Source organism: Oreochromis aureus, linkage group 12 (assembly GCF_013358895.1).
Source record: "Oreochromis aureus strain Israel breed Guangdong linkage group 12, ZZ_aureus, whole genome shotgun sequence".
NCBI classification, from domain to species: Eukaryota; Metazoa; Chordata; class Actinopteri; order Cichliformes; family Cichlidae; genus Oreochromis; species Oreochromis aureus.
In genome coordinates, this window is record NC_052953.1 from 34,417,273 (window position 1) to 34,705,630 (window position 288,358).

Below are 288,358 nucleotides of genomic sequence, written 5' to 3' on the forward strand. Positions count from 1 at the left end.
CTAATCAGGGTGTTTTTAATTTTGGCAAAGCAGGCAGGAGTTTTAAAGCGTGGGAGATGGGGTTGGTGTGGGTGACAGGAAAGCCTCCTGAGGCCTAGCAGGTTTGAGCGAACTACTGACAGATAAGGGAGAATGGTTTTTCCACACCCAAAGTACTGATAGTGCTGGCAGAGAAGAACGAAAGATTCCCGTGCCCTTGGAGGCAAATAAACTAGATCTGAGACGCAGCATCACACTAACAATGACAGAGCGCACCTTTTTTTAAACTCCAGCACAGCAATGCTTCCTGTTAACGATATGTGGAAATGGGTAAAATAATAAAGGTTTAATGGCTCTGTACTTTGATTGATAAATACAGAATATCTATTTTAATGAGGGCAAATATATACTCCACTGACTTCCTTTCACCATGGTAACAGCTTGTCAGCAACACTTTAAAGCATATCCTGCTTTATCCGCCCCATTGCCTGTAGAGAGGACCATCATTTTCTTCTATAAAGACAGACTTGGAACCACATGAATTGACCCGTCCTGACCTTTAAAGTCTTTTTAAGGTACCCCAGCATTTGCTTCACTTATCAGAACCTGAGTTTTTAAAGTTGGTTTTTGAAGAGACAACAGGCACTCATAAGAAGCACCTGTCAGCATGGACCCTGCTCCAGCAGTCAGTTGTTGTTTTCTCCAAGTGTTCCACATTTGGATCTAGGTAGGATCCATGCCATAGGGCAACTTCATCTGCAAAACCAGGCTGCAGCATTTGTTAGAGTGAGGCCTAGAACCATCTCCAAATTGAAGGCCAAGTTCCAAATGGGGGACGTAAGAGACAGGCAGCAAAGTGGGCATCCCAAGAAGACGACACCACAGGAAGACCATTTCCTCAACATGTTAGCACTTAGGAACTGTAGGCAGTCTTCTATACATGTGCAGTCAATTTTTGGAGGACAATATTGATGATTGATGACGTTTTCAGTGGGAGAAAACGTTACGTCTAGATGAACAGAAACTTTTTGGGATTTCCTTATCTAGATGATTGAGCATGCCTTAAGACTCTCTACCTACACAATCTGGAGCAGACTGCATACTGGTGTAATGGAACCTGAACATGTGGAGAAATGTTATGTTTAACAATGAGCCAGATTCAGTTGGATCATTGGGTAAAAGTGTGTAGAAGACGCAGAAAACACTATGTTAATTGCTGATTGCATTTTATGTTGTAGCGTGGCATCTCCCCGTGGCATCACTGAAAAAATAAGACGTGTGCTAATTGGAGGCAATCTCAATGTAAAGGGATACTGAGATCACATCCTGCAACATGGCAATCCTACATCTCCACAGTCTGGGACCAAACTCTATTCTCAAAGATGACAATCCTTGTCCCACCCAGGGCGGGGTTTATCAAAGACTACCTCCAAATTGGAGATGATGGATTGGCCTGCTTGCGGTCCTGACCGCAACCCCATTGAAAACTTGTGCAATCGGTTTGGTGACCGACACAACCCTACTGGCTGACTTGTGACAAATGCTGATTGCAGAATTGGATGCCAACTGTCAACAGTGTGTGACTAAGCTGGTGACATGGACGAGGCGGAGGTGCCAGGCTGTTGCGGCTGTACATTGTTCTTTCACATGCTAATGAGGCCCCTGTTTGTTAAATGAATAAATTGTTAAATTGCCAGTATGTCTTCTTTCTTGAGATTTCGATCATCCAATCCAATAAACAGCACCAAACAAGAGCCAATAGCATAATAAGCTGTTTGGAATTGGCAGAGAACATTTGGCAAGTTTTTCATGGCACAACCCACATACTCTGCTCTGCTGCTCAACCCACAAATATATTTTCTGGGAAATAAGCAGGCTTTCCAAAGGTATACAATTTATTGCCCCAAAGCCGTTAAAGTAGCTGACCGCATCAGTGACATTAGAAAACATCTGTATTGTCTTGGACAGATTAGAGAAGGCAGCTAATACCCTAATACTTTTTGTCTGAGGGTAGTCAAAAACTTTTAACTGACACTGATCATTAGATATTCGAGATTACAAGCTTAATCAATCAGGCAAATGGAAAAAAGCAAAGGTTACATACTTTGTGTGTTCAGCGCTTTGACCGGTACAATAATCTGTATAGAATTTTGAAACGGATTAAATTGTGACAGCAGTGGATCATTTTAATAGATGGTTTCAAGATCTTATTTTCTGAGATTTAACAAAGTTCGTCATATTGATTAAAAAAAATGATCATCTGTAAAATGTTATAAACCTGATACACTATGTTGTGCTCAGTGGCGTAATTTTAACTATGTTATTTATAGTAAAATATCGATTGCCAAGCAGCAGTCACAGCTGGTCAGCTTTTTATTTACCCGTACTGCATTATAATTATCGTTATCACAGTATGACCTGCCCTGATCCTGACCTCTCCCAGAACTGCTATGTGCATAAGTGCATTTGTCACAGAAATTACTTGTATCCGAGTCTGGTGAGGGGGGAAAGAAAGAAAACTGACAGCAGGATGAGGGGTTTCCTTGCTGTGAACTGAACCGGAAGACCTCACATGCTGCTATAGGTGGTTGGTGAAGCTACAGAGCCTTTGTTTTATTTATTTTTTTTATTTTTTATTTTTTTTACAGCTTTAAAGTTACGGCACTTCAGTTCATAGCTAGGCTTTATTAAATGAGGACATTTAGAAATCGTGCATTTAAGGTGTACTTTATGCCAATAACTTAACCTAGGTCGTACATCATTGTAGACTTTTACTGTGCTCCTGTTTTTAGGAGAGCGCCTCACCATGAACGCTCAATGAATTGGCAGGTTCAGCATCATTTGGGGTGAGGACCAAAAATGGGCATTATTTCCAGTGGTTATTGTATAAGATAATGAAGCACACTGGCATTGATGAAGTGTAGCGCCTCACCAAATTCTGGCAGAAAAACAGGCTTGGGGGATTTTTTTAGTTCTTTCACTGCTGTTCTGTCACTTCTGTAAGGCTGATCAACAGGAACACCAGGAAAATGGCAATAATGGTGCCAGTGTAACAGTAAATCTGTGAAAAGAAGTAAGACAAGACAGCCAGTATCACACAAACCACTTGGATTGCCGACAACGTTTTACTTTCTTTTCCCAGAAATTGAGTGCCGTCACCTCCTTTCTTCATTATTGAAAGAAGGCGACTGCAATTGATTGGTGTACGACATGTAGTCCATCATATCTCTCAGTCATGAAAAGGCGCGATCGACAATCTGACACAGTGACCGTTGTAACAGACTAAAATATTGTGTTGTCTGACCCGGCATGGGAGTGAATTTTACCGCCTAAACCAGCTCCACTTTTTGCAGCAAATTACATCAATCAGTTGGCACTAAAGGTTCATTTATCTTTGCAATTTGTGCTTTTTTTTGTACTCCACACATTATGTCCTGCTGTTTCTCTGCTTCCCATCTCTTTTTCCCCTTCTTTCTCCCACTCAGGCTGACAAACAGAATGACCTTTAACTGAGGTGGCTTGGACTATGAGATAGTCGTGACTGTTGAGAAAGAAGCAGTGGGAGGGTGCAGACTCTTCACAGCACACGGTGCTCAGCTGCCTTTCTGGGATTTTTCTTCTTCTTCTTCCCTTTTTTTTTTCTTTTTACTATTATTACTGTCTGAATTCACTGTTTGCTTTGGAGTTTCTAAACAGAAATGCTGTTCTTGTATACTCAGCTGAGGAATGTATCAATGAAACGGCTCCTTTCTGATAGCAATTGAAGCCAGAAAATGACTTTGTAACAGCTTCTCATTTCTAACTGTGAACCATTAGGGATCTGTGTATGTAAATGAAAAGCAGGCCAAGTAATCCAGTTTATTTCCATACATTTATCCATATAAATCAATGTTATGGGTTCATCTGTTGTGTCTGGAGATTACAGTGAAACTGAGGGACAGAATGAAAAGTCAGACCTTGTTCTTTGTTGTTGGGGCGTTGCAGCCGATGTGTTGTTTGTCAGTGTGACAAAAATTGAGCACTATCTTCAGGACAATTAAAGCTCCCCCCAAAATTAGTGAACTGTTGTTACAGTTAAATTTGCAGCTTTATATATAAAGCACATTTTGTAGAGCATCAATATCAATATTTGCAACATAACGTATTGCAGGACCTTTATTTTTTGCTTCTGTGGTATCTGTTTTGGGACCTGAAAGACAAAACTTTTATACGAATGACGGAAATTTGTATGTGAAAGGTTGTCCCTGAGTCTTTCATGTGAGTGTGTGCATGATAGAAAGCACATACAGGCGGAGAATGAAGAGCTGTGTGAATGCCTGAATGTGTCTTACATACTTTGTGGGACTAGAGATGAAGTAATGACAATGTATGGCAATGTATCAAGGTCATATGGTTTAGTTAGAAGTGTCCTTAATGTCATGTAATCAGTTTGTATTTGATTCAATGAAAGCTATAAAAAATATACAATGAGTGTTAAAGGTTGAGAATAGTGTTAAGTTAACTTACCAACGATAAACTGGATATAAAAAACTTAATTTAGCCATGAAGTCTTCCATTATTTTTAAAGCCTCAAAGTTAGCATTTAATTAACTGGGCCCATGTCCTCATTTCAGGTTAGACATGGCTTAAACGTGAATTGAGCTGTGGTTTGGGGAAGGCCTCGGAGGGGACTGGCAGCAGCTCCTGGGCCTGGCAGATCCCCATGTACTAATGAGAAGTAAAGAAGTGAAAGAATTGAAAAAGACGAGGGTGGGTGGGGCACCAACCAACAGCTTGTAGAACTGGGGAATCATATATAGATAAGAATCGGAAGGGTCGTGTTTGGAGGCATGGATACCCTCCTGAAATTCAGATACTTTATCTCCAATTGGCCACCAACATGTTGGTTAGAAATTAACATATTTAGAACAGAAGGTAGGTCATACATAACCAGGTGGCACTAGATTGATTAACAAACTGGATCTATAAACTGTATAGATGCAAGGCACAGACAATATCTGTTAATTACTGCTAAGTAAGAGTAATAGGAAACATCTGATACTTCCATTAAAAATATTCCAAAAGACATCCGCTTCGGTAATTTCAATTACAAGAGACAGCCAAAAAAATTGGCTAAACCTGTCTGTGTCAGCAAACCTGCAAATCAGAGCAGCTTCACCCCCTAACTTCATTGTTATAAAAGGCTAAAATAGTATTTCTATCGATTCTGTTAACAAGGCAGTTTACTGTGTCTGGAGTGATTCCCTCCAGGAGCCGGCATGGGATCTGCAACAACTTTAAGTTGATGTGAATGAGTAACAAAGGGATATCATGAAAGTGGAACAGGGCTTATAATTCTGAAAACAATTTTTCACAAAACAATTATCTTGTTAAGTTTGACATTCACACTTTAATAAATTGGTGAATTATACACTTTATTAGCTTTCATCATCATCATGGTAACTCCACAGAGTTGATACCTGTCGATACCTACCTAAAACATATATGCTTCCCTTCAGTTCTCTGATGAGTTTCTTCATTTCACAATAGGTAAAATTGCACCTGATTTCTATGTGGAATAACTTGCAAATAGTGCAAATAATAAAGATGTGAAACCCAGTCTTGTGTATGCGCACACACATTGACATATATCAGCGAGGACCACAACTGCTTACTGAACTTCACCTCCCTTTAAGCTCGACTCACATCTTTCTGCATCCTTCTGACTCTCCTTGAACAAAGTTTTTAGTTTTCAAAACATTTAATTCTTCCAAAGTCCATGCTCCCTAATGGTGTAGTTCAGGAAAGGATGTAAAACACATAAAATACTTGCCCAAATAAATTCAAATCCACTTAGAAGAGAGAACACTTTTAAGGACACTTGCTTATTTATCTTCGTGTTGGCGATCAGCATCATATTCATCAGCACCAGAAGAGGTGGCCTTTTGCTTGGTCAAGTACCTAATTAATAGTTCAGACACACATTTTATAATTTTACGTAAAGAGCATTTGACCTTTCAGCCACACAACTACAGGGTGGGCCATTTATATGGATACACCGTAATAAAATGGGAATGGTTGGTGATATTAAAGTCCTGTTTGTGGCGCATTAGTATATGTGAGGGGGCAAACTCCTCAAGATGGGTGGTGACCATGGTGGCCATTTAGAAGTCGGCCATCTTGGATACAACTTTTGTTTTTTCAATAGGAAGAGGGCCATGTGACACATCAAACTTATTGGCAATGTCACAAGAAAAACAATGGTGTGCTTGGTTTCATCGCAACTTTATTCTTTCATGAGTTATTTACAAGTTTCTGACCACTTATAAAATGTGTTCATTGTGTTGGATTGTCAATGAAACCCTCTTCTCCCACTCTTCACACACTGATAGCAACACCCCAGGAGACATGCCAGCACAGGCATCCAGTATCTGTAGTTTCAGGTGCTGCACATCTCGCATCTTCACACCATAGACAATTGCCTTCAGATGACCCCAAAGATAAAAGTCTAAGGGGGTCAGATCGGGAGACCTTGGGGGCCATTCAACTGGCCCACGACGACCAATCCACTTTCCAGGAAACTGTTCATCTAGGAATGCTTGGACCTGGCACCCATAACGTGGTGGTGCACCATCTTGCTGGAAAAACTCAGGGAACGTGCCAGCTTCAGTGCATAAAGAGGGAAACACATCATTATGTAGCAATTTCAAATATCCAGTGGCCTTGAGGTTTCCATTGATGAAGAATGGACCCACTATCGTTGTACCCCATATACCACACCAACTTCACCATTCACATAAAAGTTTGCCTCATCACTGAACAAAATCTTCTGTGTGAACTGAGGGACCTGTTCCAATTTTTGTTTTGCCCATTCTGCAAATTCTGGGTCATCCTCGTTGAGATGCTGCAGTAGCTGGAGTTTGTAAGGGTGCCATTTGTGAGTAGCTAATATCCGCTGAAGGGATGTTCGACTAATGCCACTCTCCAGTGACATGCGGCAAGTGCTACGCTGTGGGCTCTTGCTGAATGAAGCTAGGACAGCCACTGATGTTTCTTCATTAGTAACAGTTTTCTTGCATCCACATTTTGGCAAATCCAACACTGAACCAGTTTCACGAAACTTAGCAAGCAGTTTGCTAACTGTAGCATGGGAGATGGGTGGGTAGGGTGTCTTGCATTGAAATCTGCTGCAATGACCCGGTTACTGCGTTCACCAGATATCAACACAATTTCGATCCGCTCCTCACATGTTAACCTCTTCGACATGTCAATGGCTGTGAACAAGGAGAAACTTGTAAATAACTCATGAAAGAATAAAGTTACATTGAAACCAAGCACACCATTGTTTTTCTTGTGACATTACCAATAAGTTTGATGTGTCACATGGCCCTCTTCCTATTGAAAAAACAAAAGTTGTATCTAAGATGGCCGACTTCTAAATGGCCACCATGGTCACCACCCATCTTGAGGAGTTTGCCCCCTCACATATACTAATGTGCCACAAACAGGACTTTAATATCGCCAACCATTCCCATTTTATTACGGTGTATCCATATAGATGGCCCACCCTGTATAAATCTACTGCACAGTGTGAAGTGCAGTGTAATTCTAGAGACTGAACTAAAGGACTGACCTGCTATAAGTTATGCTGTATACTGGGTTTCACTCATTTACTCTTCAAGGATCACCTGTCTACTCTGTCGTAGTTACATTTTACCAGTAAGTTTTCCAGGGCATGTGTATATGTGATAATCTGGTTTCCCATGTAGAAGTTACCCAGAAAATTTTTTTTTTAAATGTATTCATTTTTATCTTTTTGTTCACCACACTCAAAATAAAGTTTAAAAAGACAATGATTACTACAAAGTAACAATAAGCCTACTACATGAGAATCAAATGGAACTTTCATATACCTGGCTTATCTTGATTCTCAGGTCTGTGTGAAGTCAGTTCAAATAAATTATTTATTCAGAAAGAACTTCCTTTTCTCTTTTAACTAGTAACTTTAACAGAAAACAGCAGTTATCAGCAGCCAGCATAAGCCTGACTCTTTATGATGAGCTATATCAGAGTAAACGGATGGAAACCTCCTTGTGAGTAGAGTAGGAAAAATCGGTGGTTGCACAGTGATCACAGGTTGGATGTCAGCAGAGAAAGCAGAATTCTGGGGTAAGTTGAATGAAGTGGGAGAAATTGTAAAACAAAAGAAAAACAAAAGAAAACATGTTTTTTAAATGACTCTTCTGCCAAAACCAAACAATCTGCTAAAAAAAAAACACCTTAATATGTGTTTTTAAAAATTCAGTATTTTAGGATAATTCATACAAGTAAAAAAAAAAAACACTAGAGATCATTCATAACACTACTATATCAAAAAAAATGTAAAATCTTTTTGATGACGTGTAGCAGCAGGAAAAAATGTCTGTTTATAATACAGTGAATGCATTTTCTGTTTGATCACTGATCTTGCTTTGATCCTGCCTCAAAGGGTATTCTGATTCAATGTCAGCCTGTTGCACTGGGTTAATGTGATATCCACCTCATTTTATATTAGTCTTTGGTCTGTTTGAAATATCTTAATGGAAAAGCTTTTAATAGAAAACCTCAAATGTCAAAATGAATGTATGAGATTTAATTTAAAAGATATCAGTTCAATTCATTTTAATTTATTTTAATTTAATGTTATTATATATAGCGCCAAATCACAACAACAGTTGTCTTAAGGCACTTTGCATTGCAATTTAAAGACCCTGTGATAATACAACCTCAACAGTTCCTCCCCATTGCTTCCAAGATCTTTGGCAACATTGGGAAGAAAAAAAAAACTTTTAACAGGAAGAAACCTCCAGTAGAGCTGGGCTCAGGGTGGGTGGGGCCATCTGCCATCTGGCCAGTTGGGACGAGATATCATGTTCTATTTTCTGAATATTTGCCTATTTCTTAGTGTAGCTGAAAGAAAACTTTATCAAACTGTGGTCTGTTTTATTTCCCCCTGTGTCATTCTGTCTATTAGTCCCAGCTGTGTTTCCTGCCTGTGTCTACTTCCCTTGTTATGCCTCGTGTATTTAAGCCCTGTGTTTTCCTCTTCCTGTTGTTGCGTCGTCCCATGTTGCTGCATGTGTGTGTTCTCTGTGTTGTGGGTTTTCCTTGCTCCTGGTTTCCCAGTTTTCTAGTTTAGGTTTGTTTTTCGTGAGTTTATTTTTTTAGTGTTTTTTTGCACAGCACCTCTTTATGTTCAACCATCTGTGTCTGTGAGTCCTGCATTTTGGGTCCAATCCTGCCTGCCACAGCATCCTACATGACACTTGCGATCAATTGGAGAATATGTATTTTTCCTTAGCAACTCTAGACCCGTGACTGAGGTTTAACAGCCACCAGAACAGGTTGCATTTTCTCCACATACTACAGTAGCATAGTCTACGAGCCTAGAAAATCTTTCAGATCAAGTCTCATGCGTGTGTTTCAGAGTCACAGTTCCTCAGTTTTAGACACCACATTGGTGACGTCTCACGTAGAGGCGGATGTGAACCTAACCCTCACACTCAGAAGTCACTAATGACCGTTTTGAAGGTAAGACATTAATGTGCAGCTGAGTTTATTAAGGGAAAAGTTAATTCCTCAACTAAGGTGGATGCTTTGCTAAGGCTTTTTTACAGTACTGTTTAGTCAGTTTTTGTCAGTTTGTCAAGATTATACAAAAACTACCAGGATGAATTTAATGAAATGTAGAGATTAAGCATAAGCAAAGCAATTTTTGTGTAGATGGGGTTGTGTTTCTGTAAAACCGTAAGCCAGATATTGGCCTTGGGGGTGGGCTGTAAATAAATAATAAAAGCTAGGCATGTTGACTATTCTCATTGATGCGTGTTAGTTTTCTCTACATGACTAATGGATCAAATAACTTTCCCTGGTATTCAGCTGAAGCATGTCCTTATATTTATTCATGCGAATGAGCAGCATTTAAAAATAGCTTTTAGGAAACAGAGTTAACCTTTTCAGCCTTCTGCCTTTGCATAGATATGTGCATTGTGAATGCGCGTAGATGTGCTGCCAAGAGACTGAGCTACTTCTGCGTCCTCTTCCTGACATTCCTTTGGGCTGACCTGACACATTTTCTCACAGCTGTAGCAGTAATTAATCCAGTTTTCTTTTGTCCACATATTTTCTGTTAATTACAGTTAGACTGTATATATTTACTAAACGTTTATAAAGCTTATATTTGAAGTTTCATGAAAGATTTTCAATTTAAAGTTAAAGTGAGATGTATAACCGCATCTCTGTTGTCCTTGTTTCCACATTAGAGCATTAAACGTGTTGTTACATGCCAGCATCACAACTACACAACACAGAAGTGCCCTCTGAACTGAATATGTGTAGGGAACATTGCACTGATCATCATTATCTCACAACAACTAAAAACGGGAGGGTTGTTTTGCCTATTGGTTTGGTTTTAAATTAAAAAGACACTAGTTTATCTCCTCTTCCCCTGCTTAGCTTTTTAGCTGACATCTGCTGATATCTGAGATCTGTTACACTAGGTTAAATTGTTCATTCTTGTATGTGAACGAGGTTCTCCAGATGGTCTAGCATACAGTCTTTCTCTTCATGCTGAAAGTGACAAATGAACTCCCAGCTCGAGTGTCTCTGTGCCTCTCACCACCAGTGTGAAACACTGTTGCATGTTTTTGTCATTGGGTCTCACATCATTATGAAGGATGGATACTACTACCTTAATGAATGCATATTCACCTTACACGTGTGGTGATCTGTCAGTCAAAATGGACATGTTGAGTTTACTCTCCTTTACTAGGAGAAACACAGTGTTCACATTTAAGAAACTGGTAACAGCTGGTTTCTTTTCCTACTTTGCATGCCACATTACCTTTCCCTAATCCAAAACACTCTATCTGGGAATGTTTCTGTACCTCACTGCTTTACAGACACAACCATTAATGCAAATGTCTAGTCACAGTAAAAATGATAGCATGACTGTGCGACTTCTAAAAAACAGTATCTTCCTTAGCAGGAAATCAGAGCATTAACTTCTGAAATTACTATAATACTATATCCTAAGAAGGCACCTCTGGAACGTTCTCCATTATCCTAAATTAACGAGTAAAAATAAGATCACTTTTCCCACAACCAGTGTTGGGTGTGTTACTGTAATCACATTACATTTTTCAGTAACGCTGTAATGTAACATGTTGCTGCACTAGGTTCAGTAATTACATTACACTTACAATTATGCTGGTATTGAATTGTAAGTTACTTGCTTACAAAGGTTCTTCAGGCGCACAGGGCAGAAAGGAAGACAAAAACTTTTTTTTTCTTCCTGCACACTTGTGTTACAATCAGCTGATTTCAGTTTTTGTGTGGGAGGAGGACAACAGTGGAGTGGTACAGTGATACAGCTTTTCAGGAGTTGACATATGGACATTACTTTTATTTTTTGCATAAAAGGATAAGAGCGCAATGGAAAAGTGCAAACTGCATCCAGGACAGAAATGACTGCATTATACTGTTAACAGAACTTCAGCTGTGCACAGACAGCACGCTAACACAAAGCTAGCCAAGAACCCAAAATGATATTGAAACTGAGTGCATGCTGTTTCTAACTGTTCATGTTTCTAAAGGAAAATCACTGTGACGATCGCTCTGAAGTCTCTTGAGAAAGATGGTATGTGTATCCTCAACAGGTTATGATTTTTCTTGTGTGAAACTGTATGCTAAGGTTTATATTGTTGTAATGTGTAATACATTACTTTTTCTAAGTAGCAACCCCAACACTGCCCACAACTCATCCTGTTATTCACTGGACCAGATACAGAGTTGTGTTTGGCTGACATATGACATATAAAAGCATTGGGTTAGGTTCAGCCAGACCTCACATCAAGGGTTAGAGTTACTTGTCCACGTCATGCGATTTTTGCAATTTGTAACTGCCAAATATATATAAAGTATTATGTCTCATAGCCCTACATTTAGATGAAATGTAAAATCCTCTAGTTTCTGAAACTTTGTATATTTGGAATTAGCCGAAGCTTTGATTTGACACTGTTGCTGACACAAATACAGGCAGCTGGAGACACCATAGCTGATGGCAAAAGACTCACGGGCACAGTAAGCATAGTCAAGGCTTCAAACAAAACCCAGTATTAACCCTAGACATGTTGCTCTGACCGGGCAGATGTAAAGAGGTTAGGCCTCAGTCTTCTTTTTATTAACACCTTGAGAAATTCAATCCTATTGTGTCTCAGAGCCCCTTCTCCTACTGCAGTCACTTTAAATCCCTTCCTGCTTGCACTTCATCACCGTTTGCAGAGCTCAGAGTGGCGGTCAGCAAATAACAAACTGCTCCGCTGCAGTTCCGCCAACCCTGATCTACCTTCCATCCTCTGCTGTGGCATGCCACTAAATCCTCTAAGAGCAGCTACACTCCACTCACAGAAAACAACAGTAATGTACAGTTTCTTCTGTATGCACTGGATGCTGATGGAAAGCTTTACCAGAATACTAATGGCGTTTCTTTGGTGGGGGGAGGTGTTGGAGGTGGGGATTAGGGGGGGCATAGGTGTCATCTGTACTGTACAACATCTGGGATTGGCCATATTTCCTCTGTCCCCTCCTTCATGTTACCATGCCCTTTATAGATCTCTCCTTCCAACTATTCATTAACGGCACGCATTCGCGGCCAGGCACGTTTGCTCTTCCTTCCAGCTCTCTCAGCACTTTAAGGGTCAGTGAACTGCAGGAAGACAAATGAATAACACAGCCCCAAACTGAGGCCCCTGAGCCATTAATTGAATGGGTGATGTGCTGAGGAGCTCCACATCAATGACTCTGCCTGTGTATGCTGGTCAGATCATTGAAAAGTCTTACTTTTTGGAGACCATGGATGAGAAATGCTGAAATGCTTTTTTCCCCAAACAGGAATGTGCAAGCTATTCGGAGGTGTTAGAGGAGGCACAGTGGTGCAGTGTCTAGTAGTGATACTTTGCAAAAAGGTTTAGACCCTGGCTGGAGTGGAGTTTGCATGTTCTCTCTGTACCTGCCCAGGATTAAACCAGCTTCCTCCAGCAGTCCAGACAATAGGTACATTTGGCTAATTGATGATAATAAATTGACAGTGAGTGTGAACTTTTTCTCTGATTTTCTCTGATGCAGCATTACAGTTCATTCCTACTGCAAACCCTCTGTCTCCTTTTTTAGGACCTCAGAGTATGTACCAGCATGTACTCCATTACAAGATTAGAGATGTAGCTAGAAGCAAGATCGCTGAAGGTAATCAATAAAATCTTACAATGCATTCTAACACACAGGGTGCACTTGTCAATTCTATTTCTAGCAGTTTTACTTAAAAGCCTGGCAGCTGAGTTATGTACAGTTTGGAGTCAATGAATAGATTTTTTATTTTTTTGTCAAGGCAAACACAGTATCACTGTGTAGAACATGCAAACTTTACACAGAAAAGCCTCAATCCTCAGCCTGCAAGCATGGTCAAACTCAGAGTGGTGCTGACAACTACACCAAACTGCTGCCCCAGTTACTTGGGCTTTTGTTTTTATTTTATTTTTTTCAATCCCCTAAAGGGTTTAGAAAGGACATATTTTTACATTTGAGAAAATTTCCAGCCAGGTTTAAAAAGCCTGGTTTGCATTTTCACTTGGCACCTGCTGTTTTAGGCGACTGGTTTCGCATCCATCTGCCTCAGTCTGACACAAATGTCCTTCCAGAAATCCATTCTCTAAAATCAATTTGTGCTTCATTCTTTGATATTAGGTCACCTTCACTGGCCTCCTCTCTGTGGACCAGGGAGTCCTCTCCTGGCCTATTTAAACATAAGCACACATGCACACAAACACACTTACACAACCAATCCACGATTCTCGACTTTGACCTTAAAACGAACCACTTCACCGCATAAAAACATGAGACATCCATACTGACTTATGTCACCAGATGTTCTATTTTAATACACACGTCACCAGTCCTTTTTTTTTTTTTTACCTCCAGTCATTGATCAAAAAAGCTGCCCCACATCACAACACACCTTCACGCAACTGTTTCACCAATGGCCCATCTTACTGACTCATTCAGGCCATTCATTGTGAATCTACAGGGGATGGACCTGATGCCATGCAGAATCGTGCTGTATCCCTGTGGCCTGTTTTTTCCATGCCTGTGGCGTGACATTTCTAATCTATTCATCAATCAAAGGCTGTGTGTGTTCCATAGCATGTTGAAAGAGCCAGACACATGCAGAGGTAAAAAGACTAATCAAATACGCGAGTTAAGGAATGTTATTTTTCCAATGTGCTACTTTGTTTTGGAGCTTATACTAAAAGATTTGTGAATAGTGCAGTAAAGCAGCTGTTTTACTTGTGCTAAAGATAGCTAGTAGGTTAAATGAGCCTAAGCCCACCTTTTGTCCAGAGGGCTGGTCAAACTTAGAGTTTCATATAAAGATCAGGTAAATCACTGTGAAAGTCCTCATATTTATGTGATTAATAGCACTGACCAACTATTTTTATATTTATATATCAAGCGGCCTTGCTAACATGAATGCTTCCTGGCTTTTGTCCAATGGATAAACATCTGGATTGTGTTTTAGGGTTTTTTGTTTTTTGTTTTTTTAACTTTTAATCATCTTAAAGAGAAACTTCAGCAGAGCAAACACAGTATTGACATTATATGCTAATGATTAGCAAGTATGTAACATAACATTTATTTTTTAAGTGATATTGCTGGCCTTTTCTGGTTTCCAGTAATGCGTGATATCTGCGTGTTAGGTGCTAACTGCCTTTTAATGTTGTACTCTGTTTAATGTACTCTGACAGATAAGGGCTTTCTTGACTTTTTTATAAAAAATAATACAGAATTGCTTTATCAATTATCAGGTCAATTACTATAATTTGCAAGATAAAATTGCTTCCACGGGTTTTGTACACACAACCTCTCATGGCCTTAGCACTTAGGTTAATGTATAAAAGTTATTATATCTTGTACTAGACAGTAGTCTATTTTTTAACGGCCATGCTCTTTAAATTCTTTTTTCAGTAGAGTGTAGAGTACAGTAAAGTCATTGCCATGTTCAAGAAACCAGTCTGAGATGATTTGAGTATTGTACCAGCTGAGCATTGTTTAAACACTGCAGAAATTTTGAGTATTGCTGCTAATCACGTCCATCCACAGTGTACCCGTCATGTGACTGCTGCTTCCACAAACACACCAGCCCGCCCGGCCCTGACAATGGATCCATGCTTTCATGTTGTTTACAGCAAATTCTGACCTTTGAATGTTGCAGCAGAAATAGAGACTCAACAGACCAGGCAACATTTTTACTGTCTTTATTGTCTAATTTTGATGAGTTTGTGCAAATTGTAGTTTCAGTTTCCTGTTTGTAGCTGACAGGAGTGGTACCCAGTGTGGTCTTCTGCTGTTAAAGCCCATCTTAAAGGTTAGACATTTTCGATTTTCACCCAGAAAATTGCCATTCACTAGTTGATTTCTTGTCAGATCCTAGAGATGGTTGTTTGGGGAAAAATCCCAGCAGATCACCAGTTTCTGAAATTCTTAGAATAGCCTATCTGACACCAACAACCATCATGCCATGTTCAAAATCAATTAACTCACCTTTCTTCCCCATTCTGATAAACCCACACCCCAAGACTGCAAATATGCCAGTCATGGTTATATGAAACATGGTACAGTAAATGGTACTATGGGGGAAATCTGATTACTGACCAGCAGAGTGTAAACCAGAATATTTCCCACATCCTTGCATTATATGTTATCTCATTCTATGATTTCCTGTCTTAACCTAATTTCTTACAGTAACTCAGTTTCTCGTGCATCATTCACCTTTCACAGATCCTCCCCAGAAGCTCATCAACAGAAAGATGTTTCTCAGAGGTCATCAGTGCATCAAGAGCTTGTAGAATTCAGCCTTATCTGTTATTCAGGCTGCATGCAAACCTTCTGCAAAGCAAGAGATGTAGTGTGGGTTGTCAAGCTGTAAGCTGAAGGTCAGAAGTACCTCACTCCTCCTCATCATCACCTCCTCCCCTTCCAGACTCCCGTTATCACCTCCATTCTACACACAACATTAAACTGGAAGTCATTCTGTCTGGGCTGCAATGATTACTGAACTGATAATGTCCCAGAGCCAGAAGGCTCATAAAAAAACTTAAGAGTGTCTTTACATGGCAATCAGACTCTTATGAACTGTAACACACACACACACAGATATAGAATATGTATATAAAAGCATGCGCTGAGGTATTCAAAAGCACACATTCAGGCATTAGTGCACTAACCTCACAGACAGGCTCATACACTGCGTATGCACACTAATGAAACATTAAGGGTCTTTATAGTGTTTTGCATATGAGACAGAAGGGAGATTAATCTTTATAGTCTCGCCCACGAGTCCAAAAGCTCATTATGTCACCAGGTGTGGGCTCATCACAGAGAAAAGGCATGAACCAGGAGGCATGTTCAAAGGTTTCCGTTCATCAAAAGTCTTATGCAGTATTCGCACTTACCGGCAGGTAAAGATCTAAAAGATAACAGCACCGTGGAAATTTCACCAAGAGAATAATTAAAGCTACTTTCAGCTGTTCTCTTATCACAGGAGGTTGATTTTGTGGAGTTTTATCTCAGATGTCCTTCCTGACACCACCTCAAAGGGGATACCCAGAGAATAATTCCCAGTTCTGTTACACTTCAACAGACACAAACATTAATCAATTCATAGATACAGGTAAAAAATAATAATATTTCAGTCCTTATCAGTGGCCAGATGTGTGATGAGTGAAGTCCAGGAGAATTACCTCAACTCATGAATGACACTGAACAACACTGAAGAGATCTCAACCACTTTACCTTCTGAATAAAACCAATAATGAATGAATTTTTAAAAATCATTACCACAGTTTATAGGAAAGGGGGAAATGGCTTTAGAGACCAAACTGGTTTTTGCAGCAGCCAATAAGCATGGTAATGTCATTGCTTTTTTTAACGTGGGAGTCTGTGGAGATTGATTTGCTTTTGCCGTTAGAGGAAATGCAGTTTTTGGCACTTGCACATTGACTCGATTTTTCATCCCTTGCCCATATTTCCTTGCCCATCTTCAAACCATATTTCATCTCCAGAGAATTCTGAGAAACTGGCACAACATATCTTCGTAAGGTGTTGAGCTGCTTCAGTGTTTTAGCACAATTCAATGCTGTTAGAGGAGAGAATTGTCTAGCACGTCGGCCCTGAGACATATTCTTAACTTAAAGATAGAAAATTGGCTCATTTTAAAATTTTGTTTCATACTAGAGGGCAATTTAATCCTCATGGAAAAACAGTGCAGCCACATGTTCCTCTTCAGGGCAAAGTCAACTTTATTTTGAAGTATACTGCTTTAGACAAAAGAGACCTGCCGTGTTAAAAGGTAAGGTTTCATCATAAAATGTCTTCATCCTAATTAAAGCCAGAGTCAAAGGCTTGCTGGCTATATAAATATACCTTGCGAAGAGTGATAATTAATCTGGATGTAATAAGGAATGATGGAGAAAAAACTGAGAGGCACTGCTGTGCGTTCCAATCGGTGTGCAAGTGACAAACTTGAAACTCTTGACCCCTGAGCCGTTATTATGAACCTAGTGGAGCAAATGACACTGAAGTAATCTTAACAAACCCACTGCTGTACACTACATATGTCTTTGTTTGTTAGTTTCCTTAAAACAATACTGTTTCCACTCAACAAATGTCAGTATTTGTTGCTTTAGCAAACACTTCCACCCTGTGGACAGCCTGGGTAGTTCACACCAACAGCGCACCAGCGTCTGTGTACTGTATATGGCTTTTGGCAGCAGACATTAAACAGAAGTTTCATGTTTTCTCATCAGGTCATTACAAACTAATTAACCACATTTACATTATACATGCAACCTTATCCCAAATAAAAGGGAAGGTAAAAGGTAAACCATAGACTGTATGTAAAAGATGGACACTGCCAACATGGCATTACACTTTAATTTGCAGAAAATATTTGGTGTTCATACACTATTCATACATATATGAATAGTGCTGATATAAAGCTGTAGAGGCCTAAAATAACAACTGATTCTGGGGCTCGTGTCCCTGAGAGACCAACGAGTGCATTAAGAAGGCGAGAGCTTCATCCAACATAACAGATGTTTGGTTCCAGAAACGGGATTGTTACATCATCACTTAACAAGCAGATGGGGATTGAAGACAGCCTCATGTGACTGTTAAAGCGTTGTTACATGTTAACTTCATTTTTTGGCCACAGAGGTTCCCACTTAAACCTAACAGACAGCATTTTTAACCACTATAAGCTCTTAAAATGCTTGCTCCTTTTTATTTTCTGTGGCACTCAGTGAAGGGTGTTTTCCATTGACCTTCCACTGTCTGAAGCTAGTAACCAGAATGGAAAGTTAGAATCCACACCCTTCACCATCTCTTCACAGGTCACAGATTGAGCCTCATGGGCTTTATTTCCAAATTAAAGGCTCAGCTTTCTCTTCTAGGACTGCTTTAACGTCTGTGGACACTGGCACTGGCACTTTATTAGTTGTATGAGGTCAACTATGTTACTATATATTTATTTCTTTTTTCCCCCCTCTTTATTTATAGAGTTTTGCACATGTAATTTGACATATCAGGCCCAATACAGCAAGTACCAACCGATACAAAGACATATGTCAAGACAGATTAGGCCATTAAAATTCTGGTGATGACAATAAAACAGATAAAATAAAAATTAAAAAAAAGGGGGGGGGGGAGAAAAACAAAAAACAACAACCCACACACAGAAAACAACAGCAAAAAAACAATACAAAAAAACCAACTATATATTTATTTCTAAGCAAGTGTGCAATCAAGTATAAGCCATGAAAAAGTAGTTAGATTACATTACAAAACCCACCGTCTAGCACGCTTCTTCTGTCTGACCTTACACAGCCAATCATTCTCCTCAAATTAAACACACCCACACAAACAAAACAGATCAGTGATACATAATTCATTCTCATCAAGCCTTTTGTTTATATTCTGATGTTGGGGAGGGATGGGGAAGGCAGACGGAGCATGTTTTTAAAACCCTGAAAGGAGCCACTCAATCTTTCATGATCTTTTGATGTGTTTGCACGGTGTGTTCATATCAGCTTAGCACTAAAAATAAAGCCAATGAATGACTATGCAGTCCTGAGAGGCAGGAGAAAACCCTGAACAAGCGTGTCTTTCACAACACCTCAAAGGGAAGCTTTGCTTTGGTCCATTAATTGGAATTATTTGTATTATGTTTCAACACTGATTATGCTGGAAAGCCTCGCTTCAAACACTCACAATTAACATGGTCAAGAGCTCACGCGATAGTGGAAAGTGCTCGAGCAATCAACATAAAAGCAGCATGTTTGTTAGATCTTCACTTGGAAAGAATTAAAGAGGAGTATGAGTTAAGATGCTGGTTTATGTAATCGAGAGCTTCAAAGCTCTATTCAGAAATAAAATGACCCATACTGTATGTCTTTGTATGTCAGTCATAGACAGCAGAAATGAATAGTGAGGAAAAGACTAAAGTGTTGGGTGCTTTTTAATAACTACCTGGGAACCATACTTGTGGTTGCTATTGAAATTTAGTAAATTTTGGTCATTTCAAGTTTCAGAAAGAAGAACTGTCAAGTGTGTGCTGGATGTGGACGTGAATTCCCTATCTGATCTGCTCCTTGTTCATCACATCTAGTTTCAAAACACCAAGATGGCAAGAGTTCAAATGCACCATGCTTTACAATGAGACCAGTTGGAGCCTTACAGTATCTACATCCAACTTTTATCCATTTTCTGTACTGTTAATTATCACAATCACTAGATTATCAACATGAACAAATCATGTTTTTAAGGACGTTATGACTAGAACTTAACCTTTATTGTAACACCTAAGGTACAAAGTAGGATTTGAGCTTATCCAGGTAACTTCAGGGTTCACTCTGTGGGGGGTTTTCTGTATTACGAAGTCTGGAAGATAACTTCCTCCAGAGTAGGTTATGTTCCAAAACAAACATGTATTATTTGTAGAGGATACATTTTCCCTGCTGTTTTGTGAATGCTTTTTCAGGTTCAGGTAAGGTCTGTGCGACAATCATTTATATTCTGCTAATAAGTAATTCATAAAGTTTTATAGCTTATGTCTGGTTTGTCTACAAGGCCTTCAAACTTAGAACCCTTTTACCTCGACTTCACTGCTCCTGTACTTGCTGCACTCTGACAGTGTAATCTGCAAAGGAACATTAATGGGGGAAAACCATTCAGGCTTTGCAACAGCAAGGGGAAACTTGGACAGTGACTTCATTCCACTTTTCAAGGCCAGACAGACACTGTTTTACATCATATTCCCATTAAAGGCTCCTCTGGTTCTTATTCCAGCTGACTCGTCAGTGTTGCATTTATCAGTCCTTCCTCATACCAGGCTCCTCTGTTCAACAAATAAACTACAGGCTGTTCTCAGCATGTGACAGTGGCTATCAGAGGACATTTATCAGAAAGTCAGTCCAAAAATACTGTACATCACAGATGCATAGCAACACAGGGGCATAGAGAAAGAGTTTGTTTCTTTTTTCCTATTGTTTTCTTTGCCTACAAACTATTAAAAAGTCTATTGTCAAAAACAGGGAAAACAAAGATGTACAAGGATACATACAAAACACACAGTCACACAGAATTGATTATATATCTCTATGTGAAACTAAGTGCAGCTTGGTTTGGACTATTCAGCTGTGTGTTGACACACATTCATCCCAGGAGTGGATGTCCCAGCAAACTGACCTCAGAACAGCTTCTAGAGCAATGTTTTGTAGGTTATAGGACTGTTGTTGGCAGTAGTGTCAGATTATGGTGACTTCCAACTCTAGAGGGTGGGAACTCTTGTGAATTTTGTTATTGTACAGTCTATCAATACAGGGTGTGTGTTTAGCTTTTCACAGGACTAAACAACTACAAATACAAATCCAGGATTGAATCAGTCAATATTTGGGATGTCACAGCACGTTGACCTTTATTAGAAACCACCACTTTGATTTCAGGCATGAAACACACACCAGCTTCCTGATAGCAGTCACTTTCAACCACCACAACCAACTAGTTCTTATAGTTCATGGATGTTTCTGTGGTGGTTTAACTGCACTTTGTAAGGTCTAGTTTCTGTTTGGAAAAGGGAGCCATTAAGTACTCTTTCCCAAAGTGTTTCCTGGCATAAACGTTGCCATGGGAAGTATAAAGGTAACCCCCGTAAACTGCTTTTAAATTTTTGTGTCCATGGATGTTTCTGTGTTTCTCCACCGAATCATGTTTTGTCAAAAATTAAGCAACATAAGCTAAAAATTAAGCAACATAAGCTAATGTAAGTCTATTAGCAGCAACCAACCAACCAATCCAGTGTCATGTTCTGTGCTGGCACAACATGTCCCCAAAATTTGAAACACTTATTTCTTAAATCCAGCTTCACAGACAGAGTTAAACCTATGACAGTTTTTAGAGTAGTATGGTATAAATTAGCCTTTATACATGTAGTGTTTCATGTCTACTTTAACTGATCAATTAGAATGCATTAGCAGCTTCATTGCGAGATAAACTAGAGGACATAAGTGTGACTTCATTTCAGTTTGGATAGATTATAAATTCTGTACTTAAGACAACTAAAATCATTTTTTTTTTCTTCTAAACTGAGCTGATTTAGGTCCATTCATTGAGTTCTAGCTCATGTGCACCCTCTGCTGCATCCCCATCAGAACTGCAGCCAACCTCTGTACACTTCTCATTAAAGGAAAGTGAAAAAGCTCTGCTAGATCAGCCTCAATATCATTATTATATCATTATAGATTATGACAGAATCTCCCTTTAATAAAGGCATTGCTCTGCGTGTTCATGTAGATACACAGAGAGGCACAGTGAATGAGAGGGAACACAAGACACAAGTAAAGTTTACTTTCCATGTTTATTTAAGTAGTTCAAATGAAAATGGTTCCATTTGTTTCCCATACTGGAAGGATGAATCAGAAACTTCTGAAAGCAGATGAATATTTATACTTTCAAATCTAGAAAGCTAAACTGCTAAACAAGAAATAAAAGTTTTGTTTTATTTTTCATCAAAAAAGGCAGAAAATATTTTTTTTAAAAAGGATAAGAAACCAAAGGAGTTGGTAATGTAGCTGCCTAAAAGTTTTTGAGACCACACACAAAACCAGAACAGATTAAACAGAAAAGATTATGGACCCTGTCAAACCCCATAAAAGGTGCCAGATTTAAAAATAAAATGAGCAAAGCTTGACTATTTACATACACACATTCAGCTCAGAGTAACTGCACAAAATAACAACAAAATCTGAAGTTTGTTTTTTTTTGTAAAATCACCTGACAATCCACAAGCTTAAAAAACAGTCTTGTTGCTAGAAAAAAGGGGATATGTTTGAAGTTTTCGGTATACGATAAAAAGAATTATTTCGTGAAAATAAATATCTTAGACTCATACTGACTCGTAACCGTGCCTATAAATTGTTAACATGAAACCAACTCTCAAAATCAAACTTAAAATCAATGTTTCCACGGCTATTTTTGTTCCCCGTTGTGTATGAAGTTGTCACTATTGAAAGCCTAATAGAGAGCAGAGCTTTCTCATTTCCTGCTTGGAATGACACAGGCAGAGCGGACAGAAGAGGAAAATATATCAACAGACCTGATTTGGTCTGCGCCGTCGGTTACAAACAAATCACAAACACCAGAAGGAGTCGAGTGAGAGGAGAGGGCCCTTTTAGTCAAGAAAAAAACACAGTACAAGTTGAACTAATAATCATGTGAACACTGCTGGGTCAAATCAAAGTGTCCATGGCAAGTCGGGAGCATCCACCACTCCTGAAAAAACATCTAGATCTGAATATCTGCAGCACCTCAGAGGAGAAGAGTTGATGCCACAGAAACTTCCATTTTTTTAATTTTTAAAAAAAAAAAATTCACATCTGTCCTGCTTCCTGTCCAGACAGTGAGCAATAGTAACCCCACAGTCTGCGGTCCTAATGCTGGGTAGGCGGGCTTCCCTGATCCGCTGCTCAGCTCGTATCCACGTCAGATTTGGGAGGAAGTTCCAGGGTCTCAGCAACCTCTCCTAAATCATCCAACAGCTCTGTGAATGCTGGCCGTCGGAAGGACTCCACCTTAGATTGGGAGAGAGGAAATTAAGAAAAAGAGGTGAGTTTCAATACTTATAAGAAAACCTTGGTGGAAAGTACAGAGGACCTACTAATCACAGCTTACTATTAAGTATTGTCATGTCTGAAGCTTTTTGCTGATGTGATTGTTATAGCGATCACAAGGTTTCCTACAAGAAGAGACTGGAGGGCAAACTCGAGCAGAGCAAAATAAGTGGACTGAAGAAATCACTGGTGACAGACAGCCAGGGTACAGCCTGGAGAGAGCAAATGAGCTGAACAGTTTCTTCGGCATGTCGAGTTACAGCCCTCTGCTGCCCCCAGCACCACACACCACAGCCTCCACGCGTCCTCACTACCTTCAATGATTTTGTCTTCCCACCCGGTTAGGAGACAGCTGGAGAGTTTGACCAGCCCTGCTGCCTTGTCCTGGTACTGCCTGCTGCTACTCTGTGACCCACAGGGCACCTCTCTGTACTCTCTGTGATTTACAGGAGCTCCAGAAGACTGTGCTGTCTCCATAACTGCAGATCATGTGACCAACTAAAATAATGTAAAGAGTCTGCAGTGGGTGAATGTATACGTGATGGGAAGGAGGAGTACAAAAAGGATGACTTTTTGAAGTGGTCAGGGAGGAATCGCCTGTTTCAAAATGAAGAGGATGGCTGAATGAGTGGTGTCTGTGCTGGGACAGGAAGTGGATGAGGTGGAGGAGTACAAGCACCTGGCTGTCCACACTGACAACAAATTGATCAACAGGAAGAGTCTCATTCCCAAGCCAGTGAGAGTTGTTGAAGCCTGCTAACAAAATCAAGCTTGCCACCGAAGTGATAGAGAGCACGGCAACCTGGCTCCTGAGACAAAAGCATGAGACAGAATAGCTGGGACTAGCTTGCGGGCAGCAGCTGAACTTCCAAAGTGTGGAGGATCACGCAGCCTGCCAAAGTACATTCTACCTGCTGGAAACACTGCTTTCATAAGCTCAGTCCTGACAAGAAACGGCAGAAAACTGAATTGCCACAAAATGTTTCAAACTTGTGGAATAAATGGAAATATAGCACAGGGGGAAAAAACAGGAAGAGAAAATCCACAATTTATCATCAACTCCTCAATCTGAATTTATTTTGAGTCAAAATAAAGCAAAGTCTCCCTAAGCCAGATGTCCTTTTTTGACTTGAAAAACATACTAAATATCTCAAAGTATAAATGTATATCATCACTTTTATTTCAAGCATTTTCAGGTTTTTCATCTCCTCTGATCCACATACCATACAACAGCTGGCTGCCAACTCCAGGAGGCGCTGTGGGCAGTCTGTCACCAGTTCCCTGAAAGCTTTCACATCCAGCCCATAGTCCTGAAACACATCAACAGTCCATGTGTCATAACAAGAAATATTTCACTGTGTATACAAAAATGTTCTGTCACCTAAGTTCTGCTAAAATTGCATCAGTTTGTATCTTTCACAGCTCGGCTTGAGTTAATCACAAACCCCAAGCACTACACTACTCAGCCAATCATCAGCTTTAAAAGACATCACTGTCACAGCCACACTTCCAGTTACATATCTATAAAGTCGGTAAGCCCACGAGTCAACACATCATGGACCATGTTTGAGCTAACTTAAACGCATCGACTCAAACTTGGATATGATGACACAATCACTGGTTTAATTTAACGCACTCTTTTTAAATACATTAGCTCCATGGGTAGCAGTGAGGAGATAGCCACACATCCACTCCATTAACATTTTAAATTGGAGACATTCCATTCTCAGGGTTGTTTAGACATCTTTTTAACTAGTTTAACTAGTAAAAGTGGGCAATAACTAACTCCCACTTTTGAATATTCACGTTACACTTCAGCAGCACATGGTCTCTGCTGTGGTACAGTGAGCTCTACCTGTGTCCTCGGGAGTATTTCAGGGTCAGCAGGGATCCTGGCCAGGATTTCACAGAGCACAATGCCAAAGGAGAAAACATCCACCTGGAATAAGTCAGACATCAAACATATTGGGGTTTTTTGTCTTCCTCTTAGAACATGAAAAACATATCAGAGAATACTTCAAAGAATAAACTAAATAAATCTGACTTTTGCCATTTTACATTAAAGACGCAGCTTCCCACAATGTGCTGCTTTACTTTATTGTATCTTGTTAATAAATACACTGTCTGACATATAAGAAAAAAATGTAAATGCTAAAAAATAGCAAAAATACTTCTTGTGTGTAACACATACTAATACGAGAAACAGGACTATTACCTTGCGGTCATATAGCTCTCCTCTGAGCATTTCGGGGGCCATCCAGAAAGCCGAGCCCACCAGAGAGAGCTTCCTGCCAGTGTCTTTCACTGGCAGCTCCACCACCTCCCTGGCCAGGCCGAAGTCTGTCACCAGAGCCTCTCGTCCCCGAGACGTCACCCGGATCAGGCAGTTCTACAGAGACACGAGGAGGACACTGAGGAGCAGGACTGCAATGGGATGTTTGTCCCAGCAGAGGGCAGTGTAAGGCTTAACAACCAGGACCATCAACCGCTTGTTTTTTCCACCGTCTTTAGTCTTTGTATGGGCTTCTATTGTGTGTAGTGCATGTGTTTCCTGGAATCATTGCCACACAGTCACAAACAGTCTCTTCACTTGTCAATAGATTCAATAGGATCTGCTGGCAGCACCTTTTCAGCCGACTAAATAACTGACCGACCAGAGATTCAGTGTGCCAAAGGTCAGCCTCCATCACACTGACTGGTTCCTTCATATTTAGATGTTAATAAGACCAGCAAACTGTGGAAAAAGACAAACCCTGGTAGACTTGAGTTTAGAGGCCGAGAGCAGAAAGTGTGATCAGAGGCAGGAAGTGGGAGAGCAGCTCAGAGCTGTTGTTGCATAATAACATCAGGTCTGCAATGTAAAGGTATAACGTTGATGCATGGCTCTGCATGTATGTAAACCCATTTTCTTCTGTTTTTAAGCTTCGCTGGGCGTGTGTGGAAGTGAAATAGTTGCCATTTGGCTTCCACTGCACATGAAGCCTTTTCCATCCAGCAGCCTGTTATTACGTGACATTACGTGGAGGAAAACTACTTCAGTCCCAGAATCCAGCTCTAAATTTAGCCACAACCCCTTACCTCTCTGCCAAGCAAGGCAACAGTTTGGGGAACTAAAGTGGAAAATCCCCAGTAATGCAAGAACCTGACCAACTGCTCAAAGAGCTCAAACTTTCATTCAAGTTTAACTTTCACAGACACTTTAACAAAGACTGCATTAATTCAGGGGATCTGGGAGGCAACTGGCCTTTTGGACATCCTGAAGCACTGACATCACAAACTGCACACGTCTACCAACCTAATTGGATTTGTCAAGTTGGCAACTTAATTTCATGTAATCCTTCTTTCACCACAAAACAGGCGTCCTAAGTCGAGACCAAGCTGAACGAGATATGTTTTATATCATAAATATTTGTGGATTTTTTTTTAATTTAGAAGTTGTCAACAAATCAAAAGAAAAAAACGAGTCTAGGAGACAGAGATAAACTGAACTTCCTGGTCTGTAAAGTGTACACAAAACTGCCATGAACCTGCAGTCTTTCTAGTGGCCAGCACGGAGTTCTCATGTGAAGTATAACCTTACTTAACACTTTGATACTTCTTATTTTAATGCTGGCAGCTCAGAGCTCACACATACAGTTCTCTAATTAATCTCTGATTTAAATAATTAGATGTATTTATTAATATGTTAGTAATGAAATTACTTGTTAATTATAAGTAATTATTAGCTATTGGATAGTTTAACAGTGGTTACGTTTATAAAGATGATGCTCTGCAGTAATCAGATCATCATCTGACGTGGCCAGGGGGGGCTTTCTTACTTTAAATTCACACTTGAACTAAATGTTGGTATTGGCACCCAACAATTGTATCACCACTAGCCTGAAACAGAACAAAATGACTGTCAATCCTATCTGTTCATTTCATTAATGGGGCAAAAAGCAGAAAGCCTACAAAATACAAAACCAATTCTGAAAATGTCTGGACGCTGCATAAAATGTAAAAAGAGAATGCAATGATTTGGAAATCTCATAAACCCATATTTTACTCATAACTGAAGATGAAAAACAAAAAATATTTAACATTTTAGGAAAAATATCTGCTTATTTTCAATTTCAAATGGCCTGTATTTATATAGCGCTTTTACTAGTCCCTAAGGACCCCAAAGCGCTTAGACAGACAGAAACACATCTAAAAAGAAGTTGGCACATGGCTGTGTTTACCTCTGTGTAACAGTTTTTCTTTTAACACCAGTCTGTAAATGTCTTGAATTTGTAAAGACCAGCTGATGGACTCATGGGAAAGGAATGATGTCCCATTCTTGTCTGATAGAGGATGCTCAACAGTCCTGCATTTTCTTTGCAATATTTTTTGTTTCATGATGTTTTGTGATGGTGAAAGGTTTGGACTGCAGTCGGGTCAGCTCAGCACCCAGACTCTTCTACTGTGAATCCATGTAAACTGCAGTATGTGGTTTAGCATTGTCTTGCTGAAATATGCAGGCCTTATCTGAAAATACACTGTCTGGATGGCAGCATATATGTTGTTGTACATCTTATCTTTTCCTGATATGCAGTGTTAATGCAACCCCATAACATTAGAGATTCAAACTGGGAATTGAGCACTGGTAACGGATAAGTCAGATGGACCCTCTCCTTTTTAGTCCAGTGGACGCAGCATCCATGTTTTCCAAAAAGAATTTTAAATTTCACTTTGTTCTGTTGCAGTTTTTTCACTCAATTTTAAAAAGGCCTTGGCCCAGAGAAGACAGCAACCTTCCTGAATCATATTCACATACAGTATAGCTTCTTCTTTGCATGACCATGTTTGTGGAAGGCACGTTGAACTGTGATCACTGACGACGACTTCTAGAAGTCTTCCTAAGCCCATGCAGTGATCACAGGCTTTCACTATTGACTTTTGGCTTTGTCCACACTCATAGAGATTTCTCCAGATCTTTTGGTGATATTCTAGACTGTACATGACAAAATATTCAGAGTCTTTGCAATTTTACAATGAGGAACATTTTCAAATTGTTCCACAATTTGTAGACAGTTTTTTTTGATGGGTCAACTTGTGCCCGTCTTTGCTCATGCTCTTTTTTTTTATCCAGTCGTGTTACTGTCCTGTTGCCAGTTGAGTTTCAAAATCTTCTTGGAGCTTTTATTCTTTTTTTTTTAGCATCACTTACTTTTCCAGCCTGTAGCTGAACCTGCTCCAACTTTTTTGAGATGTCCTGCTGCCAGTGAATTCAAAATGAATTTTTTTTTTTTTTTTTTAAATGGTACGTTTTCTCATTGCATCCTGTGTTTATTTACATTCAACACAGGTTCTAAATATCTCAGATCATTTCAAGACTAAGGATTCACTTAAGGGTAACTGCTTAAGTCCTCTTAATGTCTTCTAACTTAAATCTTCAAGCCATTACAAACTAAATGCGACATAAAACTCATCCCACTCAGTATAAAATACATAAAAGCAGACTCACAAACATCACATTAGACACTGCACAGAAATCCTCGAGTGACCCTAAGCTTGACCCTAAGTGGACTCATTTATGACCCTGTGATATTTTATACAGCAATACTTTTTAAATGACTTATTTGAGTATAATATGTTGTTTATACTGTTTAATCATCTATGACAGATAATCTGCTCTGATATCGTTCATCTGAAATTCTTATTAAAAAAAACAGGCTAGCCATTTTCATCATCACTTTTGACATTGAAAATCTGGTTCAAGATTTCTGCTATTCTATTGGTCTGTTAGCAGTGGTTGCCTAGCCTGTAATTCTCCCACGTTGATCCAACATTATGGATGCATCCATCAGGTTTCTGTGACGTAAATCCAACAAACCCTGAAAAAAAAAAAAACTGCACGAGGACAGAGCCAAAAGAGTAGCCTCAGGGTAACATGCGTAGGGTAAGGGTGGGGGAGTCCCAGCAGCAGTTATATGTGCAGCAACAGCACTTACATAGCAACAACCTCTTTACATGATAATAGCGACTGTCATCACGTTGTGACTCTGCATTACTGACTGCTTCTTCAGGGAAGCCTGGCAACTGAAGGAGGGACAGCACTTACGCACACAAGCATACCTACACACCGGCTCCTCTGCAAGGCCTCGTGATTGTTACAAGAGCGGCCTAGAAAGGATGATGTCAGGGTCTGCTCATTTAACTGAAACTAGGAGATCACAGGTTTCTATTTCGGGCTGAAAATAATTTAATCTGAGCAGTTTATTAATAACAAAAAGAGTGCAGTTAAAATATGAACAACTACACAAAGAAGCAAATCAATGCAAATCAATTTAAATGTGTGTCTCACCTTAGAATTGAGGTCTCTGTGATAAATGTTTTTGTAATGCAGGTAGATCATTCCTCTGCTTATATCACAGGCCAAGTCCACCTTCTCTCTCCAGCACAAGGGAACGTCTTTCCTGGCCAGAAGCTCTTCCAGACAGCCACCGTTTACATACTGAAACATCCAGGAAATACATGAAGACTTATTTTTTTACAAACTTTTCTATTAAAAGGTTTTTCTTGTAACAAGAAACTGTCTTCAAATAATAAAATCATTTTCACATTACTGTAAAATAAATTAGACAAATTAGTTTATTCCAATCTAAAAGGAAACTTTTCTTGTTATAAGAAAACACCTTTTTAATTGACTTTTTTCAATTTGATCTTTTTTATTTTAATAAAAATTAAAATAATAATTTTAAGTTTGTTTTAGGGAGTTATTAAGTTGTAAAAAAAAATGTGGACATGCTAAAAACTTGTTAAAATGTTTAGATTGATGGCAGAAATAAAGTTTGGTACAAAAATTAGCTGGTCCTTATAAATTTATATGAATGTAATTAAATATAAAATTAAATGAGTATAACATTATTAACTATATTAAGAGCTAAAATTATATTTATTTACGGCATGGCCGCTTCAAGGTGTTGTTGTTGTTGTTCAGTTATCCTCAAAGACGCGAACACTTAAGCCACTACTTTTATTTTGTAAGCTAAATTAGTTTTAAGCCTATTTTTGTTGTTTGCTAGTCAAAATTTACATCACCTTTAATATCACAGGGAACTGAAGATGAATTTGCTAACTAAGCTAGCTAGCAAGTGATAGTTTTACAGCCCTTACCAAATACCAAAAAATCCAATTATTTAAATATTATATATATTATATATTATTTAAAAAATAAAAAAGATGGAAAAGGTCCAAACTCTGTGGCTACAGGGGCTAGGTCCAACTTTTCTAAACAGTCAAGACTTAAAAACATGCTATCATACATTGTTGCCCACATAGATACTGGGCAACAATGTATCTATCTTCAAGCATTTTAAATAACTGTTAGTATACTGTGGCAGTACATTTATGGCTTTTGTTGCTTTTCACCACCCTGTTATCTGTGTAGAACAATAAAATGTAGTAAAAAAAAATCCCCTAAAAATAAATGGGTATTCATTATAAAATGAAAAGATTTTTTTAATCAATAAAATGTTCTTGTTGAAACAAGAAACTAAGGAGATGTAACATGTTAGAGTGATAGCAGCAAACCCAGTTTGGTTACCCGGTGCCTGAATAAACTCAACATTTCATTATCACTCTCAGTTCATATCAGTGTTATTTGTTGTGTTAACAGAGCCAGCCTGCAGGTATACACCTTAACAATGACTCACAATAGGTGAAAAAAAGAGTGGAACTCACCTCTAAGATTGGATAGAGTTTGTCTTCTTTCACACAGATTCCCAAATACCTGGAATAAGCAGAGCTGTGTTAATCAATTGTTTGTCTTGTTATTGAAATAAAGTGTAAAATTAAGTCATTTATGGAAATGCCACTCAAACCAGAGGGAACAATGTCTACATTACAAGAAGATTTTTGGTGGTAAATTGTTGCAATCTTGTCTGTAGCCAATACTGTTAACAAATTCGATGAAAACACAAAAAAACATGGTATCAATAGGAAAATAAAGAATGCCATATTCTTTCCTTTATGGATTTGATAGTGTATATAGTAAAGTAGAGTAGATAATCTCATTTGCAACAATGCTGAAACCAACAGTGCCATGTTCACACAACTTCAAACAGCAGAGCTACAGACAGACAGGCATACAGCCTCTCCCCTTGTCAGTAGCAAGCACATGTTGTTTACAACAGTGTACACTTTAATTAATTTCACAAGGTCAGTAAAGCTCCTGTATCAACAACATTGTATTAAATAGTATTAAATAGTCATAAATGTTAATCTGAAGGCACAAATGTTAACTGTTTAACTATGAGCCATTACACCATGTAAGGAGTCTATTAACGTACCAGCTATGGCTAATAATAAAATTATAACATTAGGAAGAACTAGGCAGCTTGTACATGATCAGTCCTGCCCATCTGTAAAGTGACCTTAAATGAACTTAACTGAACTTACATAATAAATTCAGGAACAATTAAAATAAAGCCCTGTTTATTAATTGATTCACACAAACAGCCGACGTCTTTGACAACTCCAAGAAATATCACTCGTATATCTTTTTGACTTTAGCTTACGCAGATCGGTGCGTGCCAGGTACTGCTTTCATCACAGCTGGCTGTACGATAATGAGCTACTCTTTGATAACCTTACCACTTTGACCTTGCTAAATGGCTAAAGTGCGATTGCTTAGGTAAACATTACGTCTGCCTGGCTTTGCACCTTATGTCACTGCTCCAGATAAAAGCACCAGGATCTCATTTACATACATAAGGCTACACGCCATGCTACCAAACTACCAACTTCCAAGTGAAGTAGTTTATATTCAGAAACAAAGCTAGTTAAATGACTGCAAGTGATTTTTCTCTCTTCCTCTTGTTAGTTCAGATCACATATACCAATTATATTTAGTTCTGCTACTATGCTCACAGTGCCTGCTCTGTGTATCTTAAGCAGAAAAACATTCAACTGCCATGCACCCACAAGCAGACTTCTTCTCAAACTTTGCCAGCTAGAATTGCCTGGTTGTTTTTGGCCACTCAGAAATAAAATCACTGTTAAAGCTGTGAACACATCCAGGACATCTTTCAGCTCATCTGATGTACAACTGCTAACTTGGCAATCTGCAGCCAAAGAGAGCCCATCAAACCTACCTCACTTTTGCAAAATGGATACTCGTGTTTGTTTGTTTTGAAATCCCAAGGGGGTTTCCACAAAAAAGCATTACATTAATACTGAACTGGTACCATATGAAGGTTATTATATAACAGTGATGAGTGGGTGGGCATTTTGACAAATGTTCCTGATGAGAAAACAGATATTTGGATGTTGTGCATATATGGATGCCTTTGTTTATTGTACACGATGCCCTGGAGTCCATTTTTTCAGTAATTGTCAACAAAATTACCATAACACTGTGAACCCTTTAAAAACTGTTTAGTACTACTAAATATAATATGTGTTAAGGTATTGCCATTACACTGTTTAATAAGTACAACTGCCAACAATCCTGCTACCCAATTTACAGACTGTGAAGCTGTGATGGAGAAAAGAGTGATGAGTGGGAGGGTGTAGAGCCTGGTGAGACAGAGAGGAGAGATTGCATGTGTTGGGAGGGAAATCCTCAAGCGTTTTCTTTGCTTTTAGCAGAGCAGAGCCTACTAGATAAACCACAACAGGAGTACAGCATGCAGGTGATACGGGGGGGCTGTTACCTGACAATGTTGGGGTGGGAGAGCTTCTGCAGCAGGCTGATCTCTCGTACAATGCTGTCTTGGTCCACATCGTTTTTGTAGATCTTCACTACCATCACTTTTCGATTGGTCCTGTGCATCACCTAAAGGATAGTGTTGGTGGCCGTTAGCAGGAGTGGAAGAAGTGGTGGTTATAGATGCTGAGGCCAGAAGTGATACAGTGGGGATAGTGTGACAGCCGCTGTCCCTGCATAACTTATCCACAGCTGCCAACATGTCCACATCAGCACAAAGGATAATACATAAAACCAAACACATCAGTAGATAATGACAGTAGCACAACTAAATCAAAGTGAGTAAACTAAGTACTCCCAGCAGCTGAAAAGAATCAAGCAAATATGGCAGTGCAAAAACTGCAGTTCCTCTAACGGCCACTTGAGGGTGGCTCCAAAAGAGAGTTAATCCCCATAGACTCTCATGTTAAAATACCCAGTTTTCTAATATTAAAACACTTGCTCACTGTTTGGTACAAAAAAAGGCATCTATGGATAGTTTACCACTTTATAACTACTGTACTGTGACAGTACTTATTGTTATTTATTTATTTATTTATTATTTTTTATATTAGCAAAGCTTACGCATGTTTTATACTTTCCCTTTTTTTCTAAGAGGTAATAGTCTTATTCCATCATTGGCAACTGGAACAAAAGTCCAAAATCAGAGAGCACTCTTTCTGGGCAAAGTGCTGACTTTGACTCACTCACCCATCCCATGGCCTCTTTCTAACTCATTTCATCAGGGACAAAGTCTAAATGGTTTTTTTTTTTAAATTGCTCTTCCAATAGCTCTGTTCCAGCAGAAGAATTATGTAAGGTGTCAGCTGGGGTTGAGTACTGAAAACCGAAGGTCCCCAAAGCTGGTGGGCCAATTACAGAATGGCAAGAATGTCCCAATTAGTGGCTTGGACAAAGCAGGCTCTGATGGCATTCGCAAGCTGACAAGGCAAAACAGAAAGGGTGGAGGGGGCAGAACAAATACCTTATAGACTTTGGAGAAGAAGCCACTCCCGATGAGCTCAGCGCTGAAATTTTCCCAGAATTCCAGTTTACGGACAGCCGTGCGAAGCTTCTGCCATCGCTCCACATGGTAGTATTTGTCTGAAGACTCACCGTAAAGGGTGGGACTGGTGGGCTCTGATGACACGTCCACATCACACATCGTGGAGATGTCCGCTGGGAAAACAGAGACTGAAAGGTTAGGGTCAGCCCTCTACAAGATAATGTTTTTTGTCCTAGGATTAGTTATTATAGTTATTAGTTCATTTTCACAACAAACAGGTAGAGAAAAGAATCACTTTGTGCCTCTGCAATGTTAAATAAAAAACTCTGGGAATGTAGACAGTTTTGCTAAATGTATTTTTGGAATTAAGCTCATCACCAATGAGACTTAGACTTGAAAGGATCAACCAGCTAACACTGCTTCTTTCCATCTAGTGTCTTTCTAGGTGACGTTAGGGCAAGTCAAGGCAGGCTTGTACAAAACCTCCACCATCTTCGACTGCATGTTGAAATTACCTTTAGGGCACAAAATCTTAGAAAGCCGCTCCACTGAGTTGGTGGAGGGCTGATGTTGCTATGTTGCTCTCCAAAGCTGCAGAGCAGGGACTAAACCTCCCAGCTGTAGACCATGAAGGCGGAGCTGGAGTTCATCCTCAGGATGACAAACTCACTAAAGAGGCAGCTGATTATGGCACCGTTATTCACTTGTTGCAAAGCACATATAAATGCCATTCACATGCTCACAACATGCACTTAAACCATCTGTGATAATTATGTTTACACTGGGATAAACATATTCCAACTCTGTTTCAGTTTAAGCGTTATTTTCAATAAACAACATGCTCATAAAATGTTTTGTCTCACTCCCATTTCTTCTTCTTGCATGTTGAAGCTCTACTTGGAACCTTGTTAAGATCCAACCATGCAAAATATGATTTTTTTTTACCATTTTTCAAGTGCTCTTAAACTTTTGATCAGGACTGTATATTAGAGTGCATATGTATTGCTCACTGCTGCTGAACTGAACACACCAACCAAAAGGGCAATTTATGCATTTAACAGCATGAAAGCAACTACAGATCAAAGAGACGCTCACAAAAGGTCTAATTTCACACTTACACTAGGCTGCACAGATGAGGGAAAACGCTTCCACTTAACAGGCTGCAGCAAAGGTGATAAAAAAAAGAGTTTTAAAATGCTTAAAATGAGTGCAGGGCTGCTTGCTGAACATAGAATCTTTCCAAAAATTGTTTAGTAACAATTTCTATCTACAACACAACACAGTCAAGAGTCAATCTGGACTGTCAATGAATTACCAATAAATAAGACTGTTATATATGTCCTGCATCTTGAGCTAAGACAGTAACGAGAACTTCAAGTCCGGTTTTCAGACGTGGACACAGACAAGGAGATTTCTGTTCAACCGTCTTGAAAGTCTGTTTTAAGTGAGTTGGAAGAGCGTGTTTATCGTTGGTGCATTGTAGTATAGTGTTGCCGTGACCAAGTCCACAAACAGGCTGGCAGGCAGCAGACGTCCACACAGGCCCTTACACCATATGATGATGAAGTGATCAGTGTCTTAGAGTTTGCATTCGTGTTCAACTGTGAACTCAGGGCAAGTCAACAAAAAAGCCACACACGTACACATACACACATACACACACACACACAGCATACTACTAACTGTATACTGTGCAAAGTTTCATCATCTATTATTTCTAGCTATCCACCCCAACATAGCGGGGGCTATGAATCAGCCCTGAGGTTGTTTACTAGAAACTCCCCATTTACTGTCTAAGGCTCCAGAGAAGTTATTAAGACGCAAACTATGCATTGTGTGTTTTGTTGTTTTGTGGGATTTCTGAGTCGACCCACACCCTTTGACCTCCATTCCCCAACCCCCAGCCCAAGTTTCATATTGAAAATCAGCACATGGGACTATTGAAAGTTTGTCCTGTGCTCTATCCCTGACTATCTTCCCGGTCATTAACTTGAAGACCTTTTTGTTTAGACGCGCGCATCACTGTTTTTTACTGTTTTACCTTTCTGTTCACTTACTGAAAGGTGTGCCCCAGGGCAGCTGTGGCAACAATGTAGCTTGCCATCACCAGTGTGTGAATGTGTGTGTGAATGGGTGAATGACTGAATGTAGTGTAAAGCGCTTTGGGGTCCTTAGGGACTAAGTAAAGCGCTATACAAATGCAGGCCATTTACCATTTACTGTGGGCTAACTAAACCACCATCAACATCATTCTCATAAAACTGTAGTTAACGTAATGATTGTAGACCTATGTAAAAAGATATCCAGTCATGTCAACTTTCTGACTTTACAGTTCTTTCTTTGCGACCCTATGAGGTCTAATTCATCATAGGTGCTAACCCTGACCCTACACTAGGCTTACCATGGCATAAACTTAGGCCTGGTGAGCCACCAGCCATAGTGCCAAAACTATTAAGCATGGTTTCCTTATTCTCTTCATTCTGTTCTTGAAAATATTGGTTGTAACTCTGTGAAGGAACAGAGAGCAATCTTCACAGTGGGAACGTTATCCTACCCATCTGCACTCCAAAGTGGGTAGTCCTGACCCAATTCCAGGCACACAGGGCTGGCGTGACAGCAGTGAAGGTCAGTTTGTTTTTCCCCCAACAACAATCTCAGTTGCCTTTACAATGACGCTGGTGGAAAGCGCACGCTGACACGCTAAAACAATTGGCAGGGTTTTGTAAATAAAGTCGGGGAATCAACCCCAGCTATTCACGCTGCTTTTGTTCATTCAGCTTCAGACTAAACAATCACTGCACTTTCAGCTCTGGCACTGTCAGAGAGAAATGCTTACAGTGCAGCCCCATCATCTAACTGTCAATCTCTCCGCATCTCTTTTCTCCCGCCTCCATCCATCATCTCTCTTCCTTATTCATCTTGACTGGTCGGTTCCCAAATTTGTCAGATGAAGGACGTCGTGCTCTCGAACCTGTCAGCAAGCTTTTAGACTCCATTGTTATCACATTATGATGAAGTGTAACTAAATAAGATGAAATTATTTCTGGCACTGTTGGGGGAAACTGACAAATTTTACTGAATAACATTAGCGAGAACTTCATGTTTCTTTGATCCACTGTCTGTCTCCATCTATCTGAGCCTAAACTTTTAACTGGTCTTTTAACAGATTCATCAAAATGAATCTGATAAGAAAATATAACTATAAAAGCTGCTGGAGTAATTCCCTGAATAAAAGGGACTGTGTGAAAAATTTAAAAAATTGAACAGAAGACCACTTTTGCGCTGTTCCACATTCAGTGGGAGCCACTTTCATTAATTTAGTGGAAGTGTTGTCATGTGCGCTCTGGTAACAGCACACTCAGTGAAGCAACATGGCTACTTTTACAACTGAAGGTAAACACATTGCATGATTTATGTATCAGTTTCAGATTCTTGTGCGTTTCCACATTCTGTTTCTGTCTGCTTTTCTCTCCCTCCCTTTCATTTTCCTCTCCACTGTCTCCAAAGTCATCGCATTTCAGGAAAAGGTGGACATTCCAAGTGTTGCATCATAAGCTGGTTCTGAACATTTTTAAGCCTTCACTTTAGGTTTACCACTTGTCATGATCTTCTACCAGCCACAACATCCACAGTTAGATGGCAGAATAAGAATGTGCTTCCATACTGCATATTAACTCTTCAACACTACTATAAAGATTGAAACAGTCTTTCATCAAGCAAAGAATAATTTGGCTGCTCTGGTTACTCCAAATGATCCATGACAGGTTTAAGAGCGCAAGCTATGTGTTTTTCTGTTTTTCCCCACACATGAGACAAGAAGGTTAGGCAAACAAAATGCCGGAATATGTTGTTATCACAACCCGCTGTGAGTTAGACCTGTCTTACCATACACCCCCTCAACAGGAATAGTCATGCTGGCCATGACCACAATGACGTCCTTCCAGCTGATAAGGAATGCCGTTCAAGAAAGTTGCACAATAAATACCACTTCGCACCAGGGCAACATTTTTCTCCAGTGCTCTGCCTCTCAACATGAGGATTCTCACAGAAGAATGTCAAAAGCTTCACACTAGGAAAAGTGCGAATGCAGGAATTTCACGTCATTAGGTGACATCAGTGCAGTGTCTCCCTAGATTACCACTTGAAGCCAATTTAATAAGAATCACACAAGGGTCTTGGCTGCTTTCTGCTCTTCATTAAACCAAACACCCGGTAATGAGCTTGATGACACATTAACTTCCCAAAAGACAAGACTGACATGTGTAGTCAGAAGCACAACACAACGATGTGAGCATGTATCCCTACAGTTATTTACGCACTTTCAAATCGAAGAAATTGAATCTGATAGCAGATGAGGTTCCACTGACCCTCTTTAGAAGGGTTATTTCAACCTCTGATCTCAGGTCTGGTGATCTCCTTTCAATTGAAGTGTATCCTGTGATGAAAATATATAAAAAGCTTTATGTGACCTTCAGATAAAAGCTTGTGGATATCTGATTCTAGCAAGGGATGTAACCCTTTGAGAACCAATTCATCATCAGAGAATCATCAGCTTTGAAGAAAAGCAGAACTTTTTCTGGAAAGAATGTAAATAGTTTTTATTGTGTGTCAATTAGAACGATTATTTCTTTGTCCAATGATTTTTGAAATCATACAAAAATATACAAAAATAAAAGTTCCTAACCCTATGCTACAAGACTGCAATTGATTTTTCAAAATTTACAAATCGTTACAGTCACCACTGAGGTTGATTAAAAAGATCTCCCTAAAATCTGAAATGAATAATTCTGCTCTAGCCACCATCATTTGCTGAAGATTTCCAAAGACTGCCAATTTGTCCATGACTGGATACCACATCAGCCTCATGGACTTGGGAGATTATAATCGAAGACCCTGCTATAAATGCTATATGATGTTGATGATGACGATGCGAGGAAATGAGCTGAGGATGTTTCAATAATTCCTTATTAATTTCCTTATTAATTTGCTAACATACTTAGGTATGTTAGCAAATTAATAAGGAAGAGCCCAACCAGACAAAATGATGGGTTATGGAACAACCTAGCAAAAATCCCACATGTGAATCACTCTGAAATGCTACATGAGCAATACATACAAGAAACTCAGAAACATTGTGGAACTGAAGAAATTATGCATGGAGGAGCTGTCAACAATGTAAGCAAGCTGACAGTTATGCAAAGTGCAATATAAGAGGTCATTTCTGCAGAAAGAGACTAGGTTAGCTTTATTTTGCCACAGGCAAATGTACATCTGGTTATATATTTCTGTTCATTTACAAATTCAAAATTTTTCTAAATACCTCCACAATTCCATCCATGGGAGTTATTTTCACGACTGTACTGTTCTGCTACATTAGACTACGTAACAGATAGTGAAAAAGTACAAACTGACAGAATCACTAGAAATATAAGTAACATTTGATCTTTTAAAGTATTAGCCAATTATCCTCTAATGCATATCTGTTATGTAATAGAAAACCTACAGCTGGGAAAATCAATTGAACATTCAGTGAGTGGTGAGTATTTTAATTAGGATAGACCTGCTCTGACAGACACACACGGTGCAGAAGGCTTTGCTACACGAATGACCTTATTGGTTTTCTCCGTTTTCACACAAAAGCTGAATCTAATGCTAAGCTGGCAAAATCCTGTAGAAAAAAAAGATCTTTCAAATACAAAGATTCAGCTTTGGACTGCACTAAAATCACAGAAAGAGGAGTGAGTTCACTGAAGAAATTTCAACTCTGTTTATTACTGAGAAAAGGGTGAAAATCTCTGTGGTTTTATCAAAAATCATCACACTTCCCTAGGAAAAAAAAACCCCCAGTCTGCCAGTTCTGTGAAGAATTGATATTGTAGCCAGGATATGAGTGGATAACATGATCCTCAGAGCCACACTGACTTCAGGCATAAAGCATGGAGATGATGTGGGTAACTGCACCGCAGCAGAGTGTTAATCTGCACGTAACAGCCCTCTAGTCATGACATTTTTGGCGGCAGCCTGGTGCATTAAAGCTGAGCACTTCAACTAGCCCGAGCCAAGCCACAGTAGCTGTTAATTGCTTCATGGATTTTCCAAAGCGAGGTGACGTTTGTCTTGGAGCCACAGGAGCCTCAGAGCTCTGCCTTCATCTGCAAGTTTGCAAAACCAGAGATGGCAGGTCAGAGGATCACTGATGCATCAGACGTGCTGATATCAGATCAATAAGGGAGGCCCAGAGCAAGACTATGCATAGCTGTGGCACCCCATTGTCGTCAACCACACTTGGTGGTTGACAAACAGATCTACATTATTAACAAACAAGATGTGTATAGTTCCAGTCATGGACAAATTGGCAGTCTTTGGAAATCACAAAGTAGTGACGCAGCATTACCATTAATACTGCAAGACAGAAAGCCCACCATAGAACCAAGTCCACCAGAGCTTATCTTTATATTTTTACATGCTGCACTGCCATTTTTTGGAGCATTTCAAGTTGCTATACATCAATACAACCGTTACATCCCAAATTTCAATAATATGTATGCATATTACATATTATTGAAATATGTAAATATGTACCCTCACCTATGGCCACGAGCTGTGGGTAGTGACCGAAAGAACAAGATCGCGGATACAAGCGGCAGAAATGAGCTTCCTCCGAAGGGTGGCTGGCCTCTCCCTTAGAGATAGGGTGAGAAGTTCGGCCATCCGGGAGGGGCTCAGAGTAGAGCCGCTGCTCCTCCACATCGAAAGGAGCCAGTTGAGGTGGTTCGGGCATCTGACAAGGATGCCTCCTGGGTGAGGTGTTCCGGGCATGTCCCACCGGGAGGAGGCCCCGGGGCTGACCCAGGACACGCTGGAGAGATTATATCGCTCGGCTGGCCTGGGAACGCCTTGGTGTTCCCCCGGATAAGCTGGAGGAGGTGGCTGGGGAGAGGGAGGTCTGGGCTTCTCTGCTTAGGCTGCTGCCCCCGCGACCCGGCCTTGGATAAAGCGGATGAAGATGGATGGATGGATGGATGTATGCATTAAGTCCATACTAACTACATAAATTGTAAAAATGTGCAATAAACTACAAAAAAATTGAAAATTGTTTGTGTTTTACACATTTTTTTAGTTACAGAAACTTCAGAGGTCTATCCCTCAAAACTGTAAATGCAAAAAAGTTGCACAAATGTTTCCCACAAAAAATGACATCACTTTCGTTTTTTGCAAGTCATGTGATACACATGTGATAGTTCGCGCTGATGTTTATTCCAACGTAGAAAGTGGTATGAACAGCTGATCAGATTGGCAAAGCGCGTTTCTGGAAACAATGTTTTTGCTGTTGCCAACTACAAAAATGCTTTCTTTTTTTTTTGCAAAGCCATTAGTTGAAGGAAACTGTGACCTGGGACAAGTTGAATGTGTTCGCCGTCCATGGATGGAGGCCGGGAGGAGGAGCTGGCTGTCAGGTCGGGCTGGTGGGCTGCTCTTCCTGCCAGGGGGATCAGGGCGGTCTGCTTGTCTCCACCTTAAAGTGAAGGGGACTATCTCCTGGGTTCTGGGGGCTGATTGCCCCTCTGGGGGTGTTGGTGCCTGGACCTGGGAGTACACAGTGTGTATAGGGGAATGTAAATGTGTGTACGCCTTCCAATTCTGCACTGTCGCTGCTGCTGCTGCTGCTGCTGCATAACCCCTCCCCCAAAGCTCTCCTCTGCTCTTCTCTGAGTGGGTGCCGTGACTGTCCCTGCAGTGGTCATCATGCTCTGGGGGGGCCTCTGGATGTCTGGGGCCCAGGTCTCATCCATGCCGGCTTTAGGTGCTGACTGGAGAGGCTATGGCTCCTCACACCCACTATTAGCACTCAAACACACAGGTGTACAAACAGGTATGCACAGACACACAGTATCTTGGGCTGCTACTGCCTCTAAAAATATCACGTATTATTAATACTGTGTGCTGTTCACTAACATTGTCACTGTTATTTTTGCATATGTTGGTTGTTGCTGTGGTTTCTCTGCCGTTTTCTTTTTTTTTCTCTAACCAGGTGTTGAAGCAGTTTCCCTGTGTCTTTTTCTCTCTCTCTTTTGTTTTCTCTCTCCATCTCTTTTCTCCTTTATTGTTCTTTCCTTCTGTTAACTTTCTCCCAAACTTCACTTCCTTTGGGGGGGTTTTTCTCTTTTCTGTCCCCCACTCTTGTCCATTGTGGTTCTAATAACCCAACATAAAAAAATCCTAATAAAATTCTAATAGAATATGACTATCAAGTAGACAGCTATAGCGAATGCCATAATGCTCCACTCGTGAAAGCAAATCTGTTGGCCTTTTTTCGCTTTCAGACAACAATTCTGATTGCTACACTACTGGACAGGACAGGGAAAAAAAAAAACAACTCAATGGCAACGTATGCATAAATATATGAATGATTTTTTTTTTTGTAATGAGAAAATGAACTGGATATTCACTTCCAGAACTGCAGCACTTAACAAAAGTGGGCAACTTTGATACTTGTAGTCACATGTGAACAATTTCTCTATGCATACAATAGTGCAACATGTGCAGGACGTGAGCAACACTGTTGTTCACTCAGCAGCTCTGGGTGTCATTAGCAACAACAATTTGTTTTGTTTTGGGGGGTTTTGTGCAAAGAACGCCCTGCAGTCCAAACTCTACATTATTAACACACAAGATGTGTATAGTTCAGCATCAAGCTCTCATATTTACACGTTTACAGAAAATATCTACACAAAACTCAACACTGTGAAACCTTTTTAACCAAGATGTACTAACAACTCATTCCTATCACTGAGTAAAAAAGTAGGCAACTGAACTTCCTCAGGGTTTTTCAAGACATTTTGCTTCACATCCAAGACGCTTCATTAGTTCTAGAACAACTGTTGGAGAGTCAAAGGTAATAAATCCCTAGTGAGGCTGTCCTAGGTGGTAGCCCTGAGGGTCACTAACCCACTAACGATCATGTGAATCATCACATGAGTCAACTTGTGAAAAAACATGTGGGTCATTCCTGTCACCGGGGCCGACAGGTGAAACCGCTGTGACACATTGCCCCAGCCCACCATCATGTGAGCTATTGAGAGCACCTTAGGCAAGGTGCGAGTGGGGGTTAAAGCACCTGGACTCCTGGGCTCCACTTTAAGTGGTGATTCACAGTGTATGCAGTTGACCTCCTTTACTCTTCCCTCAAAGAAGAGCATCCTTGAATGTGTGCACTTTCTCCTTTGAGTGCAGAGGTCCAAGTATTCCTCACTACACAACACTGCATAAACTTTTTAAGCTTGCATTGGGTGTTTTGTCTTTCATGTCTGATATTCTTTGCTGTGCATTAAGGTTTGGATAATTGCCTGTTTTATATGTGTGTAATCCTTTTCTTTCTTTCTTTAGAGGAAAAACGGGGTGATTAGGACCCTACACCCAAAGTTCTAGTGGGCAGTGGGAGTCAAACAGTAGATAATGATCTGTGTGTGTGAGTTTCTGATAAAATTCAGCATTGAGGTTTCCATCCTCCTCAATGTTTTATTAACAGCACAGGAATCGTAAACTATCTTCATTGGTATGTTCCCTGGTGAACTTGATGTTTCTATCCACTACGTTGATGTTTTCAATGGAGGCGTCATTTTCTTGGGTTTTGCTTTTGACCCAGGTGTTTCAAAAAAACAAACCTAAAGAAGCACAGTCACCTTCTTTTCAAGCTCTCAACACAGCAAGATTAAAGGAGGTTTTTCCTTTCCAATTCTTTTCCAGATCTTTCTTCACTGACCTCTCTGTCTGTGTTTACTGTGCTAAAGATCAAGTTACAGGCTTTTGTTTCTTCTTTACCTTGAATCTATTTCTGCTACACCACCCCACACTTTCGCAGCGTCTGGTTTTCTTTCTACTGGAACATCTGGAACATTAAGTGTCAAGTGTCAACAAAAAGAACAATCTCAAGTTTGTACTGTTTCAGTTTCCCAATGCTTCCGTTACAATATAATTAGGAGGATGGAAAGATTCTCAGATACAACAGAAAGTTGTAATGGTGGTAATTCTGTAATGTGCTCTGCCCTGCGGTATAGTTCTTAATACCATGGTGAAGTGGTAATGTGGTTGTGGCTGCAACCACATCCCCATGGAAGAAAATTCCATAGTTGCGCACATTTAAGAGTAATCTCTTGGTAATGACTACACAAAAATGATGAGATGGTAGAGGGGGAGGGGTCAGAAACAGACAAACAGTTATGTAGACAATTTGGTCTAGCCAGGCTAAAACATCGCTGGAGAACAAGATTCATTTTGTTGTGAGATTACAGAGTAAAACACTAAAGAGTATATATAAATGTTTAATTTAGTTCATTTGGCATGTCCGGTAGTATCTGTTGTTTTAGTAGCTGCATCAAAGACGAGCTAGCATACTCGGGTTTTGCCAACGAACACTGGCGATTGATTGCCAGTGGCAACAGCTGGCCAGCCAAGGCAATGTTTTGAAAATTTCATTTCCCCGTTGATGCATGAAATTATTATTACAAGATTCAAAATAAACTGAATCTGCCTTGCTGCGGTTTCATGTCACGCCTTGCAACACAGTTGTGCATAAGTGAAAGTACACAGGTTCATACTGAGAATTCTGTGCTACTTTGAAATTAATGTGTGTAGAACAGCGACACTGATCAGCACTGATCTCTGATTGCCTGACTGATTCTTTTCTTTTGTTTCTTTCCCTAAATCGAAGCATAATGTGATGGTGCATTTGCAGAGACACGCATTTACATCGTCTCCTAAACTTTTCTCCCCTCTTGGTATTTGCGTGTGTGAAAAGCTCTGCTGTGTACAGGAATGGCAGGTGAAGCTCACAGTGGAGACAAGAGAGATATTTCACACAGTGCTTAGACACAGCATGGATTTTGATTTATTGAGCTAAAAGAGAAGGATATATTTTATATTAATATAACATTTAATTTAAGACATGGTAACATGTAGCAACCAAACTCCCAATTAAGCAATGGTAAACTAATTAACTGAAAAGCAAATAAAATAAACACTTAAAATGGCATTTGTTTAAAACCACCTCAAGCTGTTGCACTGTCATAGCGCAACAGCTGTGATCTATGGTTACAATCACAGTTGATTGTAACCATAGATGCACTGAGCCCTTTCACTAGTACATGTGACCCAAACACCTTATGGTCGCCATGCAGACAGTGGTGTAAAAGGATTGCATGTGTCTATGCACATGGTCTATAAAACGTCAATTAATGTTCATTGATCAACCAAAATTCTTGGGTTTTTCCAAATGCAATCAGGCCATCTGGGAGTCTTACCATATTAGCGAGTGTCTCTCTTTCTCTCTGTGGTTATGCATGGCATGCAAACAAACAGTGAAGATTCTATTCCACAACCAAGTGACACTCAACCGCTTATGGAAACACTGGGCAGAGAGATGCCTCACTCTATATTTTCTTCTGAAAAAGAAAAATGCCATTTGAGAACAAGAAACCACTTGTACAAGATGGCTGAGTGGGCTGAAAACAGCGCTGGAGGTCATACAAAATGTGGAAACAGCACAATGTATCTCTGTCCCTTCTACTGCCTCCCACCATCGCTGCAGCAACACTGAACTCATCCAGTGTTTGAGCCAAACATCAATGTCTGTCAAGTTCAGGCTATATAGGAAAAAAGTGCATGTCCAACCCAAGCAACCAAAGAAGACGAGTTGTCTGACTGGATAAAGTGTGGCAATCACTTTGTAAATTATGGTGCATCAGTGTCCAGAAAAAAGAAGATACAGAAGAATGTTTTAATCCAAAGGATTATTAGGTCGCTGGCCGATGAGCCAGGTCTCCTATCCATCAGATCTGCTCTTTGCCCATGATGTTTCAAAATGCAAAGATGGCTACAGTAAAAATGCTCACCTTCAAGCTTCACAACGTGACTTTGCATTAAACGTTATACAAGAGAGACAAGGGGATAAACAAACTTGCTGCCTAACTCCATACTCAGTAAGCAGCTTTTTGGCTAAGGCATAAAAACTACTTGATATTGTCTGATGCATCAAAACTAGTTAGTTGGTATAAGTAAAAAATGATGGTTTGGGTTTAAAAAGACCCTTTTGCAATGTTAGCACATTACAAAACTGCTGATGTTACTTTTTGTGATATTTTACACCACAGAGAGGAGATACAAGGAAAACAACATGAGATTTTAGAGATGACATTCTCAGCATTTACCACCTGCAAGGTGAGCACTTAGGCTACGTCCACACTAGCCCGGATAGATTTGAAAACGGCGTTTTCATCTGAAAACGCTCCGCGTCCACACTAGCGTTTTCACAGAGGTGTGCGTCCACATTGAAACAACCAAAAACGCTTACGTTCCAGTCCTGCGCATGCGCAAAAGCGAGTGAGAATTAAAGAATTTGAAGAAAAGCTATCTGGAGGATGTACAAACTGATATTAATCTTTTTTAGGGCTATCAAAATTGAGAGCAATCAAAACAACTGCTGTATAATGCACTCCACTATCTTTGTTTAATTGGTCACATGACTGCATCACATGACTAAAATGCGTCATTGTTTTAGAAAGTCTGCGTTTTTGAGTGTCCACACTGCTACAGGGCAGCTCCGTTTTGAAATGTATGCATTGTCGAGAGCGTTTTCAAAACGCTGCGTTTTTCCTTGAGGAAAACGCCATCTCAGTGTGGACGGAAGGCCGAAACGGAGAGAAAACGATGCATTTTCAAACGAAAACGCATTAGTGTGGACGTAGCCTTAGTTTAGTCGAGATGCACTCATTACTGTTGGTGATCAGTATGATTTTATAAAAAAATAAAACAAAACACATGTGGATATCATAGAATTCTCTCCACCACAGCAAGTCTGCTTATAAAGAAATCCTTGCCTCAGTGATAGATTGAGGCAAACACCACTGATTACTTAAGAACTGCTTTTTAAATGGATGCTCCATCCTACACAATCAGTGCAAACATTAGCCTTGCAGCTAAGCAGCCAAGATTCCCAGCCATGTAGCAGAAGTGTGAAGGTAAACAAAAAGGCGGTAAAATTCTGACCTTGAAACAGCATGCCGATTACAACGCCAGTGGCTAACAGAGATAATCATCTAAATACAAATTTATTTAACTCACTGCCCCTACAGACCATTGAAAAGAAGATAAGCCTGACGTCATCAGAAAAACTCTAGATATAAATTCTGTGTGAGCAAGCAGTAAAATATTTTTATTATATTTACATATGGTTCTTTGTCTAAAATGTCACATGGTAACTCTCAGATGTAGGTGTTTGTTTTGCCAGGGAACAGCACAATCTCATATCTTTTGTAATACGTAATAGAGACAAACCCAGCAGTTCAGGGACAACAATGTAAGGGGAAAAATAACTCAGTGCATTTATCTATGTGACCCAAAGAGTTCAAAGCTAAATAAATAAATGAAGAAACAGAAACAATCTATAAATAAAACTGTATTTTACTGCTTTCATCTTATAATAGCAATATTATTGGAAAGTTATTTTTATATTTCACACCACTGATTTTGTTTCTGCTGCCACACCTTTCAAGAAATAATGTTAAAGCTCTAAAAGTTTGCTCGCCAATTAGCACCTGTAAGCTAGAGCAACATCAAAGCCAAACCTATTCCAAATCAATTTATTTACGCTAATAGATTAAAAAAAAAATTACCTATCTCGCAAGCCAACTAACTAGGCCTACTTATGAGCTTAAGTACCAAAGAGAATACAGAACAGGGAACAGAGATGGGCAGTAACGCATTAAAAGTAATGTGTTACTGTAATCTGATTAGGTTTTTTTTCAAGTAACGAGTAAAGTAAGGGATTACTATTCAGAAAAAAGTAATTAGATTCCTGTTACTTTCTCGTAAGCGCACTGCATTACTGCGTTACTAAACTGTGATTTTGTTTGTGAGACTGTCTCATGACAATGACATTAGCGCGTGCAAGATCCGTGGCAGCAACAGACATGTGCAGATCAACAATATGGAGTGCAGGAGAGAGTACGACCATGCAGCGTTTAAAGCTAGGAAGTACTGACATTACTTCAAATTCAAATTTCAAATTCAAATTTTATTTGTCACATACACAGTCATACACAGTACGATATGCAGTGAAATGTTTAGACAACTGCTCGTGACCCAAAATGAGCCAGAGCTTCAATCAAGCCTGAGCTTGATTCCGTAAAAAGTGTACACCGCTGTACACTTTGCGTAGGAAGAAACATTTCTACAGCGAAAAATGAAACTTCAAATCTGAGCAAGCACCGAGCACATTGCCATGGGAATGTGACATTCACAGAGAAACACTCGGATCCCCCCCCCCCGACATGACTGCGACACCGGGCAAACCACCACCGGCCCCACTCCTGCTAAACAGGGGACAACAGAATTAAGAGCGACAGGACTTAGTGCCGTGAAGTCTTCGATTTTATTTATTTTTTGCTCTATATGACTTGCATCTATTTAAAAGACTGAGTATAAACACAAAAAGAATATTTTATTTTATATGCTGGAAAATGCAGAAAATAGGTTTAAATGTTAAACCTATTTTCTGCATATAATTTCTTTTTTGTTTGATGCAATGTGCATAAAATTAAAAGATTAAATCTAATAAAACACATTTGAAAAAGAGACTTTTTCATTTGATTAAATTTTCTATGATGGATTACTCAGAAGAAAATAGAATTGGGCTGAAAGGTCTATTGTTTTATTACATATTCAGGCTGGGTATCGTGTTTTAAAAAAGTAACTAAGTAATAAGTAACTAATTACTTTTGAAACTTAGCAATTATTATTACTATTTTCAAGTGACTTGACCAACACTGACAGGGATTACAGTGTTGATGTAGCTGGTTAATTCAGACTCACCTCTACTACATTAAAATACGATTAAAGAGCAAAAAGAAACTAGCCAACAGAAGCTAGTTATCACAACTTTGTGATGTTGTCGCTTTGATGTTGTCACTCAAGCTACTCGAGCTAGGTGTCTCAAGCCTTACTGATAGGAATTCCAAGTTTGTTCGTCTAATGTATGTAACACCCGCTAATGTGGGAAAGCAGTATATTTGCTCCAGTTGGTAGTGAGTTCAGTCACTCGCCTCAAAGCCTATATAACTTCAAAGATGTCAAGTGGGTAGGTCCTTAAATAAAAGTTAGTTCACCTGCCAAATTGTACCCATGTCATTTCGCAGCAACTAAATTACAATTTGTGGAGGAAAGTAAGGAGTAATTAGTTAAGTATTCATTTCTGTACAAGCGATTCATAATTTTCATGTCGATGTTAATCGCCATATTACTGAAAACAGTTTGCAGTTAATTGACAGCTTGACCCAAGTCAATCGCAAATTGACTGCACATTGACAGCAGCCTGATAGCAGACTGACACAGCCGTCTTAATGAATGCAATGCAAGTCGCTTTGAAGCCTGCAACCGACTGCGATTGTTCACAAACCTGGTTCCTGTTTTCAAAGCAGCCATTTCAAAAGGTAAGAAGAAACTGCAAGTTCATCTCATCATGGGTTAGCAATTCATTAACAGGTTTTCAGTGTCACAAAGTTGGCTCTCTCTTTAATGCACATGGATCATCACTGTAACTTCTAACCTGCTCCAGTGCAGATTATTATTATTGTGATCATTTTATAAAAAATGCCATGTTATTTTAGCAAGTCACCAGTCATTACTCTCCATTATCTCTTTAAATGCAGACATTTGCAACTGGTAACTTCAAGCCTACACAGGATGTGTTGAACATGGAGGCCAGGTAACGGGACACCTCTGTAACGCACCATCTCTGGACACATTTAGACAGGCTGCTGCTGAGCAAAGTCTTTCTATTTCAGAACATTGCAGAGCTAGACACAAATACCCTACAGCAGATTCACCTGCTTAAAGCAAGAGTCCATCAAATACACAATGATTTAAGACATACAGCCGCTGCTGTGGAGGTGACACACTGACATTAAGCAGTACAGCGCTGAAACGCATCACAGCTCGAGACAAGCAATAAAATTGTGATTTCTCAGTTCACTGTCAGATCGCCTTGGAGTCGTTGCAATTAGAATCCAATGGTGTGCATCAAGACTTTTTTTTTGCAAACAACATGAAAATGGGATGAAAATTCATTAAAAATCTTAATACTTACTCCACTGATTTAATAAGCTATTCATGTGCATCTTGTAGTGGAACAAATCCAGAAGCCTCTGCAGAAACTGAGGAAGAACCACAGACAAAAAGCGCGCGCACACACACACACACAGCTTTTTACAAAGACAAGACAAAAACAAGCAAGCAAGCAACACTGAACAATAACACAAACACTGATTGACAGACAGGACACTGAACTACGAGACAGCTGTTACTTCATACATTATGGTTAAAAACTGCTAAAGAAACAAAATCAGTGCCTTTGCACAAAACGACATACAAACCTTCCTGTTCATTATTATCATTATTATTATTATTATTATTATTCATGATGCTGAATTAACACCACTGTCACAGTGGTTCACAACCCATGTGACCTGTGATCCTTCCTTATCAAGAGAGTGACCTTTTTTTTCTTTCCAGGAGAGTTAAAAGCCTTAAAAAGCAAAAACATCAACCTTGATTTTGAATTCTGAACTTTCATTGGAATATCAATATTTTGACCAGTGTAAAAATTTGCAGCTAACACTAGCAAGCTCGAGTAAAAGGCAGCATCCATAAATTGTACAGGTGCAGTTGAATGGTCAGTACCTCACACTAGGCCGTATCATTTGTCCAAAATGCTCCAAAAGACACCAACAGCTCAAACACAGCAGAGACATCCACTTTAGCCACTCCACTTAGCAGAATTCACTTCTTAATGAGTTGCCATAAAAATGAACATTTTTTGTACCATGTTACATATGTTTGAATCCTGTTTAAAGTGGCCACTTTGAAATAGGAGTCTATGGGGATTGACTCATTTTTAGAGTTAAAGTCAAGTTTACATTAGAGGGACTGCAGTTTTTGGAACTTTGTCACTGGTTTCATTTCTCAGATCAGAAAGCTGAGGTGACACTTAAATGGATCTGTCACCATGCTAAATAAGTTTGATATCACACATTATAATTAGTCCTGTTGCTAAACTGTAAATATCTGTTAAGACAGCTTTAAGGATGTGCACACCTAACCACAAAGCACGTTTCCTTTTTCTCTCTTTCTATCTGACTTTAAGTAAAAAATGGCCCCTCTTCAGAGTTTCTGGGGACCGCACTGTCACAGTTTTGTGTTTTCCATTGTAGTCAATATCAAGTTCGGACTATGCTGAGCATTTCGCGCCTAGTGGCAGACAAACTTTAGTTTTAACCGTTTAACATAATCCACTTTCTGTTAAATCGTCCAGCACTTACATAGACTGAGTCCCAGCGTCGATGTGCAGATCTGCTTTAAAGTGTCGCTGAAATACTTGGCATCATATATCCGCTCTACTTCGCTGTGTGTGCAGGAAGTCGCGGTTGTTTTGGTAGCTTTCTTCACAGAGAGCGGGTGGTACAGTCAGCTCGCGGCGTCGGTGTTGAAACGAGCCTCGCTAATGCAAATACATGTTTCATGTGTTGTCTTAGGAACCAGCTTCACCAGCACGTCGGTGGATGAAACTCCACCCACGAGGAGAGGAGGCCGGCCAGCGCGGGCAGGCAGGGAGACAGCCTCAAAGGGTCTGTGCTGATGTCGGGAGGATACTGAGGAAATGATGAACATTTTCACATACAGTGGCGATTTTTGTTTTTTACAGGCTTTATGACACACTGGATTTAAATGTATTGTTAGAGGGCAACTATTCTGTTTCAAGGGCCCTGCAAGCCTGTGCTGAGTCTTCAGAACAATCAGATTCTAAGGCTTTATACTGACTATAAAGGATACAGTGCTGTCACTGCTGTTCGTACTGATGAGAAGTATCTAGATACAGCACAGAGGTGGGAGTGTTTTGAACAATGCTGAGTACTGGCTCAGAGCATAAACTCCCACTCAGTCAGTGTGGGAAATGAATAGATTGGAGCAGACTGCGCACAAATAAACGAAAAGTGGACGGGGGGGTCTGTATATGACAAGGGTAACACAACAATACAGGATCATTTAGGTTAACTCTTTGTTGTCACTAGTAATCAAGGTAATTAGCAACAGAATTTGTGCATTAACATACTTGATAACACCAGAAAATTATTTATTGACATATTATCTCAAAATGGAATCCCTACAGGGTAGTTCTGTTAGTCCCTTTAGTCTGATTTACATTTCAAATTACATAATGCCAGCTTCAAAACGCAAGACCAGGTCCCCACCACAGTAAAGCAACACACTAAATATGTTATATTTACACCATAAAAAGTTCAATTTATAACAGCATGTACATTTAGATAGATTATATCATGACATTGCCACAGCTTTGACATACTGTGATATTTATCTTAATATTTAAGGCAATGTTGTCACAACATCACCAGACAGTAATCTCGCAACTTATGGTAAAGACGATCTTGAGCTTGTGGGTGAACTAAGAATATCTTTAAAAAGGGTAAGCATACTTCCAAATGAGCACATTTTAAACTTAAATTCACTAAGTGGACAGATACTTGTCTTCATATGAACATTGCCCTATGCCTTTAATAGTTGAATAAACAGGCATTTATTGGCTAATACATTGCTAAAGCCTACTCTATGTTTCATAGCAGAAAACACCTCAAAAGTCAAACACACTTACAAACATTAGTACCTAAGAAATTGCAGAGGAGTTTCATTTTCTTTTTTCTTTTTTTTAAGCTGATTAACGCTGACCTGTGAGTCACTCAAGCAAAAGAAACTCACCATACTTAACAGATCAACTAGTGTTGTGTCAAAACTTAACAGGAAACTTTGCAACATAAAACATGTTTTTTTCCAATTTCTTTATTTAAAATAAATGCCACGCAGTCTGACAGACATAAAATAGTATATCTCAAAAAAAGGGTCATTCCAAAAGAGCTATTAACTGAAAGCCTGGTCACTAACGGTGTCAGTGGAGGGTGACTGTCAGTGACTGTCAAGAGACCGATTTTTTTATGGAGTGATGATTCCAAATGTGATTTTTTTTTTCAAACTGTTATGGATATGTAAGGACAAGGTCAGGATAAAGTGTTTACAGCCATCTGTACAACACAGTGGCTGCTCTGTCATGGTTTGGGGCTGCATTTCACCCTGTGGTGTTGGAGATCTTGTCAAATTTGATTGAATTAGGGACGAAGAAAAAAAATCTTATGATCTACTATGTGATATCATATGGAAAACATCTGATTGCCAATAACTAGATAGGAAAATACATAGTGGAACACTATCAGTCATGCGTTGGCCTCCCCGGAGCTCAGACATTACTGAAGCAGTGTGAACGCAACAAAAAGCAGAAACATCCAAAGATTCTTGATTGTCCTTCAAGAATCCTGGAGAACTATTCCTGAAGACTTCTTAAAGACATTACAAGATAGCTTGCCTAAGAGAGTTTAGACTGTGATGAAGAATAAAGGTGATCGTACCAAATAGTGACTTTCAAGCTTGTTGGAAACTATCTGATGTAGTCTTTATGAAAAACTGTGTCTACGTTAAAGTTTAAAGGTCAGCTTGCTCACAGGCGTGTTGCCCAGAAGCTGACGAATATCTGTGCATTCACAAGAGGTGTGTCAAGCTTCTTGAAAGAAACACTGGCACCGTCTTCTCCCTGTGAACGATGCATTTGGTTTACTGCCAGTTAAGAAGGAAAGAAAATGCATGTCAGCTGCGAGGCTGCTGTGGGTGTTGCAGGTTTGCTGTGAGGCTGCCATCTGCTGACAATCAGCCATGCTGGTGAATCATGGAGACTCAGCTGTCCATTTCTGAGCCCACTCACTGGTGCTGTTGCAATCATCAGTCAGCACTCCAATCATTACACAGCATCAAATGCTATTTGCATTTTTTTCTCTTGTTTACTTATCTAACATGAGCTTTTTTTCCTTTACTTCAACCAAGGGTGTTGCTGTATTTGCCATTTGTTTGTCCATCTGTAAAGCATTCCACAACAATGACCTTTCTGATTTAAATAAAAATTGGTAGAGTTGTTGAGAACCTGTTAAATGTTGTTGTCTGCACCTTAAGCAGCGTACAGAGCCTTCAGTGGGTCTAAAGTGCAGCTGTGTTTATGCCCAAATTTTAATTTGTGGAAATCTAAAACATTTCACAGGCCACACCTTGAATCACAGCCAATCAAAACCTGCATAAAATATACATCAAAGAGTCTAATCTAATCTAATCAGACAGGACAGGATGCCCTGTTCTGACGTGTTAAAGTGTTGCTAGAAATATTACAGTTACAGACATCTCTAGAATTATCTCTAAAATCATTACAATACATAACGTTGCAGTTTTTCCACATCCTCACACTGGTTGTTTTCACAGCGGCTCACCAGCAGCAGTACATTCCAGCTAAAATGAAGCGATCAAACATCCTGCTATAAATCTGCTTCTGTGCTTCTATTTTTACCACCAGCAAGTTCCTCATTCTCACTCTCAGCTTCTTCCTGCTTTCTTACTGTTGGGTACTTCCATCTTCATCTGTGCTCTCACTCTCTCCAGGCTGGATTTTCAGTGCCACCCGTGCTTTATCCCCCATTGAAGCACCATAGAAAATACCCCGATGTGTTTTTTCTATTGAGAGGAATTGCAGTGAGGTGCATTGGTAAGGAAGGAGATGCTGTGGGTATGTGCTTCTGTCCACACTGGTGCTTGTGTGTGTGTCTGTGCATGCTTGTAAGAATAAGATGCATTTTAGGATAAGGTTATGGTGATTTGTAATGTGTTACTTGACTCCTCTGAAGATGAAACATGCTGTTGTCTATATGACACTTTCCTCAAACTTTCTGACAAATATTCATCTGAATCTTATATAATAGACTCAGAAGTCACTGAATGTTCTTTTTATTTACATTTTACCCATTGTGCCAATAATGTGCCAAAGAACTTCAGACTTACTTGTAGCGACTTTTTAAACTTGTTCAAAATGCCATAAATATAAAGATCGCATTTAATTACTGGGTAACACAGATTCAGAAATTCTTTTGTTACAGCAAAAAGAGGAAAAAAAACTAAATTGAATACAACAGACGTATAACAAATGAAGCTGCCGCACAGGTTCAACAAGGAGCAACTGTAATCACACATCTCATGTGGCTGTAGTGCAGGCACTAAAGTGGTTCATGTAGCAGTCCAAAGGTCAGGCAATTAATCCCTGGTGCTTCCTGTCCATGTGAACCCCGAGTTGCCCCTAATGCATCCACCAGGACATGTTTAAATGTTAGATAAATTTTGTATGTGTGTGTGTGTGACGTGGAAGTACTTTGAGTGCTGAAATTAAATAGAAAGGTGCTATATAAGAACCAGCAAATCAGTCTAGCTGTGTCTGTTCTTTGGATCACTTCCCCATGCTGTCAGACTCAATGCTGATATCTCTGCTCTTGCCCAATCAACTTCTTTCCCCTCTTCTCTGAGCCAATAAGCCTCCATTCTCTGTGCTCTTCTGTCTTTCACATTCTCATTTGATCGGCCCTCCTCAGCCCCATCTCCACCGCACCCCATAGTCACCGGAGCCACCATCTTCATCTTCATCACCACCAGCGTCTAGCCTCCAGAGGGTCCTATTCTAATTGCTATCACTACCAGGATACTGTTATGGTGTGATGGCCCATGTAATCTATTCACCAAATGGCTTGTTATAATTCTGAATTGCAATAAATCACATTCAATTCATATTTTGTCATAATAAATTATGGCCAATACAAATCCAATAGAATTAAACAAGGATACATCTAAAAATATTGTTATATGTTATAGTATTGGACAATGTTAATTGCACTAAAGCAAAAATAGAAAAATTCCTCCACTATTTAACACACATAACATGTCAAACATCCCACTCCACATTTTCCAAAACTTTTATTTATATAAAAATTATACACACTAAATAGAAACAGCATTTGTCAAGGTTGGCAAACTCTCCAAAGGAGCAGCAGTAGTAATAGTAAACAGGGATGATCAGGCTTCCTGTTTGACAGGGAAAAATTATATTGAACAGACTCACAGGTAACATTTTGTCCCTGCAACATCCTACAGTTATCACAATAAATCACCAGCAGTAAACCTGATTTCTCATCTTCAAGTCACTACTGCCACCTGTTGGTTTGTAGTCTATGACTACAACGCATGAGTAAACAGGACCCTGACAAAAAAAACCTGCAGGATACACATAGCTTGATTTCAGTGTAAAATAATCAGTGCAATTTAGAAATTTTTGTTTAACACATCGAGACTCATGCAAAAACTGTTCATTCCAACAAACCCATATTAAAGTGTAGTGCACGAGCAACTGGTGGAGCATCTTTGGTATTTTTCTCTGCAGTACAAACAAACGTCACGGTGCAGGTCTGAGGACCGTGATTTGATCTTAATCTAAATCTGACAAACACACAAAAACAAAATGTGAATTCAGACAACATATGACTAATAACCGAACACTTTGCTTTAGAAATATGTGTGTCAGTATAGCTTTGCTCTCTTGACATGCTGTGTTTTGTTTTGGGTTTTTTCCTTCTGAACTCTATAAAGGGCAAACTCCTTCAGAGGAGGGGGCATCCATGAGTCTTAACTGAACGACTTACCATAACTTCCTGTCGCCAATTCAAACAGGAAGCAAAAACTAAGCATAAAAGTACTGTGTTGTGCTGGGTTTTGTGACTCCACATGCACATAGACCCTAAACCCATCAGGCACTAATTGGAGAATCCTTTCAAAGAACCTTTGGTATAAAAGCACTTCTTTGGCGTAGGCTAGGAGCAGTAAAAGAAGCTGAAGCACCGCAGTGAATACACATTTTCTTTCAAGGATCATAGAACTGCTGATTGCTCAAGGAAGGGTCTGTAACATACATGTTGAGCCCACTGATAAGTCAAACAACAGAAAATTCTGTCACATTTTCAATTCTTTCATTATTTTTTGGGTGAAAAAATAATGTCACAAATCAAAAAAGGTAGCAAGTCATTTTTAAATGACTTGGGTGACTCACTAACTGAAGCTAAGGTTTAAAGCTGCGTCTCAACGTGGCTTTCCTCAGCCCAAGGAGGTAGATCGGTACCCACTGGCAGGGTTTTATTCTGATCAGTGTTCAGTCGCATCTGCTCTTTGATGTTACTGACATGATTGGAACCTGAACATGTCTGAGTTGAGCAACTTGTCAACATACTTTCTTACCTCATCGGTTTTAAAATTTAAGGCAACAAGTACGTAAACCATTTTCATTCTCACTTTCCCTACAGCAATCACATTCTTGAGCAACTCATCTGAGTTTAGTGTAATTTATGACAAAAAGAAATATCAAAGTTTCACATTCGACAAGGTGGAACCGCCAAACTTTTGGCACAGAAATGAATTAAATGATTAACTGATTGTCACAAAAGGGGTTTTTTTTTTAGCCTGAATGAGTACTTGATCAACTTTTGAGTTCAATGTTAATACAAAAATGTTCCCATTTTTCTTTTTATTAGTAGATTTGAAAACATATCTGCTATAATTCTGTTTATGAAAATAGTGGCTAGCTGCAACCCAAATATTCACTATTGAGTAAGGAGACTGATGAGGATGAGTCTAAACTGGATAGAGGTTTTCAAGAAGACATTTTTCTGTTGATCGACTGATCAGCTGACTAACTGATGCCGTTTGCCACCCTAACCACCCAGCCGGCCGCCTTTCCTTTGCAGCAGGCTTACTCCCTTAGAATTGCCTGCGAGGCATCAGGTAAGTATGATCAGCATCTTTCGTGGCCTTTGGCAAAGTCCTGCCAAACCCTCAACAGCTTTGGTGCCTTAAAGCCGTTAACAATGATCAGTTTGGCGAAGGTGCACCTGTCGTACTCCAGGTTTTTGATTTCGAACAGGCTCCTGAAGAACGGCAGGCTATAGGCGTACACAGGCCGGACACCCAGCATCCGCAAGCACAAGCCCACATAGACATCCTCTAGAGGGATGACCCGCACAAACCTGGAGGCCCAGGAGATCCTGGCTGCCAGGTCAGCGGAGAACACGTAGCCGGCTCCAGACACGTAGGAGGGGAAGCTCTCCTCGGGATATAGCTCCTCTGACACGTACCACTTGCTGCTGGGCTCCCGCCGCGGCCTGCCATCCTGGATCACTGACCCTGTGATGAAGTTCTCCCTGGGGGAGTTCCTCAGCCACTGGATCAGGTAAAAGACATTAACGAAGATGTCTGCATCCACCTTCATGGCGTAGGACGCACCGGGGCAGTAACTTGCCAGCCACCTCATCATCATCATGGTTTTGATTGTTAGATTGTGGTAATTATCCACAAAGTTCATCTGGATGATGTCTGCATGCTGCCTGCTCTCCTCCTCCAGTTTCTGCTGGAGGGCTGACACCTGTGGCCTCTCTGGGATCCCCACATAGAAAAGAGTGAGGGTGTCCCAGCCAGAGGCGCTCCACGTTTTCCTGATGGCCTCCCGTGCCGCAGAGTCCTCAGCCCCCACCGGCACCATGAACAGCAGAAAGGGGCTCCTGTGCCTGCACACACCGGGCTGGTTGAGGAGGTAGCGGTATGTCTGAGGGTCTACGAGACGGTACTGCTCCGGGGGAAGCGGGCTGGGCTCTGGCGTCTGTTTACTAAGTGAACTCACTAGGATATGCGCAGTCAGGGCCAGCACAGCGGCAGTGCAGAGTAACTTCACCAGCCTCCGAATGAAAGTTGCCCGCATGGTCTAAACCGACGAGCCTCTCTTTATTTCCCCAAAGCGTCCGATAGCAGTCCCCTCATCCCGAGTCCCCGTGGTCCCACACGGAACAAGTTTCCCAGCTGGGAGGACCGGGAAGTAGAAAGTTGTCATACCAGCTGCCACTTCTTCTTCGTCTCTTCTTCCGCGGTTGACGGTCAACGGCCAAGGCGTATTAGGCTGGCCGTTTATCAATGCCCAAGTACGCGAGTACGTACCCGCCGAGAACGCGAGCACGGACTCGTGGGCCGTTTCTCAATTCTCAAGTACGCGAGCACGGACTCCTGATTTGTACAGTCGGAACACCAGCGTACGTGATGATGTCACAGGTCCGGAGTTTTTACTGCCGTCCCCCCTTTTTTTTTTTTTTTTTTTTTTTTTTTAACCTGTCCCGTTTGGTTCTTTTGCCATCAGAATTATTGTCTAAAGGCGAAGAAAGATGCCCAACGGATTTACTTTACCAAATGGACCATCCCAGCCTTGCCGTATTGGTCCATTTGATTCACCTTTTATTGTTTATTTTATTTTCACTTGCTGAATACGGGACAGACTTGACTGGTGGAAAGAAAGGGGAGAAAGAAAGAGGAAAGAAAAACAGCTGAGAAGAGGGACGGGGAAAAGGGCAAAACCAAAAACCAACAGAATAAGCAGACAAAAATACATATATCGATCACCTGGATCACCTGTTGAGAAAGAAAAAAGAAAGCAAGCAGAAGAAAACGAGAGTAATAAACAACATCACAATGATATATGGGAATATGACAGTAAATACTAAATATTAAAACTGCCGTCCCCTCCTAATTTAACTGTGAGTAACATGTTATGAAGCTTAACTTTAATAACAGCCAAACCGGTTTACTCAGGAACAAATAAAACACTGAAATAAACCAAACATTAACATTTAGAAGTGATCTAAGTGACTTATATATCATTTTTAACCTCAGTAGTGAAACCTCTATTAATAAAAATAGTGTACATGTACATACGTGTACATACCTTAATAAAAACAAGCAGGTGAGATGTTAGAACGCTTTTATTTCTATTCTAGTGGACACTCAATACTATACACAGCTGCTGGAGTTTCTTTAACCTGAGTAGTGAGAGGACCGCGAGCGGGGGGGGGACGATGTGCCGGGAGTCCGCTGTTGAGTTTTGGACGAAATGCATTCTGGGATATATAGCTGTCCCAAGTCTACACCGATGCATGCTCGATAAAATGGGCGGATCGAGAACACATCCGGGACTTTTTCGCGTTCTCGGCGTGATGCGTACTTCGAATTGGAACAGTACTTGGTCTCCGACTGATGACGTATCACGAGTACACGAGAACGCAAGTACGCACAAGTACGCATATTGATAAACGCCCGCTGTGTCCCAATTCAGGGACTGCACGCTTGAAGTACGAGAAGTGCGGAAGTGAGAGGCTCGTGAAATGGGACGGTCTAGCCTTCGTCGTGCTGCTTAGGTTGCCTATGATACTAACCGCGAGACACGTTACATACAGCATTGTGTGACAGAAATGAAGGAGAAAAAATGTTTTGTTGGTCATTCATTTTTGTCATGACATCACTTTGATCAGTTGAGTATCTGAGGCTGAGACCACAGGACTGTAAAACATGATAGTTGGGCTTCATTTCTGTACTGAACAGTCATTTAAGATTAGTTAGTAAATAACAATTAGCTAATGTTGTTCATGAGACTAAAATCATCTCACTGTGGTAATGTAAATATAATATGGCCAATATTACAGCAGTGAGCTTGACTTCTGGGTCAAAGATTCAAGTTGCAGTTATTTATATTTCCTATCACCTTAAATCTTCACTCAAAGACGAGTATCTTTGACAGTGTATATATAGATGTATTATACATAAGAGACAAATATTGTTCGTTTAATATGTTGGCATTATTACATTTGGCTCAGTGCTTACATACATGTGTAAAAAGGAAAATGTACGAGCTGTGAAAACGGTTTCTGATAGAATGAAGAAGACTGATATATTAAATATTCCTTTATTGGGTGAGAAAATCAGACCATGTCATAACTGCTTTAAGTCTTACAGAATAGATATCAGAGCCTTAAACAGGCTGACTTCTGCTAAATGGGTCAAACTGAGCAGAAAGTATACAAACACATAACATCCTTATAGAATATGATGTAACACTATAGATCAACTTACCTCAGAATATATAAAGCATATAAACAATTACAGCAATATGATGCAACAAACACAGCAGTACTACTAATCCAAAATACTCAAAGCCATTTCCCCAGCTTTGGAAAACACACGCTCACAGGGCACAGATGAAGCTGGGGTACACAAAAACTGTAAAGCCAGGTGGAAAAGGTTCAGATAAGATGTCTTCCTATTCCCCCAGTACGTTAAAGGATCCTCTGATCTTGGAATGTTTCTCTCCAACACTCTCCACAATACTAAGGGGATGGCAGTCCTTTATAATAAAATTCAGGACTGCCTGGTCCAGAACAGTCTTCCTAGATGCTTGATTTCAAAATAATAAAACACATATTAATAAAAAAAAAATGATGATAAAGCTGTTCAGTGTCAATATGGGCCAACCTGTGTTCATTCTCGGTGTGTTTGTCTCCTCATTTTCATGTTTGGCTCTGTAATGCCTGAACACTGAGGAGGTGCTTTTGTTTGTGTAAGAAAGCTCAGCAGAACAGATGCGACATTTAACCTGCATAAAATGAAATAAATAATTTACACTGCAAGTCACATTGCTGTTTTTCCTATTCTGATAGATTACACGGTAACAAAGACAGGCAAACTATTATGTGCAGTTAAAAGATCAAAATGATCCCACACAGCAGAAACATTTCTTTTTCTTTCGGGCTCCATTTCGTTATGGAGAGTGTAGAATTACAGGGATTATTTTACATAACCATCATCTTTATCATTGCATTAATTATCATTTCATCAAAGCATTTATTGAAGTTGTTGGCATTATGTTATAATTTGTATTACAGGTGTTATCATAATCACATATTAACATGTTTATTACAGGTGCAGTTATAACCACTTTAAATCATTGAGTTAAATCTATAATCTTAAAAGCTTATATGCTGAGTATATTGTTACAGTAAAATAGTAGCTGAGCAAAGGCCTCAGTGTATTCAGCAACATATTGCACTAGAGTTTACTTGACAACAGGTGACGGAAGGAGGACAAGTCCATGGGGACCTCATCACCATATTTGGAAAAGGATGCCAGAAAGGGGAACTTCTGTGTCTGCATTTATCTCTTCAAAATGATCATCGTCTGTAGAAGAGGCAAATAATGTTCTTAAGATGCAAATTATGTGCTTGTAAACAAGAGGGGGCGTTATAATACCCTGATGTTATAAAAGCAATCTGAAGTGTATTTTTGGGCGGGGATTTACAACTGATGTTTTCCAGTGTACATCTCCCCACGCTGCATGTATTCATTAAAATCAATTGTTTGACCAAGCTCTTCTGGACCATCATTGTTTTACTCTCGTCCTCAATTTCGGACCCTTAACAAGAGATATGTATTATTATTTTTTTTTTTATCTTTGCGAGAGTAACTTTGTGTTTTTTTGGTGGCGACTCATTCCGTTGGCAGATGCGGATGCGGTACCTTTTAAACACAGTTTGGCGCGTTGGCAATGAGCGATACAGCAGCTGTATCGATCACGTGACTTTTTCTTAAAGCGACGCACGCACCGATACAGGTTTCGCTCTGTGAGCTTGATACATGCGTCGGTACATCAGTGTTGCTGGACCCATCACTAGTCACAGATGACACATTTGGCGTTTTTTTGCTGGTTTGTCTGTAGCAGCTCCTGAAACGCAAGACTACCACACATCTGTTCGACCAAATCCAGTTAATCTAAGCGCCAGTTAATCTGGAACAAATGGACCTAGGAAAAAAACTTTATCGGCTTCAAGGAAAATTTATGTTAGTCGTCTCCTCAGGATTGAGCCTCTAACTCGCCCTGCTGTCAGCAGATTGATGCTTTTTTATTGAACTGGCTGCATCTTAGTATATAAATGACAGCAAGGAGCAAGCTCTGTTTGCAACATATCTTGAGCTAGTTTTCCTTTCTTTCTAAAGTCTAGTATGGAGTTGTTTATCTCTGTAAGTTTTTCATACTTAATTTTCTTTAGGTTACTAAAGATAATCTAGTAGTTAAATATAACAACCTTGGAACATTCACAGATATTTCTTAATTTCCTAGTGAGACAAGAATCACATTAGATGTTTCAAGTTAGTGCTCTGTCACATTTAGAGTAAAATGTGTTCAGGTGTCGACATATGTCTGGATATGGGAAGGCTCTCATTCTGCTTCTCTAGTACAGTTAATGTAGGTGGTCAGATGTTCATGACTCTGCTGCTGGTAGAAAAAAAACAACAACTGATGTCAGGAAGTTTTTCTTCTCCTCTGCTTTATTAACAAACAATAAATGCAGTAAATGGCATCACAGCGTACACCAAAAACTTTCAGTCAGCTGCTGCTATGCTGGCTTCTGTATCAGTTTCAGAGAGTGTATCTGTTGTCTCCAGTGTGTGTTCCAGCTCTGCTGTTCGCTCAGCTGTCTTCGTTTTATGTCGTCTGAGAACGACAGTTCCAACTTGACCGCTTGCTCGAACCGCTGACACACACACACACACACACACACACACACACACATACATTAATTACATGTGTGGTTTGTGTGTGTGTGTGTGTGTGTGTGTGTGTGTGTGTGTGTGTGTGTGTGTGTGTGTGTGTGTGTGTGTGTGTGTGTGTGTGTGTGTGTGTGTGTGTGTGTACACACCTTCATAGCAGTGTTTCTTTGCTCCATAACAGTCACATGTCCTGGGGTCCACTTGGATGTAGCGATAGAAACTGTTGTTACCATATTAAGAGGAGATGGCAGGTCCCCTGTGCTGTTGGTTGCCATGTCCATACACACACACACACACACACACACACATATACACACACACTTGAAATTGACTATAGTCAAACATCTGTACTGTCAGGGGTACCATGCAGGTCAGAGGTCAAGGATTACCCATTTTCTCCGCTTGGTCTGCTTCCTGTTTCAGATCCTGCTTCTACAGTAACAGCCCCACCTTCTGTCTGCTGTTGTGCTGTTGCTGTACCAGTTTCTATGGAAACAGGTTAAACATAAAAATTATTCAACGTTATTTTGGATGCACTCATCTTGAAATGAATCTGGGAACTTATCTGGGCAGAGATTTTTAAGCACTATATAAATAAACTTTAATTTAATTGGTTAACCAGACATAAACTGCACGTGGGAAATCACCATTCAGATGCTTTCAAATTTTAGTGAGTTTATCCAGAAATTTTTCACTTCACTTGTTTCACATTTTGGAATGTTACAGCCTTTTCACCTCAAAATTCTACACACAATACCCCACAACCTTTGCTCTATACTTTGTTGAAGCAGCTTTGGCAGCAATTACAGCTTCAAGTCTTTTTGAGTATGATGCTACAAGCTTGGTACACATATTTTGGGGTAGCTTCTCCAAATTTTCTTTGCAGAACTTCTCATGTTCCATCAGGTTGTATGGGAAGGATTGGTGCACATTTTTAGATCTCTCCAGAGATGTTCAACTGGGTTCTAGTCTGGTCTGTGGCTGAACGACTCAAGGACATTGACAGAGTGGTCCCAAAGCCAGAGAACTTTGTTTCTCGTGGGCTGAGCATCCTTCATATGGTTTTTCAGCAAACTCCAGGCAGGCTGCAATGTGCATTTGACTGCTGAGTCACTTCTGTCAGCCCAGGGCTGATTGGTGGAGTGCTGCAGAAATGGTTGTACTCCTGGAAGGTTCTTCTCTCTCTCTACAGAGCAATGCTGGAGCTCTGGCAGAGTGATCATTGGGTTCTTGGGCACCTCCCTGACAGAAGCCCTTTTTAATCCGATCACTCAGACAAACTTAAATTTCCAAGGTCATTTTATTGGAATCATCAATAAACCGGGAGAGTGGCACGGCTGCCCCTCCGTTGGTCTTCCTTGGTCTCTTGTACTCTGGGGGCCTCTGGATGTCTGGAGCCTGGATCTCCTCCATACCTGCTTCATGCCCTGGAGGATGGGGCTATGGCTCCCCACACCCTCTAGCAGATCATTACATGAAGGAACCTTTTAAATACAAGCGCATTCATGCTCACAGGTGTACACACGGGTGCTCACAGACACAAACTACACCCTTTTTGGCTCCTACCTCAAAGCACACTGTGCGCTGTCGATCCTACGTGCTGCACAATAATATTCAATATTTAGTATTTACTGTTATATTCTCATAGATTATCGCAATGATATTGTTTATTATATTGCTCTCTTTTTTTGCTTGTTTTCTCTTTTTCCTTTCTCAACAGGTGATCCAGGTGATTGATATATGTATTTTTTGTCTGTTTGTTTTGTTGGTTTTTGTTTCTTGCCCTTTATCACCATTCCTTTTTTCCGCTGTTTTTCTCTCCCTACCTCTCTTTCTTTCTCCCTTTTCTTTCCCCCAGTCATGTCTGTCCCGTGTGTAGCAAGTGAAAATAAAATAAAATAAACAATAAAAGCAAAGGTGAATCAAATAGACCAATACGGCAAGGCCGGGATGGTCTGTTTGGCAAAGTAAATCCGATGGGCATGTTTCTTTGCCTTTAGACAATAATTCTGATGGCAAAAGAACCAAACGGGACAGGCAGGGGGGGAAAAAAAACAAAAAAAAACAAAAAAAAACAAAGGATATCATCAATAAACTCCAATAAAAACAATTCAAAAACTTGACAACACTGCCACCTTTTAGACCTATGAGCCTAAGAGACTATTCCTAGGTCCATGATAAACTAAACTGGGATTATTTTGAACTGTGACTCAAGCAAAGCTACTCTAGCAAGTCCAAGAATAGAAATCCAAACAGCAAATGGTCCTTGATCCAGTGTCTGATGTCTTGGTGCTAATTACCACAGGGGAATATAGGCTCCACGACTTGCATTGCGTCAGGCAGGTGGTGGGGTGATCATCTATGATTTATAGCCCAACTGAACAGATGTTTACAATATGTCCAATTGCAATCAGAGGTAAAAAACAGAATTTACAGCTTAAGGAAAGCATCTCTGCACACACACGCACACACACACAGCCATTGTGATGGTACAAATGAGTAAAGGTTACCTGCAGGTCTAAAGAGGTCATTCATCTGATGGAGCAGCTTCTCTGTCAGAGAAGCCAGTGATGTAACAAACTCCTCCCCTCTGCCTCTCACACAGTCCTGCATACAATCATATAATGCACACTCAAAGTGAGACTGCAGATTAGAAAGGTGTCATCTGGTGCCACTGTCACATACCTGCAGCTCAAGGTGTACACTGGAGATAGTGCTGTGTAGCTGCTGCTGCCTCAGCTCTTCTCTGCTGTTCAGCATCTCCAGCTCATCCTCCCTGAGAGACGTTCGCAGCTGACATATGTTCACACTCTGACAACCAGACACATAGAAACCAGTCAGCTTGCAGATCTTTACTGTCTGTATCAGAGCCTTCTGCATCTCAGCTTCATACCCTTTCCTTCTCACTGGCTGCCAGAGTCTCCTCCAGCTTCTGTGTGAATCTCGCCACTTCCTCTCTGAGCCCCGCCCCATGCTGTCGCTCATGGTCACTTATCAAAACTGCAGGTGATGAAAGTAGCATCTCCTCGAACACAGACAGCTGCTTCACCACATCTGACCCATAGACAGGAAGAGACAGACAGTGTGTATAGATTTTTTTTTAAGTGCTTATTCTGTGTGACTGCTTTGAGATATTTGTATCTTTCTAAGATATATAAGTTCAGCCTGAGGTTCCTGTTTGTATCTCTCATGTGTCTGTTCTAATTCTGTAGTTTTTATTTTGGGACATGGGAAAAGGATAGCTTTTAGAGATGGTGACATAGAACAGCTCAAACATGTGCAACATGAGCTGAAGAAGAGACAAGGCGAGAGAGAGAGAAAATGGCAAAAGTGAAATACAAAAAGAAGACAAAAAGGAATCTACAGCACAACAACATCTGTGAGGTGTGGAGAGCAATCAACACCATCTCTGGCTACACCAAAAAGAAAAGACAGCCACTCCTGGGTGATGTGGATAGAGCTAATGAACTCAACTAGTTCTTCAATAGATTTGACTCTGTGGTCACACCTACATCCCCTGCTGCCCCTCCATCATTTTCTCCTAATTCTCCTCAACATGTGGGCATCTTCAGTGCAACTCCTCCAATAGTGTGCTTCTCAACCACAGCTCTCACTTCTCCCTGCATCTCTAATATGGCACCTATTTTCTATCCCACACCTGTTCTTCCACCATTGTCTGTCACAGAGACAAAGGTGAGATTGGAGCTTGGAAGACTATGCTCTGGGAAGGTTGCTAGTCCAGATATTGTTACCAAAACCTGCTTATTCACTCCCCTCCACAGTTGCTTTCTCTGTATCAGGCAAGGATGCAATAAATCATTAAAACCTGGCAACTGTCATTTTAATCGACTCTATGGGACTGGTTTAAGTAACAGTCTAACCTGTTAAACTTTATCAGTTGTTATTTTACTGAGCATGTGAAAAAGGGTGTAACTATTGCACTGGAGTTCAGGGCAAATCTCATCCACTCCAGTGGTCCTGCCACTAAGGAGTTTTTAATTTACCTCATCCCAAGGTTGCTGAGTTCAGAATGGAGAAAATTCAACTATGTATATGAAGGAAGGCTGGATATTTTCATCTAGCATCTCTTTGGACCAGATCTTCAAAGGACTGTTAGAGTTCGGATTAGGACAAGGTTGAGGCCTCAGCCAGATTATAGTGCAAAATTATAGAAATGTTAGTCATCAAAAAGATGGAAAGAAAATTTGTGCATTTCTGAACGGGTACCATCTCTGCTGGTGTCCAGAAACCTCCTTGCCTGCTCGTGGTATCCCACCAGCTTCTGCTGCATGTTCTCAATCCATTGGTCCAAGGAGTCAGGAAGAAGCTGGAAACAGCTTAGACGCTCACTGCGATAAAAGTCCTGATAGATGGACAAGGGAAAGGTTCTTGTTAGTTTGTGCAGATCGAGGTCGATTTGACTTCAGTTTGGAGCAATGATAACATCAAGTGAGAACATGATTTGGATCAGTGTGAAGTTAAAGTGGAATCTTAGCATCAGATAATTACTTAAATATCGAGTGCTCCGTGGTTTTCAGAAAACTGTTAGGGATAGGATTTCCCCTCAGTCATGTTTATGTTACCTCAGCAAGCTGCAGGAGAATGTCATTGGCTTTCCACAGCGCCAAATTAACTTTGGAGCTAAAAGATCTGAAATGCAAAAATATCATAACGCAACTAGAACATTCCATAAGCTGCACATCAGATCTGAATCAGATGGGACTCACTGTGCACTCAGATCTGGTTTGGGTCCAAAAATCTGGAACCTTCTCTCATGCCTGATATCAGTCCTGATAAACCTGGCGCCCCTCTTTACACTGAAATACAAACACGGGTTAAAAATAAAATAGAACAAACCATTCATAGATTATCTATAACATATATCTCTTAGTGGTTATTGTACTAAAAATGACTTTAATATGAATCCTCAAATTTGCCATTTTGTCTAACACCATTTGGTTTGGGTAACCCTAACCCTACAATTCTTTTTCCTAGTCTTGGCAAACCATTTTTTTTACCTCTAAAAATAGGATATGTGTTAGGGTAAGTCAACTATGGAATTCTATTAGGGTTAATATCCCTTACTCCAGAACCAAAAATAATTGTATTCGACACACTTCTAAAATATTTATATTATTCCAAAAAAGTTAAACTTTATTTTTCTCCAAAACATAAGCTTAGGTTTAGGGGTAATATATAGTGTATGACATTACAGTATGACAGTTCATCAGTGATGATTACATAGCAAGAAAGTAAACTGGTTGTCAGTGTTGTTATGTTTGCAGCCACAAAAAAAATTGACATTGATGTTCAGATGAGTTACAATGCATCATATTTCTACATGTGTTTACCTCGGTGCATTGACAGAATCTTGTCTCTGCTGAAGCTGGATAGGATTCAGACCTGCAGAAACACAACATGCTGTCAGTCTGAACTCACAGACTAAAAGGGTTGGCTGCTGAACACCAAACGCGTTGCAAAAAAAACAACACGAAATTGAGAATTTTCGAGATCCAAGTCATGAGGAGCTGGGTCTGATGTTTCCAAACAAGAAAAGTAAGAAACTGAGCTTCTGGAGCAGCGTCTAGCTGTATGTCTGAGGTCAAACATAATTATTTTACCATTTCCATCTCATTGAGTATTCAGTACTGGTGTGCGTTTGAGCTATGAGAGCATTCGTTTCCAAATGCAGTAGTCTGATTGGTCAGATCTGTTTATTCGGATCCAAAAAAATCAAGGTTAGTTTGAAAAAAATAAATGCCAAAAATGTATCCCAGTGAAATAATGCGGTCAGTGTGAACAGGTGCACAAAGAATAGGTTTGTCCAAAAAATATTTAGAATGCACAAAATATTCATATGGATTTTATGCATTCAATGTGTGAAGGCCTTCGGTCACCAGATAAACATCCAAGCTGATACACACACCTCTTTTATATAATCTTCGCTTACTCTGAACACACAAATGAAAAACTGTAATGCCAAAATACTTCATTTCAAAGTTTTCAGTTAGTGAAAGTTTGTTTATTAAGGATATAGCTGAAAGAAATCATGATCCTCACCGTAAACCTACTCAGCTCAGGGAGGTCTGAGATAACCTGGTGAAAGCTAAAACCACTGTAAAAGTGCTCTACACAACAGAGGTTATGGCACGTTATATTGTAATGCTAGAATAAGTTAGCAATACAAGTTCAATGCTGTAACCAGTTTAAAAAAAAAAAAAAAAAAACGGTGAACAGGTTGTATGAGTGGTGAAGTAGTTTATGTGCAACTCTCTGCAACACTACTGAGAAAAAAAAAGACATATCAGAATGAAAAAAGAAACAGATGTTTGTTCTTTACCAGAAGATGTCCTTTGTCTCAGTTCTCTTTCCGTTGCTGGATCTTGGCAACTAATCCTGTATGTTTGGGTTTTGGACAGAAATAAGGGATTGAAACATTTTTTGTCTGCATAATCAAAAAGTATCACACAACAAGCAGTAATCTCATTCCTGCAGCAGCTGCATTATTAGTGGCTTCTATTAAAGTTGGAAGTTGTAATGTCTGAGTTCCCAGTTAGAATTTTCAACTGGAAGTCGGATTTCCAACTCTGACAGTCAGAGCACCCCCACCAACCCAAAGTTACATTAAATGGACCTCCGCATATATACCTGTTAAAGGACCTGATAACCCCCACAACAGGATCATCAAGGGGGTCCATATTTGTTTTGTTTGGCTGCAGTAAACCAGGAGATGGGGCTGGCAGGACCTGCTTCCTGGATTTATGGTGACCTGACAAAGCAAGGCCTTCCTGCAGTGCAGAGTCCTGAACACAAAAATGAAAAACTTAAACCCACGTGGAAAGAAAATAGACTGGGTCAAGGCTGTCGGCAAAAGGCAGAATAAAAATAGAAGAGGAGGGCATAGACCCTATGCAGCCTAGAAAGAAGAGAAGCAGTGCAGAAAAACAAGGCAACAGGTGGTAGATAAGAAGTGACATACCAAACTCAGGTCCAGGTACTGACAGCGCTCCCTGAGTTCTTTATTGATTGATGACAGGAGGGAACAAACCTGATCTGAAGACAGCTGCATGTAGAGAAAACATTCATGTTGGAGCTCTTGTTCTTTGGTATAAGTACTACAGTCCTCTGTACAATAACTGTATAGGAGTAATAGCATTAGTCATTTGACCAGGGGTGAAAAAATAATGTTATGTTACTACTATAAGTATGGACACAGATTTTTCTTTCTGTGACTTTCGTTTAATTATGTGCTATTTGTAGGAGTTTGCACTGTTCATTCTTGTCACCTTTAATTCTACCAGTTTTCCCATTTTCCTGCTTTTTTTTTTTTCCTACCAGCTCTGTTCAATTAGCCGATGTTCATATTATAGCTGGATTAGACCATATCCTAATCGTCATCTTCTCAGACATGTCCTGACAGCATCCAGCAAACCTGCTGTTTCAGGATCGTTTCCTGGAAGCTCTGACCACGTACACTGTGATCTTTGCAGTTTCACCACAGACCTCAAACTTGTGGAAATAAAAAAAAAATATAAACTTCTGTGTCAGAGGTGCACAAAAAGATGACCACAAGTCTGAGATCACTCAAATTTATATCAGATAAGCCTTTTGGTTTTAATTGGTCCTGTTCTTGGAAATGTTTGATTACGTCTTGTATTTATGAGCCACTGTTCATTTTCCAGTTGCAATATAACTTTGTCACTGCACAGTCAAACCTCCCAGCTATCTTATTACCTGTGTGTCATCCAACATCTTCCTCAGGTCCTCCAGTCTTTTGCTGATAACAGTCTGCTGGTGGTTACTTCTGGCAGCCTGGAGGGGCCCAACAGTATTAATAAACAACCAGCAAAGACAGAGAGAGACAGACAGAGAGAGAGAGATGGGCACCTCAGATTTGATGTGAACTTGTGTGCTGGTGATCATTTTCTGGGCATCCTCGATAAATTTCACCTCAGACTTCAGAAAAGACAGTTTCTCCTCCAAGGGAGCCAACACTTCTTTCACCTGCAAAATATCATTAGACTGGTTAATGTTGAACAACAGAACTGCCTCTGGAGTCTCCAGTAGTGTGCATAGAGTATTGCTACCATTGATATTTCCACCTACCAGACATTTAGTGGTCTCACATATCATGCCACTTTATAACCTATTACTATTACAACTTATTTCTCTAGTTGCTTGGATTTAAAAACAACTTTTTTCTATATTGTTCTATTAATTTATTATTGTTAAGTACTGTCTATAAAATTGAGTTCAAATGTGTTTATATAGCACCAAATGTAAGGTAAAGACCCAAGAATCTGCTTTGCTAATGACCAGAAATAAACACATTATATTCACGATCTATACTGTATATAAAAGATGTACACAGCGACCTGGACATTGACATTAGTGTAAGAAAGCAATATTGTTTTTCAGATTATTCCAAAAAACACCAATAAGAGCCAGATTATTGGGCCTACAGTAGCATGTTCCTGGCTATCAAAGAGACTGGGTCCTTTCGATGTAGAGGAGTAGCAGCTCTACTCAGAGCCCCTCCCCGATGGCCCAACTCATCACCCCATCTCTAAGAGAGAGGCCAGCCACCCTTAGACAAAGCTCATTTCCCCCGCTTGTATCTATGATGTTGTTCTTTCTGCCACTATCCAAAGCTGGTGACCATGGGTGAGGGTAGGGACGTAGATCAACCAGTAAATTGACAGCTACGTTTTTTGGAGGCCACCTCCCGATGAAGCCAACAGAACTGCATCATCTGCGAAAAGCAGAGATGAGATTCTGAGACCACTCCAGTCAAAGCCTTCCGCCACTTGGCTATGCCTAGAAATTCTGCCCATAAAAATTATGAACAGAATTGGTGACAAAGGACATCCCTGGTAGAGTCCAACATGAGTTCGACTTATTGACGGCTATGCGGACCAAGCTCTTGCAATGGATCGAATGGCTCGTAGCAACACCCCATACTCCTGAAGCACTTCCCACAGGACACCCCAAGGGACACGGTCAAATGCCTTCTCCAAGTCCACAAAACAACCTTAGACTGGTTGGGCAAACACCAAAGCAATCTCAAGTATCCTCAAGAGGGTAAAGAGCTGGTCCAGTGTTCTGCCCAGTCACGCCCTTCCAGGTCTCATTGTCATTGCCCACTAGTTTTGAAGTCTCCCAGTAAGACAACAGAGTCCCCAGGTAGAGCATCCTCAAGCACCTTGCCCAGGTACTCCAAAAACTGCCATTCGGCGCATGAGCGCAGATGACAGTCATGACCTATTCCCCGACCCAAAGACACAGGGAACACACTCTGTCACCAACCAGGAAAAACTTGGATTGCTTTGGCTGTATGTTCTGGGTAATTTCTGGTTTTTGAATAGCTCTGTCTGTTCCCTCACCCAGGACCAATTTGTCATGGGGACATAAAGTCCACCAACAACATAGCCCCTGGAATCCCTGGGACACTGAGGGGCAAAAGCTGTTATAAAGGGGAAACTATACACATAAAAAAAAAAAAAAATGTGATTGTTGATGCATTTTGGAGGATTTAAAAAATTGTCTACATAAATATTATCTAATATGTTTCTAATATGTTTCAGTAAATTATGGTGAATGATATTCTAGTATTGTCCCAGTATGACGACATACTTATTAATCTCTGGCTCTCTTCCACATCATGTCTTCTATCCTGTCTTCCTTCTCTCACCCCAACCAGTTGCAGCAGATGGCCCCGCCCCTCCCTGAGCCTGGTTCTACTGGAGGTTTCTTCCTGTTAAAAGGGAGTTTTTCCTTCCCGCTGTCGCCAAAGTGCTTGCTCATAGGGGGTCATTTGATTGTTGGGTTTTTCTCTGTATGTATTATTGTAGGGTCTACCTTACAATATAAAGCGCCTTGAGGCGACTGTTGTTGTGATTTGGCGCTATATAAATACATTGAATTAATTGCATGTTACTTACCACTGTTTAGCTAATATGCTAATATGTGTATCTGAGCATTGCCCCAGTACGGTTCATGTATGCAGTTTGCTTGCTAATCTTGCTGGTGTTATCTACCTATTGAACATTCCACTTACTTGTCCAAATATGATAACTTTTGACCCCAACTGTTGCCAGTGCAAATACTAAGATTAAGGTTTCAAAATCCTGAGTCCAGAATTAAATGGTGGCCAGATCCATCTTTTATATATAGTCCAGGTTTGATGTCATCATGGGGCCATCAGGTTAGACAATTGGGATGGAAATAGGAATTTTGTCCAAAGAGCGACCAAGTTGTAGAAACTGCAAACATGCTAGTACATATGGAAACAGACTCTACTCAACCTTTTTTATACAAACTATGCTTTACAGAAGTAACAATTAACAGAGGACAAAACATTGTACCTGCTGTAAGCTCGTGGATTCAAAAGCTTCGAGAGCAGAGTAGATGGACTCCTCAGTCGTGCTGATACGCTTGGTTTCTTCCCTCATCCTTCTCTGAAACATCTTTAGCTCCTGAGGTGCAAAATCTCCTCCTTCACTGAACAGCCTGCAGGAGGAAAACACACTCATCTGGTGATGATCACTTTATTTTGCTGAAGAGTCTGCTGCAGCTGCTGTTACCTGAAGGAGCTGAGGAGTTGTGCTGTTTTACTTCTGGCCTCCTCCATTCTTATCCTGACTGTCTGTCTGAAGTTGGTCAGCCAGTCCTGCGTTTCTTTGATGTGTCCATGCAGACAGTCCTGCAGGGTGGTGCTAGCAGTCTCCAAACTGCAGAGAAACACACCTGTAGTCAGTGTCTCAGCCTCACTAAGCTGACAGTCACATAAAGGTGCAGATAGAAAGTTTTTACTGTTGACTGCTGCTGGCTGTTTGGATGTTAGCCTCAATGTTGGGAAAAGTGACCATAAGCTCCATGTTCTTTTTCTTCATGGAGGCCTGCAGGTCTTGCAATTCCATCCCGCAGGAGGTCAACAGGTCCAACACACCCTCAAAGTGGGTGTCCACACGCTGTCTGTGGAGCTGTAGCTCAGCTACACACAAAGACACAGTTTGGTTAAGAGGTGTTTTCATTATTAACCTGCCACTATATGCTTCTAGCTGCTTGTGTAAAAATAATATGGGAAGGACCACAGCCTATCAATATAGATGGACATTGGTAGTGGTATCAGTAGTGATGTGCCAAACCAATACTACAAAAAGTGAATGACATTTTGTGACTTCAAACATCTAACTTAATTGCTGGCAACGAGACGTATCCAGACAACAGGTAATGTTTTCCCAGAAAGCTGATTCTGAGTGCAATCTGGATGTTGCATTTTCAGTGGAAGAAACAGATTCAACTTTTTTTCCTGGATTATTGAGCATGCATCAAGACAAGATAATCTTTTCTCAACTTCCACGCGAGCTACTAATGAGAGTAAAGAATATAATTGATTGACATATGATCTGGTATTAAATATGCTACAGGGTCACTTCGGCAACCGGAGCATTGAAGGACCACTAGCTATTAGCTTCAAACAACTAGACTGCTTCCAGGGTGGATGCAGTTTTAAACCTGTATTCTTTTCAGTGACCAGCATCAGTAAGTCATTTAGTTGAAAAACAAAATCTTATATGAGGAAAATAATAATAATTAATTGGCAAAGTTGGAAAACCTTTTATGAGTTGCTTTAAAAAAAAAAAAATTTTTCTATAACTGCAGTTTTATTGTTGATTTATGTCAGTGGCTGTTAAAGTTAGACATTAGAGACATTTTAAAATGATTTCTGAGTGGCGGCACTTGCTTGTAAAAGGTTTTGGTGTTTTTTAGCCTCATGCATTCAAGTCTGATTTCAAAACTTAAGATGTCAGCAGGAAAAAACGTGAAGTCACTGTTTAAACCCATCTTTTATATCCATTCTGTGAATCATGATTACTACCATGTGTTACAGCATATTCTGTAACCTTCAACTAACTTTCACCAACATTTGTGCATTGTTTGTGTGTGTCTGTTACCCATGCGGGGCTCATATATATGGGTCTTGATATGTCGGGGGTTCAGCTGCTGGAGTTGGAGCTCCTGCTCTGAGCGCACCGCTTCCTTCCTGTCTCTCAACCTTGAAACCGCTAAACTGAGCAGATCGTGGAAATGCTGCTCCAGGTGGTCCAAGAACAGAGTCCGGGACCTTGACACACAGACAGTCAGCCTGAGGTGGTGATCTTTGAACTGAGAGTCCTTACAAAAGTGGAAATACAAGCGCGTGTATGTGAGTACCTGCTCAGAGAGTCTGTGAGGAGGTCCACAGGAAATAAGCTCAGGTGTGTCTCCCACTCCAGGTTGACTGGCAGGCTGGGAGTGGAACATCTGAAAACAGGAGCTGAGTGCACCACATCTTTTGATGAGGTAAAGGTGACAAATCTGCTGAAATCACAGATCTCCTCCAGGATGGACCCTGCCTGAAACGCACATACACACACACACACAGAAACACACACACACACACACATAACCAGTGATGTTTTCTGAATCAATCAGAAATTGATCATTGTTTGTTTATCACTAATTCACGCCACCTCAATTAGCCAATTTTGAGAGCTGTGTGTAGTTTCGGGACTTTCAATCTGCCAGCTGGTTTCTACACAAAAACAAATAAACATGTCAATACTAAATAAAATCAGTTTAAGTATCTGAGCATGAGTGTGAAAGAACAGACCCATGTATGGGCTGGATTGGCCACTAGATGGTTGGAGGAGCTTTTCCAAATCCCCTGGACTCTGAGAAAAAAGAGACAATGACTTAAATTGATGATATCTTTTTTAGATGACAATGAGATGAAAAAAGTCAGATGTGTTCAGATCGATGCAAACTATTTCAGGCTACACTGTAACTGTGTTTCTGTGGTTACCGGCTACATGTAGTGAGTGAGGTCTGTCTGCTGTGGTTACCGGTTGGTAGGTATGACTCAGGTGGTAGAAGGAGCTGAGGTTCCTGCTGTAGGAGACAAGCTCCTCCAAACAGCACGACGGGTGAATATTCAACAGGGTCCATTGATCAGTGACAAACTGATTGCAACTGCACACACACACACACACACACACACACACACACACACACACACACACACACACAGAAAATTAGGACTTTTTGTTTAAATTACCTTTCTTCCTGCCCACACAGCCTCTGTCCCTTTTACAGTTAAAGTTGTGGCTGTGTTCGCCTCAAGCCAATCAGACGAATGATCATGTTAAACAATCGGAGTTGGTCAGCCAAGTTTGGAGTCTTTATGATGTGATTGCTTCCCTACTATAGCGCGAGCCAAAATGTTAACACACTGCGTGGGGATGTTGTGAATTTCAATATTTGTAATAAATTGGAGAGAAAATGAACTTTTATTTGGATTTTGCATTGGAATTAGCCTTAGCTGGCGTCCTGTAGTACCTGTGTTTAATCTCCTGCAAATAACCGATAGTTTTGTCCAGAGACGTCTTCAGAGCATCCTCACTGCTCGCTTGACGGAGTCCTCCTAACAGGTCATCCATTTGTATCTTCTGTTTCTGATCAAATAAGAGCAAGCATGTTGGAAAAGGGAACCTGTCGTGCTCTCTCTCAGGCAAAAGTGTGAAGACCACATGGACCTGTGACTTATCTGTATGTACTGTTTTAACATGAGTCCTTGTACGGTGCTATTAAAAACTTTGCCCTCTGATTTTTTAGGGTTTTTTTTTTTTTTCATATTTGTCACAATTACACATTACAGATCATCAAAGAAATTGTATATTAGACAATATTATATTAGACAAAGAGTGCAGTGAAATGCAGTTTTTAAACGATTATTTGATTTAATGAATGTTATCCAAACCTGCCTGGCCTCTGTGAAAAAGTAGTTATTGTCCAAAACCAAAAACTGGTTGTGCCACCCTTACCTGCAAGAACTGTAATCAAGCATTTGCAATAACGAGTCTTTCATATCATTGTGGAGGAATTTTGGCCTACTCTTCCTGCAGAATCGTTTTAATTCAGCCAGATGGGAGGGTTTTCAAGCATGAAGGCCAAAGAATCTCAATTAGTGTGGACTTTGACTGGACAACTACAAAACCTCCATTTGTTTGTTTGTTTGGTTTTTGTTGAGTTTTTCATAAGATATAATAGAACGCAAATCTTCCATAAAGTTCAACTTTTGTATCGTCAGTCTGCAGTATTTTACAGTGACTGTATGTGAGCTACTTGCCTGTGTTTGTTGTTTTTACTTGACCTACCTGCTTGTGTTTTACTGCAACTCACTTGTAAGTGCTGCTGCTGTGAGCATCTGAGATCATCCAGGTCTTGTTGTAGTTTTTCATCTCTCCTCTCTAACTTTTGACAATGTGTCTCCCACAGCAATGCTGCTGCTCGCATGACAACAAATACACTCCTACTTAGACTGAAAGCATGATGGGCCACAGAGTCACTGCACACCTGCAGACAGACAAGCAGAAAGCATGAACGCGTGGCTGCTCTGATACAGTGCAGAAACAGTCTGAGGCAGATTTATGTGACTGACATCTAAAGCGGCCAGCTGCTCTTCATCCTGACTCTGCTGTGCTCCAATCACTGTGAGAAGCTGTGAGTTGATGATGTCATTCACCTCCTCTTCTGACAACTCCAAAGCCAAGAGCACTTCCTGTAGGATGACAGGTTAAAAATACAGGCCTGTATGCTGGAATGTAATCATGCTATTGTGATGCAGCTGCAGATAGCAGGCATTAACTAAAGGTATTTGAAAGCTGCTACATCAGAGCCAACCAAACGCGTTTACCTTACAGCGCTCCACCTCCGCCAGCCGATTCTGCCATGTCTGTTCAAAGCAGCAACGCAGCTGATGGAGAAGTTCAGCGTGGAAATGTTCTGAACACACACATACAAACCTACATTTATCGCACCATAGTACAACTCAGACTTGTTCTTCTGCCAATTTGCCACGAGCAGGATAACAGATCTATAGGTCACACTCACAAATGCTCATCAGATCAAAATAAACTTTTTAAAAGATGATTTGGATGATGTAACTGGACAGTGTTCAGATCATAGAATGCATGACTTGGTAACATAGCTGCCTCATGAAGGTCATACAGTGATGTTTTCTGCTGTTCAAATAGTGATTTAATTTTGTAAAGTGAAACTCATACTGTATTAGTTCATGAGAAAATTAACAACAACATGAAGTCCTGATGACTCCAGAGGACAGTTACCAATTTGCTGATTGACATCTGTTAGTTGGTCAAACCAATCAGACACCAAAACTTTGGAGCAGGTGGGTGGGACCAGAGAGCTGAAACACAGAGAGAATGTGTGACTTGACAAGCACAACAAGGGGTGAAAACAAAAGAAAAAAGATCCAGTCAGTCCAGAAAAACTGGACTGACTGGATCCCCAGGCAATGAAAAGATGATGTTTTTTGTTTTTTTTTACCTGATCTTGTTAATGATGTCACAGCGCCGTTCAGTCAGATCTTGCTGGGTTTGTTTTATCTGCTGAACTGAGGCCAGCTGCTGATCCTCATTCCTGCTGCAGAGACCTCTACAACACAAATACTACTGATTATCAGCCAGTTCAAAAACTTACCATAGTACACAATTTGGAGTGATGAGTGATCTTTCAGTTGTAGGACTGATTGTCACAGGTGTTCTGAAACTGACCACAAATATAGAAAAATATTAGGAAATAAAAGCTCTCCAATAGATTGGCAACATGTCCAGGGTCCGAGAGTTAAAAAATGAAAGCTGCAGACATTACCTCAATGTCAGTTTGAGATAGTGTCCTTGTTAGACAAATGTTAGGCAAATTGGTCCTTGGTGAATGGCCAAATGAAGAGTGATTCAGTCAACACCTATGGACAGAAAATCAAGGTACCATTGTACCCTATAGGGTTGCCGGGCCCAATCCTATAGCCAGGCCTCCAGACGGAGCTGTAGGAAGAATGTCCGGTGGTCAGGCCTTAGCCCATGGTGGATGAGGTTCACCTTTAGTTCTTAAAGGCTTTGGATGCTGTAGGGCTGTCTTGGTTGACATGCATCTGCAGCATTGCGTGGAGATCTGGGGCCATGCCTATGGACCGGCAGACTGTGGTCGTGGTTCCCATCTTTGAGAAGGGGGACTGGAGGGTGTCCTCTAACTACAGGGGGATAACACTCATCAGCTTCTCTGGAAAGGTCTATGCCAGAGTGCTGGAAAGGAAAGTTCATTCATTCGTCAATTCACTGATACAGGAGGAACAATGCGGTTTTCATCCCAGACCCAGAACATATAACCAACTCTTTATCATCGTAAGGAGCTACGTGGGAGTTTGCACAACGAATCTACACGTGTTTTCTGGAAAAGGCATTTGACTACGTTCCTCGGAGTGCCCTGTGGGAGGTGCTTTGGGAGTATGGGGTCTCTAGCTGTTGCTACGAGACAATACTGTCAGTAATTTGGACTCGTTCCCGGTGGGTGACCCCCTGCACCGAGGCTGCCCTTTGTCACAATTTTTAGATGTAGTTAGGCGGCAGAAATCTTCCACTTTGATGGCCTCAGAATCTCACCTCTGCTTTTTGCAGATGATGTGGTTGTGGTCCGGCTGAGGACCATGGCCTCAGACATGGTTTGACCTGGAGAGCTCACACCACTGACTGAGTGCTCGCTCCCGAAGTGGAAGAATTCAAGTGTCTCATGGTCTCGTTCATGAGTGATGGGAGAGGGTAGCATGAGATTGACTAACCAATTTAATCTTAAATGGGCCGGACTAGTGAAGATATTTATTTAAACATTTAACCCTGAAATGTCTCATAGTTTCTCGGTTTTCTTCATGATGAAATTATGGAAACGGTTCTGGTATCTGATTACCCAGAGTGCCCTGTATTTATAATAAGTTTCATTTAATTTGTCAACCACTTTTTGCCACCCCTTCTTTTTTGTTTTTGTTGCTTTGGTGACAATGCCTGTAGTCTAAATCCCAATCTACCCCTAACAGACACTCTTGCTTTGCTAAGGAAAAACTTTGTGCCCTGCCATTATTGATATATTCTGTAGTTAACGACCTGTAGAGTCATTAGAGGAGTTATTCTGGATTACCGAATTCAGCAATTCCAATCTAATTCTCTTCTGACTTTGGGAAATGAACAAAGTGGATTAGAGTGTTGGAAAAGCTAACCCTGAATCTTTTAAGCTTCTGGCTTCTTTAACTGTTTCCATCAGTTTATTACTGGGTTTTCCAACAGTCTGAACTGTTATATAACATCACTCACCTGAACTGATCTACAATTCTGTGGACTCTTTTCCTCCTCCAGTGACTCAGACAGTCGTCCCAGTGCTGACGAAGGATTGACTCCTTATTTAGACTTTCCTCCTGGAGGAGCAGCAGCAGTCGGGCAATGCTGCGACGGTTTGCTAGCAGAGACTGATTCACCATCTGAGACAAACAGAGATACAGAAGTGCAGTTTATATTTTAGGTAGGAGGTCTGATGAGAGGTCACAGTGACTTACTGTAGCTTCAGTGTGGATCAGCCTGTGGATGTCAGATGGATGCAGGAAACTGATCCGCTCCAACACACGGTAGTACTTCCTGATAATAGCTCTCATCTATGAGAAAAAGAAAAATACATTAACTGATCTTACAGAGGATCCCTTATCATATTATTAGCCTTTCTAAGGCAGTGGAAACTACGCAGGCCCTCCAGAGTTGGAAGGGGGCATCAAATAATTTTCTGGGCAGTGATAACACTCTCAGCTCCTGTTTTGTTGCCACTCTGCAACAGGTAGGTGGACTCATCCCCCCAAGAAATGAGCCCACCTACCTGTGGCTGAAAGACCCACAGTTGTGGTCCGACGTTTACATACACGCATGATGGGCACAAATGTTTTAGGGTTATAATGATTTCTTTGAACTGCTCTTTTTCCAGAATGATTATATGGCATACATCTTTAATGTCTTAAACAAACAGGAAGTGGTGCACAAGATTGAATTTTAGTTTGGTTTTTCTCCACAACCGCTCAGCAGTATACACACAGGCTGTTCTATTATTCTATCCACTTTGTGTACCAGTACCACTGAGGGCAAACCAGCCCCAGAGCATGAAACTACCACCACCATCCATGACAGCTGGTAAAGAGTTCTTAGGTTTGAAAGCCTCACTTTTACTACTCATCCTGCCATCATGGCCAAATAGTTCAATCTTTGTCTCATCTGACCATAAAACCTTTCTCCTGGGGACATCTGGCTCCTCCACGTGAGCAGCTGCACGTGGTGACACAATGTGGTGACAATTGTTTGAACTGATCATCTTAATATGATATCTCAAATGACTCCAAGAGACCTTCCCAACTTGTGTAAATGTACAATTCTTCTTCCTAGATCAAACAACTTCATTTACAAGGCCGTAAATGTAGAACCTTCAGCAGCACTTATTAAAAGACTTAAGTGAGTGTATATATTTAAGCTTGTATCCGTACTTGTCTATGTTTGGATTAGTTAAAATCCTAAACAAATTCAAACTTGTGCACCCAATTCCGGTTTTTAAGACATCAAAGCTGTATGTTCCACCATAGGAAAAAAATAGTTTAAAGAAATTTATTATGAAGATTTTACATATACTGCTGACCACAACTGTACAGTACTGCCCTCTATTGTTCAACCACAGACTGTGGGTGTCAGATGGTTTCTTTGGGTAACATTTTAAAAGCGTCTTGGCATCAGTGACGCTCAGTCTGACCTGGTCGGTACGTTGTTTTTCAGTTTCAGTCAGTTTGAGGTTAAGTTCTGTGATAGTAGACTTCTTCAGCTTCACGTCTGCCTCCACCTCCTTCCAAAGACCCTGGATCTCCTGCACACAAATGAAATTAACACTCTCAAAGCCAATCACATTTCTCCAGCCCATGAGATATTATTTTCACACTCCACCAACCACACCAAGTCTAATTATTCTGAAGGTTTGGAGATTTAAAAAAAAAAATCACAAGCTTTCTCAGCAGGCTGCAGGTTTAAAACTGTATTTGATTTTCTAAACTTTATGTCATGTGTACCTGCATACTGACATCTTCCTGATCTTCCAGCGGATTCATTCTGACTTTCAGGGTGTCCAATCTGAGATCCACCTCCTGCAGACTGGACAATAGCTCCTGACTGATGGCCATCACCTGAGTCTCACACACCTGACACAATGACAGACAGTGGCCAATAATTTCACATAGAGTATGTATTGTGACACCACAGCATGTATTTCCCTCAGGTGCAGTGTAACTGTGATGCGTTGTACCTGAGACAGCTGACTCAGCTCTGAATCCAGCTGTTTCAGAGCCTCTTGATGTTTTTGACTTTTTTTCTCTGTCAGATGTTCAATGATGTCAGAGTTGGGATGATCAACAACTAAAAGAAAGAGAGAAGCTTCTGACTGTGATGTGAACAATGACATTTTAACTAATTTTCTTAACTTAATGCTTCTGTTAGATTAGCTGATCTAGCTGCAAACATCCAGGGCTGAAAAATGAAACAAGTGCCAAAAACCCTACTCTGCAGTCTCTCTTCCTGTCCACAAACAAGTAAATCTCAGCTTTATAGCAGTAAAAAGCATCTTCATATATTATAAAAAACTGTTTTGCCCTCTGTGAATAGTAACCAGGGCCTGCTGGGGGCTCACCCTTGCCTGGACCAGACCAAATTCATCTCATAGACCCCAGTGCACAGCACTTCTATGTGGTCAGCCCTGGAAACCCTAAGTAGGTGTTAATTAGTATGCAACAAAATGGATGAGTCCAGAAAAGACAGTTTGGGGACTCCTCTTGAACCACAGTTTACACTCCTACAGTAGACATCTAATAATTTTAAATGATTATATTTGACAGATATTATTATTCATATCTCCTTTGTCTTGATGCATTCTCAATCATCCAGGAAAGTAAATCTCCAAAAGTTGAATCTGTTCATCTGGACGTAGCGTTTTGTGGGAGAAACGTTTCGTCACTCATCCAAGTGACTTCTTCAGTCTCAGCTGACTGCAGGTTTCCCCAAACCTTATAAACAGTACATTTGCATAATGACTGAAACCAGCCCACTGAAGGAACAATGGGCTGTGAGGTCAGTTCCTTAATCATAATTATGCAAATTCCCAGACTGTCTGAAGCAGTTGGAACAAGACAAGGCTTTTGACCGGACCTCATACCACAGGCTGTACCCAGGGGAGTCTACACCAAGTCTGTATGGTTTACCGAAAATACATAAGCAGGGTGCACCTTTAAGACCTATTGTCTGCATGATCAACTCGGTCACCTATAACATCTCCAAGTTTCTGGCTTCGATCCTCAACCCGCTGGTGGGCAGCTCTGAACACCACATCCAGAACACCCTGGATTTTGTTGAGAAGGTGAGAGATGTCATTATGGAGGCAGATGAAACCATGGTCGACGTTACATCTCTCTTCACTTGCATCCCAGTCACGGAAGCGTTGGAGGTAGTCCGTAAGAGATTACAGGATGACACCAACCTCAGCAACAGGACCACTCTCAGCATCGACCAAGTGTGTTTGCTTTTGGAACTGTGTCTTCATTCCACCTACTTCACATACAAGGGTCAGTTCTACAGGCAGAAACATGGGTGTGCCATGGGCTCCCAGTTTCACCCATCGTGGCCAATTTGTACATGGAAGAAGTGGAAAGAGGGCTTTGCTATCCTACCCTGGAACACCACCAAGCCATTGGTTCAGATATGTGGATGACACCTGGGTGAAAATCAAATCTCAGGACGTACTACATTTCACGGATCACATTAACTCGGTGGACCGACACATCAAATTCACCAGGAGGATATGAAAAGCGGCAGGTTAGCCTTCTTAGACTGTGAGATTTCCATCAGTAATGGGGACATCTAAAAGCTGGCGTGTACCGTAAACCTACACATACGGATCAGTATCTAAGGTTTGACTCTCATCATCCACTGGAGCACAAACTGGGTGTCATCAGGACGCTACAACACAGAACGAACACCATCCCCACTGACACAGCGGCCAGGGAGGCAGAAGGACAGCACATCAAGAAGGCCCTGAGTAAATGTGGTTATCCCAGCTGGACTTTTGTCAAAGCGGGAAAGGCACCTAAAGAAAGCTCCAGCCGATCCAGGAGAGAAGGACAACCGCTACCCAAGCGAAAACCTGTAGTGATCCCATATGTGTCAGGAGTATCGGAACAGTTGAGACGCATTTTTTCTAAACACCGTGTCTCTGTGGCTTTTAAACCCCAAAACACGCGCCAAAAACTGGTCCACCCAAGGATCGGGTCCCCAACACAAACAGAGTAACATAGTGTGCGCTGTTAAGTGCCAGGAGGATTGCCAGGATTTATACATCGGGGAAACCAAACAACCTCTAGCAAAGCGGATGGCACAACACAGAAGAGCTACCTCATCAGGCCAGGACTCTGCAGTCTATTTACACCTACAGGCCAGTGGACACTCTTTCAACGATGAGGATGTTCACATCCTGGACAGGGAAGAACGCTGGTTTGAGCGCGGAGTCAAGGAGGCCATTTACGTGAAGAGGGAAAGACCATCTCTGAATCGAGGAGGGGGCCTAAGGGTACATCTTTCGCCATCTTACAACGCTGTGATTGCAGCCATTCCCCAACTCTCTGTGAATGGTACTCATGGCCATTGATCAGTGTTCTTTGATCAGTGGGCTTTGGTCAGTGATTGTTGATCAATGGTCATGGGAATTTGCATAATTATGATTAAGGAACTGACCTCACAGCCCATTGTTCCTTCAGTGGGCTGGTTTCAGTCATTATGCAAATGTACTGTTCATAAGGTTTGGGGAAACCTGCAGTCAGCTGAGACTGAAGAAGTCACTTGGATGAGTGACGAAACGTTTCTCCCACAAAACGCTACGTCCAGATGAACAGATTCAACTTTTGGAGACATATCTCCTTTGCTGTTGTCAGTCTTGTATATTATGTGTATCCCTGATTGAAGCAGTGTATTTAAAAAAAGAAACACTTCTGAGATTATACAGAAAGTTTTGCCAAAAGATTTGTATTTCTGATTTTAATTTGTGGTGTAGTTTTTTTGTGTGTGCACAGGCTAGAATCCATTATTACATTTAAAAAGTGGCATCTTCATATTAAATTGAGAGCTTGCAGCATATCTTTGCTGTACATAGAAAATGTTTGGCGTCACTGTGGCGTCAGTTTCTGGAAAATGATTTGAAAGCTAAAAGGTCAGTGTCCTTAAATAAGCTGGTGGTTGCGTAGCCAGGGCCTGCTGGGGGCTCAGCTTTGGTTGTGTTAAGGAATGGTAGGCAGTGATCCATTTTTAAAAAAGGTAAAAACAACAAGTGAACACAAGTAAACTAAGACCCGTTGTCCATCCTGTATGTCAGCCATGAGTGCACATGACTTGACAGCACAGCTCTGGGCAAGTGCCACCCCAGACCCACTTTAGTTACGACCCTGTTGTACTGCATGTCTGTTGTAGAAGAAAAAGCACCACTGACCCACGGCATCTGGAAGTGTGCTGACATCATCTATGACATCATCATCATTATCACTGTGGTCCGCCTGCTGCCTCCTACTAAATGAAAAAACACAACATGTTTTGAGAGAGTGGACGCAGTACAGATATGTAACAGTGGCGTGTGTCTCTGTCCACCTGCTGGCTGTGCTGCAGTGTGTGTTGCTGTCCACAGCAGACAGACAATTTGTCCCGGTGTCTCTACGTCCGGCTAGAAGAGATCTGGACAGCTGAGCCTGAAACACATGAGAACAACAAACAGCTCAGTCACTGCTGCAACAGAACATGTCAGCCCTCGTCAGTCACCTTGAGTTCTGCTGATCAGTGAGCCCACGTTGTCAGTTTTACTCTGTAAGGAAGAAGGGAGGAAACATTGAAGTGGTTCTGTATGAACACTGGACTGTACACACCTCCTGCTCCTCCTGCGCTCGCAGTGATTTCTTACTGGGAAGGAGTCGGTGAGGTTTGGTAACCTCTGCTTCGTGATTCAAAGTATGAAACTGTCAGTTTTTCTAAAACGTGTAACCCTCATCAAATCAATGCGTGCATGCAAAATCAGTTATTCAGTGTACTCCACTGACTCACAAATGCTTCGTACTAATCAGAATTTCTTTTTCAAGTTTATGTATAATATTTAAAATGTAAAACTTTGCCAGATATGGAGGGAAGACTGAGCTAGTTCAGGCAGGCAGCTGGAGCTCTGCTGCATCATTCACACGGTTATACTTTTACTATTTAAACTGCAGGATTTCCCATCTATCTGACATGTCAGTGATGCTTCCTCTATCACCACCTGCCTCAATTTGTAATTTGCCTGCAGTGACAAGCTTGGAGCCAAGACGCCTTGATATGACAAAGGATTTGTCTGCGGACAACAGCTGGTAGGAGTACTAAATGTTTTTAGGAGGAATCAAGAAACTTAAACACGACCTCTGCTGCACACATCAAAGACTTTTGATCGGTTTCCTGACCCCTTAGTTTTGACCCGGCGTTTTCTAACAGCTGATCTCTTTATTGCGGTGTTCACGTAAAGTGTGACCTCAGACCCACCTGAGCGTCGAACAGCTGCCGATAAACCTCCCCGCTCGGAACCGTGGTGCTCTCACACATGACGATGCAGCTCGCTGCACTCTTCAGTCCAGGCTGACAGAAACACTGTTTAATAACCTTCCTTTCTGTTGTCACTCACACTAAACCATGTACCTGCTCGGGCTGAGCGTTTTTCCCGTCACTATGACAATCTCACTTGGACGAAAGCTGCGTGGCGTTCAGGGTCAACGGGAAAAATGTCCATTCTGTTTGCAGTTCCACCTTATTTGAAGAAATCAAACTTTTCTTACATTTTTACCACTTTCCTGGTGTGAAGGAGTAAAAAGAAGGTAAAACACAAGCAGCACCGAAGCCTAAAACCAGTATGGACAGACATCTACAACCAGAGCGATAGACCGAGAAAAACACAGCTTTAGTTATTTGGGCCAACTGTCCCTTTAAATAAACATTGTCATAAGCGGAAGCATCCGGACCTCGTCCATGTGTCAGGATGGTTCCTCAAACTGCAGTAAAACAATAAAGTCCTGACATCCAGTCTGAGGTTCCTCAAAGAGCAAAATGTTAGCTCCCGTTGACCTTTTCTTCAGACTGTGCTACTCATCAGCAGTGTTGGTCAAGTTACTTGAAAAAAGTAATCAGTAACTAATTGCTGATTACTTCCCCCAAAAAGTAATCCCGTTACTTTACTAATTACTTATTTTCAAAAGTAATTAATTACCTAGTTACTTAGTTACTTTTTAAAAACACGATTTACAACCTGAATAGGTAATAAAGCGATAGATCTTTCAGCCCAATTCTACTTTTTCTGCATAATCCATCATACAAAATGTAATCAAATGGAAAAGTCTCTTTTTAAAACTTGGTTTTATTAGTTTTAATCTTTTAACTTTATGCATCAAGCAAAAATTAAATTATATGCAACATTCTCTGACTGGAAGAAATTTTTTTTAACATTTAAACCTATTGTCTGCACATTCCAACACATAAAATAAAATATTTTTTTTGTGTTTGCACTCAGTCTTTCAAATAAATGCAAGTGAAACACAGCAGAAAATAAATAAAATCAAAGACTCAGCAGTCCTGTTGCTCTATTTTCACCTGTATAGCAGGCGGATGTTTGCCCTGGTGCAGGTGTGCCGCAGCGGTCAGTGGAAGAATCCGCGGGTTTCTCTGTGAATTTCTCATTCCGTGGTAGCGTACTTGGCGCTTGCTCGGAAGTTAAGGGTTTTTTTCGCTGTAAAAAGAAGTTTTCTTCCCACGCAGTGAACAGCGGACACTAATGTTTTTGTCACTTTTTACGCAACCAAACTCAAAGTAAGGTCAGTACTTCCACGCTTTAAACGCTGCACGCTCATACTCTCTCCGCACTCAATATATTATCCATTGTTGATCTGCACACAGCTGTTGCCATGAACGTCGCACTCGCTTACGTCATTGTCATGAGACACTCTCGCAAAAAAATCACGGTTTTAGTAACGCAGCATGCTTACGGGAAAGTGACAGTAATCTAATTACTGTTTTTACAATAGTAATCCCTTACTTTACTCGTTACTTGAAAAAAGTAATCGGATTACAGTAACGCGTTACTGCCCATCTCTGCTCATCAGTTCTGTATTTCAGTTTTTTTGTTTGTTTTTTTTTTGCATTTATATAAATTATTTGAAAATTGCTAGAAAGCAAACCTACTGTATCTGAAATACTACATGTTGTGGTTTGTACTGTTCCAAAATGTAGCTGAAGGTGAACATAAAATAAGCTGAAGAGTAAACTTTGCTGGTCTCCAGAACCAGAGAGTGAAAAAGAAAAGATCCTCTGGCCCTCCATGACCACCTCTCCATGGAATTGTGAAGAAAGCGCCTCTGATGACCACTTGAGGCTGGCTCCAGAAGCGAGTCACACAGACTCATGTTAAAATGAGGAGCTTTAAAGCGGAGCGGGAGCCTTACTGTCTGATCTCCTGAGGTGGAGGAGATTCGCTCTATCAGGAAAGATCAGGAGCTCTGAAGAAAATATTGGATCACCTGTCAAAATCTGAAAATTCATCAGCGACGGAAGAAAACTGAAAAATCAGTGCAAGAGCTGATCATATTCTCTCCCTCAGTGATTAACTGTGCTTTACTGAACCTTTGCTGCTAATTAAATAGAAAAAAAAATCTTCTTGATTGATTAAATACTGAAAGAAGACAAAAGTCCAATATGTTCTTCTGGGCAACACAAAACAAAGTTATATCCGGATTCTAATAATTTACATTTGTAACACTTCATACAAAAATCAAACTTTTAAGAAATTAAATAGGAATAACAAGAAACTGAGAGTTTTGAAAAATGTTTTATGGCATCAAGCTGAATTTATAAATTCTTTAAATCCCACAGTAAAATGAATTTTAACAAAGTTCTTAAATCAAACTTGAATCAAAAAGTTTGATTCAAAAATGAAATCAGATTGTTTTGGTTGCCTGTTCTGCTCATGGTTGGCTCTGTTTTTATTCTGGGTTTCCACTACAAGATCATCTTTTTTTGTTTCATCTTATTTAAGTTCTTCCTTCTCAAAAATACTGAGCCTCCCTGTTTGACCAGTTTCTGGAGGCCTCCTGAAGAGCAGCGCCTGTGCTGGTGATGTGTACTGTCTGTAGTTTGTAGGTATTCTGTACCTGTAGCAGATGACTATATAAATAAATCTGTGACAAGCTGACAAGTTTGTGATGGAAGCCCCAAAAAAAGAAAAAAGGAAGCTGAAAACAGAATCCAGAACTTTGGCTCGCAGGCATTACTTCTACACATCACTGTCATTATTTGAAACTTTTAGCACGTTCATAATAAAGACAAGCCACACTCTAAATTACATGTAGACAAAAGTAAAGAAGAAAAATCAGATTATGTACACTGCAACAAAAGTCATCAGTAAAAATATGGGTTAGGGTGTTTGAATGCCGTGGAAAGTGAAATTCAGACAAGAAAACAGAAAAATAAACATTGTTAATAAATAATAACTATCTATTTAATTTACCTTGAGTACCTAATTATTCAAAGTTAATTGTAATTTTTAATTAAGAATTTTTAAAAGTCATTAGTAAAGTTTTAATTGGTTTTATTATGTCAATAAATTGTGTTTAAAATAATGGTAATGATATCAATGATAATTTTCTAGCATTTATGTTGCATTATGTTCAATCATAGCAGATAAGACTCGCTAACTGCATTCTGCAGACATAATGATTTTGGTGTCCAACAACATTCATCACAATAGTAAAGTGAGACCAGTTTCAATTTGAAATAATTATATTTTAAACCTGGATCTCTAGTGAAAGAAACAAGAACAAAAACAGCAGCCTCCAGGTTCACAGCCGCTGATGTCAACCCCGCCTACTTATACGAAAAGTAAATACTGTATACTAAACATCGCTTCATTATTTATAATAACAATCTAATTAATACCTAGCAAAGTCTAAATGAAGTCTAAAATCAGAGATTTTCTCCAGCTTCCAGGTAACACTTTTTGTAGTGAACAAAACAAATCATTTCGACAAACACTGCAAGTTTCCTGATTTCAGAGCATGAAATGTTAAAGTGAAAAAATGAACTTCTAGGTAAAAATAAAAAAAGCCAACTTCAGATTCAACTGGAAACTGAAAGCTCTGTCAATTTTTAGAAATCTGAGCAGATTTGGATCCACTGTTTGGTCATGGTCTGGTCTTTCATTGCTTTTCCTGAGCTGAAATCTTATTTAACAGACAGAGAGTTCTTTTTGTCTTTGGGATCGTATCTCACAGAGTAATGGCATGTAAACATGAATATTTAGCTTTCGTGCTCTAACTTGGAAAGATTATTTAAAAAAGCTAAAAACCATATGATGTACAACTGTACATCTCTGCATCACCCCAACATACCGCATCTTCTCATTGCTCTCCTCACTGATCACATCACTACATACATCATAGACACTAGTTTAACTAGTGTGCTACCAGAAACAGTGCCAGTGCAGAGCCAATTCTGACTTGGTGAAAATCATGGCAGACAGAATCTGTAAGCTGCATTTGCCCTTCCCATAGTCACCTGCAGCAGTGGTTCCAACTTTGGACACAACAATTTTCTGTTAAGAACAAAGTTTTTAGCATCAGCAAGAGTCATTTCTAGTGGAAATTTCTGGACCTGGGTCTAGATTGCCAACTATAACCACATCAGTCAAAAAAGCAATAAATGTGTCCATTCCGTAGACTGTATGTTAAAGTTGGACAAATCTTCATGGAAGTGGCTGAATTATTTCTAATGACCAGGAGGGGGCGACTTCTCTGTTTGCAAAAAGACTTCCAGTTGTGTAAAAATCAATAAGGAAATCACAAGTTGTCAGCCAATGAGCATGTGGCATTTGTTTGTTGTTTTTTTTCATCAAAATGCTCAGTTGAAGGCTTCACCAACCTAGAAGTGATGTCTTGTTGGCTGCATCTATCTTCTACGTCAGGTAAAAGCACCTTCTGTTTTGATGCGCCTTAACTGTGGAATATCCCACCTCATTATATCAGAATTATGAGCTCTGCCAGTGATTTTAAAGGAAAATTTCCCATGTTTAATGTGAAAATTTATGTGAAATATTAATATATACATGTGTGTATATATATATATATATATATATATATATATATATATATATATATATATATATATATATATATATATATATATATATATATATATATATTATAAGGGGAATCCAGAAAAATGTCTAGAATGAACACCCGGGATAATAGAAAGTCAATGACATTCAGTTACATCAAGATGAAATAACCTTTGGTGATGCGCAGTAGGGCTGCCACAAACGATTATTTTGATAGTCGACTAGTCACTGATTATTTTTGCGATTAGTCGACTAATCAGATCATGCATCCGTTGGACGAAAAACGTACAGCTTATTGCACCAGCATGCATCTGCTCTTATATAACTATCATTAGCTTACAGCTTTAAGTGTTTAAGATATGTGCTAACTAAAAATAAAGACAAGATGATAGTTCATTAAATTTTAATGAAATTTGCAGATTGTTTCGGTGAACTTTAATAAACTCCTTGCTATCTAAAATATAACAGGACACGGAGTATATTCTGGAGCATCTCACACTTCTGATAATCAGTTGTCTGCTTGAGGTTTATTCAGCTGAGTAAAAACTTTAATCTCAGCCAAACCGATTTACTCAGGAACAAATAAAATACTAAAAAAGCCAAACAATAACATTTTTAAGTTATCTAAGTGACTTACGTATGTTTAACCTGAGTAGCGAAAGATGGCGGTGGGTTTGAAAACAATTTGCCCGGAGTCAGGTGTTCTCACGGGCTCTAGTGAGCCCTGCCCCTGGCTAGCTATCGAGCTGGTGGGTAACAGGCGTCTCCGAAAAACGTCGGAGCGCTTTTCAAAATATGCGGTGTCTTGATAAACTGAGCAGATATTTGAGGTTTACACAGTTACATTCTCGCCTGAAAATATGTTAAACGTTTATTTTGTGACCCAGAAAGAATAATAACAGTAATATTAAAACTAACTAGCTGCCGCCATTGTTGGAAACTGAGCTGGGCTACGCTATGAATTCTGGGACAGAGCTACTTCTTCTTCTTCTTCGGGGTTTAATGGCAGCTGGCATCCTTGTACATGCAGTGCTGCCATCTTCTGTTTCAGTCCGTTATTACACTCTTAAATCCTACTACTTATTCCTGCGTCTTTTGTGATCTTACAAAGCTTCAAACGACGCATCGACTATTAAATCAGTCGTCGACGATTTTGATAGTCGACGTAATCGTGACTAGTCGACTAATCGTGGCAGCCCTAATGCGCAGTGGGCAGGTCTGAGTTAAACTTTTCTCAACTTCAAGGTGAGCGATTTAAGTGACTACCGGTGAATCCAACCAAAGATGCTGCTAATTCACAAAAGAAAGGGTGGTAAACACCTCAGCGATGTACCTAAGCAGCCACAAGCTGGAATGTCTACTCGTGACCAACCGTCTGCTACAAAATTGCTACAAACTGCTTCCTCTGTAAACTCCCCTTTGGGCCAGATTTTCTAACGGTCTGCACCAGCGAAAAAAGCCTCATCAGTTAGATCAGTTCGGCTCTTTTTGACTCACCAGGTTGTGCTGCTCTTGGTTCATTTCTCATTACTGAAATAAACTAGCTGGATCTTATTTTTAAATGAGCAATTTTAACAAGTGAGCTGCAGAATTTCCTCTCCCATCTGTGCATTTTTGCAACAGCAGCATCACACAAACTTGCACCCTTCAGTAAATCTGGCCCTCAGTTTTTAGGCTGACAGTTGTGATGTATTGTTGCTATTAAGTTTACATTTTTTTTCTTTAAGTCCTATTAGAAATTCTTGTATTAAACATAAATAGCTATATGTTGTCTTCATTTGTCTGAAGTAAAACTTTATTGCTGCTTCTTAGAGTTGTTTTGGTGTTGCCATGTGGAGCACTTTGAGCTCCAGGTTGGTAAAAATATGCCATGCATTTAACATTAAATACATTCATGAAGTCACATCAGTCAGAGTCGGTGATGTCGCTGCTGTCGTCGAGGTTACAGGCTACGTAGTCTGTACTGTTGAACTTTGACCTGAGGGCTCGCTTCCTGTTGGAAATAAGAAAAAAGTCATACTCACACTGTATGCATGTACAGATGTAGAGAAATAAAGTTTTAAAAAGCCAATACTAACCTGCGGTAAACAAAGTTTGAACGACCTCTAAAACAGACTTCTGCTTGCTCCTCCTGTAGACGAACAGACAGGCTTTGACGTCTCTTTCAAACACCATGAGTTAAATTAGCAGTGTGAATAAGGCACGTAGAAATTACCCATGATACAGTATTACTGGATTTGAAGCCAGTCTCAACAATTTCTCCTGAAGAGTCATTCTGCTGCCGCTGAGTCTCGTCGTTCTCCCCCGATGTCCCGCTGCGAACCTCCTCACTGCTGCCTGTTCACACAAAACCACTGTACGTGACATCAACTCACATTACCCCATGTCATCTCATCACATGACACGACTCTGACCTTTAGCAGTGCTCTTTGCAGGCTCCTCCTCTTCCTCGCTGCTCACACTCCTCTCACACTGAGAACAATAGCCGTTGTTATTACCTCATCAATACTTCACCTTCATAAAATCCCTCCTCCTGCAGCTCCTCACCTGATGAGAGTTGGAAGTGATTCTGCGGAGGCGTGTCCTCAGCTGTAGCTCCTCCCCCTGTGACCTCAGCAGCAGAAGCTCCAGCCTGTCCATTTGCTCAGTCAGCTTTCTGACCTGCTCCCTGTACTGGTCCTTCTCCTGCAGGAGTACACGTGCCTCCTCATGCTTCTCTGACTGGGATGACAGTGCCTGAAGAACAGACCAGAGAGTTAACACCCACCGACATTCTGCCCCACCTCCCATTCTTACCCCTTCTCCTTCTCAGCCTCCTCACCTTGTCTCTCTCCCTGATCACCTCTTCCAGCTGTCTCAGGGTTTGTTTGTTTTGTTGACGGTAGATCTTAGCATCTCCTTTCAGCTGAGCACAGCGCAGTTCCAGTTCCTCTTTCTCCTCCAAACTCTGAAAACAAACACATTCAGGCTTGCAAAACCAAGAATGAGACTTATACACACACATACAGCCTCCAACAGTTACACTTGATGGCTGACACATGACACACTCGACGGATTCACATCAAATAGAAGTGTGCATGTGGATTTCCTGCTACTCTTTGCTCCAATAAAACATTCTTTTACTGTTGCATGAGCAATGCTGCTTCTCAGAAACACCATGGTGCACATTGACTACTAACCAAACTCAACCTAAAACCACATATCGCTGAAAGTATGACAAAAGTAATGATCCATCACAAGGAACATCTCAGAGATTACACTTATCATGAAATGTTTAAAAGCCACTGAAGTTGTTAAAATATCAGGACCATTTGAAGACCATAAATGTCCCTGAAAGCATTAAATATGAAAGTACGCAAAATAGCATGTGCCCCTGAATATGTCACATATCAAACAAACATGCAGAATTGCCAAAAACTGCAGATCCTCTAGTGACCATTTGAAGCTGGCAGTATAAATGAGTCCATCCCTACAGACTTTTACTGTAATGTGTCCAGCTTTAGAGCAACAATGAACACATGTGGATCCTCTATGAAGAGGTTCCACAAATTTCATAACTTAAATCTTTGGACTTCACACTACAGCCTCTAATCCAAATATGGCCACTTAAGGGTCCCAAAAAACTAATTAGCAGCAGCCAAAATGCTAATATTACATGTGATGCATTCTACAATTTAAATTCTCCTGAATGCATCATATTTATTTGCTTAATGGCAGCTGCTTTGCATTCTGTTAGCCATGTGCTATAGTCTTGTTTGAAACTCCCGGTGCTCCTCACCCTGGCTCTCTGCTCCTCTGTTTTGTGGAGTTCTCTCCTCAGTCTGAACACCGTGGAGAGGAGGTTCATCATAGGAGCTTTACTCTCCTGCTGCTGCTGCTGCTTTGGTGCCTCCTCTTTCTTCTCCTGCTTTTTCTCCTCCTTTTTCTCCTCTTTCAGCTCCTCCAGTTTATCCGGGTGGAAAAAGGTCTCAGTGGGCAAAGCCAGACTCTTGCTCTGAAATACACAAGTTAACATGTTAATCCATGTGGTGTTCTATAACCTTTAAGCAGCTTTAAAGCTCTGCAAAGAGAACTGAAATGTAGTCTGGGATAAGACGTGTGTGAAATACTTTTCACTACTAATCAGTTCACATGGGATAACAAATGAAAGGTGTTTGAATTGTTTGTTAAAGTGTAGCTGTGAAAATTGCCTTTAAAACCAAGTCCAGTCCAACAAAAGTGTAGTGTGAAAAGCAAATTCTAGGCAAAGCAGCAGAAATAGTCATGTGAAAGTTTTGGTCTTCACCAAACATTGCCCAGTGTGCTACAGCTGAACATCTCCACTTTGGTCAGTTCTATCCACAGGATGTGGTTGTGGTTTCTTCACGTGCAACCTTGAAAACCTAAGCTGTGCTGCCATGCTTTCTCCTGGCAACCCTTCCAAACAAGCATTCATATTCAGTCTTTTTTTCTCATTGTATGTTCATGAATTTTAATATTTTCTTAGCTTTTCACAGGAATGCAAAGCCATGTGAAACCTTCCTCTTTCATGTGGGTGTAGTTATGTGATGTAACCTGCAGGCATGAGCTCAAACTAAAAGCACTCAACAGTCGAAGCTGAATAATTCATACATAGCTGTAGTGAGGGTCAGATAAAAGGTAAAAGGGTGCTGGTGTGTGTTAAATGTCCAGTACCTCCTGGAGTGGTCTCAGTGTTCGTCGCCTCAGCAGTCGAGTCTGGTTTTCTGCTCGCATCACTGTGTGTTTCAGGCGCTCTACCTACACACACAGAGGTCAGAGGTTAGGCTCTATCTCTGTACAGGTCAGCAGCATGTCAGATGGACACAGGTTAGCTGACCTCTATCTGCAGGTCTCTGTTGGCCAACAGGGCGTTGCTCTTCTCCTGGTTCAGACTGTTGATGTCAGCCATCAGACTGTAGTTGTGATCTCTGAGCTGCTTGACCTCCTCACTCAGCCGCTCCCGCTCATCTCGTATCTTCTGCACGCGCTCAGTCAGCTTCTTCAGCTCACGGTCCTTCAGCTGCTGCTGGCGAGACCACACCTCCTGAAGACAAGTGCAAAGAGAGAGCACAAGAGCGACTGAACATTTAGTTTTTTGTGTCATTTCCATCTCGCTTTGTTCTTCAGTAACCGTATGGCCAGACCAACCTGATCCTTGGCAGCAGAGCAGGCCTGCTGGCGGCGCCTCCGCTCATCCTGCAGTGCCCTCTGCAGGCGGCTGAGCTCCGACATCAAGAACTGAGTGAGACCTGATTCTCCTGCTGTGTCTGAACACGCAACACAAAGCTGTTCAGAATCCATTTATAATCAGTACATGAAAATATCCGAACAGGCAAACATTCAGGAAGACAGACCAATCAGGATGCTGAAGGTCTTGTTGGGTTCCTTCCCAGTGATCCGGCTGTACAGTTGAGGATAATCCAGTTCCAGACTCTCGAGGAAAGCTGTGTAACCTTTGACTCCCGTTCGCTGCAAAATGTCCAGTAGGGCTCCTACAGATTAAAGGTTACAACAAAGGTCAGCGGATGCAAGACTCATTACGCTGATAAAGGCGCTATTTATATAAGCACACCAAGGGTCAGCGAGTCACGGCAACAGTTTTGGCCACGTTGCCATGTATAAGAACAACAATGGCAACTAGACACTTCTTTAAACATGAACGGGACATAATCTAAGTGAGTATGGTCTGAACTCTGTGACTCAGATGTTACCATGGATATCTATATCTATATTTGGTGAGGTTATGCTCACTCTATTTTCTTTTTGGTTATTTTTTTATTTCTTATTGTTCATGATGACCTAACCGATTAAGTAAATGCTTAAAGTTTCTTTCAACAGAAAAACTCTGGAAGTGGTTTTGCCGACTAACGTCAACAACACCCTGCCAAGGTGTAGAGGAACCACACTGTTACAACTTCCTAGTATTTTTAGACCATTCTGACCACACGCAGCAGGCTCTGAGTGAACTCTTTTTGTCGTGTTTCTAAGACATTTCTGATCATTTCTGTCTCATACAGTCAAATCTAATCCCAGCAGCCATCATCGAGATCTGGTGGAGTTTTGCTTCTGGCCATGGAGAGAGCTTAAGCATTATCGAGGAAGAGCTTTGACTACTACAGTAGTAAGCTAGGCTCCCATCAGCCTAGCTTACTACTGATAGAAGTAAGCTAGGCTGATGGGAAGTCACTGAATTAGACCTCTCCGCCAGGAGACTTTGTAATTTATGAATGCGTTTTGCTGACTCATCTTACTCATAGACACTATAAAGGATGGACAGTGAAGATGTGTGCTTTCAGCTACATTTTTCAAGTATTTACTTCAGCCAATGGTTACATGAACCCACATTTCAGGTGAATTAATTAAACATTGCTGTGGTTTTTTTTTTCTTCCTTGTGGATAAGGTTTACGTGGAGGCCTTTCTAGACTAACTGAATAGTTTGTATTGGCCTCAATCTGGTATGAATTTTAAAAAAAACGTACCAACTTTACGCCTCCTGATGACGAGGGCCGGGTCATTGAAAAGCTGCTCTTCATCCTCAGCACTGATCACCTGACAAGGTAGACCACACATAAACCAATCACCACCTGAGAGGAAGGAAGAGGAGGAGGAGCAACAACCACAGGAGCAGAGAGGAGAGTAGCAAAGGAGCAGGAAGAAGAGGCAGGAGCAAGAGCATACCTGACACTGGCGGAGGTAGGGGGTGATTCTTGAAGGATCAATAGTTTTGATAAGCAGCATCCTGAAGTCATCCAACTGGAGCCAACAGAGGTCATCCTCACTCACTCCATCCATCATGCCGTTACACACTGCACAACACAACACTGTGCACACTGAGGACTACACTGAGTACGCTGGTTACACTGGTCCCACACACCCGCCTCTCTCTATCTGCTTCTGATTTTCTGAACACGTCGTTGAGGTCACTTCTTGTTTTATTGTCAGTCTCCGCCTCATATAACTGACTCTGAGCTAACTGATTCCAGCTCATCTGTAACCACCAATCAGGTCACAGCTGTTTAATTACTCAGCACTTTACCACTGTTTGACTAAATGGATCCAAATTCTTATAATGTGGGAGGAAGCTGAGAGAGGAAGCTCTGTGCACGCAGGTACACAGAGGGAGGGCCAAGATCTTCAGAGCTTTTTGCTGTGAAGTGACAGTGCACACCATCTAAGCACCATGCAGGATAGTGAACACTGATCTTTTTGAATTAATCCATAATTTCCCAACTTTTGGGATACAGTAATGTATCTTATCAAAATATCTTAATTGCTATTTGTTTAAAAAATAAAATAAAAAAAATACTGTCTAAAATCATTAGTGGTGATATATACAGACTACTGGTCACAAGTTTCAGAAAACCCCAATTTTTCATTGAAAACTATGCTGTTTAATGTCTCATTGCACTCTGAAATGAAAGCATAATACTAATAAGCAATTTGAGTGAAAAAAACTTATAGACCAAAATGGATTGTAAACTTTTGACTCAAATTAGCCACCTGTGGCACACACTTTCTTTGCAAGTTCTCTGTAGGACAGACCTACATTTTTAAACGTGTTATGATGGTCTGTCTCTCTTCCATTGTTAATCCTGAAATTTAGATTATTTTTCAGTTTTGGATAACCTTACTTTTTTTAACCTCTGGCAGTTCACCTCTTACCTTTGTACAATTTCAAGGGATTCATTGGACTTGAACAACTTTAGCAGACTTGTTTCTGCACTCTTTTAAACAAGTAGTCTATAAACAGGTTAGTGGTTCATTTGCTGGCAGCTCCAATCTGTATGCCAAAGTATCTTTGGGCTGAACGCAGAGTTACCCCTGATGTGTTGATCAGAGTGTGAATGTTAGATAGCAACAAGTGCTTTTTTCAATAAACAGTCAGTGAACAATAATAATCATTTTTTAATTTGCCTTTTTTTTCCCCCTCTAATAATTCAGTTTTCTGTTGTGAAAACCTGAGTCTTGACATCTATCACCCACCCAAACACTGCTGCAGACCAATCACCATTCTCTATGATAATGTGGCTTCCCAACAGCTGTGGTCTCCCAAAGCAGTATGCAGCGTGCACCCCCACCCCCCACCAAGCAGAGGCTGGAGGAACACACCATCGAGGCCTTCTCTGGGCATGGGTCAAAGCTCTTTTGGAGACATGGGTGGTTTTAATGTTAGCTTACGAGTGTGCATATAAAATCCTGAACCACATAACAAACAAGATTACAGATGGACAGAAGCTTGAGTTTTCTATAGTACCGTCTAGTCATCCGTGTTAAATACGCAAAAGAGGAAGAAGTGAAGGATTAGAGAAGTCTGAAGGGGAATCACTCCCAGCCAACAGGAAGCATCATCTGACTGAAACAGGAAGTTGTGCCACAGCAGAATTCTCAAAGTCTTGAAATTTTACCAACACAAGGACACGTAAAAGAAGTAATGAAAGTCTAAGAGTCACAGCAGATTTCACAAACAGGAGGCAAAAAGACATGTCCTCGTGGTCTCCAATAACAGGCACGCACACACAGCTTTTTCATTCCAAACAAACCTTTTTATTCGAAAATAAAACAACATTTGTGTACAGAAACTGAAAACTTTCAACAGCAGCAAAAAAACAAAACCAAAACAAACATTTTTTTAGTGCAATTTAGTCAGTTTTGAACTCATTTTTAAGTTGCTACACATATTCAACACTAACACTCAGTTCCTTTTACTTCCCTGCCGATCACAGTCATCCTTATAAAGACATCAGTCTCACTTCAGTCTGTAAGAACTAAGCTTCATATTCTTAGAAAACCAACATCATCACTGCACTCAAAAGTTGCATTTTTGAGGGTCCCTGAATTCACCTAATAAAACAGAACATTGTACCTGTTTGTGAAGTCGCCCAGGAAAGTGTTTTCACTGATATAAAAACAGATGTATAAACGATTACATACTAAAGTCATTTTCACCTGAGGAACTGAACATGTGACCTGAATGTATAGATGAACACATTTTCCCCAGAAAGTGCCTTTTCTGTTTTCTTTAGTCTCTGCTCGTCTGGTCAGGTCTGGTCCGACGTGGGTCTGATGACATCTGTGATCCCTGAAAAATGACTGGCTGAAGCTCCAGAGCTGTCACACAGCAACTGCAGTGATTTCTGTGAACAAAAACAAAAACTTCTTAGTGTTTTTGTGTCTCTCTTCTGATTACTGAACCACAGGATTTTGATGTGATCAGACTTCACGACTGCGTGAGTCACTGCAGGTTTACCCACACTGAATTATTTTTGCTCAGCTGTTGTATTTTCAATGTTTTCTACAGAGAGCCAGAGTTAACGAACAGCACAATTACAACTATCTGTATCCTAAAATAACCGTTAGTGCTATTAATTACATTCTTTGGTTCATTTTGTTAGTATTATATAGTCACAATTTTTTTTTATCACGGTCTTATTTTAAATACACTTGAGCTATCACAGCTTGAATTACGTGGCCAGCATGACATTCACTTTCTTATTTCACCTCTCTGTCTCAGACACGCAAGGAAAAATATACTCGAATGTGAGTCACTCTAACTTCCCTCTGTTCTGTGAGGCACAGAGGGCACTTTCTCACTCAGTGATCATTTTACATGCAAATACAGCCAAAATGACAGCATCACTGCTGCTTTAGGTTGTGTCCTTTCATCCACTTACATCAATTTAAGATTTTTAGAGAACAGCAGGTTGGAAATGGCAGGCTGATTTAGATTAGTTTTGATGGCACTTGGTATTATTATTGACACTGAAATCAAACAGTGCAAACCACACTGAAACTAATGAGGTTCTTTTTTTTCTTCTTTTCTTTGTTTTTCCCTTTAGATCTGGGATGTTGGGAGAAGTTTTACAGCTTTTCCTATTGATAAAGACCACCAATTACCATCCACACAACACCAAATTAGTTTCACTGCTCCGGCCCACTTAAAAGCAAAGTGGGCTATATACAGGGAGTGCAGAATTATTAGGCAAGTTGTATTTTTGAGGAATAATTTTATTATTGAACAACAACAATGTTCTCAATGAACCCAAAAAAACTCATTAATATCAAAGCTGAATGTTTTTGGAAGTAGTTTTTAGTTTTAGCTATTTTAGGGGGATATCTGTGTGTGCAGGTGACTATTACTGTGCATAATTATTAGGCAACTTAACAAAAAACAAATATATACCCATTTCAATTATTTATTTTTACCAGTGAAACCAATATAACATCTCCACATTCACAAATATACATTTCTGACATTCAAAAACAAAACAAAAACAAATCAGCGACCAATATAGCCACCTTTCTTTGCAAGGACACTCAAAAGCCTGCCATCCATGGATTCTGTCAGTGTTTTGATCTGTTCACCATCAACATTGCGTGCAGCAGCAACCACAGCCTCCCAGACACTGTTCAGAGAGGTGTACTGTTTTCCCTCCTTGTAAATCTCACATTTGATGATGGACCACAGGTTCTCAATGGGGTTCAGATCAGGTGAACAAGGAGGCCATGTCATTAGTTTTTCTTCTTTTATACCCTTTCTTGCCAGCCACGCTGTGGAGTACTTGGACGCGTGTGATGGAGCATTGTCCTGCATGAAAATCATGTTTTTCTTGAAGGATGCAGACTTCTTCCTGTACCACTGCTTGAAGAAGGTGTCTTCCAGAAACTGGCAGTAGGACTGGGAGTTGAGCTTGACTCCATCCTCAACCCGAAAAGGCCCCACAAGCTCATCTTTGATGATACCAGCCCAAACCAGTACTCCACCTCCACCTTGCTGGCGTCTGAGTCGGACTGGAGCTCTCTGCCCTTTACCAATCCAGCCACGGGCCCATCCATCTGGCCCATCAAGACTCACTCTCATTTCATCAGTCCATAAAACCTTAGAAAAATCAGTCTTGAGATATTTCTTGGCCCAGTCTTGACGTTTCAGCTTGTGTGTCTTGTTCAGTGGTGGTCGTCTTTCAGCCTTTCTTACCTTGGCCATGTCTCTGAGTATTGCACACCTTGTGCTTTTGGGCACTCCAGTGATGTTGCAGCTCTGAAATATGGCCAAACTGGTGGCAAGTGGCATCTTGGCAGCTGCACGCTTGACTTTTCTCAGTTCATGGGCAGTTATTTTGCGCCTTGGTTTTCCACACGCTTCTTGCGACCCTGTTGACCATTTTGAATGAAACGCTTGATTGTTCGATGATCACGCTTCAGAAGCTTTGCAATTTTAAGACTGCTGCATCCCTCTGCAAGATATCTCACTATTTTTGACTTTTCTGAGCCTGTCAAGTCCTTTTGACCCATTTTGCCAAAGGAAAGGAAGTTGCCTAATAATTATGCACACCTGATATAGGGTGTTGATGTCATTAGACCACACCCCTTCTCATTACAGAGATGCACATCACCTAATATGCTTAATTGGTAGTAGGCTTTCGAGCCTATACAGCTTGGAGTAAGACAACATGCATGAAGAGGATGATGTGGACAAAATACTCATTTGCCTAATAATTCTGCACTCCCTGTATAGCCCACTATGTAAAATTAGTTTGAAATCCCTGCTTTAGATTTAGACAGATTTCTACATAAAGAAAGTGGTTATTGCTGCTATCATGTGATAAAAGTATAGAAACCTTACGGAGAAGAACTTGAATTTGTGGCATTTGGGGCTAATAATTTGTTTCCCAAATGACAGTATATGTGCCCACAGTAAGTACGAGTGCTGCCAGAGTCAGCGTTACTGTGATATAACCAGAAGCTGAAACTACCTGAAAAACCTACGCAACCCACCTCAGCTCTCCTCAGTTTCGCCATTTCTTTGATTTTCCTTAGCTCCACTTCTTCTTCTCCTTCCTCCTCCACCTCCTCTTCCCGCTCCTCTTCCTGATTGGTCTGGTAGGTTTCAGCCTTTGGGACTGGTGGCATGGTAGCCAGGAGTGCGGGTAGAGTGAAACAAGACAGAAAACGTGCCTTCAGCAACTGGTAGGCAGGATTATTTGAGAAACGCTCAGCTACCAGCTGACGCACTGCTGCCACCAGCTCCTCCTCCTCTTCCTCCTCATTCTTCTCCTGCTGCTGCAGGTGGTCAGAGCTGACAGGGGCGGCTGCAGAGGACGCTGCAGGGAGACACAAACAAACAGAACAATCTGAGCAGTCCCTGGAGGAAACTGTCAATTATTAAACATTCAGCACTTAATATTTTATCAACAGAATTTAGAGAGCAGGAGACACCACCTGCTGTCGGGTCATATTGGTGTGTTACCTGGTTGTTTCTCAGCGGGTGTGATGTCTGAGGTGGAGTCCGGCAGGTCTGGTGGAGGTTGAGGTGGAGGCTCATTGTAGCCGGTCTTTGTGCTGCTGTCAGGCTTGGAATTGGTCTGGGGCCATCTGGATTTGTTGCCCTCACGCACCAGCTGCAGGGACGACCTGGTTAGGGACTTCTTGGCACAAAGCAGTCCACTGAGCGTGCTCAGATTGCTGACAAAGGGCGGAAGGTAGGGCAGGGACAAGCTCATTCCTGGTATTACCACCCCTCCTGACCCACTTAGCCAGTCATTTATGGCTGCTGGGGGTTCCAAGAACATAAGAGAGGGGTCGATCTCCAGCACCTCCTTCCTCAGTGGCCTGGACTGTGGGGCATCCACTCTGACTGTGCCCCGCGGTGAGAAGTTAGTGGAAGACAGTGGGGGACAGAAAGGGAGGGAGTAGTGACCATGGTCTAGGTCAGATGGCTGCACTGAGGGTAGGGCGAGAGGCTTTGGGTTACAAATGGGTGGCTCAGGAAGTGGGTGAGGCTGATTTGGAAGGGTTATCGGTACAGGCACAGAGGACAGTTTAGGTGCAATTGGCCGCAGGCCTCTGGTGGCAAGCTGGACAGGTGATGGGGCTGTGTATTGGTTTAAACTACTCCCTGGGGAAGGAGGGACAGTGTTTATTACCGCCATCTCCAGGCCTTGGGGCGGGGCTTGTGCAAGCTGGACCAGGCCTGTAGGAGTCATGACCCACATTGACTGACCCGGACATAAATGCAATCTGGGCACCGGAGCAGCGACTGGAGTCTGTGTGCTCGTCTTCTCTTTAGATTCTGCACGGTGAGCATCGCCAGCACTGCGAGAGCGCTTCTGCCGAGGAGACGAGGTAGAAGATTTTTTCTTCTTGGCTTCAGCCTGCAAACACAGACCACAGAGGAGACAGTCTGAAGAGGTGACAGATACCAGCTAATAAAAACTATCAGCTAATGATCTGCGGCATCGGTCTCCTGCTTTCCTCAACTTCAAATCTTTTGCAGCTGTTTGGTATTTTGATTTTTAAAGAGACCTTAGAAGCTGCCGTTTAAAAGCAACTAGGTGATTACACTACCTGTACATGCTTTGCTGTTGTTGTTGTTGTAATTATGTGACTAAATGAGGAATGAAGAACAGAATCTAGTAATCTTACCTTGGCCTGAGCATCTTCCTGCAGAGCTTTGGCTTTATGAGTCAGCTTTCGAATTCGCTTTCCGTCCACACCTGTACTTGTCCTGCCCACACACTGGTCGTCCTTGTTTCTCATTACTTCCTGCTTTTCTGCTGCTTGCCTTGGTCTTTTCTTTCCTCTGGCCTGGCCATTGGGAACATTGCTGTCTGGCTGCTTTGGGACAGGACAAGGCTGACTCAAGTCAGACCCATGCTCAGTGGGGCTAGGTGTTAAAAATGTGTAGTCGTGGTCGTTCGAGTTTGGGCACGAAGTGGAGGAAACAGCATGCTGGCTGGTCACACTGGAGGGGAGTGGGACTAAACTAAAGTTTGGAGTTGAAGACATGGCTCCGTCTGAGTGGGAAGGCGTGGCAGACTGGCATGACAGGAAGGACAGGTTACCAGAAGTCGAAGAGTCATTCGGTGTGAGATGAAGAGATGCGACTAATGAAGAAGGGATAACATCAACTGGATGAGCTGTAGGAGGTGTGGTTTGGGAGGAGTGAACATTCTGAGGTAGCAGCTGAATGGGAGCACTGGCCATCTTTAATGGAGCCGTCTTTGCTGTCTTTTTTACTTTAGCCTAAACAAAACAAAAACAAAAACAGAGATGAGCTAGCAAGACCTATATGGCATTCCGAAGAGAATGGAAATCGTGAGACCATGACGTGTCCAGAGTCGGTGTGCTTGTGACAACAAAGAAGAAAATGGTGAAGAATTTCAGCATAAACTCAAAAATGATACCAGGGGAAAATAAGCTATATGCAGAAGTTGCTGAAGAGCTGACTTGAATTGAGGTTTGCTACAATGTCCTTCACTACAGTACTCTGCTAAACTGATATAGGGCTGGATTAGGTGACCCTGAACACTCTTAGTTATGCTGCAATAGGTTTGGTCTGCTGGGGTGCTGCCCTTCTCCGAGCCTGCTTCTGCTGGAGGTTTCTTCCCACTGTTCCACATTTCTTTCTAACACTGTAGAATCTTTACCTTAAAGGCAATGCTATACAAATAACATTGAACTGAACTGAATGAGTCGCTTCATATTTTGAAAATGTATGGATGACAATGTCTGAAATTATATTAAACTATGATTTCTGGGTAAATCTGGAATTTTTTCAGAATACTGGAGAGTTAAAACAATAGCAGACAGTGCAATGGTATATACTTAATAGTGTGGGAAAGTTTGCATGGTTATAGTGGACTCGTAAAGGCTAGCTGATTAGATTACATAAGTCAAAAAAAAAAAAAAATCCACTGAGCTCAATAAAGGCAAGTACCTTTTTCCTCCCCATGCAGCGCTCCCACACTTTTCCCACTTTCTTTGCAAGTAGAACAAATCGAGTATGAGTGAAAGCAGTATTGTAATTGTTATACTCCCAGTCTAAAAGATAAATAATACATTTTTTTTTGTAATAAAAGCAACTAGAAAAGAAGCAAAAATAATAACTTCTGTATAATCATTGATTGCGAGAAATCTGAAAATGTTACCTGTGCTTTGGTGACTTGGCGTGGAGCTCTGGCCTTCTGACTGAGATTCGAAGTCTTCTTTCTGTCCTCACTCATACTAACTTCTCCCTTCACACTTGCATGTACAACCCCATTCTGACTCTCGTGATTCTCTGTTTGCTTTTTTCCTCTGGGTAGATTTAGGGTGGAGGGGGAAAGGCAAAGTTGGCGGGAACAGGCAGGAGGGGAGAGGACAGCAGTTTGTGAGGGGCTAATAGATACAGGCTGATTAAGGAATGGGGGCAATGAGGTCAAAGGTACAGCCTGTTGGTTACAGGTAGAGGAGACATTCTGGAGCGTTGAGACCACAAAAACTGGAGTGGTAGTCTGCCTCTGACAAGCAGCAGGAAGAGCAAATGGAGAAATGGTGACCCCTGCATGCCGAGATGTGTGTTGAGCTGGAGAGAAAGCAGCATTCAGCTGTGAGTCAGAATGAGGAATTGAGACAGGCTGATGACATGACAAAGGAGCAACTTGAGGCCGCATGTTAGGAGGCACCTGAGTAACAATTGATGGGTGGAGCTGAGAAGGAGGAGTTTGTCTGCACCACCTGTCTGCCTCAGATCGCTCCTGCATGCCCAAATGCATCCGCTGAAGTATTCCTGCCACAGTATTTGGATTCTTAAATTTGCCAGGAGGAGGATTGGAAGGTGGAGTCATTAACGTCACCCCGCTCTGCCTCCGCTCTATCATCTCCTTGCACCCCATGACATCCACATTCATGACTCTGAGGAACAGCGTGAAGACAGATGTTGAAGAAAGCTCTTTCTTCTCTACTCGCTCCCTCAGGACATCTGCTGCTGTTCTTTTGGTGCTGGCTGGGATCAGCAGGTTGCCGATCCATGGTGTCACTGCAGCCTGAAGCATGAGATCTACCCCCTGGCCAGTCATTCCTTTCATAAAGAGTGGCCTGCTGGTTTGGGAAGTCTTTGTCTTACATTTAGACCTACTGTAAAACCTCCGCGCTTGATTGTGCAAGTGGGCTCGGAGCTGGTCAGGTGACACCATCATCATGGCGCCGCTGTCGTGGCGTTCTTCCCATCGCACCTCCCTGGGATGTGGTCCGATGATTACAGAGCGTCCAGACTTCCCCAAAATGGTCGACCGCATTAAATTGTCATTGTGAGACTCATTGGAGGAAGCCAACACCACAGGACGAAAGTTCAAGAAAGTAAATGGTTGGGCTCTTTCAACTGGAATCCATTCCTGCATGGGTGGGAAAGTGTATTCTTCCTCCAACTCCTCCTCCTTCTGCTCCTCTTGCACTTCCACTAGTTTCTCCACTTCTGGTACCTCTGTCTTTTTCATCTTCTTTTTCTTCTCATCATCACTGTCCATGTATTCTATCGCCATCTCTTCCTCCTCCTCCTCCTCACTGATCACTTCTTCTTTTATTGCCTTGAGGCGTCTCCTGATGTTGTTGTTGGTTTTAGCAGCCTTCTTCTTCTTCTCCTCATCTCCCCCACGTTTCCTTTGTGGTTTTCTAGCACACCCTAATTTCTGTTTTCAGAGAGTCAAAAAAAGTCATTTGTTTCAATTTCCATGGTTCCTAAGTAGTTAAGCAGTTGTCACATTTTTTGTGAATATTGCTCATATATGTAGCTGATATTCTAATTCTATCTCCTGCCAGTGGTTAAGCTGGCATTAAATAAAGTAAATGAATAAATGCACATTAGGAGTGCAATGAAAGTACCATTTGGTACGTTTCCTAACATAACTATTCTTTGATTATTTTGGTTTTGGTTTCATCTCGTTTACAGACCAGATCCCAGAAGCCCGAATTTTTCCGAACCACCAGCTGAATTACAGACACAGGTAATCCTGTAATGTTATGTTAATCCTCTCACAACACCAACATTTCCCTCCCTCCAAGACAGGTCACGTACCTCATCTGCAGCTTTGCTCATTTGCCTCCATGTCCTCATACACTGAGCATCAATACGGTTGGGAATCTCAGATGCGATCTTTGCCCAGTGACCTGAAAGAAACAAACATGTGCGCGCATACACACACACACACACACACACACACACACACACACACACACACACACACACACACACACACACACACACACACACACACACACACACACACACACACACACACACACACACACACACACACACACACACACACACACACACACACACACACTCAAATTAGTTCAAACACACACGCTTGAAAGCAGAGTGTGTCACTGCAGCTGCTTACATGTTTAGTGCAGAGTTTTGTTTATCATTGGATATTAATCAAAAAATGGCTTTGCAGATGAAGATTTAGCTAAAGATTCATGTTATCAGATCACACAAAAGTATGTTAAATGTGGAGCTGCCAGACAGGAGGAAAAGAGAAAGACCACAAAACATCCATGGATGTAGTGAAGAAGCATATGGAGTGGGGTTGTTGTGACGGAAGAGGCTGCTGTATGTTGCAGCTAAAGAAAGAAGAACGCTGCTATGAAAGGGTCGTTCTTAAATAAGGGAAATGGGGAGAGAAAAGGCTGAGGTATGCCAAATTACACAAGAAGGGGACTGAAGAAAAAAAACAAAACAGTGGAAACATGTTGATTTATCACTGTGGGGAAGGTCAAGTGAGAGGTACAACAGTGAGTGTTTACAGTCATCTATAAAGCACACTGGAGACTCCACCATGGTATTTCAGAATTGCCCTGGCATGTCCCAGGGCAGAACCAGGGCACGCTGGAAAGATTATATCTCTTGGCTGGCCTTGGAATGCCATAAAGTTCCCCCAGACAAGCTGGAGGAGGTGGCCAGGGAAAGGGAGGTCTGGGCTTCTCTGCTTAGGCTGCTGCCCTCGTGACCCGGCCCCGGATAAGCGGAAGAAGACGGATGGATGGATGGATATGTTTATAAATCTACTGTCAGTAATGTTTATGAATGTTTATATTCTGATGAAAATGATTTATGTTCTCATTCTGTTGTCAAAACTGTTCCTGGGTTAATGTTACGTTCCCCCCGAAGGGGTCTAGGCGTGCGAGCCTCAGAGGTGATTGCTGACTGGATTCAGGTGGCAAACGAGGCTAACCAAGAGCAGCTGTGTCCTGGGGAGAGAGGAGAGTGAGAGAGACAGAGGGGGTAGGAGTGGCAAGAGAGGAGGAAGCGGAGAAAAACACCACGCCCACACAAGGGCAGTTTCAGGAGGCCCAGCTAGGGCCGTAACAGTTAATAAGTCAGAACAGAAGTGATGCTGCAGTAAAGATTTTGGGCTTGTGATTTATGATTTTGTGTGATTGTAAAAGCTGCTGCAGCAACATGCTTTTAATATCCTGCTCTGTTGCATGTTTGTGACCCACCGACTCCATGTTTCTCCACCAGCTCCAGTAGCAGCTCCCTCTCCTTCCTGTCGAATGGGCCTCTTTTTGTCCCTGCCTTCAGACAGTCATAATACCTGCAAGCAACCCCACACACATCTTAACTAGGACCCAGATTATCACACAGACTCTGTTCTGTTCTCCCAGTCAGGTATTACCTGTCTCTGCAGCCTCCATCAGTGCGTCCGGGAACTTCCAACCTGATCTTCCACCAGTTCTTCTCTCCGTGACGAGCCACAGCTTGTAGCAGAAGCTGACAGACAAAGAATGGTCAGTAACTAGATGTTATCATATGTATCAGTACAAATATAACAAATACTCCTAGTAGGTTCCAAACTGGGACCTTATGCAGCAGAATCTCATCACAGGAAGACAAACAAGTACTTCCTCTCTGAACCATTTACACTACTGATTGTACACTGATGTGGGTCTGCTATGGTGTATCCGCTTAGTCCTCTGTGTACCTTATCCTCCTGCTTGGTCCATGGCCCTCTCTTCAGGCTCGGATCTAAAACTTGGTTCCACCTGTAGATCAACTGTGCAGGGTCACGACCTTCCATGAAGTAACTCACTGGGAACAGAAGAGGTTTCAGAGTGTTGGCATGTAAAACAAGAACATGCAACTCATTAATGACAGGGAGACAGGCAGACTGATGTAACAGTGTGATGTGATTACTCTGTGTGTATGGGATGAAGTTCCCGATCCTCATCTTGTCCACCAGCTCTCTCAGCAGATCATCTTCAGCCGGAGTCCAGCTGCCACGTTTTAGTGAGCCCGAGACAAAACGCTGGAACATCTGAAGACACATGAAAGCTGTTCTTCCAGTCTGAGAGGAGGAGAGAAAGAGAGGTCAAAAATAGCCACACATTTCAGACAGATAGACGGCGTTCCCTCCTGCTCACCCCCAGCTCTTGTGCGATGATCTCCCAGTGTCTCTCTTTGTGTTTCCTACTGATCTCCTTCAGCTGCTGCACCTCCTCCTGGCTCCACCGAGTCTTATTAATGGATGGGTGGAGGAAGTTCTGCCAGAAACAGCGGATGTCCCCTGCATCCCTCGTCTCTTCAAACTGGGGATTATGGTAAAAGAAGTGATCACCTCAACACTCTCCGTCACTTCTGCATTTGTCATCAGATTCCCAAATTACTTTTCAAAACTTACATCAATGTTGGATATTTTCTGCCAGTCATATTCTTCAAATCGATCACCAATCAGCTCCTCTTCCTTCTTCTGTCTGACCATTCAGAACAGTGAATGAGATACACGTTACATTTTAAACTGCTGAACATACTAGACTGTTACAATAAAAAGCTATTGATGGCAATATTTGTAGCAGTGGCTAATAGAAAAGCTAACTGCCTAGCATTATTACAAATACTTGTTTCTTACTAGACTAAACTAAACCTGAACCAAGCTAAAACATTCTGGTGAATCACTGGCTTCAGCTCAGAACTGAAGAAGCTTCTCGGATGAGAGGCGAAACGTCTTCGAGAAACTTAAAGAAGTCCAGATGCTTTCTTTACAAGCTCCTTAGACTACGATGACCTGGATGACCGAGAACCTTCACACACATAAAAAGTGGATGGTTACACTGCAGGTTCTGCAGATACAGCTCAGAAAAATGATCTCCTGACAAAACAAATTTCCCACGTGTGGGACTAATAAAGGTTATCTTATCTTATCTTATCTTATCTTAATGAATATCATTCCGATCGTACTAAACTATGGGAATTTAGTTAAAGAATGATGGAAATTTTTGACTCTTTAAGTTAAGGGTATTTGTCAGCTGTGCCAACATAAACCCTTAAACTGTTTGTTGGACTTCTACAGCTCTCTGATGTTACCTGATAATGTGACAATTCCCATCTCTTGTATAAATATGGAAACATCTGGCTCTGCAAAAACACTGAAGTCCAAAATTTGATATCCAGCTAACCTGAGCAAGTTGATTTCTCTCTCCAAAGTGTCTATCTGCTCTCTGATTAGCTGCCTGTCTGCCTCCTCTACAGAGAGCAACTTCTGACTCAGGTAGTCTACCCTGAAAAAGAAACACACAAACACAGACTCAAAAAAGGCAGACAAAATGTAATGATAATAAAAAAAAAAAAATCATATCAATAATAATTAAAAACAAAGATGAGAGCATGTGATGTTACTTGGAGAGTTTGGGCTGGATGAGTCTTCTCAGACTCTCTCTAGACACTGCATGGATCAAGAGAGTCTTCTGCCAGCTCTCCCCTAAGACACACAGATATAGGAAATGGGACAAACACCACTTGGTGATAAAATGGTAAATGGTCTGCACTTATGCAGGACCTATATTGCTCATTTCCCCTCAATGTTATTTTTGGGCTCTAATTTGCTTGACTGACAGTTGAAAATAATCCTTTTTTATTTATTTATTTATCAGTGCAGCAACTTCAGTGGGACTTCAGTTCATCAGAATAAAACAAGCAGTTTAACTCCAGTCCCTTTAAGATGCCTTTCTTTTGAAACTTTCGCCATGTTTAATATGAGTATCCACTACAGTAACCACCAATTTTAACAAAGCAAATAGTCCAAAAACCTGCATATTAACAAAGCATATTACATTTGCATGCCCATGTCCCAACTTTTAATAATTTGTTTACATTTTTTTTTGTGTATTTGAGCACTTGAGATACTCTTTCTATTCTTTTCAAATTTAATGTATGGTTTAAATTACTTGCAAATCTTTATGGATTCTGTTTAATTTATATTTGTGCTGCAAAAACATCACTGGAATCAGGTTGATTAGATAAATTATGCACCTGCTAAACATCAGCATGTTAGTCTTACTTTCATGAGCATGAGTGGATGCTAATGCTAGTATTTAGGCCTAAACACCACTGTAGTTAAAAACAGCCTCACAATGCACCTAACATGTTCATTTATTTATATACATTTATTTGGTTTGTTTCACTTTGGGTAAAAAAAAAAGGGGGGGGGGTGTTTGTACAGTCTTACATCGTTTTATTTTCAGCTTCTTGTCGTCGAGATACCCTGCAATCCTGCTCGTCTTTTCCTTCGCCTCCTGATTGGCTGGAGGACCCTGGAGACATACAGACAAACACAGCCCCTTATTGGTCAGCTGCAGTAACAGTAACCCTGTGTCTGTTGTTGGGTATGTTTGTCTTACCAGTCCCGTCAGTTTGTCCTTGAAGTATGGTTTTAGGAAGCGACCTAGATACATCTTCATTGGCTGCTGGTAGGAGGAGTTGGTGGGCTGCTGTTTGGAAGGCTCTTTAATTCGTCCAGACAGCTGAGTTTCCAGCTCCTTCTGCATTAGCAAAACAACAAGCAAACAAACAAAAACATTTAATATGAGCACTGACCTACTGTCTGTAGTCATGTGTTAGTACTGACGTGCTGTCTGAGATTGTCTGTTAACACTCCTAATTATCTGGTTGCGTGTTAACACTATTCTAATGTCTGTGTTTTTATATCTGTACTGACCCACGGTCTCTGGCTGTGTGTTTTTACTGACTTGCAGTTGTCGTGCACGAATACTGGCCTGCTGACTGGATGTTCATGCATCGGTACTCTACTGGATGTCAGCTCGATGTGGCTTAGTACTGACCTGCATTCTGCAGTTGTGTGTCAATGACCTGTTGTATGCATTAGTCCTGACTGAGTATTTGTGTGTGTGTTAGTACCGACCTGCTCCTTCTGGTTTTGTGTTAGTAGTTTCTCCAGCTGGTCCAGAGTCTCTTGGACCACCTGCTGGTACACAAGGTTCATCTGAAGACATGAGTCCACTGACGGTGACAGGCCAAGGTCACTCTGCAATCAGTGTAATTATACAAAGTTATTTCACAGTTACTGACAGAGGTACTGACAAAGGTACTGACAGCGTAAGGACATGGACGCTTACCTCCTCACTGCTGCTGCAATCATCATCTGCCAGACAGAAAGCAGGAGACATTTATTTGCCTTTTTAAATTCTCTAAAAAGTACCAGAGTTCCCAGTGTGGTTCCTTTAAGGTTCCTACCTCAATTTTGATATAAATTATATTTTAGCAGATAAAATACACAGTGACTTTTTCATTAGTTTCTGATTATGTGGTGAAAAGAAAAAAAAAAAAACATTGCCAGGCTCCACGGACACACTGCAGAACAGCCAGAGAGAGGTACCTGAAACAATGATGGGACTGTGTGGTCCCAGCACTTCCTCCAGGTTCTGGATCTCTTTCTGGATTTTCTCTCTCTCAGCCAACAGACCTGCTGCAGACTGAATGCAAGCAAACACACACGCACTCACACACGGTTTGTCTTTGTTGGAACTCTTATTCAATTCATGCATCAAGTTGTACTGTGAGATCTACCTGTCCAGCTGGGTTATCCACATTCTCACGATCAGAATCATCATCTAGTCAGAGATATAGCAGGTCATTTAGAGACAAGCAAACTGATAGAGCGCGATAAAGAGAGACAGAGAGAGAAGATGGGTACCTGTCCCGCTGCTTAGGAGCTCCAGTTCAGCATTGGTTACAGACAAACTCCGTTCCAGTTCCTCTACCTCTCTCTGGATCTTGTCCCTCTTTGCTGACAGAGAGGCGGACATGTCTGCGGACAGACACAGAGAACGCTGCATTATTCTGTCACGACAAACATCACGATGAGCATTTAACCTGGTGATTTGGTTCAAACCGAAATATTTATGAATAAGAGTCTTTCTTTTGACTGACTTGTGGTCAGGGCTATCACTTCGATAGAAAACAACACGCACACACACAAATATTTTAATGAACTTCCTGGTTTGGGAACATTCATAAATTATATGTATTAAAGACAAAACAATGTAAACGAGAGTCTTGTTAATTTTCCTTGTATAAAGCTTAAACTGAGTTTAACCTGAAGCAAACAGCTTCAGATTCAGCAGTAGTAGCACTACTTGCAACAGCACTACTCCACACACGGAGTAGTACTAACACACTGCACGAGCGTTTTAGACCACAGCAGCTCGTGCAACATAGTTTACCCATGTGTCTTTATCGAGTCTTATTACGTTTCTACTTTTTACCTCCACACGCGGGGACCTCCAATCAACGCGTTTCCGACGTTAACATATTACCCAGCAGGCTGTGCGGCGGGGAAAATTGTGTTTAGACGTTCCGTTGTTCACACTTAAGTTCCGGTTCAGAAAGTCCACAAAAAAACAAGCATGGCGATTTATTCTTCCGTTTGTCACTGCGATGCTTCAAGCTATACGTAAGAAACGACAAAAAACAAAAACAAAATACCCGCTGCCCAAAACCAACAACGTCGCCGATCCGTTGTTTGGGTCCTTCTCCCGATGTCACTTCCGGTTGTTGCGTAGTTTCCATTCAGCATAGAAGTCTGTTTTATCAGATATTTTTGTTTTTAGACCCACAGCCCCATGATAATCCCTAAAAAATTATTTACATAACATTTTTACTATTTTATCATTAAAAAAAAAAGAAAAACCCTAGTTCATAAACCCACAACTTGACTTCATATTTTACCACATTTTCTTTATTTTTTTCTTTACTCTGATGTAAACTAATCGTCAACTCGTTTACATGAAAAATCCTATTGTGCAACACTTTTAGTCTCACTGCTAATCTACTTTTTTTCTAAATTATTTTTAAAGTCCTAAAAAATATAGTTTATTTGAAGAAAAAATAAAATCCAGTCCATAGCCAACGATTCCACTTTTCCAGTGTAAACACAAAAATGAATGAGGGCACATTATTGTATTGTTCAGCTTTCATTTTGTGTTCAGCCTTTGGTCAACGATAGTCATCACTGTTTTATCATCAGGGGTTGGTGCTTCAGAGGTCTGAGAACTGAAGCTCCTCTGACGACCTCAAGGCGAAAATATGTTCATCTTCTGTTCAACTCATAAACTCCTCTCCTTGTGGGTCATTATCCCTCTACCGACGTCGGTACAGGATGTCCCAGGTGTCCCTCCATTTCAGTCCTTGCAGCTGATGGGCTGACAGTTCAGGGCTTCCATAGGTTAGGGGACAGAAGGTACGGTAGGTCAGGAAGATGGACAGCAACACAGCCAATGCACCCACACACAACGCACGCTGGTGTGTCAAACTGCTGCAGATGCAAACAGAAACCAATATGAACAAAACTTTTTAGGTAAAAACAGAAAACATGTCACATTTTCATGAAAATTCAACAGTGAGATCTAAAGCCTGACAAAGTGAGCTTCTATGTCTAACAGGCCCTTTCACACCAACATAAAGCAGGTACAAGTTCCATCCGTATCTTTCTGAACACACCTCTGATGAGGTGTAAGGAAAATAGTGCAAAGTGTGTGTTCAATGCCCTAGTGCTGTGCTAGCCCAAAATCAAATCCAGTTTGGGATGTTGTATAAATGATGGTCCTTGGATGTGCACATTTTAGCTGTTGCTTGTTTCACAGTGCAAAGTAACTATTCAACTACACTGCTTAAAAATAAATAAATAAATAAAACGAATCAGCTCTCGAAAAAAAAAAAAAAAAAAAAAAAAAAAAAAATATATCACACTGGATAATTACAGCGGTCCCTCGTTTATCGCGGGATTTACGTTCCAAAAATAACCTGCGGTGAAATCCGCGAAGTAGCCAACTTTATTTTTTACAGTTATTATAGATGTTTTAAGGCTGTAAAACCCCTCACTACACACTTTTCTCAGACAGGCATGAACATTTTCACACTTTTATGTCTTGTTTAAACACCCTCAAAGTTCAAACCTTCATAGAAAAATAAGTCCAGTATTATAGAATGAAACCAAAGGCATCCGCAGGTGGCTTTGATGGTACAAAACGTTTCATCGACATTGTTGTGTTTGATTGACTGTAGACCATTGTCAATCAGGACCCAGAAGACAATGCGCTGTTCAAAAAAAAAAAAAAAAAAAAAAAAAAAAAAAAAAAAAAAACCCAAACAAACAAAAAAAACCATGGAAAATTGCACCCAAAAAAATCCGCGAAACAGCGAGGCTGCAAAAGGTGAACCGCGTTATGGCGAGGGACCACTGTATACTGATACTAGACCAGGTTTGTGTTGAATGCCACATCAATTGATGGAAATGAAAATTATCAATCTACAAAGGACTAAATTCAAAGACATCTTGAGAATCAAAGTGAAAAAAAAAAACTGATGATGTTGGATAAGCCATTTTGCTGAAATTTAACTGCAGTAACATAAAATGGTACTAAGTAGTTTGCATGGCTCCACATGCTTGAATGCAGGTATGACGATGGATGGTGTTCTGTCCTCCTCCCAGATCTTGATTGAGCTCCTGAACCTGGCAGCATTGGATGGACTGAAACATAATGTCCCTGAGGTGTTCTGTTGGACTTAGGTAAAGCTAAATCTAATTGTGGGAACTAGTCAATGGTATCAATTCCTTCATCTTTCAGGAACTGGCTGCATACTCTTGCTATGTGAGACCAGGGATTGTCGTGTACAAAACCCTGAGGTGACCCACTGCAATTGGTCCAAGGATTTCATCCTGATATGGCAGTCTGGGTGCTGTTGCCTAGCCTGTAGAGGTTTGTGCGTCTCTCCATGAATATGCCACCCAGACCATCACTGATCCAAACCAATCACCAAACCGGTCATGCTTAACAATGTTACAGGCAGCATAACATTCTCCATGGCGTTGTCACACTCTTTCTTGCCTGTGACATGTGCTCAAGGTGAACCTCTTCTCATCTATGAAAAGCACAGGGTGCCAGTGGTAGACTTGACAATTCTGGTATTCTATGGCAACTGCCAATCAGGCTCTACAGTCCCAGGCAGTGAGCACAGGACCCACTGGAGCACATGGGTGGTCTTAAAGGCCTGTTTCTGTTTTTGTCTAGTCAGAGACATTCACACCAGTGGCATGCTGGAAGTCATTTTGTAGCTCTACCACTACTCATCCTATTTCTTCCTGCACAAAGGAGCAGATACCGCTGCCACGGATGGCTGTCCTGCTCTTATTAGCCTCTATTCCACTAGTACTTACTCGGATCTGCTTGGCTCGATTTGGTTTTTAGAGTTTTTAGGGTTTTCCATTACCAGGTACATTTATAGTAACTAATTAGCCAGGGTTCCAAGCAATTTGAGTCAAGATGAAAATGTGATGTCAGCAAGCTTCAGGCCACTGATTGGCCAGGGAGTGATGCCATTGGATGAGTCATGATAGCGACTTCTTCACAAGAATCGAAACCACCTTTTTTGAAAGCTGGCAAAAAGGGATATGGTTGCACATAAAATTTTGAGGTTTTCACAAGAATCTCATACAAATATTTCACACTAGAGCCTTGTTAGGAAATTTAACACAGTGGAAGTGGATCATCCTACTAAAATACAACCAACTTCTACTTAAGACAAAGCCAGTAACTTTCAGCAGCTGTGGTAGAAAATGTCAATCATCATAAGACAAAACAGGCAGTGGTTCTGTAGGTGAATGAGAAAATGGCAATATTAATCCTAGCTTAGTGAAAGCCCCATTTACAAAGTCCTAAAAACCACTCGCTGATTCCCCTGGCAACTTCTAAGCAACCACTAAATAACAAAAAATTTAATTTCCTTATGCTGGGTTGCATTAGGTCATCTTACCCAATGACTGGTAGTTACCAGTGACTACCACACTAACACGATTAAGGTGAAAATTTAAATTTAAATCAGGAAAAAGAAGGGTAGCTCACAAGGGGAGATGCTGCTGAAGCTGATGAGCGTACCTGAGCAGGTGAGTGTGTGCGTGCTCCAACAGAGCTGGACTTAGTAGGTACAAGTAGCAGAGTGCAGGCAGGTAGTGATACAGGAAAAGAGTTTTGTCCATAAGCAGGAAGGGAACAAAGTTCACCAACCAGCCGCCAACGCACACACATCCCAGACACACAAACTGGTCCCACACACCTGAAAAAACACACACATTTAGTAAGAAATGGTACCATAACCCAAACAGACAGCTGAGGTTGGACTCAGTTTCTGATGCAAATATGTCAGGGCGGACCATCTTTCTGTAACTGTATTTGTGCTCTGACTCTTCCTGTTTTACTGTCAGAACTCAGTGTGTCTCTACATACCATCAGGTACATCTTTCAAGCCCCGCCTCCTCCTCAACAAGTAGACAACTGCCAGCAGCTGATAGGCCAGCAGGCTGAGATTGGCCACGCCCCATGACACCGGGTTACCAATCAGATGGATCTGAGCCTGAAACAGAAAAAGTGGATTACAGGGCTAAACAGGACAAAGCGTGTGTGTTACTCTGCATGTGTGTGTGTGTGTCATGTTTTTACATTGGTGGAGGAGTGCAGCCAGTATGCAATGTTGGTCTCCATGGTGATCCACTCTAATGGGGAGGAACTGTATTTGTGCTCTGACTCTTCCTGTTTTACTGTCAGCATCTTCCACTGCCAAGATATCAGATTTGGGTTTTTTTCTTAATTTTACTCCTTCCTGTTTCTTTACTAGTGTCACAGGAATAAATCTGATTGGACAGTGAGTGTTGAATTAATGTTCATACCTGCAGTTCAACAAATTTTGCCCAGAAAGAAATTTTTCTATCAACGTCGATATGAGTTGGAGAGTGAAGCTCTGCCTCCCGTTCCTTCTGCTCCTGACCTGGACAAGATTGACAGTGTGCGTTGTGACCTCACTAAAGTAACATTGCAAAGCTACTGAGTGATAATAGTGAAGGAAGGAGGAGGTCAAGAGGAGGAGGAGGTGGTTAGGGGCCATACTGGTTCCATAGCGGTGCTCCTCCACTGTCCATTCCAAACTGCTACTGTGAGCTTTGAACAGTTTGTCTGCTACAACCTCCAACTGACGGAAACCCCAGTCTGGAAGGGGCACACCACTAAGCTGCATACGCAAACACACAGACACACACAAACAGGCTGTAATAACTTCATATTATCTGGACATTCAGCTGAGACATATTCTGTCTGCACCTTGAGGACAGCTGAAGTGTTGACATGAACGAGTCGGACTTCAGATAGGATGGTCTTCCACACCTCTGACTCTGCCTCCCTGTTTGAAATGTCCTGATCACACAAACACACCAACAAACAGCAGGCTCAGTAAAAAGCATTCCAGCCACTGATTAGTGTAAAAGTAAGAGGGGTTTCCATGTTTGAGTGGCTCCTGTAGGTGTAACATGGCCCCGTACTCTTGTGCATATCCTATGTACAAAATATTCTCATGAGTAGATAATTTCGGCTAATTCATCCATCCTTTAGTTGACAATCTTCCAACTTATCTCACGATTTTGAAATTGTTTTACCAGCTAAAGTTACTAATTAACCATTAATGTAGCATAACTAAGTTACAGCAAGCTAGCTAATCTAAACTGTAATCTGTAATATTTCACTAACTTATAGTAATGTTTTGGCTTATGCTAGCTGGCTCACAGAGTCTGAGCCTGTCCATGTACTGCATACAAATGCGAGCAAAAGAATGCTAACTGCAGTTCAATTAATGGCCATAGGAGTCATTGACAACAATCTTTTTCTGGAAGTTATCCCATACTCATTTAATTAAATATGTGGGTGCACTCCTGTTAATTTAGACAGAGATCAGAGATCATATGCAGCACAAACTGTACTCACCACCCTCCACAGGTTCTGTGCCGGCATAGACACATTGAAGTCTATGTATCCAGAGACTTCCTGAGTGTGAGGGCTCATGGGAGCTGCTACGTCATGACTGAAACACATCCATTGTAACACTGAAATAAACCAGCTGATGGTAAACAGGCAGGGACACACAGAGCTGATGGAGAGGGGTTGACTACAACCCACAGAGGGCTATTTATTCAGTACAGAACTTCAAAGTACTTTCCTGACCTAACCATTTATTTCCAAAGTAAAACTTGAGTTTAGTAACTTTTCCATTTACCCATTGCCTCTAAACATTTCAAGTTATGAGCTCCAGAGTTACTGAGACAACAGAGCCCTCAAAAATCAGGACATATCCTGAGTTGTTTACCTGTTAAGAAAACGTGACGTCATCCCATGAACCAGCTGGATGACATCACCGTGACGGACAGGTCGAGGAGGAGTGTCGACCACCAGCTGCTGCCTGATAGAGATACAGACAGTAGTTACACATGGGCCACGTCTCCATGTATAGCACTTGAAGAGAAATGTGATCTACCTGCCCGGATCTTTGATGATCCACCAGTTGTTGACATCTTTGAAGGGATAACAGGTGACCTGCTGCTGGTGAGAGCTGCCCCGCCCATTGTCATACCTGAACAAAAACAGGAAACATCATTAAATAAATCATGAAGTTGAACTGTAACTGGGATGCTTTTTTAAGCAGGTGTTTAGCTGCTGTGTTGGAAGCACCTGATTGGATAGTTGACTTTGTGAGAATGGAGCCAGCAGGGGATTGGCTGGGAGACAGAGCTTCTCAAAGTCACCTGACTCCCATAAGCAACTTCTAGAGGCTGACCCCGAGTGATCCTGGAGAGACCGCCCTACAACACAAAAATCAATCAACCACAGCTCCAGAATGTGATATTCCACTCTTTATACACCCCTTTGCATTTAATCATTAGTTATTATTAATGTCTGGCTCTCTTCTACAGTGTTCCTTCTATTTTGTTTACCTTTCCTCACCCCCAACCCGTCACAGGAGATATGAGCCTCTCCCGCAGCTTAGTTCTGCTGGAGATTTCTTCCTGTTAAAAGGAAGTTTTTCCTTCCCTCTGTTGCCAAGTGCTTGCTCATAGGAGGTCATATGATTCTTGTGGTTGATCTAAAATACCAAATCCAATTTTGTAATATGATTATGAATGATATGATTCTTTATGATAGTACCAAGTGGAAGCACGTAGAGGTTACAGAGTAATCAAGATCAAGGACAGACACTTGTGGAAGCCCTGAGTGAATTTTTACAGATCTAAAGCTACCAACTGAAATATTAAAAACTTCCAGTTTTTATAAACTTGAGCCAATCAAGATCCGGAGCGGACTGAATCACAAATCCTTTGAATTAAAATGTCAGCGTCAAAGGCAACAGTGAGATCGGGAAGGACAAAGACTGAAACTTTCTGTTAATTAATGCGGATCTTCAGGTCACTGATAACCTTAGTAAGACCTGCTTCTGTGCTGTGATTGGTTCTGAAAACTGCTGGGTATTTATCGTAAATACAGTGAGATCAAAGATTTTGCTTCACTTGTTGGTAAAGAAATATTTCAAAACTTTCAGGTCTATAATTACTAAGTGTAGCTGACAGTATTTACCTGCAGGCTGGCCTGGAAGGCAGAACTCATCAGCTGATCATGTGGTCCGCTGCGGTTCAGGAAACTCAGGTGAACGTAGAACCAGAACACATAGAGCAAGACTGGAACCACCACCAGACACAGAACTCTATGTACACATTGGACACACACATTCCTCTGCACAAAGACATGCATGCAGAATCATTACGTTCTTAGAATCACATTTTTTCATATCATAAACAAATTGTATATAAAAGATGGAAATACTATAACACCAAAGAAAATACATAAATAAATGAAACACTCAGGCAATGCTGTTATTTTTACATAGTGCTAAACTCATATTATTAAAACATTGCAGACAAATACTTTTACCCACGTAATGTACTTACACCCTGCCTCACTATCCCATAAATACAGTCTAATTCCTAAGGAAAACACTGCACCGGGTTGGAAAGTGCCCTTTTTGAAGCCTTTACATTTACAGAGAAGACCCTGCTTTATCTTAACTGTATTGGAAACACTGCAGTTTCACAAAACCATGACCTTGTGGTACTCAAGATGACATGAAACTAGCAAATTAGTCCATAAAACACAACAAAAACAGTTACTGAGAAAGGATTCTGTAGACCTGGGAACCATTTTCCGAAAGACACATGACATGGAGTATTCTTGAAAGTACCAGCAGTCATAGCTGCAAAAGTAGGGTTTGCCAGCTAAATGCTGGATATGATACAATCAGGAAGTCTAGACTCACATGACTGATAGTTTTGTCTCCAATAAGCTTCCAGGTGTGCAGAGAGGCCACGACCAGCAGCAGCAGATACGAGAACAGACCCATGTACTTCACCCTGACACCAATCACAATTTCACATTAACATCTGCATTTTAGACAACAACACAGGCTAGAGAGTAGGGCTGCCACAAACGATTATTTTGATAGTCGACTAGTCACCGATTATTTTTGCGATTAGTCGACTAATCAGATCATGCATCCATTGGATGTAAAACGTACAGCTTATTTCACCAGCATGCATCTGCTCTTAAATAACTATCATTAGCTTACAGCTTTAAGTGTTTAAGGTATGTGCTAACTAAAATTAAAGACAAGATGATACGTTTATTAAATTTTAATGACATTTGTAGTTTGTTTGGTGGAGTTTAAAAAACTCAGCCGTCTGCTCCTTGCTATCTAAAATATAACAGGGCACCGGAGTACTTTCTCGAGCATCTCACACTTCTGATAATCAGTTGTCTGCTTGATGTTTATTCAGCTGTGTAAAAACTATAACTTTAATCTCAGCCAACCCGATTTACTCAGGAACAAATAAAATACTAAAAAAAGCCAAACAATATCATTTTTAAGTTATCTAAATGACTTATATATCGTGTTTAACCTGAGTAGCGAAAGACGGCGGTGGGTTTGAAAACGATTTGCCGGGAGTCCGGTGTTCTCACCGGCTCTAGTGAGCCGTCAACCCCGGCTAGCTATCGAGCTATGTCAGACGTCTCAGAAAACGTCGGAGCGCTTTTGAAAATATGTGGTGTCTTGATAAACTGAGCAGATATTTGAGGTTTACACAGCTACATTCTCGCCTGAAAATATGTTAAACGTTTATCTTGTAACCCAGAAAGAATAATAAGAGCGATATTAAAACTAACTAGCTGCCGCCATTGTTGAAAACTGAGCAGGGCCGCGCTATGAATTCTGGGACACAGCTTCTTCTTCTTCGGGGTTTAACGGCAGCTGGCATCCTTGTACATGCAGTGCTGCCATCTTCTGTTTCAGTCCGTCATTACACCCTTAAATCCTACTTACTCCTGCGTCTTTTGGGATCTTGAAAAGCTTCAAACGACGCGTCGACTATTAAATTAGTCGTCGACGATTTTAATAGTCGACGTAATCGTGACTAGTCGACTAATCGTGGCAGCCCTACTAGAGAGCAACAGGCCTTAAATCAGTTTCTCACCCTACAACTGCACCGCAGGAGACACCAGAGAGAATCAGCCAAATGTATCTGGACCACGAGCTGAGGAGAGAGTAACTATATAACGTCAGAGCAGAGACAGGGTCAGTTGTATTAACATTGGACTAATTTAAAATAACAGTTGCTTCAAGTTGCTTTACACTGTAAGGTAGCACTTGGCGAGAGTAGGGATTAAGAACTTCCTTTTAACAGGAAGAAACCTCCAGCAGCTACTTGCCTATGTTTGACAGTAGAGGGGGTGGGGGGGTGAAGAAAAGAGGGGCATAGAGTGAACACTTTATACTGCACAAAAGCAGCTCTCCATATTAACAGCAACAGCTGAACATGTGAAAATACAAGTTTCAAAAAGATACTTAAAGAATGGAAAATTTAAGCACCAATTGCTAGTCTTGGTAGCCAGGGATCAGTCCGCCAGGGCCTGCGCACCTGGCTGCAGCCCGACAACATTGCACCTGACCCCTACAGCACTTCCTGTGGGTGGTAGGCCTACAGGAGGATGGGCCCATGTCCTTTTTTCGGGCTATGCCCAGCCAGGTCCCATGAACTAAAGCCTTGCCACCAGACGTTTGCCCTCAGGCACCCTCCCCGGGCCTGGCTCCAGGGTGGGGCCCCGGTAACCCTATCCCAGGCAGGGATAGTGAGAACTGTTCTCTTGATTGTATACTTATAGGGTTCTTTTGAGTCGCTCTTTGTCTGGTGGAAAAAGCCCCCTGATAATATAGCCCCTAGGATCCCTATGACACACAAACCCATCCACCACAATAAGGTAGCGATTCATGGAGGGTTAACTCGCTAAAAAGCGGTGCTTTACCTGCACTGTGTATAGTGCGGGTGGAGCGCTGCTGACTTCGACTGAGAACATTGTTGGGCAGTGAAAATAATACTTCGAGGACCTCCTTAATCCCACTGGTACGTCTTCCGTGGAGGAAGCAGAGTCTGGGGACAAGAGGGACGACTTGTCCATGTCTGGGGGTGAGGTCATTGAAGCAGTTAAACAACTCCTTGGTGGCAGGGCCCCTTGGGTGGATGACTATTGCCCTGATTTTGGGAAGGCTCTGGATGTTGTAGGGCTGTCTTGGTTGAAATGCCTCTACAATGTTGCGTGGAGATGAGGGGCAGTACCTCCGGATTGGCAGACCAGGGTGGTGGTTTCCATTTTTAAGAAAGAGGACCAGAGGGTGTGTTCCAACTCTAGGGGAATCTCACTCCTCAGCCTCCCTGGGAAAGTCTACGCCAGGGTGTTGGAAAGGAGAGTCCATCCGTTCGTTAAACCTCGGATACAGGAGAAACAATGCGGTTTTCTTCCTGGTCGTGGAACACTGGACCAGTTCTTTACCCTCTCAAAGATACTTGAGGGTGCTTGGGAGTCTACAATGTCCAGTCTACATGTGTTTTGTGCACTTGGAGAAGGCATTCGACCATGTCCCTTGGAGTGTTCTGTGGGGGGTACTCCGGGAGTATGGGGTGTCTGGCCCATTGCTATGAGCATTTGATCCTTTGCAAGAAGCTTGGTCCGCATAGCCGCCAATAAGTCGGATTTCTGGTGGGTGATGGACTCTGCCTGGGCGTCCCTTTGTCAACGATTCTTTTCGTTAATTTCATTAACAGAACTGTCTCACTGGGAGGAGGCCCCGGGGCAGACCCAGGGCACCATGGACAGATTATATCTCTCGGCTGGCCTGGGAACGCCTTGGTGTTCCCCCAGACAAGCTGGAAGAGGTGGCCAGGGATAGGGAGGTCTGGGGTTCTCTGATTAGGCTGCTGCCCCAGCATCCAAGCCGCGGATATGTGGAAGAAGAAGGATGGATGCAAATTTTAAGTAGGATTAGTCCAGACTAAAGAGGCTGGTTTATGTGTATGTCCTACAGAAATGTCGGAGTAATTTAATATAACATGGCTAACTGTTGGATTTATTCTGCTAACAGCTTATCTGTGAAGTTTGTGTTCCAGTTTTGGTGAGTGAAATTGTAGTATTTTATTTGCACTAAATAGCAGACATGTGTATATGTGTGATACATTTATTTCTACTGTATCTAAAACTACACAAAGTATAATTAATCCTTTGGTTTGAGAAAATCTGTTTTTAAGTTTCATTTTGGCTTTTGTGCTGTTTTTGGAAGCCAGAAATGACAACTAGACAGGAGAGTTATCACCTAGAAATGTTTTTTCTACAAGGCTGTTGATGTGGTTTTTTAATGCTGTGAAGTCAAACACTACAAAAATGAAGTCTGATTCTCCTTTAGAACATACATGAGGAACTGCAGCTTTTGGCGCCGAGTTAACCAAACTTGCTAGCATTAGCTGACAATTTAGCGCTCCACTTACTAGTAAAAATAAGAAGGTGGCCACCATAACACTATAACTGAGGGCTTCAAAACAAACCAGTGGGCAATATCACAGTGGCTACAGCCATCTTTCATTTACAGTCTACACTTTCTACACATGAGAAGAGAAATCTGAGACTAACCTGCTGGGCGCATTGTGGAAGCGCAGGTATGAGAAGAAAGCCAGGAGCACGAAGAAGATGAGGACAGACTCAAGTAACATGAAACGTGATTGGACAATCAGAGAGTTCTCTGGAACAGCAAAGATTCAAAGTCAGACTTGACTGAAAAGAGCAACCCAGCTGCATATTCGGAAAGCATCACTTCACTGATTTAAAAGCAGCAGCTAAAAGTCTTTTCAGCAGGAAGCCGTTAACTCTTACTCAGCATGGACGCACTCACCCAGCAGCAACAGCACTGCAGCTCCCAGAGCAGACAGGTGGGAGAACTTCAACTCTAGAGTCAACAAGTAGACCAGAGGAACACAGAGAGCTCCACAAAGGGCTGGCAGAAGCCTCAGACTCCACACATTCACGGTGGTAGGATACTCTGCAAAAAAAACCAAACACACACTACTTTTAAACAGACCAAAACCAAGTTAGACAGGAGAAAATATAGAAACTGGTTTAAAAAACAAAAAAAACAAAAAAACAAAGGTACACGCTGGTTTATACAGATTAACAAATTTTCCAGTTTAACCTCTAACTGGATGAAACCATTTTTGGGGATTTGTACCTGCTCCAATTCTGTTCCACACAAAGTTCCCATCAAAACCTCCCAGGTACGCTGAAACAGCAAAAGAAGAAGCACATGTTGGAGCAAAGTATAAATATAGCTGTACACTCACATAGGGCTATGTTGGTATTTTAATAACCCACCTCCAAAGGCCAGGATCATGTGACCGAGAGGTGGTCCGCTGTCATCAATGAAGAAAACCCTCTTCATGTAGAGAGACACGAACTGTCCATAATACACCTCATCAAACCTGCACAACAGTAAAGATGTAAAAATCAGTTAATAACAGAATGAAGCTTGGTGCGCAAGTTTGTATGTGGGTGTACAGGATGTTCAAGTGTTTGAAACAGACGCACTCACACCACAGCATTGGGATAACTGAGATGGCTCAGCCTGGTCCAGAAGGCCAGCAAGGAGACCAGCACCAGGAGCAGGTCTACCTGGGCTGTCACCACCAGGGGGAGCTGTAGCATCTCTGACACCCAGCTGTGACTGTAAAATAGGGACATAACCTCTAATTAATAGTAATTAATTAAAAAAACAAAACAAAAACAAAACCTCTTCTTCACATCATTGAAATTGACTTCTGTATTGTTCTTGTGCTATCTGCTCTTTCTGGAGGAAGGTACAACACCCTGTCTGAGGTAAGAACAGGAAGTTTCAGTCAGTTTTGGTGAGTGACATTAGAGGACTATTAGTCAGTTACTTAAAACAGATGCGTCTGCTGTATCCGTACAGTTTATGGAGGAAGCCCTTGCTATCTAGAGCTACTACAGAGAGACAGACAACCAGTTTCACTCACACTTACGGCCAACTGCCAACACAGCAAACTCCACAACCTACTAGTGGAGCAGCAGGTCTGAGGCAATAGTACTACCCACCACACCACCAAGCTGTGCTCGTACTGCACAGCTAGAAAGTATTCACAGGGCTTCACTTGTTCCAGATTTTGCCATGTTACAGCCTTACTCCAAAATGGATTAAATTGATTTCTCACTTCAAAACTATTCAGACAATAACTGATAATGTAAACGTGAAAAAAGCTTGCTTGAAATTACAGCAAATTCCTTTGAAAACATTAAAAACCAAAATATAACATGTACATAAGTATTCACAGCTTTTGCCATGACTCTCAAAACTGAGCTCAGGTGCATCCTGCTTTCACGGATCATCTGTCAGTTACTAAAACTTGATTGGGGTCCACCTGTGGTAAATTCAGTTGATTGGACATGATTTGGAAAGGCACACATGTCAGAGCACAATCTAAGCCGGGGGTGTCGAACTCCAGGCCTCGAGGGCCGGTGTCCTGCAGGTTTTAGATCTCACCCTGTTTCAACACACCTGAATCAAATGATTAGTTCATTACCAGGCCTCTGGAGAACTTTAAGACATGTTGAGGAGGTAATTTAGCCATTTAAATCAGCTGCGTTGGACCAGGGACACATCTAAAACCTGCAGGAGACCGGCCCCCGAGGCCTGGAGTTCGACACCTGTGATCTAAGCCATGAAGTCCAAGGTGCATCGTGGTACAGATCTGGAAAGGATACTGAAAGAAAAAAAAAAAATAAATAAATAAATTCTGCAGCATTGAAGATCCCAATGAGCACAGTGACCTCCATCAACCTTGAAAGGAAGAACTTTGGAACCACCAGGACTCTTTCTACAGCTTGCTGCCCAGTCATTCTGAACATTTAGAGTAGAAGGGCCTTAGTCAAGGAAGTGACCAAGACTGTGATAGTCACTCTCATAGAGCTCCAACATTGCCCTGTGGAGAGAGGAACCTTCTAAAAGATAAATCATTTCATTTCAAACAAAGTTCTCTGATCTGATGAAGCAAAGATTGAACTCTTTGGCCTAAATGCCAAGCATCACCTGGACAATACCATCTTACAGTGAAGCATAGTGGTGGCAGAATCATGCTGTGGGGATGTTTGTCAACAGTAGGAACTGGGAGATGAGTCAGGGTTGGGGGAATGCAGCGATATGCAGAGACATCCTTGATGATGACCTGCTCCAGAGCGCTCTGGACCTCTGACTGGGGTGAAGGTTTATCTTCTAACAGGATGACGTTTCTAAGCACAGCCAAGATAACAAAGGAGTGGCTTTGGGACCACTCTTTCTTTGAGTGGCCCAGCCAGAGCCCAGACTTGATCCCGACTGAACATTTCTGGAGAGATCTGAAAATGGATGTGCACCGACATTCCCCATCTAACCCGATGGAGCTTGAGAGGTTCTGCATAGAAAAGAGTTTCTATTATGGAGTATTGTGTGTATAATTTTGAGGGGGAAAATGAATTTACCCCATTTTGGAATAAGACTAACTTAAAAAAAAATGTGGAACAGGTGGAACCTTTCTGGATGCATTGTAGCCTTGTGATTGACAGGTGACATGTTCAGGGTGTATGCTCCCTCTTTCCCTATGACACATGGGACAGGCTTCCATTCCTGGTCGCAGGTCCAACTACTAGACTACCTAGTGTCAGTGGATAACTTAACACTCCACCTTCTTGTCCTAATTATGGGATATTTTGTGAGACTGGCTACAAAAAACCAAACATGGCAGCAAGCAAATCACAATTGTAGATTTTTTTAAAATGGCAAGTGAACAACAAATGGGTGACACCACAGTGGCTAAATCCATCTTTTATATCAAGTTTATAGCTTTAACACACAGATTAGTGTGTGGACAGTGTGGCAGTGTTCTAGTTTTTGCCTCTGTACACCCCAGCACGAAGGTCTTTCAAGGAGTACAGCAATTGCAATTTTGTTAAAAATAATTAAAGCTTATATAGAATCTGCACTTTAATCACAGCTTCGTTGCTTCACTCGTTCAGAAGAATCAGTTCATAACACATTTCCTGGATGTCCCCTTCTAAAAAAAAAAAAAAAAAAAAAAAAAAAAAAAATCACACACAGTATCCTTCAGCGTCCTGCCCCTGCTGCTGTTGCTCTGATCCAAAACAGCCTGACCTCACAGTGATGTGTTCACGTGTCTCTGAGTACGGGTAGTAAGAGACACGTAGTACAGCAGTAAACCCCCCGTTTTTCGCCCTCAGCTGCCTCTTTGTCACATTCTTTAATAAATACGTGCAGCTTCGCTTTAACTCCACGTTAGACGTTCTTCTACACATAAGAGCAGTTAGCATTAGCATATTAGTCTCTAGCTAAGAGACGCTGAAGCAGCACCTGCCTTCCTCACCCCTCGTTTTCCTCCACACCGTGTATGCTACCTGTGGCCCAACAGGTTAAGCTCATCTGTTGCCGTCCGCTTCTTGCCGCTTCTCCCGGTGTATGCTTTGAACTCAAGAGGCGTATAAACGAAGTTTTATAGCAGCGGCCGTTCGAAGCTTCCGGTGATTGATTATACTGCACTACGATCGGTCCGCTCGGAGCTCCGCTACATGGCCTGTGGTTCGCCGCTAAAGGAGCGTTAGAACGGCGTGTTTAGAAAACTAAAAGTTTTAAGAATGGGCCTTACATTTGATACTACTTTTAATACTAATAATTTCATCTGATATTCAGCCCAGTCGCAAAATTTATAAACCACACGAAAGGGAGCAGTTTCAAATGTTCATCGCAGTCAACCTTGGACTAAGTCACTCTCAGGGTGAAGGTTTACATAATTGCTATCTAATTTATAGACAGACAGATTGCCAACCAATCTGAGTATTTGTTAATTTCTCAATCTGAGTTTCTGCTTCAAATCTGTTAGGTTCTGACTCTGACAGTAAGTAGTTCAAGTGAATTTTGAATTAGAATGTTTTTATTGAAGCAGAGCTTACATTGAAATGAGGAATTTCATTGTGAGCTCTTTTTCTGTTTAATTTTCACTTTGAAGACACGAACTGACCGTGAGCGGCTGCAGACCCAGTCCTGTCTTTCAAAGGCAATGAGATTTCAAGTTCATTGCAAATAATTGAAATTATTTTGGTCATGCTCTGGTCACCAGCTACTGTTTTCCCCCGTGTGATTGTAGCTAATCTTAATTACCTCGATTTGCGCAGCATTGTAAATCACCAAAGATCCATTTTGACAAAGAGCTAGTAGACCTCAGGATAATCAAAATAAAATTTGTGAAACTTGTCGTTTTAAACAAAATGTTTTATTGTAATACAGTTTACAGAGAAACACCTGCTGTTCACCCAGTTTAAAACAAACAAAACAATCAAAACAACCTTAATTTACACAGGCATTCTTTAGAAGGTCAGTGGTTTAGTATCCTGCTGTAGCAGGAAAGGGTAGGGGGCGGGGTTTGGGGGAGGTGAAAGGGGTAAAAACAGTAACTAGTTCTCTAGTTTTGGCCTGTCCAAACACTATTTTCATTAACACAAGCATAGAGACCTTACTATGACAACTGGAATTCAATTGAAAATTGGCCTTTTTTTAAGTTTCGAGCATCACATAACATTCTCATGTTCCACATATATGTACCGTATTCACATTTTTCAAAAACAAAGAACAAACAAAATGTTATCACCGAAAGTCATTTTATACTGAATAACAGGTCCCGCCTCAGTTTCATCAGAGAAACAAGACACGTTTTCTTTTCTTCTCTGTTCTTTTTTTCCTAACACAATACTGTGGCCACAGCATGATGCCTTCAAGGACTCAACGGAAACACCGCCGTCCACAACGACATGGGATGTAGAGAGTAAAATATGTTTCCGTAGGCTTTTATTGGGGGGGAGGCTGGAGATTATAAAGTGACACTGAGATGTGTTTAGTTGCACATGGACAAACAAATGGCAAGTTAGATGGAGATATGTGACATCTGAAGAATCTGTTTTTAGACGTTCATATCAGGTGGAGACATGTACAGAGCTGTACAAGGAGTAGACTTTCTCTGATAATCCTGCTGCATTAACACTTTTCGCAAAGAGGCCCTGATCCTAAACAAGACTGCATCGTACTAAACAGTCAGAATTTTTTGTCAAATGCCAGACATGGCATGGATATGAAATAGGAAACTGTATTAATGACTATTCACAACATAATGTCCAAGCTGCGCTCACGCTTTCCCACAAATGCTGCAACACAAGAGATCGGGGTCAGAATTGAGTGAGAGGGAGAGACTCTCTTTGGTGAACCTCGTGGGGTTTGATGCAAGTCCAGTTTGTAATGTCAGTTTCTGCAGTGGCAGCATTTTTGCGCAGCCGTATCAGTGGGGGAAAGGCTGGGATGGGTCATATGGCAGATTTAGGCAGATTTGTGAGGGAACAGAAAACATCAAGGAGCATTTGTTTCATGTGAGAACAGCAGGGCTCTTGGCAGTGGCTTTGGTTGCTGCAGGGTGGGAAGGTTTGGGAGTCCAGGTGGGTCATGGGGAGTCCAGAGTAGTAGTTGTTGTTTTTGTTGGTGGTGGTGGTGAAGGTGGTATTGGTGGCGGCGGAGCTTTTCATATCGTTTATGATCGTTTCCTCCTTCCCTCCAAGTTTCTGAAGTTGGATGGCCGGATCTTCATCTCGGCGAACTCAATCGAGTGCTCATGGCCTTTCCAGTGGAACCAATTCACGCCCTGGAGAGGCAGCAGGCAAGATGTGCAAGTCAAAAACAGAGTGAAGCAGAAGGGCAGTTTCTACCAGACTCATATTATACACACTACCACTGAAAAGTTAGTCATTTACAACTGTCCCTTCTAAATGTAGATTTAGAAGTACATTTATTTTTATTAAAATAACATGAAAATGATCAAGATAATGAAAAATGATTAGTGGAATCATTATTCATAAATCATATGTATGATTTCTAATGTAAATCTACCGTAAAATGCCTGTGAGCACATATTCAGGCACTTATTTTTGACCCATTCAGGACCAGTTATAGTCCTGAATGGGTCTGGTAGGTTGCACTGATCTATTCATTACCTTGCTGTGACTGTTGTCTCCATATCGTCCCATCAGATTAACCCGATGGCAGTTTTTATACCAGAAGGCTCCCTTATAGGACAGAGCGCAGTTGGTGACGGCAATGTCGTTGTCATGGTCGTAGGTGGAGAACGGACGGCCGTGGTGGTAGGTCATGGAGTCGCCTACACAGGCCAAACAAGAGAGTCATTACATTTTTGCTGTGATTAAGTTTCCTGGTGTTTTTCATTTTGTTCTGATTCAGCCTGTGCTCTAATGTCCTAATACTAACCGAGTCTTCTCTCCCTTGTGTCTCTCTGTGGCGTTCCCATAGAGAGAGACAGCATTTTCTACACTCACTACAGATGAACACAGCCAGAATTCTTTCCCCTACAGCGGCCACCATAACTAGGATTATGCATTTGAATTAAGAGAGGTAAGAAAACTACAATCTGCAATCTACTGACATCTAGTTGTGAGATTTCACACATTGTGTAAACCTGGCTCATGCATTGCAAAACAGAGTGACACAAAAGCACCATCTACCACACACAGGCTCCTGCATCACCACTGCAAGGCCAGTACTGGTGCCAAAAAGAAAGTATCGAGACATTTAAATCACTGTGCACAAACTATAGAACACAGATACTAGCTTTACCTGCTGTACCGCTGTATCCTCCTACGTGGACTTTGTAGCGGGTCCGGGGTTCACCGACTGAGAACTTGTCATACTGAGCATAAGCTGTATCTCCCTTATCTCTCAGGTCTACACGCAGTTCGTACTGACCGCTGGCTGTGATCTTATGCAGGTTGGACAGACCTGAGTGAAAAAAGAGACATCCTAGCTGAACAATGGCTTACAAAAGATCCTATTATCAAACTAAAAGTATCATTCTACACTTGCACATTACAAATGTTTAGCATTTAAATGACTACTATCTATGGAGCTCTTAGATGAGATTCATGCCTATTTCCATCCCTTATGCAGTAACCTGCTCTGTAATCCAAGCTCATTTTACGTTATGGGCTGGACAAGTCAAACTCCCCTTTCCTTCACTGTAAAGATGTTTAACTACACATAAATGTTTATTATAAAGTAAAAAAAACAGCAACTTTTCTGTCATGTAACTTGTTCATTTATTACTGAATTAGTTTGGTTTAGTATGAATGATGTGGCAGAGATCTTTACCAGAAGAAAAAAGCTGTAAAACCTATGAACGTACAATCAAAAATTACATAATTTCTGCCAGAGTGGGCCAGATTAGAGTCTTTGACAGGCTAGTTCTGACCATTGGGCCTTATGTTTGACAACTAGTGTTTTGGCCTACCACATACAAGTATGTCGACAACAAGGTTGGCCACATGCAGAAATTACATTGTACATTGTACATAGTTTTAACGAAAAATTTGTTTTAAAACTACGTAGTTAAAACTATAACTTGTTAATTAACATTTGCTCATTTCCTGTTTTACTTTGAATGCTAGTTTTCTGTGGTGTTTCATTCCCTTTTTTACTTTCTGCCCTTTCTAGCCTTTGTGAATGCCTTCTCCTCCCTGATTATTTTTACTTTCCTTTAATTGCTTCCTCATGTGTTCCATCCTCACCTGTATCCTGTTTGCCAGTTTTCCTTCTGTGTATTTAGAACCGTTTCTCTGCCTTTGTCAGATCTTGCTGTAATGGGACCTGAGTTACTTTCTTAGTGTGGTCCCATTACTCTGTGCTGTGGAAATTTCTGGAAATGGAAGACTTTCTGGAAGTTTAACTTTTTGGATTTTTGTATGTTTGAACCGCCTTTTTGTAAATTATGTTTAACTTATGTGTGTAGCTATTTTGGACCCTGATATATGACCACGTCCTGTGTATTGTGGAAAACTCTGTGGTTCTTTGTTAAAGAATTACCCAGCCAGAATTCATCATTCATGTCTCCAAAGCCGCCTGTGTAATTCTTCCAGTTGCGGAAGAACTCTAGTTTGCCACTTTGACGTCGGAGGAAAACCTGCAAAGAGAGAGAAAAACAAAGAACAGATTAATAATTTTATATCCTTTAACTTTAATATTGACATTCAAAAAAAATCTTGTTAAGAAAAGCAATGGACAGTATAAAACTTGAAAGCAGTTCCTGAGCTGGATAAAGAGAGTGCATGTTGAACCTGTTTTCTATTTGAAGGCAACCAGATAACCATAGCTGTAGTTGCAAAAAGGCGTCTTAATCTATGCAAGTCTAGAGGTAAACGGTTTTCTCTCATAACCACTATAACACGTCACATTGAACTAACAAATGTCTGTTTTGTAAGGTGAGCTACCATTTGTTTTTATACCCATTTTCTCCTGGTTTTATTAGTTCATCGAGGTAAGCACTTGTATTTTGGTGTGCTTCTCTTGGGCAGGTCATCTGAGCTTGTTTTGATGGATAGTTCTGTTTGTTTATGTGCTTGGTCTTAGCTCACCTTCATGATATTTTTATACTCAGACATAACAGTTTTTTATCAGCCAAAGAAAGAGGTCTGCACTTAGTTGTTTTCTGTGGTCTTTTGGGTCTTTTAGTGCTGCTGAGCTGGCCAGTGCAGTACTTCTTGTCAAAATGTAACACATTTTTGATTTGGTCACTCCTACATATTTCTGCTGTCTCTCAGATAGATTTATTTTGTTTTTTCAGCACAGCGTTGGCCTCCTTCACTTGCACTGACACATGTCGGTCCTTGAGCGCTCCAGTGAACAGTTACCAAACACAAGTTAAGCACTTGGAATCAACTCCAGGTCTATTATCTGCTTAATCTGTCATGGAATATTTCCAGCCATTTTCAAAGTACAATTACTTTGAAAATGGTTCTGTGCGAGGTTTCTTCCTGTTAAAACCAAGTTTTTCCTTCCCACTTTCGCCAAATGCTTGCTCATAGAGAGAGATCTGTCTGTTGGGATTTTCTCTGTAACATTGTAGGGACTTTATCTTATAATATAAAGCACATCACTGTTGTTGTGATTTGGCACAATATCAATAAAATGGAATTGATTTGAACTGAAAATGTCTGTAACTTTTGAATACAACACATGGAATGATGATTAATGATGATCAAATATGTGACAGATCTTGAAAACCAAAGAGTGGTTTCTAAGATTTTCTCTTTTACTAGGTTGCACATTATCAACAAGTATGTCAGCCAGTGACTTACGATCCATCCGCCTCCATCAGTGCTCATGTCACAGTAGACTTGCAGGGGCTGGTTCTCATCTCCACCCAGGTAGATGGTGTGCACGCCTGATGAGGTGTCTCCATTCAGAAGGGCCTGGGAGCAATCCCTGGGGTGTCGGTACAACACACCAGCTACACAGACACACACACAAAATAATGATTAAGGGGGAAAGATGCTATATAAATAAATAGGATTTTTTTCATTCCAGAATTTCCTGTTTGCAAAGCCAATATGCTGCAAAGAGGTTCTTTATACTCTTGTTTTGCTTGAATTTCACGTTTCAGCCAGCAGCCTCAGTTTAAAGTAGTCTTGCTTCACAGTTCATCTAGTGCAGGGGTTTGTTGGGAATAAATAATTTTTTAGTGCCTCAATAATGCTATGCTTTTTATTAATAAGTGTTATAAAGTTATGTAGTGTAGTATTAAGCTGACACAGCCGTGAAAAATAAAGGCATGAGACCATGTGTCCTTGGGGTGTAGAAAGCTGCAGACTCTCGCTCACACATGCCTGGGAAAAATGTAGATAAGAGGGGACCATCTCTAGTGGAAGGTTACTGAGACCTTGTTGTTTAGACTAGAATGAGAGAGCTTCTGTAATAAAACTGTTAGGGGCACACCACCATTTTGAGATCCGCGGCAGCGTGTCGTGCAGGACGCATCTCCCTTCTAGAAGTAATAAAGTGTTAAACGGTCTACTGAGCAGTGTTTTGTCTTCCATCGGATGCCTCTGAGGAATCAAAAGAACTCGGTAAAGTGTTGATATTAACAGGTTTCAACCTCATTTAAAAACCTTAAATACAAGCCAATTTCATCTGAGATGAGTTGGACTGTAAAAATGCATTATTAGCATCCTAAAAAATGCTTTTCCAATTCTTCCCCTTCTTTTAAAGAAGAATACATTTTGTCAAGCAGAACAATCCCACTATAAACCAGTTTCAGTGGTGCCAAGCTTGTTAAATATGACACTAACCATTTTATTTTTTACTGTTTGCTGAATAATGCATGGAAATCATACAAACTGTGAAAACATTCACATTTAATCAACCATCAGATTACAGAACAGAAAAATTGTGTCTGGGTTTTCACACTGAGCCAGTCGATGTCATTACAAACACTGCTGCTGTAACTTCAGACGGGTTAGCATGGACAAGTGGCTTGTCTTACTCCAGTGTGACCACGTGGTTTAAACAGTCTGTCAGTAGGAAATCCTTAAAATTGATGAAGATGCTGACCTCTAGCTGTGAGTTCAGAAACACTTTGGAATTCCTTAAAGTCACCCTTTGGACCACGTTTGAACCTTTGCTGGGAAGATTTTTTTTTTTTTAAAGACCATATAATTGACAGCCCTGATTTAGCAGCTTAATTCAGTATCTCTAAACCTGAATGTAAAAAGGCTATAAATTCTATTTGTCCTTGCATTACTATTAACACTATAAATAGGCATCACAGTGAGGCAAAATCTGTCTACTCACTGGTGGTGAAGACAGTAGTGATCACTCTGCTTCTCTTTGGTCCAGCGAGGGCCTGCAGGCTGACAGTATATTCGGTGGATGCTTTGAGCTGAGCCATGTTGTATGACACCGCAGTCGGACTCAGCACCACCTCCTGAAGTATGAAACAAACATTCCTGAACAAGTTCCACTTACTCAACATACAGTTGGATCGGCATTGGCCTTCCGAGAGCAGTATAAGTTGTGTACTGACCCGGATGGTTCGGTCTGCAGATTCGAAGCTGAGCATGTAGCCGGTGATGTCAGCACGAGGAGGCTTCCACGTCAGCATGGCGTTCTCTGTCTGGATGTTACTGGCTGTCAAGTCCTGGGGGGCGTCCACATCTGAAGGAATCCAAACTTTGATTACATTTGTTTACAAATTTCTACATAACTTCACAACAGTCCTGAAGCCTTCTCTGTAGTGCCTGCTGGTTTGAGAACACTGGCGTTATCTATAGTTTGTTCACCTGTCACATAAACTAAAAACCTTCGCCTCATTTCAGAGTTTTATAAGCTACACAAAATGCAATTGGATCTTTAGGGAAGCTGCTGTTTGTTATGAATAAAAGCATCTTGTAACCCACACATTATTCAGTAAAAATCAATGTCAACAATGGGAGTAGGAAACACAAAATGCAAAGGCGAATGATTTAAATTTGATTGTCTTCTGCAACGGATTAGAATGTTAAATGAGAATTTACTGAGGATTTAACAAAAGTTGCTGTATTTGAAAGAAATGTGGTCAACACAACAAACAGCACTGATGGGTTCTTAAGACGTTGTTCTCTCAGATTTTGACATACATACAGTTTCAGTTATAATGAAGAAATCTCACTGACTGCTTGATTTCTACTAGCTTTTCCCATTTGTACTAGCTTAACTAATCATTTAAAACACCAGGGAAACAACACCTGTGGTAAACTCTGTTGTAGTGGCTGCACTCTTGGCCAAGTCCCGCACAGCATAGACCTTAACAGTGTAGTGTGTGGCTGGCGCCAGAGAGCTCATCTCAAACTCCACCACGTTTCCTGACACACGTTCCATGACTGGAGCCACTGAGAAACACAAAGAACAGAAACCAAATCAAAGCTGAAGGACAAACACCAGCAGAGGAAGTATTCAGCCCTTATCAGTCAACTTGGACATTAACATCAATATGAATAAATACTCCATTGAATGCACTTTAGTTCACTTAAAGGTGTTTCGTATACTCTTTAAATGTATTTTAATGATATCTGTCTGAACCAAGACACAAGTAGCTGTAGCTCAGGAGGTAGAGCAGGTCACCTACTGATCGGAAGGTTGGTGGTTTGATCCTTGGCTCCTCCAGTCTGCATGTCAAGTATCCTTGGGCAAGATACTAACCCCAAGTTGCTCTCCGATGCGTCCATCGGAGTATGAATGTGTGTGAATGTACTTAGAAAGCACTATGTACAGATAAAGTGCTTGTGAGAATGGGTGTGATTGGGTGAATGAGGCATGTTGTATAGAGCGCTTTGAGTACTCCGGGAGAGTAGAAAAGCGCTATATAAGAATCAGTCCATTTACCATTACAAGAACCAAACCTTCACAGTAAATCTCAAAATATTCATGCTTATAATTATGAGAGTTACAGAAGTAGAATACTTGCATACAACATCTTTAAACTGGTTTCTTTTTATAAACTCATCACTAGAAATAATAATAAACTTAAACATTTTAAATTTAAAAGCAGCTAAACCTGCTGGGAAAATATAACAGAGGAAAAATACTTCCCCGTGAAAGATAATCGACTGGAAGTGCGGTAAACAGAAAGTAGAAATACTCTAGTAAAGTACCTCAGAATCATAAGCTTGCTACTTGAGAAAGTATACTCAGTTAAATTACACCTCTGAAGATAAAAGAGCGCTTAAATAAAAGGCAGCAAACTTGCTTATGACTTACGTGTCACATGTTACTTTTTTAATATACCAACTCAATATTGGTATATTGGTCATGTTGCTTTAGTAAGAAAATTTGAACTGTCTTTTGTTTTAACATTTCTTTTGTTGTTGTCTGTGCTAAGTTGTGCACACATACATAAGTACTTACCTAAATCTGCACTATAGGTGATGACATAGCCGTCCACTGTAGCGATGGCGGGCTGCCAGAGCAGCAGAGCCTCACTGTCCGTGATGTTGACTGCGTTCAGACCACGTGGTTTATCCAGAGCTGTAACACACAGGCGCACACATACCGTCTAAATTAAGAGTGTGAGCTGACCAAATTGGCAAACAAAACCGGATAGAGAAAACTACACTAAAATACATATCTACATATAGACAGGGGTGCACATAAGTGGTCCGCAGGTGCGCATTCGCTGTCAAAATAAAAGACACGCACCAGATAAGAAGTTGCAACGCGCATTTGCGTACATATAAAAGGCACTGTTTTTGTCCGTTAGAGTGGGATTTTCACGGCATATTCTGCACCACATCTCTGTGCGTTCATCATTTGTTTGAAGCCAGCTCACCTCCTGCAACCACTTTTCCGAGAGTACGCGCTTCTTTTGCGTATTTTTCTTAAAGGAGCTTGCTTCTTCGACATCTTTAAGAGTTCTAAACAAATGTCTGTCCTCCTCCAGAAAATCTTATATACGCTAACGCGCGTTGCAACAACTTCTTATTATCTGGTGCGCCTCTTTTATTTAGACAGCGAATGGGCACCTGCGAACCACTTATGTGCAATACAGGGTATATAGATATATGTTAGATATATACGTTAGTGTAATAGTTGCCAGAAGCTACTAATTTGTTAGCTAAGCTTGTTAGTATTCTAGTTCACTCTAATTAGGACTTTGTATCCTGTTAATTACATTCTCTCTACATTATATTTCAAGTGTTTTGTGAAATATAAAATATATATATATTTTGGATGAGTCTGACCAACTGAACAGATTAATTATAGGAAACTTTTGTACTCGCTCTTAGCAAAATGAGAGTAAAACTCCAGGAGACAGCTTTTGTCACTGCGTGTGTTGAGATGTTTCTGGATGTGTGCTCCTATTTAATAGCTTTTAATAGCACTATAGGTAGTGACAGACATGTATCTGTTCACATAATGTGCTCTTAATAACTTGCCCAATTAAATGAAGATCACATAGATTCATTCCACCATGTTGCGGTACTACACTGGTATTAGTGGTATTACACAAAAGTACAGTTGCACCTAAGTTCTTTTTTACTTGCTATCGCTTCAGAACAATACATGGTTTAGACATAGGATCATCACAATTGTTTCTTCACATTCCATTTAAAGCTTTGGATAATTTCAGAAGGCTTGAACCTTTTATACACAAGAATCTACATCAAGTTCATTTAAAGCAAACAGTGTCTTAATTAGGCTAAAATTAACCTTAACTAGCCAGAGTTTTTAACTGTCTCTCTTTGTCTTAACACTGCACATTTGTAAGGTACAAAACCACACTACTACATCATATCATAGTATAGTCTAATACTCTTGTGGCCAGCAAATCTGTTCTTCGCATTATGAATGTGTGTATTATAGCATATTTTACCTGTGGTGACGCTGTCAGATCCAGGTTCACTCTCCCTCTGACCCTTGATAGCAATCACGGTGACCTTGTAAGTGACTCCGGGTGTCAGGTTAGGCAGCACAATCTGAGATGCAGAACCATCCACTGATAGTGTCTTAGCGTTACCTGGGAATTTTGATAACTTACATCATTTCAATGAATGAACAAACACTTAGCTGAAGTAGTGAAGTACTTGTTTTTCCTCAGAGAAGAATCTTCATTCATCCCTTCTTGTTCTTAGTCATGCAGATTTCCCCACTGATGAATGATTTAACAACTTCTGTCATACCCATAAACAATATACATGCAGTGTGCCATCAGTTAACATGTTACTTTTCCAAGTCATTTTGCAGCTCTGTCTCTGTATTCCATTTCACCATCACTTCAAGTCTAACAAGGAAACATTTGCCAGATAACACTCTTATTAGTTTATAGATAATTTTCGTTCTTTTCATTGCTGGACTTGCCACCTGTCTGGGCTGTACACTTCCTCTTCCACAGCATGTCTTTTATCCTGTCTTCCTTCTCTCTCCCCTGGCCAGTCTCAGCAGATGGCCGCCCCTCCCTGAGTCTGGTTCTGCCAGATTAAAAGGGAGTTTTTCCTTTCCACTGTCGCCAAAGTGCTTGCTCATGGGGGGTCATATGATTGTTGGGGTTTTCTCTGTATATATTATTGTAGGGTCTACCTTAGCTGAATATAAAGTGCCTTGAGGAGACTGTCGTGATTTGGTCCTGTATAAATAAAACTGAACTGAATTGAAGTTATTGACACTAACTTAAGCAGATAAAGTAGTGGATGGATTCTATATTTGATTATATTTTTATTAAATATTGCCTGTATGTCTATATGTCTTTGTGTTTTCCTACTATTTATTCTACCTAAAGTTAGTGAAGAACAAAAACCCTTTTTTACACATACAGTATTTTGGTGGGAATTTTTTTAGGTGCTAACAATATTTGAGTCTGGGTCACTTATTGAGTTTTGAATTGTAAATGCATGGTGATGTAACTAATTTGTAAATAATTTACTCTTTGCCACAAAATATACAGGACTCTATTGTGAGAGGATGGTCAATTTTCTTGATTTTCAGTAGACATACTTATCAGTAGCCAACAGAGGGCAGCATCTGTCTATGTCTGGACAAAAGAGTTACAACAAAAACTGATGAATGGACGAGAAATTTAAAAGCAGTGAGATTGTCCATGCTGGTTATAGTCAGGCTTGTTTCATACTGCTGTGCCAGATATTAAAATCTGTTTTTCCTAATGCAGTCATGGATGCAGTTGATGGTTAGAGATCTCCTGTGTGCGACTTTTGGAGGATCTTAAGAACAGCATGTCTAAATGTTCCCTGTCTCACCGCACTCATAAAAATACTGACCTCCATAGACAGGTACGTAAGTGACCCGGTAGCTGTCCACTCGAGCTCTTGGGGTCACCCAGTGAACAGTTGCAGACGTGTCAGTGACATCGGAGAAGCGAATGCCCTTGGGTGAACCCAGGTCTGGCACAGGCAAGACAGAAACAGCAGATGGGGACAAAGACAAAAACAGAAGTATCAGTCAGTATGTGTACTGCCTTTTTTAGAATTCCAAGAAAGCACTGTATAGAAGCAAACATCAATCAGTGAACAGTATTGACATGTTCTAGTGAGAATTTCCTCCAACAGAGTGAAGAAACAGACATGAAAAACACGCAGACACTGTAGCAGGGCATATCCACCACTGAAAGGCACTCATTTTAGAGCAGAGCGAAAGCAGGAGAGCGTAAAAGAAAGTGAAGTCCAGAGACAAAGGGGGCCTGCGGAGGCCCAGGCTCACACAGACAGAACTGTTCCCAGTTAAGAGTGAGCTGGGGTATCTTGCGTGACAGACCTGAAGAGATTAACTTGCTCCCATTTCATGGCAACACAAAAGTGAAGCATGTGCCACGCAACCCAAGACTAAATCCTTTACCTCAGGGGGGATGATGGAGGACACAGGCAGAGACAGCAGTTTTATATGACATGGACAACCACCACCTTCTTTACATAGAGACACTGACACATGAAGTCAAGCTATCAAAGACAACCTTTGGCAGGGGCATTTAGACAAGAATGAGTAAAAGACCACAGCAACACAACGAAAAAGGAGTAAAGAGCATAAGTACGTGTCCTGAGCAGTGTTGGTCAAGTTACTTGAAAAAAGTAATCAGTTACTAATTACTGATTACTTCCCCCCAAAAGTAATCCCGTTGCTTTACTAATTACTTATTTTCAAAAGTAATTAATTACTTAGTTACTTAGTTACTTTTTAAAAACATGATTTACAACCTGAATAGGTGATAAAGCGATAGATCTTTCAACCCAATTCTACTTTTTCTGCATAATCCATCATACAAAATGTAATCAAATGGAAAAGTCTCTTTTTAAAACTTGTTTTATTAGTTTTAATCTTTTAACTTTATGCATCAAGCAAAAATTCAATTATATGCAACATTCTCTGACTGGAAGAAATTTGTTTAACATTTAAACCTATTTTCTGCACATTCCAGCACATAAAATAAAATATTTTTTTGTGTTTACACTCAGTCTTTCAAATAGATGAAAGTAAAACACAGCAGAAAATAAATAAAATCAAAGACTAGCGGTCCTGTTGCTCTATTTTCACCTGTAAAGCAGGACTGGGGTAGGCGGAGGTTTACCCTGGTGCAGGTGTGCCGCAGCGGTCAGTTGAAGAATCCGCGAGTTTCTCGTAGCGCACTTGGTGCTTGCTTGGAAGGTTAGGGGTTTTTTTCGCTGTAAAAAGAAGTTTTCTTCCCACGCACAATGGACACTAATGTTTTTGTCACTTTTTATGGAATCAAACTCAAAATAAGGTCAGTACTTCCACGCTTTAAACGCTGCACGCTCATACTCTCTCCGCACTCGATATATTATCCATTGTTGATCTGCAGACAGCTGTTGTCACAAACGTCGCACTCGCTTACGTCACTGTCATGAGACACTCGCAAAAAATCACGGTTTTAGTAACGCAGTAACGCAGCGTTCCTACGAAAGTAAGGGTAATCTAATTACCGTTTTTGCAATAGTAATCCCTTACATTACTTGTTACTTGAAAAAGTAATCAGATTACAGTAACCAGTTACAAGTAACGCGTTACTGCCCATCTCTGGTCCTGAGTGGGGCTCGACTGAAAATATGCAGTTTTAATGGCCTTTTCTGATACCTCAGATTGATGTATTTATGTGCACACATGCACACTTCTTTATACCAGATCATTTACTAACAGGTCTTAATACCACTTTGGGAATAGTGAAATCTCCGTTACCCTCTTAACATTCAGAGTAGGGTTAGGATTAGGTTCAAATCTACACCTCTACATGGATTTCATCTATATGGCATATACAAATGATTTTGGATTTTCGACTTGCTTTTTAAGCTTGTGACTCAAACGTGAAGCAAATCTAACCCTATCCTTAGTGGTTCACTGGTGTCCTGGTGGATGCCATGAGGTTAAAAATACAATAATACTGTATTTTAATGCATCCTAAGTGTTACTGCTTCATCTCAACCATACCAGGTCATTTTAATATTGGGCTGATCTCAGTAAAACCCACGTGAAAGTTAGAGTCTTATCCAGCATCAGCCTTGAAAACAGCACTGCGTAATCTACCTGGTTGTTCATCTGCATCTCAGGAGTACTGTCAGACATAAAACAACCCAAATATCCGTTGGACAAATACTGTAATGCTTTGGTACCAGGTTAGTAGACAAAAAGATGTACTTTATAAAGGACGAAAGTTAGAGCACAGCTACTACTCATGCTGTTACCACCAAAGACAGGATATGACACCATTCCACATTGACTACGCGGACAAGACGTATCCAGAGTTCCAGTTCAAATCTTGGGCCTCTCGTTTCCATCTTTTCACTGTGTACCTGTTTTTAACACCTCCAAGAGAGACTTGGAACGTCTTCCCAAAATGAGGCCAAAGATTTCAACTTTGTACTCAGTATCCTCATTGAGATCTGTCACCACTGCAGTTCTCTCCTCACCACCCAGCACCAGCTCTCTTGGTTGGTCTAAGCCTTCAGCCTGGCTGACCATTATGACAAAGGTGTCAAAGGAGTCCTCTTCGGCCATCCAGGACAGCTGAAAGCTGTCTGTGGTGATGTCGGAGACCAGGAGAGACTGCACCTCCGGTTCGTACTCTGAGTGACAGGGGTGATAGTCAGTTTGGCTTCTCTGTGGAGCATTTTAAGATTTGATGAACATGGCAAACAAAAAAGGTGTATAACATTTTTACTTTGCAGAGTGGAAAGAGAAGAGTTTTAGTAGAACAACATGAAAGAAACAAAATTCAAAGTGGAGTCTTTAGGGCTTGTGTGACTGATCTGTTACATTTAATGGAAGTATTAATAAAATGAAGAAAAAACTGAGTCAAAACTGTGATCAGGATTTATTTATCAAGTTTGAGACAAGTATAGATTACATATAGCTTTTCTGGCCTTTAAAATACTGCATTCCCTTAGATGGGGAATTGAGGCTAACTCTTAAACAGTCTAATTTTCATCGTAGTTTTCGTCAACAACCTTTTCTTTCGGTCAAAAACACAACGATAACTAAATAAAAGCTAATGCACAAGGAAACTTTCATGAACAAATAAAAACAAGATTAAAATATTTTGGAGAGATGAGATCCAATCAGAACTAAATAAATTGTGTAGAAAGCCACGAATGATATAATCTGAAGTAATCTCCTTGTGCCTCTATAATCCTTCTCTGCACACCGGTATAACTTTTCAGTTTTTTGGAAGCAGTACGAGTTCCTGTTCCTCATGGAAATGTGACAAAATATCAACACTTGGGAGGAACAGAAGATTAAACATATGGGCACATTTTACATTTAATGTAAGGAAATCCTATGATATTTAGTTGACAAAACTAAAATAATTTAGATGAAGAAAACTAAATCAAAATTTGCTGTCAAAATTAAAAATGATCTCAATAAATGTTGAAAAGTCCAATTTACGGCAAAAAAAAAAAAAAAAGCAACGATTTTGGTCCCATTTCAAATTCATGTTTCCAATGCTATGAATTTCGAAGCAAAGGAAAGAACTCAAAATAGCAGTGAAATCCTGAAAGTAGACTGAGTTGCAGATGTGCATACAGATGGGGTTGTGTGAATGTGAACTTGTAAAAGCCGGTAGTCAAGCAGTCATTAGCAGCTTCTAATAATGACAGTGATAGGAAGAAAGGCTGAGACACAGCAGGAGTCTAACAGCTGTGGGAGAAAAAGCTCTGTTTCTCCTGAGGATGTGTTCGCTGCTGCTAATTAGTCAGAGAAACTTCTGGTAGCCATGCAGATGGGTACACGGACTGTCCAGAGCTTTTAAAGCAGCCTGGATAGAAGTAGATATAAGTGGGCTCAAGAAAGGCTCAGTGAAGCCCAGCGCCACTGCTCATTAAAACACAACACCAAATGTGAGGGTCTCAGGGGTCCTTGAACTAGCCTGAAACCCCCTTTTTTTAATGTGAGGGAAAAACCATGAGGCATTTGTTGTGAGAAGAAGCGGTGGAAATGAGAAGCAGAGCACACAAATCCCAGGGAGCTGTCACTCTTCATTAGCCGCCAGCCGGCTTCAGCTGGTCAGCGGAAGAGAGAAGAGAGCTACATCCATCAGCTAACATGTGCTAGCTTGCTACTGATTTCACCCTCTCACAACTGCCTCCACCTTCTCTACACTTCCACCCCCCTCTCAAGACCTGAGGGAACAAAAAGGGGCCTGTTAGTGGATGAGGTACACACCGGCGCCAGCTAACCTGCTAAGGGGGTCTGCAAGCTGAACCCCAGGGCTGGTTCCAGTCTCGCCTGATAATAGCTTGTACGGATACGATTCTGAACTGAGCTTTCTCTGAGTGCTCTCAGTGGTTCCAGTCATTCATTGTATAAAACACCCTCTCTGTTAATCAAAGTTTCCTCACTCCATCCTCAGCGACAACTCTATTTTCCCTGCAGTGTCCTTCTTCAGCAGACCGACGACGGCCACCGTGCATAACATAATTAGTCAGCGTTTGTATTCACAAGTCGGAATGTTTTATGGATTAAGTGATGCTAATGAAAAATGTTAAGATGGTTTCGCCACACCATTAGCATGCAGACAATGGGCCGTGTTGAGCGCATGCCATATTCTGCGTGGCCCCAGAAGCCCCTGGCACCCTAGCACCAGAGCCCAGGGGCAACGGCAGCATGAGAATGAAGTGCAGTCCAGGCTTGAGGGAACTGGGGATGCATACAGAAGAGAGGCCTCACACAAAGTGACAAAAGAGCCTCGGGGTTTTTTTCCTCTCTCCATCAGTCCTACCATCTTTCTTCCACATGACTGATCTTCATCAGTCAAATGCTGAATGATACTGTTGGATACTCAGCTACTTATTTTTTGACTTCTAAGCCTGCACATTATTTCATGTGTTTCACAAAATCTTCATAATGATCTGTTTCTGTTACCTGTTTACCTCAGTGTTTTTGAATGTTGACAGTGCTGTCATTGTGCACTTACACTTGATCTTTCTTTCATTCCATCCTGTTTTATATTAGAGCACATGTATTTTACGGTTTTTACTTCCAGAATTTGTTCTTGGCCCCACCGTCATTAGTGTGTGAGTTCACCTGCTTGTTATTACTGCTCTCTCCCTCTCTCTCTCTCTCTGTAGCCTTTTTCCACAAATTTTCTTTATGACTGGACTGGTCTTAATTTTTTTAATCTGATGAAATTTAGACCATTTCACAAACTTTTCACAACAAGTATATATGAACAAAACCTGTAATGGTAATGCCTCATAGTTGCTGTGGCTAAGAAAAATGAATACCAAAAGTACTGCTTTTTATGATCGTGTTTGTCCAAACATAAGTTGGCCGTCGCAAAACTGAAGCTCCATCATTAAATAATTAGCCATTAGCCATCATTAACATCCAAACCCAGCCTTAGTATATTCTCAGAAAGCAAAACATTTTTTTGACTGACTCGAGCTATTGTTTAGGCCCCAGACAAGAAGTGACTCCCCACCATATCTCATTAGTACCACTGTTTTTAGTATCCTAGTCCTAATTCTACCATAGACCTGCTTAAGATAGTCAAAGTCTAAAGGGTCTTTCAGATTTCTGTTGTTATGGTCCTGTAAAGAATAGTGTCATATTTTTTGTATCCCTTATTTAGTGTACAACTACATTCTCCAACATTCTTGGTGGTATATGCTTTTGCTATTTAAAGCCTTCTTATTAGACACATACTGGGATTTACAGCATGCTACTCACTGATAATGACTGGTGTTGGGGAAGGGGAAACCAGTGCACCTTGACCTTCTCATTTGACATGTTTCTCCCTGTTCACATAACAGACCAGTTGCTGTTTCAGGCTGGACTCATACCAACAGGCAGATTGACAAGTGGATCAAACGCAGCTCCACGGCTGGACTAATATAGATTGAATGAGTTTGTGTGGGCGCTGTAGTGTTAGCCCATTTCACGATGCCTGCATCAAAGGCAGGGATACGCGTGTGATGGATGGCTGATGAAGGGGTGTTGCTTGGGGATTTGGATTGTTTACAGTGTCTGGAAGGCAAGGAGATTTTGTTTACCCTGCAAAGAGTAATCTCCACCGCAGTGGCTGATAAATTGCCCTTATGTATACTTTAAAAATTTTTTATTTCCAAACCTGAAGCTAACCAAGAATATAAGAGCTGACTTGTTGCTTTGCAGAAATCTCATGGGCATGAACAAAGCAAGCTGTTTTCATCCCTAAGTTAAATGTTTCATTCTCAAAGATTTATAAAAATAAACTCTTTGTAATCTGAAACATTTTTGAGCATATCAAGAAAGAGGTCCAACGGTGTAAAAAATGCACAAGAACAAGTGTTTGTATAACACCTATTAGTGATTGCCACAATTAAAGGCAGTGCTGAACAGAGTAATCTAGAAAACTCACAGAGAGAAGGAGAGATTACAGGACTGTGTCTATTAGACAAAGAAGAAATCAGAGGAAAATGCGAGGGCCCAGAATTGATTGCATTGATACCTGTGATGGTTTCTGCAATGACAGGGTCTAAGGGGGCTCCCCTGTACACCCCGTACACAATAGCTCTGTACCAGGTGGTGGGGTAGAGGCTGGTGATGGCGAGGCTGCGAGCATCAGCGGGCACAGTGTGGTTTTGCCACTCAGCGCCTGTCTCTGCATCAGTAACCGTGATCAGAAAAGCCTCAAAAGCCCCATCCTCGGCAAACCAGGACAAGAGGAAGCTGTCCCACGTTACATCGCTGATGGTGACGTTGGTCACCACGGGCTTCTCCTCCTCTGGGTGATGACAAACACATCAACAAAAGGTTAGACCAATTCATGTGGTAAAGCCGATGGCCAACTTATTTGTACACTTCTAACTGCTTAATATCCACGAGGTCACCAGTGAACTCTTTAGGGGTAGGGTAAGCTTGCTTTTCAAGGGCTAGATAATCCCATAAAGAATGTTCACTGCCAACCCGGTGGATGTTAAGATGTTAGAAAATACATCTGGCTTCATATATTGGTCAAACCTTAAAACACAAACATACAAGTGGTGATCAAAACTTTCCAGGAATAGGGCTATAAAAATCAAGAACAGCTGCTTTTTTTAAGCACTCATGACCATGCGATCTAAGCTGGATTTCCTTCAGTTAGTGATAGGCTACTAAGATGTACCACTATGCTGCTTGTAATTTCATGTATTAATGTTTCAAATACTCGTATTTAAAAATATGTATGCAGTTGAGAGCTGGTGAAAACTGGCGCAAAAAAAATAAAATAATCAGAGCTGAGGTCATTTGAATTAATTAGACTATATTTTTTTTAATAAAGATTATTGAAGTCAAGATTATTTTTAGGAATGTATCTGATTATGTGTATTATTTGTAATTCGTTGTCGTTATGTATCTATATTGTATTGTGGTTTCATGTGGTTGAATATTATAATATTTTATTTGTGTATGGTGGATGTGAAAAACCCAACAAGGGACACGAGCTGGAAATCAACAATAGTTACAACCTCTTTGTGCAAATTACCAGTGTCACGCTTTGTACTCCTTAAACTGCATAATTCCTATCAAATAAATAGAGATCTGCAAAATTTTTTGTGGTATGCCAATTTCTGGAAGTTTTTGATCACACGATGAACACACATTTTGAGATTTTTTTAGGTTCTTTTGGAACATTTCCTGTTGACAACAGCTCACAACAATGTAAATGTGAAACATATAATAACCAACAAAGAACTATATAATCACATGTAGGGGGAAAGACAATTGTCCAGCACTCAGTAATTTCATTTTGCCGTCAGGAGAAAGGAGAAAAGGTCCAGAATGGAAATATTCTCATATTTCCACTACAAAAGACCAGAGAGAACAAATAGCCTTATTATCATTGTCTACCTATAGCCATCTACTCTATATTACCATATCAGTGGAAGACATAAAGATAGAGAGTGGTGGGCAGATATGCTGATGCAGCTTGTGCGCATTAATGGCTGTGAATGAGCCATTAACATTTGAAGGTGCAGCGGAGCCTGGCCAGTGCGGCAGAAGTACGCTGTCCACTTCAAACCTACGGGGAGGCCATGCAGAGCCATGAGCAGCCTGTAATTATAGTCCATTGTGTGTGCAAGCATTCACAGAGTAGGTTAGAAAGAGATGGAGATAGATGGCTCAGGTAAACATCAAGGCTCCCATTATCCTCTTTCACTGTGCGGCACAGCGGAGAGTAAATGGGATGGTAGACAATAGGAATGTAAGGTGGGGGGTTGGTTGGAATCAGCTGATCATTGATTACCGAGAGCTTAGACGGACAAGGAAAATGCATGACCATTTTCTGTGCCAACAGTATGAAGAGAGATTGAGTCTTTTGTTTTTGGAAATACCCTAATCTTTTCTTTAATTTTCCTTATTTAGCAATACAACCCGATATCACATCAAAGCATGTAATCGACACGCTGGTCCACCGTGTCTATTTCACGCTTTGGCTCTCTAAAGCATGAAATGGACATGCATGCAGAAGTTGCAGTAACAGCAGATGGAGGTATTTTATTACAAGTCATATAAATAATCACGTGAATGTACTTTATGCATTTTTTGCTCATCACCGACTTTGTGGTTTTACATATATATGGTCTCCTCCTGCTGGTAATGACATTTTTGTATGCAGTAATACAACTGTTTTACATGTGTCCATTTCACATTTTGTTGTGATACTGGGTTGAGCAATAAAAAGCAGAAAGTGATTTATGTGATTTCTAACATACATCTATTTATAAGCAGGTATAATTTTTGAATTTGTCAACTCTTTAAAATAATAGATGATAATATATAGAATAACACAAATGTACACTGTAAATCAGTAAAACACTTGGAAATATCCCTATGACCGCCTAACCTTTGGTTACATTATGGTGCTATATAAACCATTACAGAAATGCTTGTGTATTGCTTTTGAATGTGAAATCAGAGGACTTAATGTAGGAAAACAAAGAAGTGAAGTTTAGCTTTTCACTTGGTCACAATTCATCTGAAGAGTTCTCTTCATTTTTTCCACATTAGGTTAAAAAGAAAGAAAAAAGCTTAACCGGACCTCACCATGGACTTGATATAAAAGATGGACATACCTTCAAGGTCTAATAAGAAAATGCAAGGTACTAAAATCCAGGCCCTCACTTAACAATTATTAAATACAACATGATGCTTATTTTGTCAATTATGGTACAGACCAGAAGAAACTTGAAGGCAGGTTTTCTTTAAGCCACACCTGCCATATGATTTTCTAGGTGTGCTGCATGCACTGTCCATGGAAAGTCCCAGTCAGATCTGTCCCTTGATTGTGATGTCAGGTTTAAAAAAGCTAAGATGGCAAAAGCCAAAACTGTCAGGCCAAATCTTCAAAAACAGGACCTTACAAACCAACAGATAACATCACTCTAGCTGCATCCATCTTTTATAAATTTCATGGCTGTCTTAAATGCACAAAGTGGTAGTGAGTTAATGTGTTAAAATGACATGTCATAGCAGTTAGTTGATTAGTTTAGCTGTGTCCAGCACATTGAGTCCTTGATGTTGATAAAAGGACTAAAAGTCTCTATTTAGATTGTGACATCATGGTGTCACAAAAAGCTAACATCAGATACGCACCAAGCACACATTTAACTCCTCATAGGGACAAAACCTTTAAATGCCAGGCAAGTAGCATTTAAAGGTTCAGTTCAGTCCAGGCTCACTGATATTTCTCTGAGCCCAGGCTCTAAAGTTGAGCTCTAATCTTATTAGCTAGCCTAACTAACTATATATTACTTACTATACTATATATTACTACTATATATATAGTTAGCTAAAAAATAAATTTCTTTTTAGCTAGCTTTTAAACTTAAATGTAGGCTTTCTCTTTAACAGCGAAAAAAATACATTTTAACTTAAAACAAACAGAAGGGGAAAAAATACGTTCCCATTAACTCAGTGGGATCTAGAATTTCAATATTTGGTTTAGCAAAGCGTGACTCTGAGATTTCAGTGTGTGTGCTGCTATAAATTGAGATGAATGGAATTTCAATTTTCAACATATAAAACAAACCTTTACAAAAATCTCTTGTTTGTCTTGTTTTGCATTTTATGTTTCTTCCCAACAAAAGCATGTAGCAATGGCCACAGCAAGTCCTATGGAGATGCTGTTCACACATAGCACTGCTGCTGTTCAAACAAAATTCAGTTTAACTCCATATGTATTAAATCTTAAAGGTCTAGATAAAGTCTACTATAGAGGTGATGGGAATGTCTTTTTTTTCTTTTGAATTTGAGAGAACCCTTAAAATCTGCTCATGCGGTTGAAGATGTGTGCAATGACATTACCAAATGGTCCCCTAAGATATCACCTTCTTATATGGATACCTTCCATTTGATACTCATTCATCCTTAGTGTGTTAATTTAAAGAATTAGAGTTGAACTTCTCCACCAGGCAGTGTCCAGACCTTCTTACAGATCATGTCAGTGCATGCAGGACATTGATCTTGCTTTATTCACAATGTTTTGTTTTTCTCTTTCTGTTCTATTATGTTTAGTTGTTAATGCACCATGAATCTTTTGATGGAAACAGTCACATATAAACTGACTTCCTGGCAGAATTTGCAGCAGCAGCCAAAATCCAAATATGTCAACACTTTGTAAAAGGCTTTCAGGACAGCTGATTACAGGGTAACACTGTGGGTTTAGTTTTCCTTTGTGCAAATATGCGCATATTCACGGAAGTCAGATATTGTGATCCAAACTCAGTCAGCTGATTAGTTTAAATTATGATAATCCTTGCCTGTGGCACCTGATTTCCCTATTTTTTTTTTTAATTACATATTATCTAAATTGTATATCCTGCTTCTAAAATTATTTGGATTTTGAAAGGTGCATTTTGGCTTGCCACTATTTCCCTGCACACTTATCTGAAAGACTTGCCATCAAACTCTTGATATTTTTTGATGACTGTAAGGTTCCCAGACTCCTCACTCTACCCCTCCTCTTTCCTTCAGCCCCTCCTGCAACAAGAGCGTGATCTGCGTTTGCGCTACGTGTTTGGATACGATAAAGGCTAAAGATCGGCCAGGCTGTGGATTAGAGGGCTGCTGATTTCAGAGACAATGTTTTAACCGGAGTCCCAGCATGTGGCCTTTTATCTGACAGACCCACAGTTCATCGTGGTCAAATCGCACAAACCCAGAGGGGAGTGGGGCTCACGCCAACAATTATCACATGAATGAACATTGTGCATGGCGCACACATATCCATACAACCACCCCCCACCCCCACTCCAAGCCGCATGAACCTACCAATACGTAACGCACGTACTCAGGGGTTCACTCATATGTACTATTCATGACCACACAAACAAGTGAACATAAAGAGGACGGTGCAGCAGCCAATAAAGTATCAAAAAATAGTTATTCCAATAGCTCACCTTTTCCCTCAAACTTTATCAATTTTTGCCTGTAACTATGCATTTAATGAGCACTCGTTACATAACCGGAAGGTTTAACTGTGAAATATTTGCCTTGGAGGCTCTCAGACCACAGCATTAAAAATATGCCACCGTCACCTTATTTGCCTTTTCTTTCAAAGAAACTTGGAAAATAGAAAAAATAAACCCACAGTCTATCAATGGGGGACTGAGGGAGTTTAAGACACTGAACTGAGAAGCAAACAATGGGTTCAATTTATTGCCTCAGTGTGGCTGCTGTAACGAATGATGAAATGTAAATAAACCTCTGGTCAATAGGAACTTCAATTAGTCTGCCTCGCATCGCCAGCTGAAACCAGGCAATAGAATTATGCAGACCAAGTCTCAGTTTAAGCTAAGAACTGACTTAGTTCTAGTGGTATCCAGGCCATTTTGTTTTTACCTGCTCAGATTTTAAGTTATTTTTATGTGATAACACATTATAAGCGATGTTATGGAAGTGCTTTGGCCAAAACTAACCGCAGGGTTCAAGTGCTGTGCCTAACACTTTGGAGACAGAGTGTTATAAATGTGGCGTGGATGGTGGCGATGCTAATATAGCTTACATATAATGTTTTATCTGGGTATCTGAAAATGTTATCTCGCTGGCATAAATGCCACCAGAAAAGCTATCAAGATTGCTCGGCTTCCTCTCTCTACACTTTTTTCTTTTCTCTTTTCTTTCTACGGTTTTTCCTGCCAGACAATTCAGAAAACCTATAATGTCAAACAAGCCACTCCTGGTTTATTAGAAACATCTCTTTTCACATGTGTTCAGCTGTGCTGACCTGTGGGTGCTGAGATGGTGGCTGGTACGCTGCTTCTGCGGCCCCTCTCTGCACTGAGGTTGATGGTATACAGCATGCCGGGTGTCAGGCCCCTCAGGATGTGAGATTCAGAGCTGCCCGGGATCACTTCTTCAGCCCTGTGACCATCAGCGGAAATGTAAACCAGCCTGTAGGAGTCCAGTTTGGCAAAGGGACGCCTCCACTCCAGCATCATCGTGGTCTCGGTCATCTCTGTTACAGTCAGGTCTTTGGGAGCATCCAGGGCTGATAGGGTGTGAAAGAAGGGAGTTATTACACTGAAGACCTTTTTTCAACAGTTACATTTACCCGTTTATATTTGTTTTGCTGCCTTACTGATGCTTACTGATGTCCACTACTATGCTAGTTAATAAAACATCATTTGATGACATGCAAAAGCAATATATTATCGTGGTTAGATCTGATTTGAAAGAACTGATCAGAGCAGTGAAAGAAGAGAGCAGAATTATCTAGAGGTAATAGATTCTGAAGGAATAAAGTTTGGTGCACAATTGTAGTCAAGAAACACTGATTATTTAGTCTCCAAACTATTGTTATGCTAAATATACTGTAGGATGCCCATAATAAAAGTTGGAAGACTATCTATCCATTATAACATTAACTGCTAACTGTAGCATTAAGAAAAAAAAAGAAATTTATAGATATGCCAGCATGAGACAGAATTCTAGGAAGACAAATGATTTAACCTCTCTTGATTAGTAAATGTAACAGCTATAGACCAACTTAGACCCAGTGCGCCACCTGGCTTTAAAACCTGTTCTAATATTCTGTCTATAGGATCAAATGAATACCAAATTAATATCAATCAATTTGATATTAATCAGATCAAAGTCTGTTGAAAATTCAGCAGTTCTAAAGAGTTTAATAATGGACGCACCTCCTGTCTACATTAGCATGCATAATAAGATGTGACTGTCTCATAACGATATGGCAGATTTTGCAATAAAGCAGAAGATTCAGCCGTGAGGGAATAAAGCCAAAAACATTCATCTGAATACTGAGGAGTGGTGGGTGCCACCTGACTTCTCTCACTACAGTAAACTACATCCTTCAAACCAAAACTTGAGCTTTGTTCAAAAAATGAATGTTTTTTTAATATCAATTTGTAGAATTTGCATATAAATTCTATCAGTGTAACAGGAATTACAAAAGGATATCTAGTCTCTGAATGTAAAACAAAAAGCGTTACATATATAACGTGATTATTAAAAACAGTGCGTCAGTGTCAGCATCTCACCGGTCACAGCGTTGGCCGTCGTGGGGAGACTCTCCCTCTCATCTTTCACTGCCGTCACACCCATCCCGTACTCTGTGCCGGGTCTCAGGCCTACAGAACAGGGTAACATTAAAACACTGATACGGAAATAAAAAGCTATGTCATGTTTCGCTTGTTCACATCCACTGAGGTGTCAACAAATGAACGACGGGGAGCCTCTGTAGTCAAGTGGCCAGCTGTTTCAGCTAATGGCTCCAATGCCTATGGCAAATGCACAAAAAAACGCTCTCTTGTGGCTTTATTGCACAATAGATTGCAGCCTAATTGCATTTCATGGTAAGCCTGCGCTCACTGCGGAACATCAGTGTTATATTTGCATTGATGGATCTATAGGGCCCTTGTTGCAGAGCAGAAACACTACTTGCTATGATACAGCAGGCTCCAGAGGCCCTTTAGTCTCTACAATTAAGCCCTCTCTGGGCCTGATCGCCTTTATTAACTCCCACAGAGGTCATCGCACACAGAGCCTTACAGCATGAAATTACACCTAATGCCCAGGAAACTCATTATCAATAAAATCACGAGCGTGAAGGCAATTACAGATAATAAGTGTGTGAAAGAAGTGCTGAGGTGTGTGTGGAGCAGAGGGGGGCGTCAGCTGAAAGGACACAGTGCTTTATTTTCATGAGCCGGGCCTCCCAAGGACAAAGAATGTGGCCAGACAAAGACACTACGAGCTTGTTTTTGGGGTCTTTTTTTCTCATGGTTTCTAATCCTACTGTGCTGAAATCACAGTGTAGAAACAAACAAACAATAAAAACAAAACACATCCGCCTCAAAGCATAGCTTTTAATGTCAGCAATGCAGAGAGATGAAAAACATGCCTCCTATTCTTGTCTGAGCAAAGTCTCCCAGCGAAACAAGCGGCAATGTTTTCCAATTAATGTCTCAATGCCAAGCCCCTCCTGGGTGATTTTCTAATAAAGTGGGTCTTTTGTAGACAAGCAAACATTTCACGAAACAAAACAAAGACAACCTGTCTTGGAAAATGAGCAGGCTGAAAATAACTCTAGCCATTTAACACAGAGTCTCACAAACGCTTGTCCCATGAATTTGGAAAATAAACACTTCACACTGTATCATTTAGTTTTCCACAGTGGCCTTTCAGCTGTGCCATTTGGATGCACAATACTAATGAGCCAACATGATCACAAAGCAGCAAAACAAACCCTGAAAACAGCTGAGTATGTACCCTGTGAAACAACTGGCAAGAAGTAACTACAAAATCCCTGATTAGACAAAACCTTTAGTACAGGTTAACAAAGATTTACTTATTCTCTTGATGTGGAAAGTTATATAAGACATTAAAGATATCATCTGGGTTAATGGGTTGTGGAAAAGTCCATGATGCCTTCTCCATAACTAAGGAACAATTGCTGTAAGTCATGGCTTTGTTAATGGCTCATTTCCCTCTCTCAGCAGGGTTTAGGAATAAGGATTAGGTTTTGTACTCACTTCAAATTATACATGTAATTTTAAGAAAATAGAATGAAATTTCATACAGTGATTTTGTATGAAATTTCATTACAGAGTTACAGATTTTATGTTCAAATGTTTTTTTTTTTTATTTGGCTCTTTCAAATAGGTGAACATTTTAGGAAATGGGGTGGACCCAAACCCTACTGCTAACCTTAAATGGGTCACTTGTGACCTGGGGAATGTTATACACTCACAGGTACCCTTTTCTATACACAGCTGGCCTTCAGAAGTGCCTTAATTCTTCATGGCACAGATTTAACAAAGTGCTGGTAAGATTCTTCAGAGATTTTGGAAAAATACTTTCATGATATCATCACCTAGTTGTTGGCTGCACATCTATGATAAGGAGTTCCCATTCCGCCACATCCCAGCTCTATTGAACTGACATTTAGTGACGATGGAGCCTGTTTGAGTGAAGTGACCTTATTGTCATGTTCAAGAAACAAGTTTGTTTTATTTGTGTTATCCTGCTGGCAGCAGGATAACACAAATAAAATGTGAGAAGATGGGAACTCTATGGTCATAAATGAATGAATATATAGGACATTTTTTACACAGCTAAAGTCTTACAACACTTTCTACTGTAAGACTTAGTCCCTCTGTCACACACACACTTTCACAGTACTTTTATCTTTCTAATATTTGCACACACTCTCACAGTCTGATGGATGCAAACAGAAGAATAAATGGATATTCAGCATGTTGACTGGAGAAGTTAGGTATCAATCCACTCATCTTCTAACCGATAGAAAACCTGCTTTGCGATGTAAGACATAGCCACTATTGGTCACACACAAGTATTTTATGGCTCAACTGGTACTAAGAGACCCAAATTGTGCTAAGAAACCACACATCACCACTAGCTTGACCCACTGATACAATGTGGTATGGATTTATTTTCATGCTTAGAGGATGAGCAGGTTTATTTGGGTAACTTTTTTCAGCTCAAAGCTGTGTGGGTCATTTTTTTCTGACCCCTGGCATCAACAAGGCATTTCCACCCAGGGGGGCTATGACTCAGTGGCCCACACACCTAAAGATCGTTTTGTGGGAAAATCCCAGCAGATCAGCTGTTTCTGAAATACTCAGATTAGCCCATACAGCACCAAGTCTCTTCAATCACCTTTCTTCCCCTTTCAGATGCTCAGTTTCAACTTCAGCAGCTAGTTGTGGGCATGTGTATATGTGTAAATGCATGTTCCTGCTGAGGTGTATGGAAAAAAGTGCCCACTGAGTGTATGATAGCACTAAGGTACTGAGAGCTTTAAGCTTGATAGTTTCTGAGAAAAATAACCAATTTAAAGTCAGACAAAGGGTATCAAAGCTTTGTTAATGGATAGCAAAATGATCCTTTATAAGTCATTTTCAGGACAGCTCTATAATCTATCCTTTCAGCTGTAATTAACTACTATATCAAATCTGCAATAATGGCTAATAAATCACTATCATTGTGTTAAATTATAAACTCTTTACTTTTCTGCAAATGTCATCTACTCAGCTGTCAGGACCTGTCCAAATTCCCTTGTGTTTTGTTTTTTTAAACTAAAATGTAGGATGCTTGTCTTTGAATCATGCTTTAACTGAGCATATGACGGCACATTTCCCTGCTGGCCTCTCTGTAGTTGTGTATGTTATAAAACAGACCTGATATGTTGGGCTGACTTCTATTACTGGTTTCAAATTTAGATTAACACTTGTTGGGAGGCTTGTATTTGCGTAATGTTCACATGTCTTTTCTGCTCTGTGTGCAGAAAGAGGTGTTACGTGCAAAACACAGCAGAGAATCCCACACTAAGCTGAAATGAAACAAGTGCATATAAATTAGTTGAATAACATGGTGACTAGAACACCAGCTTTCTGCTAGCTTCCACCTCATGTAAGTAGAGTCATTGAGCTGGATCTGAATCACATCCTGTCCTAAATGCACTACCCTTATCGATGCAGTTTGCTAACCAAGTTTGCTAGCACTAGCTGCTAACTTATCACTCAACCTTCCCACCCATATATTGCTACCTTTGGTTCACAATGCCAACATGGTACAGGCCACAATGCTAAAAACTTGAAAATCCAAGTTGACAAACCAGTGGTCATGCATATACAGTTTATGGGCATAATGAATGAGGAAGAACAAGGTAGGTAGGCTTATATATAGTTAATCATTATAACTATTGCTGTATCCATACCAATAAAATGGTTAATGAATAATTTCCTAACATTTTGCACATTAATAATAAGCAGATCAAAATTTAAAGAAAGTCCAAAAAATCTGTCATGCTACTATTTTCCAGGTAACTGTGCTTTGTTAAGCCGTTATAAGCTACATAGATAGCTAATATAATATAGCTAATATAGATTTATTTTTTGAACAGCAGTATGTTATTTGGATAGATGTTTGTTTGTGATACAGAACCGGTGATTTTGGCCTGAGTGGAGTCCTTAGGTGCCGAGGGAAACAGCAGCTCTTCGTGCTCTCCACCAGACAGAGGTCCATACTTGATGCGGTAGTTGTCGACCTGAGCACGGCTGTTCTTCCACTCAAGAGTAATGCTCTCGTCTGTCAGCTCCACTGTCTGCAGGTCTCTGGGGGCGTCCAGGTCTACAATGCAGAAATATACTTTAGATAGATGTAACCTTACCCTGACCCAAACGTAAATGGATTTCTCATTTATGAATAAAGGAAAACACCAAAACCTCAAGTGATTGTTGGGGCTTTCTCGCTAATATTTAAAGGTAAAGTGCCTTGAACACATTTTTGTTGAATTATGGCTTTATGATACGGTAATTATTTTTACAGTAATAAACTATTATTGTGGATTGCAATGGGCACATTATAAATATAGCTGCTGGTAAGATCCATTAGGCTAGGTGAGCAGAATTCTCTATTTCATCCATTAAGAAAAAGGATATGTTGTGCACCACATGTACTATAAGACTTGTTAGGAGTAGCAGTGTATTCCACATTCTTGGTCCTGGTCCTATTGCATAAATTATTATCTTTTTTTTGGACATTTTTAGGTTCATGTCAGTACTGGTGGAATATAGCCACACATATAATTATTTTATCATCATATTATAAAATAGCAGTAATATATAATGGATAATAGCAGACATTTCATGCATTAACTCTCTGAGGTCTAAATCATCATCAATGATAACCCTAATGTGTCAGAATAACAATTTTTTGTTCCTTTTTAACATTTATACATTCCAAAAAAAAGAAAAAAAAATCTTCCACATATTCACAATCAGGGTGCAAAGATCTCTTCTCTACATATCTAGCAGGTATGCTCATCTTTAAACTTAAAGTCTGGACAGGGACCAACGTACGATAGATACTGATCATTTTGAAATCAGCCTTTACTGTTTTGAATGAAATGATTCATCCATGGATGGATCGACTGCAAGAAAGACTCACATTGATACTAGAGTGTTGTATACTGTACAATTCTAATAGTGCAGTGGTAACATCGGGAACTCAATGGAACTGTGAAAGACAACATTGGAGACTAAATCAGAGGCATTATGAAGTGTGGAATATCCAAAGGTGATACACTGTCACCACTGCTGTTTTGCAAAGGCCTCAGCCTGCTAAGGAGTGGAATGACCATCCACCACCTCCTTATCATAGATGACGTCAAGCTGTATGCCAAGAGTGAGTGAGACATCAACTCACTGAACCAACTCTCTTGGATCTATATTGATGATATCTGGATGTCATTCAGCTGTATAAGCATGGCTGTATGGTCGCAAAGAGAGGGAAGATAATTCGAACTGAAGTGGTGAACTTGCCAGTAGTAATAATAATAATAATGCATTGGATTTATATAGCGCTTTTCAAGGCACCCAAAGCGCTTTACAATGACATTATTCATTCACGCTCACATTCACACACTGGTGGAGGCAAGCTACAGCTGTAGCCACAGCTGCCCTGGGGCAGACTGACAGAAGCGAGGCTGCCATATCGCGCCATGGCACTGGCCAGTTGGCTCCATCCAGTAGTGGACATAACATGCATCTACAAGTACCTCGATCTACAAGTATCACGATTCATGCTAACAAGAATCGTGATTAAAATGCAAGAAGGCCACTCGCAGCCAAATACTTCCATACTGAGAAGTAAGTGCCTTACCTTACTCAGTGGTAGTAATAAGATCTGAGCTATCAGTACATATGCCCTGCTGGTCATCAGATACCCACTGACAGAAGGTGGAAGTGGCTGACATCAAGAAGTCCTACCAGTGCCTAGAAAAGGCTAGCTTAAAGGACAGCTCAGAAGCTCTGGTCATGCCACCACAAGCACAAGCTCTAGGCACCAGATGCAGGCAGGAGTCTACCACAGCCAACACAGTCCAAGTTGCGGGCTGTACAAAAGTGCCCCAGAGACTTTCCAGCACATAGTAGCAAGACATAAGATACAAGCTGGGACAGTGTATACATATACTGAGAGGCACAACCAAGTGGCTGGGATAGTGTACAAAAACATCTGTGTTACATATGGGTTAAAATTTCCTAAGTCCTGTTGTTCTCAAGCACCTGGGATAAGGTCCCGTGGGACTTTAAATTCCAGAAAGACATAGTAGTGGGTTGACAAGGGGCAGAAGACTGCAGTTGTGATGAATGTGGGAATCCAAGCAGGGAGCAACATCAGGAAGAAGGAGGATGAAAAAATAAAGAAGTACCAGGGCCTGAGGGAACAACTGGAGCAGATGTGGAAGGTAAAGTCCAAAGTGATCCCAGTTGTAATAGGAGCATCAGGATCTGTAACCACCAAAACTGGAAGAGTGGCTTCAGCAGCAGCGGCCTGCTGATCTCTTTGGTTATGATGTAAGGAAATGTTCTGGGGGATTTGAAATGGGCAGCTCATGCAAAATAAAAAATAAATACTTCATAAAAAATAAGGGATTCCACATGGAAAAATGGTCAGATTTTTCAGGAAGTGATGTCAGAGAGTGGAAAACACTAAAAGGAAGTTATTTCTGGTAAAGGTGTTAATAATAATGTTTAATGCAATGGGCAGTTGTAATTCTTTAAAACTGCATGTCTAAAACAATACGAAGCTCCCTCCATGTTATTTTTGGTAAACATTCTTTCTGACAAAATGAAGAGTTGCAGTACTAATTCATGAACAAGAATTATTTTGTGTTGTAGGCGCACACAGAGTATTCAATACTGAAGTCTACCTGGAGGGGTAGAGGCATCAAACTAAATAATGATTCTTCACTTGGGAGGATATTTGTTTCTTTGAGGAACACACACATCCACATCACACCATCACTGATGGTGTGATGTGTGATGTCTTACCTCGTAACCTCATAACCATATAACCGTGAGTCAAGAATGTGCCGCCCAGTAACCCAAAAAAATAGCATAGCAGCTCATTAAAGCTCAATGTAAAGATAAAGCCTGACTGTTTCTCTTCTAGGGAGCATTTCATATCACAACATTTTAAGGATTTTAAATATTCTCCTACAGACAGCACGCACACAGTTGTTACAATGTTACCTGTAAGGAAGGACTCATAGATAGGAATGCTGGTCCGTTCTCCCCTCCGCGCTGTCAGAGACACCTCGTACTCTGTGTCAGGGGTGAGGTTTCCCAGGTGGTACTGGGTGTCAGCAGAGGTCAGCTCCACCAAAGTGCGATCAGCGGAGTTCAAGCTGGGCCCGTAGGAGATGGTGACCCCATCGACCTCAGCCACAGGCTGGAACCAGGTCACCAGCGCAGTGGTGTCAGTCACATCACGAACATTCACCTGGCTCGGGCCATCGATCACTGAAGAAGAGGTAACAATGTCATTAGTAAAACTCAGTTGCTGTGTGCCACATATGAGGTAAGAACAACTTGGACAATGTCCTAACTTGAATCACTTGACATTTTCCCAAGTTAAAATGTAAAAACAGCATTTGTGTTCAGCAAGAATTTGTGTATGAGCAGAAAAAGACATTTTTCATGACGGTCATATCTTGCTCTATTCATATCTTGCTGACCACAGACCTTGAAAAGAGGAAGTTGAGGGGCTTGAATATCATCATTTCAGTAATGCAGGTGCTGAAAATGTGTCACCTTGTTTGCATTAAAAGGTTATTCAAACTATCAATTCCCAGCTCCATGAAGGGTGCCTTTTCACTGCTGCTCAAATTGATTTGTCACAAGTAAGCAAGTTTAGGAAAGTCAAGCCGCTGTGTGGGGCTGATAAAATGAAAAATCTGCATTTGAGCTTAATACTGATTTGTCTTCTAAGGAGACTGTGAAAGTGTCGTTTGAGTGTCATGGTACTATTCTTCCGGGAGGCCAGCTGCCCTCTGAGTCTGACTGCTTGACTGACTGGTGCCTCCTACACATGGTGGGTTAGGTAGGAAGGGGAAACAGAGAGGGGAGAGCTGAGCGATACACTTCATACAATTAGCCCTTCAGCATGCAAATCCCAGAGTATGTGCCTGCAAGCTGGCATAATGGGAGACATTAAGAGAGCCTGAATGACAAGAAGAACACCAGACCTCATAATCCATGATGGTGTTTAACACATGTATGCTTAAGAACATGTAAGACATATAAAACATGCATTCCATTTTATACTGTGTGTGTGTGTGTGTGTGTGTGTGTGTGTGTGTGTGTGTGTGTGTGTGTGTGTGTGTGTGTGTGTGTGTGTGTGTGTGTGAGAGAGAAAAAGCTTTTTAAATATAACAGTTGAAAAAAATGTCATATGTATTTATCCATTCATTTATTTACTTCACCACTTATCCTGTTCAAGGCCCCAGGAGCCCATCTCAGCTCTGGCAGGGTGTACCTGCCCCCCCTTCAACAAGGTGTTTATGCAGAAAGTGTAAACATAGAGAAACAGCTACAGTATTTTACTTTCCTCTAAAGGTAAAAAGTGCCTATCTGGGCTCATATCTTCATGGTAGCACAAAAGGAAGCACATAGGCTAACCCATAGGAGGCTCTTGTTTGCAAGAAGTCCACATAAGTGCCCCAAAGGACAATACTGTTGTTGGAGGTTGGAAGTTCTGACCTGATTTTCATGCATTTGCACACTGTTATTAACAAAGTATTGACACACAATATTTACCTTTGATGTTTCTGTTTGCCACTCCAATAACACTAGTCCTGTTACTCACATGTAATTAATATTTTTACAACCCAATTCTTTAGGCTCTTCTAGAAAGATGCACTACGACACCTATACAATTTTTTTTGCCAATGAAGCTTTTGTTTTGTTTTGTTTTGTTTTTTTGTTTTGATTTTTTTAACTCGGTACTGTTAGATAACAGTGATAATAGCGAAATCCCAGTGAAACCAGATACGTCCAGGTCTGAAGTAAAATTCATTTGCAGCAGCTGAAGTTAAATAATCACACAAAACCATCTGTTTGTTCCATTAATCAATTTGTACAATGAAAATTCACATTCAAGGACCCTAAAACTCCAGAAAAAAACCTTGATACGTCATAACGATGATGGTATTAGCCATGATTGTATTTGCATACCAGCAGTAAATAAACAAACATGTCAAGTGCCATTCATTAAAGTTAGTGCTGGAGCAGACAAACTCCAGCCTGTTGAAATTGCTTATTGAAAGAGAAATCTCTCTGGGGTAACTGATCGCACACCATGAGTTTAGGTATAAGTTTTGGCTAGGCTAATACTTTGAAACATTTTAATCTATCCCCCAGTCAGGACACCTTAAACCTCACTGTTGGTTGCTGGCTTCCCTGCTGATGAAGTCACAGTTACAACCCTGTTTCCTCATTTTACATGATCCTCAGGCCTGATCCCCTCAGAGTCGTACAAGCCTTTTGGGTTTTTAGCTAGATAAAGTCAATAAAGCAGACATCTGAAAATCCAGATTACATTTTACTGCCCGTACTGAACCACAGAAGTGTAATGCTATCTAATGAGCTAACCACTCGATGCTGACATGTCAGGATATTTCCAGTATATTCTGGCTACAACGACAGATAACCCAGGAACAAATGAACGTATATTGAAAAGTTTTGCATTTAACTGTGACAACTATAAATGACAATTGTGATCCCTATTTCTGTATATGACACTGTCTGTGATTTTTAGGACTAAATGTTAAAAAATTTGCCCAGGCTTAAAATACAAAAAGTATTTAGAAATTGAAATACATAAACATCTTTCAGCTGAGATAAATCCTTTTTATGCCAATTGGCTTCAGAAAATCCTGATATGATATGAATGACATGATGACAATTTCATGCTTTTAATTAAAAGTAATGTATGCTATACGTGCACATGTTTAAAAAGCAAGACCATTAATAGAGAGGTTAGGGTTTGTGCAGTATGGTTAATGGTTTTCTTTTTTTAAATACATAGAGGAGCCTGTTATAAAATGAAAAATACTTATGTGTCCCAGATTTGTATGAAAAACAAGTGTGCTGCAGCGGAGATTTAAAAAAAATCTGCAAACTGAATATATTATGCAATAGAAGTATTGCAGTTAGCAAAGAATAATCAGCCAGTATAAATGTGGCGACTCACTTGTGACGACATTCTTGGAGGCAGGAGGCCCACGTTTGTTGTTCTTCACCACCTCCAGTTTGACCTCGTACTCCTGGCCTGGACCCAGGCCCGACTGCTCAAAGGTGGTCTCCGGTCGGCCCAGGGAGTTGAGAATCTCACCGTCTTCCTCTTTCTGCCAGCACCAACAAAAAATCCCCCAACAAAAACCCCCCACCAATCAGCACCCACTACAAAGACTAGTCCTGGCATCACGCCTAAAGCGAAAGAGGGAAAAATAAACCAGTCCGATCATACATAAAAGCATTCTGGGTGGCAACTGAATTTAAGAGTTGACAGGGAATTTGGTTTAATAGTATTGAACAAGTCCAAGTAGCCCTGTTTGGAAATGTTTGTATAAACACTCTAAAAGGAAAATAAAGTGTTAAACAGAGACATTCACTCTGTGCTTTATGGTCACTGGAGCTCTCAGGACTTGCTAACAGTTTTAACTGCTGTGTTTTTGTCTTCTGGCGTGGCTATAACATTTTCCAAGAAGATTCTAAACTCCATCCTCAAATATGCACATTAGGCTCTTAATGATTGGTTTCCTCTGGTGGAAAGTGTAAATAATTGCTTAACTACCACATGGAACACATGAGGTCAGGTAGCAGAACTAACCGTGTTTCTGAAAATGAGGTTCCAGCCATCGAAAGCAATGTCCAATGGATCCCACTGCACCTCCACAGAAGTATCCCGCACTGACTTGAACTTGAGACCCTCAGGCTCAGGAAGATCTGTGAGGGGAAATATGATAACACTCTTACGATTTTTCATCTACATTTATACTAAAATATGCATTTTAGAATCTTACACTTACATGTTGCCACCCTAGCAGTGACGGGAACACTCTTCTTATTGCTGAGCACAGCATAGACACTGATCAGGTATTCCACTCCAGGCTCGAGCTCCCTAATAGTGGCCTTCTTGTGGTCCCCAGGCACCCTCATGTCCAACTCTAGGCCCCCAGAGGCCGTGGGCACATAGGTGATCAGGTATTCTGTCACACGCATCTCATTTTCCCAGGATACGTCTACCGTCTCTGGGGTGACCTCCACCACTGTTAGGTCATTAGGTGGTGACACTGCAGAGAAACACTGAAAATCACTGATCTGCATCAACGCTGAAAACTTGTTGACCTCCAAAGTCTTTTTGTTATGTTACTCCTCACTGTCTGCCGTGCTATTTGTGGGTGTGACAAACACAGTGTAAAGTGCTCTGTGGAACGAATAACTTTAACCTTTTTATATCCACGTGGATACTGGTGGCTCACAGCGGAGTGGCTGTAGCTCAGAGGTAGAAAAGGTCATCTACTAATTGGAAGGTGGTAGGATCCCTGGCTGCTCTAGTCTGCATGCCTATGTATCCCTGGGCAAGATACTCAATCCCAAGTTTCTCTCCAGTATGTTCATCAGAGGATAAATGTGGGTGAGTTTTAGATAGCAAGGTGTAGAAAAAGGTTGTATGAATTGGCAAATAAGGATGTTGTATAGAGTGCTTTGACTACTCCAGTAAGCTAAAAGGCACAATATAAGAACCAGTCCATCTACTGTTTCACCTAGAGCTTAGTTTGGTTTGGGTAATGTACACTTTTTTGGGAGGGATTTTTGCCTATTTGGAAAAAATGTACCACCATAATGTGACACTTCATTTGATACACCATGTTCTAGTTTTTTGAAATGTACCTATGTAGCATTTGAAACAAAACCCAAACCTAGCTGGGTTACTGGGGATCAGAGAATTAGCTGGCTAGTTAGTTAAAAATATTCTGTAGTATAATATTATATAATAAGCTCAAGTTATTCATGCCTAGGTATTAGCTAATGAATACCTGTTATCTATTGCCTTCTTCTCCAAAGTGTTAATGTAATCAAAGTAAATATCCATTATCTGCTACCCTTAATTACGTTCTACTGCACTACAAGTTCTTAAAGTAGTTTTAAAAAGAACAAAGAAAACAAAATGAATATATACAAAATATTGTATTCTTGTTTTTATTTCCATAATTCCATTCTGAGGTTTTTTCAGTTTTAGTTATGCCTATTTTGTAATCCAAAAGAATTGTTATTATTTCTAAGTTATTTACTAAGTTTCAGTCATCCCGCCTCCCCTGTGTTCCCTGTGTCTTGTTGTTAAGTCTTTGTCATGGTGTTAGATGTTCCAAAGTTTAGTTACTTCCTGTTTTATTTTGATATTCTCTTCTCTCGTGTTTGTTGTATTTAGTTTCGATTCCTTTGTCTTGATGTCCCTAATTACTTTCTGCTGTATAACCTGGTGTTTTCCATTTCTTTCAATAATTCTGTGTGTATTTAAAATGCTGTATTTAAGCCATTTGTATGCCTTAGTCCTTTGTTGTGTTGTACTGTTTATCTGCCTGTGTGTTTTCCCTCATTTGCTCCATTTTGGCTTTATGTATTTTGTTTTTCCCTGATTTTGGACTTTCAGCCTCACCTTAATAAAAGCTTGTTTTTTGTTACTTTTTAAACTGTTTACATTTTAAAACTTCCTAAGTTTAATCCTAACATGAAACTTAGGAAGTTTTTACCAAAGTATTTACTGCCTGGCCTAAACAGATGAACATAAGTAAAAGGCAACAGCAGCATACAGTTGATAGGTTTTCCTCGTACCTCTCTTTCTCCTCTTTCTTTTTTACTTTTCACACAGGGTATTGTGTATTTCACTCTTACAGTTCTTGTAAGTTTGTCCTTTTTTGTTGCCCAAATCTGCAAAATTCAAATACTAGCCCTCTATGTTTTGGAGACAGGCAAAAAGGACTGCTTTGGAGAAAAAAAGAAATATTTTTTGGTCCATGTCAGAAAACCGTTTTTCCATCCAATGGTTAGAGTTATTATGGTATTTCATTATTTTAATTTATAGCATTATTGAATTCAAATATACAAGCTTGATGCCTACTTTGCGGTAATGTAAGCTGTGGTGTAACCAGAGCTCTTTAGAACTTTAACTACTCTCTCTGTGCAAATTCAAGCTTCACCACTAAAGAGCTGATTTTTAACCAGCAGCTTCCAAAACCACATTTAAACATTTTTCCATGTGACTTTATATTAGCTTGGGAAAAGATAGGTAAGTTGGTTGTAATGAGAAATCATCATCCACAAATCGAAAATGACATTCTTGCCAATGTAAAACAGTGATTAAAACATAACAAGGCTTTGTCCTAAGGGCAAAAGTTGCCTTAGAAACATGAATAGAACCCATTAAAATGAATAATAATTCACTGGAACTGTACAAGATTATTTTTACTTGATAAGATAAGAAAAGAAGAGAGAGTGTCTTAATAAAAAGAAGGCAAAATTAGGCAAAATTACTTAAAATCTGACTTAAGTGATTCTGTTCAGCTATTCTCAGAATATCTCTGGATAAAGTGTTGATTATAACAGCAATGCACCAATCTATAGTTGGAAGATGTGCGATAACCAGTGAGACTCCAGTCCTCTATAACAAAAAATCTGGCATGTTACTCCCAGTCACAGTAAATTACTTTGGTACTGGTGATAGCTTTTACAAATTAACCAATTCAATTAAATGTCTAGAATTGTTTAGATACATGTGAATTTATACTGTCACAAGTCAAATGGCTAAAAGTTTAACATTTCACTTATCTGGCATATTTGGCTAAAAATAAATTCAGATAAGATAAATATTTACCTTGTGTCAGCTTCTTGCCTAGTCAGCACTACATAATCCAATCTAATAAAAAATTATAAATGTAGAAAATGCATATTTTAGGTCCTGCCCACACGAGAAGTGAAACAAATTTACAACTCTTAAACTTTTTTGGTGTAAAGGTTCCTCTCATTAATTAAAACAATTTAAGCCACCATAACTTAAAGCTGCTGTTTTATCCAGTCTTACTTCTCTCTCCCCAACCGGTCATGGCAGATGGCCGCCCCCCTGAGCCTGGTTCTGCTGGAGGTTTCTTCCTGTTAAAAGGGAGTTTTTCCTTCCCACTGTCGCCAAAAGTGCTTGCTCAGAGGAGGTCATATGATTGTTGGGTTTTTCTCTGTATGTATTATTGTAGCTTACAAGATAAAGTGCCTTGAGGTGACTGTTATTGTGATTTGGCGCTGTATAAATAAAATTGAACTCGTGGCACACACTACCAACAGACTAAAAAACCTTATTTAAGTGTATTTTAATGCTAAAGTTTCTGTAATATTACATAAGGAGTCTTTATTTAAGTAAACTACCTATTGTGTAAGGAGCTTGGACTGTACTCCTTTAAGTTTCCTTGGAGACATTTCATCCAAGAAGCTTCTTTAGTTCTAAGGGCAATTGGTGGAGAGTCCCAGATTTTTAGCCCTATGGGAGTGTCCCCAAATGGGTCATGGACCCCCTATTGATCCTCTACCTAATCACACGAACCAAGGTGTGAAAACGGGTGTAGGTCACAATCAGCCAAGGTTCTGAGTTAACCCACTGTGAAATCTAGCCCCACCCTATCATGTGATTTACTGAGGTCAATTGGCCCAGGATGTGAGTGGGCATTAAGGTGGGATCTCAAAACTGGATTATAGATGGCAGACAGTTGGTGTCGTAAGCCCCACCCTCTGTTCAAAGACAGTTGTTCACAGTGGACATAGATGGCTTCTTTCACTCCTCTTTCAAACTATCTGTCTTCTCTTTCCAAAATGTGAACATTGACATCTTCGAAAGAGTGACCTTTGTCCTTTAGATGCAGATGGACTACCTGTTAATCATTTAATCAAAACAAAATCCAACACCTTCCCAAAGACTGTGTTGCCAATGATCTGGTGAATTTTAACAGATGAGGACATAGCTAAAACATTTCCTAACCCCAAACATGGGTAAACCTGCGTAGAAAGTTATTCATGTAGGTAATGATTTTATTAGAAAGTATATATAAACTGTCTTACCCTCTGAGCAGTCCTCTCTAATGAATCCTTCATCACAGACACACACTCCATTTTCACAGCGCCCCTGGTTGTGGCAGTCTGCTGGGCAGGTTAATATGGAGCAGTCTGGACCAGTGAATCCCTCATAGCACACACAGCTGCCATCTACACAGTAGCCTCTGTCTAGGCAGTTCTTGGGACATGTCTTCTCACTGCAGTCCTCACCAGTGAAACCCTTGTGACAAACGCACTGTCCGTTCACACAGTGACCACGGTCCAGGCAGTTATTGGGGCAGGTCAACTCACCACAGTCTTTCCCTGTAAAGCCGGTGAAACACACACACTTGCCGTCCACACACTCTCCACGCCCCATGCAGTCTTTAGGACAGGTCTTGATGCTACAGTCCTCACCAGCATAACCTTTCTCGCATACACACTGTCCGTTCACACAGTGACCACGGTCCAGGCAGTTATTGGGGCAGGTCAACTCACCACAGTGTTCCCCTGTAAAGCCGGTGAAACACACACACTTGCCGTCCACACACTCTCCATGCCCCATGCAATCTTTAGGACAGGTCTTGATGCTACAGTCCTCACCAGCATAACCTTTCTCGCATACACACTGCCCATTCACACAGTGGCCATGGTCTTGACAATTGTTGGGGCAGGAGAGTTCACTACAGTCTTCACCTTGATATCCTAGGTCGCATACACATTCTCCATTAATGCACTGTCCCTTGTTGCTGCAGTTGTCAGGACATGAGAGGACTGAACAATCTTCACCTTCAAATCCGGGATCACAGATGCACTTCCCATTGAAGCAGTGACCTTTCTCGCTGCAGTCTTTGGGGCAGGTGAGCTTAGAGCAGTCCTCGCCAGTGTAGCCAGTGTGGCACACACACTGGCCATTCACACAGATCCCTTGGTCGTTACAGTTGCCTGGACAAGTGAGCTCACCGCAGTCCTCCCCAGTGTAGCCCTCTTCACAGTAGCAGGTACCATTAATGCAGCGTCCTCTATCATAACAGTCGTTTGGACAGATGAGTTCAGAACAGTCGAAACCCGCCCATGGATGGTCGCAGATGCACTCATCATCCACACAGCGTCCACGACCCAGGCAGTTGTTTAGACAGTTGGTCTGAGAACAGTCCTCACCAATAAAACCATCTTCGCAGAGGCAGGACCCATCAACACAGTGACCATAGTCACCACAGTCAAGCAGACAGAGCTCAATGCTGCAGTCATCCCCACCAAACCCCTCAAAGCATTCACATTTGCCATCTACACAGCGGCCCTGGTCCTGGCAGTCACTGGGGCACTCAGGTTCAGTGCAGTTGGGGCCCTTCCATCCAGGCTCACATACGCAACTACAGGTGTCAGTACTCCAGTTTCCGCGCCCGTTGCAGTAGGGCTTTGAAGACACTTCACCTGAGGAATGGCAAAAAGGAGAAGGATTTCTTTTTAAACTATTGCAAATGTGCATTACTCAGTTAGTCTTGTAATAATACTTTTTGCAAAAGTATGAAACAAACAGAAGCTACATGTGAAGTCTAAGTAATTGAAGCCTCTGCACAGCAAACATGGCAGAAACACTGACATCATCTTCTGAACAAGAAACATTAACATCATTTTAATTTAATGAAGAAATTAAATGCACATGCCATTTGTTTAAAGTAACAATGTCTGATGACTAACTTGGTTACTAAATGGTTATGAACAGATGGCCATACAATATACAACCTGGAAACAAAATTGTAGTTATGACTGACAAGTCAGTGCTGCTGCTGCCCCATATCACAAGCTCCTTCTTTAACCCCTTTACCACCCCAACATCCACCTGAAGTCAGGGAAATAATTACTCATCACTCCCCAAATAAATATTATATTAGTAGGGAGATATAAGCTCAAAGCTCAAAGCACAGGTACCAAACTTTATTTATACTCTTCTGCTCTAAATATTTAACTCAACCATAAGTTGTCAGGATGAAACTGAATTTCACACCTTCACACCTATGGGCAATTTTGACCATCTCTGAAACGGAGATGTGAAAGAGAATGGATGGATGGATGGATGGATGGATGGATGGATGGATGGATGGATGGATGGATGGATGGATGGGACACTTCAGTAGATTGTAGATAGATATGTTGGGGAACATGGTGGCTTCCACAAACTGCTGCCCACTCATATGGATTTTTATTAGATTAGTTAAAAGAGAATTACTTTTTTTTAATCAAATAACCTCAAATAATTATTGAGTGCACCTTTAAGGACAAAAGCTTTTTCTGTGCATTTTTGCCGATGTTTATTAAAATACCTGTACACATGCGGACAGAGCCTATATGTACAGTAAACACACTGTCATTATAACACTTCTAATTACAGTGAGTGCATATACAGTAACAGATGTAGACTTACCTGTAACTTGAGCTCCACAGCAACCTGCTCCACTGGTGCACTGCTCCCTCAGACTAGACAGCTCTGACTCCAGCATCTCTAACCTGCTCAGGATAGCCTTGATGTCTGGCAGCTGGTTTTCACAGCCACATGCCTGCTTGGGGATATTGATGCGATGGGTGAAAACGATCTGATTGTCACCATCCATCGTGTGTTCCATGTGCTCGGTGTTCTGCATCTCCATCGGGACGGTCTTGTGCTTGAGGTCAGTACCTCCTGGTGAGTCAAGGTCGACAGAGCAGAGCGAAGTGGAGGGGACGTTGATGTTGTAGACATGGTTGAAAACTACTGGCTGGTCAGGATGGGGCAGTGTGAGGTTCTCCTGGGTTTTCTTCGGCATCAGAGCCTCTCTGCGATGGCGGATGACATTCCTGACAAGGCCAGCAGTGGCAAATTGGAGGATGAGGGCCACAGTTAAGAAGCCCAAAAAGAAACCTCTTATCCCCATGATGACACCCTGCCACTGCAGCTTATGAGTCTAGTAGCAAATAGGTATTCCCTTCCAGATTCCTATAGGAAAGAGCAAGTACAAACAAACAGAGGATCAATTTTGAGAAAGAAATTAGGTTTGGCCCATATCTTTATTACATTCACATGTAAAAAACCATGTATTTATACATGTTTTGCATTCTCTCTGCTGCCATTCTTGATAGAATAAACTAAAAAGTCACACAATTGCACACACATACATCTATACATTTTTGTTGGCTCAATAGTTTGTATTTTAAGCTACACCTCCCTTAGCCAGGTTCTTCTGGAGGACTCATCCTCTTTGTCCCTACAGTCACCAAGTGCTTGAGGCTTTTTTTGCTTGTTTGACAGAAATATGATAATAACACCTTTTCTCCCCCTACCTGCCTCTAACAAATTCCCATCTCTATTCTTGTTGCTACCTCTTACCCATTTTTGCCCTTCTGCTCTTAATGGAGGAGACATACACCCTGTTGTTTCCAGGGGAGGATCAAGAGTGGCAATTACAGCAGGGCTGGCGTGTGACCTTAGGGATCTATGTGAAGCATTCAAGGAGACAGCCTGTCATGACACAAACAACCCCAATAACACCTGCACCGTGTAGAACCACTTCTATTCCCCCCAGCCCAGAACACAAACCAAGCTGACAGATTAATACTGGTGTATAGCTAAACCATCTGTGGTCTTTCTATAAAAGCACAGAGGGTCTGGACGAACTTCCTTTCCACTCCCGCAAACCAGCAGGTCAGCATTCCCGGAGCGCTCCCCCTTGAAAGCCAACTGGTTTTCTTTTAGTTCTGTAACTTGATTCTTAATGCTTCTGAAACATGATTCTTTAAAAAGGTCTGCTGGAAAATGTGCTGAGTTTGTGGGATTGAAACAACAACAACAAAAAATCTGTTTATGGCTTTGATCTTGAAAACAATGTAGGACTCTGTAGTTTTCTCTGGTCCCCTCCCCAATCAGACCAGGAGTGACATGTTTAGCCGCATGTTCTCCTTAAATTGCTGGCTGTCTGAGTGGTCTCCCAGAAACGATGTGGGCTTCATAGATAATTGGCAAACCTTCTGGAGGAAACCTGGTCTTGTTAGGAGAGACGGCATCCATCCCACTTTGGATGGAGCAGCTCTCATTTCTAGAAATATGGACCAATTTATTAAACTCCCCAAAATATGACTATCCAGAGTTGGGACCAGGAAGCAGAGTTGCAGTCTTACACGCCTCTCTGCAGCTTCTCTCCTCCTGCTACCCCCAAAACCCATCTCCATTGAGACTGTGTCAGCTCCCAAACAGACAAAAACAAACTAAAACCAGCAATAAACAACTTAAACATAAAAATCACAAAGAAAGAACAATACAGTATCCACATCTGAACCAAAGAGTAAAACAATGAAATGTGGATTATTAAATATTAGGTCTCTCTCCTCCAAGTCTCTGTTAGTACATGACTTAATAATTGATCAACAAATCGATTTACTCTGCCTTACAGAAACCTGGTTGCAGCAGGATGATTATGTTAGTTTAAATGAATCAACACCCCGAGTCATTCTAACTACCAGAAACCTCGAAGCACAGGCAGAGAGGGGCGGTGTGGCAGCAATTTTTCACACCAGCCTATTAATTAACGAAAGACCAAGACAGACTTTTAATTCATTTGAAAGCCTGATGCTTAGCCTCGTCCACCCCAGCTGTAAAACTCAGAAACCAGTCTTACTTGTTATCATCTATCGTCCACCTGGGCCTTACACAGAGTTTCTCTCTGATTTCTCAGACTTTTATCTGATTTAGTGCTCAGCTCAGATAAAATAATTATTGTGGGTGATTTTAACATCCATGTAGATGCTAAAAATGACAGCCTCAACATCGCATTTAATCTGTTATTAGACTCAATTGGCTTCTCTCAAAATGTAAAAGAACCCACCCACCACTTTAATCACACTCTAGATCTCATTTTAACATATGGCATAGAAACTGAACATTTAACAGTGTTTCCTGAAAACCCTCTGCTGTCTGATCATTTCCTGATAACATTTACATTTACAATAATTGATTACACAGCAGTGGAGAGTAGACTTTATCAAAGTAGATGTCTTTCTGAAAGTGCTGTAACTAAGTTTAAGAATATAATCCACCCACTGTTATCATCTTCAATGCCCTGTACCAACATAGAGCAGAGCAGCTATCTGAACGCTACTCCAACAGAGGTCGATTATCTTGTTAATAATTTTACCTTCTCACTACGTACGACTCTGGATACTGTAGCTCCTGTGAAAACTAAGGTCTCAAATCCAAAGTACCTGACTCCGTGGTATAATTCTCAAACACGTAGCCTAAAGCAGATAACCCGTAAGCTGGAGAGGAAATGGCGTGTCACAAATTTAGAGGATCATCATTTAGCCTGGAGAAATAGTTTGCTGCTTTATAAGAAAGCCCTCCGCAAAGCCAGAACATCTTACTATTCGTCACTGATTGAAGAAAATGAGAACAACCCCAGGTTTCTCTTCAGCACTGTAGCCAGGCTGACAAAAAGTCAGAGCTCAACTGAGCCAACAATCCCTTTAACGGTAACTAGTAATGACTTCATGAACTTCTTCACAAATAAAATTCTTATCATTAGAGAAAAAATTACCAATAATCATCCCACAGATGTAATATTATCTACAGCTACTTTTAGTACCATTGATGTTAAGTTAGACTCTTTTTCTCCAATTGATCTTTCTGAGTTAACTTCAATAATTAATTCCTCCAAACCATCAACGTGTCTTTTAGACCCCATTCCTACAAAACTGCTCAAAGAAGTCCTGCCATTAATTAATTCTTCGATCTTAAGCATGATCAACCTATCTCTAATAATCGGCTATGTACCACAGGCCTTCAAGGTGGCTGTAGTTAAACCTTTACTTAAAAAGCCATCTCTAGACCCAGCTGTCTTAGCTAATTATAGGCCAATCTCCAACCTTCCTTTTATATCAAAAATCCTTGAAAGAGTAGTTGTCAAACAGCTAACAGATCATCTGCAGAGGAATGGCTTATTTGAAGAGTTTCAGTCAGGTTTCAGAGCTCATCACAGCACAGAAACAGCTTTAGTGAAGGTTACAAATGATCTTCTTATGGCCTCTGACAGTGGACTCATCTCTGTGCTTGTCCTGCTAGACCTCAGTGCTGCGTTCGATACTGTTGACCATAATATCCTATTAGAGCGATTAGAACATGCTGTAGGTATTACAGGTACTGCACTGCAGTGGTTTGTATCATATCTATCTAATAGACTCCAATTTGTTCAAGTAAATGGAGAGTCCTCTTCACACACTAAGGTCAATTATGGTGTTCCACAGGGTTCAGTGCTAGGACCAATTCTATTTACATTATACATGCTTCCCTAGGCAGCATCATTAGAAGACATAGCATAAATTTTCACTGCTATGCAGATGACACGCAGCTCTATCTATCCATGAAGCCAGGTAACACACACCAATTAGTTAAACTGCAGGAATGTCTTAAAGACATAAAGACCTGGATGGCCGCTAACTTTCTGCTTCTTAATTCAGATAAAACTGAGGTTATTGTACTCGGCCCTGAAAATCTTAGAAATATGGTATCTAAGCAGATTCTTACTCTGGATGGCATTACCTTGGCCTCCAGTAACACTGTGAGAAACCTTGGAGTCATTTTTGACCAGGACATGTCCTTTAACGCACATATTAAACAAATATGTAAGACCGCTTTCTTCCATTTGCGCAACATCTCTAAAATTAGAAATATCCTGTCTCAGAGTGATGCTGAAAAACTAGTTCATGCCTTCATTACTTCCAGGCTGGACTACTGTAATTCTTTATTATCAGGATGTCCTAAAAACTCCCTGAAAAGTCTTCAGCTAATCCAAAACGCTGCAGCAAGAGTACTGACAGGGACTAGAAAGAGAGAACATATTTCTCCTGTTTTGGCTTCCCTTCATTGGCTTCCTGTTAAATCCAGAATTGAATTCAAAATCCTGCTCCTCACATACAAGGTCTTAAATAATCAGGCCCCATCTTATCTTAATGACCTTGTGGTACCATATCACCCTATTAGAGCACTTCGCTCTCACTCTGCAGGCCTACTTGTTGTTCCTAGAGTATTTAAAAGTAGAATGGGAGGGAGAGCCTTCAGTTTTCAGGCCCCTCTTCTGTGGAACCAGCTCCCAGTTTGGATTCGGGAGACAGAGACTATCTCTACTTTCAAGATTAGGCTTAAAACTTTCCTTTTTGCTAAAGCATATAGTTAGGGCTGGACCAGGTGACCCTGAATCCTCCCTTAGTTATGGTGCAATAGACGTAGGCTGCTGGGGGATTCCCATGATGCATTGAGTTTTTCCTTTCCAGTCACCTTTCTCACTCAGTATGTGTTAATAGACCTCTCTGCATTGAATCATACCTGTTATTAACCTCTGTCTCTCTTCCACAGCATGTTTTTCATCCTGTCTTCCTTCTCTCACCCTAACCAGTCGCAGCAGATGGCCCCGCCCCTCACTGAGCCTGGTTCTGCCGGAGGTTTCTTCCTGTTAAAAGGGAGTTTTTCCTTCCCACTGTCACCAAAGTGCTTGCTCATAGGGGGTCATATGATTGTTGGGTTTTTATCTGTACCTATGAAGCGCCTTGAGGTGACTTTTGTTGTGATTTGGCGCTATATAAATAAAATTGAATTGAATTGAATTGAATTGAATTGAATCTTATATTACATTTGAATATACATGTTTGTTATATGCATGCCTTTGCTAGAAAGGTTTTTAAAATTGTACACAATAAGGTGTTGCCTTTCCATTTCCAGACCCTAAAATCTATCAGGTCATCAGCAATATGTCTATGGTGAGGGTTGGTTTTTGTTCTGGCCACATACAATGCACATTTTTGGAAACCAGATGCTGCACATCAAATCAAGCCAGTCATTTTGGCATTAGTTTTACTGTTGAATATTTTCATATTTGGGTGTTCAAACCATTGTAATTGTATTACAATTGTATTAAATTGTATTAATAGGGGCTGAACCCTTTGTCTAAATCTTTGCTTATTGGTGTTGGTGAACTTGGTAGATGTAAAGAAGTTAAAGCATTTTGTTTCTCATTTTTCTTTTACATGCAGAAATGTAAAGTAAAGTAAAATTCCTGGCCCTTTCAGCAGTTGGAACCAAGATGATAACAGAAAACCACAAATATAGATTCCATGCATAGCCACAGACTCACTACTTTTTGAGGAGTTTGGCTTAGGCTGAGTTTATATAATTGTGCTTTTTCTCCATCTTGTCAGAGATGCTGACACTGATCGTTTCCTACCTTTAATAAAACCGGTGTGTGCCTTGGCTGCTTTAAAGGTTAATGGCAGCAGTTAGCAGTCAACATGAAAATGTCTAGCTAAGCAGACACAAAAATGTGTGATCACAGTGGTATGGAGGGGTTTAATTTTCTCTCCTCTCTCTAGACTTAGTTGCAATGACGTGGGATTCAAGATCATCTTTACTGGCCATTTTCACATCCACAGGGTGACAGTCAGCAGGTAACATTCCACTTGTTCTCTTCATCTCAGCCTGACACATGATTAGGCAAGATGACAGATGAGCTCAGCTTGGAAGGATCCCACAGCTTCACCCCCTACTCAGCCAGAACATTACCAGGCCCATGATTAGACAGACATGGATGAACGCCTCCATGATGGGTAGACTGTAAAAGTTCTAATATGGGAGTGCTGAAGATCTGGGCCCTTAGGGGTCTGAAAGCTCCCCCCACCATCCTCCTGTCTCCACACACACAAGACACTAATACAGTCACACTGCTGTGCCCAAGCATCACAAACTAGGGATTAAATCAACAAAATAGCCAGAAAATTGCTTTGAGTTGCTACTAAGGTTTTAGTTCTGGGCGGATAGTTGGCTTTCTCACTTTGAAGGTTGGCTGCTCTCCACATGGACCTTTAAGAGAAACCAACCCTGAGAGACCAAAGTGGGCTTTGCACAAGCTCTGTGGCTCTGGCAAAAGTTGCCTTTACTTAGAAATAGATGAAGATAAGAAACTTCCACTGAGCCCCTGAAATATTTTGATTTGATCTTTCTCTTCTTAGTTGCCATAAAGTAGTCTTTAATATGAAGCAGAACAATCAGAATGAGGGAATCTGAGTGTGACCCTGAGAAACACAGAGCTGATCCGTCTGTTTGGACTTCCTTCATGGGCACCCTGTGGTCCTGGCACTATGCTAATGCAGCTGGTTGTTGGCACTGTAGACATGGACTTGATACAATCTGCTGCTGCTTTGTTATTCCCTCACTTAGTTTTGCTGTATAGTTAGCTTCTCAAACAGTAACAAAGCTTGTTGCTTGTCTTGTAGTTGAATGAGAGGAGAATTTCACCCAGGGAAACCTGCTGGCGCACAAGCATTTGGTGCAACTGATCTAAATCGCCCCGTTGTGAATGAGCGCTACAGAGACACTTGAAGTTTTATACCTCACACAGAGGAAAACTCTAAACACTTTGGTCGGGGCGTTTTGGTCTGTCATGGTAGCGATTAGTTGTCAAAAAGCTAACAAATTGACAATATTCTATTTTCATTCAAAAATAATCCGTTGGCACAATTTTTCATTCAGTATCATCCAAAATGAATTTGATCACAACCTTGTGAGAGCAAGTGCTTTTTGCTTTTGCTTTGCTGCTAAAAAGACTCATCTCTACAATCTAGCAGGCTGGGAAACATAATAGCTGGTCACAGCAACAAAAACATGATGTGATAATGAGACAAATGTTTGCTTCAGGCTGCTCTTTGCTTTTTCATTTTGTATATCATCCGATTTAGACACCAAATCAACTTGGTCCGTATAGGGCATAATTCATGGCTTGGATTAAAATACACTGTTTCTAGCAGGGATTAACACAGTCAGTCACCAAAAAAGGTAATGCACTTTGTTTCTATTTTTTCTCTCGTTTTTTGTACATACTGTGACGAGAGAGTTCCATACCTGAAGAAGTGGGTACACAAGTTTGAATTTATATTGAATTTTCTCTAATCCACATACGGTCAAACGTACACATACAACCCCCACTTCTATTTGGTTAAACATTCCTTAGCAAGTTGCAACTTGACCGTACACTTTGATAGCCATTGGTGAGCTGTTGACATCACTCTGGCTGGATTTTTGACAACTCTTCTTGACAGAATAGGTAGATTTCATTTAAACTGGTTGGTTTCCTGTCATGAATTTGACTTAAGCATAGTTAACTTGATTGTGGTTGGGGCTTTGGGAAAGCCATTCAAGAAGCTTAATATTTGCCTGCTTTATCTTCATGTGTTCTTCAATTTTAAAGTCTCCTCTTTACTTGTCCAAACATACCTCTTCATCTGACCCTGAATTTTGTCCACATGGGTAGCTGCAAATTTTAGGCAAGCTTGCCGGTGTCTATTTTGGAGCAGAGGTTTCTTTAATGTCATCGTCTGTCATGGTCTCAAGCTACAGCGATGTAAAACATGCTTCACTGTGGACGGTGGTGCTGGTGTTCCAGCAGTTTACAATTCACAGAGGAGACTTGAGCCTTGGTGAACCATCAAGTCTCACAAATATCTGTCACCAATTTCCTCTCACCTTAGTGGGACTGAATATCTTGTACTTATATAGAGTTATTTGAAGTGGTGATTTTAGAATCTGTCATTGTTTACAAATGGCTCCAAGAGACCTTCCCAGTTTGTGTAAATCTACAGTTCTCCATTATGGATCTTCACTGAATTTATTGGACTTTCCCATTGTTCTGAGTGCTGGTCAATCCAATGAGTGCTGTCAAACAAATAATTTTTATGCTGTAGAGAGAAGCTAGTATTTGAAGTTAATTATGATCAGAAACAAGAAGTTAACAAAAAGTTGGCCTTGCTAAGTCAAGATATTGGAGAACTTCCGGCACTAGTTATTGGAAGAAATGAGTGTATGTATATATTCAAGTCTGTAGGTATACATTTAACCTTCCATGTATCAGAGAAAATACAAAATAATTCAAACTTAAGTCTTTTTAAAGTAATAATTAATGGTGTATATTGTATAATCATTCCACCATAAAAAAGAACAGTTAAACTTCTGACTACAACTGTAAATGGACTTGTTATTGCATCTACTCTGTTTGAGCACTCCAAGCATTTTATACAACATGTCTCATTCATCCATTCACACATATATTCACACTGTGCATTGTGTCACAATGCATTGGGAGCAACCCGGGGTTCATTATCTTGTCCAAGTATACTTTGCATCCAGGAATCAAACCACAAATCTTCCACATGCTCCAACTTCTGAGTCGTAGCTACCCCCTATATATAAATCATATAATTTGTGAAGTCTGTACAGTTTCCTCTGAAACAGAATTTGCAGCAAGTTTGGAGTGGCATTTCACTTCAGTATGCAAAGCATGTGGTGACCTGCTGACTTTAACTAACTGCTACAATCTGTATTTTTCGGACATGGCAAAAGCTGGAGCTGAAGCTGGAGCAGACAGAGTGGAGCTCCATCTCTTTTGCCCCGATGTCATTGGCTGGCCCCATCACTGCCACATTTGAAGCAGATCCTGCACTCATCATCTCACCTGTTCATTCACCCCTTATCCTACCTTACACAAGGAAACAAGCCAAAACTGATTGCTTCTGGGCCTGTCTACTACCAATGCATCTCCCCAGCCATTCTTCACTCTGTCATCAGGCTTTTACGCAGTTCAGCAAAACAGCCTCATCGACCATAAAAAGAAGGCAGAAAGAGAAATATGGTGTGCGTCCTCCAAAGCATGAAGTGATAAAATTCTAAAACCTTTTCTGAGAAGAAGCAACAACCGTATCATTGATCAGTCATCGAGCAGTCGACTCAAGCTAGGCCTCCTCCGTGAAATTTATTTCTGTGTTTGATGATTATAACTCATAGCTGTAGTGCTGTCCTCAGCAATTTGGTATCTCTCTCTGGTTGTGACCTTGATGGAAAAACAAGAGTCAAATCAATATCAGACAGCGATGCTGTATGTTGGGGATTTATTCCACCTTGAAGGCAGGTTGATTTTGATAAATATGTTCATTTATATGTCAGCAGGGTTTAGCTCTTTAGTTTGATTTGTGGCTCCTCCCTTTAAATATAGGTAGGATAAAGAGAAAAAAAACATATTATTTTGATTCCCATCAAGGCACCAAGTATCCGTGACTGAGGCCCATTTCCTGGCCATTTTCCCTTATTATATTGTGACAGCATCTCAAGGTGAAAAGAACCCCAGACAATAAGGCTGCATTCAGTTCTTATAGCGACCCAGATCTGTATTCTGTACCAAAGAAGGCAAGCTGAGTTTTTGTCACCAGTGACCTACAAAACTAGGCAAGCCTGATAAATTCTTCAGAAATGAAAAGAAAGCATGTGCATCCTATCAGACCTGTTTAACATGCAGTTCTGGGACTTGATTTGTAGTTGTAGTCATTGAATATTTACAACATTTACACATCAAGTGGGGCACACTGCTTCATTATTCAGTTTGTTTGTTGTCGAGTTATCAGATGGCTGCTGCGTCGTCTGTTGACGCTGCTCCTGTTATCCACCAGTAGTGACTGTGGCTCTGTGTTATTCTGCTATACATTTCAAAGACTAATAATGCCTTATTAGAGTAACAGCTTCATGCCCTGATTTATTTCATACCTGCCATATGGTAGATGTCTCAACTAAGGTGGACTCCAGTGACAATTAAATTTGTCATCACTGGGCCCTGAGTTTAAAAGTTCTGGTTTCTACGTTTGCAGTCTGCAGGAAGAGAACAAAGCCAGCTCGTCAATCTTTCAACCCAAACTTCCGTCTAAAAGAGAAGGAAGTGCACATTTGGAGAAAAGGAGATAACTGGTAATATCATTAACCAACAAGGAAACAGCGCTGACCACATGGAAACAAGATTGACCGAGAAAATACAAAAACATTTGTGTGATGCGTCAATGTTGGGTTTTGAGTTGTTTCAGGGGAGTTTGTGATGACCTCACTGTCCTGGTTACAGGTTCATCTTGATCCTGTTGGCCCCCCTTTGTGTAGGATAAATAAAATTGGCATGCACAAAGCTGATGCCTCTAGACCTGGCAGTAAGAAAAAGAATCTTAATCTTACCACCTAGCAGATAACTTTGATTGTTAGGATTGAAGTTGGGTTTTGTTTGAGCGAGAGCAAACCCATCTTCTAAGGCTACGTCCACACGTACCCGGGTATTTTTGAAAACGCAGATTTTTCTATGCGTTTGCACCTTTCGTCCACACGTAAACGGCGTTTTCAGTCACTGAAAACGGAGATTTCTAAAAACGCCTGCCAGGGTGATTATTTTCGAAAACTCCGTTTTTGCATTTACGTGTGGACGAGAAAAACGGAGAAAACGCAGCGTCAAAGGTGTGCGCCTTTTTTGACGTAACACTGTGCGCCACGTTATTGTTTCGGTGAAATGAATTTCTACAATGGCGGACTTAGACAAAATACCGTTACTGTTAATTTTACTCTCGGCAGTGTTTAAATGCTTACATATACACACACAGTTACTGTTCCTCCACACATAGGACTCAGTACTGCTTCTATGCGCCATCTTTGTTTACTCTTTCCCACCCAGGCTTCTAGACTTCTGATTGGCCAATATTTCTACACGGTTAGGAATATATCGCCACCTGCTGCTTTGGCATGTTCCTAGCAGCGTTTTCCTCCGTTTTGGCTTTTACGTGTGGACGGGATTTTTAAAAAAATGAAAAACGGAAAATCTCAGTTTTCAAAAAATACCCATGTACGTCTGTTTTCTACAGTCAATGGTCTGGACGTAGCCTTAGACTGCCATGTTAAATATATGGGATTCACATGTTTACAGCCTGGTGTTGTCCTGAAGCTTAAAATAAGGTCTGTGGCTGCTTTGATTGACAAGTATGGCTGCTAGTTGCTGTCTGCTAGTGCTCAAAAGGCTAATTTAAGCAACTGAGCTAGATAATCTTGATTATATTTGTGCTGTTAAAGGCATTTTGGTCTACAGTAGCCATACTGTGTAGTCACTTCAGAAAAGTCAAGAAAGCCACGGTCATAAAGCAAAAAAACAGGAGCTTACAAAAACCAAGAGCTTGCAAAGCAACATGTTTTTGTCCATTTTTTATGATCTAAGGCTGAATGACTACATACAACCTATATGCTTATAATCTGTCCATGCATAGTAAATTATTCTCTAAATAAGATCAATGAGACTTTGCTTTCAGTCATAACATTAGCTAGATCAGTGTGCAAAACTATCGCATTTCTTACTATCATAGTCTTTTGAGCTGAGCTATTTTTATGATCAGTAATGTGTAGCCACGCAGGGACAGCAGTCTGCTTCAGTTTACAGAGGGTCTTAGTATTTCTGTGCACTTTGTTTTGATCAACTGTCAGATTCCCACTGGCATTAATGCTAATGATGCTGCGTGTCTAGCAGGCATCTTTGCTAACACATTTATTGCTGAATTCATTAACTGACAAAATCATAAATAGCATGTGAAAAAAACTCAACAATTCATTGTCAGTTGTTTTAAACAAAATTTCTTGCACAAATGTTAAAAGCTATAACTGTCTTTGTTTCTCATGACAGTAAAATTAATATCTTTGGGTTCTGATTGTTAATTGGACAAAAAAAAAAAAAGGTTTGGATTTACTAGTATTTTTCTTTAAAAATAGCCATTGGTATTCCTGTTCCAAAGGCTGATATTGGAATAGAAATACCATAAAACGTTTTTCTGCTTTTTTTAAAAATAAAATTATTTGCAAATGGTTTAATTCTCTACTCACGTTAACAATAAAGGAAAATAAGATTATTTCATTCCTGATCTGGGGTCCAGGTGGCAGCCTTCGCCCAGTTCTTTCCATTTGAAGAATGAAAGAAACAACTGATTTCATGTTAGTGCCTTTAGCCTGATTTAAGTACGTTATGATTTTCATTAAAACTCTCTGTGTCTGTTATTTGCTTATTGCTTTTCTTGTGGAAAATAAAAACAACACCTTGATTTTCTAAAGAATAATGAAGTGAAGTAGTCTGTTTTTCATAGATGAAAAGAAGACTGGTTTCATCAAACTGAGACAGCGCTCGCTCGCTCACGCTCCACTGTGACCCCATTGGATCCGATGACACAGATAGCGGGGGAGTTAGTGGAGGTTAGTGTGTTTGTGGCTGATAAGGTGGACACGGAAGGCTGTATCTGAGATACCGGCAGAAACACTTATCTCGATACCAGAGAGAGTGCTCTGCCAATGCTGTGCCCTGTCTCACAAGAAGCGATTTGGAGCCTCAGCTGACATGTCATTCTGAAACTGCCCCCAGAAAGTCTATTTCTTCAACCAAAACCAATTTCCCATTTTGACACAAAGATATGGAGAAAACGAATGTTGACAAACGAGACTGAGTCAGTAGTACAGCAGACATTCAAATCTTGGCGGAGTTTTTACAGCATTGTGATCTGAGTCATGGCTCACTGTGATGCCCATTAATATTCTTTATGACTCCTCCCCTGCGGTGCCTCGGTCTTGCACTGCTGTTCTCACTGGGTCCAGATGGAGAGGTTGGATGCTACTCATTGTTCATGAGCTTTTTAACATGTTGGCTGCTGGTGACTGACTGTTTATTAGTGTGACCCCTGTGTGGTGTGGAGGCTTGGCAGCTTCATATAAGTAGCCTTTACAGCACATCCACCTCCTGTTTTCTCCAGGCGCTTGTATACCCATGGCCCTCCACTCTACCTACTTCTTCTCCTCACAGTTTACTCTGCACTACAATTACTATAAAAATCTAATTTTATCTAGCGCTGCTTGTATTGTAATGCGATACAGAGGTATTGATGTCAACTGAAGGGACTTGTCTAAACTTACCATGTAACAAACACCTGGGCTTATCAGCTAATCAGCTGAAAAGTGGGTGTATAATCTCCTTGCAATCTGTCTAGTTTTACATGATTGTCATTTTATACTTTTGAATATGCAGTGGGTCACATGCAAAGATCAGGAATTAGTTTCTTTTAATTTAGATCAGATACAGTCAACATTTTTCATCTGTTTTCTAGCAATGTACCAATATATTAGCTGAATATTGGTACTGGGTGATACTGGTGCTGTTGGCTGATATCAGCATGTTGCAGATAAGATTACATCACTGTCAGTTCCCATTAAGTATTCGCGGTTATCACTTCTGTCATTTTTGGATCAACTGGATAATGACAAACTTTAAAACAGGTCACTTTTTTATAAAGATGTCCTTGTTTCTCTTGAATAAAAGAGGGAAATAAAAAGAACAAAAGAAAAAGAAATACTGGCAGTGGCTGTTGGATAAAAATTTTAGGGCATCCCCAATCATGATCATTTCTTTTAATTCATTCAAGAACAAAAACCTTTACCACTGATCATTCTTCTCATATACTGATGTTTGTCTTTATACAACTATGACAGACAATAGTAAGAAGTATAAGATTTTTCTTTGAAAACAAGAGCTATTTATTTATATTTTGTCTCAGTAAGTGTGAGTAAGAACAGTGTAGGTTTTTATGTAATCAAGAGTATCAAACTAACAACAGGGCCATGTGTTTTTCCACATGGTCGGAATTGGGCCACAGGCCACTATTTGCTTAGAAATGAGGTGCCAGCTATTAGTCATGAAACTCAGGAATGTGAAAATTCTGACCGCAAGTCACTACTGACAAATCTATTTGTTGACCCACATTTGTTCATGTGCAGATGAAAACAATATGAACTCAGGGAACAGACCTTTTCCCATGTCAACTATCCTAAATGTCTGAGTTCCAGAGTAACTGGAATGGTAAATTTAGGCATTTCTGGGCAAACATGCCAAAGAGTTTTCATGCCCATTCAAAGACTGCATGTTTTAGCACTTTACACAGCTTTACACTGGAGGTTTATTTGCTATTTCTATGCAAACTGGATGGAAAAGATTTTTCCCCCCTCTTCAGTAGCAATGGAAGCAAGCATGTTGGCTGTGATACACGGACATCTGTTTGTCCTTGTCTGCGATGAAAGCCTGAAGCGTGTTGCGTGTCCAAATTGGGAGTGCCTTCCATTCAGACACTTGTATGAGCCTAATGACCCCGGTGCCCGGGGTCGGCTCTTCATTGGCTTCCCTGTTTTTTACCATTTTCCCAAATTTAAATTGTCTGCCCCTCTCGAAAGGGCCCCCATCAAGTTTTAAAAAACATTATGGCTGATGCATTCCAATGTGTGAGGTCACTGGTGGTGGCAATGTGTCAGAGCAAAGTGTCGACCACAAATGTTCAATGAAGGGCCAGGCAATACAAAGGCATCCCGGATCCAACAGCTCCAAGACTTCCACTTCTCTCCCGTTACACATTAGCATCAGAGGAACAACCATCTGGGATGGTTAAAACACTGGATTTCTTTGATGGGGTGCCTTTGTTTTTGGTGATGACTAATCTGAGTAAGCTTTAGTGGGAAAGGGGCAACGCTGTAATTAACTTTCTGAAGAACCGGTGTAAATTCCAAGGCTTACAAATACTTTAAAAAAAGAGAGAGAACAGGAAAGCAAAGCCCTTATAAATGGACACATCATCGTCTTGTAATTAATAAAACTGGATGCCTGCTAAATGATTACCCTATGATGATGCCTTTCAATTCAGGAGTGAAGTATACAACATGAGCAGATATGAACTGAAGTGTGAGTTTGACAAATTTCATATAATTTCTACTGGACTACCATTTAATAAGCATAGATGCTAAAAAATGCCACAACACATACGATATGTGGTTTTATCTGTAATGTAAAAACAAGCTCTTTTTAACTAGCTAGATCATGAATCCCAATATCTTCCTTCCAATGGCGAGAAATTGTTTGCTGGGTGCTGCATTTTTGTCATATAGCTGAGATATTGACCGCTAGGCTAGGCTAGGATTTTGTAAAGCTCTACTTTTGAACTTTGAACTTGCACACTCTGTTTATTTACACATCTACACAGCTAATATTTAGTGTCTTAGATCTGGGAAATAATTTTGGTGGATATTTCCTTAAGAGGACAAATTAAAAGAAAATATGTTGAGCTATGGTCCTACGTGAATATTAGGGGATCACCAAAGGGAGTCTGACTTATTCTTTGTAAGCCATGAATCTGTTATCATAGTCCAGATTAAATTATCTTGCACTGTAAATAATAATAAATGTCAAATTTGACTTAACTTTATAATTTAAGCGAGACATTTCATCAAAAACCAGCAACAATGTTAATGAGGAAAAACAAAGAGAGGAGCAGCAGAAGAGACAGTAAAGGTTGTTCAGACCAGACTAAATTAAACATGAGGTTCATTTAGTCAAACCAGAGCATTTCTCCTGAGTCCTGTCTAACATAGGTCATCATGAATATCCACGGTTATTGTTCATTCTCAATCACCAGTGGAGGAGCAAAGTGGGGTTAAAGACAGTCACCCTCTAATAAAGCTTTGTAGGGCACGGAGCATTCGGAGCCAACAGCTGTCCAAACAAAGGCCTGTTTCCCACTCATCGTTACGCCAAGTGTCACTGTCAGTGGCTACTTATATGCATAGCCAACGCATCATGAAACATTAATATGCCAAGCCTGCGCTGCCAGTGACGGTCACACGGCACTCCTGTTACTCAGACATACTCAAACCTATGTTGGACATGGAAATAGGTTAAAATTACTTGTAAATCTTCTAAGAAATATTTGAGTTAGATATGAAAGATCTGCAGTGGACCTGAAGGCTTGGACAGCTGTTGAAACATAGCCGGGCTCCTTCCCTGTGTCTGCATCTTCTCATCATACACAATTACCATCCAGCACATGCTCCCCTGGTATCCCGTGGGTCTCCTGTGGGTCTCATCACCTCTCGCCTTCTGCACCAACTTACCTGTTCGCATTCTCCCTAAGATGTACATAAAGGTTTTGATATCAGCCACCATGAGGATGTGATTGTCTCCAAACAGCTTCGAGGTGTAAAGTTTAAATGAATAAATCCCATCTCTGCCTGCCTTGAAGAACAGCTGACACACCTTAAAGGATTTCACCAGCTTTTGGTGGAAAACCCAAAGTGGCCTAAAATAAAGTTTTGGAGACTGAAAACGTTTAAGAGATATATATTTCTGAAATTTATAGGTTTTTTTTTTTTTTTTTTTTTTTTAGCAAAAATGCCTTTCATTCTCTTACAAATTGAAGGACTAAGGAAGGATTAAAGGACTAAGAACTTTCCTTGCTTCATACTGTAGGTGTGACTGATACTGCTGCTGCTTCAGTTACCAATGACAGCTCTATAATTTTGCTAATGTTACACTATGTTTTACCACCACACTTTTAGGGAGTTGTGCCCACTAAGAAAACATTTTCGACAGGAATGACAGAAAACTAGCATTACCTGTTTTATTTTCTGTCCAAAAAAAGAGAAAAAAACATAGCAACCCTGAAATCCCATATTTACTGTCAGCATATTAATCTATCAAACACCCTCAGGTTGGTGGTTCTTCTCCCTACAAACTCCTGTTGGAAACAAAAACATGAAGCTGACCTCATGATAAGAGGTTGGGAAGCACATGGAGATGTGTGTTCAACCCATAGCCACCACATGTAATCTAATATTTTATACTTTTAGAAACACATTTCTTTGTCTGTGTGTGTATGTGTGTGTATGGGTGTGTGTGTGTATGTGTTCCTCCTACACACACCCCATTATTTGTATTTCCTTGAACGTGATTTTTATCCAGCTAATTTCACACATTTCTTTCCATATAGACATGCCACTGACATGTCTATGTGTGACCACAGTTCAAGTCCTCCAAGGGACTCCCTTTTTTTTTAACTCAGTCAATAAAAGTAGGGTTAGGTTTGTAATATTAAAAGTGACTAGCTAGGGTTAGCCAAGTACTTGGTTTCTTAGAAAATTTTCTTGGTTGCCAGGGTGATGCAGGGCTGCTGACAATCTCATCCATAAATGTGATTGTATGCATGCAGACACAAAGCATGTTGTATTTGTTTCAAAGTCGTGCTGAGCTTAAAGAAAAAAAACTATTTTTGTCTATGTACACGATCAAAGAGCTTATTTCTAAAGACATTTTTTGCCATCAGACCAGGCTGGTGTGTTTGTTTCAGTGAAGCTGCCGCTTTACAACAGGCACTGTGTATGTTGGAGATCTGGGACAGGAACCAACCGGCAGCATCTAATGCAGAGCAGCTGTCTGTCTCCTGGGTTACAGAAGCCTACTGTCTGCTGGCAGCCATAAAGTGTACAGCTGGACCTACTTCAGCAAGTAGTGCAAACACACATGCATGCTCACCCTCACATACGCTGGACACACGCATACTAACACTACCCATCTTGGCACTGCTGTGCCATCGGACAATAACTCAGCATCAGCCCTAATGCAGGTAGAATAATTCAGCAGATTATGGCACTGTTCTATCCACAAGCAGCAGTCTTTTTTAACCTGCTCTCTGGTAATAATAAGGAAACAGCCAACAAGAGGAAAAACTTTTCCCAGTAAAACATAATTGGCAGCCAGGTGCATGCAGTAAAAAGCACAATTAAAACAGCCTGAAGGCTCAAATTACAAAACATAGAATGAATTACAGTAACTGCTTTGCAGAGCAAGCAATGGTTTTGCTAACATCATCCACACATTCTCAATGTGAGATGAGAGTATAGATTTCACCATGGTCACTATCACTGCCACGAAAACCTGTCAAAGCACCTCAGAAATCAAAGCAAAAATCTGAAATGTTGGTCAGCTTATGCCAATTACACCAAATTTTCATTTTTTGGGGGGCAAACAAAATGACTAATCAAAAGATTTTTTCTAATGCCAATAACCATTGCCATATGTATGCATTTCATAAAATTCGCCAAAACAAGATTTATAAATCTTTGTAAAAAGTTTGAATATACACTAATATGGAAGAACAGAGCTGAGACAGTGTGTTTAAAGTTGTCAATCACTGCCATTTCCTTTTCAAAATGGATCTTAATTAGGTTAGTGAAGCAGCCCATTCATTCTGCTCTTATTCAAACACTGGCTCAGTGCAGGTAAAGGAGGTAACTTACCTTGAAGAGAATGCTTGCAGCCTCTCCACCGATGAGCAATCTAAGAAGCCTTGAGGAGAGCCTTATCAGCCAGCCCTGACAAATGTTCTCACCGGTCTGTATCTCTCAGAGCACTGACAGCTCTGTCATCTTCCCTCTTCTCTCTGTTCTCTTTGAGTGTTTACTCGAGTCTACCTAGAGAGCCAGCTGATGTTGAGCAGCCAGTGAGGAGAGAGAGAGAGAGAGAGAGAGAGAGAGAACGAGAGGGTGAGAGAGGGAGAGAGTGAGTGAAAGAGAGAATTCCCTTTCTCTTAAACACTAGACCCTCTGCGGTCAGACTCCACTCCCACCTACTGCTCTCTTAAATGCCCACCCCACCACCTCCACCTCACCCATTCACCCTCTCCACAGCATTGTGACTGAAAGCGAAGGAGCTGAAACAGGACGCCTCAAGGCTGGAAGAAGAGAGTGAGACAGAGAGAGAGAGTAGGAGAGTGAAAATGGGGAAAGGGAGGTGGGGAGTTGGGTAAAAGGGGTGGAATGGGATGGGGTGGTGGTTGGATCATTAGCAGCAAATTGCAGCGGGCAAGCCAATGGAAAGCAAGATATGAGTGAATGCAGGGCCTGCATTAACATAGCATTAAAGGACTTGAAAGCAGGGAGTGAAAAAGGGCCACCAAAGGCTCTGTTTGTGAGATTGATGAGCCTGGGTAAGAATGAATATGCACTCAAATGATGTGCTGGACCCATGTTGAACATATCATATTAAAACAAAAGTTTTAACTGTTGCTAGTTTCTGATTGCTTATACAAAAAACCCCACAAAAAAAACCTTACAACACCAAAGAATGGCACCAGATAAATCTAGATTATCCATCTGGCAATTCAAGACTAGAAACCTGTTGTTTAAATGCTTTTTTAGATTTTTACACTCTCTGACCTAAAGTTCACAAACATACCAATGTCAGAGGAATTACTTTTGAACATGGAAAATGACGCCATCTGAGAGTCACATAAATTCTCTGACGTTTGCAGTTTATACAACTGTCAGTGTGTCAGAACTGTCAACAAACCATAACACTTTTGTGAAATGTTTGTGATCAGTGTTCTCCAGTTTCAGTGGAATGCCAACTCATGCTTGACTAAGTCTTTTAGATGCAAGTCGTGAAACTTGGCAGCCTTCTTTCCAACTGGGGAGTTAAAGCATCTATCTATCGATCGATCTATGTAAATGAACAGTGGTTGCAGAGAAAAAAACTATATGTAAAATAAGCAGTGAAATATTAACATAAGGCTTCACCAATAAGGTTTGAAAAAAGTTTTGTTCTCCTTTAAGTTACACATCGAATACACATGCACACAGTTTCACAATAGTGTGGTTCAATCTAAGTGTCTTGTTCTTTCTGATGTTGGCACATACATCTCAACGGTAATCTACTCCTTGTCAACCACCACTCTGTCTTGTTGGCCAGTAGCTGCTTGTCTGTCTGGAATTTGAAGTCCCACAGCCCTGCCATTCTCAACCACCTTTGGCATTGTCACCCACCAGTACTTGGGGACTTCTACTCCATATGCAGCTCAGCTGTTTCTCTATCCCAGTGACTCGGCTATGCTTTTACATTCTGCTGCTATGTGCTGTACAGTCTCTGAGGCACCTTTGCACAGCCTGCAACTTGGGTACTGTTGGCTGTGGCAGACTGCCTGAATCTGGTGCCGGGGGCTTGCTCTTATGTTTTTTTTCTTTTTTTGATAGGTACAGTGAAGAACTGACAGGAAAAAAACAGGTGGAGAAAGAGGCAAAAGGGCTGTGGGTCGGGCTCAAACCCAGTCCCACCACTCTCAGCCATATGGCATCTGGTTATCTGCACTGAGCTAAACCAAGGCCCGGGGACAGCCTTTTCTAGCTACTGATACGATTTCTTAATCTTAGCTTCCTCTTCCTCTGTAATTCCTACATCCCATGCAGGGGCTTGATCATCCATGATTGTTCCTCTTCCTGTTCCTCATCACGGTCTGTCTTCAGCTGCCTGAAGCACTCTTGGAGCATCTCAGGATGCAAGCTTTGTGATGTGTTCACGGATACTTTATCCTGGATTGTGGCTCTAACTGTCGCTGATCCTAGTTGTCCTGTCCGTTGCAGTAGAGCCTCAGGGTAGAAGCCTTCATGGTCCCATTGAGTTCCTGATTAAGGTTACCAGTTCAGTATTGTAGCCTTGTATAGTGCCAAGCACTCTAGTGCCCACATGTAGGCCATTGAGTCAGAGACTTTCTTGTTTTCAGACCATATACGGCATATAATAGCATTATTACTTTATTAGTCAAATGATTTAATATCTTTGAATTTCAGATTTTGGTTACATACTGCACATTAAATACTTTGACTGGTACAGACCAAAGTTCCTGAAGTCCAACGAAAACAGATGGGATTTGGATGATTATATTGATAGAATAATGGGGGTTTCATTGACTTATCCATTTAGTGACTAAGGCTGTGACTGCCAAGTTAAAACCTGACACGCTTGATCAAACAGTCATGTCAGTAACCATGTCTATAGAGTTTTCTTTGGATACCAGTGGATGCAATTTTGCACTGAAGAAATTATGTAAACAGGGAGAGCCGCCTGAAGTAAACACAGGAACAAAGAGTTTAGGAGGATCCTGCTTTACTCAGTTCAGATTACACTGGACCTGTGACTTTAAGATAGAGAGAAAAGCTCTTTCATGAGAGTGAGTGTGGAGGAGGGTGTGACATTCATTAAGTCAAAATATCACTCCTAAGACTGATTGTAAAAGCCTTTACTGGTGGTACTGGGTTGGGTTCTGCTCTGTGCTTAACCTCTTTACCAGGCTACTAGCAATCTAGCTAGGTGTTGGGTTAGGGTTGGGTTTGCTAAACAGACATTTGGCATTACAGGTTTTTCTGTTAAAAAACAATCCCCATTTGGACATTTCAAAGATTTGAACATTCTATAAAACACTAGTGAATGTGAACTTAAACAAACCCTAATCCTAACCCAGGTGACAGTAACCTCGTGGATGCTAAAATGGTAATGTATCATACTACGGCAGCTCAGTAAAGCTGCAATTTCTCAAGCAACACGACTGTACATTTCCATCCTTTTTGAAGCACCTTTTGGGAAATATGCATTCTTTAATCTCAACGTATGAAACACTGATAAAGATTGCTGGTATGTGAGCGACAATCTATTCTAAACATTGGTGGGGTGTACGTGCCGAGGTTTACATTAAGACTGAGCGGAGCTTTTCTCTTCAAGGGAAATGATCCTCATCTTGCTGCTGAGAGCCTGTGGCCAGTCAGGCAGAAAACATCCTCTCTAATCCCGTATAAAGCACAATGGCACACATGTAGCACAGCTATAGGGTGATAAAAAGCAAAATTCAATGACTTGAGGGGCCCTAAATTTTGGTTCTCATCCCTGCTCCCCAGGGAGAGGAGGGAAATCTACACAGTCTGGGGGATAAAGATTTTTTTAATGACTTCTTGCTGTAATGATATCATTTAGATGAGAGAACTGGTTGAAGGCTTGGCTATGTATAGCACCTGTTTTAAATGACTGTAAATGTAGAATCCCTGCGTCTCTCCATCTGTTCCTGTTCTCACCTTCCTGTTGCACTCTCTATTTCCTTCGCCCTCCTTCACAGCCCCGACAGGCTTCACAGAGAATTGCTGTGGGAGTTCTCCACCTCCCAGTTTGCAAAGGCGTACCTGTTCGCCAACTTTCGGAACAAGTGAACTGAGCGGGTTTGATTTCCCAGATGACACCCCATACGTGCATCCTCGCCTGTCATCCAATTTCAAACCAGACGTCTGCTTGAGGGAGCCTATTTTATTTCCATTAGAGCAAAACAATGTTTGGTTTTATCGGCTGTCTTAACATATACACAGAAGGAAAAGTGGTACAATAACTGAGCATAAAGAGAGAACAGCTACCTGAGTGGAGTGTTACTATATAGGGCAAGAAACATCACAAGGGACGGGTTATTTTCAAGAACTGGTTCCTGCAAAATAATCAATATAAAATTCAATTTTTAGCTGGAAAGCGCAGTCAAATCAGTTATAAAACAATACACAATAATGAGATTTTGGTGGTCTTTGCAATCCTCACTGCAGGAAAATTTCATCTAAAAGGAAAAGTGAGTCAAAGGTTGCCTAGAGCACGTATAATAAGGTCTTCTTGCCACCATATAATTGGTGGTGTCTAACTTGAAGGAAGGAAGGAAAAGGGACTCTGTGGGAAGTGAGACACATTCTGTCAATGACAGTGAGACCTAATTATACGATTGCAGCCCCTGCAGCCATGGTGCATGTCAAAGCGGGCAGCAATAAGGCTGTCGATGGGAAGACACACCACCTGCAGTTGGTGTGTGTGAGCTTTCAGGTGACCTGGAAAGACCTGTTTACCTCATTAAAAATGAATCACAAGGTAATAAGGGCTCCGCTCTCCATTCCTCCCTCCCGATGTCTGTCCTTCATCCATTATGCAACAGTGAGGTGGGGTGGTGTGGGTTAAGTCCTCAGGGAGGGTCACTTGGATGGACACCCAGTCTGCCCCCTCCTCCACAAGCTACTCAAACCCCCTCTATGATTCAATAATGAGAGAATAACACAGCAATGGGGAGTATAATGTTGGTGACGAGCACTGCTGCAGGGAGTCCAGGCAGCAGCAGCCATCAGCTGTTTTTTAGAGGGATATCTGCATGACAGTGCAGTAATAAAAAGCGGTTTAATCTAAGAGGGACTGTAATTTTGAGAAACAAAGTAGTAGACTCTGCATTTCAAGAGCTCTGTGCGACGGAAAAAAACAAGGTGTGTGTAAGGTGGGAGGATTAGCTGACAATGATATTCCAATTTAATTCAGTTCAATTTAATTCAAAGCAGGCGCTTTATATTGTAAGGTGAAGACCCTAAAATAAGAGAAAACCCCAACAATTAGACCTGACCCGCTATGAGCAAGCAGTTTAAAGCTCACTCATTAACAGATCTCTTATACAGGAACCACAGACGGTATACAAGATGGACATAGCCACCGGTCTCTTAAAACTTAATTGTTAGCATTTTAGCTTCTGCATTTCAATTTTGGGGGTCAGAAGCCAGCTTGGATAGCAAGCTGCAAGGGTGCAATGAACAGGTATATTAGTTAACTATATTAACCATATTAGTTAATTAGTAGGAAGTAATTAGATAACAAAATACTCTAGTTTCACTCACCAGACCTGAAGCACAAACTGTGCCACATGCCAAGTCAGAATATGAGCTGAGAATCCATTAAAAATGCTCCATGATGAGACAACAACAGGAACAGAATAGAGAGGTGCACTGGAGGGTGAGGCTGAGCAATCAGCTCCGCTATCTGTGTCACCTGTAAGACACAGACATGCTCCTAACTCCAGCATTAAAAAATTTATGTGTGGACTATATGGGTAGACTATAACTGTAAATATGCTTTTTAATGCTGTGAGGTTAGACATTTAAATGTGGGAAACAATAGGAAGTTTTGTATTCACCCTCACGCGGCACCTCGAGGAACTGCAGTTTTTGTCACTTCCAGGTTGGTGCTAGCTAGACCTCAATGCAAAACCAACTTCCGTATAACATTTTTGACCAACAATGAATTAATAGAGCTCATCAAGGTGTAAATTGTTCCACTGGCTCACATGTTATAAAACCATACATCAAACAAATTTAAATACTACACAAAGATAACCTGAGTAAATACAAAATGCATTTTTTCTAGGTGAGAAGCTTAGCATTACCACCAGAACCAGAAAAGACCACACACAGACACAACTGCTGCATTCATCTGTGCAAATGGCCGGTAAATGACCTTAGTACACAGTCAGGGCTTGTATCTGTGCTCTGGCCTATAATCCTTCTCACATAACTTTTGTGTTGCTACAGTTGACGTTCTGTATCTCTGTGCTTGCCAACTGCTTCAGAAAGGTTGACAGTGCAGATTCAACACTTGAGCTCTCAGGATCTAAAATGTTTCAAGATGACACAGACTGTTAACAACCTTTTCTGCATTGCACTAAAAAACAAATAGAACATGTCAAGAACAGTAAACCATTTCCTCCTGACTGGCTGCCCACTAAAAACTCGGGGCTTAGAGTGAATAAGAATTTTACCACAAGGGAGCCAGCTAAGCTACAGTAAAGGAATGCAAGGTTAAATTCTAAGCTTCCTCCATGTACTTTGGTTTAGAGGAGAAACGATGATCTGTGCCAACAGGAATTAATAACCAGTGGTTTGGAAAGTGAAACTGGCAGCTAGTATAGCTGAGTGAACATAGTTGTCTGGTCCATTTCCTGACACAGGAGTGTCTAGTATGAAGTGGGTGACCCTCCTGGATGAAATGACCTTACTCAGTGGTAATAGGGGAGAAAGCAATGCCAAAAGGACACCCAAGAGAGTCTAGGTTACAAGACTCCCATCTTTCAACTCGTTCTTTCCAACATTGGGTTACAAAAACAGAAGGTGAGAAAATTGTGCTGAACTACTTCACGTCTTGACAGACAATAAACAGATGTTGCTTCAAAATTATAGTACCATAAAGATGACTGGCAAGCTAAGAAGTAGCGTTCAAATTAAGGCACATGAGAAAAAAAATAATGAGAAATTATTTCTAAGTACAATTAAAACAAATGAAAAAATAAGACTTTAACTGAATGAAAGACAGGTACAAAATTGAGCATTTAAACATGAAACCTTGAAATAAATGATTAAATAGATAGTAAAATATAAGTAAGTAATACCCCCAAAATAAATAACTCAACAAAATGTAGTTCTAGATGTAGATGTAAGGATCTTGAGAGCTCAATAGACTGGATCTTGACAGTCTCTTATTTTTACGGCTGGTAAAACCTTTAACCACACATATAGCTACATATCATTTCAATTGTTTAAATAAATATCCATCAAAAAACTCCACAAGATATGTAACCATAACCCTCTAAACCTGTCATCAGTGACAACTAGTCAATATATTTTGATCCATGTCAGTTAAAATGATGATATCCTAATTAGCTTTGGGTGTTAAAGACCTTTCCTCATCTTTCTCACCAAAAAGATGGTGTCTTTCCTTTTCCTGCATAACTTAAACTTAAACAACCTTTATTTGTCACATACACAATTATACAGAGTACAACATGTAGTGAAACTCTTGTGTCCGAGCTGCAGACAGGCTGCAGACATAGCCGCGCCATTCCAGGGCTTTGTTTTTAGCATGAGGGGTCTAGCCAGTACCCCTACTGGATACCGGGTGGGAATTGAACTTTGTGACTCCCGCTCCAAAGGTTTGTAGTCTTACCACTACACTATCCAGCTGCCATCCAGCTGCATATGGCAACTATTGAAAATGGGAAGTGCCTACATCTGTCATCTTTGCACACAAGTTGTCTTTTGGCATCAGTACTTTCACACCCTCACTGCTGTAATATTGGATATTGTGAGACTGCATTTTACCATTTTACTGACTGACAAAATCCTCATAATGGGTCTCAGGGGGACTAGTTGTTTATCAGTTACATTGTACTTCCACTTTTATTTACTGGTTATATGTACTCCTTTATAACAATAACTGTTCACACTGAAAACTGATGAGTTGAAAGCGACAGACCAAGCTTACTAAAGTCATAACATGGTGCAGCAAGCTCCACCACCCAAGGACACCTTGTCTACAACTGAGAAATGCCAGCAAGTGGTTACTCTTACTACATGTACTGTACTCAAAATAGTGAGTGCATGTACAGAAGTACTTAATTTGAGACCCAGCACTTGTTATGTACCTCTGCAATCCCTGGGTTTGAGATGATGGTGCAAGAGAATTTGGCAGGTGAATAAGCTTCAGATCATCAAAGTCATTTTAAATTAAACAAAGAGAACTCAAGTAAAAACAAAATGTAGTTTTTCAGTGATTGTTTCATTTATTAAGGACAACAATTATCCAAACCTACCTTACCCATTGTGGAGAAGTATTTGGCAGTAAGTATTTCACATTGACGTGGAGGACTTTGGGTGAATTTGTAAACTTCAGCGGCACAGGAGGGTTTTCGAGTATGAAGAGTTAGATTTAGGCCCAGCCTTTGACTAGGTTTATTTGTACTGTGTTTTAGATCATTGGGCTTCTGTGTAAGTATGCTTAAGCATCAGGGCACAAAGTGATGACCAAACATTCTCCTTCAGGATTAATAGATTGATTCTACTACTCTCCCAGAGAACTCAAAGCGCTCTATACATGCAACATTCACCCAATCACACAAGCACTTTCTTCTAAGCTTTTTTAGCGCTTCCTAGCTAACGTTCATACACATTCATTGGAGAGAAACTTGGGTTTAGTATATTGTCCAAGGATACTGAAGGAGCCAGGGATCGAACCACTAACCTTCCAATGAGTAGATGACTTGCTCTACCTCCTGAGCTACAGCCACCCCCAGGATTGTGGTAAAGATCATCAGTTCCATTAGTTATGGCAGGTCACCCAGATCCTGAAACAGGAGAGCTTCACACTACCCTCACCATGTTTCACTGCTGATATGGCTTTCTTTGTATGAAATGCTGTGTTAGCTTTACACCAGATGTAATAAGATGAAAACCTTTCAAGTCTTTAAGTCAGTCCACAGAATATTTTCCCAAAAGTCATCAAAATGTTTTCTGGCAAATGCGCAATGAGCTTTTGTGTTCTTTTTGGTCAGCAATAGCTTTTGCTCTGTAACTCTCTCCTGCATGCCATTTTTTTCCAGTCTCTTGCTTTTTGCTGAATCATAAACACTGACCTCAACTAAGGGAAGTGAGGTCTACAGTTGTCGGTTCTCTGGTGCGGGCTTAATGTAATGTTGCACCCACAGGCTGGATTGTAACATGAATGAAAGCTTGATCTGATCTTTTAGACCTCAGAGTTTTCCAGTTAGCTTTCTTGGAAACAAACAAAGTAAAGATATACATGACTTTTTGCAGCCTATTTCTGTAATATGATGTCCTTTACATTTACTTTTCTAAATGCTGCACTGAGAAATCTTTTTAATAGTTGTGTTTTGGTCTGTTTGATCAAGCTAAGCTGTGCTAAGTGCTCAGAGCTAAAGAACGCAAGAAACAGGTTATAATAGAAGCAAAGATTGATGTGCTTGTAAGTAAGCTAAATGAAGTAAAACAAATAATAGAAAAATATATGACCACTCAAATCTAAATAAAGTGCACACAAAAATAATTAAAAAATAAAATTGTATTATGCATTTAAGGAGGATCAAGATGTGTTAAATTTGTATCCTGTTCTCACTATACTGTGGACAAAGTGCTTGTCTGATTGCCACACAGCCTCTGAAACCCCTCCCCCCACACATCTTTCTGATGTCAGAAGCCTGGGGGGCTGCAACGCACAATTTTTGCCACATTCTGAAATTGACAATCCGACAGGTTCTCACCTCACACAGTGATATGCCAACTGTGGGGAGGTGAGACTATTTTCAAGCATACTAGGCCTTTAGCAGCAGGCAGGTCTGCATTCAGCACCTTGATGAGGCAGCATTGCTTGGATCAACCGAGACGATGAAAATGTCCTGAAATCTCGCATCCAATTTACTGTTCAGTCAGTCAGTTGGGGAAAAAATCTTTATTACAATTATCTCCCTGAGATAATTGTAATAAAGTGTGAAGATTATTTTGCTGGTTCAAATAAAGCATCTCTCTGAAATAATTGTGGATGGTGAAGTGATGTTTGAAGGAATCCAGCATATATTGCACAGAAATATAGTTAGAAATTGCTGGAAAAATCAGGTAATGAAGGAAAATGAACCATATGTAATGCAGGATGCCTTTACATTACTAGCGTATTATATCAGTTATGAGTTTCTGTAAGCAAATGTTCAGCATGCACTGGAGTTTTACTTGAAACACACAGTGGACTTTCTTTCTTTCTGAAAATTTAGTGTTTTAACATGTGGCCAAAAAACAAATCTCTAATTCCAACACTAGACAGCTTGTCAGTGCCTGCAGGCTGTCAAGAGGTAACTAAGATAGTGGAGAACACAGTTATTTATTCATTTATTTATTCCTTTATCTATGTAGTAGTAGTATGTGTAACAGCATGGATGCTTCCAAAGACAGATCTCTTCTATTTTAAGCCATACAGAGGAGCCCCTATAGAATAGTATGGCAGATCCCACTCTGTGTCTCCTCACTGAACCCGAGCTTGTATTTGACATCACACAGGTGGAGACAGATACACAGTTAGTGTAGGTGTCAGGCTGCATTGCTTTGTAGATTAATGTGTCTGCAATTTCAGAGAATTTCTGCAAGCCTATAAAACCTAAGCTACAGTAATATAGCTTATGGCTTGAATATGATGCGATTTGTGCCACAAACCATAACAGAAGCATAAACTGCTGGATTCAATCTGACAACGAGGCAATAAGGTTGATATTTTACTATCAGGGGCGCACTGCACCATCGTTAGAGGAGTTTAGGTTTTTGAATCTCTCTTCCCCAGCACTCTTACTGCAGAGCTGATGTGCAACCTGGGACACATTTGAAGAACAACACCTTCAGCAACTTCAATAAGAAAATAAAAGTATAGCATGTCAAGTACAAATAGTTGAATATTATCAACATGACTAAACAGAGAACAGGTGTTTGTAGATGCATTATTGTTATTTTTTAAAAAGTCACTGAATAAAAAGTAACTTCTTATGACATTTTTGCTCTGTGAATAAAAACTAAATACAAAAAACTGGGAACAGGAACCCTTTATTTATTTACTAGCTTCAGTCATAATGTAGGTGTTGTGGTAAGTTTTTTGATTTACTGCTGTGGTCTTAATCTTTGGATATTCACCAAATGACGGTTGAAATGAGTTTTTTTTTTTTTTTTTTTTTAAATATGTTGTGAGCTCTAACACAATCCACTGGGAGTTTATGAGCATGTCAGACAGGTAGGAAGCTCCAGAGGAGACCCAGAACACACCAGTGAGACTGTATTTCATCTACCCTTGGAAAACTTCAATGACCCAAAAGAGGACCTTAAATCTTTTTGCTGGGTATGGGGACATGCCCAGCCTTTCGTGCGTGCTTCTGCTGGCTCCATTTAGATGAAGCCCGATATTGTGATTGCAATCAGTTTGACTGCATTAAGCCTTAGGTTGTTTGACATTTCTACCTGAAACAAACATCCAAAAACTCAGTAACAGCTTTACAAACTGTGAGCCAAAACAAACAACATTGGGTTTTTACAGATAAGAGACACTTGGGGGAATTCTGAAACACAATAAATCTTCTTATCCTTACTGCATGTACAGAGGGAGATTTGGAAAAACTGCAAAAGGCAGTCTTGTAAAAATAAATGAGTAGATGATGCTGGTGTTATTTTATTCTTTTTAAAAACAGCTCAGCTACTCAATCCAATTTGATGTAACTAAATCAAAGCAGAAAAATGCTACCTCCATATCAATTCTATTAGTAGTAGGTGGCCAATTCAGTGAATGTACCATGCTAAGCAACCTTCGAAAAATGGGTCAGGTTCAAATTTTATTAAATGCAGCCTGATAGTGGAGCCTCCAGGGTGAGAGCTTTTAAAAGACAAACCCACAACTCCATATGAAGGTTTCAGTCAGAATAAAGAGGCACAATTCAAATTTCATAAACTGATGCATATAAATTGAAATTTGAATGAAAAAGTGAACCCTGTAAAATGTTTTGACCTCATCTGTGCTCTGTGGATATGTCACCCCTGCACTGCCAAGCCTTGGTTCAAATGTGTACACTGGTTGCAAAAATCAGGTTCTATAGAAATCCATGACGGAGTGTCCTATAGGCCCAGTAAACACTTTCCTGGTGTATGTCTGTTGTTAGTTTCAAATCTAAGTGAATATGAATTGTAAATACAGCCCCTACTGTACTAAAAATGGATAATAAAATGAGGTATGCTTAAGGATGGACGCCTCTTGTTATTGACAAGATCCTACTGCAAGACCTTGCAGTGTTCCTCAGTTTCAGAGTAAACTCCAAACCACGCATATGATATCCGATTTACAGCGGGTCATCTATTAAAACAACCATGGTTGGTGGTTTGATCTCTGGCTCCTTCAGTTTGCTTGCCAAAGTATCCTTGGGCAAGATCCTGAACCCCACATTGCTCTCTGATGCATTCACTGGAGTGCAAATGCACTTAGGCATAGACTATGTGTGAATGAGGCAAGTTGTATAAAGTGCTTTGAGTGCTTGAGTAGAAAAACATTATATCAGAAGCAGTCGATTTACCAATTTCACATAACAGTTGGTAACATATGCTTATATGCAGTCTATGATGTATCCACTTCCCTGTTTGACAGCTGCTTTTATTTCAACAATTGTGTATATTCAACTAAGGTTTCTGGATGTACTGTCAACATCTGAAATGCAAGTAAAAATCTTGCTGTGCCGCATATGTGTTGTCAAATTGCCAAAGATGTTGTCTTCATTTCAGCTCATGTTCACACAATAACTGAGACTTCTGTTGATGTGGGCAAGGGAGGGCATCTTCACAGACAGCTTCTAGTTGAAGCTAGGGAGCTCCCCAGCCATTCACGCCCAGCATCTCTTTATGGTCGCTTTACCACAGTCTGTCTGGGCAAAAGGGTTTAAGCCTATGTCTTTTCCTCTTTTGTCTGCTCTCCTGGGGGACATGAATGGGAGGTTGGGGTCTGAACAAAAGGCAGATCATGGGTCTACTGGGGGGGACAAATGAGCTTAGTTTGGGTAATGGCAGCCAAAAGGAAAGGGAGGTCTGAAGAAGTATTGTGGCTCACCTAGGACCGGAACGGGAGGGGAGATGAGTTCTCCAGGATGAACAGCTGAGATTCTCCTTCCCACACTGCATATACTTAGTCACTATCTGACGACGACAACAACAGGGCCCGTACTGTCTACAGGGCAGAGGAAGGGAGCGAGTCAGTGAAAAGCAGTGAAAAGAAAGACCAGCTGATTGCATGTTTCTCCATGGCAACTCTTAGTCCCGATCAGAGATGTAGTCCTCATAAAAAGGAGGCTGAACTCTGACCCATAGCTGGTGATCATCATGACACACTTAAAACACCCGTATATCATTACGTTCAATTCAAAACAATGCCCTTATACACAAGAGTTTATATTACCGCAACACACGAGAACGTAGGAATACTAATTTCGGATGTGCTTGAGGATTTAAAGCATTTGAATCCATGTGTACACTTTTGCATTTCAGTCTCATATGCTGCTGTATTTTCCTTCACCAGTACAACCTGTGAGCTGCCAGACCCCCCTTTTCCTGGGATCAAGACCTTTTTGTTCAAAGGAGATGGAGCTGAGATTTTTCTAAATGTCACCTTATCACAAATGCCATTTAAATTCCATCCTTCTTTCCACCTTTGCTGCTTCTCACTTTCTTTTTTGTTGAAAAAAAACAACATTCCTGCTTCCCTCCTCATGCACACTCCACACCATCCCTATGTCATTTTCCCCATCTGCTGCTGTTGTTGCTTGCTTAAAAGCTTTTCTCTTTTCTCTGTTGCTCATCCTGCAGACAGCAAGTCAGAGAAGAAGTTACACTTGCTTAGAGCAACCCAAGAAGAACCAGGCTGTCCTCTCTTCCAGGGCGTCCTAAAATAGCAGTTATCTCATAAGATGTTTTTCACCAATGAATAATTGCTGGCGAATCAGGTTGCGATAGGAAATTATGGGTTTCAGATACACTAACACTACTGAAAATACTGCACACTTTAGCTGAGTGAGCTGCTTCATTAAAGGATACAGGACCAAGAACTCTTATTAAACCCCCCAGGCAGCTAGCTATCAATAGTATCAATACCAATGCTGGTATTGATATCTGATTTATACTAGTGCGATAGGCTCAGTACTTTGTTTCTATCCTCAGTTTATAGTCTGGTGAATTGTGTTAAATAAATCATTTTTTTGAAAATGAAAAAATGTACATCAAACATGCACTATGAAAACAGTCTGAACCTTTTTGTGCTGACTGTCACATCTGTTCTATTTATAGCACATTTAAATAACAGAAGTTGACCCGAAGTGCTTTAGAGACGGGTACATACATTCCAGCTCTCCAAAAGACCCATTATCAAAATACATGCAAAACGGAAAGGTGTGTTTTGTTATATTAGCCAATTATTGTGGAAAATGAAAAATAGAGTGATTTAGTGGTCATTAAAATGTTTTCAGAATTTACAATTTAATGATGACTTATCTCATAAATCATGGCAGAATGCTCTCCCATACATAAGTTGCCTTTATTTGTTAAAAGTATCAGTATCGGTACTGGCATTAATACTGGCTCTGTATTTACTTGGTATCAGGTTGATACCAAAATTTGCAGTACTGCACAGAACTGCTGGTTAGGGTTGTGTTGATGGATAATGATCTCAGGGGTTGATAATAATCAGAGTGATCAGCAGTAGCTTCCCAGTGTAATTCTTCCTCAATTTAAGTTTACTTTCTTTTTGTTCATGTTGGAAATGGGGGAAAAAAATGTATCTTTTCGCTCTCATCAGTATCAGTAACGCTGTTGAGTTTGGGCAATGTGCATTGTAGTGGATGGATAGTGTTGCCTCATAGTTATCGTAAGTGGTAACCCTGAGCCTACATTTTGAAGAAAGGCAAAATGAACTTTTTGGGGGGGGAAAAGAAACATTTTTATAGATGTACTGTAGAATAATTACAGTGGTCCCTTGTTTATCGCGGGAGTTAGGTTCTAAAAAAACTCGCGATAGGTGAAATCCGTGAAGTAGCCAACTTTATTTTTTACAATTATTATAGTAGTTGTAAGGCTGTAAAACCCCTCACTACACACTTTATACACTTTTCTCAGACAGGCATGAACTTTTTCACACTTTTCTCTCTTGTTTAAACACTCTCAAAGTTCAAACCTTCGTAGAAAAATAAGTCCAGATTTATACAATGAAACCAAAGGAACCCGCAGGTGTCTTTGATGGTGCAAAATGTTTCGGCGACATTGTTGTGTTTGTTGGGGCGAAAACTTACAAACATACAGTACAGCACTTCAGAGTCACACTGCTAGCGATCGAACATTTATGTAAATTTGACAAGCTGAACGCATTCTGTACTGTACAGGAGACACGGCACGAGACTGATTGACAATGGTCTACAGTCAATCAGGACGCAGAACACAATGAGCTGCAAAAAAAAAAAAAAAAAAAAAAAAATTGCACCAAAAAAAAAAAAAAATCCGCAAAACAGGGAGGCCGCGAAAGGTGAACCACGTTATAGCGAGGGACCACTGTATATCATTTGTTTGCTGAACACCAAGATTGTAATGTCTAGAAAAGTCAAGGGACACAGTGCGCATGGATAAACGGTTATAGATAGATCCCCAGTGTCCTTTGCAATCGGTATTGTGATGTACTGGTGTTCACATACTGGTATTTTTATTACTTACAGAATATGGGCAGTAAGGACCCTTTGGTATCACAGCACAAGATATTTTTCAGCATCATTTTTTAACTGATACCGGTATTTATTGGAAGACCTATTCAATTCAATTCAATCCTATTTTATTTATATAGCACCAAATTACAACAACGTTTGGCTCAAGGTGCTTTATATTGTAAGGTAAACACCCTACAATTATATGTTTAACAATGAGTCTCTGAATCAAACGAAATAAATGTCTGTCCATTTTCTTTTGTGTATCAAATTTAGTTTTACTGGAGGGTCCTCTTTGTTGCCACAGGGCAAAAGGTGAGGTACACCTAGGTGTAACCTAACCCCACTAACTACTGTCTTTGGACTGTGGGAGGAAGCCAAAGAGAACGCACACAGACACAGGAGAACATGCTAACACCACACAGAAAGACGTCAAATCTTCTTCCTGAGAGGCAAAAGTGCTAAGATCTGCACCTCTGTACCACACATAATGATTCAGTATCAGTTTTCTGAAATTTTATGCTTAACCTCTTAACATCCATCCATGTTATTTATAGCTGATATACGGTAACGGTTGGAATTGGGTTTACATATTATGTATGCATTACAATTTTTCTCTATTTATCTGCAGTGTCTCCTTTGAAAAAATAGCCTAAGGCTTCAGTATCAACACTTTTGGAGTGCCCAACCATGTTGTGAAAAGATGTTAAAGTTTTGCTATCAAAAATAATTCTGTATCTGGTGTTAATTGGTTCTCTCTGACTGCCTTGTGCTCCTGAATGACATCTAATAGCACCTAAACATATAAAAACACAGTTTAAAGTCGGCTATAAGGCTGTGATTTGGATGTCTGTGATGTGACTGATTGCTGATGGCGACCTTTGGGTGCAAAGCTGGGCTGGCAGACTGACAGGTGATGTGTGAAGTGACAGAAGATGAGCTACTGAATAATGGGCCCTTGTCAAAGCCTTTTCCTTTGCTTTAGAAGAGCTAACACACAAGCCAGAGCGGCCCAGGCTCCCATGATTGATGCCCACCTTGGGATCAGGCTCTGATAGGCTGTTGGTGGTCCCTGAATGTGAATTAAATGTAGCTCTTGTTTCAGTCATGTCACAGTGCCACAGCCATTCACAATATCTTCATCTGCTATAGTGGTGGAGACATTAAAAAATGGCATGCTTTGTGAATCTTTTTAAGCTCTGTGAGGATATCTGTTAGAGAAACTGTGGTGCAATGAATTTTAATGAGGACCATTCTCTTAGAAATACTTTGTAAGAGGTATTTCTAATGGGAACTGAGACAGGGGGATGTTAACTTTTATAGCTTATCTCCACTGTTTATATTACCCAACAGTAGAGCTGGAAGCAGGAACACTCTAAGGAAGGCTTGTATTTATATTGCATTTCCTTTCATTTCCCTTTTTTATAAATGCATAAAAATCTTCTCCCTCTTTGTTATTGTGTAAACAGTGAAGAAGATGCTTCATAATCTAGACTTTATGAGATTTTAAAGATGACCAGAATAAATCATTGTCTTGATTTAGTAAAGTCATTAGTGATTTTCCAGTGTATATTTACTAGCGTGAATAAATCAGCCTGTGGCTCTTGAGGAAACAGCTGTCCATCATAAGAGTGCAGCAGCTGGGAAGGATAAAGGTGAGAGGTGAGGGCAGGAAGGTCAGCACTGAGGAGAAGGTCTGTGGGACAATAGGTTGGAGTGTGGCCTTAAGATGAAGCAGCTGTGAATAGACCCAAATGCCAATTCCCTCTCTACATCCATTACCTTTTCTCAATCACTTTCAACAAGGAGCCATTAGAAGGCTATTCATTGTACCAACATTGTTCCAGTGTGGAAAAGGGCCGAGGTGACCAAGGTCTCTTAATGATGTAGAATATTCAATAATTTCTAGTCTTTGTCTTTGGACCACTGAAATATCTTTATTGTCAAATTGGAATCGAAGGATGTTATATATCTATATATATATCTATATACATATATATATAATCAATGGGTGCTGTCAAATTTCAGTTCAAAGGACAAAGGACAGTTCAAAGGACAGATATCCTCAGCTGGTAACCATACACGCCCATTATTCAGGCGTGTAAGACTATTAAAATAAAACCAAAATGCTTGGGTCATAATGTGTCAAAAGTCAGGGCATAAAATATGTCTTTAGTAGCGATTTAAATTGATCAAGTGTTTGTGCAGACCTAATATTTAGGGGAAGATTATTCCAAGGTCTGGGACCTGGCACAGAGAAGGCTCTATCGCCACGAGATTATGAGGATTCCCTCATAATTACATATATTTTTGTACTTGCTGAGGTTTTTTGTGCTGTTAATGTTTGGTTAGGCAAGTTTAGATAAGATAAGATAAGATAAGATAAGATAAGATAAGATAAGATAAGATAAGATAAGATAAACCTTTATTAGTCCCACACGTGGGAACTTTTTTGGTCACGGCAGAAAGTAAAAGTTCAAGAGCAGTAAAAGTTAAGAAAAACACAATAGAATAGGATAAAATAAAATGGAATAACACACTATACAACAAAAATAAAATACTATATACAATAGAATAAAGTACTTTACAAAACAGAATCAAACAGAATAAAATGGGAAAAGTTTGAGGCCTAGGATTAAACAGACTCATTAATGTTAGCTTGATGTTACAGTATTTAAAACAAGTGTTACTCATTTTCAGTAGCAAGTAGTTAGTCTGAAGCTTTTGCAAGTATTTACTTCCAAGACTGCCAGAGTCCAGCTGCATAACTGTCTAACATTTACCTCGGTGCAATATGTTAGTAAGTGGCACACCTCACTCTCATTGGTAGATGCTTCAGAGTTTTCTTGGGGGCTGCCAACTTCATATTACTAACAGGTATTTTATCTGTCATGACACATGTCACTGGATTAGATTGCCTTTGGTTACATCCTTACTAATTACTATTTGAAGAGTTTCAGTCAGGTTTCAGAGCTCATCACAGCACAGAAACAGCTTTAGTGAAGGTTACAAATGATCTTCTTATGGCCTCTGACAGTGGACTCATCTCTGTGCTTGTCCTCTTTAGTACAGTATAGAAACATCCCTTGGTATACTTTTATGTGATACACTGCTTATGATCATAACTTGCATAGTATGAACATTTTAACAGGGTAGTATCTCAAATTGTGTTGTTCCCCTTCTGTATGCAGCATTTGACTTCTGTTTTTCAAGTTGTTCCACCTCTGGTCACATACGACACTAAATTCTTCCACCAATGATGACAGTTTAACACACATAAACACTAAACAATGCCACAGCATATGCAACATGTCGCTTTAACTGCAATACCTTAAAAGAAGCAGCTAGCATTGACGTGACTATGCTGATGATGTGTCATCTTTATGCTGGCTTAAAGCTGTTGATGATGAAAAGTGTTCTACAGTTTCTGCTTACACTCATCATACTTATACTCATGGTGCACCAGATGTATTTGATAGTGTGTGTATTTTGTCACCATTTTTACTTAAAAAAAAGATTCCTGGTTTATCTTCAACCTTTAGCTTTTGTTGTGAAAAAACACAAATATTCAGGCCTTCTTGTCTGAGTGATTCCACTTACAGTATTTTCACTTAAGGATTTTCTGTTGCAATCCTTGTTTGTGAGAGATAAGTGAAACTGCTCTGGATATGAGAGAAGTTATCTCAGCATGCTAGCAGCTGTTTTGAGTCAAGTCAAAGTCATTTCCATGTACTGCCTCCTGAAACAACTGTGTGACTGAAAGGTCTTTGCTGCAATATGCACAGCAGCCCATCAAGTGCCAACATGTCCCTGAACAGGACCATTAAACATACCTGATAGACAGAATCACAGATGAGCAATACTGTTTAAGGTTCAAATTTTTCTTACTCTAATGAGAGGAAAGTTTGGAGCCCTAAATTGTGAGAGTTGTACCTTTGAACAAGCAAATCCAGGCAACAATACATCTTGACAGTTAAATCCAGGCTTTGGATTTAACTGAAACCCCTGGCCAAACCAGGCTCGGGGAGAGACACCATCTGCTGTGACCGGTTGGGGGTAAGAGGAACCTACATGGAAAATTTAAGAAAAAGTGTAATATCAAAATGTATGAGACTTTATTTGAAATGGTACGACAAGTTTAACTACATGCCCTTGGTATGCTTCCCTCCTTGAAGGTCGAAAACATGCCCTTCCTACACAACCGTCATGCATTATTTGAAAAATAACATCTTCTAGTTTCTGAGAAACTGCCTATTTATCATGTGGCTAAATCAGAAACAACCCACAGTGATTGCTGGTGACCTTGTTGATGTTAAGCATGAAATGTCAAAATACATTCCTTGTAAGCATCCTTTAAAATGCATAATTGTAGGTTTAGTTTGGGTTAAAATGCAGTTTTTTATGAACTCTAGTACTTTAATGCAGCAACTGTTATAAAATGTTATGTCTAGACAAACAGATGTAGAGGGCATGGTAGATTTTGATCTTGAGTTTGAGTTCAAGTACTACTTTATTACCATTATTGAAGCTTTGTTTAAATTGGTTGCAATAATTACCACATGGTTTTGGAAAGCTCATCATTAAGCCATCACAGATGAAGGGACTACAATTATGTAACTGAAAGACAATCAACAAAACAGTACTTGTGGATAGTCAGTTTAAAAGGATATTGGTCTTGTGGTTTGGTTAGAAGTGGATAGTTTGTAACCTGCTAAATTTAAAATTCTCATAAGAACATTCGTTTAAATCTCAGTACAATCCAAATATTTCTGATGAGAGTTAAAGGAGGATTTACCATTTTAAGGCACTTATTGACCCACCTGATTTGTCATTTTTCCTGAAAATAGCTGCTTGCTGCTAACAATGAGAGCCGTGGAATCAAAACACTGAAACTGCTGACCATAAAATCCAAACTATGAGCTGAAAGATTAAACACTATTGACCTGAGGGGAAATACAGAAACATTAAACCATTATAAAAACATCTGTTGGTATAGAATGTTGCTTTTATTATTCCAGAAGTGACTGTTAGTGTAAAGATAAAGATTTTATAGTCAAACAGAAAACCAACAGCACACGCTGTATAGATTCTATATAAAAGACAGGATGTAGCCACCATGACATCAGTTTTTTCTACCACACTGTCACATACTGAATGTAAAAACTGATTGTTTTTCAACCTCTTGGTGTTTTGAAACATGACCTGGCACATCACAAGGTAGACCCACCGTTAAAAATACTGCACTTTATCCTTTATCATTTTTACTCGTAAAGACTATCATTTACAAAATAATCACGCTGAATTGAATAAGAAATTAGAGTAGCAAGTGAGAGCATAGAGTCACCGGGAAGGTTCTTTCTGATGTCACAGTGTCACGTTCCTGGGTCATTGTACCTATTATTTGGGCTTTTCTAAATGAGCTCAGTTTTTCTTCTAACAAAAATAAAACTGAACACATTAAACAAAGTCTCCATAGTAAAGGTTACTATTACTCTCTGAGGTCTAAGCCATTATCAGTGAAGATGCTAACGGTAGCTGTAGCCCTTAGTCCTGTGTTACCAGAACGTGTTCTTTTTACAAACTGTTCTCCAAGGTTTTTGTCAAGGGACAAAAGATCCTAACCTACACACACCAAAGACTACTTATATCCCCCATTAGCCGTTTTTCTAGCTTACCAGACTTCAATCAACAGTAAAAAGCAGCTTGTAGTGACCAACAGCGACGTGCTTTAACTTAAATTGGCTTTAATAGTATCCCATCTTTTTCATTTTTAATTTGCTGTTTAATATTTTATGTTGCCTTTCCTGCCTAATGTTTATAATCCACATGTAAAGCACTTTTAATTGCTTTTGCATATAAAATGTCTTCTACAAATCGCTTAAATCACCTGTTGAGATGTGCCAGTTTTGCTGATTACTATCCTTCCAAATGTTCAAAAACACAGAAAATATTGCCCTTGCAATATACTGCGTAATTTTATAATGCGCTCTTTTAATTTGCAGCTTGTAGGCAAGTTCATCTGTAAAGAAAAAAACACATTGTTAATGATTCATCAGGGATGGGTGATGGAGATACAGAAGCAAAGAGGGAAGGATGGAGGGAAATGGGGACTACTAAGTGTTTATTAATGATAAACTAGCTACAGAGACTCTGGAGGGTTCAAGTGATCTCTGGAGGTGTCTGCTCTATTTATTATCTCAACCTGTCAGCCATTTTAAAGAAAGAGAAAATATATCTGGAGCCCTGCTGTGCTCACTTATGGAGGTTTGCAAATGTCTCCCTTACATGAATTACATACAGATTTACCCCAGAGCCTTCTTTAATGATGGTAGGTCAGTGTGAATTCTAATGGATTCAAATTATGGATGGAAACATAAAAAAACGATGGCGAAAGACTATAATAGTGGGGTTATTGGTAGGAGAATTAAACTGTGTTCTTGGGGAAACAGAAATTGTGGTTTCAGTAACATAACAAAATCATTAAAATGGTCTCTGTAGATTCTGCACAGCAGTGTTCTGTTGAAACCAAAACAGTTTTATTCCCAGAAACTAAAGTACTGCTGATTTTTCTGTGATACCAGGTAAATAATTACATTCTTAAAATTACTCTGATTACATGGCTACAATGAAAAGAAATGGCAGAATGAATCCCGGGGTCCATGACTGACATTAATGATCTTGAAAAATGACAATGACCTTTTAAGAAATAATGACAACGCGTCTTTGTGTTTTTATATGTATTTCACCTCATTTGACCATAAGAATAATTGCCTATGAGCAGTAACGTATCAAAAGCAGATGAATTGCAGCTTTTAACTATGGCCATAGTTACAAAGCAGAGGTAAATTGACTTTTTCAACCACTTGAGACTTAATGGAACACGCATAAAATGGTTACATGTTTCAAACAGATTTGCTTGTAAAGAACTGTTATACAAACTGCAATGTAAGTATTTCTTTGGAGCTGTGCTTCTACACACATTCGAGGTATGATCAAAAAGTTTTGTTATGGCCATCTAAAAAGCCCAAATCTTCAGAGGATGCTATTTTTAGATCACTAAGCAGAAGACCTGCCATGTCTTCTTGATGCTTTGCCTCTTGATCTCTGGATCTCCTCAACTGTGTCAAATTAGTGATCCTTGAAAATGATTTTCATTTTTTAGGAGAAATTTAAGTCACAGGCTGACAAATCTCTGGCAAATAGGGCAAAGATTGTGTTGGTGTAGAGAGAAATCTCCTTATTTGACAGGCTGTTCAGAAACTGTGGATTCTTCAATTGAAACCTAATGTTTGAGGACCATGGTGAAGTATCAGTGCACAGTGCCAGTGCCATGGTATCCAGGGTCTGTGACCCAGTGTCTTGAGTTTTGTGTGAATTCATCATTCGTCTTCAGTTTAGTTCTTGCTAGGGTCTCTGAGTTTATCTGTAATTCTACTTCATGGTGTCTTGTTTGATATTAGCTTCCTTTCATGTCTTTGTCCCTATGTTTTGTCCTCAGTGTCTGTTGTGGATGTCACTCTTGTTGTAACCTGTTTGTCATAGTCTTCATCTCTTTCTTTTCTGTTCCCTTAGTCTCCCCAGCACGTCTTGTCTCTCCCTCTCCCTCTCTCTGTGTCCCTCGCTGTCCCTCTTTGTGTCTTTGTATTTCATCCTTTGTCTCCTGAGTCTGTGATGTGCTTCCATGTCTGTTTATGCACTGTCCTAATGTCAAGTTTACCCGTCCTTGTCTGGGTCTCAGTGTGTGGGTCACTTCCTGTTTTGTTTTGTGAGTCCCACTTCTCATGTGCACTGTATTCAGTTTTGCTTCCCCTGCCTCATTATGCCTGATTTATCCCTCCTATGTTCCCATGTGTCTCCACTTTGGTGTGAGTTGCCATTTATTCCTTCCTGAAATGTGAGTTCATCTCTCTCCCTGTTTCAGGTTCTACATTCTATGTTCTATGTTCTTATTGTTAGTTTTGCCCAGTTTAGTTTTCCTGTTAGTAAAAGTCTAGTCTCCATTCGCGTTTCGTTTTGTATTTTTTTGCAGCCTTAATAAACAGCTTGCTTTTTTTTTAAATCCAGTCCTGCCTCCTAGTGTCTGCTTTTGGGTCCTCTCTGCAAAAAACACGATCTGTGTCCTGCAGATCATGATAGTGTTTTTTGGCCATCATGGACCCAGCAGACATAGAATTCAGCAACTCTGTGGAGTTTCTTGCCCAGATATGGACTATGGCTTATCTTCTCTACCCCGGTGGAGAAGCTGGCAGTACTAATCAATGTATGTCTGTCTACACATGCATCAGGAGATGATCTTGAACTGAAGATTAGTTAATTTTATATTGGCCAATGTTTTCTATTGCCAGGGGTATATTGTTGGAACCTTTTTTTTCACGGTTCATGTTCTATTACTTTGGGTCTTTGATCATTGTGCCCAGGGACAAATCTAGCTGTAAACCCATGATAGCAGAAACTAATGCTCCCAGAGGAAATCCACACAAGCACAAGGGGAATTTGCAAACTCTGGGATCAAACCCATGACCGTCTAGCTGTTAGATGGCAGTAACTTGTATGAAGACATTACATCCTGGCAGACTTCACTAATGGAATTATATGAGAAATATGAAAAATTGTTCATATTGCTTAGGACTCCAAATCCAAATATAGACTTTTTAGTCAAAGCCAGTTTGAGCACATTTAAACTTGTCAGCAAGTTATGGTGACTCACTAAGGGTTACAATTATCCAATTATTTTCTATTTGGAACATCCAAAATGAGGATATGAGAGTTTATTTAAAGCCAATATTGTCTAATTTTCAAAAAATTCAGTTGTTAATTGTGGTCAATGTGGCTAGAACAAAACCCAACCCTAACCCTGACTCGACTCCAACTCTATATCAGAAGGAGCCTTAATCCTGTCTGATCTAAGTTATTGTCTGCAGTAGCTTCAACCCTAGCCTGGACCTCTAAGCCAAAAGTAGTCTGTAGGTTTTGGAAAAAATGTAACAGATCAAAAGATCTGTGTAGAATGGTTGATTTCTTTTCCTTTGATTACCAAGTCATGGGAGACCAAGTTTTAACAAGAACAAAAAAATACATATTCTGAGCATGTGGTTAGTGTTAATGTTTTTTACTACATTTACAATGTTTTTAAAGATGTGTAAATGTGTATGGATGGATGCATATTGGTAATTGAACAATTCAAAGGATTTTTGAGTTGATTCAGTTAGCAAACCACAATGCAACTACCAACACAAAAGACTCTCCGTCCAGTTTACCCATCACATTATTTCTAAATCTTGATTTAATGTACTAGTGTTGGTACTTGTTTACCCTCCTGTATATATTGGGAAAGTTGGGTTGTTTTTCCTCTCACAGGTAACCCTCTGTCTGACCTGCAGCTATGCTGCACATCTGTATGCCACCAACACACCTTGCCTGAAGTGAGGTGAATGCAGTCTGGAACAGAGAGAATTGTTGAAAGATTCAGTGCTGCTAGTTCAGGGTAATCATCACACACTGCTGAGATGCAGCCTTTGGAACAATACAGGCAGAATGTAATGGTTTCCATGTGGATATTTAACATGTGATTCTACTAAAGCGGCCTCTGCTGCTGCTCCTGACATACTGAGAACTCATCTGTCTCAGACATGTCTTGTTCTCCTTCATATTCAGCTAATATACCTAAACCAAAAATACATTTTGATTATTAGCTCTAAGACGTGTGTGTGTGTGTGTGTGTGTGTGTGTGTGTGTGTGTGTGTGTGTGTGTGTGTGTGTGTGTGTGTGTGTGTGTGTGTGTGTGTGTGTGTGTGTGTGTGTATTGTACTCATTCCTCAGCTCTGTGTGAACATTTATGTGTGTGTATATATGTTGCTTGCAAAAGTCTGGTTTGCTACAGTCTCAGTACCAGCAGCCTATAATTACAGAGGCAGCTTTAGTGTGAGAGCAGAGTGCCTGCTGGGTAATTGCCACTAAGAGCACCAGAGGAAATATGGCTCCTTTACATCTAGCACTTATTTCAATGGACCAAATTGAGCTATTCCAGAAATCCAGCAGGGCGAAAACAAAAAAAGGGGAAAGAAAACAAGAAAAGAAAAGAAAAGAAAAGAAAAGAAAAGAAAAGAAAAGAAAAGAAAAGAAAAGAAAAGAAAAATGTGATTATATGTGATCACAACATGTTTATGGGGGTGGCTGTGGCTCAGGTGTTAGAGCAGATCAGCTACTGACTGGAAGGTTGGTGGTTCAATCCTTGGCTTCCCCAGTCTGCATACCAAGTATCCTTAGGCAAGATACTAACCCCTCTCTCTCCGATGCTTTCATCGGAGTGTGAATGTGTGTGAATGCTTAGATTGCACTTAAGTATAGAAGTAAGTGCTTGTATGAGTGGGTGTGAATGGGTGAATGTTGTATACAGTCCTTTGAGTACTCCGGGAGAGTAGAAAAGTGCTATATAAGAATCAGTCCATTTACCATTTATCAATGAACATATTAAACTTTCATCATTGCCATGAGCCATCACTGGTTGATGGAGAATGTACAAAGACTATATATTTAATGTACTGTATTAAATTGATCATTTGCATACTATAACTGTACAGTACATAGGTACGGTCCTCTAATGGTACTACTAACATTTTTTCATGTGACTAATTTTGTAAAATTACTTCTTTAAATCCTAAATGTGAATGAATTTAGGATTTAAATAAATCCTAAATAAATAAGTATAAGTTGAGTTTTTGCTGGTGCCATAAAAAAAACACCAACAATCTCCATATTTTTTAAACTAATTTTTAGCTTTATTTCCTGCATTTTTTTTTTTACCTTTGTGATAATTTATACATTCAGAGCCAACATAAGGAAGGTGTTCTATTATGTACCAATCCCATCATACAGAAACTATATGATAAACAGTTCCACATGAGGTGCAGCAGAAAGTGCTTTAAGTTTGTGTTTAATAAACTGGACTTAGTTAAACAACTAAAATCTGTATTGATACCTGCTTCTCGACATAAAACAAAGACATAAAATAAAACACAGCCAATTCAGATTCTTAAAATATGTGTTTTACAAGTTTTGGAGTTAAGCCAACTCTGCTCTGAAAATGTGAACATTCCAATAATGCATGCTGACGCTGACTGGCCTGTTACTGATTTACAATATAAATTCCTCCCTTGAGGGAACCGTTTACAAATGATAACTAGAGGTCAGGAGCGTAATAAAGCTAAAAGGGAAACTTCCATGTATCTCTAAGAAACAGCTGGCTGTGGTGGTTGATGTTATCAGGAAGCTGCTGCTAGAAATTCTCTGTTGCTCCTCACTTTATATCTGTAATTAAAATGGCACATGCTTTACGGTGACTGATGGTGCCCCGATATCCCTAACAACCCTGAAAAGTTAACTTTAAACCTGCAAATAAAAACATAAAAATGAAAATATATCTTTAGTTGCAAAAAATGATGAAAAAACACAGAGTACCTTACGAAGTTTACATTTTTCCCTACAAACCTGAAAATCCAGTTCTTTGCTACAGCCAACTGAAACGGACGTTACTAAAGGGTTAAACAATTGATTTGATACTTTCTAAATATGTTCATTAGAATTCCTTGCTATGCTAATACTTTGAAACACTGGCTACAGATAAATATTCATCTTAACAAACATAAATTCTGGTTTGCTTAAGAGGACAACATCTAACACAGGTTAACCTACAGGTTTAACTTTTGGCTGTGCTCTACAGAACCTTGGGTAGAGCCTTAGCTTACTGTTGAGATTAATATAGTAGTGGAAAACAAATGAAGATTTATTAAAAGTGATTCTCTATATTGCTTGACTTCCTTCTGCATAAGAGACGTCAAGAATGAGCAACACAAGTCAGTCTGTTTTATGCCTTTGGTGCAGTCTCTTCAAAGCAGGCTGGGCTGGTAATTACAGAAAAAGGCGATAAAAGCACACACAGAAACACAAGTCTTGGCAAGCCAGTAGAATCTTACACATCCCTTAGGATCCAAGCAGTTTTCAGCAGACTGCAGCTTTACTGGTTGATTGTAGGTGAAATGTGTTTTTTTGAGCATACAACCAGCTCACTGCGACAAATGTGAGGTTATCTGAGAACAAAGCTAGTCATAGAACAATACCACAACCATCTGCATGGGTCTCAAGTGGGGGTTTATTCAAGAAGATGTCATCTTTTCAGCTGATGTGAAGCATCCAGCTCAAATAGGTCATGTTTTCTGAGCTTCATCTGATATTCTCTCACATTTTCCTGTAGATGCATCAAATTAGTAATGTGTAAAGGACCAAAAGAGCCGAAACCAAAAATGTAAAAACAAAAAAAAATTGTGACTTAATGTAAATGTAAATAATGTACGTGACCCACAAATTTGTGGTGCAGAACTTGAACACCCAGATTTGATTTGTGAAACTTAAGAACCATTAAAATAACAAAATCAGCTGCAGAAATAAGCAGGGCTGTAACCATGGTTACAGTCAGTGTTGGTCAAGTTACTTGAAAAAAGTAATTAGTTCCTAATTACTGATTACTTCTCCAAGAAAGTAATCCCGTTACTCTACTGATTACTTATTTTCAAAAGTAAAAAGTTACTTTATTACTTAGTTACTTTTTAAAAACATGGTACACAACCTAAATAATAAAGCAGAAGATCTTTCAGTCCAATTCTATTTTTTCTGCATAATCCATCATATAAAATTGAATCAAATGAAAAAGTCTATTTTATTAACTTTAATATTTTGACTTTATGCACATTGCATCAACCAAAAATTAAATTATATGCAACATTCTCTGATGTTTGTTTAACATTTAAACCTATTTTCTGCATATTCCTGCATATAAAATAAAATTATTTCTTGTGTTTACACTCAGCCTTTCAAAAACATGCGAGTAAAACACAAAAAAATTAAATAAAATCAAAGATTCAGCAGCACTAAGTCCTGTCGCTCTTAAATTTTCACCTGTTTAGCAGGAGTGGGGCCGGTGGAGGTTTGCCCGGTGCAGCAGCGGACATGTCAGTGGGGGGATCCGGGGGTTTCTCTGTGAATTTCACATTCCCATGGCAGCGTGCTTGGTGCTTGCTCAAATTTGAAGTTTCGTTTTTCATTATAGAAAATTTTCTTGCCATGCAGAGTGTACAGCAGTGTACACTTTTTACAGAATCAAACTCAAAGTACAGTCAGTACTTCCAAGCTTTAAACGCTGCATAGTCGTCCTCTATTCCACACTCCATGTTATCCATTGTTGATCTACACACTTCTGTTGCTGCCATGGACGTCGCACACTCGTACATCATTGTCATGACACACTCTCACAAACAAAATCAAGGTTTAGTTTAATTTAGTTTGGTTTAATCCCTAACTTTACTCGTTACTTGAAAAAGTAATCGTATTACACATCTCTGCCCATCTCTGGTAAGGGAGATTAGTAAGGTCAAGTTTTTTTAATATGTCGTATTTAAAATGCTTTAATAACCTTTAGAAAAGGCTACAAACAAAAGACCAGGGCATAGAGTTCCAATAATAATCGGTCATTTTCAAAAGTGTGAAGAACTTTTTTAAATAGCTTCCCTCTTTAGCAGGAGCAACTGTGCAGATAGGTAAGTATACAGAAATACAAGTGCTGTGTGTATACACAAGTAAAGAACTACTGTGGACACCTAAGAAGTTTGTGCATCAACTTTGAGGGAAATGATAATATTTAATAATATATCCATCCTCTTGTCCAAATATGGTCAGTTGTTGCTCGATGAAGACAACCGAAGTGTCAACACTTCAAAACGTGGAATTCAGAAATTAGTGAGTGACATCACGGTGGTTATAGCCATCTTTCATATACTGCGTGTGGTGTATGATTGCTTTAGATTCAGATAAACATCAGAAATACACAACAATTACCATTAAAACATTAATAGAGAAAGTCTTAAACCACGTAAGAAGCCGAAAATACCAAATCCGTTGACAAAAGTATATATGTACATCATGGTTCTCAAACTGATGTATGGTCTGTATTGTTGTATGCAGTGTTTATAAAAACTGTCTATACAGTATGTTAAATAAAAATAAAGAACATATGGACACACAACTGAAGAAAACCCCTCCTTGGTGCTTATTTGCACTATGCTGGCTTTGTCCTGAATTTTCCTTTTAACTTTTCTTGACAGCCAGTGAGCTGTGTATGTAATAAAACAGCAGACAGTAACCTTGATTGTTCCCAATCTGACCCTGGACCATTTCACTAACCCAGCACAAAACTGGTATACCTCAAAATCCTCAGACTGTGCAGAAGTAAATCATATTCTACTGCCATGCTGGGAAAAGGCTGAGGGGGCAGTGAAATGAAGATCTGCACAGGTTTGGTCAAGGTCTGTGTGAGAATGAAGGAGATTCAGTTCAGCACTTGTACGTGGGATTTATGAGGCACACTGATGTGAATGTAAAACACTAAGGGCAGCCCCACAGCTTGCCTCGGCTTTCACTAGCACTCGTGTTTATTCAGAGCCAAAGCCCAGCTGCAGACACAGCTCCTTGACCCTCCTGACTCTTCTCACTTGCTATATCCAGAGGGTCCACATGGATCCACTACTGTATACATGAGGATAACTTGTGAGCCAAAACTCTCATAAAGTCAGTTGTATTTCTACATGCATTTCTGACCTTTGCAAAGCACTTTTGGATTAATGTGTAAACAAATACGTTCTTTGGATTTGCTCTGAAATGCTCCCCCTGAAATGTTCTGTATCAATCTGTCAATCACTATGACTACACCTTGAAGTAAAACTGTGGACATGGCTTGGAGACTAGAGATCTACAGCAGAGCTGTGTTTTCTATAAAAACAGTGGGGATTTGTTCAGTCCAACATATTTTTTAGACTGTGTTTAGTAAACACAGTCTTCGATAGGCTTTTGAGCCTTGCAGCATCATCTCACTGCACTGGGCCACAGTAACAGGAGAAAACCTTAACACAACTTTCCCTTCAACTTCAGCATATTAAAGATAGCATAATACATCATGTTAATACTAGCTTTCCAAGGTAATGACCCCTCCTTTAGCCTCTTAACATCCATCAGGTCTCTGGTGACCCCAGCAGTCAGGTTTTAGTTAAATAAACCAACTTTTATAGATTTTTTACCTATTTGGAGCACCCAAATGGAAAAACTCTGGAAAGTTAACTTTTTCTGTTTTTATTTGGAATATGGCCAAAGCAGCAGTTTGTCAGACCTGCTGGATGGTGAGTGAGGTGAACAACACAGGGTTGAGATGTGAGCCAAATGCTCAACAGGCATGTTTACATGAATAAAAAGCTTTTCCCTTTGGGTATTCCAAACAGGCAAAATGTTCTAGAAGAAGTGATGGATGATAACTAAATCCAAGCCCTGCCCCTAACCCTAACTTTAACCTTAAATGGGTTGACAGTGCCTTGGTAGATGATGTAGATGTATCTCTGTGTGTACGTGTTTGTGTGTGTATTCTGTGGTGTACGCTTTGACAGGTCTGCATATTCCTCTGAAATGTGGAAAAACATCACTGAGATCCCAGGAGGGTTGGGTATCACTGCAGTTTCCTATGGAGTGATTGACAAGCGCTGCAGCTTCTGTAATCTCTTTGCATGGCTGAGTGGTGCGATCTGAGGAGTCAAACAGAATAAAGCCTCTGCTAGGATAGATGTGACTGAATGGAGGAAACCACTGGTTTCTTTGCTGTAATTTCCCCCTCTATGCTGTACAATTCTGTTACTCCCTTATTGATTGTGAGATATACAAAAGGGCTCAGTGTGTGAATGTCGAAGTGGAGAAAGAAATTTCACTGTATACAGTAGCACGATGTCAAACCCGAACAAAGAACACTTGAGCTCAAGACTGAAGAGACGGTGAAAAGACTTTCCACTCCACAATACACTCTCAGCTACTGGCTATTTTTTGTGCAGGGAGAGTGGATTTGTAGATTTTTGTCATTGGATTTAAAAATTGTTGGATTTAGGGAACATACATGATGATTAGTTGCATTTGAGGATTATGTAACTACCAGAGTTCTTACCCCAAACAACCTGCAAATCTAAATCTATGAGATAAAATCTAAGAGATAATCTTAGAGATAAAAAGACAAGCTGTGAAAACCAAACATGTTTCAAATAAATGCATTGGTCTCAGTATGAATATAAGGCAAGAGCAGAGACTTAAACCTTTACACATTACAAGATGACCTGAAAAAATATTTTGTTGTAAGTGCTGGTTCTTTCTCGTTGTTCTCAGCAGTGCTTCATTTACAAACAGTGCATGTCCAAATCTGTGCATTATCGATGAATACAAACGCTGTAAGTACAAATCTGAGATTTGTTCTAAACAATTAAAAACATCTTTAAAAACATATATAGCAGTAATAATAAAAATTCCTATTATCAATAAGCAGTAGCATCATACAAAGTGTTCTCAGCAATGGGAACACTTTAGAAACCTGTTTTGTTTGTTTCAGTTTCCTCAGTTAGACTTTCTCCTGCTTTTTTTAGTTTGCTTCTTTTTTTTTGCTTTTTTTGTTGTAGTCATGTAGGCTTTCGTCTTACAATATGTCACCACTTTCTCCATTTCACCTCAAAGTAAACTTGTTTTTATAGAGGAGATTCAATGCTGTGATTATTAGAACACGTAAACCTAACATTAGCTGTTATATTAGCTTATAACCAGCTTTTATTGTTGTTTAGCCAGCCTTTTGTCAACTGTCATGGAGAACCAGTTCTTGTAGAAAACATATTCCCAGTTGTTCAGTTTCTTGGCATTGTTAGCACTTGTGCTACACTCAGCTGATTTCAGTTCATGCACCGGAGGTGGAAGACAAGGGTAATGTCCACAGCGTGGACATGGACATTGTTTTTATTTTTATTGCATAAAAGGATGAGAGTGCGTTTTGGAGGGCAAGAAGCATCCAGGACAAAAACAACTGCAGTATGCTGCTTATTAACAACTTCAGGGACAGCATGCTAATGCTAAGCTAGAAAAAAATAAAATAAAAAATAATGCTAAGCTAGCCATGAACCCAGAGTGATGTTAAAGTGGAGTGACTTCTGACCCCAGCCCAACAGCCAGACCCTGAATTTCAACAGGTTATAAACTGATGAGCAGTCAGCCTCCGTTTCTACCTGTTCATGTTTCTACAGTAGAATCAGTGTGGGGATCACTTTAAAGTCTCTGCAGGTTTTCATCTTTGCTTTGTGCTCTTGGCTTTGTGTTCATATCTTAACACTAAGAGAAAAATCATATGTGTGTCCTCATTAGGATATTGATATGTGTTGGTGTGTGGCACTTTAGTCTATAGGTTTATACTGTTAAATAGCAATTATGTGACAGTGTGTTTCAGGTCATTTTATGGAGAAATTCACAAGTAATGTACTGCATTACTTTTAAGAAGATTGTTCTGTGTAATATGTGTAATACATTACTTTAAGTAACAACCCCAACACTGATCACAACAAAGAGGGGAAAAACTAAACAGCTTGTGTAATTATTGGATATGCTGCTAAATTCTTATCATTCCCATCCCTAAACCTGATAATAAGTAACTGTGAAAACATTGGACATATTAAGTACTTTAACAGTTTAATATTTACTACTACTACACTGCTTACTAAAGCATAAAAGAACAGAAACATGACTTATCTCTGAATGACGAAATGCTGTCACTTCCAGGGTAAGCCAGTAATGGTACTTTTGAAAAGGGCTTAAGTGCTTAACTAACGTTGACCTTGAACTGCAAATTTTCTAAATCCAACTTTCATGATATCAGTTTTTATCCTATTTCCCCATATGTCCTATGTTGTAGTTCCTTTGTGTCAAGTTTGAGTGTCTTTCCTGTCAATTCCTGTTTTATTTGATAGTGTGTATTTTTTGTGTCTTCTCTCCATACCCGATCACCCAGTGTACGTATAAATAGAAATTAAAAAAAAAAATTTTTGCTTGGTTTTTGTTTACTCCTGAGTTTGCATTTGGGTCCCTAACCTGCAAAGTCTGATATACTTTAATTTAATTTCCTTCTAAGGTCATGGGAACTTAAATGTTCTCACAACAATGATTCCAAGTCAAAACTGGTCGTCAGAAATATGGCAAAACACATCCAAGTAGATACATAATGCAGAAACAATCAAGCTATTGTGCTGAAGCAAGTAAATATCCATTAATTGATCCATCTTATAGTTAGCCGTTTCTGGAGCCTATCCCAGCTGTCATAGAGCAATAGGTAGGATGCACAGAAGGACAACCATTCAGTCAGTTTAGAATCAACCAGCCATCGTATTGTAGCTGGTAAGTGTTACTCTTTTATTCTGAACTTTTGCACTGATTAACAGATCACATTAAAATGATGTCTTATGCATGTATTACAGTGGCTTGCAAAAGTATTCGGCCCCCTTGAACTTTCCCACATTTTGTCACATTACAGCCACAAACACGAATCAATTTTATTGGAATTCCAGGTGAAAGACCAATACAAAGTGGTGTACACGTGAGAAGTGGAACGAAAATCATACATGATTCCAAACATTTTTTACAAATAAATAACTGAAAAGTGGGGTGTGCATAATTATTCAGCCCCCTGAGTCAATACTTTGTAGAACCACCTTTTGCTGCAATTCCAGCTGCCAGTCTTTTAGGGTATGTCTCTACCAGCTTTGCACATCTAGAGACTGAAATTCTTGCCCATTCTTCTTTGCAAAACAGCTCCAGCTCAGTCAGGTTAGATGGACAGCGTTTGTGAACAGCAGTTTTCAGATCTTGCCACAGATTCTCGATTGGATTTAGATCTGGACTTTGACTGGGCCATTCTAACACATGGATATGTTTTGTTTTAAACCATTCCATTGTTGCCCTGGCTTTATGTTTAGGGTTGTTGTCCTGCTGGAAGGTGAACCTCCGCCCCAGTCTCAAGTCTTTTGCAGACTCCAAGAGGTTTTCTTCCAAGATTGCCCTGTATTTGGCTCCATCCATCTTCCCATCAGCTCTGACCAGCTTCCCTGTCCCTGCTGAAGAGAAGCACCCCCAGAGCATGATGCTGCCACCACCATATTTGACAGTGGGGATGGTGTGTTCAGAGTGATGTGCAGTGTTAGTTTTCCGCCATACATAGCGTTTTGCATTTTGGCCAAAAGTTCCATTTGGTCTCATCTGAGCAGAGCACCTTCTTCCACATGTTTGCTGTGTCCCCACATGGCTTGTGGCAAACTGCAAACGGGACTTCTTATGGTTTTCTTTTAACAATGGCTTTCTTCTTGCCACTCTTCCATAAAGGCCAACTTTGTGCAGCGCACAACTAATAGTTGTCCTATGGACAGATTCCCCCACCTGAGCTGTAGATCTCTGCAGCTCGTCCAGAGTCACCATGGGCCTCTTGGCTGCATTTCTGATCAGCGCTCTCCTTGTTCGGCCTGTGAGTTTAGGTGGACAGCCTTGTCTTGGTAGGTTTACAGTTGTGCCATACTCCTTCCATTTCTGGATGATGGCTTGAACAGTGCTCCGTGGGATGTTCAAGGCTTGGGAAATCTTTGTAGCCTAAGCCTGCTTTAAATTTCCCAATAACTTTATCCCTGACCTGTCTGGTGTGTTCTTTGGACTTCATGGTGTTGTTGCTCCCAATATTCTCTTAGACAACCTCTGAGGCCGTCACAGGGCAGTTGTGGAGCTGTTTTGCAAAGAAGAATGGGCAAGGATTTCAGTCTGTAGATGTGCAAAGCTGGTAGAGACATACCCTAAAAGACTGGCAGCTGTAACTGCAGCAAAAGGTGGTTCTACAAAGTATTGACTCAGGGGGCTGAATAATTACGCACACCCCACTTTGCAGTTATTTATTTGTAAAAAATGTTTGAAATCATGTATGATTTTCGTTCCACTTCTCACGTGTGCACCACTTTGTGTTGGTCTTTCACGTGGAATTCCAATAACATTGATTCATGTTTGTGGCTGTAATGTGACAAAATGTGGAAAAGTTCAAGGGGGCCGAATACTTTTGCAAGCCACTGTACAATATGTGAAAGCATTCAGAGGACAAGGTGTTACCACATGCTCAGTAAGAAAGATCTCTGTTTTCAAAGCAGATTTCTATGTACATTATATTCTCAGAAGACAAATATGTAAGAGGCTGGAACTTAATACCTGACATGCTTTTGTTGGACTAATAAAACTAAATATTCACATTCACTGTTTCCATTTAAATGGATTCGAGTTATAGTTTAGTTTGACATTTATGTAGGTGTACATTGGCTCGGCAAAATGCTTAGAATCATTGCAGAACATACCAAACACTGCAAAATGCACTCACAGGCTGTTTATTTGATTTCAGCTCGATAAACAGTCAGAGCAGCACCGAACACAATAATAGCTTTGGGGGTTCAATAGGTTTTTATAGCCATAAGTGAATCTAGTCAGGCAGTATATTACAGTCATGTGGCAGTCAGGGGAGACTTACTAAAGTATAAATGTGTCTGGAAATCAGAAGGAAGGTAGCAGGGCTAGCACTCAATCAATCTCCTTTCTTATTGTGGTAAAGGAAAAGATGAGTAGGCATGTGAAAAAAGAGGCAATAGAGAGTGTAAGATGATATTTCAGTTTCTGGTGATTGCTATGATTCTTATAAATGCTTTCACTGTGAGGGAGGTTGTTTGAAGGCTGGGAATAGAGTGAGCCAGTTTTATAGCTGCTTTACACAGGACATCGAGGAGACGCCATATGATCCATCTGGTCTCGGAATGGCATGTTAGCACAGAGGACTGGTCTCCGAACTAAAGCCCTTCACTTAATTTTGAAGAGACCGTCAGTATGGGTACAGCTCACTGCTCACAGTAATTTGAAAGGAGATCCCACTAACATGATATTTCTACATATTTGCACAAATTTTGCCCGATTATTTCTTGAAATATTATTGTTATGCATACACATATAAAACTAACACTACTCAGATCTTTACCTCATAATAACAATGGCTCAAATTACTCTGTGTGAGGTGTCTAATTGTGACCACTGACTTTTAGCCCAACATGTTCTCATGTTCCCAAGTCAGAGCATAGTGACAGTTTGTCTGGATGAATATAGGTGTAAAGGTTTGGTTACCACTTTAACTTAATTTCTCAGTGTGCCAAGTAGAATTTAACAGGAAATCATCTGAAATAGATGTGAAGAGAATGTGGGTGTGAAGAGAACTGCTCAATATGCAGAACACTTTGACCTATGTTCAAAACTGTGGGGAGAGAGGATTGAATCTGAAAACTATGTATGACAAACATGAGGCAAAATTATCAAAATAAACAGGAAATAAATAAACTACATAAACAAAGGAGACTGAAGAAAGTGGTTCTAAATACTAAGAAAATAATATGGAAGAGACTGAGATCAGAAACCAATCGGGAGTCCCCAAACGAACCATAAGACAGGATAAGCAAAATAGAAACTTAGAACAAGGTAAACCCCTAAAAATAAGACGAAAATCACAGACTCAAGTATCACTCAAGACATAAGATACTCTATAGAATACGAACAGGAGGACACTAAACCAGGAAACATGAGCATACATTAAGCCTCACTGAAACCTAAATTCAAAAGCAAAAAAACCCAGAGGCCATGACAGTTATTGCAAGGCATTATCTGTACATATATCCTATTGACAGGAAGAAACACTGGCATTCATTTGAGTGATGTAGCTGGGGACTTTACGTCTTAACATCTATCAGGTCACCAATGACCAGTCATTTTTGAGGTTATTTAATAAAAAAAAAGAATACTCTACATACAAATATTGATTAGTATATTAGTGTATTACTTCTTCCAGCAAATCTATGCATACTTATAAACTCAGAATGAATCCATTATAATTACACAGGAGTGAGCATCAGTTAGTTCAAGCTGTCATGTTAACTCACCATCTTGAATCCAGTGGCCAATCGCCATTCTGCATCGTTGCATTTTATGTATGTTTCTAGAGGCCAGGGTTAGAGCAGGGATGATTTTCCCAAGGGTCCCCATGAAAAACTGGGACTTTTGTGTAGGGCAGCACCAATAACAGGCACAGTGAAAACACCAATATTTTATGAAATGTTTCATTTATTGAAATGTGCATGTTTTTGCAAAATGTAATTTTACTTGTAATTTAATTGTTTCCTCTGCACTTTTTCAGTTATTTTCTTGTTCGTTGAGAGAAATGTTGTCTGTTTTGACCTTGAACAAGTACATTAAAGTCAGGTTCAATGTCTGAGGTGGAAATGCAAGATCTGCCTTGCATTCTGCATCTCAGACCCGCTCACAACCGAAGGGTTAGATGTGGCCTGGGGGCCATGTAATAGCCAGGTCTGAGTTACAGGGTAGTGCTTTCTGCATTTCTGTAAAAGTCACCAAACAGCACTGATATATAACCACTTTTTTCATAGGCATATGGTTCATATAGCATATTGAGCTGAGAAGATCAAGATGCATGAGAGATTTGGTTGAAACTGAATTAAAAACTTTGTGCCGTGTTGGCAGTGACACTTTAATATTACTAGGTCTGACTTTGTGTGGTTATTGCTCTTTTCACAGGAACATGTCCTGGCTGCTTGCCATATACATTTGGATGCTGTATTGGAAAGTCATCCATTTCTGGAAATGGGCCTTAATGTTGATGTTAAGGTTAGGATAAGTAGCTCTGATTTTTAGTAGCACGTTGGATACATAAATTAAGTACATGAAAAGGCAAAATTTTACTGTATTGCAGGACATGGAGGTCTCTTTATTATTATCATTTTATTTTTTTTGCCTGCTTCCTTCAAAATGTTTTCCGATTCCTCATCACCTTCACTTGTTCAAACAGTGGTTATATTGTGCAAGGAAATGATGATTAAGGAAAATCACTACACACTATTACACACAGTCTATAAATGCTCTGAGTCTGAGGTTTGAAAACTCTGTGTGGTGGCTGCTGTAAATTAGAACAGCAGCCTGATGTTGTCCTACAGGTATGTAGAGACACAGACTTTATCACCCCAAAGATTTTAACATGTGGCTGACCTTGTCTGTGCTAAAGAGCAAAATTGGATTCTAACAGCACCTCTGCACACATCTGACATCAGAAGATTTAATGTCAGATTTACATTTGGACTTTCTGAGGAGATGAGTCATGCATGTGCAGAACAGACACATCTGATTGTAGTCTGATGAGACCGCAGTATTATCTTGATGAAAGGCAGATTTGAGCTCACTCACTGAGTTTGGTTAATCTTTCAATTCACAGACACTGAAACTATGTCTGAATCCAATAGCTCAGAGTGTAAATCTTGTTATATGACCTGACCTGTCACACCAATTAAAAGCAGCCTCAGAGGATAATGACCTCATCAATGCACTTGGCAAGTACCTGGGAGCCAAACTAAGGACTAAGGCAAAATCCTATTTTGCCTTTGGAATGTACGCGCTGATTACATCTTGAAGAGCAGCACTTCCAACTGCTACTGATGGCAATAAAACAGTGGGTGGAAAGACACTGAGCAGCAGGCAAACAGGTCACCCTCACACACTGGGCCACTGGCATGGCAGCTTACCGTGTCACCTTCTATACATCCCCACTTGGCCATTAACCAGGTGAGAGGATGGGAGAAGGGCAATAGTGCACATCAGACCTTAGCGCACTATGTAAACACATTTATCCCAGGATGTTTGGAGTGTGGACATGCTTAAATCTGCTCTGCTGGCAGTTTGGTGGTGGTGGTGATGTAAAATGGCACACTTCATAGCCACACTCGAATATTGCTCAGGCTCATCGCTGTCTAATAAATCAACAGAAAACATCCCACATTGCTAGGGTGTTAGCTCTGAGAGTGATCCTCTGGCATGCTGTCTGGAACATGCCTTTGCATTTTTGCAGGAAACTAGCAGCAGAACAGTAAACATATCTGCTGGTAAGTGTGTAGCCCAGCGGCCTGGCAGAGTAATAGGAGATCCATTATAGAGAGATGGCAGTCTGAATAATGCAGGCGTTTGTTCTGTCTGAATGAAAAGGAGCTGGCATTGGGGTAGCTCTGCTGGCAGATGATCCAGTAGCACAGTTCCGCCTTCTCTCAGAGAGGAGAGGGGGTGAAAAAAAATACAAGCCTCAAGCAGAGTCTGCCCTCACACCAGACCTGAAGGTAAACTGCAAAATCACACATTCCTGCAGCCCTCAAGTCACAAAGTTTGCAGCTGATAAATGAAGAAAACTCCTCCAAAGGCATAATTGAGCTCAGAGGAGTTCGCACCGTTGTGTAGCTACCTGTTACGATCTGACATCAGCCCCCCTGGAGAGCTTGTGCCCATGGAAACGGGAGCCTGAGAAAAGCGCTGTGCAAGGTGCTTTTTTATACCCTTTTGCTCCCATTAATTGGTTGCCAACACCACTTGACTGTAGCAAGTTGAAGCCTCCCCCACTTGGCAGGTTTTTCGCTCTGTCCAGAGAAAAGCTGGGGCCAGATGAGCGGAGGGCTTTTTTTTTTTTGGTTTTGTTTTTTGCCAGCTCTCAGTGCCAAAATCACCAGGGAGCCGGATCATTTGCATTGATAAGATAGGCACTGTGTGTCACACAAGTCTGGGCTAAGCCTGGGTCCACTCCGTTTTGGATGAAAGCTCTGTTTCAGGCATCACGTACAGAAGGAAATTATTTCATCCGTTAGTCTCCACTGGTGACAAGGTGGGGGGAGATCATCAGCTCCCTCCTAACTAGGTCACTGTGTTATTCAAGTCCAGCAGGAGACTGGAAGCAAGACAAGGCTGAATAGTGAAACTCCCCCTCACCCGCCGCTGGAGATCTTGTTTAAAGATGCCACAGAAAACGAAGAGGGAAAATAGAACAAGCCTCATTTCATTTCTAGAACAAAAAAGTGTAACACAGATATTCTATTTCATGCACTTTCCTGTTTCATTACAGTTTATCCACTGGCTTCCCTGAGCCATTACAGATACGGGGAATAGTCAAACTGATAACTGGAGATAATAGTCAAACTAGAAACTGATAAAGAATTCAGGCTTTTTATAACTTTATGAACTTAGTATTCCTTTGGCATGCTGTTGTCAAGTTGAGGATCATTTTACACAAATCTACCCGACCGCTGCCACTGTCGAGAGCCTCATCTGGAGATACGAGCCAAAAGCCAAGTCATTACTTTTAGTGGTCGTCATCATGTCAGTCGAGAAACTCCCATCTCAGACACAAAAAATACACTTCTTCAGAAACAGCCGCCTCAACTTTGGACAACCTTAGTGAGCGGCTGCTGCTTGAGGTGTCAGTGACTCTGAAAAGAAGCACGCTGAATTGCCTCTAATAAGGTCTCTCTCAAGTTAAATGCTGGGACTCTCAATGACTTCTGCACCAATCATCTTACACCACAATGGCTTGAGGTTAAAATGAGAGACTCCAGCAGAAAAAGAGAGCACCTGCAGAACCATTAAACTTTTAGAAGGCTTGTGGTAAAAAGTGCAGGGGCGGGGGAATGAAAGGATGATGTTACTTCTGTATAGGCCTTTTCCAGTTAATATGTAATGTGCCGTTATCGCTGAAACAATTTCCATGGAGTTAATATTTCTGAGTCTTGAAATATTTACACTGATGAAGTATATGTATAAATCGCTTTACTACTCAGATCAGTTAGCTTCCCATCCAAATAAAGAATCTGCTGAAAAAACTGAACTGAATTCATGTTTCTACCCAGTGTCGTTATATTAGGGATTGATTCATCAAGAAAAACAGCTGGTGGCACTAATTGGTGCTAGTGTGGTGCTCAGTCAGGTGCAATCAAACCACTGCAGGAAAAGAGGACGCAATGATATAAATGAAGTGCCACTCAAACCTGAAATGTAAAAAAAAAGAGAACAGAACATGAGAGATGCAGAGAACATGATGGAAATATGACTTTCTCCTTTCTCCTATGTCGCTTTGAAGGTTATAGTTTCCCAGTCGTTCCATTTTCTTGACTTTTTTCCCTTTACCGGTACACCAGATTGTTTTAATTGCATGTTTGAAATTTCTGCTACTGGTTTATGGGCAAATCAAAAATGTCAATTTTTTGTTAATATTTGAAACTGCTTTTTGTATGGAGTTTATATTTTCACAATATTCCATATTTCTAGGAGTTACTGTATTTTTATTATGTGTACAGCAACAACAACAGCATTGTGAAGAAGCACTTTTTAAAAGCCTTTGGAGCACAATAACCTGTCACCCATTTGGCGCTGTATGTTTTAGCACTACAAAAGGTTTTAAGGACAGCCTACCTTCTTTTTGTTCCATGATACAAAGAGAAAGACTGTACTTCCTTATCTGCAGAGTAGACATAAAAGTAGAAATCTGAAACCAGGGAGTGACACCTGCTGTACTCTATATTTATTTATCCACTACTGGATTCCATAATAAATGCATCTACATTTTACTATTTACTAGTCATTTGCATCTCTTAAATAAATAAAATAATGTGTGCACAAGGGGAAAGCTAGGCTCCTAAGTAAACTGAATAAAAATCTGTAAAAATACATTGTAAAGTACCAGGAAGTGCACGGAATTTCCTGTCTTCTTTTTTATTGATTTTTTTAAAATACAAAATTTACCATAACTAATATTAGAATAGAATAGAATAGAATAGAATAGACCTTTATTATCCCACGAATGAGAAATTTGGGTGTTACACAGCTCTTATAGCAAGGGGAATATGAGACATAGACAGAAGACACAAAGTGGTCCTATATACATAACCAACTGAAGTTTTTTATACAGGTAACAATGTACAGAAATATGTATAAAAGTGTACAGAGTATTAAAATATTGACTCGTGTTAGCAAATTTTTGAAAGGTAGCTTCATAACAAAACAAAAAAAATTATTGCTTCAGATTTATGACTTTGTAACTCTTTTATTCCATAATCGATACTTTGGATCTGATTTACTAGTGGACTATGGTAGTCTATGTAACATTCTTTCTTTTTGGAGTTTGCATGTTCTCCCCGTGTTTGCCTGGGTTATCTCTGGGTGCTCCAGCTTCCTCCCACAGTCCAAAGACATGCAGTTAGTGGGGATAGGTTCATTACAAACTCTAAATTGCCCATAGGTGTGAATGTGAGAGCGAATGCTTGTCTGTCTCTATGTTTTAGCCCTGCGACAGACTGGCGACCTGTCCAGGGTGTAACCAACCTCTCACCCCAAGACAGCTGGGATAAGCTCCAGCCCCCCTTGAAAAGGATAAGCGGCAGAGAATGGATGGATAGATATTATATTATAGGTTAGGGCTAAAACCATTAAACTAACAGTAAAAAAGTACACAAGTTTATGAAATGTGTTTCGTGGGGCAGTAGTTATCCTTGCATTATCTAAATGCCAGAATTAGCCATCATAAACTATTGTTGAGTGATGTGTCTCTTTTTTGTGTGTGATAGGGGATAAAAATATTAAATGGAATGGCAGTTATGCTTTTCTACAATAACTGCCCACTTAAAACACTTCATCTTCATCTTTAAGACAATTGATTATCTGTACAGGGTGATCAGTGGGAGGCTGGTACCTTAGGTACTAGAGCCAACAATACAAAATAATCAACAAAAAACACAAAACAATGGCTACTGTGTCACCGTCTATGCGCAAAACCATGCCACTAAACAGTGCCAACATATATAATACTAATGCTCGATAACGTTATTAGGGAAGGTTAGAATAATGTGGAACCAGGTATGTTGTAGGAGCCTGAACATATATGAGAGCTGTAACTTTTTGCACAGTTGCTTTTTTGCTAACATGAACATCTCAATCAAAGCACACATGTTGCAGCTAAGGTTGAAGGTCTGCTTTTGACTGTACAAGTAGTTAGAATCTGGCTACTACTATAGAATTAAACTAAATTCCCGCAGACCTCGCTACAGATTACATATTATTGAGCTGCTTGGCTCTTCAGTCTATCAGGTGGATTGAATGGATGGAAAGCAGAGCTCTAGGAAGTTTTGTGCTATTTTTGACAGAATCATTCAAAAAACAATATTTCCTAATGCTTTGTTGCCTCCACAGCCAACATTGCCTCCCCCAAGGCTGCCCACCCCACAAAAGGGGACCCCAGCCTAGAGGCATGCAAAGGTAATGTGGGGGAAATTCTCCAATCAAATAAGCCATGAGGGACTAGCTGCTGAAGAGCGAGGGCTTCCTCTGCCTGCAGCGCTCTCCCTGGCTTTGTTCTTGCCGTTATCTTTGGTGGCAGATAATCCTGAATGTGCTGCGTGGATCACAGCTGCTTCACCAGGAATCAACCAGCGGCTCATCATGCATGTTAAACTCATTACATATTCAAAAGGAACTAAATCTCCTGAATATCTGCCTGCCGGAAGGGCATTGTGCATGTGTATTTACAGCCATGCATGCATGTCTCTGTGTGTGTGTGTGTGTGTGTGTGTGTGTGTGTGTGTGTGTGTGTGTGTGTGTGTGTGTGTGTGTGTGTGTGTGTGTGTGTCTACATCAGCTATGAGCTCCATCCTCAAACAGGCTTTGCTAATGGCATTTTTCATCCCCCATTTAACCTTCCTCTTTCATCCTTCCTCTTGAGCACTCAAAAGATTTGAAAACACTTTGATGACAAACTTCACTTAGTGCATTCTTTGGTGATGACCCAAAAGCAAATAACTGTTGAGACACACCTAAATATACATCAAGGCACTCAGATGAGTGTGTGCAGGTGGCTGTGTTACACAAGGTCAAGGTTGTAACCACCATGTGTCCCTAAGGGACATGACCTTCTCCCAGTTTAAACAGGCTAGAGGAGACAGTTGATCCTACAAGGGTCAAAGGTCAAACGGACCTACCTCTGGAGGTACACATCACTTCAGTTTTTTAACTCTCTGGATGCAAGTTTTCATGTCCAGCAATAAACACAAATAATTTCACAGTACTCTACAGCATGTTTTCACAGCATTTCTGGTTTAACTTTGCAAGATGGATGGACAACATTTGCATAAACTCTCTCCAACAGCAGCACAAACAAGACTACAGTAGCCCACAGACTGCGTATTTCACATTTTGTTACCTGGTGACAGTAAACAGCTCCAAAATATAGGCAACAGTCTGCAAAGCTGTGCATAGGCTCTGAGCAGGAGCATTGCACAACAAAGCCAATCCATTAAACAGTGTTGCTGGAGGCCAAAACAGAGACTAAACACAGTTAATAGTATTTCACATTTGTGTCTAGATGGGATAATAATTACATTGCTTTATTAGGGATGAAATTTTAAGAAAAAGACCAAAAAAAAGAACTAAGAGAAATGTTTAGTTATTGATTTTTGAATATATTCACTGAGAAACTGCTTTTAATGCAATTTTATTTATTTACATTACATTTTATCTATAGTCATCATTTTATTTACATTTATATCTGACAAATAACTACGTGAAATAATGCTGAAAAATGTATCGAAATGTCAGACTATGTCATTGTGTCAAATCAAAATCAATTAAAAAAGCAGAAAGAGAGGGTTATTGCAGTCTTTAATTTGTTATATGCATCACAGAATGACAATGTTGCTAATGTCATACAGTGCTTGCACATAGTGCTCCAGAATTAATTATTGCAAACAAACTTCATAGATATTTAGGATATTGTCACGAAAATAAAACCTCTGTTTAAAATCATATTACCATTTTAAGATCCTACCTTTTTTTTATAGGATATGATTTTGAGTGATCAAATACAGGTTACTGTGATAGAGTGAGTCAGGATCCTTTAAGGAGAAGGAAAAAGCATGCGTGTAACATCATTCTGCACTAAAATTTGATTTCTACCTTTGATTTTATTAATAGGTGTTTCACATGTGTGTTAAAGCAACTCTGGGATCCAACATTATTTTTAAAATTGAATTTCCCAACAATTGCTAGTTTCTGTTTTACAACCATGTAGGCTATAATGGCTGAAAACATTTTTCAATAGTAACAGCATACACTTAGTCTGACCAGAATTCAAAACAAGCTTATGTTTGAACTCAATTAATGAAGACTGCAAAATCCAGAACTTAATAGGATAGAGTGTATACACGTTCAGTATCCTATCTGATTAAGCTATATCCCAGCTAGACGGTTATTTGGATTTCTCATAAGAAGGATTAAAGCTAATGTGGACTTTCTGTAACAACAAAATGATAATGAATTTAGCAAAATCTTAAACGCTTATTGGATTAAATAGCTGCTGTCAATATAAACTAAATTTGCTCCACAAAGACAATTACTGCAGAATACAACCATCGATGAGAGGGATTCTCTGTTTACTATATGAGTTGATCAGTTTACCTATAACTTGCACATATATTCTTGTACCAATCACATCATATTCTAGGATCCGCATGGAGGGAATTAAACAGCACATCGATCTACTGCAGACATGTGCTCAGTAATGTAGCTAAATTAGTCCTGTTGATAATGCGCTTGTTTGCATGTGTGGCTCAGTTAGTGGCTGCTGATCTATCTACAAGTCCTTACCTCCATATTCACCCCCTAATCCTGTTCCCAGACAGGCTGATGCCAGATCATCAGTGACTTCAGGCTGGAGGGACCCCTGTCTCCACAAACACGGCTGTTAGTCACCCCTGTAACAGTATTTACCAAGTATATGGGTGGTGCAGTGAACTGCTCCACACCTGGCAGCTACAAAAAGATGTACTTCTTTACACCATACTCACAAGCCCAGTTATTTAGCTTCTTCTATTATATATAACACTGCTCTTCCAAGAATTTTGCACTGTTATTTGCCTTTCTTTAATGGAACAACACAAACAAGGAAGCCATGAATCCCTAGTCCAAAAAGGCTAAACATGTATTATAAATGTGTTTATTGATTAATATATCCCATCTCGAGTGCCACTAAGTCATTTATTTTCAGTATTGTGTTGCATGAACGCTCAGTCATGCAGATAATTATGAGGCGACAGCTGCTGGTACAGAAGCCCTCTAGCTGTGATACTCCCACAAACAGATAATAATTTTGGACTTTTACTGTACAAAAATGGATAGCAAATGTCCATTTTTGTCTCTAAAGACCTGAGACCTTGTCTCTAAAGATTTGCCTTTTTAATTACCTTTGTGGAGTGCTGGTCTCTTTAAGGTCCAAATCACAAGGATACAAAAAGCACTGCTTTTCAAGTTTACAACTCCAGAGATTGTCCCCATTGATGATTCATTGTAACGTTTACAAGTTAATGAGGTACATTTTTGAAAGTTCACATCACTAATAAGGCCTTTCAGTGTCTTTACCATGAACATACATATATAAATATATATGTCAGGGTCCCTGTGCCTACCCGGTCGGCTCAGTATGGCTACATATGTTTTTATTTTCATTTTGTTCCTGCTCTCTCCCTTCCTCTCTTTCCCTCCTCCCTCTGCCTGGGCGGAGCTCACCTGTGGGCTCCTGCCCTTGGCCCACGCACCTGGTCACGATCACACACCTGTGGCTCATTACGAGAGTGTTCCAGCTCCTTTATAACATGGCAGCTCTGTGTTTCTTGTCGCTGAACCGTTGCCGACCCTCGTCAGTGTAACCCCAGCTCAGTTAACTCCAGAGTGTTTCTCAGCGATCTTCCTTTGTAATCCCTTCGTGTCTCTGTGTACAGATTCCCTGGACCAACCCCTGTGTTTCCTGAGTGATCGAGTGTGCGAGGAGTGGAGTAAGCCATTGTGCTTTCTGTGGAGTGTGAAGAGGAGCGTGAGGAGTGGACGGAGTGTGTGTGTGTGGACTTTCAGCGTCTTTCCCTTTCGTGTGTGGACCCCCGGAGCCCGGCTTTCCCCTCACCTTTGTAAATAGATCACCTGGTGTGCTGTAATAAAGACTCTTGTGTTTTCAAGACTTAGAGCCTGCGCGTGAGTCCGTTCTGTCCCGCTGTGTCAATATATGCACATACATATATATGTACCTTCTTTAAATATGAAATGCTCGCTCAAATGTAAGCTGACACGTTCAAAGATCCAACCATGCAGATTTATTGCCAATAAACCCAGGCTACGATCAGGAAGTGTTGCTAAGACATCTACACCTCAGTCCCAGAAGGATGACTAAATATGTCAAAATGGACCAAGCATCTATGACCCAGGATCAATTTCACCTCCTGACATTTTTGTTTTTTACAGGAGCTTATTGGCTGCTGTGAGATAAACAATGGCATTTTCTTGGCTGGAAAGGGAGAGTGTGTGAGCAGAATAAAATGATGCCTCGAACACAAGGGCAAAAGAGCAAATTGTTGCAAAGAGAAAAACATATACAGTACTAGCTGCAAAATAAGTCAATGCAATTTCTGTCAGGGCTTACTAAAATTGCCCTGATCATAAAATATATGCAAAGGACCAGAGATCAGAACTGCTGCATGTTTATTTTTCATGAGATGTGGAGTTTGGAAATAGGTTAGATTACTGTGATAAGGCTTCTTTTATTTACAGGACGCATATGGACTGGGATTCACCATCACCCCAGTGCATGCTCAGAATTTCTATTAGATACTGCTGTCAGACACCCCCACAAGCACCAACACCATCTCCATCCTCAATTCAGCATAAATCTGTCTCAGCAGATCATCCTCCTCCACACTTGCCATGATATCCTAGTCTTATCATCATCATCCATTGTCTGAGGAGCACATGGGAAAATCAATGTTCGATCATGGGAAATGCACAGAATAAGGCATTAAAGCCAATCTGGGCCGCATAGGACCTATAGGGGCAAAATATAATATACATCTTTAGAGCTCAGGTCATAGAGAAGAGAGCCTGTCCACAGAGCCTTTGATTACACTACAAAGTCTTTAAAAATGCACTTGGGTCAATGGAACCCAAACTTGGATCGATAGCGCTTTTGAATCAACAGCGTTGTGGGTTTGTGTTGTCAGCTTGATTAGATTCAGGAGGAAAGTGGGTTGATGAGTAAACACGACAGCATCAATATTGCATGAGACTGAAGATCCAACGATTTCTTCCTTTAATGTCTGTAAGAGATCTGGGTCGAATCCCCTTAATGCCCTGACATGAATACGTTCTGTTTTTCTCATGGATTAAGCTTAAAAGCTGAACATAGAATATAGAAAAGTGTAAGCAGCAAGAAAAAGTAGGGAAAAAATATCCAGTGCAAAGTCACATGTTCACACAACAGTCTAATTTTACCACATGAATCATTAATGTTATATAAACAAAGGAGAAAAAAACCACAATTCTTAAGGAAAAGAGACTACATCCTCCGGATGATCAATCAAAAACAAGAAGAAGAAGTGGAAAGATTCTACCTTGGTCATATGTAGCCAGGGCACTGTCAGTGCTGTAGCTGCAGGGTGCTTGTGTTTCCCCAGTGAACTGAAGCAGATGTCAGCCGAGGCACCTGCTCTGGCTCAACCTCCTCCTCCACTGGCTGTCGGGCCCAGCGTTGGGGTTGCCGCCCTGCCCCAAAATACACCCAGCACTCAGCCCCCTGGCATGCTATTGTCTTAAGCGCAGCCGTGGATTTGTGAACTCATTAAGACATGCTTGCACATTTCTCATCTGTTGCATGAGATGTGAAAGATGTAAACTAATGGGAATGATAGCTGTTAAATTATAAACAAAAGGAGGTGTTGTTAGCATCATCATCAGTGCAGAAATATGACTGTGATCGCTTTCACAAAAATACACAAATTAGTGATAAGCATGGTAAAAAAAAATTCTAAGGAGCTTAGAGTGTTTTACTGACAGAGGGTGGGGGTGCGCGCATGTGGTGGTGGCTGGCCATCTGTTTGGGGACATTTCATGGTGTGATTGCATCAACACTCATATGATTGACTGACAGCTGAGTAATCCAATCTCTCCAATTCCCTTTCGAGTGAGAGTGTGGAAAGAGTCTGCAAGGCACAGGGCAAGAGTTCTCGAAAGGACATCCAATGATGCTGTAAAAAAAAAAAAAAAAAAAAAAATATATATATATATATATATATATATATATATATATATATATATATATATATATATATATATATATATATATATATATATATATATAATGTTGTGTAACTTAGCAGTGTCAGGTGAGTTCTTAGGTCATAGGTTGCTGCTTTAATCAGGCCCTGCTCAGCAAAGACACAAGGAAGGGTGACCTACATTTATCCTCATCTGAATGACAGATGTCCCCTGTGTTTGCTGCACAGTGGTGGTGCTCATTCTTTAGTGATTACAGCTGCACGCTCTCAACTTGTGTAGCAGCAAAGATAATCTGGGAATATTCTGTAATCAGGGGTGTCATGCATTCAGTTCTTAAGGGGGCACAATTTCAGAATTCCATGACATTACTGATCAATTTATGACCAATGTTTGATTCGAGAAACCACATCTGTTCCAAAACGAAACTTGTGTTGATATCCAAGACACCAGTGATGCCTCTAGGCTCTGTGCAATCAGAGTCTGTAATTCAGTTAATTCATTAATTAATTTCAAGAGAACAATGAAAATTACTATTTCCAAAAGACAACATCAAATGCCATTTACATTTCCTTTTTCCAAAAAGTTCCTGTTTGCCTTAAGACCTTCACATACCAGTGTGTGTGAAGCATAAAATCTGTGTGATTATTTCACTGGAGTTATTTGCGACTTCTTCCAGGCTCAGTATTTATAAAATATATAAACAGATCTGACCAATCAGACCACTGCATTTGGCAACAAGCGCAGTGTAGCTCAAAATGTGCACCGGTCCTGAATACACATATAGTAAAATAATGCTATTTTACCTCAGACACACAGCTAGGCGCTGCTGGTCAATCGGATCTCTGAAATGATTTCTCTGCCTCCTCAGATGTGGTCCCAACCTTGCCAATCACAGCTCAAACTGCCCCACTGGCATCCTGAAATTTGGACGAAATTTATGATACAGCTTCAACTCCTGGATCACACCATGAATTTCTCCCTGCTGTTTTCTCGTGAGATCTGGATCAACCCTGAATCCGTTTCTTCTGTTTCTTGTTTAGAAACATCACATCAAACATCACAACTAGCTCATCACTGCTTGATGTCAACTTTATGTTGTTTTCAAAGAATGTTTTTTGAAGGCAACTTTTCGGCAAAAACGGAACATGTTCAGTGTGTGTATATATGTTATATTGAAAATTTGCATCTCAAAATTCATTCAGAATATCACGTCACTTTTTTGCAAAGCGCTTCGTGTGTCCTGGCAGTTACTGGCAACCCATCTAGAGTGTATTTGGGTAAGATTTGCATGAAGCTCTTGTTCGGATTTATTTTGGAACACCTATGTAAAAGAGGTTTTAACAGAAAAAACTGTATAACTTATCCGAGGGGTAACATTTGCGGGTTTATGAATGTTTTCTATAACCTATTCCTTAAAGCACGCTACAGTATCTCCCCCCAGCTTGCTCTTAATCAGAATTTACCTGTTCATGAATAAAAACCTTAATTTGTTGCTTTGTTAGGCCACTAACAAGATCTTTTACTATCAGTGGATAACGTTTCATTGGATGTCCTATACACCTACAATAAAAACCTGTATTTTGTGTAACTAAATCAGGTTTGCATTATTGTACGTCTGACACACTGATGTGGATGCGCTTCTGTTGCTTTGATTTCTTTTTGTAACTTGGCCTGTGGATCATAGAGCTTTTTTTCTCTTTGATGTGATGAATGGCTAAACTGGTTCATTAATCCACACAGTCATTACAACAGAAACCTGGCTGTCAAAAAGGCCTGGCTAATCCATAGGCGTTACGGTGAGGGGATTGCATCTATCATGTTACACACCTCTACTGATGTTCTTCATTGTGAAGGTAAGGTCAAATTTCACTCTCCCACTCATACACACACACGCACACACGCAAGTGTACAAACAACTAGCTTCAACTCCCCAGTATTTTAAGATCCTCTACAAATATGTAAAATATGCACATAAAAATATTAAAAAACATAATAATATTATATTATTTAATATTATCGAGGAGCAATGCCAGTGTGTTGCGAAAAAGAAACAAAATTGTGAATTTTTTCTGATCCAGAGTTGTTGTGTAACATCCTGAATATACACACTGAACATTTTGCATTTGAAAAATGAAGTCGACATCAAGCAATGATGTGCTGGTTCTGATGTTTCTAAACAAGAAAAGACAGAAACAGACATGTTGGGTTCACCAATTCTCATGGGAAGCAGCAGCAGGGAGAATTTCATGGTTTGATCCAGGAGTTAAAGCTGTATCATAAATGCTTTCCTACATATTTCAGGATGTCAGTAGGGCAATTTGAGCTCTTGTAGGCAGAGTTAGAACCACATCTAAGCAGCAAAGAACTAATTTCAGAGAGCTGGTTAACCTGAAGCAGTATCTAGGTGTGTGTCTGAGGTAAAATAGTATTATTTTACCATTTCCATATCATTTTATATTGTGTACCGATATGAAAGTTTTAAAGTATGTGCCCACTTGTTGCCAAATGCAGTGGTCTGATTGGTCAGATCTGTTTATTTGGATCTGAAAAATCAAGCTTGGTTTGAAAAAATAAATGACACAAATCCGTCCAACAAAATTGTACAGTCAGTGTTAACATCTGCATTAAGAATTGGTGAGTCCAAAAAGTATTTTTAATGCATGAAATACATGCAAGGATTTTACACATTTGGTGTGTAAAGGCCTTTACTGATACGTCTACTGAAATGTTTTTGATGGCTTTTAGCACAAAGTCTGGCAGAATGCGCATCTATTACACGCTTTGCTGTGATACTGGGTTGTAATACTCACTAAGAGTCAAAAGATGAGAAAATTATCCTGAACTGCAATATGTGTAAATTGGAGGTTATGGTCTTTTTGTTCCTTAAAACTACTGTCACTGGTTCTCCCAGTCAGACTGACCAAGCATATGGTTATTTGTTCAAATAAATTAACCATCATGCATCTCACATACTCGAAGGGCATAAAGGGGATGAGCTCATGTTATCTAGTTTATGTTATGTTATGTGCTGCCTCAGGAAAATTATGTCTTTTAGCATGCTTTTGTAATTATGGCAAGGACAAAAGGTTAGTCATCCCTTTCTCATATTTAATACTTAAAGTCTGAGTATTAATCTGGAGGCTCCAGTTCCATTCAGTGCAAAAGATAACAATAAATATAAGAAGAGTAAGGAATAAATGTACAGTTTAAGACTAAGGTAAAGGTATAAATATACACTTTAAATTTAAAGTAAAGGGATCAAAAAACTGCAAAAATTCAACTGTAAAAATTTACAGTTGAATGATTTAAAGTGACCTTGAAGTGGTTTAAAATGATCAGAAAACACTAATACACAATGTTTGTAAGAAATACTAATTTCAGTTGAACAACAATTGGCTCTCCCAAACATTTTTTAATCCCATAGGCCCAAGCTAATATTCACATTAATGATAAAACATCTCCAAACACCCCCCAAACTATAAGACAAAAATAAACAACCTATGGATAAGACAGTCCTCCTTATCACCCTCCCAGTCCAGAGGGGGATATTTAAAAGAAACTTCCCAGCAAATCCTGAGAATTTTACTTCCCCTGTGCAAAAAAGTGTAAAGCTTTATGAAAATGTGTCAGTTCTCCACTGTACTTAACCACATTTGATTCACTAAGAGGGTTCTTCAAAGACTGTGCCATGTCAGGTCAAGGAGCTCTGGAGTTTAAAAAATGTGTGTGGTTATATGTTAATTAATTGCATAAAATGGCATTTGATAAGGGATTGATAAAATGCATTGACAAGTCTGTTTTTTAAGGTTTCAATAAGGTCAAGAAAAACATATGGTACACAACTGCATTTTAGATAATAACGGCATTTAAGTTTTCTGACACCAGTTTTAGGAAGACTGTTTCTTATTTGAGTATGACAGTCAGAAGGAAAACAATGTTCTCAAAAACCATTCAAAAAGTTCTGATTTTAATATTTATTTGCTAAATCCAAACAAGCATCAAAGAATCTGGGAATAATGTTGAATCAAACTGGATTTCTGCCCTGATTCAGATTTATCACCCAGCAGTCTTGGACTTTGTAATGCTTTTGTGCGTGAACAGAGGCAAAGCACAACAATTAGGTCCCAACATTTGGCATTTCATTGGTTTTAGAATGTAACAGGCTGCCATTTCCACATATAGATCACATGTTGTATGCAAAAATGTATTGCTCTTCTTCAGTTTCTTAGTTATTATGTGTATGATTAACGAGAGTTTGACTAAAAGGAACATGAATGATCTTGAAATACAAGCTGTGATTGATGAATTTTGCCTCAGCATCTCTGTAACTTTAATCTGCCACTTCAGGATAACTTTCTGTGGTTGCATTTTGAAAAATCACCTCATACAGGAATATCTATTTGGGAAGATACTTCACAAACATGTTCTACTTACTGGTTCTTTGGGTTTCATGCTGTACTAGTAAAACAATGTGTTTAAAACATCAAAGGCTGTAACAGGAGTTTGCTCCAGTCTAGCGAAAATGGTAAATCGACGGATTCTTATATAGCGCTTTTCTACTCTCCCGGCGTACTCAAAGCGCTCTGTACAACATGCCACATTCACCCATTCTCACAAGCCCTTTCTCTAATCTGAGTGCTTTCTAACGACATTCACACTCCAATGTGTGCATCAGAGAGTACTTGGGGTTAGTGTCTTGCCCAGGGATACTTGACATGCAGACTGGAGGAGCCAGGGATCGAACCACCAACCTTCCGGTCAGTAGGTGACCTGCTCTACCTCCTGAGCTACAGAAAGTGAAAGTTAGAAACTGTATAGTGAAATACATTAAATGTAGGGTGCATATGTACAATGTATAGTGACCTGAAACATCATATTCAATGTGTACCCAAATATTAAGAACAATATGGGGCTTTTTTGCCTTGTTCTCGCCACCAGATGAGATCAAGTTGTATTGAAAATGGTATTTGCTGTTTACTGCCAAACAAGTTAACTGTGTGGGGAGGAGAAATTAGGGGAGGCAGATGCTCACATCTCAGAAACTCATTAAAATGAATGAAAGGCATTAGACTGGGGCAAATGTTTTTATCTGTAGCCAGTTGGAATTTGAAAATTGATTGAACATGATCAGGGAATGGGAGGTTCGAATGAAGATTATTGGCATTTTATGCCTGTGACAGACACCTCAATGCTGGCTTTGCTAACAATAGAAATTAAATTGTCTTTTGAAGATATTAAGCCCCTCATTGCCTTTTCTTACAAAGAAATACATGGAACATGGATTTTATGGAGCATGAATCATGCTCCATAAAAAGATGAAGATGTTGTATACTGTATTTCAGCACTTCACAAGACATGTGGCTTGGAGAAAAGATACATAAGGATGAATAATAAAAACAAATAAAAAAAAATAACTTCAGTAGTTTTTCCCTTTATCACTTTGGCTTTTACCTTTCACATCACTGCTGACTCTGTTAGACCACACAACACATGTCCATGTATGATTTAGAACTCCTCTCAGTTACTTATGTTAAATTTGACTAATCCTCAGTGATCCTAAATACCTTCAGTTGTCTCTGTTGTCATCTTATGATGTTACAGCATCATGGGGGTTTTTTTTAGCACTGATGGGGTTTATGAACATTTACCTATGCAATTTTACTCTAAAGTCACTGAGTATGCTCACATTTTTCTTTTACAAATGCGCATGCTACACACAACTCAGACAAATCTGCAAAGGACTGTTGTGATGTGGGGGTTGATCCATTCATTAACATTGCAAATGAAAGTGAATCTAGTCTAAATATAGTATTTCTTAAACAAATATAGGTTACTGGGACACAAGAAAGTGTCTTCTCTTTAGTCCCTTGGGGGTTGTATTCCTAAGCTCAAAGAGCTTTAGAAGAGTAAGCACTGTTTTCTTTAAAATAAATAAATAAATAAATAAACTGCTTGCTTTGTTGTCAAGCTCAGAAGCCATCATATGCAGATTTGTGGAGGTGAGCTATGCATCCTTTGTGGTTAAACCAGTACATCTTATGTACTTTTGTGGATGCTCAAATGGTGCTCCTCAATTTCCACTTTTGATCACTTCATCATTTTTATAATGTTCAGGCATAAGTGATCATGTCTGCACCACACACTCTTTGCCCTTTTCCACTACTACCTAGTTGCCTCAACTCAGATTTGCTCCATTGCAATCAAGTACCACCTAAAGTGCGTCTTGTCATAGCAAACGGGCCCAAACTCCCGTGCCGTCATTTGTATGCAACATGAATGCCACAACAAAGGAGCATATGCCTGATTCTGGGACTATGGTGTTGCTTTTTGTGCAGCTATTTCCTTTGTTGCCGGGTTTCAAAAATGCTGGTTTTGATTTTCGGCAAGGAGGCACTGTCGTGACACCACTGACTAGCCAATCGGTAGCATACGGTCTGATGACATCACATTTTCAGATCACCTCAGATTGCTTGGGGACCCTGGCCAAGCAAGTACTAAAAAAATACTTGTTACCAGGTACTACCACCTAACGGAAAACCCTAAAAACTGAACACGTACTAATGGAAAAGGGCTTTTTATGTGCACACACAAAATTGTGCACACTGTTTCAACTGTTGATAAAAACTTTTTTTATTGTTTTTTGAAAACATTTCTTCTATCCAGTCATGAATGTTCGATATATAGATTTTTATTTTCTCCTTGCAAATGTCCATTTTCATTTACAATAGAATATGCTAATGGAAAACTAACACAATCTAATCAAACTATGATATTGGAATTTTTGGTGAAATATAGTTTCCAGTCAAAAACAATGCAAATGAAATATAAGAGAAATAAAAATAGCCTTTAACAACTATCCTTGTACACTGGACAACGACTCCAAATCAGTTTAGTTCAGTGGCTGTGCTTAACATGACAGTAAAATTTAAACTGGCATTTTAATTATTCAGTGAGATTATATTGGATGAGATTTTGTCAATGAAGAATGAAAGTGACCTACATAAAAAATGACCTTCAATAAAGTCCATGAAAGTACAAAAACAAAAGAGTGATTGCCACAGAGATGGTTAGAGACATTCACAAATACGTCTTTTCCTCCATTCAGTCTTTCAGCAGGTAATACAACACTGAAGCTTTCCATCTCCTAAAGTTGGCCGAGATTCACCTCAGAAACTGTGCTTTTATTCACTTAGCAGACAGTGTGATTCATACGGTATACTGTGAGTCATGCCTAACCACCAACCACAGCTCGTATTTCAAGATCATTCATGTTCCTTTCAGTCAAAGAGAACATGAACACCGAAGTTTTCCTCTGCCTAAAAATACAATTACACGACATGAACTTGGAGTGCATGACATGTTTCTCCCAGAAGGTAAGCACATAAAACGTATGTCATCAATAAACTCCATCACGACTGAGCAAGCATCTAAACTTATATTTGTATTCTTTCACAAAGTCATTTATCATTAGGCTGACTAACTACTAGCTCCGACTTTGGGGGAAAACTGAATTGCGTCATTAAATGTAGAAGACATAAACTCAAGGAAATTACCACAGCATTACCACACAGCTATGCCCTGTGGATTATATAATGATTGCTATGTTCAGAGTGTTAGCATGCTGACATTTAATAATAAAAGTCATACAGAAATTACAATTGCTGATTGGAACTGATTTTGAAACGTTTTGACAACCTTTTTGGTTTTAGCGTTTCGGTTTTACTTAAGGAAGTCTCAAATGATCACTACTGTTATTTATCCCATAGGGAACATTATATCTGCTCTAATTTTCATTTAAATTCACCTATTTCCTCATGGGACCGTTCATCCTGTTCCAAGTAAGCCAAATAGCGAAGTCTCCTACAAGTCCCCATTAACAGTAAAATATGTTTTTGTGCCTCATTTGGCCACAATAACTAGGTACTGTGTCCTTGAATATGATTATTAATGTCTGCACTGTGTGCAGGGGTACACTCATTTCAAGAGTATTCTGTGTCTGTTGTTTATTTGTGTTACTAAGCTTACCTCAAAACTCCAGTCACTTCACATCTATGCGTGATCAGATAACCCCTGAGACTTCCTCCCTGATGTCAGCATTTCCTTGTGCACTTCATGTCTGTCTTTTTGTCAGGTGGCTTTCTCATTTACCCACAGCACACCTGCCAAAGAACACAAAAAAAGATTTCATCCATCAAACCAGAGTGGAGTGGAACACCCAAGCACGGAGAACTGAGCCCCCAGAGAGACTGTCATCCTCAAGTTACCATGCTGAACGTAACTCTAGGTCTGGACATAGAAAGGCTGATTAAAGCTAGAGACAAAGGAACTCAGCGAGCCAATAGACAAGTGTCAGGAAAACGAAAAGATTGGAACTGAGGGTAAACTTTCAAACAGCAAAGTAAAACATGTGGTAACCACACAACAAACAAAGCCCAAACAAGATAGTTTCACCACTTCATACCAGATTAATGTCTTATTTTCAGAGAGCAACACTTATTAGTTATATAGCAACTCCACGAAAGACAGAAAGAAATGGATCGCAACCTTCAGAACACAGAGGACCAAAAAACGAACAATAAGCGGCGCCAGCCTGACATAAAGATAATTAATGAGGGCTGGGGAATTTTATTTGGTCAAACCCGGGAGAGGATTATGAACCTGATGAACAAAATCACGAAAAAAAAAGCTGAATTAAAAGAAATGGCCAAGCAGCTTCAAGACAGTGAAGATATTAATGAGGAGTTAGAGTGTGATCTCCAACAAATGGACACAGTAGATCAGGAGCTCCAACAAAAACTTGATGAAACACTGGACAGAAATGAGCAGTTACTTCATGAGAATGAGCAACTACAAGAAAGACAGAAAGAAATGGATCGCAAGCTTCAGAACATCGAGGACCAACAAACTAACAACAGTACGCAAGCCCAAGAGCAGAGTCTGTTCCTGAGGAACAAAATCAAAAAAGAGAGAGCTCAATTAAAAGAAATGTCCGAGTGGCTTCAAGACAGGGAAGCTATTAATGAGGAGTTACAGTGTGACTTCCAACAAATGAACATAAAGAATCAGGAGCTCCAAGGAAAGTTCAATGAAGCGCTGGAAAGAAGTAAAGAAATTCTTCATGAGAAGGAAGAATTGGACATAAAGCACAGAGACACGCAGGACAAACTCAAGCACATGGAGGGAAAATACAAAGTGCTGGAAAAAAGGTTTGATGACACAGTGCACAAAATGAAAGAGTTACTTCAAGAGAAAGCACAACAGCAAGAAATACAGAAAGAAGAAAAACTTATTTCCCAGGACTTTATGAGGAAACATCTAAAACTGCAAGAATTTTATTTTGAAATGAAGGACAAAACAACTGGACTGGAAGTAGAAAAGGAAAAACTGGAAAAACAATGCTCAGAGATGCAGAGTAGGATCGATGAAATGCTGAGAAAAAACACAGAGCTTGAAGAACTTTCTAACAACTTAAAGTGCAAAAACACTGAAATACAGGCGCAAAAGGCGGCATCTAAAGAACTGAAAGAAAAGCTTGAAGAAAAACAAGCAAAATTAGAAGAAGTGGAGCAAGGATGCAAGAAACTTGAGATGCAAAATGCAGAAACAATCAATGAATTGAGAACCCTCATCCTAGAGAAAAAAGCACTCGTGGAACAGCAACTGAAAAAAAAGAAAAAACGCTTCTGCTTGTTCTGGAGGAGGGACACTGCTGCTTCTTAACCTGATGTAGCCTCGTCTTTCTCAACCTCTGTTCCATCTTAATTTTTACCTCTCCTCTCCCTTTCTCTCATAACACCTCTCCTATCTCCCTCCCCTCTCTCTCTCTCTCTTTTCACCCTCAACCCCCAACCAGTCCCAGCAGTTGACTGCCCCTCCTGAGCCTGGTTCTGCTGGAAGTTTCTGTTTTAAAGGCAGTTTTTCCTCCCCACTGTCGCCTAGTGCTTGCTCAGAGGGGATTGTTGGGGTTTTCTGTCCTCTGTCTCTTTCCTTCTCTCTATCCCTTCTTTTCACCTCTTTTTCTCCCTTCTACCTTTCCTTTAACCCTTCTTTCACCCCCCCCCCTCATTTCCTCCATCATCTCTCTACCATGTGTTAAAGTGAACACAGGGTAGAGAGATGATGGAGGAACAATAAAGACAATTAGCCAAATATTACATGTGTCAGATTAATGTCTTCATTCAAGAATAATCCATCTTAAGTATAAAAACAAGAAATGGGTAGTAGCCAAATGTGTGTTTGTGTGTGTACAGAATATGCATACTTGTATCCAAATGCCAGAAGGAATTAAATAAAACTAGAAGACAAATAAAACAAACAAAACAAAACAAAAAAATATATATTTCTCTCCATTCCCAGGTCGGGTTTGGCTTTAAACCTGACCACTACCGGTACTTTAGTGCCGGAGATTTTTGTAAAGCTTTTATTTTGGTATTTCCGTTGATCCGTACAATAAATTTGCACGTTAGCTAAATATTTAGTTTCCTGTAAAATTTAGATTTAACATTTAGATTTAAAAATAATATTTAGATTTAACATTTAGATTTAATATTTAACATTTAAAATTGTGTTTTAAATATAAAAAGTTACAAATATTTTAGTAAATGTTGTAAAAAATAACTCAAAAAACATATTTTTGTCAGGTTTTGAGCTAAATGTGGAAAAAATGTTGCTGAATGTGGAAAAAATGTTCTTTAGATCGTACACTCCCGCTAGAGCACTAGGATCATCTATTCAGTTACTCCTGGTGCAGCCAAGATCTCGGCTGAAGTCCAGAGGTGACCGTGCGTTTGCCTTGGCTGCACCAAATTTATGGAATAACCTTCCTATTGCTATCCGCACGTCTGATTCTATCCAATCATTTAAATCACGGTTAAAAACCTATTTATTTAACCTTAACTTTCCTGCTTGTTAATGCCTGTATCTGATCCCTAGACTTACTCTATTTGACCTTTTATACATATCTTTTATGGCTTTGTGCTTTTAACATGTTTTACTTGATATGCATTTTATGCTATTCCTGTGTATTAACACTAACAGGTCAGTGTATGACACTGACCTGTTAGCATACTTGGTACTTTGTTATGGTCCTATAATATATAAATATTAAATAAATATTTAATATTTATAATATTTATGTCTTATTTTCTGTCTTTAATGTAAAATGTGCTCTATAAATAAAGTTGTATTGTATTGTATTGTTAATTTCAGCATGTTTCAGTTTACAAACGGCCCCATACAGGTGAACTAAGTAAGACACATGACAGCGGAAGCAAAACAGAACATTACACAAACGGGACAAGAGCCTATCAAAATAAAACAGGAAACTACCATTGAGACAGGGATACAGACTTAACAAACACAAAGGGAGAGTAAAAAGAGACATGACTGGGGAAACAGACAAAGAAGACACAGAAAACAAACAATTAAAACCAATATCAGAAAACTATAAGACCGGTTTCGAGGGGTTATGACCCCCCTTCCCCACCAGCGATTCCGAATGACTGGAAATAGCCCCCTGACTGTAAACCCCGGCCGCAATCTGGAACTCATCCCAGACCCGTTCATTTAAAAAGAAAAAATCACCCCAAAGAGGCAGGCTCTGGCTTCGGCCACTAAGAGACCTGGGGACGGTATTGATCTGACCAATGAGCCCAATTTTTCTTCTGACGATGGAAGTGCGCCGAGTATATGAAATCAACCAAGACAGTTTTGCAGACTCTCCAGAAATAAACAAGTCCTTACCAGCTGTCCTCATGTTGGCATTGTTCCCACGTCATCATAATTTATAGCTCCAGGTTCAACATTGCAAATGACCAAACGTCACAGTTGTTCGACTTCAAAAAAAAATGTTCGAATTCTCTACCCTTAAGAAGATCGCGAAAAATGCGTGATCTTCTTAAGGGTAGAGAATTTAAATTGCTGGATCAATTAGAGATCTTTCAAGTGAAGTTGATTTTTTTAAGGTATTTTGTTTGGAACTCTGAATACTATGATGTCAAAACAATGTGATTTGTCACTTGCAATGGATCAACCTTATGTAAAAACCCCCAGTGAACTGGCATTATTGCATTTTATATTTTCAAATGAAAGCACGGTGACATGCTTAATCACCTTGTGTTTGAAATAAAATGATCTTTGTCTGATGATTACTCAGACAACACAAACTGTTTTTAAAGCAGAAACAGTCTGTCTTATAGTTCTCGGATGTTACTGTTAGTTTTACAAACACATTCTTTTTCATGTCTGTCTATGTGGCTTTTACGGATAAAGTGATTTTCAATAGTGCAAGCATCATCTAACTTTTCTTTGCTCTCCAGTATAAATGCAGGAACTTGAATGCTTTATTAAAACTCACAATTTAACACTCAATGCCAAAAACAGGGTTGATGCATGTTTTAATGAAGACTGCTCCATATATCAACAGCTCTGAAAAAAAGTAATGTAGAACATGATCTGTCTCACTCTCTCTGTCTGTAAAAACCCCAGTGAACTGGTAATCACTTTTAAACAATGGGGGTAGTTCATGGCTCTCATCAGCTGCAACACCATGTAACACCTGGATGTTAGAATCCACCTAGGTCTGTTTTTCCATGCTATAGGTATTTTTGTAAAATACTCTCTGTTAAACTAAAATGATATCCATATATACAGAAGCTGTATCCTTGCACTCCAAATGTCTAATTCTTGAAAGTCATCTAATCCTTCAGATTTGTGAATTTCACAGCTTTGTCATTCAACTAAGCTTTCATTTAGCATTCTGATACACTGTTGAAGGGATGGATTAGCATAACCCGATTACTGACTTGCCCTGCATCTGTAAGAGAGGTTTTTATAATGTACACAAGGCAAAGTTTCAAATTAGTATGCATTGTATTCCCTAGACGTTATACTGTTATTAACACGAAAGAAATGTTCACACTGTCTTCTGTGATTAAAGTCTCACCAAAATGTGGCTATGGAAAAAAAGTTCTGTGATTAGGTGAATCGGGCTTGTAGTTTTTGTTTTAAAGTGCTCATTGCAAAGGTTAGAGTAGAAAAGCACTTTACAAATACCAGTGGTGAGATTGTCCTCTGAATACTTTCCTGTACTTCTTCATTCCAGCACCATGTCTCCTTGTCCTCTATCTGCTGTCGAGAGAATACACCAAACACATTTTCTTGGTAGTTTCCCTCAGCATTACAGCTGTACTTTCCCAGTCATCTGGTAATGATTCTGCAACACAGTCCTTGCTAACCCATGCCCCAACCAACCTGATATGAAAATCAAATTTTTAATGATTCACGTTTAATTTGGGAAAGATTTTTCACAAGATGCTCTTCCTGACACAACCCTCCATATTTTTGCAGACTTGGGACTTGCGCTAGGAGTACACTAGACTGTGCCCCTACACAAAGAGATAATCATCATGGAGCAAAAAAGTACTCCGGCCCTTCTTACTGAACCCAGAGAAACTCGATGTAGGCAAAGTAAAAACATGCAGCAAGCCACGTGGGGAATCACTTTGTAAGTCTCTGTGTGTTCAGCTAAAGCAGACAGCAGAAAAAGTAGCTGCACTGTTTGTCCTGTGGGAAGAAGAATATGGTCGATACCCTCCTCTTGCTCTGTCAGCTTAGGAAGCAGACTCAGTCAACTTCCTGGAATGCCTAAAAGAAAGAGACTGCTATGGCAACATGTCTGTGGATGGTTTCTGAATAAAGAGTTGAAGTAGTTCAAACTAAAAAAAAAAGGATAGCTTTAATAAATATCATACAAAGAAGTTGTCTTTTCCTCTGAGCTCTAACCTGTTACACATTTGAAGATTCTCCCAGAGGAAATTGCTTAGTAAAACAACAACACTTTATTTCTGGTGTGTACCCCCGAGGACCCTGGAGAATTTTGATCTGAGGGAGAATCTCATGTTGCTTAACAGCGGTGGCATCAGGAAAATGGAGGGCCGGCCCAATTTTTGGCGTTTCCTTCTAATCATCTATTGAACTCGCCCCGGGTAATGACCTAATTCTCATTGAGCTTCATAGAGTGCCGCTGTGGCTCCCCATCTATCCATCCCTTCAGTCATTGCTGCATTCATCCAAAAGATGCAAAGGGACAGATATGTAGACAAGCAGGAGAAACCATTGGCTCAATAATGGTCGCTTGAGAGGACTCACATGAGAGAGGGCTCAGTTTAGTCCATCACGCCTGGCTTCATCATTATAGCTCTGGCCAGCTGTAAGGGATGTGTTGTGAAAATTGAGTGTGGCAGGACATGAAGCACAACATTTTTTCAGGCTAAGGACACAGTGACATTGAGTACCTCTTATACACGCTCACACATCATCATAAGCTGTAATAGAAAGTGGTTCACTAAAGAAAAGAATTCAGGTGTGTTCCTCTGAGCTTCTTTTTTGATCTGAAAGCCTCATTATTTCTTAGTTACATGGCAATGTTCATGATGAAACACCATGTTATTTCTGCACTGAAGACTAGATGGTTCTTCACAAAATAAATTGTCCAGACTGCCGGTGACCCCCTGCCTTTCTGCTACCTCTCCCGCTGCCTGTCATTTGGACTAATCCCCTGTCATCACTGAGGAAGTGTAATGGGTGGCAATCCTCTGAACCATTCCACAAAGTAATATTCTCAGTGATGAGACTGTCTTTAAAGAGAAGAAAAACTCTGACACCTCAAATCCCTTTTACTTTTTTCACCATCAATCACATTACATTCCTTATAGTTTAAATGTTTTTAGGGATTCTGAGTAGGCACATTAACTGCCACTGACAAAGTATTTATCAAATTGGTAAAGTATATGTGTAAAGTAGCAGCACTGATGTGCATAGGGAGCCAGATGATCATAATCCTTTGATAGCTGGAATCCCATTAGCAACGGGTCTGTGACTTGCAAAAGGAAGGGTCAGATTATTGCTGTGATCCAGCATCATAAGCTGTTGACATTAGTCTGCTGGAGATTGTGCTGCTGCATCCCCACACCGGTGTGGAGAACTCCCACAGATTACACACTGTTGGACTGATCTAAGAGACAAGGTTTATGTTCTCATCATGGTTGCATGAGGACTGTCAACATTTGTTAATGTACAGTAGATGCAGTACAGCTGGATGATGAAAGCAGTAATGAACTCTATCGTCATTCTGACTGCACTATACGCTAGTGAAACCTGGCGCTCAACAAATGCAATTACTCGACGCCTGAATGTGCCTCAACAACGCAGCCTGTAGCGAATCCTGAGAATTTCCTACCGGGACGGAATAACGAATGACCCGCCCTTTAGCTGATGTTGTTGCAGAAAGGCGCTTCCGCTTTGCGGGCCATATTTCACGACTACCCCCTTATCGCCTGGCTAAGATCGCCATTACATGGGTCCCACACACTGGCAAGCGAAAGCAAGGCCAACCAAAGATACCATGGTGTCAAACGTTTATGGATGATCTGAGAACCGTCGACATTGCCTGGGAAGAAGCTGAAGCAGTCGCCACTGACCTACATCGATGGAGATCGTTAGCTGCCCGATGCGCTGCTTGGCATAGGAGGAACTAGGTGCTAAGTAAGTTAGTTATCTTTGTCTAATATTTACATTTGTTTGATCTGGACCATTTATGTGTGGCAAACTTACTAAAAAATAGAAAATCAGGAAGGGGTAAGCATTTTTTGACACCACTGTATCTTCCCCCTCTGTGTTCTTTAGCTACCTGTCATTAACTGACAGTAGCTTTCAAACACAAACCAAGAAATAATCAGTGTCCTGGATTATGTTGCTTAAGTGTTTCGTAAGGATGATTTCAATAATTTGTCAGATTAAGATTTAAAAAAACGTATGTTAGCCTGCACAAACAAAGATAGCAAGATTTTTCAGTGGGCTGTAGGAACCTATACTGAACCTAATCTGAACCACAAAGTACAGAATATCCACAGTACTTTACCATCTGTGTAGTGCAGCATGTTGCCAGTTCTGTGTCTGCAACTACAAAGTGTAAATGTCTGCTCCATGTGGCTTTACAATTTCTTTCCTTTTAGTAGGCTGGCTCTCACTTAGTAGTGGTGACTCCCTAGGTGACTGTAACACAATTTTGCCTTTTCAGCAACACAGACATTCATGGAGGATTGCACAGCAGTAGAAATTGGCATCTGAAGACAATGCAGAGGAAACGATTTACAGTGCTCTCTTTTCTCTGTTGGGATAATAACTGCACCAGATCTTAGAAAGGAAAAAAGCCAGCAATGTTCCAATGGGCCAGGACCACAGCCAGAGGACTGATGATGTGAGGTGGTTCACTAATATTCTACAGTGGCCTGCAAAAGTATTCGGCCCCCTTGAACTTTTCCACATTTTGTCACATTACAGCCACAAACATGAATCAATTTTATTGGAATTCCACGTGAAAGACCAATACAAAGTGGTGCACACGTGAGAAGTGGAATGAAAATCATACATGTTTCCAAACATTTTTTACAAATAAATAACTGCAAAGTGGGGTGTGCGTAATTATTCAGCCCCCTGAGTCAATACTTTGTAGAACCACCTTTTGCTGCAATTACAGCTGCCAGTCTTTTAGGGTATGTCTCTACCAGCTTTGCACATCTAGAGACTGAAATCCTTGCCCATTCTTCTTTGCAAAACAGCTCCAGCTCAGTCAGATTAGATGGACAGCGTTTGTGAACAGCAGTTTTCAGATCTTGCCACAGATTCTCGATTGGATTTAGATCTGGACTTTGACTGGGCCATTCTAACACATGGATATGTTTTGTTTTAAACCATTCCATTGTTGCCCTGGCTTTATGTTTAGGGTCGTTGTCCTGCTGGGAGGTGAACCTCCGCCCCAGTCTTAAGTCTTTTGCAGACTCCAAGAGGTTTTCTTCCAGGATTGCCCTGTATTTGGCTCCATCCATCTTCCCATCAACTCTGACCAGCTTCCCTGTCCCTGCTGAAGAGAAGCACCCCCAGAGCATGATGCTGCCACCACCATATTTGACAGTGGGGATGGTGTGTTCAGAGTGATGTGCAGTGTTAGTTTTCCGCCATACATAGCGTTTTGCTCCTCCGTGAATCGCTACCTTATCGTGGTGGAGGGGTTTGTGTGTCCCAGGGATCCCAGGGGCTATGTTGTCTGGGGGCTTTTGCCCCCTGGTAGGGTCTCCCATGGCAAATTGGTCTTGGGTGAGGGACCAGACAAAGAGCGATTCAGAAGACCCTTATGAAGAGAATATTGAGGGAACAGTTTACCCTGCCGGGATAGGGTTACGGGGCCCGCCCTGGAGCCAGGCCCGGGAGGGTGCCCGAGGGCGGCGTCTGGTGGCGGGCCTTAGTCCATGGGGCCCGGCCGGGCACAGCCCGAAGAGGAGACATGGGCCCATCCTCCCGCAGGCCCACCACCCGCAGGAGGCGCCATAGGGGTCGGGTGCATTGTGTGCTGGGCGGCGGCCAGGAGCGGAGGCCCTGGCGGGCTGATCCCCGGCTGCCAAGACTGGCAATAGGGAGTCTGGAGTTGCCCCTGGTGAGAGGCGGCGGGCTGGGGTGGGTATTCTAATATCCCTCGGCTTGCTGCCGATGCGTTGGGGTTTTTTTCGGTGGATGAGAGGGTTTGTTCCCTGCGCCTTAGGGTCAGGGAGCGGGTCCTGACTGTCATCTGCGCTTATGCGCCGAGTGGCAGTTCAGAATACCCAGCCTTCTTAGAGTCCCTGGGGGTGCTGGAAGGTGCCCCATCTGGAGACTCTGTTGTCCTGCTGGGAGACTTCAATGCTCACGTGGGTAACAACAGCGAGACCTGGGCGTGATTGGGAGAACGGCCTCCCTGATCTGAATCCGAGCGGTGTTTTGTTATTGGACTTCTGTGCAAATCACAGTTTGGCCATAACGAACACCTTGTTCGAACATAAGAGTGTCCATAAGTGCACGTGGCACCAGGATGCTCTAGGTCGCAGGTCGATGATCGATTTTGTAATCGTATCACCAGACCTGCGACCATATGTTCTGGACACTCGGGTAAAGAGAGGGGCTGAGCTGTCAACTGATCACCACCTGGTGGTGAGTTGGATCAGGTGGCGGGGAGGACGCCGGACAGACCCGGTGCACCTAAACGCGTGAGTGAGGGTGTGCTGGGAGCGTCTAGCAGAGGCCCCAGTCCGCGAGATCTTCAACGCACACCTCCGGCAGAGCTTCAACAGCATTCCGAGGGAGACTGGGGACATTGAGTCCGAATGGACCATGTTCAGCGTCTCCATCGCCGGGCTGCTGCATTGAGCTGCGGCCGCAAGGTGGTTGGTGCCTGCCGTGGTGGTAATCCCGAACCAAATGGTGGACACCAGAGGTGAAGGAGCCACCAGGCTGAAGAAGGAGTCCCTATCGGGCTTGGTTAGCCTGTGGGACTCGGAGGCAGCCGACAGGTATCGACAGGCCAAGCGGAATGCGGCTCGGGCAGTGGCTGAAGCAAAAACTTCGGGTGTGGGAGGAGTTCGGAGAGGCCATGGAAAAAGACTTTCGGACTGCCTCGAAGAGATTCTGGCAAACCGTCAGGCGTCTCAGGAGGGGAAAGCGGTGCTCTACCTGCACTGTGTATAGTGCTGGCGGAGCGCTGCTGGCGTCGACTGAGAAAATTGTCAGGCGGTGGAAGGAATACTGAGGACCTCCTTAATCCCACTGACACGTCTTCCGAGGAGGAAGCAGAGTCTGGGGATGAGGGAATGACCCGCCAATTTCTGGGGGCGAGGTCACTGAGGCAGTTAAACAACTCCTTGGTGGCAGAGCCCTGGTGTTGATGAGGTCCGCCCCGAGTTCCTGAAGGCTCTGGACGTTGTAGGGCTGTCCTGGTTGACACGCCTCTACAATGTTGCGTGGAGATCAGGGCAGTACCCTGGATTGGCAGACCGGGTGGTGGTCCCCATCTTTAAGAAGGGAGACCGGAGGGTGTGTTCCAACTACAGGGGATCACACTCCTCAGCCTCCTGGGAAAGTCTATGCCAGGGTGCTGGAAAGGAGAGTTCGTCCGCTAGTCGAACCTCGGATACAGGAGGAACAATGCGGTTTTCGTCCTGGTCGCGGAACACTGGACCAGCTCTTTATCCTCTCAAGGATACTTGAGGGTGCATGGGAGTTTGCCCAACCAGTCTACATGTGTTTTGTGGACTTGGAGAAGGCATTCGACCGTGTCCCTCGGGTGTCCTGTGGGAGGTGTTCTTGGGAGTATGGGGTGTCTGGCCCATTGCTACGGGCCATTCGATCCCTATACAACCGTTGCAAGAGTTTGGTTCGCATTGCCGGCAATAAGTCGGACTCGTTCCCGGTGGGTGATGGGCTCCGCCAGGGCTGCCCTTTGTCACGGTTCTGTTCATAATTTTTATGGACAGGATTTCTAGGCGCAGCCAAGTGGCGGAGGGCTTTCGCCCGGTGGCCTCAGAATCTCATCTCTGCTTTTTGCGGATGATGTGGTTCTGTTGGCTTCATCAGGTGAAGGCCTCCAGCTCGCACTGGAGCGGTTCGCAGCCGAGTGTGAAGCAGCGGGAATGAGGATCAGCACCTCCAAATCTGAGGCCATGGTTCTCAGCCGGAAAAGGGTGGAGTGCCCACTCCGGGTCGGGATGAGTTCCTGCCCCAAGTGGAGGAGTTCAAGTATCTCGGGGTCTTGTTCGCGAGTGATGGGAGAAGGGAGCCGGAGATTGACAGACGGATTGGTGCTGCGGCTGCAGTGATGCGGACGCTGCACCGGTCCGTCGTATTTACCGGTCGATCTATGTCCCTACCCTCACCTATGGCCACGAGCTGTGGGTAGTGACCGAAAGAACGAGATCGCGGATACAAGCGGCAGAAATGAGCTTCCTCCGAAGGGTGGCTGGCCTCTCCCTTAGAGATAGGGTGAGAAGTTCGGCCATCCGGGAGGGGCTCAGAGTAGAGCCGCTGCTCCTCTACATCGAAAGGAGCCAGTTGAGGTGGTTTGGGCATCTGACAAGGATGCCTCCTGGGCGCCTCCTGGGTGAGGTGTTCGGGCATGTCCCACGGGAGGAGGCCCAGGGCAGACCCAGGACACGCTGGAGAGATTATATCTCTCGGCTGGCCTGGGAGCGCCTTGGTGTTCCCCGGATAAGCTGGAGGAGGTGGCTGGGGAGAGGGAGGTCTGGGCTTCTCTGCTTAGGCTGCTGCCCCCGCGACCCGGCCTCGGATAAAGCGGATGAAGATGGATGGATGGATGGACATAGCGTTTTGCATTTTGGCCAAAAAGTTCCATTTTGGTCTCATCTGACCAGAGCACCTTCTTCCACATGTTTGCTGTGTCCCCCACATGGCTTGTGGCAAACTGCAAACGGGACTTCTTATGGTTTTCTGTTAACAATGGCTTTCTTCTTGCCACTCTTCCATAAAGGCCAACTTTGTGCAGTGCACAACTAATAGTTGTCCTATGGACAGATTCCCCCACCTGAGCAGTAGATCTCTGCAGCTCGTCCAGAGTCACCATGGGCCTCTTGGCTGCATTTCTGATCAGCGCTCTCCTTGTTTGGCCTGTGAGTTTAGGTGGACGGCCTTGTCTTGGTAGGTTTACAGTTGTGCCATACTCCTTCCATTTCTGGATGATGGCTTGAACAGTGCTCCGTGGGATGTTCAAGGCGTGGGGAATCTTTTTGTAGCCTAAGCCTGCTTTAAATTTCTCAATAACTTTATCCCTGACCTGTCTGGTGTCTAAATCCAATTGAGAATCTGTGGCAAGATCCGAAAACTGCTGTTCAAACGCTGTCCATCTAATCTGACTGAGCTGGAGCTGTTTTGCAAAGAAGAATGGGCAAGGATTTCAGTCTCTAGATGTGCAAAGCTGGTAGAGACATACCCTAAAAGACTGGCAGCTGTAACTGCAGCAAAAGGTGGTTCTACAAAGTATTGACTCAGGGGGCTGAATAATTACGCACACCCCACTTTGCAGTTATTTATTTGTAAAAAATGTTTGGAAACATGTATGATTTTCGTTCCACTTCTCACGTGTACACCACTTTGTGTTGGTCTTTCACGTGGAATTCCAATAAAATTGATTTATGTTTGTGGCTGTAATGTGACAAAATGTGGAAAAGTTCAAGGGGGCCGAATACTTTTGCAAGCCACTGTATGTTGTATTGAAAAGCATTTCGGGATTTCTAAATTTTATAGATATTGTAAATAAGGGCAGCTGTGCAGTTAAGTCCATAGGTATTTGGACAATGAAACAATTCTTATAATTTATCAATGTTTGCGGCGCAACACTGGATTTTAAATTACCTGGTCAAGATGTTAAATATGCATTTGCTAGCTAAGAAATTTCAATACGAGGTCCAAAGAGATGCCAATGAAATGCAAGGATGTAATTAGGCTGAAAAAAACAAAATAAACCATAAGAGCAACCAGATAAAAAATCTGGTACATCTTTAGAAAGAAGTAAGGCAGAGGGGATTGCTTCGGCAACGCCAAAAGGAAGAAAGTGAATGATCACAGAATTTTTTCCTTCCTTAAGAAAAAGCAACTACACAAAATATGGCCAAGCTGAGTAACAGGAACATCATTGTTAGAGTCGCTTTCATGAATGCAAATTCAAAGGGTTCATCATAACGTGCAGAAAAAGACTGTAAAATTTGACCAAGTGAAGGTGCTAGCGTCTAGTTATAGTGCAACAGAATAGTGCAAACTGTTGAGATGTTCTAATGATGACTAAAGTCTACCCGTTAGGCGCAGGTCTTCTGCTGGCACAAAAAAAATTGGGAGGGCTCGGTAGGTCATCAAAGAGTGAAAGTGCACATTAGTGAAGTGAACTTGAAAGTCAAAATAAGTTGGGTGGAGAAACAATGGTTGCCTGTCATTGGATGCAGTAATTATACTGTGTCCAAAAGCATTGTATTTAATCCCAAAGATGTGTGCTATTGTGCAAAATTCTTCTGTTCAGTCTCATAATGGCTGGTCTTGAAGGCATAGATGGAAATTCAGAAGTAGCTATCAGGCCGAACAGAAGTGACTCATCAACTTATTTTATTGCAATGATCATTTTATATGAGGTTCAACAGGATACTGTTTGTGGTGGAAGTTCAGCGACAGACCACATTCTGAAATGGTTTGGGAGTTGGGAGCAGGTCTGGGTAACGTGGAGACAATAGTGGCACTGTGAGGCAGACAGCTGGGTTTCCACCCCCATCTTCCCTCCCCTGCCAGCCCCCACCAACGTGGTTTTGTTCCACTGGCTTAGATCACAGCAGACCCAGGGCTTCCCCAAACCCTCTGACATCACTGCCCAGCTGATAGGAGGCACAAAAGATCCTGCAGAAAAAAATGCCTTCTATTTATAAACCGTGAATGAGCACCATGATTTCTCTCTGCACCTTCAGGCCAAACACTGCATTACAAGCCAGACAAGGTTGGTTGCGGGGGGAGCACACTTTACAAAAAGCTTTGCTAATATCCAAAGGGAAACTGTCATGCTACAAACACCTGTTCCCTGAAGGGTTTCTATGCTTAAAACCCACAATGGCTCATATACACATTTATATGAGGTTCAAAGATGTTTTAAGTGTTTTACTCAAGCGAGAGTTTGTATTTATGTGTAAGTACCTCAGGCTGTAGGTTGTAGTCAAGGGTAAATGCAGGTAAATGCACCACTCACATTCTGAAATTGTTTTTGTACTCCATGTGATGGGTGACAGGGGACACAATAAATTTGCTATATACAGGGTTCCTGCAGGCAAACAAAGTCTGAAATTTAAATCAACAAAATAAATATATATGAATACATTTTCTAAAATGTTGCTGAAGGAATTAAAATTGCAGGTGAGACTGTAAAGAGTGAGATGGCCATGATTCAAGTTTCGGCCAGGTTATTAAAAATCTGGCAGTTTTATGTTATTTTTTTAATATTAATGGTTGACCATAACACCAGGTGCAGGATCCTAAGCTAGTGCAGAGTTAAGTGTACATATATTTAATATTTGAATCTCTAAAACCCACACCAGCCCTTAGCTCTTATGCTCAAGTTAAAGTTATGTCAGGGTTTAATCGTAAAAAAAAAAATCATAGTAAGGTCTTCAAATTGCTTTCTTCTCTGAATAATAGTCAAAAATGCAAAAAGATTCAAAGCATCAAATTGCCATGATTATCAGATTTTCACAAGCAGATTGCATTAAACTCTTAACTCAACTCCAAACTGATATCACACTATTTCTGTCTTATTGGCTTTTAATCACTCTCTGCACCAAAGCCACTTTGAGGACAGCAAATAGAAACATCCTGTTTCAGAATGACGCTGAAAAACTAGTTCATGTGTATTAATTTTAGGCTGGACTATTATTTATTTTATTTCATTATTATCAGGTTGTTCTTAAAGCTCCATGAAATGCCTTCAGTTGATTCAGAATGTTACAGTGACAGTACCGACAAGGAGAGAGCATAATTCTCCCACATTGACTTTTCTCCACTGGCTCCTGTTGAATCCAGAATTATATTTAAAAACAAGCTCTCTAATAATCAGGCCCCATCTTATCTTAAAGACCTCATAGTATCATATATCCCCGATAAATAAAGCACCTTGAGGTAACTGTTGTTGTTAAAATTGACTTGAATTGAACTCTACACCTGCACAGGCTAGGGTCAAAACTCAGTTATATTTTAAAATTATGGGATTTATTTTTCTCAGTGTGTCAGTGCTGAAATTAACTGCTTTAACATGTCAGTACAAAGAGTTTTTCAGCATGACTCACTCCCAATCTGTGCGTGTGTGTTTTTAATTAGCGTGTTTCAATAGAACCCCACACAGCTTTCCAGGCAGGTCATTTTCAGCTTATTCTCTGGAATAAGGTGAAATTCGCAGCCCTTTCAGTGGGTCTGAAACAGTTTAGAGGACACAGTTTGTCAGGTAGGACTATATGTAGTCTGCACAGCCAGACAGCATTCAATAAAGGGAACTTGCTGGAGGGTTAAGCGTGCCCCAGTTTGGAGAGCTTAGAAAAAGAGCTTGCCTGGTTGTATTCTTCAGAAGTACAATAATAGAGGGTAAAGTACAAGGCTGATTGTAGAGCAGTCCTTCTCATGCTATATTAACTCAATGCAAGCAGACAGGAGCTGAGGTGTGATCAATAATATTCATATTTTACTTGTTCGGTGCTGAGAACAGCTAGAGAGAAATGAGCAGGTACTGTAATGATTTCTCCTGTAATTTCCCGATTCTCAGTCAGCAGTCTTTCACAGTCATACTGATATTGACAGATCTTGTCAAGTCTGAAAGATGTACTTAATGAAGCCTAGCAGACACTCCACAACTGTTTAATTCAAGCAGTTTCCACTGAAATAATCACATGCATAACTACCAGTTCAGTTACAGTACTTTGTCACTATAAACACATTTCTACCTCTTTTGTGAAGAAATTGTTTTATTGTAACATGTAACACAAGTATTTTATATCTATATAATACTTGGATACTTGGACAAATGAAAAATGTGCTGTGTGTATAAGATCTTGTTTTTATGAATGAAAATAACATGACACAGCTGCATTACTATGTTAGCATGTTACTCTGACACTGTAGCTTCACATATACATCTCATTCCAGACTGCATCATTATTACTTTTCAAGACTTTCTGTGTTCCCCAGTAGATTTAAATAAAATCCACTCAGCAGCAGCTGGCTGTAAACTTCACCCAATTTCATAATAATGCTCTAAAACTAAATGGCAGGCATGGGGAGAAAGAAGGGCGTAAGGATTGGATTGCAAACTCCAGACATGACATGTAACACCCCCTTGTTCTCTCATCCTGCTGGTTTGACCTCTGGAGCACTAACAAAACACATGACTTCATCCACAAAAGCTACACTCAAACATTTATCTGATCATTAGCAACCTGAGCTAAATCCAGAGGGAACAATTACAGCAAAACTAAAGCACAGCTAAAGCCTCGATAGCCGTAGGTGAGCTGAGACTGGGGACTGTAGAAGGTGTAAAAGCACTCGTAAGGGAGCGTCAGTAACTTCTGGTTCTGCTCAGTGGTGAAGGATTTAATTTTGATTAATGCTGGCAATTAAACTGATTAAAAGAAAAAGGACGCCTAATGAATCTATTAGCCTTTAGACCAGAATGTAGAGGGAGGCCTTGAAACAGGCCCCACTGCCCGATGCTCTTAATTTGATAGCATAAATCACTCCAAGGGCTTAGATTAGGCTCAAGTGCCTAAACACTAATGGCAAATGCAGAATGCCATCAGACCTCCCTAATTAGCTCAACCAATGAGAGATACTAATCAGTAATAATTACCATATGTTTACTTAACTGGGCCTGATGAGGGTTCAATTTACATGCAAAGAAAAATCAGTTAAATAGCTGGCAATACAAATGATATTGCAGGAAAAGTAAACAACAAATTCAGTGTTTAAAGAATGTCACAGGCAATAACTCAACAAAGTGTTGAATTAAAAGAACAGGAAGCACAAAAAACAGAGTCATACCAATCTTCAGAGAGGATTAACCCTTTCCACAGGGAATCCTGAAGCAATGGGAAAATATCCCCAGATGGGAATCATTCATTGTGTTACTCTGTGTGTTTCCACTCACTGTGTGTGTGATCTCCTCCCAAAACCTCCTCCGGGCTAGCTATAGGTCACTACACATGGCTTAACCAGAGGAAGCAGGATGCCAAAAGTTAGCTCAGATCCTTCTCAATCACCTCACCAGGAGGGCCTCACTGGGGTCACTGGCATAGTTCAGCAATGATGTCAGCTGTGTGGTTACTACAGGTTGAAAGAGAAGAGATATTGTGGCCTTAAAGCTACAGTTTCATTCAAATTCTCTGGAACGTTTGAAGAAACTTTGAACATTGAATTTGATAACTTAGTGAATTACAGTGGCCTGGTCATCTGTGCACCATCAGCGCTGGTCACTGTGGTTGCTTTCATGAATGTGTAAATTACTTTAATGTTGCAGGCGGAGATTAATTTAAGTATTTATATACTGTGAAATAGTTTTAATAATGCAACTTACTAAAAGAAGTAACCAAAATCCAATAATTCCAAGTGAAGTAGAAGTTAAATAATATAATGTAGAAATACTTAAATGAAGTGTAAGTAAATGTAAACTGTGCTTCAGTACTTGAGTAAAGTTATTTTCCATCCTATCTTATCCAGTGTGGTTGGCCACTGAACAGAACAATAGTACTCAGTTGCACTGGTGGGCGTCACCAGAGGTGGCACATTGCCTCTGTAGTATACAAAAAAATAGAAAGTGAGTCCAAATTTTCTCCACTCTTTTGCTCTAAAGTCCTTAAGATTTAGCAAAAATTGAGCGAGATCTTAATGTCTTTTACTCACTAAGACTCACTGACAAAACTCTTCACCACAGCTAGAAAGTGGACTACCTTGGACTACCTTTGTCCACAGACAAACTGCTTGAAGGAAAACCTGCCTAATCAAACTTTAGCAGTAACTGTTGCGGAGAGTTTGTCACTATCCTTAACCACATTTCACATGAGGTTCATGCCTCCCCAATGAGCTACATACTATATTCCAGTTTAGTATTCTGATTACCTCCCCTTTTAATTTGAACTACTCACCCTTAATATTTGCCTAGTAAGACTCAAAAGGGCCACTGTATCAGAAAAGTTTCCCTTGGGGAGTTTACTTGGTATTTATGGTTAAAACACTGAGTTGCAATAAGAATTGTGTAATGCAGAGGCTCCAAGTCCGGGACTACTAAAAGCTGGCAGTCAAAATTGGGGATTTGCAGAGGTCATTTTTGTGATGAGAGGACAGAAGATCTCAGAGAACAGAGTGTCTTTGTGCTCAATCCACACCGCGGACCTCCTGGTCCTGTGGTGTGCCACTGAAGTGAGTGGAACTCATTTATGTAGTCCTGCTGAGCTGCTACTTATGTTATGTATGCTTATTTTCCCAGTGTGCCATGACACCTCACTTCACCTCCCCTATAAGTATCATACCATAGCAAAGGTTGTGTATATTAAAACCGTTAACATAGGTTGATGCTGCAAATACATTGGCTGCCAATGATTTATCCCACCACACTCCGGAGTATCCAAAGTTTTTATCCACTTATAGTGCTAACGAAGTGGAAAAGCTGCTGAAGCAGCATTTGGGTATGCAAGTAATACTAAACCAGTTTTCCTATAAAACATAATTAAATTCTTTAAGGAGTATCAGTCCCTTAGAGCGGATACCTAATACCCAAAACAAATCAACTGAGGGAAGTCAATTTATAGAACAAAACTGCAAAACAGCAGTTTTTTCCTTCATTACCAATGCCTTCAGGTAGCGATAAAATTAAACCTACTAAAATCAATATTTTAATAATAACCACAGATGATTTACCACATGCATTGTGAAAGGGCTTCTCGGCGTTACCATTTGAAATTTACTATCAAAGCTCTCATTAACTTCATTAGCAGTTAATGAACATCAGATGGTTGTTTTCACAAGACAGGAAGCTACAGTGTGCTACCTGCCTATCAGGAAAAATCATTTTATTTAGCTATTTAAAATAATGATACTTTTATAATATACTATATGTAGAAAACTGTAATCCGAACTAAAAGGACAGTGAATGAAAATGTATCATATGAATGAGTCATAATGAATATTAATGTTGCTCAGCAATGGCTAGTGTGTGAACTGTTTGTTCACATCTTCTCTCATATGAGCTTAAATGGCAATGTCATGTATCTTAAAGAATGTTTTATACTGTCTTTTTCACAAGACTGTATGTGATGTCTACGGCTTGACCAGTGTAGTACCAGACACACCCATGTACCATATGCTGTACAGAAATTCTGTGATTAATCTATTGGAAAAGCAGGTTTACAATCCATCTATGTCAGTGTTGAATCATGTTATGTTTCACATGGTACAACATATAAATGTAACTTCACGCAGAAGAAAGTTATAGCAATAATAATAATAATAATATATTATCATGTCCTTGGTTTTCAGTTATCATCCATTGAATTAAAGGGTTATAGACATTTGCAGATTTTCTGTCAAGCTTGCTAAATAGGCACATAAGTACTAACAGTGGATAAAATAATTATTTGATCCCCTGGTAAATTTGTAGGTATGCTATCTACAGTTTACAGTCCAATTTGTTTTGGTAATTCTAGTTTAATTAAGAGAGATAGAAAATCAACCAAAAAATCTAGAAAAAAATCACATGAAATTTGCATAAGAGCAAACACGTTATTTGTTCATCACCTGGTTTCAGGTCTCAGGAAGGCTCTTGGCCCACTTCTCTTTACATAAGCTCTCTTATGTCCTTCAGAGAGTGGATCAAAAAGATTTCCCCCACTGTACCTAACTCAGAGGATAAATATATTAAGCCCCTCAACACGGTAGTTCTCAATGTGTGCTTGTGCATACGATATATCCGTGCAAAGTTTTAATATACCCATGTGCCTGGAGATTTATTGCACCACCTGGTCACTCTCTGCATTGCCCGTCTGGTAATATCCCTCTGCCTCTTCTCTCCACCACTAGTCTAAAGGCCCCCACCATGGCTCCCTATGGGATTTGTGGAATGACTGCAATTTATATGGTTTCCCCCCATAAATTGATTTCACTGATGGGCTTTTCAGTGTCAAAGAACTTCTCACTTCTTTAATAAACAACAGTGGAAGTATGGTGTCTTTCCTGATTTAAATATGCATCTCGGCACTGGTTTCCCAGGTAAATGCCAGTTGCTGAAACTGTAACAATTATACAGCAGCAATAAAAAGTATCGGGGCAGTGCTTACAAAAATGCTGCACAGTTTCAGCTCCATCACTAATGATGTTTAACTTGGTTGACCTCATGAATATATCTGAGTACTTTGTTCTGCACAGCTTCACATTTATCTGTGTGTGATACATCGAGAGAGCTCAGCCAAGTCACACAGTTTTACCATTTAAATACAAGAAGAAAAGGCAGGCAGCCAAGGTGGTGTTGCTAATGCTTTGCTAATCGAGCTAAAAACATTTGTTTTATCAGGTAAGCTGCCATGTTGGCACTGAGCTACTAAATTACTTTTTTTCTGTCAATTTTTATATAAATATATACTGTATGATGCTGTTAGCATGTCGACATCTGGTTATTTGTAAGTAGTATAAATAAACTTCTTATGTTCTTACTTATTCACTCTATCTTTACCTCTTGAGAATTCTCTCCATCATTTCTGTTTTGAAAGTTGTGTTCAGGTGTCCCCTTTCCATGTTAACATCCACATTTTGGACAGCAGTAGAACGAAATAATAACTATTATTACCATTTCTGACACCCAGTTGCACCTCATAAAAAATGTGAAAGATCCAGGTGCTCATAGTGCTGGTAGTCTTTGAACATGGATGATCAAAGCCTTGGGGACAGGCTTTAAATACACCAGTACTGTTCCTTCATATTGTAAGCAGACCCCAAAGACTCGTCTAGAAAAACTGCACCTGCAGCACTCAAGGTATAGGCTAGCTAAGTAGTAGTGGCTTTTGTAATGAATAGCTACTTAAAACTAGGTGGAAGGGCACAGCTCATTCAGGTATTTTTAATGAAGGTGTTGGAGTCAGGATAGAGCTTTAACCAGGGCTTTGAAAGTGAACCAGTCTTTACAAATTTGTAGTTTCCCAACTTTATAATTTGGTGAAATTTTCAGGGGCCCTTTGCTCCAAAAATACACGGGACAGGGTACAAATTATTTCAAAAGAGACTGAGTTCATTTGTTTCTCTCCCAACGTTAACATTTAATGTTTAACTCTTTCATTTGAATCCTAAATAGGCCAAAGAAATTTGTCAGTGCTGGTTAAAAGCATTACGCAGCATAACTACAAAAAGAGCACACACCTACCCAGAAAGCAGATACATGAAGGCCTTACCTGGGCTGCCCCTGGCAACTCATCCGCGTGGGAATGGATCAAAAGTCATGAGCAGTGATTGACAATGATGATTAGGCCCGATTTCTGCTCTGATGTCACAGTGTACCTGACATCTGGCCCATTTGACATCTGGCCCATAGCCAGATTAATTCTGAGTCAGTGCTTTAGTTGAGACCAGATGTGATCCATAGAAAGATTTCTTTCTATCTGAACAACTACAAGGCATCAGGAAGCAAAGTGTTCAATGGGACAGCGACTTATATATTGAAAAAGTTTCCAGTAAGTAGCATTTTTTGCTTGAAATAGCTATCCCTATCCCAGTGACTACTTCCTCTGAGTGCAGTCCCGGCTAACCTTAGTGATAATATATTGTCTGGTCTGTAGTTTAAATTTTAAAGTTCTCAGAACTTTAAAAGTGTGTCATAAAATGTATGTAACTCAGTAACCAGTTAAGTGACAGACTATTTTGTATCAATATCAACTCCTTATATTGCACACTGGAATAATCCACTGCTCTATAGCGGTTTTACTTTTTAATAATTTGTAATACTCCTTAACAAACAGGTTGTGTACGATAAAAAAGTGGTGGTAAAAACCTCAGTGGGACCCATTTTCTGCACTAAATTTAATATATGCATCTTCATTTTTTTCAGCAGGTTACATCTGCAAACTATTAGATACTCAGCCATGCAACTGGAGGGTCACAGTTAGAGGGCAGGGTCAAGGATGTCAGGAGGATTTGTGTCCCTCTACATCACATGCAAGAGGCACTCATTTAACAAAATGGCAACATCTGTGTAGCAGTCCATTCAAAGCTGAGCTGGGTCATAAATTAAAGGCTCAGTCCCGAATGTGTGACAGTGAGAACCATACAGAGATTTGCTTCTACCGTGAGGGAGTTTTTTGTTTTGTCCCCCAAATGTCGCTCAATAGGGAAAACTCCTCACATTATGCTACTGCAGCTCTATCAGTGGGAGCAGGAGACCTCGAAAGCAAACAGTAGCTGCTGACAAAGAAAACACAGCCCTAGTGAGGTGCCTGGGGCTTCGGAGAGTACAGATTCCAGCAATGAAAATAAAACCTCCTGTAAGTCCAGATCATCTGGAAACAAACAGACTGAAGCTTTTTAGAAACAACCACAAGGAAATCTGGAAGGATTCTGATGGTTATAAAACCATCCAAACAATAGAGTCTCTGTGAGACCATCGCTGCCAGCATACCACCAGCATGAAGAGAATGTACATTATAGGTTTAAGAACATATCTGTGGAACAGTAAAGTGAAATGAATGAAGATGCTTTGTCTTTAAACCACATAGAGGACTTGGATTGAATTAGTACAATATTACTGATTGTCAAGTCTTGTATTTCATCGGTGAGGCAACCAGCTCTGAAAATCTGTATCACATCATCAGAACTTTTTCTTATTTGAACATAGGGTTTAATATTAAAAAACACTAAAGATGTATGAATCAGTGGATGGATGGATGGATGGATGGATGGATGGATGGATGGATGGATGGATGGATGGATGGATGGATGGATGGATGGATGGCGGATGATGGATGGATGGATGGATGGATGGATGGATGGATGGATGGATGGATGGATGGAATTGTCAAGTCTCAGCTGTGTGGCAGGCAGAAATTGGGAGTGCAAGACTCCGAAGTCAATGTGAAAAAACAGCTTTATTGCCAAAGCCTTGCAAAAATAAACTTGACAAATCCAGGAGCTAATTATCTGACAAGTAGGAACTTAAAGGAAAAGCACAAGGAGGGAAACACACAGCTTGAGGAATAACATGTCTTCTCAGGTGCTTCTCCGGCGCTGATAATTGGCGTCCGTCTTGTGTCAGTGACGTAAATTTAATGCGACATGACCGTTCAAACAGCAGTCGCTTTCTAAAACATCGGATATGTATCGGATTCAGTACCACATATGAAAGTGACCCAGATCGGATTTGAAAATATCGGATTTGTGCCGTTCACACTGTCATACCATGATCAGATATGGATCGCATAGGGTCAAAAAAATTGGATTTGATGCGCTTTCGCCTGCAGTGTGAACGTAGCCAAAGACAGATGCCGTTAGGTCCATAAATATTTCAACAGAGAAATAATTTTGGTTCTATACATTGAATCAATGAATTTTAAACGAAACAACCAGATTTTAAGATTTAATTCAGTGCGCTTAGCAAAAAGATTGCATAAAAATGTGATGATCTAAAGCATTTTAATAACAGAATCCCTTCATTTCAGGGGCCCAAAAGTAAATGGACAAATTAAATATCTGAAAATAAAATGTTCATTTCTAATACTTGGTTGAAATCCCTTTGCTGGCAATCACAGCCTGAAGTCTTGAACTCATGGACATCACCAGATGCTGGATTTCCTCTTTTTTAATGCTCTCTGGCAGAGCATTAAAAAAGAGCAGCCTTTCTGAAGTTTCATGTCTTCAACATGTAAAATGTTCACCTGAGTGAAAATCAGGTGACTGACTTGGCCAATCTTCTCTGCTTTTATAAACTCCTGAGTTGCTTTGGCTGTATGGTTTGGGTCATTGTCCATATGTATTATGAAATGTCGCCCAATCAATTGGACTGCATTTAGCTGGATTTGAGCAGACAGTATGTCTCTGAACACCTCAGAATTCATTCAGCTCCTTCAGTCCTGTTTCACATCATCAATAAACACTAGTGTCACAGTGCCACTGGCAGCCATGCACGCCCAAGCCATCACACCGTGTTTTACAGATGATGTGGTATGCTTTGAGCTTTTCCACACTTTTTTCTTCTTATCATTCTGGTAAAGGTTAATCTTGCTTTCATCTTGCTTTCATTGATAAAATGGGAAAAGCTTTTCTAATAAAACATTTCAAGAACTAAGAAAAAGTCTTAAGAATCTTTTTTCCCTAAAAGTTCTGATTCTGCAACAATCTTTGTTATTACAGAATTCTCTCATACATTTTAAGGATTCACACTACGCACAATTAGCCAACAACTACTCAATAATAGTGAAGCACTTATAAAATGACAATGAAAGTAGAGCTTTAAGAAGTGAACATTTGACTTTGATGTAGTCCCCATACAGCCAAACATAGAGCATGAAAAAAACAATTCTTTTTAGCCCATCTACATCACCACATGTCACATTTTTTTAATCTTGTGCAATATCTTTCAGCCAGTCTCACATCTATTCATGATTTATCATTTAGATGACACATTCAAGTTTTATCATTTAGTTTAATTGTTTTAAAACTTACTAATGAAACGCAATGACAATAATTTTATTGTAAATTAAAAGCTGAGTGGAGACTGCTCTCCAAGGATCTATTCACTTACATCTTCCTCCCCCTTTGAAGTGGTGGGGAAGAGCTGTTGTTTATAATAAGTAAGTGCTCTTTGCTGCTTTTGGTATTCTTCTGCATTTGAAGTTCTTGGATTTCTGATTAGAGGTCCTGTTATGTTGTCCATTTTGATTTACAGATCCCTGAAACACATAATTCTCTCCTCTCCATTCCTTTCTCCAAGTGATTCTTGGTGATTTTAGAGCTGTTCTATATACTCCATGTCAAGTGAATAACAAGCTTATTGTTTCACTGATTGATTATTGATTGATTTAAAGCTTTAATTGCCTACTTTCCACTAGTACCTACTCAGCTCAGCTCAACTGGGCTTGATTAAGTTTTTAGGGTATTCTATTAGGTGGTAGTACCTGGTGCCACATTCTTTTTTAGTACCTGCTTGGCCAGGTAAGTCAATACAAAAATGTGACATCAGCAGACTCCATTGGCCAGTCAATAGCATCACTCAATGAGTCATGAGATAATGACTGCTATACGCTATAATGAGCCTGTGCACACTAAGCTGGAACTAATTTGTAACGGAAAATGACTGAAACCAAGTAGAGTAGATTCAAGCCAGGTAGGTTCTATTGGAAAAGAGGTATTAGAGTCAGTTAATGTAACCACTCTTTCCAACAGTGACAAGGTTTATCTGGTTCTTACATCTAGTGTGTGTACAGTGAACTTAACCGCAGTGAGTGCATTCATTTCTGAGCACAAAACTGTTCTTTGTACCTGTTCTTCCTCCATAATGCGACTTTGCACCTTTACTGCTGACTCTGCAAATAAATTCATTAATGCTTTTGTAACTGGTCCTTTCCTATTACAACTTTCTCACAGGATCCTCATCAGCTTCTAAACTCTTTCAGATTGTCTTTCAGTTCTTAAGTATATCATTCTGTTTAAATGCAGGAATAATAAAATATTTCTGTCCCCTGGATGAACAATGATGAAAGACAACAATGCAGAAAACTGGAACCTAAATGGAAAGCACATAATGCTTAAAAAAATCACAAATTTAAAGGGATCAATAAGAAATCACCAGTTAAAGGTGCCAAGTAAGTGTACTTCTCTGACATTTCCAGGAATAGTCACAATCCAAGGTCATCACTCAAGGGCTTAAATTTGGCTCTCAAGGGTTCTTTATGAAAAGATCTCACACCTTAAAATCATTGGCCTGAGAAATGTGTGGGCAAAATTGAATCAGTTTGTTCACAAATTAAGCCCATTCATGTAATCTAGTTCAGTAACAACACTGTTTCACTTTTACAGTTTCAAAACAACTGATCTCTCAATTAAAATAATTTACCAAATGAAGTCCTCCACTTTTGGCTAGAGTCAAATGCAATTTTCAGTTTTCATTTCTCTTTCAAATGTACGATGTCCCTGCTAGACTCTGTATGTATGTATGAGTGAATCTGAATGTAATCTTCACTGATTTATAAAAGTTAATGCCTTACTATCACAATCAGATTGCATGAATTTACTAGCTTAACAAGATTCAATCACAAACTGGTAGCAGGCTGATAGCAGACTGTTTTTCTCTTATTGCGATCTTGCTGCCATCACAAAGCACCAAAGTCACTTTGAAAATGGCAGCTAACAGTGAGTGCTTGCAGACCTGATCCCCATCTTTAAAGCAACCATCTCAAATAGAATGAATGAGTTCACAAGTTTGAGGTTGCAGTTATTTTGGTTGTACCACTTGTACCAGTGTCGCTCTAATGTGTAACGTTTATAAAGGAAGAACATGCAGACTGCACACACAAAGGTTCTCACCGACTGGTGGAGTCAAAGCCAGGACCTTCTAACTGTGATCACTACTGGAACACAAATATACAAAACTGGGATATTTTAATGAAATTTTTAATTCTGACAAGCTCTGTGCTGTGAAAAAAACCCCTGAACAATCTGGCATATATCTGTACAGAAGAACCAAGTTTTATGATTTAGATATTTTATGAGCTACATAAGCCTTGTTTGGTGTGTGTAATATATAACAGCAAATAAATTGTTAATATATAATATAGTGTACAATAACATTTTATTTGATAGAAATAAATATAGCTTGAATTTTTCTGACCTTAGGACTCTTTGTCCCTGTAACAAAGACACCAATTTTGCTAAAAGTTACTTTTGCTTTTTAAGATTTGGGGGTTTCACATTTCCAGTGTAATATGGTCCTCCTGTTGCCTGACTAAAATCAGTGTCACAAAGCATGTAAGCAAGTTCCAGTGCAACTTGAGCTACAGTGTGCCTTATGGCCTCGCGTCACCACATACCAAACTATCACCAAATACAGCAGCCTGTTTAAGTTGCAGAATTTCCCATCTCCCATTCACGTCAGCTGGTGTCCTGCATTGCTACCTGCTCTTTCAGTCACTCTTCCACCCAAATGTCTCTCCGGGTGCTCCAGTGGTGATGTTTATTCATGCCCAGCTTCTTTGTGTATCATATTTGTTATAAGTGATGAGCTCAGAGCTTAGATGCCAAAACTGTAATAAATTATTTCAAATGTTAAGAGGGTTTCTGAACTTTATTTATTTATGCCATAAATGCTGTGGATGTATGAAATGAATAATAGATACCAAAGAATACTTTCTGCTGTGGTTGCACAAAGCAGGCAACTGTTCAGGGCCACCCAGATCATATTTACTCCATGTCAATTGGTTCTAGATCATTTGTAGATTTGTAGACTGTTCTGTGTCTCTGAAAGCGTGGATATGAAATTGAGAACATGAACTTGTGTGACCTGAGGCTAGTACTACAAAGCAGCATTTTTTTCCAGTTAACCCTGGGTTTTATTTTCACTTCTTATCAGGATATATCACCTTGGAAACTTATGCTTTGAATCTTCCCTGCACCAGAACAGGTTTTGCTCCAGATTAGAGATCAACAGGCGTGAAACTGTCACCACCTACTGACCAATCAGTTATACAGAAAATAGTGTCACCATTCCTGGAAGATAGCTTAGACCTCTGTGTGACAGCAGTAGGAGGGTGTAAAGCTTTCCTAATGTCTTCACATTTTCCTGATGAAAAGTAGGAAATATACATTCTTCTGCAAATATAAATTTGCATGTAGACTAATTTTGAATTCTATTCTTACATTTATTCTTTACTTACTCTCAAACTCTCCAAGGCTCCAGCTGAGAGAATAAAACCTAAAATTGTCTTTTAAAGACTAAATTGATAAAATGCTTGATTATAATCCATCACATTCTCCTGTGTCCTAATGACAGAGCTGTGATATTGATTGGCCTGTTAACTTACACAGTCATCTTACTATAGTAATTCTTTTCCAGTTTTATTGACCATAATGCTTGAAGTATACATGCATTCATTTAACACTGTTGATATCCTACTAAAATAGTGGTAGTACTGATTTATCTGGAGCAGCTGTATTGCTTTTGTTCTGTATTATGTGTGTGACCTCTTTAGATTTTTCTAAAATTATAGTCTATTCTTCCTTTGTAAATCAACTGTTCAGCTGCCGGAGCATTAATCAGTAAGACAGGCCAGATGTTGTCAGCGCCACCCATTTGTGCAAATGCGTTCACACATAGATCAGAAAACCCCAAGTTAGCAAGCTGGTAACGAGGTTTGGATGACTGCTTCTCCTGACTGCCAGTGTTAGGGTAAGTGAATCCAGATGATGGAAAGATACCCTGGGTAGAGTGAACTTGTAGTGCAGGGCCCAGAATGGGCGCATAGACTTTCACTACAACCATGGAGGTCTATGGACAAAACATTTTTCTTGCTTTAGCACCTGTGGTTCCACAGGTGCTAAAGCAATACCAGAAATTGAGTACACATGTACTATCCCATGTATTTAAATCTAGTATGCAGTTAGACCTTGTATTTACTGAGAATTAATGAAAGAATACATAAAAATATGTTTAAAATAAAATTATTATTTCCTGAAGATAAAACAACATTCAAAGTTCAAAGCTTTACCAGTAGTAAAACACCACTGTAACATACAAGAATTGAATGTGCAGAAAAGAAAATCTTTTCATTACAATAACAGATATTTGGTTCCTTCATCCAAGACATATTCCCATTTTAATTCCCTAACCACAGATCAAAAACATTAAATCCCTCATTTCTTTTCATTAATTCGTCTCAGTTGCTTGATGTCAGTGTCTCATCAGGCATACTGTGCTGTGAATTAAATAAAATAAAATCTCTTCTAGATGCAATAATTCAGGAATACTGTATCTAGAAGGAATTTAGCTTTATAATCCCACTTCCCAGGAAATGGCATGCCATTTCCATAGATCAGAGCTCCAGATATGAACGCTCTGAAAGCATCATATCTTAAGCCAATCTCACCACCACTGTGTAGTACAGGGTGGGCCATTTATATGGATACACCGTAATAAAATGGGAATGGTTGGTGATATTAAAGTCCTGTTTGTGGCACATTAGTATATGTGAGGGGGCAAACTCCTCAAGATGGGTGGTGACCATGGTGGCCATTTAGAAGTCGGCCATCTTGGATACAACTTTTGTTTTTTCAATAGGAAGAGGGCCATGTGACACATCAAACTTATTGGTGATGTTACAAGAAAAACAATGGTGTGCTTGTTTTCATCGTAACTTTATTCTTTCATGAGTTATTTACAAGTTTCTGACCACTTATAAAATGTGTTCAATGTGTTGCCCATTGTGTTGGATTGTCAATGCAACCCTCTTCTCCCACTCTTCACACCCTGATAGCAACACCGCAGGAGACATGCCAGCACAGGCATCCAGTATCTGTACTTTCAGGTGCTGCACATCTCGTATCTTCACACCATAGACAGTTGCCTTCAGATGACCCCAAAGATAAAAGTCTGAGGGGGTCAGATCAGGAGACCTTGGGGGCCATTCAACTGGCCCATGACGACCAATCCACTTTCCAGGAAACTGTTCATCTAGGAATGCTTGGACCTGGCACCCATAATGTGGTGGTGCACCATCTTGCTGGAAAAACTCAGGGAACGTGCCAGCTTCAGTGCATAAAGAGGGAAACACATCATTATGTACCAATTTCAAATATCCAGTGGCCTTGAGATTTCCATTGATGAAGAATGGACCCACTATCGTTGTACCCCATATACCACACCAAACCATCACTTTTGTTGTTCCAACAGTCTTGGAGGGATCCATCCAATGTGGGTTAGTGTCAGACCAATAGCGGTGGTTTTGTTTGTTAACTTCACCATTCACATAAAAGTTTGCCTCATCACTGAACAAAATCTTCTGCGTGAACTGAGGGTCCTGTTCCAATTTTTGTTTTGCCCATTCTGCAAATTCTGTGTGCCGATCTGGGTCATCCTCGTTGAGATGCTGCAGTAGCTGGAGTTTGTAAGGGTGCCATTTGTGAGTAGCTAATATCCGCCGAAGGGATGTTCAACTAATGCCACTCTCCAGTGACATGCGGCGAGTGCTACGCTGTGGGCTCTTGCTGAATGAAGCTAGGACAGCCACTGTTTCTTCATTAGTGACAGTTTTCTTGCATCCACATTTTGGCAAATCCAACACTGAACCAGTTTCACGAAACTTAGCAAGCAGTTTGCTAACTGTAGCATGGGAGATGGGTGGTCTCGTAGGGTGTCTTGCATTGAAATCTGCTGCAATGACCCGGTTACTGCGTTCACCAGATATCAACACCATTTCGATCCGCTCCTCACATGTTAACGTCTTCGACGTGTCAATGGCTGTGAACAAAGAGAAACTTGTAAATAACTCATGAAAGAATAAAGTTACGTTGAAACCAAGATCACCATTGTTTTTCTTGTGACATTACCAATAAGTTTGATGTGTCACATGGCCCTCTTCCTATTGAAAAAACAAAAGTTGTGTCCAAGATGGCCGACTTCTAAATGGCCACCATGGTCACCACCCATCTTGAGGAGTTTGCCCCCTCACATATACTAATGTGCCACAAACAGGACTTTAATATCACCAACCATTCCCATGTTATTACGGTGTATCCATATAAATGGCCCACCCTGTATTTTAAAACAATGACTTCATATCTTACAAATGCTTGCGCAGTAAAAATGGCCTGGGCTGGGGCCAGTGATTCCTATGCTGTTAGTCTAATACAGATGCCCAGAGGCCATTTACCGTGTCTCCTTCTCCAGAGGCTCTGTTGCCAGTGTTTGGCAAATATTTTTCACAGTTTCACTGCAACCATTAAGGTAAACACTAGTAGGAACCTTGTCTCCACCATCTGGATAAACTTGCTAGCCACATTCTTCCATCTTCAGATGGTAACATGCTGATTTTCCTTGACTCATGAAGTTTTGGTTGTGGCTTTTATCCACATTGGTTCATTTTCAGTCTGGTTGGTGGTCATGAAATAATGCTGTACCACACCAGGGCCACAGAATGCCCACACCCAGCTGAAGGAGAGGCTCTGATGATCCGCACAATGTTTCAGTTCCATGGAAATATGATGGAAACCTAAACAAATTCAAGACATTTGTCTCTGACACCCAGGATCCAGATATTAGATAAGCACGTGTCCATTTAGTGTTTATGCAAGAAAGCTTCTCAAACCAGGAAGCTTTCTTGATGTTTTCTTCAATTAACCTTGTTACCTTGGCACCAGGTACAGTTTAGCTTGGCAGATTTTCAAGATGTGGAGTCTGACCTTCCGTCATGTCTGGTTTGTTCCATTCCCACCAGCAGCTTACTTTGTTTCAAAGTGTGTGTGTTGGCAATGACTAATGAAGGACATTATGAGAATGTGTGTATTCACCACATCAGCAGGGGCAAGGCAACTCATGAAATGAAGTATGGAAGTGAGCTCAGGCTACCACAATGTGGGTAACACTGTTAGACCACCACATGAAAGAGGCTCCTCTGGGTTTTGTGGGAATCTGTGATCCCGCCCCCCGACTGCAAACGTTTCCAGCAGTGGGTCCCATCTTAATCACGGATAGAGTGTTTGCTGAGTGATACATGAACAGCTACCATTAATTTCACTGTATGTTTAAGTACATCTGTTGAATTTCTATCAGACACACTTTTCTATAACTAGCAGTGTGATGTGAGAATAATGTGGCATTTGCAACACATAACACATGCTAAATTTTAGAAACTATAGGGTAGTACAATTGAAAGTAAGTCCTCAACATACTTGGGGGTGGGGGGTTGCCATAACTCTTTGCATATGGGTATCCGAAATGGGCAAAAATTCAATGAAAAGGGTGGAGATTAATCATAACCATAACCATAAATATCCTTAATGTTAGGAGTTTAATAAAAATTTGCCAGCTTAGAAGAACTCAGTCATGCCAACCCACAGCTAGGTTGGTGATTACCTGAAACGTTCCTAGTTTGCTGAAAAAGAGGTGAACCAACTTTTCCATCTCAGCTGGAAAAAAATGCTTTTGCTTATATAAGGTTCACTTCAAAGTAAGGGCAGATGGGGCTGCGTCTGAACGCAGCCCTGCTGCTCAGTAGGTAACTTTACTGTAGATGAAGAGCACAGCAGGAAGAAACTCTGAACGGCCGGCAGCATCTCCTGAATGCCATTTACTATTTCCACTGAGTAGTAAAACATCTGCTAGCCCAGAGAACACACAGAGTGGTGTGTGTTCTCAAGGGCCTCAAAAAGCAATAGCAATAAGTGATTGTCTGGCAAAGAAAGATCTAAAACAAACATAAGAATTGAGCACAGTACCTCTGCCAAGACAGACACCAAGGGGGATGAGATGAGATAGTAAAACTCAATATATATAGCCTCTACACCCCCCCACACCCAAAAAAGCAATGAAGTAATTGATGCACACTTCATAGCAGGTCTATGTAACATTATTGCTGGTCTCTGAATAAAAATGGCATTTTCTAGTATTTTTCCTCAATTTCGCAAAATATCACTCAATAGACAGACTACCAGTTTAGGATTGCACTTCTATAACATTGTCAAAAACTAACATCAGTTTTTCATTACATGTCTTGTGCAAAACCTAGTCATAGATTACCCAAAATTCAGTCCAGTCTGTGAGAGTTCAATCAGCTCAAATGCTTGGGAAAAAAAAATGCTAAACGGGATGAGCTAAATGATTTTATTTTTTATTTATATATTCCTTCATTACTTTTGCAGCCACTGAAAAACTCCTTTGCATCTGAAAAAATAATGCTAGTGACCAAAACAACCTAAGCCACCTCTCTTGTAAATTACCTATGCTCATAGACAATATAGCTAACATGAAGTCACACATTGGTTAATGAATTACTGCTTTGAAACTTCGAGGTGATCATTGTCTTAGTGTTTTGGAACCACATGTGATAAATAATAATGGATACTTTATTTATCCCTGTGGGGAAATTCCTCTCTGCATTTAACCCATTCACTCAGTGAAGCAGTGCGCAGCCACCAATCCAGCGACCGAGGAGCAGTGTGTAGGGACGGTACCTTGCTCAGGGGTACCTCAGGGGAGCAGTGGATTCAGTGGATTTGAACCCCCGACCTTCCGATCATGGGGCCACCACTCCACCTACTGAACTATCCCAGATGAAGCATGAGCTGAATGTGAAGCTAACTCAGTAAGTATACCATGGATAATCCCCCTTGGGAATGACCATAAGTTAAAAAAAGAAAAAGAAAAAAAGAAGGACAAATGAACAACTTTTTATTAATTATGACTCAAAATGAGTGAGGCTAAAGGTTGTTTCATCGTAGACTTCTATAGAATTAGAGATTGTTTTGCTTCCATGGCTATCGCCCCTTAGTGGACTTTAGAAAAAATGCATGCACGGCGCCACTTCATGTTTATCAGACTTAGACGTTACATCCATCTTTTGTAGTATCTATGGCTATACCACATCTGGTGTTTTCTGTCTGTAATGTAAGGAGGTCAATAAAAACAGGAAGGTGGCAAATTTACCAGACAGAGAGGGTTTGAATTATCAGATATCATAAACCTGGTATGAAAAGTAAGGAAATTTGTGTTTGGTCAAATATTTTTTGTTGTAAAATTGCTTATGTGCAATAAATCTTATATAAAAGCCTGTTTATTTCCCTATAACTGGTGCCATACTCGTAAGGAAAATACATTTGTGGGTTGAGCAGTAGAGTTGAGCTGCCAAACTTACCAAATCTTCTCTGCCAATCCCAAACAGCTTATTCTGACTGAGTCTTGTTCTGTGTCATTTATTGGAGGTGACTAGGTGTCTGAAGTCTGAAGAAATGAGACATATTGGCAATTATCAATGTATTCACTTAACAAACAGGGGGCTCAGTAACATGTGGAAGAACTATACACAGCCACAACAGCCTGGCACGTCACCTTTTAAAATAAATTTGCATTAGGTTAATGAACAGGCGACAATAATTTTTTTCAAAAGAACCAGGTACCATATGATCTCTCACTAATGAATGCATGCACTACAGAGTGTAGTCATAACTGACTAAATGACTACACCATGAGGAGCTGACGAATCTTCTCCAAATGTTACTCAGACCTCATTTGAGAAAAAATGTTACTTGAATCAACAAACAATGCAGTACAGTGAAGTATTGTAATTAACAGTATATTGTGCACAAAGCATTTTCTCCATTAATTTCAGTGGCCACATTTATGTGACTCCTGAAGTTGTTTCAAAACAATGAAAACAGTGTCATTTATTTATCTCCACAATTAATGTTAGTTATTTTAGAGATCAGATTACAACTCAAGCTCTCCTATCAGGTATATACTTGAGTGAGAAAAACATCTATATAAAAGTAGAAGGAACATGAAAGTACTCATTAACTTGAATTATTGTATCTTGCTGCAATTTGTGGCTGTAATTCTCCCTGCATGCAAGATGGAATCACATCCCCATCATCCTCAGTGGCCACCCGCAGTTTACATTTCAAATGGAGAACGGCAGCTTGTGAGCTCATGGCTGAAACATTAGAGTTCTGGTAAACCTCGTCATTTCAGGATTTAGAGAGAAAGCTGTGTTTAGAAACTAGAGACACAGAGGACCAAGGGGAAGTGGTCAAAATGATATCACTGATGGGAGCAAGCAAGTAAGGTGACCATGCCAGGGAGGTGACAGTGATGGAGGGCATAATGATGGGTGGATGGATGGATGGGAGACAACATTAATCATTCTCCTCACCAGCCACCAGTCTTTATATTTCCTCTTTCTAGAAATATACTCACACAGTGCAAAGCCAGTGCCGGTCTCAAGCATGGATAAATCTTTGCTAGATCATCAACACTGAGTTTTTTATATCAGACGTGTCAGGGCCCAGTGTGGTGTCCTCGGGATTCCCATATACTTGTTTGCCATTCACCTAGGGACCATTTTTGACCTGAGGACACCACAAGGGTTACTAACGACCACCTCTGGTCCTGTTGGCCAACAGAGTTTCAACAAAAACTGTGCTGCTGCTGGCCAAGGGAGAAAAGGCAGGAGTGAAGAGGTGAGTGTACAGACTTTAAATGTCGGGACTGTAACTGGTAAAGGGAGAGAGATGGTTGATTTGCAGATATATTGTGTGTGCTATTAACCAGGTGGGACAGAAGCAAAGCCAGGAGCATCGGATGTGGATTCAAACTGTTCTACCATGGTGTAGATAGGAAGCGAAATGAAGTATGGGCATTCTTATACAAGTACTTATATATAAGTATTTCTCAAGAGAACTCAACTAAAGTGTAACTAGTACTTACACCTGAACAGAAGAAAACAAGGCTACAGCGGGCTAAAGAGAAGCAATCACAGATGGTGGATGATGCGATGAAAGTGATACTTAGCGATGAATCACAAATCTGCAATGGTCAGGAAGACAATGCTGGAACTTTGTGTGGGGCCATTTCAGTGACACTCATTAAGATGACTGCCTGAGGAAAAACAGAAAAAGAGTTTTACTGTTAGCTGCCTCAAAAGTAAATGCACATTTTGGACAGCAGGTTTGGTGATAAAGTTATTTTTCTGGATCTTGCCCCAGAGTGTTTTTTCTTAAGGAAAGTCACATTAGTTCAGGGACATGGACAACAAACAGTCCAGATCTCGATACAGCCAAAGTTTTATGGTGAACATTTAAAAGAATAATAATTTGGTTTAATTTGTTTGTGTTATGTTTCATATAGCTATCAAACAGAATTGCTTAAGTGTCATATCTGTGATATGTTTATTCACTAGAGAGTAATCAAAAATGAAAGTTTTTTTGGAATTAGTAGAGAATATGGGATGTGATATTTGCAACCTATATGTGCAGGTAATTATTAGGTACCAGCAGTGTAGTGATCCACTGCATAAAATACACAACAAATGCTCTTTTCCTCAAATTTGTGCCCAGTGTTTCAGAAATATATTTTTTACCATTTATAAACTATATTTTATCTTTCCATTGAAAAAAAAACTGACCAGTCAACTGTGTCATTTCTAAATCTCAAGCCTTTAATTTTCCTATTTCTATTTTAACAGTGACACAGATGAGTTGATAACAAGCATGTACTCTGCACTGGCATAAGGATTTACAGCCAAGCATGCCTCTGGGTATAAAAAGGGAATTCTCTCTCTAGGATATCCCTCGTCCACATATTAGACCACATGCCCAGGCATTGCTCACTGACTGCAGAAGCATTATTTAGATCCTAATTGCATGTGCTCTGTGATTACAGACTCCCAGGCCACTCACACATAATACACAATAATACATAATAATAATCCTATGGTATGGCGCACATCAGGCTCTCCTTATTAACTATGAAGCCTAGACTGTATCCACTATTATCTTGTCCATTTTTAACGATTTTCCATTTGTAGTTCAAATTTTGAAATCAGAGATCAAAATGCACTTCAGGTTCTGTTATTTCATTTATACGATCTTTTTAATGGTTAAGAATAGTTGCTCGAAAGCACTGATGTTATAATGAAAAGCAGGATCATTGAGGTTAGACACAAAACTTTTTATATTTTTCCTAATGTGATGAATTCATCAAGATATGTGTAAAAAGACTATGTAGCCCTATGGCACACTAACCCTATGATGATTCACTAAATGATTAATACGACCCTGTGATTCAGTAGCTTATAGAACCACCTTTATGAGCAATAACTTGAAGTAATCATTATCTATGACTTCATCACTCGTTCACATCATTGTGGAGGAATTTTGGCCCAGTACTCTTTACAGTGCTGCTTCAGTTTATTGATGTTTTTGGAAATAAGCTTATGCACAACTCCCAGAACGGCATTTCATTCTCTTGTAGATTTACTGATGTGCGTGACATCACTGTCATGTCGCATTACCTAATTTTGGCCAGACTTTAGCTGTCAGACAGATGGCCTCACATTTGACTCTAAAATGTTGTGGTTGTTTTAGTATTTTTGTGTTAGTGGTAAACACTAAAACATCCTGTTTTATTGTTTTAGTTTACTTTGGTTTCAGTTATTTATAATAACCTTCAAACATTCCAAATATATAAACCATGTAACATATTTGTTTAAGTATGTCACTCCATCCATGCTCCCTGAAACAGAATGATTTACTGTTTGATCTTCAATCATGCACACAGGAGGAGCCTGTGAGAGAAAGTCCCTGAGAGCTTTACCAGATGTGTGAAAGACCTTATGCTTGCATTTGTTCCAGGGGATCAGCTAACAGCCACTGAGGGTGAAGTAACAAGGAGCCTGTGTGGCATATCAGTTACCACATGATGTTAGAGCTCAAACCTCTTGGATGAGATAAAGATCCACTCTAGTCATTACGTGTGTTTTTTGAACTTCCCACTGAATGATCAGCAGTAAAATAAAGATGGAGACTCCCTCCTTTTTCTACTCAAGTGCTACCACAGCTTCCAGCAGATCCCTGACACACTGTTATCACATGGACTGTTAATCCATCGGCCTGAGTTGTTAGGACCAGAAGGTCCACTTTTCTGATTGTGCAAGTCCTAGCAGCACTTGTCTTGATGTCACATAACTTGGGACACTTTCAGAAATTTAGACACCAGTAATATGATAAGTCACGTAGAAATATAAAGTACATGACTTCATCAGTGGCATCACCAACATCCTGTGCAATAAGAGGATCCCCGAACACTTTAAAGCTAAGATCTACAAGACAGTCACACAGCCGGTGGCCCTGTATGGAGCTGAATGATGGCCAGCCACCAAGAAGCACGAGCAGATCCTCAACGTCATGGAGATGAAGATGCTCAGGTGGATGGTACGCTTAACCCACCTTGATCGTGTAAAGAACCAAGATGTTTGAAAACGTTGCGCTTACGTCATGCGCAGTGAGAATTTGGTATCAAGAAAAGCCCTCCATCTCAATGCTGGAGGCCGCCGACCACAAGGATGAGTGAAGAAGCGGTGGATGGACGCAATCGCCGAAGACATGCGCACAGTGAATCTCGCCCCAGAGGACGCCCAAGACCAATTCAAATAGAGAAGACAGAGCCATGCAGCAGACCACATGCTGGGAAGACGCTAGGAAAGAGCGTCAATCTTTTAAGTTTGTGCCAAGTGCCTAATATTACACCCGGCGTTCTGACCCACTGGGGTATGGGCACAGTGTGTCTGTCTTCTGTCCATTGGCACATGTGGGGTGGGGATTTAGATTGTTCTAGGGTAGCTCGTTGTTTTCTTTGAGCTGTTCCTGAGTAATTTTTGTGGTGGGACAGGATGGCATTGCCGGGCTGGGGGAGCCCACTGCTGTTGGAACATGTCACACACAGAGTCTAGGTCTGAGCAACAGTCTGAGCTGTAGGCAAAATATAAGCTCCAGTGAGAATTTTAAAATAGAATTTATTAGACAAAACACTATCATCAAAGGGAAACAGCTATGGTATCTGATGCATA

General features: G+C 40.4%; 6 protein-coding genes and 1 long non-coding RNA gene across 19 annotated transcripts; 1 reads left to right on the top strand and 6 right to left on the bottom strand.

Annotated features, from left to right (window-relative positions):
• Nucleotides 1-21,942: 21,942 nt before the first annotated feature.
• On the bottom strand, nucleotides 21,943-58,272 carry zgc:162952 (PKc_LIMK_like_unk domain-containing protein). 3 transcript variants are annotated; one of them, XM_039620620.1, is made up of 10 exons: nucleotides 51,301-51,553; nucleotides 50,070-50,136; nucleotides 33,908-34,101; nucleotides 32,891-33,012; nucleotides 30,918-30,966; nucleotides 29,539-29,688; nucleotides 25,429-25,602; nucleotides 25,069-25,152; nucleotides 24,437-24,523; nucleotides 21,943-23,174 (listed from the first exon to the last, which is right to left on the bottom strand). In XM_039620620.1, exons 2-10 carry the CDS (start codon nucleotides 50,098-50,100, stop codon nucleotides 23,070-23,072), a joined length of 996 nt encoding a protein of 331 aa, XP_039476554.1. In that variant the 5' UTR covers nucleotides 50,101-50,136; nucleotides 51,301-51,553; the 3' UTR covers nucleotides 21,943-23,069. The 3 variants fall into 3 exon arrangements, with proteins under 3 accessions (XP_039476554.1, XP_039476553.1, XP_031590785.1); XM_039620619.1 differs by lacking the exons at nucleotides 50,070-50,136; nucleotides 51,301-51,553 and adding an exon at nucleotides 57,979-58,272; XM_031734925.2 differs by lacking the exon at nucleotides 50,070-50,136 and having other exon boundaries at nucleotides 51,301-51,551.
• Nucleotides 58,273-63,129: 4,857 nt separating this feature from the next.
• Nucleotides 63,130-87,291, bottom strand: ccdc180 (coiled-coil domain containing 180). Of its 4 annotated transcripts, none has more exons than XM_039620384.1 (37): nucleotides 86,872-87,290; nucleotides 85,960-86,057; nucleotides 85,805-85,878; nucleotides 82,583-82,692; nucleotides 82,350-82,478; nucleotides 82,040-82,150; nucleotides 80,814-80,909; nucleotides 80,575-80,738; nucleotides 78,761-78,868; nucleotides 78,541-78,620; nucleotides 78,108-78,196; nucleotides 77,853-77,972; nucleotides 77,594-77,767; nucleotides 76,751-76,866; nucleotides 76,258-76,384; nucleotides 76,026-76,086; nucleotides 75,886-75,947; nucleotides 75,587-75,768; nucleotides 75,328-75,497; nucleotides 74,183-74,363; nucleotides 73,954-74,100; nucleotides 73,735-73,879; nucleotides 71,258-71,374; nucleotides 71,105-71,182; nucleotides 70,350-70,433; nucleotides 70,019-70,173; nucleotides 69,711-69,766; nucleotides 68,722-68,773; nucleotides 68,098-68,187; nucleotides 67,954-68,020; nucleotides 67,598-67,733; nucleotides 66,264-66,424; nucleotides 66,056-66,181; nucleotides 65,881-65,977; nucleotides 63,760-63,856; nucleotides 63,520-63,631; nucleotides 63,130-63,354 (listed from the first exon to the last, which is right to left on the bottom strand). In XM_039620384.1, exons 1-37 carry the CDS (start codon nucleotides 86,929-86,931, stop codon nucleotides 63,217-63,219), a joined length of 4,170 nt encoding a protein of 1,389 aa, XP_039476318.1. In that variant the 5' UTR covers nucleotides 86,932-87,290; the 3' UTR covers nucleotides 63,130-63,216. The 4 variants fall into 4 exon arrangements, 3 of the variants coding, with proteins under 3 accessions (XP_039476318.1, XP_039476319.1, XP_031590758.1); XM_039620385.1 differs by having other exon boundaries at nucleotides 82,362-82,478; nucleotides 85,805-85,881; XM_031734898.2 differs by having other exon boundaries at nucleotides 85,805-85,881.
• A 5,277-nt stretch (nucleotides 87,292-92,568) lies between these two features.
• On the bottom strand, nucleotides 92,569-98,400 carry card9 (caspase recruitment domain family, member 9). Its single transcript, XM_031734897.2, has 13 exons — nucleotides 98,163-98,400; nucleotides 97,964-98,033; nucleotides 96,838-96,975; nucleotides 96,632-96,750; nucleotides 96,321-96,527; nucleotides 96,158-96,241; nucleotides 95,262-95,477; nucleotides 94,305-94,430; nucleotides 94,031-94,219; nucleotides 93,898-93,955; nucleotides 93,699-93,820; nucleotides 93,562-93,614; nucleotides 92,569-93,476 (listed from the first exon to the last, which is right to left on the bottom strand). Exons 1-13 carry the CDS (start codon nucleotides 98,277-98,279, stop codon nucleotides 93,389-93,391), a joined length of 1,587 nt encoding a protein of 528 aa, XP_031590757.2. The 5' UTR covers nucleotides 98,280-98,400; the 3' UTR covers nucleotides 92,569-93,388.
• A 1,611-nt stretch (nucleotides 98,401-100,011) lies between these two features.
• snapc4 (small nuclear RNA activating complex, polypeptide 4) lies at nucleotides 100,012-115,166 on the bottom strand. The gene is made up of 22 exons (XM_031734909.2): nucleotides 114,801-115,166; nucleotides 114,230-114,343; nucleotides 114,103-114,146; nucleotides 113,912-114,008; nucleotides 113,652-113,677; nucleotides 113,438-113,560; nucleotides 112,917-113,057; nucleotides 112,745-112,829; nucleotides 111,916-111,997; nucleotides 111,696-111,797; nucleotides 110,921-110,993; nucleotides 110,664-110,828; nucleotides 110,437-110,587; nucleotides 110,225-110,331; nucleotides 109,919-110,013; nucleotides 109,743-109,837; nucleotides 108,313-108,404; nucleotides 106,409-107,926; nucleotides 104,904-105,503; nucleotides 103,729-104,632; nucleotides 103,257-103,582; nucleotides 100,012-100,618 (listed from the first exon to the last, which is right to left on the bottom strand). The coding sequence occupies exons 2-22, from the start codon at nucleotides 114,339-114,341 to the stop codon at nucleotides 100,523-100,525; spliced, it is 5,034 nt and encodes a 1,677-aa protein (XP_031590769.1). The 5' UTR covers nucleotides 114,342-114,343; nucleotides 114,801-115,166; the 3' UTR covers nucleotides 100,012-100,522.
• Nucleotides 115,167-115,251: 85 nt separating this feature from the next.
• On the bottom strand, nucleotides 115,252-130,634 carry pomt1 (protein-O-mannosyltransferase 1). Of its 6 annotated transcripts, none has more exons than XM_039620633.1 (20): nucleotides 130,208-130,634; nucleotides 127,369-127,500; nucleotides 127,152-127,258; nucleotides 127,009-127,059; nucleotides 126,676-126,822; nucleotides 126,417-126,525; nucleotides 123,932-124,006; nucleotides 122,719-122,812; nucleotides 121,983-122,138; nucleotides 121,083-121,213; nucleotides 120,889-120,984; nucleotides 120,721-120,813; nucleotides 120,342-120,438; nucleotides 119,685-119,777; nucleotides 119,475-119,595; nucleotides 119,258-119,355; nucleotides 119,031-119,144; nucleotides 118,818-118,944; nucleotides 118,470-118,647; nucleotides 115,252-115,846 (listed from the first exon to the last, which is right to left on the bottom strand). In XM_039620633.1, exons 1-20 carry the CDS (start codon nucleotides 130,261-130,263, stop codon nucleotides 115,675-115,677), a joined length of 2,247 nt encoding a protein of 748 aa, XP_039476567.1. In that variant the 5' UTR covers nucleotides 130,264-130,634; the 3' UTR covers nucleotides 115,252-115,674. The 6 variants fall into 6 exon arrangements, with proteins under 6 accessions (XP_039476567.1, XP_039476569.1, XP_039476566.1 ...); XM_039620635.1 differs by having other exon boundaries at nucleotides 115,252-115,849; nucleotides 130,239-130,629; XM_039620632.1 differs by having other exon boundaries at nucleotides 115,252-115,849; nucleotides 130,208-130,629.
• Nucleotides 130,635-131,092: 458 nt separating this feature from the next.
• tnc (tenascin C) lies at nucleotides 131,093-204,911 on the bottom strand. 3 transcript variants are annotated; one of them, XM_039621100.1, is made up of 24 exons: nucleotides 204,860-204,911; nucleotides 192,088-192,273; nucleotides 173,512-174,060; nucleotides 171,114-172,520; nucleotides 167,039-167,302; nucleotides 166,840-166,955; nucleotides 166,201-166,354; nucleotides 163,200-163,469; nucleotides 160,108-160,293; nucleotides 156,180-156,269; nucleotides 154,904-155,167; nucleotides 149,144-149,419; nucleotides 145,008-145,280; nucleotides 142,470-142,592; nucleotides 141,071-141,214; nucleotides 139,606-139,725; nucleotides 138,447-138,590; nucleotides 137,747-137,877; nucleotides 137,515-137,647; nucleotides 136,023-136,174; nucleotides 134,752-134,848; nucleotides 133,510-133,671; nucleotides 132,873-133,036; nucleotides 131,093-132,523 (listed from the first exon to the last, which is right to left on the bottom strand). In XM_039621100.1, exons 3-24 carry the CDS (start codon nucleotides 173,996-173,998, stop codon nucleotides 132,413-132,415), a joined length of 5,268 nt encoding a protein of 1,755 aa, XP_039477034.1. In that variant the 5' UTR covers nucleotides 173,999-174,060; nucleotides 192,088-192,273; nucleotides 204,860-204,911; the 3' UTR covers nucleotides 131,093-132,412. The 3 variants fall into 3 exon arrangements, with proteins under 3 accessions (XP_039477034.1, XP_031590772.2, XP_031590773.2); XM_031734912.2 differs by lacking the exon at nucleotides 145,008-145,280 and having other exon boundaries at nucleotides 204,860-204,906; XM_031734913.2 differs by lacking the exons at nucleotides 145,008-145,280; nucleotides 149,144-149,419 and having other exon boundaries at nucleotides 204,860-204,904.
• LOC120443127 lies at nucleotides 132,924-135,742 on the top strand. Its single transcript, XR_005615162.1, has 3 exons — nucleotides 132,924-133,019; nucleotides 133,186-133,287; nucleotides 135,509-135,742. It is a non-coding gene; the product is annotated as an uncharacterized LOC120443127 (long non-coding RNA).
• Nucleotides 204,912-288,358: the final 83,447 nt, after the last annotated feature.

Coding starts and splice junctions, on each gene's coding strand:
- zgc:162952 (XM_039620619.1), bottom strand. CDS start 58,120: ATGGCAGGCCGCGGCGGGAGCCCAGCAGCAAGTGGTACGTGTCAGAGG. Junction 29,689..30,917: donor AACTCTATCCAATCTTAGAG/GTGAGTTCCACT, acceptor TGGATGTTTCAG/TATGTAAACGGTGGCTGTCT. Junction 25,153..25,428: donor GAGAGCTATATGACCGCAAG/GTAATAGTCCTG, acceptor GACTTATTCCAG/GTGGATGTTTTCTCCTTTGG.
- ccdc180 (XM_031734898.2), bottom strand. CDS start 86,931: ATGTGTGAGAGCACCACGGTTCCGAGCGGGGAGGTTTATCGGCAGCTG. Junction 76,385..76,750: donor TTGCAGGAGATTAAACACAG/GTACTACAGGAC, acceptor GTGTGTGTGCAG/TTGCAATCAGTTTGTCACTG. Junction 66,425..67,597: donor TCTGGACACCAGCAGAGATG/GTACCCGTTCAG, acceptor TCTATGGGTCAG/ATGTGGTGAAGCAGCTGTCT.
- card9 (XM_031734897.2), bottom strand. CDS start 98,279: ATGATGGATGGAGTGAGTGAGGATGACCTCTGTTGGCTCCAGTTGGAT. Junction 96,242..96,320: donor ACAGAGACCTGCAGATAGAG/GTCAGCTAACCT, acceptor CTGTGTGTGTAG/GTAGAGCGCCTGAAACACAC. Junction 94,431..95,261: donor CAGAGGAGCAGAGAGCCAGG/GTGAGGAGCACC, acceptor GTTTGTTTTCAG/AGTTTGGAGGAGAAAGAGGA.
- snapc4 (XM_031734909.2), bottom strand. CDS start 114,341: ATGTCCGCCTCTCTGTCAGCAAAGAGGGACAAGATCCAGAGAGAGGTA. Junction 114,147..114,229: donor GCTCCTAAGCAGCGGGACAG/GTACCCATCTTC, acceptor ATCTCTGACTAG/ATGATGATTCTGATCGTGAG. Junction 108,405..109,742: donor GGTGGAGAAACATGGAGTCG/GTGGGTCACAAA, acceptor TGTTTCTTTCAG/GTCACTGGGCAAAGATCGCA.
- pomt1 (XM_039620632.1), bottom strand. CDS start 130,263: ATGAGCTTAACCTGTTGGGCCACAGGTAGCATACACGGTGTGGAGGAA. Junction 121,214..121,982: donor CCTTCCAGGCCAGCCTGCAG/GTAAATACTGTC, acceptor TTTGTGTTGTAG/GGCGGTCTCTCCAGGATCAC. Junction 119,145..119,257: donor CAAAATTTGTTGAACTGCAG/GTATGAACATTA, acceptor ATATCTTGGCAG/TGGAAGATGCTGACAGTAAA.
- tnc (XM_039621100.1), bottom strand. CDS start 173,998: ATGGGGATAAGAGGTTTCTTTTTGGGCTTCTTAACTGTGGCCCTCATC. Junction 149,420..154,903: donor CACCATCTCAGCACCCACAG/GTCAGCACAGCT, acceptor GTCATCACCCAG/AGGAGGAGAAGCCCGTGGTG. Junction 139,726..141,070: donor ATCTGACAGCGTCACCACAG/GTAAAATATGCT, acceptor TGTGTGTTACAG/CTCTGGATAAACCACGTGGT.